The 288,358-nt window shown below is 42.6% G+C and overlaps 9 protein-coding genes across 11 annotated transcripts; 3 read left to right on the top strand and 6 right to left on the bottom strand.

The window, feature by feature from the left end:
* Positions 1-25,148: 25,148 nt before the first annotated feature.
* Positions 25,149-26,256, bottom strand: LOC119661088. The gene is made up of 3 exons (XM_038070280.1): positions 26,056-26,256; positions 25,574-25,974; positions 25,149-25,414 (listed from the first exon to the last, which is right to left on the bottom strand). Exons 1-3 carry the CDS (start codon positions 26,162-26,164, stop codon positions 25,253-25,255), a joined length of 672 nt encoding a protein of 223 aa, XP_037926208.1. The 5' UTR covers positions 26,165-26,256; the 3' UTR covers positions 25,149-25,252.
* Positions 26,257-37,093: 10,837 nt separating this feature from the next.
* LOC119661405 (beta-1,4-glucuronyltransferase 1-like) lies at positions 37,094-48,602 on the top strand. The gene is made up of 5 exons (XM_038070734.1): positions 37,094-37,417; positions 37,516-37,769; positions 47,432-47,857; positions 47,936-48,245; positions 48,313-48,602. Exons 1-5 carry the CDS (start codon positions 37,298-37,300, stop codon positions 48,508-48,510), a joined length of 1,308 nt encoding a protein of 435 aa, XP_037926662.1. The 5' UTR covers positions 37,094-37,297; the 3' UTR covers positions 48,511-48,602.
* An 8,457-nt stretch (positions 48,603-57,059) lies between these two features.
* LOC119656843 (rab3 GTPase-activating protein regulatory subunit) lies at positions 57,060-69,506 on the top strand. 2 transcript variants are annotated; one of them, XM_038063496.1, is made up of 7 exons: positions 57,060-57,258; positions 57,317-59,399; positions 67,218-67,428; positions 67,483-67,607; positions 67,680-68,679; positions 68,753-68,950; positions 69,114-69,506. In XM_038063496.1, the coding sequence occupies exons 1-7, from the start codon at positions 57,183-57,185 to the stop codon at positions 69,291-69,293; spliced, it is 3,873 nt and encodes a 1,290-aa protein (XP_037919424.1). In that variant the 5' UTR covers positions 57,060-57,182; the 3' UTR covers positions 69,294-69,506. The 2 variants fall into 2 exon arrangements, with proteins under 2 accessions (XP_037919424.1, XP_037919431.1); XM_038063503.1 differs by having other exon boundaries at positions 68,753-68,982; positions 69,114-69,252.
* Positions 69,507-76,691: 7,185 nt separating this feature from the next.
* LOC119647108 (WD repeat-containing protein on Y chromosome-like) lies at positions 76,692-98,884 on the bottom strand. Its single transcript, XM_038047886.1, has 10 exons — positions 98,308-98,884; positions 98,078-98,189; positions 95,002-95,333; positions 94,741-94,938; positions 93,948-94,660; positions 87,919-88,156; positions 87,468-87,768; positions 77,986-78,184; positions 77,498-77,698; positions 76,692-77,435 (listed from the first exon to the last, which is right to left on the bottom strand). The coding sequence occupies exons 1-10, from the start codon at positions 98,746-98,748 to the stop codon at positions 76,940-76,942; spliced, it is 3,231 nt and encodes a 1,076-aa protein (XP_037903814.1). The 5' UTR covers positions 98,749-98,884; the 3' UTR covers positions 76,692-76,939.
* Positions 98,885-99,320: 436 nt separating this feature from the next.
* On the bottom strand, positions 99,321-107,288 carry LOC119656199 (60S ribosomal protein L7-2). Its single transcript, XM_038062590.1, has 4 exons — positions 107,136-107,288; positions 106,776-107,060; positions 99,556-99,901; positions 99,321-99,488 (listed from the first exon to the last, which is right to left on the bottom strand). The coding sequence occupies exons 1-4, from the start codon at positions 107,144-107,146 to the stop codon at positions 99,375-99,377; spliced, it is 756 nt and encodes a 251-aa protein (XP_037918518.1). The 5' UTR covers positions 107,147-107,288; the 3' UTR covers positions 99,321-99,374.
* A 95-nt stretch (positions 107,289-107,383) lies between these two features.
* On the top strand, positions 107,384-203,881 carry LOC119656195 (AP2-associated protein kinase 1). Of its 2 annotated transcripts, none has more exons than XM_038062567.1 (8): positions 107,384-108,194; positions 137,908-138,029; positions 143,776-143,909; positions 143,974-144,526; positions 151,462-152,207; positions 152,317-152,672; positions 152,737-152,958; positions 199,758-203,881. In XM_038062567.1, exons 1-8 carry the CDS (start codon positions 108,056-108,058, stop codon positions 201,875-201,877), a joined length of 4,392 nt encoding a protein of 1,463 aa, XP_037918495.1. In that variant the 5' UTR covers positions 107,384-108,055; the 3' UTR covers positions 201,878-203,881. The 2 variants fall into 2 exon arrangements, with proteins under 2 accessions (XP_037918495.1, XP_037918506.1); XM_038062578.1 differs by lacking the exon at positions 199,758-203,881 and adding an exon at positions 174,510-179,731 and having other exon boundaries at positions 108,056-108,194.
* A 33,600-nt stretch (positions 203,882-237,481) lies between these two features.
* On the bottom strand, positions 237,482-246,184 carry LOC119646866 (putative uncharacterized protein DDB_G0291812). The gene is made up of 4 exons (XM_038047495.1): positions 245,649-246,184; positions 245,346-245,543; positions 245,078-245,289; positions 237,482-237,714 (listed from the first exon to the last, which is right to left on the bottom strand). The coding sequence occupies exons 1-4, from the start codon at positions 246,182-246,184 to the stop codon at positions 237,482-237,484; spliced, it is 1,179 nt and encodes a 392-aa protein (XP_037903423.1).
* A 27,115-nt stretch (positions 246,185-273,299) lies between these two features.
* LOC119646443 lies at positions 273,300-276,905 on the bottom strand. Its single transcript, XM_038046894.1, has 2 exons — positions 275,311-276,905; positions 273,300-275,075 (listed from the first exon to the last, which is right to left on the bottom strand). The coding sequence occupies exon 2, from the start codon at positions 275,069-275,071 to the stop codon at positions 274,121-274,123; it is 951 nt and encodes a 316-aa protein (XP_037902822.1). The 5' UTR covers positions 275,072-275,075; positions 275,311-276,905; the 3' UTR covers positions 273,300-274,120.
* Positions 276,906-286,150: 9,245 nt separating this feature from the next.
* Positions 286,151-286,423, bottom strand: LOC119661452 (pharyngeal muscle protein 2-like). The gene has a single exon (XM_038070803.1). The coding sequence runs from the start codon at positions 286,421-286,423 to the stop codon at positions 286,151-286,153; it is 273 nt and encodes a 90-aa protein (XP_037926731.1).
* Positions 286,424-288,358: the final 1,935 nt, after the last annotated feature.

Below are 288,358 nucleotides of genomic sequence, written 5' to 3' on the forward strand. Positions count from 1 at the left end.
CCCTACACGGAAAACAATTTGTTACGAAGCCACAACAGGAGCCTCGGACAGGACGGACTTTAAAATGTCGGACCCGGCAACGACAACGGATCAACGATTTGCGCATTTTGAAGCTGATGAGCAGCTAGCCGATACCCGGCCCCAATATAGGGCTGATATAACAGCGTTACAAGAGATGCGATGGACAGGGACCGGTTCCCTGGTGATGAGCCACTACACCATATATTACAGTGGCCATCCAGTAAACCATGTGCTCGGAGTAGGTTTCTTAGTCAGCCAAAAAATGAAACCTGCTGTTATCGGCTTTGAAAACATAAGCGAACGGCTATGCACTCTGCGCTTGCGAGGCAAGTTTAGAAATATAAGCCTCATAAACGTTCACGCCCCTACAGAAGAGACTGCAGAGTCGGAGAAGGATACCTTCTACGAGGCAGTAGAACGAACCCTCGAGGCCTGTCCCAGATATGATATCAAAATCATACTTGGGAATTTTAACAGCCAAGTAGGGAAGGAGCCCGTATTCAGGCAATACGTTGGCTCCCATAGTTTACACGAAAAAACAAATAATAACGGACTGCGGATTATTCAATTAGCAGGGTCACACGAAATGGTTGTTGGAAGTACCTGGTTTGCGCGGAAAGCGGTCCACAAACATACGTGGGCCTCTCCAGATGGGGCCACTTTCAACCAAATTGACCACGTGTTGATCGAACGCCGCCACCTCTCAGCCTTGATGAATGTCAGAATATATAGGGGGGCCAATATAGACTCGGATCGCTATCTCGTTGGCATGGTGCTCCGAGCTCGAATAACAGTACCACCTAGAATCCCCTCCGATAATCAGGTGAGAGTTAACACTGGAGCCATCCACAACACGACCCTCCGCGACACCTATAAGAGGGAAATGGATGCCGCAATAACCGCAGTCAACAGAGGACCTGGAGATGAAGCATCAACAAATGATCTTTACAATCACCTGAAGAACGTTATCAAAAATACGGCCACAAACATACTTGGCCCTAGCCGCAAAAGGAGTCGGAACGGCTGGCTTGACGATGAATGTAGGCTAGCAACGGAACGAAAGAATGCTGCATACCGAGTAATGTTGCATTCTCAAAGAACGCGGGCACGCGCGGAGACTTAACACGAACTCTGGCGAGCGGACTTCACAGACGAAAAAAGGAAGCCTGGAAGAACCAACAAGTCTGTGAACTAGAAAAGTACAGGGAGCAACCGCACCAGGCGCGCAAGTTTTACCAACAAGTCAGCACGATGGAGCCTTATACACCCCCATGCTCATCCTGCCGAGATAAAGAGGGAAATCTGATTTGCGACAGAATGGGCATATTGGAGCGATGGGGTAAGTACTTTGATGAGCTACTGAACAACCAGAACATCGGCGAGTTGGAGGTCCCTCCAACTGAAGACAACGGACAAATACTGCCACCACCAAGTATTGGAGAAACCGTCCGTGCAATTCATCGGCTAAAAAATCATAAGTCGCTAGGAGCCGATGGAATTACAGCCAAATTGGTTAAATATGGAGTCGACCAATTACACCAAGTGGTTTATCAACTTGTGCTTAATGTATGTGACAGCGAATCAATGCCTGACGATTGGCAACGAGGCATTATCTGTCTCATACATAAAAAGGGAGATATCACACAGTGCAGTAATTATAGAGGTATCATGTTGCTGAGTACCATCTATAAGATATTCTCCACTATCCTGCTAGGCCGGATAGCCCCATACGCCCAGAACATCATTGGCCCATACCAAAGAGGCTTCACTCCAAGCAAATCAGCAACAGATCAGATTTTCTCTCTGCGGCAAGCGATGGAAAAACTGTTGGAATATCGACAACAGTTGCACCATCTGTTCATCGACTTTAAAGCCGCCTATGGTAGCATACTCAGGGTAAAACTGTACACGGCCATGAGAGAATTCGGTATCCCGACGAAATTAATAAGACTGACTAGGCTGACCCTGACCAATGTGTGAGACCAGATAAAAGCAACAGGATCACTCTCAAGACCATTCGACATCAACAACGGTCTACGACAAGGGGATGCGCTATCACGCGTCCTCTTTAACCTGGCGGTTGCGGTGGGCGGGTTACTTAATCCGTATGGATGAGGATGATCTAGCCCGGAAAGTATATAAGGGCAATATCTATAGTAGAAAAAAAGACGACACGAAACGATGGCGTAGGTCAAGACACCAAACAGTTTTTAGGGATATCGAATTGGTGGACCTCGGGGCAAAAGCGGGATGTCTGGAGTTCCTTATTAAGGCAGGCATAGACCGGATACCGGTTGCTGCACCGCTGATGATGATGATATCTGTCTATATGTCCTCCAACTTGTTTCCCTATCTACCTGTATATCCGTCCTCTTCATCAAGCCACCTCCTATCTGATTATCGCATCTAATTCCTAAATGGTTACATTTATTGATATAAAATTCAATGGGGGTATTGTATTTTTCAATTCCGACGGACGCAGTGAAGAACAACATTTCACGATGGAATTAGTAGGGGTTGTAGGGGCTGTACAATTTTTCCTCCAAGTAGAACCATGTATGTAGGGTATCAAACGAAAGGTCTCGATTGGCACTTTACGGAGTTTTGACGTGGGTTGCAAATTAGGATAGTAGAAAAGAGGGTCAAAAAGATGCGTGCATGCATCATGACAGCAGCAAGATATAATATAAGAGTATGACTATTGCACTAAGCTTGCACGCATATTCTTCTTGAAAATAAACGTACTGAACTAGCATTTCATGAACATATGGGAACTGGAAATACCATAGTCTTTCCTGTGATTCCAATAATGGGTTTAAAAGTAATTTGATCTTTAGTTGGTATAGTGTTGGAGATTGTTGAGGGGATAGAGCGTTAACCTCTCTATCTCGTTGCTCCGAGTTCGGATTCAGGTCGTCATGGATGTGTTATGATATGTTCGCCTTTGTGCTTGCCTCCGTTACAGGCTTATCATTTGCACAGTATTAAGTGTAAATACCATGAAACTGAAACATAGCCTCACGAAAATAAAGTGTGAAGAAAAAAATAACAATAACAACGAATAGACTACACTGATGCCCTATACTTCACAAACGAGCTACCAGTAAACAAACTGGAAGTAGAAAGCGCACATCACTTGCTGAATCCATAAGAAATATGTAAATAACAAGTTTAAAGACAATAGTCCCTCTAGGAAAACTTCGTGATCTGAACCACACGAAATGAATAAATAGACTGGTTGCTATCCTCCACCGTTTGAATTCCACAGGACAGTACCCTTTGAAAGAACTTAACTACCCTACCTTCTAACACCAAAGTTAAATCGTGTTGTGAGTTTTACTAAAGCAACCAATTCCTTTCTCAGAGATAGGATCAAAAGTTAGCTTACGTGGATATCGTTATCTATGAAAAACATCTTGCTACAAAAAAGTTGACTGACGGTTTCGTCCAGGGCAAAAGCAACTCATCAAACGCTGCCTCACCTTTGCCCTGGGAGCAGCGAGACCGAAAGTAACGACAGAAAACAACAATATTCCTAAAAACAACAATTTTTTATTTTCTGAAAAAGATGAATATAAACCTATAACTCACTTAGGGACTACCTTAACAGTTAAACTTAGTCTAAGGTATATAATGAAGCCTAACCTAACTTATCACTAAAGAAATATATGTGGAAAAATATTTACAAGCCATTTTGGAGGAAAAGTCGAAAGAAACCTCCACTCATGGAGCATATTCAAAAACAGGGTGGGACGAGGAGGAAAAAAGAAATGGAGTAGGATGAGTGACATGCGGGAGAGAGATGAGAATTAAAAGCTAGGAGGGGCGCTGATGGTGGGTAAGTTTAAAAAATTAGGAGTCGGAGAAATTGCCTGTGTAGAACCTTACCTTACCTTGGGGTTTTGTGATTGGAGGGATAAGAGGATCTAGGGAAACAGATGAGTCCGAAAGTTATCTTCAACGATTTCGATCTGCATGGCTTTGGAGACAAGAGGATTGGGATGGGATTGACACTTGACCGGGAATTGAGGGCATGACGGGCAAGCATCGATACGTGGGGTTTGACAGGACTCGTAGAGGATCAGGTTGGAAATGTACTTGGAGCGGTCTTCGTTTTTAAAAATGTTGGCACAGTTGCAAAAGATCCTGCGCTCTTTAAGGCGGAGTCGTTCTATTTGGGGTGGGGAGCAATCAGAATCAGACTAGAAAATGAAGCCGAAAATGAAGACTGAACGGATAAGCTGCTTATAACAAAACAGCTTAATCCTTTTTAAAGTAGAGATATTGTATTTAAAGATAGGATACAAGGACCTGAAGGCACCTGCTGCACGGCCTGGTGCCTTCTTTATATGAGGGATGTGGGAGAGGCGGGAATTCATTGTCACTCCGCGGTAAGTGACTTCTTTTACAGTAAGGATGGGTTCGTCTTGGATTCTCAGTGACAAAGATTTAATGTTACTCCACATTTTCGGCATCATTCTCATGTTTCCATGGAAGACAATGGTCTCGCATTTGTCGGGATTTAAGGAAAGTTTCCAATGGGTGAAATAATGGTAAACCTCGTCTAAATAAGAAATCAGGCGAGCTCCACCGTGGGAGATGTTTTTGGTGGCAGTAAAAAGGATTAGGTCATCTGCGTATTGAAGGATTCGGATAGGAGACGGGTGAGGTGTAGGTTGGGGGTGAACAGCGGTGAACAGGGAGAAAAGGGTTGCAGAAAGGACTGCAGGAGTCCTTAAATCGAGGAGGCAGGCTATGGTGGGTGCCCGAAAGTAACAACAGGTGGTAATCGCTCCATTTCTGTCGTAAGTTCAGACCTAAACCAGGCAAACGGAATTTTTTTTTGTTGAGGATGCTGGGAGTGCTGAGTCCGCACCCACTTGATGACGAACCGGACCACTTGGGAAACAACTTACTTCCTGTTATATTTTTTTATACTTATATAAATGGAGCGATTACCAGCCTGTCGTTACTTTCGATCACGCTGCTCCCGGGACAGAGGTGAGGCAGCGTCTGATGAATTGCTTCTGCCCTAGACGAAGTTAGTTTAGTTTAGTTTACTGGGGGGAGCCGCAGCTCCGAGCACTCAGGCCATTGTTAGGCCCATTGTACTATCCCCGTTGCCTATTCAATGGCTTCCCGCCTACGGTGTTCGCAGGCTTTAGCGAATCTTAGAACATTCTCCAGACGCAGAGAGTGTGCAGATTCTTCATTGAAGAAAACCTTGCCAAGGTGTCTTCGTCTGAGATCTGAGGATGCCGGGCAGCTGCATAAAAAGTGCAGGGCCGTCTTCTCCTGCGCCTCACATTGGCTGCACACAGCCGAAACTACTACCCCAATCTTTCCCATATGGTAGTTTAAGGAGCAGTGTCCCGTCAAAAGCCCTACAAGGGGTTTTCATGTCCCACATCTTAAGGGACAACAAAAATTCCGCTCTAGTGGCCCTAGGCTCCTTCACAAGGATTTTCGCTTCCCCACTCGGCTGCGTGAATCCTCGCAATTTCACCCTTCAGAGTAGACTTGACAGTAGATGGTCGGATTCCAAGAGCTGGTTCTGGCCCCACCATTGTGGATCCAGACCCTCGTCGAGCCAGTCTGTCAGCCTCTTCATTACCAGCGATGTTATAGTGCCCCGGCACCCACATCAGGAATGTTTCGTTCAGTCGGTCAAGTTTCAGCAGCACCTGATGACAACTCCACACCAACTGGCTTGATATGTTGTTGCCATTTAGTGCTAATAATGCCGCCCGACTGTCGGAACAGGTTCGAATGATGCGACCCCTCCATTTTTGTCGTAGACATTCTTCTGCTGCCAATGAAATGGCATATATATGTCCGGCTGGGATATGGTCGTCATTTTTCCGAGGGGTCAGGCCAGTTCTATAATCGGATTCTCCGAGAACACCCTTCCCCCGATCCATCCTCCATAACTGACCCGTCGGTCAAGATTATTATGTCTGTAATCTGAAAAGACTCATGGCCACTTGTCGACCATTCTTCTCTTTCGGTGATTTCGATTATGTCTTTCCAAAGACCAGAGCAATCTGCAGGATTTCTGATATTGTTTCTGGATATGATGCTTCCACGTTTACTTCGACTCGAAATGTACTCCTAAGTACTTGACTGTTTGTGCCAGCTGGATTTCCGCCCTGCTAAGGTGGATAGCATATAGCTGCCCCACCTGACATTCCTAGTGAACATAACTAGTCCAGTCTTCCTAGCGTTCATCGTGAGTCCATTGCAGAGGCACCACCTGTGGATTACATGCAGAGTTGCATTCAAGCGGTCACATAGTGTCTCCGCAAACTTGCCAGTAATTATTGCGGCTTGGTCGTCCGCAAATGCTTGCGCGAAGACTTTTTTGTCCTCCAGCAGCCATAGCAGGATATCCATTACGAAGAACCATAACAGTGGATAGAGAACCCCTCCCTGTGGGCATTCCCTGAGACATCCCGCTTCAATAGACTTCTGGCCGACCGATATGTGGATTTTTCTCCACTCTAGCATGTGAAGGATCCAACTGATTAGCAGCAGTTCGATTCCATGCTGTCTTGCCGCATCACAAATTGCCGCGAATGAGGCATAATTGAAGGCACCTTCGATGTCCATGAATGCACCTAAGGTGTATTCATTCATGGAGTGATGTCACCGTGTATTTGCCTTTCTGGTAGGCGTGTTGCCTATGTTGAAGTGGCCACTTAGGAATGTGGGTATCCCTTATGAACCAATCTACTAGTCTTTCTAGTCCTTTTAGCAGAAAGGACGTTAGGCTGATCTGTCGAAAGCTTTTTGCGTCTGTGTAGGTGGGTTTTCCTGGTTTGGGAATGAACAACACCTTCACATCCCGCCATTTAATTGGAATATAAGCGTGTGATAGGCATGCACGATATATATTCCAAATGTGTAGACCCTGGGCATCCATTCCTTCTATTACTAGCGCAGGGATGATACCATCCGGACCTGCAGATTTGTATCTATGGAACGAGTTAAATGCCCATTTCACTCGCTCCAGTGATACTACTGCCCTAGACGAAACTGTCAGTCAACTTTTTTGGAAACTTGGGTGTTTAACCCAAAAAAGAGCAGTCCGTGGACCACAAGAAAGGAAGTAAATTGTTTCCCAAGTGGGCAGGTCCGTCATCAAGTGCATGCAGACTCAGGACTCCCTGCATCCTCAACTTTGTATATTCTCCCATTCAGCACCAGCAAGAAGAAGGAGCGCCTACATGCTCTTAAATAGCGTTAAATTAAATCATGAAACACATTTCTCCATTAGCTCAGCAAAAAGTTATTAAAACAAAAACACAATAGCACGTTGCCGACAAATATGAACCAATCAACAACCTAAAGCCATATTTCGGATGTTTCAAAATTTAATCATAATAATATTAAGAAAACTCCAGAAACTGTTTAAGTCAGAAATATATTCACGTCAATATTTTCATAAAATCACATTTGCATTAACTTCCAATGCAAATTTTAGCAAGAACCAAATTTCACCCACAATGAACACACAAATAGACCCCATTTAATAATATTGAGCAAAGTTTGTTTTGGTTAAAAAGAAAAAAGTTAAACGGCCAAGATGAATTGCGCAATCCCAAAAAAAAAAATTTCATCTTGCGATTTACTTGTACATACTCGTAGATACTCGTATCTCTTGCAACATTCTCAAATTTTTCAAAAAAACTGCAATGCATGCAATCGTGTCCCAAATCGCTCTCAAAGAAAAAAAAATTCAAAAATATTGTTCGAAACATTCCAATCGTTACAAGGTCAAATAGCGTAAGTAATAGTACGTACGCAAGTAACAATGCCCCCAGTTACTCGCGCATCTATACAAAATCGTTAAGACTCGCGTGAATTAGTCATTAGTATCTATCTTTAGTTATCCGCCAAGATATGCTGGTATAAGCCGCAGATTGCAGATTTAGGTACTTGAGCGCAAATGCATAGATAGGTAAGGGTACCTTTAGCCAGTTCACCTTCAGGTTGAACTTGTCTTAACTTCTTTTTGAAACCTCACAATCAGATACAAGAGGGGTGCTAGCACTATGCGTTATTTTTACAGTTCAAATCTCACTGACGAGACAAGAAGTGACGGATTAATCGGTCATTTAAGATATAATATATACTTTCGATCCGAAGAAGGTCATTTTGGTAGACGATCGATGACTATATAGTCGGTAGCAAAATATTGTTGTTTTTTGTTCGAAAAAAGTAAAATTTGCATAAAATGGCGAGAAATGTAAACTAATGATTGCGTCTATGATTTTGTGCGTTTCGTATTTTGAATGCTAAACACATTTCAGGAAATCAAGTAACACCGAAATATGTATGTAGTCATCAGCATCTGATGCAAAATTTAGTCCGAATTGCGACATTTCAGGCTTCAACCCAATTTCTTGAAATTTTAACAATTGCTTCCGGCGGGCAACTTGTTTTATGGACTTTTTATAGAAGAATATTCAGGTGTACCATGGTCTTATTCTACGCAGCTCGTAATTTGTAGTGTTCAGAAACTACTGAACTGAAAAATCTGAAAAAAATCCCGAAGCTGTCACTATACAGTGTCTAGACGAAAAAATACCTTCCATATCTGCTCAAATAAAGTTAACAACATGATTTTGTTTTTTAGGAAATAACTACAAACCTCCCTTAAGTTCATCCTAGAATTATAAATATAAAAAATATATAAATATAATATATTTTGCGGAAATATAGGTCGTAGAGAGCATGATACTACTAAGTTTGGTGGAAATCGCACTTTTACCAACAAAGTTATAATAGACTAAAATTGACCGCTTTTTTGCGAATTTACTGAAATCTAGGACTTTGAGTGTCGGTATCAGAAGGCACAAACTGATTTCGCGGGTCAGTGCCCATGCTCACAACCGATACTACTGCGCTATTACTGTCGGCCAGACCAACGAAACGTCCATTTAATCGTCATTACGGCCTACAATACATAAAACATTACAACAACAAAAATAGTAAGCCGTAATTTTTTTTAGAACAACAAATGATTAAAATGAAAGATTGTCTTGAAAGATATTGGCTAAAAGTATCTAATTTAAACAAATACGTATTTCGGGGACCAATTGTCCCCTTCTTTAGCGTTATTATCTCCTGAAAAAAATATCCACCATTGGGGTTTTTTATTGCCGTTCTTGTGATCATAATATCCTGATTAGGCTTCTATTCTTCTCCTAGTACTTCCTAAACGTTCCACCAAGGTGAAAACATTGTTGCCCATGTCTGTGTTTGTGTTTCTCGAGGGGAATTTTCCAGATGTGAAGTCTCTCCTGGGAACCTAATCTCCTAACGTCGATCACCTCTTTCAAGGCATTGTCCAACGACATATGCTCTATTGTATGTCTGGCAACCGCGCACCCTATGTGTATTTTATGGGAATGGGATTGGAAATAACCCACACATAAGGTCCGCGGTGATGACATGTCCCAAAAAGGAAACTCCATTAATCATCATTATCATCATCATAAAGACGAGGCAGATCCTGCCTAAGATGGAGCGATGGCGTGGGCCAGGACGCCAGACGGCTTTTAGGGATATCGAATTGGTGGACCTCGGCGCAAAACCGGGATGTCTGGAGTTCCTTATTAAGGCAGGCCTAGACCGGATGCCGGTTGTTGCGCCGTTGATGATGATGATCATCATCATCAACGACGCAACAACCGGTATTCGGTCTAGGCCTACGTTAGTAAGGAACTCCAGATATCCCAGTTTTGCGCCGAGGTCCACCAATTCGATATCGCTAAAATCTGTCTGGCATCCTGACCTACGCCATCGCTCCATCTCAGGCAGGGTCTGTCTCGTCTTCTTTTTCTACCATAGATATTGCTATTATAGACTTTCCAGGCTGGATCATCCTCATCCATACGGATTAAGTGACCCGCCCACCGTAACCTATTGAGCCGGATTTTATCTACAACCCCACGCTCATGGTATCGCTCATAGATTTCGTCGTTATGTAGACTACGGAATCGTCCATCCTCATGTAGGGGGCCAAAAATTCTTCGGAGAATTCTTCTCTCGAACGCGGCCAAGAGTTCGCAATTTTTCTCGCTTAGAACACAAGTCTGCGAGGAATACATGAGGACTGGCAAGATAATTGTCTTGTACAGTAAGAGCTTTGACTCTATGGTGAGACGTTTCGAGCGGAACAGTTTTTGTAAGCTGAAATAGGCTCTGCTGGTTGCCAACAACCATGCGCAGATTTCATCATCGTAGCTGTTATCGGTTGTGATTCTCGACCTTAGATAGGAGAAATTATCAACGGTTTCAAAATTGTAGTCTTCTTTCTTTATTCTTCCCGTTTGACCAGTGCGGTTTGATGTTGTTGGTTGGTTGATTTTTGGTGCTGGCGTTGCCACCATATACTTGACAATCGCCGCCTGCTCGCTCAAGATGAAGACAGTTTGTACGCCTCGGGTCGTTCTTCCCATGATGTTGATATCGCCAGCATAGTTGGGTGGACTTAAAGACGATCGTACCCCCACATTTATCTCAGCATCACGGATCACTTTCTCAAGGGCCAGGTTAAAGGGGACGCATAGTCGTAGAACGTTGTTGATATCGAAGGGTCTTGAGAGTGATCTTGCCGCTTTTATCTGGCCTCACACATTGGTCAGGGTCAGCCTAGTCAGTCTTATCAATTTCGTCGGGATACCGAATTCTCTCATGGCCGTGTACAGTTTTACCCTGGTTATGCTATCATAGGCGGCTTTAAAGTCGATGAAGAGATGGTGCAACTGATGTCCATATTCCAACTGTTTTTCTATCCCTTGCCGCATCTGTTGCTGATTTGCCTGGAGTGAAGCCTTTTTGGTATGATCCAATAATGTTCTGGGCGTATGGGGCAATCCGGTCTAGTAAGATAGCGGAGAATATCTTATAGATGGTACTCAGCAACGTGATACCTTTATAATTGCTGCACTGTGTGATACCTCCATTTTTATATATGAGACAGATAAAGCCTCTTTGCCAGTCGTCAGGCATTGATTCGCTGTTTCACACCTTGAGCACAACTTGATGAACCACTTGGTGTAATTGGTTGCCTCTATGTTTAACCAATTCAGCTGTAATTCCATCGGTTCCTGGCGACTTATGATTTTTAAGCCGATGAATTGCACGGACTGTTTCTTCTAGACTTGGTGGTGGAAGTATTTGTCCGTTGTCTTCAGTTGGTGGGACCTCCAACTCGCCGATGTTCTGGTTGTTCAGTAGTTCATCAAAAGACTCAACCCATCGCTCCAATATACCCATTCTGTCGAAAGTCAGATTTCCCTCTTTGTCTCGGCAGGATGAACATCGAGACTTCATCCTGCTGACTTGTTGGTAAAACTTCCGCGCCTGGTGCGGTTACTCCTTGTACTTTTAGAGTTCATAGACCTGTTGGTTATCACAGGCTTCGTTTTTCCGTCTGTGAAGTCGCTTCTCGTTCCCGGGAGTTCGTGATAAGTCTCTGCGCGTGCTTGTGTCCTTTGAGAATGCAGCATTACTCGGTATGCAGCATTCATCCGTTCCGTTGCTAGCTTACATTCATCGTCGAACCAGCCGTTCCGACTCTTTTTGCGGCTAGGGCCAAGTATGTTTGTGGCCGTATCAATGATAACCTTCTTCAAGTAGTTGTGAAGATCATTTGTTGATGTTTCATCTCCAGGATCTCTGTTGACTGCGGTTATTGCGGCATCCATTTCCCTCATATTGGTGTCGCGGAGGGTTGTGTTGTGGATGGCTTCAGTGTTAACTCCCATCCCCTCACCCTCCTAGATGTTCTGGCATTCATCAAGACTGAGAGGTGGCGGTGTTCGGTCCATTTGGTTGAGAATGGTCCCGTCTGGAGAGACCCACGTATGTTTGTGGACCGCTTTCCGCACAAACCAGGTACTTCCAACAACCATTTCGTGTGACACTGCTAATTGAATAATCCGCAGTCCGTTATCATTTGTATTTTCGTGTAAGCTAAGGGAGCCAACGTATCGCCTAAATACGGGCTCCTTCCCTACTTGACTGTTAAAATTCCCAAATATGATTTTGATATCATATCTGGGACAGGTTTCGAGGGGTCGTTCTACTGCCTCGTAGAAGGTATTCTTCTCCGACTCTGCAGTCTCCTCTGTAGGGGCGTGAACGTTAGTGGCGCTTATATGTCTAAATTTGCCTCGCAAGTGCAGAGTACATAGCCGTTCGCTTATGTTTTCAAAGCCGATAACAGCAGGTTTCATTTTTTGGCTGACTAAGAAACCTACTCCGTGCACATGGTTTACTGGATGGCCACTATAATATATGGTGCAGCGGCTCTTCTCCAGGAAACCGGTCCCTCTCTAATGCATCTCCTCTAACGCTGTTAATACATCAGCGTTATATTGGGGCCGGGTATCGGCTAGCAGCTCCATCTCTGTACAGGGAGCGCACGTTCCATGAGAAAATGTGCAAATTGTTATTCCGTTGTCGTTGCCGGGTTCGTCGTTGTGTAATCCGTCCAGTCCGAGGCTCCTTCCGTGGCTTCGTAACTTCGGTTTTCCGTGTAGGGTTGTCAGCTCTACCCAACCCCAACTTGGAGGACCAGTTGATACATTTGTCCCATTTTTAGGCGCGGGAGACTCGTCTTCATCCTTCTCCGTCTGCAGCTTTTCGTTAAGAAAGAGCTCCCAGCGATCACCACGTGGAGGTGGAGATAGGGTTTAGTAGTAGAGCTGTTGGTGTTAGTTCAACAGGCATTTCCCAGGTTTTATGCTCTATCGTGGGTACCAATCCACGTTTCGCCCTGGGACCTATACTATCCTTTGACCACCACCACCTTTGACTCTCTGATAATAGCTATTAGTTTCTCAGGAATACCCCTCCTGTGTGTAGCACGCTAGATACACTTCCTGTTCACACTGTCGAAATCTTTTTTGAAATCTACGAAGAGCAGGTGAAGAGAAGGTCTACACCGGCCACTGCTCCAAAATGATCTGTAAGGTGTTGATGAGGTCAATGCAGGAGGATCCGGAGTGGAAACCAACCTGCTCTCTGTCGATTATGCTTTCGAGACATTCTTTAATGTGTTCCAGGATTACTTTATTATTATCTTTGTGAAAGCAGAGTGCACGCAGATACCACTCCAATTGTCACACTCAAAACAGGTGCCCTTCTTTGTAATCTTAATGATTATCACCTTCTTCCACTCTCAGGGAAAGGTCCCAGATTCGAAGGATTTCCTTAATAATGGAAGTAGCAGATCTGCAGTCACTGCATTCGCATGGACGCTGTATGCTTGGAGCGAAAGGAGCGAAAGGGTAGAACATAGAAGTAACAATAGGGTTCTAAGTTCCTTCTAGATTCATTTTCTAAATTAGCTGTTTCAGGAACAGTAAAACTATTATACATATATAAAATTTTATCCACAGTAAACTAAAAGTGCATCAGACAATTATAGCAATGCGCATAAGTAATCATAGCACCTCTTCGCCAATATCTATCTTCCGATAGAAAGAGATGATACATTGAAAGTGAATCAATCAAATTGGCTCCAAGCCGACAGTTTTTATGCTAGAAATGTTTTGATGTCAGCAGCACTCACTTATCTCAGATATGTTTTGATATCAATATCGCTTACTTAAATTATTTTATATTTATTTCTAATTAACACTCCCTTTTTCTAGTAATATGCTAATGACTTCACCCAATAATGTTGGAAAATTTCATATTTCTGAATTTCTGTATAATCCATAATCATTAGGTACGATAGCTCCAATAAGTTCAGCAAACAGAAATATGTATGTAAGACCACTCACTTCGAAAAGTTCGCTATTGGTACTTCTACCTTCACTTACTATTATATATCATACATATAAATACACGCTCCCCGTTTCCGTAAACAAACTATAATGCATGGGACATAATTAATGTATCTGAAACTTGTTAAGCTTTCCAAAGCCGGTTCTCATCTCCGAAACAACATAACTTTTATTTACATAAAAGATGAATAAGTAATGTAAAGGCGACCGTGAAAATATGCGGAAATATTTCAAAATACAATGACCCTTTTGTAAATTATATACAACCATCTCCAAGATTTGCAGATACTCTTAACAGTTCACCAACAATTTAAGATTGGTATTAAAATTAATGCAGCGTATTCTCGATAATTTATGCCAGATGCTTTGGATTGAAACGGGACGTTCTATTGAAGGAAATCGATAAAATTCTGCAGAATCTTATGAAATTCCGTAAGATTCAAATGACTAAATGACGTAACTTGCACGTCTTATTTAAATTTTCTCGCAAACGCAAAATAATTTCTCTGGGTTACAGTTTGAATGTGGAATTTATGACTATGACTTTCACGATCATTCAACTCAGTTGCATTATCAAAATAATCGGAATTATTATTGAAAACTACACAATATCAAACAGTATACCCCATGTGATTCCAACAATGTTCCCAAGATCTTGCTGTCTGATTAGTACGGGAATTATCACTATCACAGATACAGACAAAAGCGAAAGCCTTTAGAAAATATTGACTACACAGTATATTGGATTTCTGCTCCATAACCCCATCTTTCTGCGCTCTAACATTTTCATGTGGAAACTCTTCTAACTTCACTTCACGATGGAAACCTACTTCCTACTGAACCCTTTTAAGAATCCCCATTTTATTAAGAGACCCTTTTTCCTTTAAGAATCAAGTAAATTTCCACACTGGGTCTGCTCGATGGCCTAAACTTTTGTTGGGCAATTCAAATTCAGACACTCCCTTTTTTCTGAAACTATAATTCCTAAAGACGCTATATGATACTTTTCAAAATATGATATCATTTTTACCTCCCCTGATTAGCAAGAATCGACCTCAGCTCCACCAAACTTTCATCTTCATTTCTCATTTCCTTGTGAGCCTTGCATTTGATAAGGATCTATCTACAGACCAGATCCTGTCAATATTACACCAAGCCCAAAGATATTTCGAAGTGGTGTTACCCACTCTTTATAAAAAGAATATTTTCTGAACCATCTTAAGTAGAATATCGAGAATATAGTAATGTGTTAAATTCATATATAGATGCATTTATGTTTGGGGAAAGAAGTGGACGGAGGGAAGAGATGAGCGGAAAATAAGAAAAGGGTAGAGAGATTAAGACGTGGCCATAAACGGCGCACTCTCAGCACCACACATGTTTACTGTCCGTCTGTTTTATCAGAATGTTAGGAATTTAAGAATCAAGGCCTTCAATTTATCCGCTCAAGCTCAGCAACACCATGCCATCCGTATCTCCGAAACCTGGCTGGACGATGCCATATTAAAGTCCGAACTCCAGGAAGGGTACTCCACTTTCCGCTGTGACAGGGACCGGGATGCATCTCATAAGTCTACCGGCGGTGGGGTCCTAATTGCAATAAAAGATACACTTCCCGCCGAATTCGTCTTCCACTCCCATGGTTTTCCTTTTGACTGTGTTGCTTTTCGTGTCTCCCCGCTCAACTTCCTCACGTTCATTGTATCTTGTGTATATTTCCCCTGTGCTTGCCCTTCTCACCTGTATGAAGAATTGTTTGACAGTTTGTCTGAACTCCTTACTGTCAGATTCCCTTCCCTCCTCTTCTTCCTTTGCGGAGATTTTAACCTCCCCATGCTCCACTGGCGTAATCATCCTATCCTTCCAATTCCTTCCAACAACCTCTCCCATTCTTCCTTTCTATTTTCTTCCTTTATGAACACTTGCTCTGCCCTGAATTTCAATACCACTGAAAACTCCTTATGCCTCATTCTCGATCTCTTTCTTTCCAATCTCCCCGAGCGCCACCTCTCTTAATTTCCTTGCGCATCCCCGTATGTCAAAACTGATGCTCACCACCCCGTAGTTGAATTTGAAGCGGAGCTCCCTCGTTCAAATCCCAAAACCAAGCGTAAATCTACTAAGTTCAACTTCCGCAAAGTCAATTTTGACGGCCTGAACTCAGCTTCAGCGTCTTTCAACTGGGTACAAATATTAAGTAACCCATCGTGTGATCAAGTTCTAAACACCTTTTACAATATCCTGTCCGATATCCTCTCCTGTTATGTCCCTTCTTCCCCTGCCTGCCTACGTTCCCAACTTGGTTCACAACATAGATTCTTAATAACATTCGCCTGAAACATGTACTGCGGAAGAAGTTGCGGGCTTCTAAAAATAACGCCGACCTTCCTCACTTTAAGGCTATACGCTCAATGGTTAAAACAGTGTGTAGAAGGTACTTATTGAGCGTCGAAGCCACACTTGCCTGCGGTAACTTAAAACCATTTTGGGTCTCACGCTCGCAAGACAATCCTGCGACCTTCTCTGCACCTATTTCTCTTCAGCGTTTTCTCCCTCGACTCCTCCACCCTCAACACCTGCCCCAACTGCAGACTGCTCCAAATCTCTGGCCATTCCTCCCCTTACGCCTTCCTTGGTTGAGTTCCTGATTGGCAATCTTGACCCCAATGTCGGACCTGCCCCGGTGCGCTTTCTAACCTCTTCCTCCTTAATTGTAGAAAACACATTTCCCTCCCCCTAAGTATTATCTACAACATCTCTGGAAAGAAGCGCTTATCATCCCTATCCTCAAGAGCGGAGACCCTTTTCTTGCTGTGAATTACCGCCCCATTTCTCTTTCCTCCTCTTGCTCCAAAATCCTGGAAAGATAAGTTAACGACTGGTTGACCGCACACTTCGGTCACCTCATTGTCAAAGAGCAGCATGCTTCCGTGAAACATAGATCTACGGCTTCAAACCTTCTGGTCTTTACCAACTTTTTTGCTAAATGCTTTAATTCACGACAGGAGATACATGCTGTTTATACCAATTTCTCCAAAGCCTTTGATACCGTTGACCATAAAATTCTCCTCTCTAAACTCTCATTACTCGACTTCCCTCCCTCAGTGATCTCCTGGCTACCCTCATATCTCTCGTACCGTTCCTGCAAAGTTTCTTTTCATGGTTACTCATCTCGTTCCTTCTCTCCTTCCTATGGTGTTCCCCAAGGCTCCATGTAATCGCCTCCATGCTCACCTGCCCGTATTTGTTTTACGCAGATGACCTTAAATTATTTGCCTCTGTTTCGTCTCTGCTGGACTGTGCTTTCTTACAGTCCAACCTTAATAATTTAGTCCGTTGGTGTTTGGTCAACAAGCTAACACTGAATATCAACAAATGCCACTGGATGTGCTATTCGCTTAAACCCTCCCCCACATCCTTTTCCTATTTTCTCAGCGGACAACCCCTTTCACTAGTGACCTCCTTCAAAGACCTGGGTGTAATAATCGACGACAAACTTCGTTTCAATTCCCACTTCGTTGGCACCATCAATAGAGCTTCCAAAATGTATGGTTTTATCCTACGTTCCTCCTCTGACTTTACCTCAATCCAGCCCTCCTTAACACTCTTCTATTCCCTTGTCAGAAACATCCTTGAATATTGCTCTGTAGTTTGGTCCCCCTTCCGCATTCCTGACTGCCGCGCTCTTGAAGTTATACACCCGGACCCTCTTTTACAAAAAGAACCTTCCACGGGTTGATTATCCGTTACGACTCCGCACCCTCAATCTCCCCTCCCTGCAGCAACACCGTATCTTCCTTGATATGTGTACTCTTTTCAAACTCTACAATTGCCTGATGGACTGCTCCGCCAACTCGGATAATACTTTCCGTGTCGCCTCGTCTCATAACACACGTAGTGCGGGCAGTTTTGATGTACCCTTCGCGGAGCTCGAGATTTATTTCCACTCTCCGATCCCGAGGCTAAGCCGGTCCTACAACGCCCTATAGCTTAGGTCCTTTGACTCTATTTCCTTCTCTAGTTTTAAGAGTAAAATAAGCTATTCACTTGCTCCTCCCTCTGAGGACAATATGTAATAAGGAATTTGTTTTCTGTGCATTGTCCTCATTAAATAAATAAATAGTTGATAGCCTACATTGCTGCTTCGTGGTACTAGGATGAACTTGAGGAAGGTTTTCCAGCCAATTATTAAAAATTATAGTGATATACTATTACTACGTTTAATGGAGCAGACATCGGTATGGAGGGTATTTCGGAGCCTAGCTTCTTGATTTTTTTCTGATTTTTCGGTTGGGTAGTTTCCGAGAATTGGTCCGTTAAAGAAATGATCACTTTCAACCCCCCGCACTTTCCACCTTTCCAACAAATGTCAAAACTAAGAACGGCGTCGTAAAGTAGTTTAGACAAAACCTTAAAAAAGACGCCGCAAGAGACACGCCGTGCTGTTTCCTCCCTTTTTTCTCTCTGCTCTTTTCTGTACTCGGTCCGCTTGTGTGTTATTAATTTTTGTGAATAGAGGAAGGACCTCAGTAACTCCCGTGCCCGTACGGGTGCCGCCGTTTTGACGTATGAGTTCGGCAGCGTGGTTTCTCCAGCTCGAAGCCCGTTTCGCTTTGGCCGGACTCACAATGGACCCCATTCACTTCAAACATGCGCTGGTCGCCCCAAATGAAGAGACAGTTAGGCTTGTCTCCGGCGTTCTTGAAACCGGTTCTTACAAAATACTAAAGGAGCAGCTCATAAAACGCCTGTCAATAAGTGAGACGGCTAAATTTAATCACTTACTAACAGAGTTAGCTCTAGATGGCCGCGCTCCTTCAGCAAGTACCCGGGCATGCTGGCTTCACCGCCAACAGCGGAAAGGCTGCAAAATTTCCCAGCCCCTGCAATTTCTCACCAAAAAAACTAGACTTGGCTACTCCTACCCGAAATGCAGCAGCACGCCGCCTCACAATTTACGATCCTTTGTGCCAGCGCAACTACCTATTCGATAAAAGCGCCGAAGTCTCGGTTCTTCCTATATGCCGGCATATTTAATTTAATGCCGGTACCTTTAAAACTTCCGGCAGCAATTTCTCCGTCAATCCGCACGTATGGCTTTAAGCAGGTAGACTAGAATCTTGTACTTCGACGTGCATTGTCTTGACGTTTCATTATCGCGGACATCAGCATTCTCATCTTAAGCGCGGGAGAGGGACTAAGGGTTTCGTCCAAGGCAGAGGCAACTCGTCAGACGCTGCCTCACCTCTGCCCTGGGAGCAGCGTGACCGAAAGTGGCAACAGGTGGAAAACGCTCCTCTATATAATTGCAAAAACACGACGAGGATGCGAACTATATAGAAGTTTGAACCGCCAATAGTTTGAGCCGAAGCTAGGCTAAAGCTACATTATTGTTTGGAATATGAGGGGTCCTAAGTCCACATTCAATTCATGTTGGACCGGACCAAATGGAGAACAACTTACTCCCATGTTTTTTGATCCACGAACCCCCGTTTCAGGCATACTGAGGGTAGCCACTCAGAGCCCATTAAGCATGATGTTCAGCATCGTATCACTGCTGGCTCCTCGATATTTTCTGAGGTGCGTTCCTTATCACCGCAAAAGCTCGCAATTGCGCAGAAAGAGTTTGAACAGCTACTTAAGCAGAATATGTGCAAACCTTGCAACAGCAGTTGGTAATCTCCACTCCTTTGGTCCCCAAGCCCACTCATCCAAAACTTTGTGCATTATTTGGCAAACCATTGTGTTTTCTTTACCATATATCTCGCCATCCTTGTAGCTCATGAAGATATTCCAAAGACAGCAATTTGCACACCTTTTATAATCTTCAAGTTCATATGTGCATATGTGCCTGTGCAATGCCGCGCAAACCTTTCAGAAATTCATCCAATCCGTACTACGAAACTTGGACTTCTGCTTCGTCTATTTGGATGACGTTCTGATTGCATCTTCCACCGTGTCCGAGCATTTAGCACATCTCGAGTGCATTTTTCAACGCCTCCTTGAAAATGAGCTAATTCTCAATATTGAAAAATGCAAATTTCTCCAGCAACAGGTGAAATTTCTAGGTCATTCCATCACCCCTGATGGCATTCAACCCGACCCATACAAGGTGTAAACGATCGTGAGCTTTCCGCTGCCAAAGACGACCAAATACCTTAGAATATTCTTGTGCATGGTAAACTTCTACCGTAGTTTCCTGCCCAAAGGCGCTCACTACCAGGCCTTACTTAACGCCTTTCTGTCTGGTCCCAAGACCCAAACTCGCGGGAGATTATGTTTAAATCCACCAAGCAACAGCTGGTAGCCGCTACACTTTCTCTAAATGACGCACCTCTAGCCGGGTTCGTCGATGCCTCAGACACCGCAGTAGACGCTGCTCTTCACCAAAAGGTGAATCAACCGTTGAGTTTTTTCTCGAAATAGTTGAATCTCGCTCAAAAGAATTACAGCGTCTATGATCGGCTAGTAAAGCCGCGTATCGCAAGCCATTCACATTGTTCACGGACCATAAGCCTCTGACTTTTGCCCTACAATAGAATCTCGACAAAGAGTCCCCTCGTGAACTTCGGCACTTAGCCTACATCAACCAGTTCACATCCAACATTCAACAGCTGTCTAGAAAAGATAATGTAATTACTGACGCTTTATCACGTGTGCAACATTTAGGGAGTTTCCCATTTTCCGCTCCACATTCAGTATGTGAGACTTCCAACAAGGGAACAAAGCTATATGTTCCAGGCGATTTCCGAAAGGAAGTATTTCACGCCATTCACGATCCAACCCACCCAGGCATTCAGAAAACGAATCAATTAGGCACCGCAAAGTATTTCTGACCGTCCATGAATAAGGACATTAATTCTTGAGCCAGACGGTGCATCGCATGCCAGAAGCGCAAAACTACAAAACATGTGGGGAAAGAGGTAGGCTAGGTGTATTAGGTGGTTCCCTCAATTCACCAGGCGTTTTCATACAATCCATCTCGATAGATACACCCGGTGGCCTCAGGCAATGCCTCTGAAAGACATTACTCCACATTGTTATTTTTTCAGTTGTGTGTGTCATTTTTTCAGCTTATTTTATAATGAAAAAAAAGACAAATTTTATTTTTTAATGCCGAATAGTTAGTTTTTTATTCTTCATATACCGGTATTTCGAGGACCAGTTGTCCTTTTCCTCAGTGAGTTTTTGACAAAAGCTACATCAGGTCGGGACTCAACACTACCGGTTTGTTACGTATGCTCAGGGACGGAATGCCGAAGCTGAAATTGCCACCCCCCGCTAACCCGCGAATCTCGAATCCTGCACGCATGTCCTAATTAGGACGGACGCCTCTCGAAAACTACTGCAGCCACCTTAAGAAGGCTCGTTCAAAATCGTCGAGCCAAGCTCACACCATTTAGCCTCAGCGTCGGGGACACGGTTAAACGAGTCTCCTTGGCTCGGCTGAAGCCCTTCTTCCAGGAAAAAAGCGCAACCAGGAGGATAGACGCGCGACACGTCTATTTTGACTTGCGGCAGCTGAGTTAAGAGTGCTGTACGCCAGGTTACTCACTCAAACCCCCTTCAGTTCCAGCTGGGGGTGGAGTATTGTAGCGGAGCGATCAACTTACGTGTCAAATGCACGGAAATGCGAACCACGGTGCGTAAATTGTTTTTCGATGCCAGTGTGGAAATATAGTCGCAATAGAGTCCCTTCACATTTTCCGGTCAAATCAGCATAAGAAGAGAAATAATATCGGTGACAAGATCCTACCCCGCCAGACTTGGGAAGTCAAATTCGTCTGTTATTTAGCCTTGATGCAGAATGTGACATTTTGCGTCATAATATGCCGCTCCGATAATAGTTATTAATTTCTCCAGAATGCCCTTCTGCATATAGTACGCCAGATAAACGTCTTGTTCGTGCTGTGCCTGAATGAAGAGCTGATGAAGCGAACCACACTGGTCGAATATGATCCACTGGTTTTATATGGTCAATGCGGAAACCAGCCTGCTTTCTATCGATAAAGCTTTCGGAATGTTCCATGATGCGAACGCAGGGAACACCTAGTGCCCTTCTCTGAAATCTGAACAATCATCTCCATTTTCCGCTCTCTAGGAAAGGTCGCGGATTTACAAGGTTTCCGTATATGTGTGGAATTAACAGATCAGCCAAAACTGCAGGTGCAGCAATAAATAGCTCTACGGGGAAACCGTCAAGACCATTGGCTTTACTCCGTTTGAGTACTCTTATGGCCGAGATAATCTGTCTCCGTTTGGTAAAGCAGTCCTTATCTTGTGACCGTCGCGGCCAGTGCGTTCCTCACGCTGTTTTATCGGTAGCTTAATTCGCAGGACGGCAATCAACGCCGATGTTGAGGTGTGGTGGTCTCATAGGGAACGACTTTGCAATCAGTGACGGTGGTAAAATGTCGGCGTCTTATCAAAATATAATCGATTTACGTTTTACTGTTCCCACTATATAATATAGGAAGATGAGACAATCGTTTGATGAACCATGTATTCATAAGTACAAGGTCATGGGTGTCCGCAAAATCGATTAAACGTTCGCCACCCTCATTGCGCCCTCCGAACCCCTTTCCCTCAATAATAATATAATCGTCAGCAGGCACATCACAAGTCTTTTCATCGAGAAGTTGCCAGAAGACATCTTTCTCGTCATCAAGTCGACCTGTCTGTGGTGCGTACGCGGTGAAAAAGTGAATAGTGCGATCAGCTGATACAATGGTGAGCTTCATCAGCCGATCATCAAATCGTTCGACTTCTTTAATGACATCACGGAAACCCTCTGTGATGGCAATGTCAACACCATATTGAGTGTGTGGGTTACCAAAATAGAGAAGTTTATAACCATTTTTACCGAGTTCGCGTTCAATGTCGCAGCTTTTGGCATCAGACCATCGGGTTTCTTGCAGAGCGCAGATATCAATGCGCCTTTTCTGAAGGGCTCTTGGGAATTCCTCGGCCTTTCCAGTTAGGGTACTAACATTTAGCGTGCAGACACGTATTTGTTTTGTTTGTTTTGTTCGGACTAACCTGCTTACGTCCTGACGCCGTCCATACGTCAAGAACGCTTGCCCATTTCTCGACAGGACCGGGGCCCGTCCTGCCGCGTCAACTGAGGTGGACGCCCTAGCATTTCTCCGAGGCTTGTGACTCAATCCGATCATCATGTTTGTAACGACATTGTATGCATTTTCTTGGTCGGCCTATGGCGGGACATATCACCAAGAGAGATCAGGTAGGATTTATCATAGCATAGTGGAATACCTCAAACTATACTCTATTTATCTCTTTCCCTGATTCCAGCATTTTATTTTTATTTTACTGAGGATAGTACAGATTACGTTGCCTCAAACCCTCCTCCTTTCCCTGGGCTTGGGACCAGCATACTATGTTAATAGCATGACGGAATTTATCTATAATACTACTAATACTAAGTCCCAAGCCTACTTAAAAAAAACAGATTGACTTTAAAGAGAATGGTGTACTTCTGCATTTTGAAGATACGTGAGACTCTAATGAATATCACGACAACTGGCGAAGCCGTGGTTGATTCAGTAAAAATACCTGCAGCCGAGAATAACCAATAACCATCCTTTCGAGAAGCCAAATTTCTTTAATTTTAAGGATTATAGGTCAATTTCTTCCTTGCGTATTTCCGTCAACATGACGCGCCCAACTCCGATGTCATGAGAAAGGCTCATTGCTGACATTTGGACCAGTTCCACCTGTCAGCGCAACTGAAGTTGAGGAGGCCCTAAAACGAATGAAATCGGAGATAGCCACATGACCTCACTACATCGCCTCTGAGCTCTGGAAAGCGAAGAGCTGGGACCCAACACTGAGACTCAGTGAATTCTCCAATCGGGTTATTCAGGAAGGAAGAACAGCATCTGACTGACAAGAAAGTACCACTGTTCCAATATGGAAAAAGAAAGGTAGTGCAGCAGAATGTTCAAATTACCGTCCGATCCAGTTACTTTCCCATACCATGAAGATTTTTGAACGCATTCTTGACAACCGTATTCGCCAATTCGTTGAAATAACCGTGAATCAAGCCAAATTTGTCAAAAACTGCGGAACTACTGAGGGAATACACGCTACACGGTTACTCATGGAGAAACACCGTGAGAAGCATCGCCCTCCTTACATTGCATTTCTGGATCTAGAGAAAGTGTTTGACCGTTTGCCACGCTAACTCATCTGGTATGCTTTACGACAACACTTAATACCAGAAGAACTCGTGCGCTGGGTTCAATTGCTCTACCACGATCCGAAAAGTAAAGTTCGAAATATGGCGGGTGTATCAAAACCGCTTCGTGTCTCTGTTGGTGTTCATCAAGGAAGCGCCCTCTCACCACTCCTCTTTGTTCTTGTTATGGACACCGCCACACGGGATATCCAACGTCCAGCGTCCTACACACTGCTTTATGCAGACGATGCTTTCCTAGCATCTGATAGCAAAAATTGTCCAAAAATGGAATGATCGCCTCATGCAACACGGTCTCAGATTGAATCTAAACAAAACTGAATTTTTGATGGCCGATCCCCATGAAACAGGCACAATCACTGTCAGTGATCTGCCCATAACTGAGCGATTTAAATACCTCGGGTCAACGCTATCAGTCAATGGAGAACTGCGTTATGAAATTGCTTCACGCATTAACGCAACCTGGATGAAGTGGCGTTCCACAACTGGTGTTCTTTGTGATCGACGTATCAACGAACGTCTCAAATCGAAAATTTACCGCAATGTTGTCCGTCCTGTCGCTCTCTATGATTCTGAATGTTGGCCAGCTATAAAAGACAATGAACGACGTCTTGCGGTAATGGAGACGAAGATATTACGTTGGACTAGTGGCGTGACACGTTTTGACCACATCCGAAATGAGGATATCCGCGATCGTTATGGGGTTGCACCAATCGTGGAAAAGTTGCGAGAGAGGCGTCTTCGATGGTATCGTCACGCAATTCGTGCTAACGAGAATTCACTTGCCAAGACTGGTCTCAACATCAAAGTCGATGGTAAACGACCAAAAGGCAGGCAGAAACAACGGTGGCTTGATACGCTGAATGGGGATTTAAAAGCCTCGAACTTGCACCCAGATCAGGCATTCGATAGAACCAAATGGCGAAACCGATCACGACGAGCCGACCCCACTTGAGAACGGGATAAAGGCTGAAGAAAAAGAAAATCATTCAAGATTCTGATGAATATGGAATATAAGACTAAATGGCAAGTGAAGTTAAAGGAAAGGGATAAAAGGTTAACCCCTTTCTCGGAAGATCAAAGGAAGCATGCATCATCAAAAAATATTTGATTAAATGTCATATATTAATAAAACTTGTGTTATTTAGTAAAGTTGTGGCAACATTTAAAGCTTAAGGGTATGTTTAGCGCTTTTCAGAGCTCTTTAAATTTACTGATTGATATCAAAATAGCTTAACATAACGTTCAAGTAGACGTTGAAGTAGATCTTATATTCCTCCAAGTCATCAACCACTTCCTTGTATTCTTGTGTTTCCCGAAGTTTGTTCAGCAATTTCTTAAATTCCAGTGAACGTAGGTTCTCGACTTTCTCCTAGGAAAGTAGAAATATTTGTTAGTAGTGGTCTCCTTATAGCAAGCGATGGGATAGTTAAAACCTAAGACATGCATGTCATAGTAATTTTAAATATATATGGAATTAGATTCATTAGAATTAGATTCATTAAGAATTTTTCACCCTTCGGTATCTCACCTTGAATTTCGGATCACAGGCAATCCTTTCGTTGAAGCAAGTACGGATTTCCTTCATTGGTAATCTGCTATCAAATATTCTCATGATGAGGCCATGGATTCCTCCGACTATTTCCTCTGGCTTAACTCCCGGAAACGACTCTCTATCGGATTGCTTCACCAAAGCTGGAAGAACACCTTTGAGGAAGGTGAATGCCTCCGGAATTCTCAGATTATTGTCCTTGCAGAATTTCATGAAAGACTTATACTCCTCCCGGCCCTCCAACCTCTCTGTTAGTGCTTTGAACTGTGGGGAAGCAAGGTGGTTGAAGGCTTCCTTTACTTCGGGGTCGTAATGATTGGCAGCCAGAATATCATTGAGGATATCATTGAGCGGGATCATCTTATCGATATCGTGCAATTCTGCGGTTGGGAATTAAATAAAAATGATTCGAGGCCGGCACTTCAGCACATTACTTACGGGATATAATCTATTAAACTCACCTGCACATTTCTCCGGACTCAAGGTAGTACTTTCAGGAAAAGGATGAACATTATAAATTTGTGTTAGAAATCCAACAATCACCAGCAATAGACCACACTTAGCTGCCATCTTCTGGCTATTGGTTTTCAAAACTGGCTTCAAAGAACTTTCTCCCGGTGCAATCCCTCACAGTCAGTCGGGCTTCACTGAATATATTCCCTTCGGAATCCAGCATTCATATTTATAGCTGTACTTACACAAAAAGGCCAACATCTGGTAATTCAATCTAAAACATAAGCTGGAAATTTATCGCATTTGGATTTTTGCAAGACAATTTCTCCTGTTCCCTCCAGGTGAGTGTGGTGTCGTTTATGCAGCCATATCAGAATTGACCATTTAACACCTGATATTCTCGTTGATATTCAGAACACACCGATAGGAATGATATAATTCAGACCTTGTTTAGGTTATCGATCTTCTGTTTTATTTAAGAAATGTTTTAAAACAAAGCCATGTAAACAGAAAGTCTGCACAAAATACAAACATCGAATGAAAACAGAATCATGTGTGATTCAACAGAATTTGCAACCCGCGAAATATGAGAATATCTGACTGAAACCAATCGTTAAAATGCAAAAGATTAACGAATCGATGTCAATAGGAATTCAGTTTGGAGACTATTTAGTGCATATTTATTTTGAGAGAAATTTCAAGTGAATGAAATGTTGATTTCGTTTTGGAGCCATCTCCTCTTGCATGCGTGACACAATGAATAGGGTTAAAAAATGAACAGGGTTCAACGAACTAACTTTTGGAACCACTTCGATGTTCACGTTCATTTAGAAGCACATAAGCTGAGAGGACTCTTTCGGAAAATCAACCGACTCGATAACAACAACCCCGATCTACTTTCCTTCCTACAAAATCAATTCAGACCCATTAATTTTAATTATGATTCCATAGAAGAACACCGTGATTAAACTCTACTAAGCAACCAAACAATAGTAACCTTGCCGTAGTAGAACAAAGGGTACATCTACAGAGCAGGTGCCGAGATAAAAGCAGACTCACTTTGGGGAAGCTACCAGATCTATAACCGTCTCAAAAACACCCAACATTCAATCGCATCTCTTATTTAATGGCATCCTTCGAATAATCTGGGAAATTGCGCTGCGTCCTAAAAGAACCGTTACGCCCCTTCAATGTTTATCAACATCATCATCACCATCAACGGCGCAACAACCGGAATCCAGTCTAGGCCTGCCTAAATAAGAAATTCCAGACATCCCAGTTTTGTGCCGAGGTCCACCAATTCGATATCCCTAAAAGCTGTCTGTCCTGACCTACGCCATCGCTCCATCTCAGGCAGGGTCTGCCTCATCTTCTTTTTCTACTATAAATATTACCTTCATAGGCTTTGCGGGCTAGTTCGTCCTCATCCATACGGACTAAGTGACCCCACAGATCTCTCGGGAAAACATGGATTTGGTGAAGCCTCCAAAATCCGTACCTCGGCCACGACCTGGTTTCTCAAAGTCGCGGGTGGATTCGAAGTTTGTGACTTCTTACCACTTGGAGAATTAGAATCCTTTGTTTCCTCCTTCATGTGTTTTTAGACACCCTTAGGGGGTTCAACACGGTAAAACGGTTGCCTGGTAGTGGTGGAAACCTCTGACAGGTTAGTAGAAATATATAAAGCGGCATTGATTTGATTGACAATTGATGGCTCAAGTATGGCCTTTCAGTAAATCCAAATAAAACAACAATGGAATTGTTTACAAGAAGAACAAAATTGGAGGCTCTTTGCCTTCCAGGGTTGTGGGGTTCAACCCTTCAGTTCTCCGAAGTAGCAGAATACGGGGGAGGGGGGCTTATTCTAGATAAGAAGCGTTCTTGGAACAAAGAGACAGTTTCACTGTAAGTTAGCCTCGCTGCAAAAAACTATATGCCTGGATATTACCCATGCCAGCTAGGGGCACAATAACGCAGACAGCGCTACATGCATTACTTAATTGCAGCTCTTAGATATATATGTTCAATGCAGATCAATGGGGAAACAACAGATATGAAAGGCACAGACCAGGAATAGGTATTGCGAAAACTGAATTCAGCTTTGTAATGCCTTCTGATTCACTGATCCCCAAACTTTTGCTTGGTAAAAGATGCGAAAATATTTTCAAATGCAGAGAAAACTGGGATAAACCAGAAGAATGCGTGGCGGGCTATACTAAGGTTTTCTACACTGATGGCTCAAAACAGAAGATCCTGGAGCAGGAGTCTGCCGTCGTTCCATCTCAGGCAGGGTCTGCCTCGTCTTCTTTTTCTACCATAGATATTACCTTTATAGACTTCTCGGGCTAGATCGTCCTCATCCATACGGATTAGGTGACCCGCCCACCGTAACCTATTGAACCGAATTTTATCCATAACCTCACGGAAGGATTCTTCTAGGAGGATAGGAGAAATTATCAACGGTCTCAAAGTTGTGGCCTCCTATCTTTATTCTTCCCGTTTGACCAGTGCGATTTGTTGTTGTTGGTTGGTTGGTTTTTAGTGCTGCCATATATTTCGTCTATCCTTCATTGATGAGTAGCCCAACATCCCGCGCCAATCAACGCCTGCTTGATCTGGATGAAGGCAGTTTGTACGTTTCGGGTCGTTCTTCCCATGATGTCGATATCGTCAGCATAGGCCAGTAGTTCGCATCACGGATCACTTTCACCAGGGCTAGGTGAAAGAGGACGCATGATAGGGCATCCCCTTGTCGTAGACCGTCGTTGATGTGGAATGGAGACTGATCCTATCATCCTATCAGTCCTATCTTAGTTTTACTCACTCTTATCTTAGTTTTACCCTGGCTATGCTATCATAATAATAATAATTATCGTTGGCGCAACAATCCATACTGGATCAGAGCCTTGGAGTGAGAGAGCACTTCATTCAAGACCTTAACGGTACACTACAGGATTACAGAACCCTGTAGGAGGCAATGTCGTCAACATTGGGCTCGCCCAAGATTATTACCCTGATTTGACTCAGGTACTCATTCACAGCTAAGTCGACTGGAGTCCGACGTCAATTCATGGTACAAATTCCACTGCCACCAGTGAAATTTGAACCACGACCTTCCGTACGACAGCCTTGTGCTCTAACCACTCAGCTATCCGGACACATATCATAGACGGCCTTAAAGTCGATTAAAAGATGGTGCAACTGATGTCCAACAGTTCCAACAGTTTTTCCATCGCTTGCTGCAGAGAGAAAATCTTATCTGTTGCTAATTTGCCTGGAGTGAAGCGGGGCCGATGATGTTCTGGGCGCATGGGGTTATCCGACCCAGCATGATAGCGGAGAGTTACTTGTAAAGGGTACTCAGCAAAGTGATACCTCTACAATTACTGGACTGCGTGGTATCTTCCTTTTTATGTCTGTAACAGCACTATCCGAGGCTATATTGCCCCCTTATATGTTCTGACATTCATCAAGGTGAGAGATGGCGGGGTTCGATCAACATATGGTCAATTTGGTTGAAAGTGGTCCCATCTGCAGAGGCCCATGTATCTTTGCGGATCGCTTTCCGCACCAACTAGGTACTTCCAACAACCATTTCGTGAAGCACTGCTAATTAAATAATCCGCAATCCATTATCATTAGTATCCTTACGTAAGCTATGGGAGCCAACCTACCTATAGTATGTCGATTACGTATTCTCCCAGATGTCCTGCCCTACTTTGCACAAGTGCTGCACATTATCCCAGAATGTGTATAGAGTTTTCATCCTTCCCCTGGGTCTGAAATGACCAGTGAGTATTTCCACCATGATCGTATGGCCCTTCTTGGTGAGATTTAAACAGCCGCCGAAGGACTGCCAAGACCGGACCCCGCCTAGCCAGTCTGTCAGCCCGCTCAATCCCCTCTAAGTTCCCAGAGAAGGATGACTTTGAGCGTGCCGCCTAAACTGCTCAGCGCGTTTCTGCACTGCCCCACCAGCCTAGAGGATGTCGTACTGAGTAAAAGACCTTAGTGGCCGCTTGACCGTCAGTCAGAATGGCTATGTCACGCACTATGTCACGGGATCTGATCATGCATCAGTCATCGATAGGCTTCCAGTATCGCCAGTACTTCCGCTTGGAATATACTGGCAAAACCTATGTGTATTCGAGAAAATTCCCACACCAACTCTACAGGCCATATTTGATACATCAGTGGAAAATATTGTACCGGTTTTCTACTCTGGACTCGTTGTGAAGTACGGAATAAAGTTTCTCGTTAAGTTCAGCTTGCGTGTGGCGTAGTGGCATGTGGAATACCCGGACTCCCCAAGCATCCGGACTCACATAGTCTGATAGCACTGCACGCTACAACCTATTTAAAGTCTAAGGGGAGGAGATTTAGGAGTACATTGAGAGCATATGCCGGTCAGGACTGCAGAAGTGCCTTATAACCTTCACAATCCTATTAATAGAGCCATATGTTAAGATGGGACGCACCACAGCTGTGTACATCCAAAGAACCATCCTCGGCCGGAGACCCCCCTGGTTCTCTTGCAGACATAGAAGGCTACACAAGCCTTGTTGACAGTTCTACGAGTATGTTCAATTTCCAACTTAGCTTCGGATCCAGAATTGCGCTCAGATACTTTACATTGGCGGAAAGAACCAATCTTCTGTTCATTCTGCGACGGGAGGTTGAATTCAGGGACGCTTGTTGAATGGTGGATAACATCAGTTCTATTTTGGTTGGATTTATGCCGAGTGCAAATCTTTCGGCCCAAAGGCACAGTTTTCCCAACGCTCCTTCCATGATATCACTTATAACGGAGGGAAACATCCCTGACAATAATATCACCAAGTTGTCGGCATAGACCACCACCTTCACCCCGCTCTTCTCCAATATCCGTAAAATTTTGTCCACCACTATTAACTAGAGCAACAGAGAGATGCGTAACCCTGGGACCTGCCTTTGTTCACAACTCTGATCAAGTGGCTACCTCCCAGATCCGACTGGATTATCTTGGTTCTTAACGTAGATATTATGCAATGCGCAAGATACCCCTCCAATCCAATACTAGTCCAGGTTTCCTTGATGCCGTTGGTACTATCGTTTCTGAATACTCCCTCTATAACCAGGCGGACATTTAAAGTTCACTGCTGTTTATAACCTATCTTATCCTCGGTAATTACCGATTTGATAGTCTCGCAAGACTCTGACTCATAGTCCTACTCGCTGGCAGAGAAGTGCGTCTGAACCAACAGCTCCAAGGTTTCACCAGTATATTCCGCCCAAGAGCTTTCTAATTTTTTAAGAAAGAAAGGGCCCCTATGTTCCTGGACAGAATCTCACTGAGTTTCGCAGATTTGCTGGTGTCTTCAACGTTCTAACAATAATCTAATCAGGACAGCCTCTTAGCAGTCTTGATGGCCGACTTGTACTCCTTATATGGCTCTATTTGTGCCTGTACCAGATGTTGAAAATCTCCCTGGTTAGATTCCTGAGGTTGGGACTTGGAACTTCTTCCATTCGATCCCCCTGTTATCTCTGAAAGGTTTGAAGAAAAGAAGAAAAGAAAAGTATCTAACTATAATCTGAGAAAGTTCTCTCGTCAGATACTCTCCAATTCTAGACACTAAGAATCCCATTGTCGGTTAGTATGATGACATCAACTATCCAATTCTCCGAGCTGGGAAAAAGGAAGATTAAAGTACTGCCCCTGTTTTACACCGATGGATTTATATAAATAATAAAATCAAAGAATAACTCACCTCTTTCGTTGATTTCCGAGCTGCCCCAAGTCGTCGCACCCTATGAACAGGTTGGCCTTCTTTGCCGCTATGGTGGTGGTCAAATGTTCTGGTTCTCCTGTCGGGACTGAAACGTCATGAGCGTGTAAGCTGGGGAAATATATACGTTCGCCGACCCTGCATGCTCCAATTTGACCAGGATTTGCTTGCTGGAATTCAGATCCCGATACTACTACTTCTGCCTACTACCCTCTGAGCTGTTCTTCTGGCTCGGTAGCAATGCCAATATCACCTGTGGATATTCTCACATAATTTATGCATATATTACGCGCTACGTACTAATGGAACAAATACGCCCTCAAATGTCTTTATAAAAGAAATACACAAACTTTTGCATATCTGAAGCGCCCAGCTTCCGGTTTCTCGACTTGTTTAGTATCGCTGATTACCTTTGCTGTAAATAACAATTGCCTCTGGACGAATTCACACCTTTGATTTCTTCTTCGCCTTTTTGTGAATGACCTTGGCATATCACCGTTCTTGGTTCCCATAGGTTTCGCTTCGAGCGCGGATGATCTCACTAAGGGCTCAGGTTTGCTCTTCTCCGTACTTTTAGCTTCGTTTTTCGAGACTGCTAATGTGCCTTCCAACCACTAAGGCGCTTGCTGATTCCCTAAACGATCACCATCTTTTTCCGGTACTCTTTTATTTGGACGACAACACTACGGTTAGGTGTCACTTGGGTCGCCTATGACACTGTTTGGACGGCCGGTTTTAACTTTTGCTTGTTTGCTCTTCCCTCCTCTAGCGCAGTTGCATGAAGGGTGATTCCTCCATGTCAGGGCTCTGTTCTCGATGATTGTAAGGACTCCGTCACACTTAGCCCTTAATGTACTTTCCAGACCTTTTGCCTTGCTTGGCATAGGTGGAGATCGGATAATTGAAAAGCTCCTCCTGAATGAAACGATTTCCAATCAGCCCATCATCTTTTGCCTTCGTTATTGGTGTTCGTAGCAAGGTCTTGTTTCGCTTGAAGACTTCTTTTGACAAATCTAAATCACTTGCAGTATTTGATGCAACGGTGACCAAGTTGTGCCCTACCGAGGCACTACGGTCGGGAATATCGATGGTCGGGAGCCCGCTTGCTCCCTCCCAAAAACCATCGGTACTGGGGTTCCGAGCTCCTGCACCGCAACTTTACTCCTTCTCACTTCTTCCATATTGATTTTATTTTCTGGGTATCCCACCGATAGGTATTTTGGTCCCCGCACCAGAGATGAGCAAATACTAGTCCATGCACAGTCAGTAATTAAAAGCACATGAACACATACTTGTACACCGCCTGAAGTTGCGCTTAATGGGATATCTGACAACTCCTCACTGTCTGCCCGTCCGTCTGTCTGTCTACCTATTGATACAAAACTTTGCGGGAAGTTGGGAACTGTGAACGTCCACACATGCAGTGAGTTGCATCGTTCTAAGTGCAATTTAAGGGCGAAGGGGTCTTCATATATTCAAAAGGGAGGTGTTAAATTCTTTTTCACCGAATATCATCAAGTGGGATGTCGGATAAAAGGCTTAGATGAGTACTTTTCAAAACTGTGCTCCATGATGTCGATATCGTCAGCATAGGCCAGTAGTTGGGTGGACTTAAAGAGGATCATACCTCTTGCATTTACCTCAGCATCACAGATCACTTTCTCCAGGGTCAGGTTAAAGAGGACGCATGATAGAGAATCCCCACGTCGTAGACCGTTGTTGATATCGAATGGTCTTGAGAGTGATCCTGGTGCTTTTATCTGGCCTCACACATTGGTCAGGGTCAGCCTAGCCAGTCTTATCAATTTCGTCGGGATACTGAATTCTCTCATGACCGTGTCCAGTTTTACCCTGGCTATGCTATCATAGGCGATAAAGACACGGCGGAACTGATGTCCATATTCCAACAGTTTTTCCATCGCTTGCCGCAGAGGGAAAATCTGGTCTGTTGCTGATTTGCCTGGAGTGAAGCCTCTTTGGTATGGGCCAATGATGTTCTCGGCGTATGGGGCTATTCGCCCTAGCAAGATAGCGGAGAATATCTTATAGATGGTACTCAGCTACGTGATACCTCTACAATTGCTGCACTGTGTAATATCTCCCTTTTTATGTATGAGATAGATAATGCCTTGCTGCCAGTCATCAGGCATTGATTCGCTGTCCCACACCTTGAGCACAAGTTGATGAACGACTTGGTATAATTGGTGGCCTCCATATTTAACCAATTCAGCTGTAATTCCATCGGCTCCTGGCGACTTATGATTTTTCAGCCGATGAATTGCACGCACTGTTTCTCCTAAACTTGGTGCTGGCACTATTTGTCCGTCGTCTTCAGTTGGCGGGACCTCCAACTCGCCGATGTTCTGGTTGTTCAGTAGTTCGTCAAAGTACTCAACCTATCGCTCCAATATGCCCATTTTATCGGAAATCAGATTTCCCTCTTTGTTTCTGCAGGATGAGCGAGGTGTATAAGGCATCATCCTGCTGACTTGTTGGTAAAACTTCCGCGCCTGTTGCGGTTGCTCCTTGTACTTTTAGAGTTCACAGGCCTATTGGTTCTTCCAGGCTTCGTTTTTTCGTCTGTGAAGTCGCTTCTCCGCTCGACGGAGTTCATGATGGAATGCAGCATTACTCGGTATGCAGCATTCTTCCGTTCCGTTGCTAACTTACATTCATCGTCAAACCAGCCGTTGCGACTCTTTTTGGGCTAAGGCTGGGGCCAAGTATGTTTGTGGCCGTATTTATTTATGGATCATTTGTTGATGTTTCCTGTCCAGGATCTCTGCTGACTGCAGTTATTGCGGCATCCATTTCCCTCTTATAGATGTTGCGAAGGGATGTGTTGTAGATGGCTTCGGTGGTAACTCTCAGATTGATTGATTGATTGACCGATTGATTATCAGAGGGGATTTTGGGTGTTGTTGTTATTCGAGCTCGGAGCACCATGCCAACGAGATAGTGATCCGAGACTATATTGGCCCCCCTCTATGTTCTGACATTCATCAAGGCTGAGAGGTGCCGGTGCCGGCAGGATCAACACGTGATCGATTTGGTTGAAAGTGGTCCCGTCTGGAGAGGCCCATGTATGTTTGTGGACCGCTTTCCATGCAAACCAAGTACTTCCAATAACCGTTTCGTGTGACACTGCTAATTGTATGATCCGCAGTCCGTTATCATTTGTATTTTTATGTAAGCTGTGGGAGCCAACGTATCGCCTGAATACGGACTCCGTCCCTACTTGGCTGTTAAAATCCCCAAGTATGATTTTGATATCATATCTGGGACAGGCTTCGAGGGTTCGTTCTACTGCCTCGTGGAAGGTATCCTTCTCCGAATCTGCAGTCTCCTCTGTAGGGGCGTAAACGTTAATGAAGCTTATATTTCTAAATTTGCCTCGCAGCGTGCAAAGCCGTTCGCTTTGTTTTCAAAGCCGATAACAGCAGGTTTCATTTTTTGCCGGACTAAGGAACCTACTCCGAGCACATGGTTTACTGGATGGCCGCTATAATATATGGTGTAGCGACTTTTCTCCAGGAAACCGGTTCCTGTCCAACACATCTCCTATAACGCTGTTAGATCATCTCTATATTGGGACAGAGTATCGGCTAGCTGCTTGGCAGCTTCATCTCTGTACAGGGAGCGCACGTTCCATCAGAAAATCCGCAAATCGTTATTCCTTTGTCGTTGCTGGATTCGTCGTTGTGTAATCCGTCCAGTCCGAGATTCCTGTTGTAGCTTCGTAAATTCGGTTTTCCATGTAGGGTTGTTAGCCCTACCCAACCCCAACCTGGAGGACCAGTTGGTACAATCTGTCCCGATTTTAGGGACGAAAGAGTCGACTTAATCCTTCTCCGTCTGCAGCTTTTCGTTAAGAAAGAGCTCCCAGCGGTAACCACGTGGAGTTGGAGATAGGGTTTGGTAGTAGAGCTGTTGGTGTTGGTTCAGCAGGCATTTCCCAGGTTTTATGCTCCATCGTGGGTAACAATCCACTATTCGCCCTGGAACCTATACTACCCTTTGATCACCCGCAGTCAGTATATGTCTTGGTTCTTAGTGGGTAGCTGAGGAAGGCCGACACTTTTTTTCTGATTTGGGTAGTATTGACAACTATCTAGTCTGAGAGAAGTTAGTTTTCTCTCTAAACTAGCCATCCACATTGTTTTTATGTCCTAGGTGTCCTCCTCGAAGATCTGCTATTTTAGTTTACGCACCAGAGTGGAATCCGCTACCCTAGAAAACCCAACAAATGGGTCAGGCAAGAGTTATATGGCACAGAAAAGTTGATACTCAAAAAGGCCTGTAGAGAGTAAAGAGTTCGCATTTCAAAAGATGTAGGATTTATCGTCAATCGAGAGTACACACCCCTGTTAGGCAAGCTTGAAAACGTAGTTCCAGACACTCAGGCTACAATAAGCGTATTCTACTATAGTCTGGTGCGTCTTTTCGAACCTATTCGAACAGGTATCTACGACCACTAAAATCCCATTCCAGACGTTCCCTAAAAGCAAGAAGATTTTTCCTTGAAAAAGAAGGGTCATCTCATCCTGTTCTTCACATAGCCTACCCACCACCAGGGTTTTCTCCAGTTGACGCCTAAGGAACTTCGTTAAGGTATAGTAGGAAGTGAAAGTAGTAGAAAAACGAAATGATAATTGATTAGTCATACTTCTTGAAGAGCTTTATTATAAAACTAACTTCCCGAGCAAAGCAGATATGACCCTGGCACGGGGCAACCTGAACCCGTCAAATAATGCAACATGTCTGTGGAAGTGCCTACCAGACAAGAGCGGTATGAATTCGTGACTATGTACGTACCTCGCTCTATTTATAATTCAGAAAAAGGCATTCCCGGAGTGTTCCTATTAACTATTGATACTATTACCATTTTATTATGATAGTTTTAAAGTTGGCCAATTTTCAGAAGGTGACTATTACATGACTTGATGTTAGGTCATCGGTTCAAGTTATTGCATAACTTCACTGGTCCACAAACTAAAGTTTTCCTACAATACTTCACAAAACATGTTAGCATTTACTTTGAACCCAAATCAATATGGATGAAAACAAATTAAATGACATAGATAATGTTCGTGTTGAGTAAGCCCAAAGTTTTTAATTGAACAATTTTAATGGTTGTCTGTAATTGTGAATTTTGAATTTGAAAAGGTAAATATGGGTCCATATGTGGGTAAACAGCCTAATATTCTGGCATTTCGATCTGGTAAGCTAATTTGAAACGTGTTCAAAGCTGCTCACTTTTAGTGTGTTAAATGTGGAAAGTCAGATACCTGAGTAAAAGTTCATCTGAATTTCCCGAATCAGTAATAGTTCCACAAAGATAGTGATTAGTGATCTTTTTCCTATAGTTTCCAGAATGGCTTATTCCTAGAAAAAAAAATGTAGATACCGAATTAAAGTTAAATAATTCATTATTCTACCTTCGATTAACATAATCTGAATTTGAACTTTTCGATATCTCAAAATGGTTGTAAAATATTCTTTTATTTTAAAATCAATGATACTAATAGCGAGCCTTCTCACACTACTTCTGTGGTATCGTTTTGTAGTAAGCTACAGTTACTCGGATTTCGCGAACATTTCGGTAAGATACGAATTGCCCAAAAAAAAATTTAAATTACAGATATATCAATCTTACTATCAAATACGTAGTTAATTTTTGCTTGATTGCTCTATTTCAAGGGCCTTCGCAAAAATCGTGCAATTGATGGTCCAATAATAAGCCCAGTCGATCTAAATACGAGTAAAACATTGGAATCCCTTTTGAATTGCAAAAATCGTGACTATTACTCGGAAGTTATACACAGTGAAAAGTTGTGGGTATTGAAAAATTATGTTGAAGCTGAACATGGTGGTATCAAGTGCTTCGAAACAATAACGTATACAACGCATGGTGACTTCACATTTCTGGATAATGTTCCTCAGCTGGTAGAAAGGTATGGATTTTTAGTAATAGATGTTTTACAATTGGAGCACATTTGCTTTAATTTATTTTAATTCTTTAAACTTTACCACTCCTCATATTCGCATAACAAAAAAGCAGCCTCCGTCACTTCCGAAATGTCCTTTCAAAACAATTGGCTTTGTTAATATTTGGTTGCCATTATCCCCTAAATTGGGCATTGTACTCCCACCACACCTACGCTTTATGGCTGTCTTTCGGTGAAACTTCAGTTCCCTCCTCTTATATTCTGCGCCGTTTGTTAAAGGGTGAACTATCCACTGCCACTTCCACATTCTAATCAACTTTCTCCTCAACCCACCCGCCTGCAGTTGGCAATGTTCTGCATTAATTAATGCATATACATAGGAAGAGTGAGATAATCCGTCAGATTGAGAACTTCATTGCCTCCTTGTCCAAATCTAGGTATTTGAAAAACTACACCTCGTCCTCCGGTCCAAGTATCATGAAGGAGGTCACCAATGATGAAAAGGAATAGTGTCGCCGGAAGAATGAAACCACGTCAGACCCAGCTTTGCATTACAAATTCTTCTGAGATTGTCCCTCGATGCCGCTGTTTTTCCGGAGTGCCTGGATATACCAGATACACTCCCTGTTCACGCTGTCGAAAGTTCCGTCGAAATGAATAAAGAGCAAATGAAGCAGATATCTGAACTCCGAGCCCTGCTCCAAAATGTTCCAAAGAATGTTAACAATTTTCCAGCGTTGCAGCCAGTTTCACTACAGCTCCTTTTTAGAGTTTCTCCGAAAGTCGCCAGTCAGCAAACACCCTACCTCACCCAATGCCCATAATAATAATAATGATAATCCTTGAAGTATCGCTTGACATCGATCCTTACCTTAATAGTCGATTGTTTGGCTGTTAATGTTCTTTGGCAGTGCTGCAAATGGCTTCACTGTCCCTGAAGTATGACTCGTTCTTCTTCAGATCTCCTCTGAATTTGCTTCATTATTTCTACTCAAATATCACACGAATTCCTAGGATAAAATTAGACCAAACTATTATATGGTAGGTAGGTATCAGAGGTGGCCCCGAGGAGCCCAATTAGCGCTGTCGTGCGCCGTTTTGATTCCACAAACTCCTAAGACCGTGACTGCTATTATGAGAGCAGGGAGGCACAGCCCAGCCGGCCCGGATCTCCAGAGCCAGCCCGTAGCATTCACGAAGGAAAGCAGCTCTCCTACCTGCAGCTAGATCTCTCTAAGGTCTCTAAAGAATAGTTTACCCAGTGTCCGTAGCCTGACTCTAGCTAGAGCTGGGCAATCACAGAGAAAATGCATGAGGGCTTCCCTTTCTTCTCCGCAGTTTCGGCAATACGAATTATAAGGTATGCCAAGTCTAGCGGCATGGCCCCCATTGGTTCAGTGCCCAGTGCAGACCGCCGGAATCTTAAATGCATTTGCACGCCTCTAATAACTCTCGAGATTGGGCTATATTATAAGCGAGCCAAATCCTCCTTGACTTAGCTAGCTAGTAAGCCTTCGCCATTTAAAACCGGCGGCTGCTAAGTAGTGCAAATAGACTCCGACCTTGACAACTGCCAGCGGGACATCAACTTTACCCGCCGAAGGACTGCCAAGAGCAGAGCCCCGCCTGACCAATCCGCCTCTTATGATCCTATGTCCGGGAACCCATAGGGGCGACTTTGAGTGTGCCATCCATACTGTTCAGCGCGTCTCTGCACTAGCTCACCAGCCTGGAGGATGCCGTCGCTGAGTACAAGACCATGATGGCCGCTTGTTACGATTGGGGCTCGGATCATGCCCCAGCCATCGACAGACTTCCAGTATCGCTAGTGCTTCCGATTAGAATACACTAGCGAAACCTGGAAGATCATGCGACTCAGATACACTGTGTGTGTTCGAGGAAACCCCCGCGCGTACTCCACAGACCATCTTTGACCCATCGGTAAAGAATGCTGTGGCATAACCTTGCAACACGCCGCCGGTCTTCCACTTTGTCCTGGCTGGAAAGTCCACAGTAAAGTTTCTCGTGAAGTTCAGCCTGCATATGGCATAGTCCGTGGAGAATACTAGATTTCCCAAGATATTTTGTCTAGGATGTTGCTGTGGGCGTAGTACTTCTCTGCCCAGCATCAGGACTCACATAGTCTGACGGCACTGCACTCTACAACCTATTTAATGTGGAGGTCTAGGAGGACGATATACAGGAGTACATTGATAGCATCTGGCCGCCAGGACTGCAGAGCTCTAGTAGCACCTGCACACATGGTTCTTTGAATCCTATTAAGCTTCGTGCTATTGTATTGTTTGCTCAAAACCTGCCACCCTACAATAGCGCCGTGCGTTAGGATTGGACGCACCACAGCGATGTGTATCCAGAGAACCATCCTCGGCCGGAGACCCCATTTCTTTGCAAAGGTCCTCTTACAGACATAGAAGGCTATACAGGCCTTTTTATGTGGTAGATATTGAATGTTTGTTGTTAATATTCTAACAACCAAATCCAGGTTTTTCACAGGAGCTACGCATGGATATTCGGGTAGGAATGCAAGCATGATTATAATAAGTGACAAAATGAGGAAGATAAGATGACGATATAGAATATCGACTGCTAGAGATATACCATCAGAACATATCGGAAACTATTCAGCTACTTCAGGTGTACAACTATAAAATGCGGAGTTTTCCCTAAATGAACGTGTTCATTTCGGAAGGATGCTAGAAGAAAGTTTACTCAAAGTATGTTCCATTGTTAGCTACACATTTTCCCTATTTTTTTGGGAAATTGCTGGAAGAATTCTTCACATCTTTTCACGGGCTTTCAGTGCTGTTTAGAGAGCGCGTGACCTATCGATGCAAACCAGTATTAATCGGAAGGAGCTAAATTTGGTTAGTCAGTCACATGGCATAGAGCTTCCCAGCTGAGTGCTTCCCACGCGTCACGTACCGGTTTTGCCATATGTGAGGCAGTATTTTCTTGAAGGAAAATGACCTTGTGTCGCCTGTTTTGGTATTCTGGTCATTTTCCAAGCAACGAACGAAGCAAATAATTCAACTGCTGTTGGTAGTGGCTAACACACAACGTCGCAGGAAAATTTTGAGCGGAAACCAAAATGACAAAAAGACAGACAGTCAGACATTGAATCGATTCTAATAAGGTATTGTTTTTCATATTCTTTGATGCGTTCCAGAATTATTTTAGTTAATACCGCATCTGCTACCACTTGCCGTTTCGGAGTACAAAAGGACATTGCTGTAATAGGGAGAGCAGTACTCTCCAGAGTCCCATCATTCTGCTTCGTGTAAGCGCAGAATGCCGAGTTTATATCGTTAGAATTCTCGCTCGAGAAGGAAAAACCAGCATTCTGGGGACCCTCGCTACCGTTGTCGAGGAGCGACATGTTGTTAGTCCACAAATTTCTACTCTCTTAGTTACCTTTTACTACAAGCAAGGAAGATTTTGAGTATATCCTTAAGCACTCTACCCCCCCCCCCTCCCCCCCTCCGAAGGATTTAACAACAAAAATTATTATTAATCAAAAATCTATAAAAAAAATTCCTATTTCGTGGAAATATGAAACCATAAAAAATTGTGATTCATACTTGCAAGTTACCCATTTTTTAGCCCTGCATTTCCTCGCTTTACAATTTGTGTAAAAACCAAGATTTATCATACTTCGGAAGATAGCTTGTTATATTAAATCAAACAAATTTCACACCTCTCTTTTTCATACATGCGCATCCCCTTACAACCAGTGTAGAACGATATCTCTTCTTTCGTGCGTGGGGGTCATAGTTCCTATTCCACCTAATTTCGCATTAATAGATATATCTGTTTCTGGAAAAAGTGTCTGCAACAGACGGACAGAGTGGCGATTAGGTGGGCAGGCAGATAGACAGTAGTAGTGATTGTTGATTGTTTAATTTTCGCCAAAACTTTAAACAAGTCGGGATACCGGAATCCGGGCGCTTCGGCTATGAAGGTTTTTTGTTCATATGTGAGAAACTCTCTATGCACGATTTTCCATTCGTACATAGCTAAGAATACAAAACATTCCCTCATATTTTGCTAAACTACATCGAGCCCTTTCCTTTGATACCCCACATGGCCACATTCATTCAAAAAATACATCCCTCTTTCGCGCGTATGGGGAGCCGCCCTTCAAACTCAACACAAAAGGGGGTCACCCGCTGTAGGACACACAGACCACATCCTCTCACCAAATTTCGTGACAATCCGCTCAGTCGTTCCCGAGTAAATCGGATGTGACAGACAGACACAAAAGCTTAAAAATTGGATATTGTCGCCATCCCTAAGGTAGATCATTTGAAGGATAAGTTGGAAGGCGGTTCCAAATCGCTGCTGTAAGTGCTGGGCCTACGAACACATAGTAAGAGTTTGAAAAGGACCGGACAGAAGAACTTTGTGTTACAAGTGTGACACAAAAATTATCCACATCCAGCAAGTAAACGTGCATCGGAGTGCGACTGTTCACGACCTGATGAAGCAGATGGTACAAAAAAGAAGAGCTGACACCATCGTGGTATGCCAATATATCTGACACTGCTGTCATATGGGTGCGATGTCCGGTCAACTTGCGAGTGCAAGGCATGGCATTGTGTGGAAATTACTTTTTCAACATTTACCTCACACCGAACGAATCTATGTTGATTCTCACTGCACACTTTTGCTACGGAGTCCTCAGTGCGGTGTAACGATGGAGGGTACTGGAAGACTTTATGGCCAGTAGTCATAGTACGTTTCCTTCGAAGTGTCAAACGGCTCCTTCCATTGTTCAAACGTCCTGCAAATACCTGACGAAGCTTTTCAAGGAATATAAACGAGCCAGAAGACTCAGACGTGAACAGAAAAACGAACTTAACAATAAACCTTATTACCGCAACTTCCGAGCCACATGACCCAGGCACGGAAAGTGAGTTCAACAATAAGCCTTATCAGCTTCCAGGCATCGACCCCAAAAGGAGACTTCGTCACAGTAAACCACACCACAGTGTACTGGTGGACGGTTGAAATTGCAAGTCTACCAAGAAACTGACTCAGACTTTCGCGGAATGCACGCAACGTAAAAGGGGCCAAAAGCAGGTGACCCTTACATCCGAAGAATACAAGAGAACGAAACAAGAACTCCGTCACGAAATCAACAGGTAAAACGCAGCACCAGAGACAGGCTCGCTACTCAGCACATTCAATGCATGTTTGACAGCGGTTATTTTCCCCTCCCGCTGGAAGGATGCGAGGCTCGTTCTAATGAACAAAAGCTGACACAACCCCGGAACGCGACTAGCGTACCGTCCTCTCTTGTGTTGGACACAGCAGGGAAACTATTTGAGAAGCTCATCAGGCAAAGGCTGGCTAACGCAATACATGCAAAGGGAGACTTCTTACTAATACAATATGGTTTTAGAACCAGGCGAACCACAATTGATGTGATTGAGGAAGTAACCGAAACGATGAGACTTGACTTGGAGTGGTGCTCCTTGTCACCCTAAATGTAATAAACCATATTCCAGGCTACCTTTTATTACCCTGATTTGACTCTGGTACTCATTTACAGCTGAGTCGACTGGTATCCGACGTCAAATCACGATACAAATTTCACTGCCGCGTCCTTCCGTACGACAGCCAAAGCCAAATCAGGGTATCGCAATCCTATAGTGTACAGTTACAGTTTTGAATGAAATGCCGTAATACACATCAAGGCGCAGATCCAATTGGATTGTCGTGCCAACGATTATTATTATTTAAAAAAACCGCAGCCCGCTCTACGAGAGCCGGAAAGAGGGCGAAGAATGTGGGTTACATCGTAGGCGACTCAGGTCTCATACGATAGCCTCCTACGACTCGAGTGATGAATCGCATTTGGTCGGATGGTGTTGCAGCGTTGGTCACCGCACGCACAATTGTGAAATATCAGCGCACACTGGGAACTCACCCTTACTCCTTTGGAGAAAACCAAAGTGGACCATAGTCTTTCCTATTCAGATTGACGAAATTATGGTCTTGTCGAAGCCGGCGGTGAAATACTTCGGTATCATGATACACATAAAGATAAGCTTTTTCGAGCGAATTCGCACCACTAAGGTTGCAGCTAGAATATTTGCGATTTACCAGTTGATAGCCAATGTAGGAAGTCACTTATCCAGTAGAAATCGTTTTCTGATGAAGGCGGTTCAGTCCGTCTTTCTTTACGCTTCCCGACTAATGAACTAGCGCTGAGGGGCTTTGCGAATTGCGTCCGCCTATCATTCCGTCTCGGAGCCAGCAATAATGGTTATACCGAAAGTTATTCCAATAGCTCTCTATACTCAAAAAAAGTAATCGAAATAAGAAGGCCATTGCTTGAAAATAGAAAGCCCGCACACTCAGTTTATGGTAACAAGCGTGGGAAAGAGAACCAACAGGTACATAGTTGAAAGCACGGTTAGGTTGACTATTAGCTAACCCAGCTGCTCCGAGGACACAAGCATTTTTAATCTTACCTGCACACAATCGGTCGCCCAACTGCTTTTACTGCAAGGATGCATAATACCTGCCTTGGAAAAGGGCACGGGGCGCCTGTCGATGAAACAATGTCAAGTGGCTCCGAAAACAATTATTGAGACTATGCTACAGAGTAAGGACACATGGAACCGGCACATTACCCTCAAGGCATTCTTAAGGTGAAAAGGAGGATTGATAGGCGAGACGTCAGGCACGAGGTTTCGTTCCTACATTAAATAGGACTGGCCTGAGGTAATGTGTCAAACCGTTTCAAGTTAGCATCCTAGACGCAACAGGAGGTGCTTTAGCCAGTAGTTTGTTTGAAGTAGATGTCTAATACGCGTAAATGCATTTCACCTCCCTTCCAACAAAAATGCAAACTGAAGAAATAGTGTTTATTGTCAAGACTGGCACCCTATTTTGAAATCTCAATGACTATCTCTTTCTTCCACTTACAGGGATAGGTACCAGAGCAATGAAAAATTCTGCGGAAAAGCCGCCAAACCTAGAGAATTTAACCCGCTTGAATGCTTGAATGCAATGACTTCACTTTTATTTGGAGGAGTAGCACGAATCATACGACGACTTGCCATTTCATTCACTTGAAGTTAAAGTGCAGCTTTCACCTCTTGAGATGCTCATCATTGTGTTTCTTCATCGAAAAACTAACCACCATATACAAATTTTTTTGTCATGATTTTGCCTCCCTGACCAGTGAAAAAAAAAATCCTTGTGGTTTGGTTGCGATTTGCGAGAGCTCGAGCGTATCATGTTGTCCTACACTCACAACAGTAATTAGGACCTACAGCTCCTAGGCATGTCGATGACTTCCAAGTTTCCACCACAATCAGTCGATCCGATGACGCCCTATTCGTACGTGGCCAGAGAAAAGAACACTTTTGGGGTATAGAAGACCAGAAAAGTAGAATCTAGCCTGCTCAGATCTTCAGAAGTAGCCCGTTGTGTTTAAGAAGGATAGCGGCTCCTGGACTCTAAAAAAAAGAGATCCCCAAAGAATTGTCTATGTAGTGTTCACAGTCTAGCTCTAGTTAAAGTTGGACTTTCGCAAAGAAGTGCCAGAGATTCTGTCAATCCTTTACGCAACTTCGACAATACGAGTGGTAGGGAATGCCGAGTCTGCCACTACAACCAACCTGTACGTGTTTGCGCGCATCTGGCTCAAAAATGTTCATAATAGGGTTTTGCGGAAGGAAGGTCAGACGTTACTTAACTTATCGCCTTGGTAAACCTCCACTGTACCGAATCAGCAACTGTCAAGCCGTGCGACTAGATTCCACCCTTTGCAGTCTCAGCGCTCATTCCACGCTATGTCCCCATGGCCAGGAACCCACACATAGTACATTGGGATGCTACTATAGTTATAGAGTCTCGCCGCCCAACACCCTGACAGAGGAAGTCCAGCAGCATTGCACGATACAGCGTATTCAATATGAAAGTGTAAGAGGAAGAGGTGTTTAAGTAAATTAGAGACGTTCATCAGCCACAATTGTACCTGCACATGCGGTTATTTTAATATTAATAAGCTTGGTCCCATTTCATTTCCTTTGATCAGCGCTGGTCACCAAATAATAGAAACGCTCTTAACATGGGATGGACCACCATCCAAAGAATCATCGCCGGAAACCCCAAGTCATAACGAAGGAACACTATACACTCCCTCTGAACCTCAGTTCTATGTTTCGTCTCCAAATTCATTTAGAATCCTGGATCATACCCACATACTTTACACTGGAGGAAATCCTTGTCAACTTAGCCGCGTAAAGTGGAATTCCTGGCCATGATCGTAAAGATCCGTAGCACCGTTTTGGTTGGATGCATGCCAGCTCACAAACAAATCTTTTACGACGCAGGCTCCATTATCTCGCTGACAACGAAAGAAAAGATCTCTGGCACCATTATCAGCAAGTTGACGGCATACACCATTGTCCTCAACCCACTCCTGTACAGCATCAGTAGAATTTCATCCATCACTATCCACCAACACACCGAAGGGAAGACGCCATCCCGGGGCATCTCTCTACAGACAGCTCTGTTCAAATGACTCCTACACTACTGCTGATCAGAAGTACGTTGTTGGTTATGGTTGCTGGAACTCAAATCAGATGGGGAGAAAAAGACTCTATGGAATAACCTGAATGCGGTTATTAATCTGAGGAACTTAATTGGAGAAATACTTAAGCGAGAGAGGAAATATACTGATCTAATGACTTAAGGCCAAATCTGCCCACGACGGTGGTCTCGTGAACCAAAGGTAGAAGAGAAGAAAGGGGGGGGGGGGGGGGGGGGTTCTTAGTGAGGAGGGCTCTCATCGCGGCTGCTATTGTTGGCAAAGATATCTTTCTAAGATTTTCTCACTTAAGCGGTGTAAACAAATATTTAAAAGGTATTTCCGGGGTGAAAATTAGGCAAAAAGAACGTGGCTGGGGTGAAAGTTATACGAATTTAAGATGAAAATTATTCTGGCTCCCTATTTTATCTCTCTTTTTTATTGAAATCTCTTTTTCGGTCTCCCGAGAAAGCCCCGGGCCTGGCCTCCACTTCTACCCCACTCTCGACAAGCCTGGTTCCATGTAATGTTAATCTCCTGCATTTTAACCCCATTCGCCTTCTGCTTCGAGATTTTTTCCATTTGACCCACGAACTTGTTCGGGATTATGTCCTTGGACTTCTTAAGCTTTATCATGCGATGTCCGACTCTAAAGCTGAAATTTTCCTCTTAATTGACGAACTATCAGACCATACCTTTCGAAGAATATAGACGTATGTCCTCCTCCCTCTTGTTTGCAAATCATTCTCACAATTCTGCCTAGACATTGACATGATTTTATTTAGCCACCAGAACTGGCTATTATTTATGTACGTATTGAGAACCTAATTGTCGCCCCTCTCCGAAGTAACTTTCCACTTCAGCCAATACGAAGAACTACACTATTCTCGACTTATTCTCGAAACTCTGGAGGGTGATACATATGTCTCTGAAAAGTGAATCCCCACAGTATGATTGGATGAGAAGATCAGTCCAAACAAATCCAGCTCTTTGAGGTCATTAATTCATGCTCTGCTGAGCAACCTCATGACAGTTTAATAGTCAATAACTTTTCTAATTCCGCCGTATTGTAATACTTAACCACATTTCTCTATATTTTTAGATGGCAGGCTCCAATAAGCATTGCAATTTATGCGCCGGGAGATGACTTTGAACACACCATTCAAAGTATTCAATACCTACGACAATGCGTTCCAGAAAGTCATCAAATCAGGACTTTCGTTACATTCCATATATACTTCGATGATGAGCATTCACCAGAAGTCGTGCCTAAATATGATGAAACGTCTGCACTTGCCCCTTTCTTCTGTTTAAGAGAGCCTCCATATAAGACTGTGAAAGGTAGTGAAACTTTTAGGTCCAAAAAAGGACTCCTATACCCTATCAACATAGGACGAAATATTGCCAGGAATTCGGCTCTAACTCACTTTATACTGCCAAGTGATATCGAATTATATCCAAATCCTGGACTGCCCAAGGACTTTCTAATGATGATAGCTAGGAATGGTATTGAAAAAGATAAACCAGGGTAAGTTTACTATAGGATTCAATTCCAACATAAATTTCAAGGGCAGCTTTGGGAACTAAAAAAATCATCCTTTCACAGGGTCTACCCAATTGCTATTTTTGAAGTTAGAAAGGATGTCTCCGTGCCACGTACAAAAAGTGAACTTAAAGAACTCCTGAAAACAGAAAAAGCCTACATTTTTCATAAAAGGATATGTGCCGCCTGTCATACCATCCCCGAATATAATAAATGGCTTGAGCTTGAAGAGACCAAAGAGCTGAATGTATTTCACGTGGGGAAACGTCAAAAGGATCAAAAAATTTGGGAGCCAATTTTTATAGGAACACATGACGACCCTTACTACGAAGAGCGACTTAGCTGGGAAGGGAAACGTGATAAAATGACGCAGGTACATAGTTAATCCACTTTCAGTCCTTTCAGGTGGTCTAAAAACTAAGTAACTTGGTCTACTTCAGGGATATGTGATGTGTGTACTTGGCTATGAATTTCGGATATTGAACAATGCATTTTTGGTTCATAGGCCTGGCATAAAAAAACCTTCAAAAGATAAGAAACGCGTCCTCGAAGCTCTAAAAACGGATCGTCTAATTGCTAATGAAATTTATCCTGAATTGGAAAAACAGTATGGCCACAAAGAGGGATGCAATGTTTAAGGAGACAGTCACTTGAAATTCACACCATATTGAAATTTTAATCGGAATCGACAGGACTTGCTCTTTTTTTGTGGAGTGTGGTGTGAAATAAACTGATTGATCCAATATCCACTTGGAGGTTTTTTTTATTTTTTAATTTCTCAGGGACCATAAAGACCGAGTGACAAAAGGGACGTTATGACATAAGTATCCACCTAAAGTTTAGTAAATCTGTCGAAGGGAGATGAGTACATCTTATACATTATTTTTCACTTCAATAAATATACAGGAAGGTATAATTGAAGCGCCATTAATTTCTACACCTAAGCCTTCTAAAGACGGATGCATGCGGACGATATACCGTGAACCTCCCAGTGAACAGCAGAGGGAAGAACCAAATATCATCATCATCGACGGCGCAACAACCGGTTTCCGATCTAGGAGGAACCCCAGACATCCCGGTTTTGCGCCGAGGTCCACCAATTCGATATCCTTAACAGCTGTCCGGTGTCCTGGCCTACCCCATCGTTCCATCTCAAGCAGGGTCTGCCTCGTCTTCTTTTTCTACCATAGACTTTTCGGGCTGGATCATCCTCATCCATATGGATTAAGTGCCCACCGCCACCCATTGAACCGGATTTCACCCACAACCTGGTGGTCATGGTATCGCTCATAGATTTCGTCGTTATGTAGGCTACGGAATCGTCCATCCTCATGAAGGGGGCCAAAAACTCTTTGGAGGATTCTTCTCTCGAACGCGGCCAAGAGTTTGCAATTTTTCTTGCTAAGAAGCCAAGTCTCCGAGGAATACATGAGGACTGGCAAGATCATTGTCTTGTATTGTAAGAGCTTTGACCCTTTGGTAAGAAGTTTTGCGCGGAAAAGTTTTTGTAAGCTGAAAACGGCTCTGTTGGCTGCCAACAACCACACACGGATTTCATCATCGTAACTGTTATCGGTTATGATTTTTGACCCTAGATAGGAGAAATTATCACCGGTCTCAAAGTTGTAGTCTCCTATCTTTATTCTTCCCATTTGACCAGTGTGGTTTGATGTTGTTGGTTTTTGGTGCTGACATTGCCAAAGTATATGTCTTGCCTTCATTGATGTGCAACCCAAGATCTCGCGTCACCTGCTCGATCTGGATGAAGGCAGTTTGTACGTCTCGGGTCGTTCTTCCCATGACGTCGATATCGTCAGCATAGGCCAGTACTTGGGTGGACTTAAAGAGGATCGTACCTCTCGCATTTACCTCAGCATCATGGATCACTTTCTCAAGGGCCAGGTTAAAGACGACGCATGATAGGGCATCCCCTTGTCGTAGACCGTTGTTGATGTCAAATGGTCTTGAGAGTGATCCTGCTGTTTTTATCCAGCCTCGCACATTGGTCAGGGTCAGCCTAGTCAGTCTTATCAATTTCGTCGGGATACCGAATTCTCTCATGACCGAGAGTTTTACCCTGGCTATGCTATCCAAACCAAATATGGCAATATCTAAAGCAACCGGATGCAAGTAAACAGAAAGTAAAAACATGCAGCACACTGGTCACCCCGGGGGGACTCATACTGATCACAGAAGACTCTTGGGTCAGTGGCTGTATTAATTACATGTAAGATTACGCTTATGTCAAAAGTTGGTCAAATCAATCTGCAGCATGCCAAAGAGAGACTAACAAAGCTGTGGGACTGTCCTTCCTGGGGAAACATAGATTAGTTTCAGTTGCTTTTATGTACTTAACATACGATTCTATGTGTCCTCCGCAGGCGCGGGCACTTAGGCATCTAGTAGCGTATGCAGAATCAAGTGGTCTTGAACTCTTAATAAGTTGTAATGCGAACGCTTAACATATTTGTTGGGGATAGCCAATGCAGCCCTAGAAGAGAGAAGCTGTTTGTTTTGTGCCCTTACGTCCGTGGGGCCTAGAAGAAGTAAAGTAATTGATGTAACAAGCCACATTTCAAAGATATTACAGTAGATTGGAAACTGACGTGTACTGGAAGAAGTTTCACTGTCAGACCACCATTATATAAGGTTAAGTCTGACTACTGCAGGCGAACGGACTGAGAATTGGGCAAAGTTCAATGAAATTGTTCAAAAGAAAGTGAAGCTCCCTAGTCAACTAAGGACTCCACTGGCAAAAGAAGCTCAATTGGAAACACTAAATCGCACACTTTTAGAGTGCTTAAAGCTCCGCAGTATATACTGGATATTTAAACGAAGATGAGAAACTCCCTGAATATGTACTACAATCATGCTCTGAAGAGCTGCGTTGTCCTTCAGCACAGGCGGTTGCCAGAAAATCGACAATGGTGGGGATCTTGACTTCTGCAACATGTGACAAAGTGTCAGCAACGACGTCATCTTTTTCAAACACGTGTTGAATGTCGGAAGTGCCTGATAAAGCTCAAGTGCGGAAGTTGGCAAGGGAACGCTTTGTCGGGCTTTTGTTTCAAAACAAAAGGGAATGGTTTATGCTCCGTGAACAATGGTCTGCCTTCAAAGGAACACCGGATTTTAATTGCGAGGTATGCAGCGAGTAATTCACGATTCATAAGTACTGTAGTTCCGTTGAGCGGGATTGAGCTGCTTGAAGAAGAAGAAGAAGAATTATTAAATTGTTATGCCGGGATATGGGAAGAACCGAGACTTCAGCATAAGTTGCGCCGGCTCAAGGGGTCGTAGATTGTGAGGCTGCGTGGTGCTGCATTTCTGGTAGCGGTCGTCAGAACTCCCGGCAAGTCTGATTTATTTGGTGAAAAATTTCAGGGGCTGATACACTTTGTAGTCTTTTTAGCGAACCTACGACCTACTATCTGATCACCCATTTCGAGAGGCAGATCTAGACCTTGATCTAGTCCTCCTCTTCGAACATAAAGCAGGGATGATCTCTGCCAACTCAGAGACGATGGCTATTAATGCTGCAGCTGCGCGACCTGACCTAAGTTGTCGCGAGGCACCTCATCAAGCATGAGTCGCACGTGGATTTTGCCCGCGATGATGGCTAGCGTATCCTGAGACCCCAAATCCGCACACATCAGGATGGCCTGTGTGCTCTCCAGCCACAAAGTCTATAGCAGCCCGATGCCGACTTTGTCACCACCCAACTGCTTCATCTCACACAGCAGTTGGCTTGGCGCACGGTCAGCCAGCGTTTGCTCTGTCAGTAAACGGTTGAATTTAGCCATCTCACTTACTGACAGGCCTTTTGCGAGCTGCTCTTTCAAGCGCCTATAAGAGCAGTCTTCAAAGACGTTAGAGACAAGCCCAACTGCTTCCTCGTCCAGTTCGACCAACGTCTAATTAAAACGGACGGCATTCGCCGTGACGCCAAAACGGCACTCGTACGACCACGGTTGGTACCGCGGGACTTGCCTCTCTTCCGGAGAACATCGTTTTGCCGAAACGAACAACCCAGAGAAAGAACGTGCAAGTGGAACGAGCGGAGTTTGAGTCAGAAAGAAGCGAAAGAGCGGAGGAGGAGAAAAACGACTCTGCTTCGTCTCTTGAGCCGTTCTTTTTAATATTTATGTTAACAAAAAGAGCCAGTGGCGACTCTTGCGGCATGATGTTATTTTTTTACTACCAAAAAGAATTCACAAAAAAAATTACCCAATCTATTCAATAGTATAATTCTGGGTCGACGGTTTTGACGTTGTTGGTTGCGTTGGGAACCGACTGGCTAGTGAAGGTGTAAATAATATTGTGAATAATGCGATTAGTAAGTTTCAATCCCCTTTCATCCACCTTTTTAGTTTCCTGTTCTGGGTTGGTTGGTAGTGGACAAAGGGTGAAACGTGGACTGGTACCCACGAAAGAGCATAAAACCTCGGAAACGCCTGCTAAACCAACACCAACAGCTCTAGTACCAAACCCTATCTCCACTTCCACGTGGTGACCGCTGGGAGCTTCTTTTTAACGAAAAGCTGCAGACGGAGAAGGATGAAGGGGAGTCTTCCGCTCCTAAAAACGGGACAAATTGTACCAACTGGTCCTCCAGGTTGGGGGTTGGGTAGGGCTGACAACCCTACACGGAAAACAATTTCTTACGAAGGCACAACAGGAGCCTCAGACTGGATGGATTTTACAACGACAAACCCGGCAACGACAAAGGAATAACGATTTGCGCATTTTTTCGTGGAACGTGCGCTCCCTGTACAGAGCTGGATCTGCGAAGCAGCTAGCCGATAGCCCCTCCCAATATAGGGCTGATCTAACAGCATTGCAGGAGATGTGTTGGGGCCGGTTTTCTGGAGGAGAGTCGCTACACCATATATTATAGTGGCCATTCAGTAAACCATGTACTCGGAGTAGGTTAGTCAGGCAAAAAATGCTGCTGTTATCGACTTTGAAAACAAAGCGAATCCTCGAAGCCTGTCCTAGATATGATATCAACATCATACTTGGGGATTTTAACAGTCAAGTAAGGACGGAGCCCATATTCAGGCGATATGTTGGCTCCCATAGCTTACATCGAAATATCATACAAATGATAACGGACTGCGGATTATTCAATTAGCAGTGTCACACGAAATGGTTCTTGGAAGTACCTGGTTTGCGTGGAAAGCGGTCCACAAACAAACGTGGGCCTCTCCAGACGGGATCACTTTCAACCAAATTGACCACGTGCTGATCGAACGCCGCCACCTCCCGGCCTTGATGAATGTCAGAACATCTAGGAGGACCAATATAGACTCGGATCACTGTCTCGTTGGCATGGTGCTCCGAGCTCGAATAACAACACCACCCAGAATCGACTCTGACAATCAGGTGAGAGTTAACACTGAAGCCATCCACAACACAGCCCTCCGCAACACCTATAAGAGCGAAATGGGTGCCGAAATATCCGCAGGCAACAGAGATCCTGAAAATGAAGCATCAACAAATGATCTTCACAATTATCTGACGAACGTTATCATAAATACGGCCACAAACATACTTGGCCCCAGCCGCAAAAGGAGTCGGAACGGCTGGTTTGACGATGAATGTAAGCTAGGAGCGGAGCGGAAAAATGCGCATACCGAGTAATGTTGCATTTTCAAAGGACGCAGGCACGCGCGGAGACTTGTCACGAACTCCGGCAAGCGGAGAAGCTACTTCACAGACGGAAAAAGAAATAATAGGAAACTTGCTTTTTCTTATTCGCTAGTGTTGATATTTTTATTTTTGCAAAAAGCGATATTTCGGGAACCACTTGCTCCCTTCATCAGTGCTAACAAGTCCTGTATTTGCAAAAATAATAGGGTCAAAGCTTTTACTGTACAAGACAATTATCTTGCCAGTCCTCATGTATACCTCGGAGACCTGGGATCTTAGTTAGTTCGAGAGAAGAATCCTCCGAAGAATTTTTGGCCCCTTACGTGAGGATGGACGATTCCGTGGCATACATAATGACGAAATCTATGTGCGATAGCATGACCGTCAAATCCGGATCAATAGCTTATGGTGGGCGGGTCACCTAATCCGTATGAATGAGGATGATCTAGCCCGGAATGTTTATAAGGGCAATATCTATGATAAAAAAGAAGACGAGGGAGACCCTGTCTGAGATGAAACAATAGCGTAGGTCAGGACACCAGAAAGCTTTTAGGGATACCGAATTGGTGGACCTCAGCGCAAAACCGGGGTGTCTGGAGTTCCTTATTAAGGCAGGCCTAGACCAGATACCGGCTGTTGCGCTGTTGATGATGATGATGATTGTCAGAACATCGAAAGCACCAGTGAATCCTCGAGGCTCAGTAAGAATCTGTCCAAGGAGCATAAGAGCCCATCCTTTCTTAAAAAGTCGGAAGGCTCCTGGACGGAATCTTCTAGTGAAACCTTGGAGCTGCTGGTTCAACCGCACTTTCCCGCCAGCGAGGAGGACTATGAGTCAGAACCTTGCTTCGAGGGTTTGCTGCCACCCCAGCTGTGCGAGACCATCAAATCGTTAATTACCGAGGATAAGATCGGCTGGGCTATAAACAGCTTCTCTGCATATAAATCTCCAGGCCCAGATGGCATAATTTCAGCCAAGTTACAGAAGAAACAACTCTTCAAGGCTCTAATCCAATATGGATTGTTGCGCCAACGATTATTATTACAGAAGCAGAAGGGAAGGGTTGTACCGTGATTTGTTGAGATTTACCGGAACTGCATCTCTTTAGGATACGCGAAGGACTTTCGACCAATCAGCCTGACCTCTTTCGTGTTGAAGACCCTAGAACGCGTCCTGGACATCGACTTAAGGACGATTATGGAGAGCACGCCTTTCTCTAAGTCCCTGCATGCCTACCTCAAAGGAAAATCCACATAAACCGCCCTCCACGAGGTAATTGGCACGATTGAACGGTGGCAGCAGTACAAGCAGTATACCCTAGCTGCCTTCTTGAATATAGAGGGAGTTTTCAACAACGTTAGTACCAACGTCATCAAGGAAGTCTTGACCGGTATTGGATTGCAGGGGCACCTTGCGCATTGGATTATATCAATGTTAAGTACCAGGATAATCCAGTCAGAACTGAGAGGCAACCACTTAACCAGAGCTGTAAATACGGCCCAGGATGGCGCCATCTCTCCGATGCTCTAGTTAATAGTAATGGACGAAATTTTACGAACATTGGACAGCAGTGGAGTGAAGGTGGTGGCGTACGCCAACGACTTGGTGATATTAGTGTGAGGGATGTTTCCTCCATTATGAGCGACATCATGGAACGACCGTTGCGAAAGGTTTGCCTATGGGCCGCAAGATGCGAACTCCACACAAACCCAACCAAAACGGAACTCATGCTATTCACCACCAAGACAAGGATATCTGAAATCCACCTACCACGGCTGAATGAACAAAGATTGGTTCTTTCCTCTAATGTAAATTATCTGGGTGTAATCCTGTATCCAAAGCTAAATTGGACATAGAACTGAGGGTTAACAAGGCCTGTATAGAAGGCCGCCGGCCGAGGATGGTTCTCTGGATGTACACCGCTGTAGTGCGTTCGATCCTAACGTACGGCTCTATCGTATGGTGGCAGACTTTGAGCAAAAAATACAATAGGATGAAGCTTAATTGGATTCAAAGAACCGTGTATGCAGTTGCTACTGGGGGTTTGCAGTCCTGCCCGGCAGATGCTCTCAATGTACTCCTGCATCCCCCCCCCCCTAGACCGACACATTAAATACGTTGCAGCGTGAAGTGCCGTCAGACTACGTGAGTCCGGATGCTGGGCAGCGAAGTCCTACGGCCACAGTAACATCCTAGACGAAGTACCTCGTGAAATCTGTTCATTCCCCACGGACTATGTCACACGCAAGGTGAACTTCACGAGAAACTTTGCTGGGGACTTTCTAACCAGGGCAAAGTGAAAGGCCGGCGGCGTGTTACAAAGTTATGACTTAGTATTCTTTACCAATGGATCAAAGATAGCCTGTGGAGTCGGCAAGGGGCTTTTCTCGAATACACAGTGTACCCAAGTCGTTTGGTCCCCTAGCTTTCGCCAGTGCATTCCAAGAGGAAGTACTGACGATATTGGAAGTCTGTCGATGGCTAGAGCGAGATTTGAGCCCCAAGCGCAACATAGCCACTCTGACCGACAGCCAAGCGGCCATCAAGGGCTTGTACTCAGCGACTACATCCAGACTGGTGGGGCAGTGCAGAGACGCGTTGAACGCGTTCGGTGAATACAGTCTGTGTTTCGCTGGCGGCTGTCAGGGGCAAAGTCTACTCGGACTACCTACTAGCCGCGGGCCTTAGATGGTGAAGGGTTACCACCTGGGCCAAGCCAAGGAGAATTTAGCCCACTTATAATATAGCCCGATCACGAGAACTCCTATGCCAGACAGAAATGCATTCAAGATTACGGCGGTCTGTACGGGGTACTGGCCCACAGGAGACCATGAAGCCAGGCTCGGGCTACAATTCGCACTTCCGAAGCTGCGGAGAAGGAAGGGAAATCCCCATGCACTTGCACTTGCCCAGCTCTACCTAGAGTCAGACTACGAACACTGAGTAAACCATTCTTTGGGGACCTCAGGGAGATTTCTAGCTGCGGGGTGGGAGAGCTGATTTCCTTCGTAAATGCTACGGGCTGGCTCTGACGAACCGAGCTTGCTGGAATCTGCCTCCCTGCTCTCATAACAGCAGTCACTGTCTTAGAAGTTTGTAGTATTAAAACGGTGCACCACAGCGCTAATTGGGCTCCTCGGAACGGCCACCTAACTAGCTACCTAGTCTTATTTTGGGCCATTGTACCAGAATCCATCATGGAATCGCGGGGCCACAGAAACCGTAATCATGTCCGTAATCGTGCCCCTTATTATCCTTTTCCTCCCGCGAATATCCTGATTCTGCTCTTCATATTGAATTCCTAATAATCCACACTTATGTTAATAGTTAAACGCCAAACAAAATAACCAAAAACTGGGAATATTGAGTAATTTCAGTCAAAATTAGCCGATAATGAAAGCAAGCATTTCTCAGGTATTAAATTGTATTATTTCCTACTTTTCTCTCAGCACAAAATCCACAACCTATGGCACCACGATCCACATTTCCCCTCCTTCCAACTGTCACGAAAAGTCTCTCCATGACTTTGACATTACCACAGCTGACAGCGCGACTTAGCTTTGTGTGGATTTTCGTTTACAAATTCTCGTCTACTCGGCAATTTTAATGGTTTCAGAGGTACCTAAAAATCTGCACGAAAAGCCTTAACTGCTCGTCATGTCATGTGAAGTCAAATTACTGGGCCACATCCCGGATTTAAAGAAAGTTCAATCCCTGCTCGGATTTTCGCAAGGTAAGAAACTACGAAAATAGAAAAACGCCAGAGCCTTATCGTGTTCATTGTTTTGCAGATGAAAATTGGCTAAATGCGATCTACTACTCCCTGTCCCCGACCGGCGAAACCATCGCATTTGGACATGGAGCAAAGCTGGTGATAATGAGCTCGCACTGGTCCAATCGGAACAGCCAGTCGACGTATTCGATTTCTTGGCATGGCGAACTGGAGAATCCCAACGATATCATAACCGCCTTAACATGTCTACCGATATACGGTGCTAACGTGAGTACGGGCGCGGAGTGGACCTGCCTAGCCGTGGGACTAGCGTCGGGGATGGTCATGTTCTACGCAGACTCTGGGGTGCAGTTGTTCTCGCAGATTTTCCATAACGAACCCGTTCAGACGATCAAAGCCCAGTCCGAGAAGAAGTTCGCAGAAGAACTACATGTTGGCTACCTATCCTGCCTGTGTATCCTGCAAGGAACGCATATTTTTCACATCCTCAAAGGACTGAAGCACAGCATGAGCAAAACGGTCACGTCCATTTCCAGCAAGACGAACATTTCACATTTTCCAGACCGGATGCAGTGTCGAAAGTGGGAATATCGCGGCAAGAACATCACCATAAACGACTCGGCCGTAGTAGGGGGTCAACGGGTGGGCACCTTCGATTTTTTGCTCCAGCAGAGCTTGGAGGGGGGATTCTATACAAAATGCCGGAGTTCTCCCCCTGAAAGTTCTTTAATCCTTGGCGTGGGCGCGAAACCGTACATAGGATTCTATTACGCCAAAGAAGGCTTCGTCCAGGCGGGTCTCGGTGAAATGGCAAAGGCAGTTGCGAGTAACGTTATGTCGTCAGTCTCGGGTTGGCTTTTCAAGTCACAAACACAACCTGCACAGGAGCAAACTCAAACCATTACTCCGGGCGAGCCGATGCACTGCCGTTTCGGACTTTGTGATATACAACGCCAAGGACTCAACGTATGGTTGGCGCCTGGTCATGATCTCGCCGTTGTCTGCGATAATCTGAGCCGAGTTATCCTAGTCGACTGCAATCGGGGTATCGCCCTGCGCACTTGGAAGGGCTACCGCGAGCCCCAATGCGGATTCATCAAAGTCACCGAGAAGAAACCGAGACAAGACCGCAGCGAGCGCCGAAAAGTATTATTCTTGGTGATCTTCGCACCCCGACGATCTTGCCTGGAAATTTGGCCTCTCCAGCGTGGCCCGAAAATAGCCGCGTTCAATGTGAACAAAAACGGCCAATTGATCTACAACTCGTACGGCTTAATGGGTGTGATTCCGGGAGCGAAAACAGCAACAAACATACATCCCTGCATGTTCTTCGATCCTTCCGACGACTCCCTGAAGGAAATCATCGTTCCCTTCCACTGCGCACTGAGCGACGGCAACTCGAAAACTGCCAAGGACCTTCACCTTCTGCGCCGTATCAAAATGTGCTTACGCAGCTGCGAAGTAAGTCTCGACGGCATCATTGCAGAAGTCGACTCCTCGTGCTCCAGTTTCCAGACCGATGAGATCCGGCTGCAGTGCCTGGAAATGCTTGCCTCAAACAAACGTATCAAACCGCTCATATTCAAAAAAGCAATCGACGTGTTCCTCTCGCAACAGCAGTCGGAAGGCCACGCGAAACTGCGCCGGCAAAGCAGCGAGTCGGAGATGTCCAGCAAATCGCTGCCTGTTCTTCTAGAAAATTATCGAAAATTAGTTGACTTTTACATCGTAATAACAGACGAGACAAAACCACGGGACCTGAATACTTCAGCTTCTAGTGATGACAGCCTCTCTTTGATCCTGACTGAGTTGGAGACTATCCAGAAACTGCTAGACCTCAAGCAGGACCAGGCGACCGCACCAACAAACAATCGAGTCACATTCGAGCAACAGGTCCACGAGGAGGATTTCGTCACGTTTCTGGCTTTGTTCAACGTAGAAACATATGAGATTCGCTTGAAGACTGAACAAACGATTCACTACGGAGGAGTTGGGTATAGATTGTTTGGAAAGTTTCTGGAGAAGGGACACTGTGTGCATGGATTTGTAGAATGTGCCAGCGATAGTACAATTCGAAGTGAGGATTTCTTCAAGTTGGTGTTGCACTATTGGTTAGAGCGGCCGTTTTCGTATAGTAAAATGTGAGTATGGTTGAAAAGAAGAACTGGGCTGGTGTTGCCGTGGCAACGGAATGGGATTTCACTTCTTTTGTAAATAGTACATAATATTGAAAATCGGGCGCTTGTCTGTTGCACTTCAAGAAGATAGTTTGTCGTTTCTTCATTGCTCTGGGGGTAGGATCTGCTTCAACTTCGATCACACACCTAAAAGCATAATCGACCTTATCTTCTTTCTCAGAACTCTTTGAGCCTCTGCATCGATTCCATCCAACAGCTGAATCTTTTGCCGAATTCGAATTCCATGTTGTACGTAGTCTCATTTATCCTACGCGTATTAGGCAATGGAGCAGTTAGAGATGGATCCATGCCCATTGCGAAATCAATGCACCAGGTACCTTACAAGGTAATATCGTTAATCTCCGACAAGGGCCGCCATGACCGGGGATGCCACCGTGATGTCGATGTTTCGCCTGATCGTTACGAGTTCATTACTGAAGTTGAGAATCTGCATGCAAATCCCTACCAGGTATTCTAATAGTCTCGACTGATTAGTGCAGTAGCCACTTGATAATGCTGCAAGTTCATTTAGGAAATATCGCGCCTCATCTACGCGCTGGATGCAGATGCCCCGTAGACTGCAAGACCTCTTCATCGGCCTTAGAAACCAACGGAACGATTCCAAGCTATTGGTTTCTTTTTGAGCCTTCTTAACATCCGATTCAGGAAAACTGATAGTAAAGGAAGTTCTGGCCTATCGGCTCTCCCTCCTACTCTCTGTCTAGCCGTATCCAGGTGGAGGTATCGAGGCTATAGAGGACACCAAGTTATTTCGGAGTCTCAGCACCATTAGCTCCTCATCTGAAAACCAGAGAAAGCATTTGTTGAAAGATAGCAACTCAAAGCTTCCTTCACCCACTTCACATCGCTCAGAAAGATTCAAGAGCACTGTCTGACGGCGGTGCTTGATGCCTTGCAATGATGCAGTCCTTTCAGCTAGCTAGCCTAATCTGTTCGCATTGCTCATCGTAACCGGATGGGTTGGTGCTTTGACTACAAATGAAGACTTTATCTTTGCTGGCCGTCTGCTGCCCTTTGGGTTGATGAGTTTGGAATTGTCGGTCCCTTAGCCGCGGATGCCCCGGACGATCCTTTCCCTTCAACCCTGACGCAATCTGGAAGTTTGTTTTGCTCACCCGTGGAAAAACATTACGCTCAGCAGGTAGAGTCAACTGGAGCCCGGGGCCAGGAGTACTGATAGAAAGGGTCTGCTTCGGTTCGTCCGGTAAGGACTGAGTCCCAGTTGAATTTTCTCCAATTGAATAAGTAGTGACTCTGAGTCTAGACTCAGGTTCTATATCGAACTCAAGCTCGGTCCTCAATTAGAACTGGACCGTGACAATTTAATTTTTGTTTTTTGGTTTAATGTTTTCTCCTGACTGTTTGCCATAGCCTCTGTTTTTTTGGAACAGTTAAGCCGATCACGCCAGAGCCCCGTTTTGCCTAGACTGGGCACGGTAATCCCACATAATTTTCATTATCGCTTAGAGTCAGTTTCGTAATTTTCATAGGTTATTCAGGAGTTTCTCTTCATTACTTCAATTTTGGTTATTCAACTTGGAAGCTCGTGTTTCCGACAAACACAATCAAGCATGATATATGCTTGAGTCTGTTCGATCTTCTGAAATATTTTATCATTGTAGGCGGCCATAGCTAAGCAGTGACCCATTTTCGTGAGTTTCGAAAGTGAGTCACTGTTCGTAACGCATCTAGAATCCCACGATATGAAATCATGGAGAGACCCCGTTTACTCGTATTGACAGTCGGTCCCAAAAGTTCACTGTCGTGGTGACCTCGCGGGAAGATGCAAATATTTCCTATAAACACCATGTTCAGTAAGGAACTATGCCACCAATCTCTCCATAACGGGATCAGCAGATCCTTCCTGGTGACTTTTCGGAAGTCCCCACTCACTTCAGACGGACTCGCCCTTTTTCTCTAACAGAGGCAGTGCGTCTCATTCACTAGGTGATCCAAGCGGAACATTCCCCCAATAATGCACACTGCTTCTGCCTGATTCTCTCCTATGTGCTCGCAGCACGGTTGTTACATATGCACCGCATATGGATTCACATTTTCTGATTCACAATGTTTTCCGCATAGACATGAACCGCATATAATGAAATGGATTTCATCACTCCTGCGAATATACACAGTCTGTCTCAAGGTAAACAGGACTTTTTCAAAATAAGAACAACAAATGGTTTTTTTTCGGCAAAATTGTTCTATTTTATTTAAATTAAGCTCCTTCCGCTTCGATACTCTGATTTGCGCGACTTAACAACTTTTTGAATGACGATTTTAGGTCGTTGACCTGCATTGTTCGGAGGATGTCGGTATACGCTTTTCGAATGGCCGGAATGTCGGCATAGCGCATGCCTTTCTTCGGCAAATGAAGTTTTTCGAATAGATAAAAGTCAAAGGGTGCCAGATCAGGCGAATACGGGGAATGATTCAACGATAAAATGCGATTTTTTCTCAACAAATCGGTGATGAGCTTCGATTCGATTAAAAGGCGCATTATCGAGCAACAAACGCCAACTGCCTTCCTCAGAATATTCTGGCCGAATGTGACGAATACCATGCAACAACCGCCTCAAGACGCCAAGATAATATGGCTCAGTAATCGTTTGTCCCGGTGGAACGAACACATAATGAACAATACCCTTTGAATCGTAAAAACCAATGAGCCTTGTTTTCACTTTTGACTTCTGAAAACGAGATTTTTTAGTTGCTGGCTCGTTTTGTGGCCTCCATTCAGTACTTTGACGCTTCGACGTTCGACACCAGTATCAGTATTGTAAAGGAAGTTTTTGTCCTTTTTCAACTCTTTAACGATATCCTTACAATGTTAGATTCTGAGCAATTTTTGATTGTCAGTGAGTTTGTGCGGCACAAAGTGAGAACAAACCTTCCGATAGCCCAATTTTCCGGTCACAATGCAATGAATCGAATCTTTGGACATTCCCAATTCCATTTCCATAAAACGCAACGAAAATTTAGGCTGAATTTTGAGAAAATCTCGCTGTACCTTCGAGCGCCTATAGCCACATCAAGACGGCGCCACCATAAATATGCATATTGAAAAATTCCGCTTTACTTTGAGACAGACTGTGTTTTGCCCTCACATTAAAAATCATCTGCTAGAGATAAACTAGCTCTAGTTGTAGCATCGATTATCACATCGAGGTATCTATTGATGGATTTTGAAATGGTCTAATGATTACCAATCTGGATGTTCTTGTCTTTTCATCCACCAGATTCGGTTAAACAATTCGTAACCACTTTTGACAGGCTTAAAGTCCTGAGGATACTTCGTAATTGCAACCACCGCCAGATCTCCTACACAGCCAATCAGCATTGCCTTCTCTGGAGAAGACTAAGGATGCCATCATACATGATGTACCACAGCAGGATCCACCCACACTATTGATGTAACTCTTCGCCTCAGTTGGAATAATGGGTGAAATCGTCTTCGTCGGAACTTTGTTGTAAACATGTGTTCTTTTTTCCCATCTTCCGTCCCGTATCAAAGAAGTCTCCCCAAGTGGTAACACTCGGTTAATCGAGCTAAGTAACCAGAAACACTCAGTTTAGCGAAGACACCCTTAATCCAATCCTAGTTAGCCGAAGTAAAAGCATTTCTGACAACTAGTGCCGTCACCATGCATCAATAGTCAACACCTCACGAGCGGAACGCACGGCTCTTGTTATCGCGCCAATCGTACAACTGCACATTCCAATGGCTCCACGAGTGGAATCACCTTTTTGAATATAACCCTCACCAATATCTTCTCCATAGTATCTAAAAGACGGATAGGGTGATATGAAGAAAATGCGCCAAGTGGTTTTGGGGCTTCGGTAACCTCTACCTCTTCCACTGACCATTATTCACGATTCATATAGCTTTTAGCAGCCGACTTGAGCGCCTTGTTTGTAATTCTGTTCAATCCCGTAGCCTTATTATCCCCAATTCAGCACAAATTTCTTGTAGTTCTTCCGCGGTTACCCCAGGAATCGATAGGAAATCCTGTTGAACGGTTGGCTGGAGTCCCCCTTTCTTCATGTTGTGGAAAAGAAATGCAACTGCTTTGAACAAGAGTTACGGCTACATTACTTGTTTATTGCAATCTTGTAGGCGACGCCACATGGGTTCGTATTTGCCCCAGTTATCTGGTAACATCGCTGACTCACTTTTTCCAGTGCCCTTTGGATTATGACCTTCGTCTAGAGCCGTCAGAAATGACTCCTTCGATAAAGTCCCAATGGACTAACAAACTATCCCCCTTTTCCCACTCCCATTTCCGCTTCCTCCGTTCCCAAAGCCGGGAAAGATGGCCTGGTGGACAATATGGGGAAGTTCATTCGTACGGTAGACTACCTCTCTTGGCAACGAGGTACTGTCATGTCAGGTCGACGATGGAACACAATCTTCTACACTGGAAAGTGAACATGCATCGAACGTTTGCCACTACAATAGGCCGATCTACAAAACTTTCGATGAGGATTTGGCCTCTGATGTTCGTTACTCGGTTTCCCCACATCACTTCTTACAATTTGTTCGGAGTTGTTTTCTCTAACGTCCAACATCAGACTGTCTAAGATCTCCTCACATGTTGTTCTGTTGTTGCACTAGATGGGGACGTAAGATTTGTAGATTTAGATACCGGTGATTTTGGCCCTTACAATGCCTGCTCCCGGTAATGCCACGGTTTCCATATCGCGAAATTAGCGGACATATAGTTTACCAAAGTACTGTTTTCGTAATTTCGGTATGGTTTACATATTACCGCCACGTCCACCTTCGACTGTTAAAAGTTTTGTGAGAGCAGTCTCTCAGTGGATGGCGTCAATTTGTGATAACCTTATTTGGCCATGTAATCCAGCTCCCTCCTATATGCCGCATACCTGTCACCAGCTGTAACGTGCTGGTCGTTCGCTCCCTTGCGCGACATGCATCATGGATCTCCAGAACATTCTTTAATGATATGATCCTCTTCTCTACGCTTCTTGCACCTTTTTGATCTGTCGTACTGATTGGTGCATGTTGCTGCAAGACAGCCAAAATCGAGGCATCTGAAGCCTCTCCTTAGACTCAGTGCTCACGGCCCAACCTATTCCTATCTTCTCCGCGGTAATTAACTTAACCATTGATATTCCCACATGCCTTCATCCTCTTTATTATACTCTGTTCTATATGGGTAAGAATAAATTGTTCATTTAACGCAGCATTTTCCCGTGGGAGTTTTAATTTCCACTTCTTATCTACTGACTTCTCGCTAAATTTATTTAACTCCAACATCAGATTGCCTTTTCGCACTCGCCTGATATGGCTCACATTACCGCCCAAATTTGTCAATTTCAGATCCGCATTCATTTTCCGAAGGAACAACGCTGACGACAACTTCTCAAACTTCGAGCTCTTACAAGTCTAATGTAAATCTTATTTCTCCTCCATATTTGATTTATTTTCTTGGTATCCTTCCCATAGCCATCCACGTGGAGATCACTCTCCTCTTCTGCGCGAGGCCGTGAATTTCCTTGCAAAATCATCCATGGAGATTAGCTTAAAGACTCTCACTGGTGGCGTCCCCTGAAAGTGGAGTAGTGTCTGTACGTTGATCTTCCTGATACTTTCTGAAGAAGTCTAGGTTGTTACTGTTGTTACATTCGCTGCATTGGAAAGTTTCTTGTCAGGATTGGAAGGTGTGGCCAGATTTCTGTTGTTTTAGAACGGCTGCTCGACTTGCAATTTTCAAAAGTCCGGTATCCTTTGCAGCTCTCCGGGAATTTAGCTGATCGCCTGGAATATTGACAAGAACATCATATGTTAAACCTGGCCTTCTCTCCTGCTCTAAGAGTTATTGCCTTTTTCTCTTGGTTGCGACTTGGTTCACTGTTGTCGCCAGTCAATGCAGGTTACGTTATCGGCCCAATTATAAAATCGCCTCTAATACAGAACGGGACACTGCTGCGACTTCAGATTTTTTTCTTAGTTAACCATGGGATGTGCAGAAGAACGTCTAATGAGCTTGTGCCATCGTTTACGGAAAGATGTCTTAAAGCTCACTCTCCTCCCTTCCCAAGGCTTTACCACTTTCGCTATTTCAGTCCGTCTCTACATCTACACAACCGGATGGTCATGGTATCGCTCATAGATTTCGTCGTTATGTAGGCTACGGAATCGTCCATCCTCGTGTAGGGGGCCAAGAATTCTTCGGAAGATTCTTCTCTCGAACGCGGTGAAGAGTTCGCAATTCTTCTTGCTAAGAACCCAAGTTTCCGAGGAATATATGAGGACTGGCAAGATCATTTTCTTATACAGTAAGAGGTTTGACCCTATGGTGAGACGTTTCGAGCGAAACAGTTTTTGTAAGTTGGCAACAACCGTGCGCGGAATTCATCGCCGTAGCTATTATCGGTTGTGATTTTCGACCCTAGATAGGAGAAATTATCAACGGTCACAAAGTTGTAGTCTCGCGCCGCCTGCTCGATCTGGATGAAGACAGTTTGTACGTCTCGGGTCCTTCTTCCCATGCTGTCGATATCGGCAACATAGGCCAGTAGTTGGGTGGACTTGAAGAGGATCGTACCTCTCGCATTTACCTCAACATCACCGGTCACTTTTTACAGGACCAGGTTGAAGAGGACACATGATAGGGCATCCTCTTTTCTTAGACCGTTGTTGATGTCGAATCGTCTTGAGAGTGATTTTGCTGCTTTTATCTGGCCTCGCACATTGGTCAGGGTCAGCCTAGTCAATCTTATTAATTTCGCCGGGAAACCGAATTCTCTCATGGTCGTGTACAGTTTTACCCTGGCTATGCTATCATAGGCGGCCTTAAAGCCGATTAAAAGATGGTGCAACTGATGTCCATATTCCAACAGTGTTCCCATCGCTTGCCGCAGAGAGAAAACTGATCTGTTTCTGATTTGCCTGAGGTGAAACCTCTTTGATATGGGCCGATGATGTTCTGAGCGTATAGGGCTATCCGACTTAGCAAAATAGCGCTTGGTGTAATTAGTCGCCTCCATATTTAACCAATTCGGATGTAATTCCTTCGGCTCCTGGCAACTTATGCCAAGTATGTTTGTGGCCGTATTTATGATAACATTCTTCAGGTGATTGTGAAGATCATTTATTGATGCTTCGTCTGCAGGATCTCTGCGATTATTGCGGCATCCATTTCCCTTTTATAGGTGTTGCGGAGGGCTGTGTTGTGTATGGCTTCAGTGTTAACTCTCACCTGATTGTCAGAAGGGATTCTGGCTGGTGTTGTTATTCGAACTCGGAGCCCCCCTGTATGTTTTCTGACTTTCATCAAGGCTGAGAGGTGGCAGAGTTCGATCAACACGTGCTCAATTTGGTTGAAAATGATCTCGTCTGGAGAGGCCTACGTTTGTTTGTGGACCGCTTTCCGCGCAAACCAGGTACTTCCAAGAACCATTTCATGTGACACTGCTAATTGAATAATCCGCAGTCCGATATCATTTGTACTTTGATGCAAGCCATGGGAGCCAACGTATCGCCTGAGTACGGGCTCCGTTCTCACTTAGTTGTTAAAAAACCCAAGTATGATTTTGATATCATACCTGGGATAGGCTTCGAGGGTTCGTTCTATTGCCTTGTAGAAAGTATTCTTCTCCGACTTTGCAGTCTCCTCTGTAGGGGCGTGAACGTTAATTGGGCTTATATTTCTGAATTCGCCTCGGAAGCGCAAATACATAGCCTTTCGCTTATGCTTTGCTCATCTAAATTATTGTTCTTTTTTCATTTTATAGTGAAGACGTAATCGAAGATATGACACGATTAGCTTCGATCATAAGACAAATCTGTGATTTAGCCGGCGATGCAATTGTCTATGAATACAATGAAGTCTGCATGTGGTGGCAAATTATGCGAGAGATTATGTTGGAAAGCAAATCGGCAGCACAGAGTCTGTTGGCTGCGATTGTTTGTAGACATGTTTCAAATAGGATAAGCAAACGGGAGGTAAAATGATGATATTTCCCTTTTATTCTTTGTAAATATAATTTAATTCAATAGAGTTCCCAGGAAGATAATATAACCGACGAAACTGAAACTTGGGAACAAGTTACGCATGAAGCCGCTCAATGGTCCTTACTTATAGGAAAATTAGATGACATATCGATACTTGGTGCTGTACTGAGGTAAGTTTATTGGAAACTCTTCATAGCAGTCGCCTGGATGGCAAGTTTCTGATTGTTATAATTATTTCCAAGCTCCCCTCAAACAAGTTGTGATCCAGAAATGCCAAAACTACCATACGATCGCCCCGATTGCAGTCTCTACGCTATATTCACGGGCGGCAAAGGAATTGTAGCGGAACTAGTCGCAAAATGGCTCACTCACTCTGAATTGCATCCAAAAAAAATCCTAGAAAACTATGAAAATACAAATAACGACATTGTGGTGAAAAATCTACATCTCCTGCGAGAACATTTCCCGTTTAGCTTGCAGTCGGGGGTGTTGCTATGCCACATGACGTGGGACTACTTCTGCCACTGGAGTAATAACCTACCAAGTTTGGAATACCTAAGGGCTGGAATCAAATGCTTGGAACAATTTCAAATCGATGACTTAGCATTGAAACATGGCCTATGTTGCATGATCTGGAATGCTCACTTGAAAATACCTTTGGAGGCAACCAAAAAGTTAATTCACAAAGCAGGACGTTTGCCTAAAGAGCGACTATGCCAGCAAGACATTGGGGTTTCAGACGCTCTCATACCAGAACTTTTGGAGGAGACACTCCGGTTTTTCGAACATTTTCTGTCGAGTTTAGAACATAAATCACGTGAACTGGTTTTTGAGGAGTTGCTAATAGACGGACAGATTCCATTGCCTCATCTATCACTGCAGCAAAATCATGGCATAAAGATGATATTACAATTACATATCGAGCTCTGCAAGGTGCTACATTTAATCGCTTTGTTTTCGCTTAAAATTCCCAAGCCAATGCAACTACTGTTCGACGCGATGTCAAATCAAACCTTTTTCGTCGAGATCAATAGAGAGTTGAATTACACACTGCCTCCGCCTGATATGATTTTGCAGAAGCATCGCTTGGAGTTCTTATGCAAGGCTGTGACTGGATCGATGGATTTCATTCGGGAAGACTTACAAACTCTCTACGTTCAGGAGCATGTGTCACATATGCAGTTGATCGAAGAGTTAGCGGATCTGTGGCAATTGGATAAAACGGAGATTAAAAAACATGAGGTGTGTTCTTCACCCCTGGATGGTATTTAGGCCAGATTTCCTTTCAACCTGAAATGTTTGTTTTTTTTTGCAGATCGTTGAATTATACGCACACGGTTGGGATAGCTACGCGGAAGAATTGCTCGAGAATGTGGCCTGCAGCTACGAGATGGGCCCGCTGCTTCTAGAAATTGCCGGGCGCCGACTTAACTTGCATATCGGCAATTCAGGGACACGTTGGTCAGTCATTGCGTCGGCTGGCGGGTTAGTGACTGAATATCTCGACACTCTAGTAAGTGTAGGAAGAGTTTACTATAAACAATAGTACGTTTTTATGGCACTCCTATTGTCTAGTCCAAAAAAAATGTTCATGGCCATTGCAGTCAAGACTCATTGCACATTGAACGCTTTCTAAATACCCAAAACAAAATCATCTTTTCTCTTCCGCCATGTAGAAAACAAAGACGACTGGCATTCAAATCACCGAAGATTCGGATCGTATCGATTTGGAACGTATTATAAGTTTAGCGGGTAAAGCATTCCAGTGTCTTGCTATGAAGGATTCTAAGAAATTACGTATTGCCGGTCAAATGTTCGATGGTCTGCAAATATTGAAGGAGTTCGAAGGTCGCTAGACGAAGTAAAAGTTAAATTCACAACAACTGCACAACATCCATCGTTGTCTGTTTACCTGTTATTTACGATTAATATTTAGGATTTTATATTTTATTATTTATAATTCTTAGGATGAAATGTTACAAAGCTTTGTCGCACGTACACACTCCCACGTATACTAATTTGTTATGTATTAAAAAATAAATAAGGATTGAAATATGGTTTTAACGTAATTTATGTTTTTTTTTAATGAGTGGAGGTGGAAACCTTAAAAAGGCGTTTCTACGCTAAAACCACCCCCACTTTCCCGTCCATATCCCCGCGGGACTACCGTGAAGTATTACCTCGCAAGGAGGGCTCTCCGGACTCGATCCAGTTCCCGCAGCTTTTCCTGTATCGCAGTTCGTTTAACCTCCCTCTTTCGATCGCGAATAACGGACAATGGAACAACATGCGGGGTCCGGGTCTTCGGGTGCATTCGGGATAGTCCGGGAACTCATCCAATTCGAAGCGATGCAAGTACTTCCTGTATCCACCATATCCCATATGGAGCTGTGTTAAATGGAAGCCCGCATTCGTCCTCCTCCGGTACAAACAATGTGCCTCATTCACTAGAAGATCCAAAGGAATCATCGCCGCGATGACAAACTCTACCTCACTGGATACTGTCCTATATGAACTGCACACCCTCAGCGCAATTGATCGGTATGCCGAACTTACCCTTACCCACCGTGTTGTTCAGTGCTTTCGCTCAACCAGGAGCCGCATATAACAGGATGGACTTCACCATGCGATAAGCAGTCGACGACTAAATTTTGGCCCTCCAACATTAGATAGCTAGCCCTTGCTGCTTTGAGGCTCAACTTGGCATCGATCATTACCCTTAGGTATCTAATAATCGATTTTGAATAGATTATCAACCCGGACTTTGTCAGTATTATGTTTCGTGCGATTGGTAATAAAGATCGCCTCCATCCTATCGTCCGCCAGATCCAGTTTCACCATTTGGAGCCATGCTTTGATGGCATGAGTTGTTTCACTTACATACACTTCGACGTCCTGGGGGTGTTTCGCAACTACTATCACCGCCTATCGTCTTCAAAACCAATCAACCAATTGCCTCCTTTGTCACCCCGTCATACATTATGCTCCACAGCACACCCCAATACGGAGCCTTTGGGAATTCCTGCTATCACAACATCCTTCAAAAAAGTCTCTCCGAGAGGTAATCTCGATTATCCGCACACAATTTAGCCAGGGTGCCCTTAATCTAACCCCAGTTGGCCGAATTAAAAGCATTCCTGGCATCCAGCGTCAGCACCGCGCAGTACTTTCCAGCGGCCGATGCCTCCCGAGCCAGGTCCACGAACGTTGCTATTGCATCGACTGCGGACCGCGCTCTGCGAAACCCATACCGCCGCTTCGATAGATAACCTGCTAGCTCGACGAACGGAACGCCTTTCGTATATACCATAACCCTCAGCAACATCTTTTCCATAATGTCTTAAAACAGATAGAACGATATGAGGAGGGTGTCCCAAGTGGTTTTTGTCGCTTCGATAGCAGAACCAACCTCTGCCTATTCCACTGGGCGAGAGATACTTCTGTGTGGAGACGTTCAGGTGCTTGGAGGGTTATCTTCCGTCGAAGAATGACGGGATGTCGGGGGTGATTTTAACTTGGTCACGGCGTCCTGGGACAAGCCCAAAAGTCCCTAGAACCCTAGAAGTTTGCCTAACTCCGAGAACAGGGTTAAGTCGAACTGCATTCCCTGGCCTGTAATCACTTCGGCTGGAATTCCAAAGGGGGGGGGGGGATTCCCCCAATCAAGGACCTCAGCGCACAATTGGTGTCGGCCAAAGGTATTGCCTCAGGCCACCACGAAAAGGGGAAGCTCCCGAAATTTGTATTGGAGATTGTCCCTGAGACTCTGAAGCAGTGCGTTATTCTTATGTGCCTTGACGATTGCCGAAAAATCGACCGTGGCAGAAATTTTCACTTCTGAAATGCGTGACAAGCGTCTGGAACCACATTGTCCTTGCCGGCCACGTGCGACATTCAGTCTGGAGTAAACTGGCTATGAAGCTCAGATGCCGAAGTTGACGAGGGGACGCTTTATCGGTCTTCTGCTTAAAAGCGAAAGTAAAAGGCTTGTGGTCCGTAGACACTGGGAACCGTCTGCCTTTTTGGGGATATCAGAAGTATTTGATTGCCATGTACGCGGCTAATAGCTCTCGATCGTAGGTGCTGTAACTCCGTTAAGCTGTATTCAATTGCTTGGAAAAGAAACCCAACGGCTGCCAAATTTGATTCACCTTTTGGTGAAGGACAGCACTTACTGCGATGTCTAAAATATCGACGAATACGGGTAGCGATGCATCTGGTTGAGGAAATGCCAATAGTGTAGGGTCCGAGAGCTATCGTTTGGCTAACTCAAATGTGTGGACGGCCTCTGTAATCCATACAATCTCGCGCGAGCCTTTGGCCTTGGGTCCAGACAAGTAAGCGTTGAGGGTCGCTTGATGTACGGCTTTGGGCGGTAGAAGTTTAACATGCCCAAAACCCTTTGCAGATCCTTGACTGTTTTTGGTTGCGAAAAGTCTATGATGGCCTGAACCTTGCCTGGATCTAGGTGGATTCCCTCAGTGAAAATCGTGTGACCTAACAACTTTACATGTTGTTGAAGGAATTTGCATTTTTCAATGTTAACTATAAGATCGGCCTCAGGGAGACGCTGAAAAATGCACTCAAGATGTTCCAAATACTCAGATTCAGAGGAAGAAGCGACCAAAACATCATCCAAGTACATGAAAGAAAAGTTAAGGTTTCGCAGGACATAGTCGAAGAACCTCTGAAAAGTCATCCACATTTCTTCAAAAATAATAGAAAGACTTACGGTTGAGCAGGTGGTAAGTTTTCCCGAAGACCTGAACGAAGTTGTAGGGTCTACAAAAGACCTGTTTTGCAAATCTATCAGCAATCCATAGTGGCTCAAGGGGTCTGCGCCTAACATGGGACTGCTGATGTCTATTATAACAAAACGCCATGAAAACGTTCGTTGAATTCCACTTACCTAAGGGCGTGAGTGTGCATGGTTGAGGAGTTTGTCGCCACTAATTTGGTTTGTTGCGAAATCAACTTGTGATTCCGCGATACCGGGAGGACGAAAGAGTATGCGCCTGTGTCGTCTTGGTAATAACGCTTGCTCAAAGGATCATATATTGTTAGGCGATGTATAGCTGCGTTCTAGGTGGTCGCCGCCGGACCTTCCACTGAGTTTAGTTTCTTTGGCTGTGAACGTGCACGAGCTGATACACTTCTTTGCCTTGTCGGCAAAGATGCGATGGTACCAGCAAATTCCAGGGGTCCCCGACGCAAGACTACTCGATCGCCCATTTCGGTTGACGGACAGCGCAACATTGTTGCCTTTGTATGACATTGGGTAAATTTAACTTGAATTTTCGAGAATATAGTACCCTTTGAACCGTGTACGAGGAGCCTAGCGAAGAATCCTCCTAGATACACACCGGAGCGGAAAATCCAACAGCACCACGACCGAAGCGGAACTCTTGCGGCCTTATGTGTGTTACTATGATTGAAAAGGCAGACGATAACAGGTACCATGGGGGAGAGGGGTTTGAAGCACACAATGAGGGTGGCGAGCATCGTTTTTTCTGACACCCATGAATTTGCACTTACATACATGGTTCATCAAACGATTGTTTCATCTTCCCACATTTAATAGTGGGAATAGTAAAACGTAAATCGACTATATTCCCATAAAACGTCGATATTTTACCACCGTCACTGATTGCAAAGCCGTTCCCTATGAGACTATCGCATCTCACCATCGACCGTTGATTGCCGTCCTGCGAATCAAGCCACCGATAGAACAGCGTGAGGAACGAATTCGCCCGCCCCGCATTAAATGGAGGCCATTTCGCGAGAAGAAATCGCGATTACCAACCATTACGAATCGTGGAACCAAATTAAAGACACGATCACAAAGCCGCCTCTGCAATACTCAGGGTCACCAAGCCAGGTAAGCGGTACATCAACCGAAATACTTGGCTTTGGAATGATGATATTGAAATGAAGTTCTGTGAAAAGAAACGCCTCTATCACAAGTTTCTCGACGATAAAATGTTCGTTAGTTGCCATATTTATAAGAATGCTAATCGGGAAGCAAAGAAAGCGCTGTCACCCGTGCGGCCCATTACAAAAATCTTTACGATAAACTGAATACTTGGGATGGCGAGAGATACCTGTATCGACTGGTCTGAAGCCGACGTGAACACACACAGGATATCGAACACTTCTGTTGCGTTAATGACAAGAGCGGTACTTTCCTTATCGACCATCGAGCCGCGACGGATAGCTGGCGAGAATATTTCTAACAGATTTCAACTGAAGAACTTGTTCATCCTCCAATTCCCCAATCATTGCCGACATTTGGACCACCTGTCAGCGCAACTAAAGTCGAGTAAACACCTGGCGACATCGCATCTGAGCTCTTGATAGCGAAAAACTGTGACCCAATACTGTAGCTCAGAGAATTATTTAATGGAGTTACTCAGGAAGGTAGAACACCATCTGTCTGGTAAGAAAGTACGACAGTTTCAATGTGAAAAAAGAATGATAATCGTTAAAATAACCGTGAATCAAGCCGGATTTGTCAAGAACCGCAGAACTACTGACGCAATATGCGCTGCGCGGTTACTCATAGAGAAACACCGGAGGAAGCATCGCCCTCTTTATTTGCATTTCTGAATGTGGAGAAAGCGTTTGACCGTGTGCCACACGAACTCAATAACAAGACAACACTTAGTATCGGAAGAACTCGTGCACTGGGTCCAACTGCTCTACCAGGATCCGAAAAGTAAGTTCGAAGTGTGGCGGGTGTATCAAAACCACTTCATATCTATGCTGGTGTTCATCAAGGAAGCCTCCTCTCTCCACTCCTCTTAGTTCTTGTTAGGGACACTGTCACACTGGATATCCAACGTCCAAAGCCCTATACCCTGCTTTATTCAAATGATGTTTTCCTAGCGTCTAATAGCAAAAAAGATCCTGAGCAACTTGTCCAAAAATAGAATGATCGTCTCGTGTAACACGGTCTCAGATTGAATCTGAATAAAACTGAGTTTTTGACGAGCGATCCTCATGAAACATACACAATCACTGTCAGCGGCAGTGATCTGCCAGGACTCGGGTCAATGCTATCAACCAGTGGAGAACTGCGTTATAAAATTGCTTCACACATTAACGCAACCTAGATGAAGTGGCGTTTCACAACTGATGATTCCTCCATTATGACCGACGTATCAACGAACGTCTCAAATTTACCGCCATGTCGTCCGTCCTGTCACTTTCTATGGTTCTAAGTGTTGGTCGACTATAAAAAACTCTGAAGGCGTCTTGCGGTAATGAAGATGAAGATGTTGCGTTGGACTAGTGGCGGCGACACGTTTTGATTACATCCGAAATGAAGATATCCACGATCAATATGAGGTTGCACCGATCATGGAAAAAGTGTGAGAGAAGCGTCATCGATGGTATGTTCTTGTAATTCGCACTAAAGAGAATGCACTTGCCAAGATTGGCTTGAACAACGAAGTCGATGGTGAACGACTAAAAGGTCGGCCGAAACAACGGTGGCTTGATGCGGTGGATGGGGATTTAAGTCTTGCGATTGCTTTCAGATCAGGCATTTGATAGAACCAAATGGCGAAACCGATCACGACGAGCCGACCCCGCTTGTGAACGGAACAAAGGCTAAAGAAAAAGATGTTTGTTTTTAAATACGGCAACATCAATCTAAAATAATTCGAAATTTAATTTAATTTAACCAGAAATTCTTTATCCATTAGTAAGTGGATCGTCACCATGGTTGGGGGAATAACGTTTTAGCGACCTTCGCTTCTTCATTTACGATAGAGTGACGTCAACGACGAATTGCATCTCCAGCCCCTTCGAAATATTTCCAGGCTTAGCAGGGTTGGCGTAAAAAGTCCTTCAGTTATTTTGGATGTGACTACGTGAAAAACATTTTGAGAGCGAAGAAAAATGATGGTCTTCGACTCACACAACAGAGAGCAAATTGCAGCATCTTCAGTGCGCTCTCCCACAATAGAGCTGCGCACGGAGGATAGTGCATACAGGGGCGGAACCCCCGTATCCCCATACGGGGGTGAAGGGACTCGCACTGGTGAAGGGACTTCAGAGTGAATCCTACCTGCTAGTAACTTCTCCTACACCTTCCAAGGAACAGGCCAGGTCAGAGACGTGAACGGAACTGACTTGATGCTAGTTCGAGAGATCGAATCTATGCAACCTGGACACGGCAAACCAATTAAGGTGCTAAGTGGAAAACAGACGAATGCTCTGCCGCATGAGATGAGATGTTTCATGGATGAGAACATGGGAACTGCGGTACTTCCAAGTACGGCTTTTCTCAGAAAAATCAATCACGAGGGGATCGAGTCTCTGGCGGTACTGTGTGGGGGGGACACCCCGTCACACGCGGACTGCCGCATACGCTTCTATCATAACTGTTTTCCATAACACAATAGACTAAGTTTATGTCGAAAAACATAAAGATTGGTGAAATCAACCTGCAGCATGCCAAAGCTTCCTCCTACCTGTTGGCAGCGAGAATGACAAAGCTACAGGATTTCCCCTACACTTTTCTGGTGCAAGAACCGTGGGTTCTATTTAACAGAATCTGTTGCATTGGATCAGTAAAGGGGGCTAGGATCTTCTACGACGAAAGATCCATAAGACCGAAAGCTTGCGTCCTGATATTAAGACGATTCGAGGCAACTATGTTGAGACAGTATTGTTCCCAGGACTTAGCTACGGTCATTATACAATACCAGATAAACGGTGAGAGGAAAAACATCATAGTTGCTTCAGCTTATTTACTCTATGATTCTTTGTATCCTCCACCGCGAGGAGGGCTCTCCGGACTCGACCAAGTTCCAGCTTTTCCTATATCGTAGTTCGCTTAACCTCCCTCTTTCGATCGCGAATAACGGACAATGGAACAACATGCTCCGGGTCCTCGGGTATAGCGGCGCATTCGGGACAGTCCGGGGACTCATCCAATTGGAAGCGATGCAAGACTTCCTGTATCCACCGTATCCCATAAGGAACTGTGTTAGATGGGAACTCCCAGTCACTTCCGCCGAATTTGTCCTCCCCTCCGGTAGAGATAGTGTGCCTCATTCGCTAGAAGATCCAAAGGAATCATAGCCGCGATGACAAACACTGCCTCGCTGGATACTGTGCTATATGCACTGCACACCCTCGGCGCGTTTGGCCGGTATGCCGAACTTACCTTTATCTTAGCATGATTGTCGCACGTCACTCCCACTTATACTAATTTGTTATGTTTTTAAAAAAAATAAGGATTGAAATATGGTTTTAACGTAATGTATGTTTACTTCACCACTACATGCTTACAAAATACATTTCTAAAAAGTAATAAATACTGTTCACTGCCGGGAATTTTAGTTTTTTAGAAAAGTCTCGGTCCAACTTTAGATTTTCGTTTTCAATAAAATTTTCTTGGAGTCCATGTTCTTCCAGCATTAACAAGACAAAACTGAGAAAAAAAACAAAAACAGTTTTACTCTCCTAGAACACTCTGATACCAATGCCCAAATTATTTAGGGTTCTCATAAAAATCCAATTCCCTCGTTCTTTTTAGAGCCTCCGGTGTAGGCGGTCGCTCGATTGGTTTCGCCTTGTGTATGTCCAAATGTGCATAAACTGGGATGTAGGGCAGAGTTTTGTCCAATGTCGGCTTCAAATGTGGTCGGCCGCGAACAGGCAACTTGAAGTGTTTTCCCAAGATGGGTTCAGCCAGAGGTTTTCCGTAGACCACTTTGGCTTCAGGTTCAGTTGCCATATTTGTCGCCTCTTCTGTGTCCTTAATTGGGGTAGTCTTAATTCGAAGGAAACGTTCCGGTTTGGCGCCAGTGAGAACTTTTAGGGTTGTTGAGCTCGCCACTTTAGCAATATCCGGTGGCATGCGGTAGTTATCTGTCTCAAGTACCGGTTCTGAAGGCGATAGCTTCAGCCACGTTAGAGGTGTCCCGAGTGTGCCTAAATAACGTCCTCCCAGTGACCAAAGTCGTGTTGTGTTATCACTGCTTCCACTAGAAATAGGAATAACTGGCTTATAATATACAATTGTTACTTGGCACCACTTCTAGCTTACCTTATGAGGATATGTGACCGATCAATGTATTGTAACGAAGATATTGGACGCAGATGTGCCTTGTAACTGTTCAGAAGCATCGGGAATATTTGACCCCTAGCTGAACGCTTAGCCCGACCATCAAACCGGTCTCGCAGCAAGAATGGAAATCGAAGTCTTAGCTTGGGCATACAAATTCGCACTTGTTCCGATTCAGGAACGCTAGGAAAGCAGAAACAGATTATCATTCAACTTTATCGACCCAAACCTGTTGTTTAGAAGGACAAGGACATTCTCTAACTCGTAAATTCCCATACAACATTAACCCCTTATAGGAACTGTATTCACGATACTGAGTAAATAAAACCTTGAAGCTCCGTCTATATTAGATCCCCCCTTGCTCCAAAGCATTGCGATTAGCTTGTTCTAATGTAACTGAATGTGTAATCCCAGATATCAGTGTCATGGACAATCGACCAAACAACCCTTCTAAGTTAGCAAATTCTTACCAGAAATTTGTCATCAACCACGTTTTAATATATCCAAATGCGGTCGCAGTGAACAGGTATCTATTCTTTTCATCAGTTTCCATCGCTACGATACAATCGCCTGGCATGTGAATGGCACTAAACTGCTCCATGAAACCACCCAAATTATGGTGCGAATATACTTGTATTATGCCATCTTCAAGGGCTACTAAGAGAGTACCTGCAAAATGAAATGAATGTGAATCAATTGTTTATTACTCAATAATTAAGTAAACAAACTACAGAGAAATGGTATAGATTTCGTTATTTACATTGTACAATACTAAATAGCAGTTTTCATGCAGGTGAAATCAGTAAGTAGGCGGCCTGGTCTAATTATGCATAATTCGACAAATCCTCACACGACCTCCTCGCGGTGGCAGCTGGAAACCGTCCTCGGACGGGCCAAGATTGTGTAAGGCCGGGCGGGGAGTAGGCTCATCCAACTTACGAGGATCTGCTTGTCTGCTGGTCATGTGTTAGGGGCAAGTAGGTCTGACCGGGGATCGTCCTCCCTGCACTCGAGAAGGTGCTAATAGGACCCCAAGCCAAGGTGGAACAGCATACAGCGAGGGCTGCGTGGCCAATGGGGAGCTTGGTTTTTAGTATGCGAACTCTGAATACTTTGGTTATCTTGAGGTTCAAATAAGACCTTTACCCTGCTGGCCGGGCTAGCCGGGGTGGACATTCTCCCAGACTATTCGTGGGACCAAGACATCGACTCAATTTAAAAAATAAATAAACCGATGATAGAAGAGAGGATGATGCCAGGCGCATCATCGGAGGACGAGCTGGTGGCATCCAGCCAGCAGACAGTAGTCATCGAGGGCAGCACACTCGGTGCCAGCCGTAGCACCTTCGGGCTGAAAACAATCGCAGGGACCTCCCGGAGCAAGGCGGCAGATGGACTAGTGGTTTCCAGCCAGGAATCCACTGCCGTCAAGCTGGGTGTAGCGAGTATCAGACATAGTACTCCTAACCCGAAACTCTCGGCGTCGGGGGATCCCTCAAAAGTGAAGACCGACAAGAACGTCAGTCACCGGAAACAGACTAAGAACCAAAGGTCCATTGGTGGCCTGCCAGTACCAGAAGGCCATGCATATTCTCAGCAAGATTGCTAAGAATAAAGAGGCCGGTACTGTCAACGAGCGGGATAAAAAAGACCTCGCTAAATACCAGGCAATTGTGGAGGAATATAACAGCAAACGCCTGACAGACGAGCAGAAGACGAAGCAATCGATCTCAAAACTAGATCAAGCAAGATCACAAGCGGGGCAGAGTGGGCAAGAGTTCGAATATCTGAAGAAAGGTACGCAGTAACAGCCAGCCGACGAGCCATGAACTGCGAAACCCTTCAGCGACGTGGCCACAAGCCACTTACGTATGGCGTTCGCAGATGGTGGAGAAAGTTTAGTCAAGTAATTAAGAACAAACTCTCCGGTGCGAAAATTGACAAGATTGGCATGACAGACGAACAGGAGTCAAAGGTCGAGACTCTGGAAAAGGCATTCGATACCGCCTTTAAAGTCTCGTCGCCTACTAAGTACAGCAAGAAGACACTGCCGCCGTCAGGAAGCTAACCAGACAAATCTTTAACATCTACTACAAGCATAAATATTGACAACCATACAAAGACTGCTTGAAGAAGTACATGTTTGCCATCAAGACTGCCAAGAGGCGGTCTTGGTTGATCTGCTGTCAGAACATCGAAAGCACCAGCGAATCCTCGAGGCTCAGCCAGATTCTGTCCAAAGAACATAAGCCATCCTTTCTTAAAAAGTCGAAAGGCTCTTGGACGGAATCTTCTGGTGAAACCTTGGAGCTGCTGGCTGAAACGCACTTTTCCGCCAGCGAGAAGGACTGTGAGTCAGAACCTTGTTTGGAGGGTCTGCGGCCACCCCGAGACTAACAAATCGGTAGTTACCGAGAATAAGATCGGCTGAACTGTAAACAGCTTCTCCGTCAGTCATGCTACAAAAGCAGCAGAAAAGGGTTGTGACATGGCTTGTTGAGATTTACCGGAGCTGTATCTCTTTAGGATACGTATCAGAATCCTGGAGACGTTCACAAGTGGCTTTCATACCGAAAGCGGGCACGCGCGGCTATGAATTCGCGAAGGTCTTTCGACCAATTAGTCTGACCTCTTTAGTGCTGAAAACCCTAGAGCGCGTCCTGGACATCCACTTGAAGACGATTATGGAGAGAACGCCTTTCTCCAAGTCCCAGCATGCTTACCTCAAAATCCATATAAACCGCTCTCCACTTGGTAATTGGCACGGTTGAGCGGTCCCTGCAGTACAAGCAATATATCCTAGCTGCCTTCTTGGATATAGAGGGACCTTTCTACAATGTTAGTACCAACGCCATCAAGGAAGCCTTGATCAGTATTGGATTGGAGGGATATCTTACGCATTGGATTATATCTATGCTAAGTACCAGGATCATCCAGTCGGATCTGGGAAGCAATCACTTGACCAGAACTATAAACAGAGGCACGCCCCAGGGTGGCGCCATCTCGCTGGTGCTCTCGCTAGTAGTGATGGACGAAATTTACTGGACAGCAGCGGGGTGAAGGTGGTGGCTTATGCCGAGGACTTGGTGATATTAGGGTCAGGGATGTTTCCGTCAATTATGAGAGACATTATGGAAGGAGCGTTGCGAAGGGTGTGCCTGTGGGCCTCGGAATAAATCCAACCAAAACGGAACTGATGTTATTCACCACCAAGACAAGGATACCTAAATTCCACCTACCACGGCTGAATGAACAAAGATTGGTTCTTTCTTCTAATGTAAAGCATCTGGGTGTAATCCTGGATCCTAAGCTAAATTGGAGATTGAACATAGAACTGCGGCTTAAGAAGGCCTGTATAGCCTTCTATGCCTGTAAGAGAATGTTTGCAAAGAATGGGGCCGAGGATGGTTCTCAGGATGTACACCGCTGTAGTGCGTCCGATCCTAATGTACAGCTCTATTGGTGGCAGGCTTTGAGAAAAAAGTACAATAGAATGAAGCTGAATAGGATTCAAAGAACCACGTGTCCAGGTGCTACTGGGGCTCTGCAGTCCTGCCCGGTAGATGCGCTCAATGTAGTCCTGCATCTCCTCCCCCTAGCGCTCCACATTAAATCGTTGTAGCATGCGGTACCGTCAGACTATGTGAGTCCGGATACTGGGGAGCAAAGTCCTACAGCCAGTTATATCCTAGACAAAGTACCTCGTGAAATCTGGGCATTCCCCACGGACTATGCCACACGCCAGCTGAACTTCACGAGAAACCTTGCTGTGGAATTTCCAACCAGGGCAAAGTGGAAGACCGGCGGTGTGTTGCGAGGTTATGACACAGTATTCTTTACCGATCGATCAAAGATGGTTTGCGAAGTCGACGCGACGGTTTTCTCGAATACACACAGTGTATCTGAGTCGTATGGTCTGGTTTCGATAGTGTATTCCTAGCGGAAGTACTGACGAATCTGGAAATCTGTCCATGGCGTGGAGCGTGATCCGAGCCCCAAGCGGAACATAGCCATTCTGGCCGGCAGCAAAGCGGCCATCAAGGTCTTGTACTCAGCGACGACATCTTCCAGGCTGGTAGAGCAGTGCAGAGTCGCGTTCAACCGGCTGGGCGGCATGGTCAAGATCACCCTTCTCTGGGTTCCCGGGCATAGGAACATAGAGGGGAATAAGCGTGCTGACGAACTGGCCAGGCGGGGCTCTGTTCTTGACAGCCCTTCGGCGGGTACAGTCGATATCTCGCTGACGGCTGTCAAGGGTGCAGTCTACTTGCACTACCTAGCAGCCGCTGGCCTCAAATGGCGAAGGCTTACCAGCTGTACCAATTCAAGAAGGATTTGGGGGTCACGAGAGCTCCTGTGTCAGACGCGGGCAAATGCATTCAAGATTACGGCGGTCTGTACGGGACACTAGCGCATAGAAGATCATGCCGCCAGGCTCGGCATACCCTACAATTCACATTGTCAAAGCTGCGGAGAAGGGGGCGGGGACCCTCACAAACTTTCTCTGCCATTGCTTAGCTTTAGGATACTGGGTAAACCATTCATTGGGGGCCTCAGAGAGACTTCTAGCTGCAGGGTAGGAGAGCTGCTTTCTTTTGTGAATGCTCTGAAGATCCGAGCCGGCTGGACTCTGCCTCCCTGCTCTCATAACAGCAGTCACGGTCTTAGGAGTTTGTGGCATCAAATCGGTGCCCCACAGCGCTAATTGGGCACCTCGGAGCGGCCACTCATAACTACCTACCTAGCCTTCCGCGGGAAAAATAAATTCAAAAAGAATGCACGTAAATGTGCCCGTATACATATTTGGTATAAAGTACATTCAGGACTCACTGAGGCATCAAGTTGTGGCTTTCTGTAGATGTGTTACAATTTGAGTTCAGGTTGTTCCAATCTGCTGCTCTGTGTTGGCCCTTATTGCCACACTTTCTCACGTATTAATATCCGATAGCCATATCCATCGACCATCAAGACACAGAGTATAAAGCTAGAGAAATGATCTATATCGATTAGTTTTCTTCCTTGAATCATTCAGGAAGGTGGTCTGACTAATAGGATTTCGATGTAGATAAAGTCGCAATAGAATACACCTAGTATTCCTATTTTTTTAATTTTCAACACTTGGCTTTACGTAAGAGGTTGGCTTCTGTTGTGACGAGACTGATTTAAGAGAAACAACTCAAATTATTTGCAACCAGGTGGGTATAGCCTGAGTCCCCCTCTATCCAGTTCACGGAACGTCGGTTTAAGCATTTGGATGTATATAAGTCTCAATTAAGGCTGTATATAAGCCTCAATTAAGGCTGCAAGCCCTGTTACCCTCGATTCCACCATCCCCAACGGCGCAACAACCGGTATCCGGTTTAGGCCTGCCTTAATAAAACTGTAGACATCCCGGTTTTGCGCCGAGGTTCACGAATTAGATATCTTTAAAAGCTGTCTAGCGTCCTGACCCACGCCATCGCTCCATCTTAGGCAGGGTCTGCCTCGTCTTCTTTTTCTATTTTTCTACCATAGATATTGCCCTTATAGACTTTTCGGGCTGGATCATCCTCATCCATACGGATTAAGTGACCGTAACAACTTAACGGTGATGGTATCGCTCATAGGCTACGGAATTGTCCATCCTCATGTAGGGGGCCAAAAATTCTTCGGAGGATTCTTCTCTCAAACACGGCCAAGAGTTCACAATTCTTCTTGCTAAGAACCCAAGTCTCCGAGGAATACATGAGGGCTGACAAGATCATTGTCTTGTACAGTAAGAGCTTTGACCCTATGGTGAGACGTTTCGAGCGGAATAGTTTTGTAAGCTGAAATAGGCTTTGTTGGCTGACAACAACCGAGTGCGGATTTCATCATCGCAGCTGTTATCGGTTGTGATTTTCGACCCTAGATAAGAGAAATTATCAACGGTCTCAAAGTTGTATTCTGCTATCTTTATTCTTCCCGTTTGACCAGTGCGGTTTGATGTTGTTGGTTGGTTTTCGGTGTTGACGTTGCCACCATATACTTTGTCTTGCCTTCATCAATGATGTTCTGCGCGTATGGGGCTATCCGCCCTAGCAAGATAGCGGAGAATATCTTATATATGGTACTCAGCAACGTGTTGCCTCTATAATTGCTACACTGTGTAACATCTCCCTTTTTATGTATGAGACGGATAATGCCTCGTTGCCAATCGTTAGGCATTGATTCGCTGTCCCATACCTTGAGCACAAGTTGATGAACCACTTGGTGTAACTGGTCGCCCCCATATTTAACCAATTCGGCTGTAATTTCATCGGCTCATGGCGATTTATGATTTTTAAGCCGATGAATTGCACGGACTGTTTCTTCTATACTTTGTGGTGGCAGTATTTGTCCGTCGTCTTTCCCTCTTTGTCTCGGCAAGATGAGCATCGAGATGTATAAGGCTTCATCCTGTTAATTTGTTGGTAAAACTTCCGCGCCTGGTGCGGTTGCTTCCTGTACTTTTCTAGTTCACAGACTTGTTGGTTCCCCCAGGCTTCCTTTTTCCGTGTGTGGAGTCGCTTCTCCGCTCGACGGAGCCCGTGAAAAGTCTCTGCGCGTGCCCGCGTTCTTTGAAAATGCAACATTACTCAGTATGCGGCATTCTTCCGTTCCGTTGCTAGCTTACATTCATCGCCAAACCAGCCGCTCCGACTCCTTTTGCGGTTGAGGCGAAGTATGTTTGTGGTCGTATCAATGATAACGTTCTTCAGGTCGTTGTGATGTTGTTGATGCTTCATCTCCAGGATCTCTGCTGACTGCGGTTATTGCGGCATCTATTTCCCACTTATAGGTGTCGCGGAGGGCTGTGTTGTGGATGGCTTCAGTGTTAACTTTCACCTGATTGTCAGAGGGGATTCTGAGTGGTGTTGTTATTCAGCTCGGAGCACAATGCCAACGAGATAGTGATCCGAGTCTATATTGGCCCCCCCTTATATGTTCTGACATTCATCAAGGCTGAGAGGTGGCGGCGTTCGATCAACATGTAGTCAATTTAGTTGAAAGTCGTTTCGTGTGACGCTGCTAATTGAATAATCCGCAGTCCGTTATCATTTGTATTTTGGTGTAAGCTATGGGAGCCAACGTATCGCGTGAATACGGGCTCCTTCCCTACTTGGTTACTAAAATCCCCATTTTAATATCGTATCTGGGACAGGCTTCGAGGGTTCGTTCTACTGCCTCGTAGAAGGTATCCTTCTCCGACTCTGCAGTCTCCTCTGTAGGGGCATGAACGTTGATGAGACTTATATATCTAAATTTGCCTCGCAAGCGCAGAGTGCATAGCCGTTGGCTTATGTTTTCAAAGCCGGTAACAGCAGGTTTCATTTTTTGGCTGACTAAGAAACCTACTCCGAGCACATGGTTTACTGGATGGCCACTATAATATGTCCAACGCATCTCCTGTAACGCTGTTACATTAGCCCTATATTGGGACAGGGTATCATCTCTGTACAGGGAGCGCACGTTCCATGAGAAAATGCGCAAATCGTTCTTCCTTTGTCGCTGTCGGGTTCTTCGTTGTGTAATACATCCAGTCCGAGCCTCCTGTTGTGGCTTCGTAACAAGTTGTTTTCCATGTAGGGTTGTCAGCCCTACCCAACCCCCAACCTGGAGGACCAGTTAATACAATTTGTCCCGTTTTTAGGCGCGGGAGACTCGTCTTCATCCTTCTCCGTCTGCAGCTTTTCGTTAAGAAAGAGTTCCCAGCGGTCACCACGTGGAGGTGGGGATAGGGTTTGGTAGTAGAGCTGTTGGTGTTGGCTCAGCAGGCATTTCCCGGGTTTTATGCTCCATCGTGGGTACCAATCCATGTTTCGCCCTGGGATCTATACTAGCCTTTGTCCAAGCCTCCAGAAAATTGTCTTCACGTTCCTAATCTTCAGTCTTCTGATTAATTTCGAGTTTCCCAATTACAATGCTCTTCCATTAGAACAAGGCCAAAGAGTTGAAATTTTGAAATTCCTATTATTTTGCTTTTTCGCTGCTCGACCAGCGTTTTCTCTCTCATTCCATTTGTCCCTTCCTAGTTGAAGAGCTTAAAGATGTAGTTTGGTGTTTCAGGCTATAGTTTGTATTGTTGTTGTCGCGGCGATGATTGCTTTGATCCTTTTTGCCTATCAGTGTTCAACAGAGTTTTCTGATAGATCATTTGAGAGTGACTGGCCAATTCGTAAACTTCTTCATTTGTCGACAATATCTAGATTATTTTCAAATCGCAAGAATTTTAATGCCTTTGCTGAAATCCTTGGACAACTTCTGGAAAAAGTCCTTGATGTACTAGCTGTCCTTCAATGGCTAAAGTCGTACTTAAGTAAAAAGGTGCACAGCAGGGACTTTTCTTAAATTAATTCTTCGCAGTGTTTAGACTTCAACTTGCTGGTAATATAACTTTGACAGACGAACTCGTCGTCCCGTAATGGAAAGACAAAGACGTCTTTAGTGCCCTTCTTAGTTGATACAGATTTCGATGGACTAATCCCAGGAACGACATGATTAGTGTGTTCGCTTGACAATGGTTTATGACTAGACGGACTCTGAATTGCATCTGATAAAATTTTGATTATGAAAACTTCCTTCCCTTCTGTTAACACGCACATCTGACTATGAGGTCTCTGTAAAGGGCAACGTCTTCTGATGAAAGGTGTACCTAAAGTCCACGAAGGACGCTGCCGCAATGGAACCAAATACCATTAGGTCACTGAATTGGGTGTTTTCAAAGATGCGTTAATAATTAGCCTGAAACAGAATGGATTCTGACTTTTACATTTTTTTTGGCGTTAGCTCTATAAAATAGTTAAAGGTGAAATTTTTTCGAGATAAGACCGTCTGACTTTGCCGAGTAAGCTTGACATCATATCGGATTTTCTTCTTTGTCCTTGTGTCCAGATAGCTGAGTGGTTAGAGCACAAGGCTGTCGTACGGAAGTCGCGGTTCAAATCTCGCTGGCGGCAGTGGGATTTGTATCGTGATTTGACGTCGGATACCAGTCGACTCAGCTGTGAATGAGTATCTGAGTCAAATCAGGGTAATAATCTCGGGCGAGCGTAATGCTGACCACATTGCCTCCTACAGTGTACTGTAGTGTACCGTCACGGTCTTGAATGAAGTGCTCTAACACACTTCAAGGCCCTGATCCAATATGGATTGTTGTGCCAACGATTATTATTATTATTATTCCTTGTCAGTCCCCATGACTGTCTAGATCAACCGAAGATCGTGCTTCAACTACTGATCCTTTCACTTTCCGACAGCAGAAACTCATACGGTCCACTCGAGAAGAGCGAATACCCGGAATGTATGGTATAGCTCAAAGTTCAGTATACCCAAGCTTGGATAATAGTGTTGACTAGACTTGACCGGGTATTGGCAGTGAAACATGGACGGGACACCGTAAATAACATCCCTAAAGAGTCATAGAAAAGATCCGAAATGATAAACACCTTTCATTGCAAAAAATTCCCTTTCAAAAGATGTCCAGAAGACTTTACATTAGATTGAGGATTATAAAGGTATATAAAGGGATTATCATTCCAGGAACCAATGGCCGACAATTGCAACCAAAAGAGAGCGGTGTTTCGTAAAAGGCGTCACATCACTAGAACATTCATTGTAGCCTTTGACGATCAACTGTAAAATATTCATATAGCTTTGTAAATCAGATTTGAAAATGTCGCACACTAAATTGACGCTTGAGTTTCTCCTGGTTTAACTTACTATTTCTAATTATCACAGTCTAAGTCAATGCGGTTTACCCCAGACAAGATAGTTTTGATAGTTAGCCGAGCTTATATTACTAACGTATCCTTATTCTATAATACAACCGACCTACTTTAGATCACCCCAGAGTTAAAACAGGTTCACTTAGAATATCAGGATTCACTGAAACTTCTCAAAATTAGGACCTCGAGACAAAAACGAAAGCAAGGAGATACTAAACTCTACTTACCGTGCTCCTTTGAAGCTGGTCTTGTTTTAAGAAATATCATCGATTGGATGGATAACGGTCGCATTATAGCAGAACGAATAGGCATTTGTATTACAGATAATCGACGATACCTAGGAGCACCAACATATGATGAAAATTGACCCACTGCACGGGACTTTGGTAAGCCAGCACTGCTACCAGTATACGGGCGGGTATCCTCAATCGATTCTCGACGTTTTTCAAATTTAGGATAGCGTGACTTTTCTGCTTCTTTTTTAGCATCTATTTTCGGAAGAGGTTTTGTTTGTTTGCCAAAAACAATCTAGAATATGGAAAGTAGATATTAGTACAGGCATGCAGTGATTTCAAATAATGATACCCCAATTCGGCTACATTAGGAAAATAAAATGTTTACACCCCTATTGGTGTATATCCTTCCCTTTAAACTGACCATTCAACACATCACATTTACCTTAATAAATTGTGTTGGATGGGCGACATTATATTGTCGATACGGCTGACCTGTTTCCAGTTTCCAAAGTATTACTGAACCGGAATAGCTTCCAGTGGCTAAGACCTCTGGTTCCCTGATTGCAGCACATAAAACATCTTCATCATGTAAAGTTTCCCAATTTTTTCCGTCACTATATTCTTGTCCTTCAATATCGGCAAATTCGGTTACATGTCGGTTCCAACCAATTGCCAGTATTCTGCAGAAATTGTAAAAAGAAATGAGAAGACGAACTGGATAGTCAAATAGAAATTATCGAATTTTTACAGCCCTATGCCATCCTTCGTATCTTGGACGATGAACGTCTTGGACGCCCGAGAGGCTATTTGCTGGGTTAAAGAACCGTAGTTATATGACCGAACCGCGGATGCCATGCAAAGACAAGCTTCTGGGCTAACATTTTGACCTTTACCGGTAACCCTCAATTTTGACAATTGCTCAGCTAATCGCCGCAAATCAAACTTGTCTACACTTCCGAAAAAAAGGCTTCTAAGCACCAATATAGTCGTTACACGTTACGTTGATTAGAGTAAAATGTGTTATACAATGAAGCAGACCCATCGATAGACGGGAGAGGGAGAATCTCCCTCCTACATGAAGTTATCCCAGAGGCTAACGACTGTGGGATGCACACTACTCCTGCATCTTATGATCTTAAACCCCTCCTTAATCCCACTTATTAGGGAATTTATTCCGCGTCAATTTCCAATTTTTCCAATTTTCTGTGTGGTTTACTAGACTTGACTGGAAAATGTCCAAACTCCTCCTCCCTAAGCAGAGAGTAGATCATGATATGTTTTGGGCCTTTAGATGAGTTAACCTATTGGGGGCAAAAAGGAAGACGATTCAACCTGAGTTGTTTGCGTTAAATCTTCAGTTCAAATGGGTTAGTAACCTGCAAATTTTGAAACTTTATTGCTACCGAGATATCAACAACGCCTCAGATAGGATCTCACGGCAACGACCTCCTTTGGCTATCGAAAACGGACAATGATTGGTTTCTGGGATGTGTGCACGCTCAGTAGCGAGCTTTCTCTGAATGCTTGCTTTTTCCAACTTAAGCTGAAATTCCAGCGGTGTAAGCTGGACATTCTAGGCCTAAGCGAAGTGAGATGGTGGAAATCTGGAAAGTTATTGGTGGGACATTGTTCGAGTACAGAGCTTGCCATAAAATCAGTTGGGCCTCAACTGACCGACGTCGTACGAGCAATCAGGTCGATCATTTCGCGATCAGCAGTTGTCTTCTGGATGTGCGTATCAGGAGGATGATGCCGCAGATCGCGATGATTTCAGAACTGTATATGGCAACAAGAAAGAGCTTCCACAACCCACAAAATCGACGGTGGCTAAGCATATGGTGGAATGCGGCCATAAAATAAGCACCGATAATCTGAAAGTACGAAAACAGGTAAGAACGTCTACGAAAGCTTAATGAAACGCATTTAAGATCAGACTTGTTAGTACTGATGGAGAGAACAAGTAGTTCCCGAAATATCGGTTTTTGCAAGCATAATAAATATCAAAATCAAGTCTGAATTATTTCAAAAAATCTATGTTGGCAGTTTGACGGGCCACCGCACTCCCCCTATCTGCATTATTGGGGAGAGCATCGAAGACATCGACCAATTTGTACATATATCTAGGAAGCGTGGTTTCTTCTCTCGGTGGCACCGAACTGGATGTCGGCCAACGCATTAACAGCGCTGCGCTGTCTAAAATGTGGAAATACAGTTATCTCAACACTAAGATTAAGTGCTAGTGTTCTCTCTGTGTTGCTATATGGAAGTAGCGCATGGAAAGTGAACTCCACTGTTACTCAAAAGCTCCAATCTTTCGACAATACTTGTCTGGGTCGTATCATCCGAGTGGGCTAGCCTGACACTATCTCTAACGAAGAACTTAGTCGGCGCATAGTCTTGGCACTAGTATGCGATGTGTTAGAAAGACGGAAGTGACAGCAGATAAGTCACACATTAAGGAGGGGCGAAAATTACATTGGGAGCTATGCCATGTAGTGGAATCCACTTTCCCAAGATGGCCGACGAGTGGAAGTCGTGGGCGAGCTGAAGCGCATTTCAGGTAACCGCGAGCGATGATGTGTAAGTGCGCTATACCCCAGTAAGGGTTGAAGGGCAACCATACATATGTGGCGGCACATCGGAACGCCGTTGTGAATTTGCCTCTGTTGCTGCATTCAGTGGCCATGGAAACAGTTGGCGGCCTGACATGTTGTCAATCCGATAATTCTGTTTGCGACATTTACTCGTATTGCGACCCACAAATTTTAACTGATCGCCATATTCTCTACAATAAGCCTGAAGCGTTGTAAGTTGACAAGACGAGTCGCTTCGCGTATATTAACGATGTTACTATAATAGGAACGTTGGATGGAAATACGTGAAGAAAAAGGTAAACTATAAGTCACTGGCTCGGGAAATTGAAGAAATTTGACATTTCCCGAGGATGGTCCTAGCGTATAGTGGAGGATTAGACGAAATCCAGCATCTGTTGGGATTGTGACAAGGTAGCAAGCAGGTGACATCATATATACTGAAGATATTCAATGCTGCTTTATGTGTTATTGTGGACGACTTTCTACGGGGGACGAACACCGCCACTAGAAGAAAATACAAGCAGGTCAGTTGTGCTTTTCAGCTTCTTTGCAAGGTACATACTTTCTTGTAGTCCAACTGCTCATAGCTTAAAAATTAAAATTGGTGGTTACAATTTTGAGTTTTCAGCTTCTTGCAGTTGGAGCCGGGGCACCATTCTCCGTATTGTGCTCTAAAAGGAGCATACAGGCTAAAGATGTAAATGCCAAGTACTTTCGTCTATAGCCTCATTGATTTGTATAAACTTCATTTCTTCGTTACGTTGAAGGCTCTCCTAAATGCTGACCTTCTCCTATTGTCTGCACCATACCGATGGTCGACGCCCTCATTCGCATTGCAAAGTATATATTCAATCGCAATCAGTAGTACAATTCCAGATATATGAATACCGCTCGAAGGGCATCTGCTTTTTGAGTCAGTTTTTGCACTTACAAGCATTGGTAGGATATCCGACATTTGCAATAGTTTTAATGACGGTTAGGGTTGCGAGTTTTTGTCACGTCGATGATACTAATTCAAGTTATTATTATATTATCGGAGTAAGGGTCAAGCGCTGCACTGCAGGATAGACTGACGCGGAATATAGCTCCCTGAGGCCAACCTATCTCTCTCTGATGGTGAGCTGTCCCTCCTCTAGGGCGATGCCTGGCTTTTCAGGGGTCAAGTCTCTCGTCTGCCAAGAGCATTAGTGAGTGGTAATAGACACACCCTGTACGAGGTGACCCTACTATTAACAAAACGCTACGGATATAGACTGGGGAGCCGAAAACACCTCCCCAATCCAGGATGTCATGCAAACCGTGCCCATTGGATAGTTTACCGTGTGAGGGGGGGGGGCTATGGCACGGCGGACCTCGTAACTCTCATACTCTCGGGAATCAAATGAGTACCAGTAATAAAAATAGAAAAACTACAACCAATAAAGCGGGAACCCGTACCGCATACAAACTAGTTAATCCAGCGGAGGCACATCTCCGAAATACTGAGAGTCAGGTGATTACACCCAAGAAGGGAGAAGTTGGGACGTGAAGCAGTAGATCCAAGGTCAACATTGGTATACTGCGTGGACAACAACTAACAAACGCCACTGCTCAAAAAGCAGGGATTAGCAAAAGCGCATCTGAGATAAATATATCAGGCGTCAGGAAGGAGACAGGTCTCAGTGGCACAGGAGCTAAATGGTATCCGCTCTACCTGAAGGAAGGCCCTAAGCCGCAAGGGAGTGGGAAATACCGTGGCTTCCTGGATGGACAGAGAGAGATGCTAGGGAGTACGGAAATAGAAGTACCGACAGGTGCAAATTCTATTGTCATGAATACTACTCAAGGTTGTCCTCAGGGCGGGGTACTATCGCCGCTTATGTGGAGTATGGTAGTGGACGAACTCCTGGACATGCTAACAAACACTGGAATACAGATCCAGGGTTACGTGAACGACATTGTTTTATTCTGTTGGGGCAAATATGACGGCACCCTATGTGATAGAATCCAAACTGGACCAAGGGTTACTAGCACTTGGTGGAGGAAGATGGGACCGTGGACCAATCCAGCCAAAATCATCATAGTACCATTCACTAGGAGACGTAAACTTGATCACCTGAGAGGAATTGGGAATTACGCTAGATCAAAAATTACACTGGAAGACACATGTCGGAAACATTTGTCGGAAAGCCACTTGTAGGTCCATAGCAGGAAAAAAATGAAGTTGCATCCCGAAGATGCGACTTTTGATATATACTGTAATAGTAAGACCAATGATTACCTATGGAGAGGTAATCCGGTCAGAAAGAACCAAACTCCGTATACAATCCAGGGAATTACACAAACTCCAAAGACGTGTGTATCAGTCGAGCAATGAGGACATGCCCAACGGCATCCCTGGAGATCCTTCTGATATTAACCCCTCTCCATACAGAAGCAGACAAGGAGGGCAATATTCAGGATGGCCGGGAGTATCAGTGAGGTGGGGGGGCTGCCTAAACCGAAGGAAGATTGATATTCTTTCTAGGCGGTATCCCGAATTTCTGATACCAAGGGATAACATGACAACGAGGTTTCACTTTGATAAGAAGTTTGAAACACGTTGGAGTAACAAGGCAAACTGGAAGCGCGTAGCTGGGACATACGGCTTAAACCTGACTGACTGCCCTCACAGCTGAGGGAGCGGGTGCCGGTGTCACTGGTCCAAGGAAAATGTAACTGGAGCCAATGGGTAGGTACACTAGCATATTCCAGGCGGAAATATACGACATAGACATAGTAACCTCCAAAGGAACTACAGGGGACAGAACATTGCTATTCTCACCGAGCCAAGCAGCGATTTAAGCGCTTAGGTCCAACCAGGTGAACTCTAAACTGGTATGGGAATGCGTTGAGAGACTGAATATGCTTGGCTCTTCCAACTAGGTTTGGATACTTTGGGTTCCAGGCCATGTTGGGTTGGAAGGTAATGAGGCAGCAGACGAACTAGCCAAGAAAGGAGCAGGGGGCGCCTTTACACGGGCCAGCCTTCTGTGGAATCGGAAACGGTTTCATGGCTATGACATTAAGTAATGAAGAGGAACGGTTGTGGGAACTATACTGGGCAGGCTTACCAATGAAACAGTCCAGGGTGCTTATTGGGGAACCCATGTGCACAGAGGATTGCTTAAACCTCACCAAAAAGAACCTCCGAATCATATTGGCAATTCTCACTGGTCATTGTCAGTTAAACTATCACCTAGGGAAGCTAGGGATATCTACGGACACTGCCTGCAGGTTTTGTGAGGAGGAGGACGAAACCTCTATACACGTCCTAGGACAGTGCCCGGCACTTGCGTAAAGTAAGTCGAGGCATCTGGGAGAACACTTAATGCCAGATACAAAGTGAAAAGATCTGGAAAAAGGGAATCGACTATATCTCTCAATAAGTAGCTAAGAATTGTAAAGCGGCCATTGTTATTCCCAGAAGCAGCAGCGATCGACTCCTATAAAGTTCTGTGTAGTTAAAAAGCATTTGAAACAGACCAAAACGTGTAAACACACAGAATAGGGCCGAAACGTTTAGCTCAGTTTGTTTTGGCACGATCATGAAATTATTTCAACTAATTACTAGAGAAAATTTGTGTCACTTATTTTAGAAGTTCCTCCTTATTCCTTCTTCCCTATCTCCCATCATCCCATTCACACCCAGTTCCCACCTTCAATATACATAGTTTGTATAGAAGGTTGCAAAATAAGGTTAAAAATTAACACAGTTCACCAGGTAAATCAGTGCAGTCCGTCAACTCTTATTAATGTGACAATACAAAGGTTTAATGGAAGCGGGATTTGAATATTTAGAGTTAATTTTATCCCTTCAAATGTTTCGCTAGAAAATTATCTCAGGGAGTAGCCTTACCGGTTTCTTATCCAAAATACGGTTGTCACCTCACACATGGCCTCTATGGATAAATTTCTCATGCAAATCCCACTATTGAAGTTCCAAACTTTTAGACTCCCATCCCTTGCTCCAGTCAGCAGAAGCTGTTGCATTGGGTCAAAACACGCCGAAGTAATTTCTACACGTAGACTCTTCCCATGCAAAACCCGCACGTGAGCATTTTTAATTAAGGTCAACCGTTTTCCAGTCCAGGGATCCCATATTATGACAAAACTATCCAGTCCGCACGTTACGACACTTTTAAACAAAGTATTGTAAAGAACAACTGAAACAGGCCCAGCATGCGTTTCGCCATCGGTTGAATCCATCCTCAGCAAAGGGCAACATTTTATGGAGATAAGTTTTCGTGTTCCTATCAAAAGCTCGTGATTTTCCGTGTTGTAATAGCACACAAAGGGTACTCGACGTGGTATTAGCTGTTGCAATCCAATGAAGGTTTGAAGGAGAGACTGCTCGTTCACATCCCATACTTTTATGACCTTGTGATGATCAATGCTATAAACTTTCCGTTCGTCGCTTTGCAGGAAGACAAATACTATGCCTGCATGATGGCCAGAAAGGATACCAATAGGCTTTTGTGGAACCAATGGATTCCAAAGGCGAACCAAGCATTCAGGACCGCCAGTTGCTACAATCAAATTGTCGTCATCCAAGGAGAATGTTGTTATACCCTGTAAATGGAAATAGACCGATTTTACCCATTGGAATTAAAAAGCTGGAACCTAAATCCTTTGGGCTTTCAAAAACTTACCTTTGCTGTGTAAAACTTGTAAATAGATTTCTTTGCACCCAAATCAATAGAAGCCATTGCTGGGCACAAGGATATTGCACTCGACCGACCTTCGGCCACTGAAAAGATACTATTCAGGTATTCTGAATATCTCACTTCACGCACAACGTCGATATGAATATTCAGATATTCCCGGACTCTCATTTGTGGAAGACGCCCCTGAAGAAGCAGTAAGACATCATACATTATATATTGCGTTCTGTCTCCAAAATTTTAATTTACCCTCAACAAGTCTGCCCACGACATTTCAATCAACGCCGTTCCCGGTTTATTTTGGAAGGGTCCTCTCAACTCCGGATAGAACTCTATCAAGCGAACGTTTCCTCCAAAATCGCCCAGGACAAGTTTGCATGTTTGTTGGATTGATTTTTGGAAGTGGTAATGCGTGCAATTAACTGCCCATGGGAGACTGTTAATGATAATTCGAAGGTGGAAATTGATAGCGGTTGTGTCGTAGAAACGAAGATCACGCTCAGATGATGCTGTGCAAACAATTCGTACGTCGGGCAAAGATGAAACCGCCAAAATACAAGTTTGTGCCACCTTGAAATATGCTGAAATTATAGAAGGGTTTATTGGATTTAACCGAAAAATGCTTCAATAAATTGAATTAGGTAAAAATATTGGGTTAGCGAAAGCGCTAAGCTATTTGCGACCTAACTTACGCATGCTCGTGCAGCAGACTACCCCAGAGACAAACTGTTCTGAAATAGTTATTTTCCCGCACTTGACTATTAAGCTGTGGAGCAAGAAGGATTTCAAAACCAAGTAAATCACTGCAAGAACTATGGATCAGCATCAACGGAAGATAGAAGCATATATGTCTAGCAATGAATCGAACTCTGGCTCCCCGGGAAGTAACACTGAAATCGCCTGGTAACAACAGAGAGAAGTTATATAAATGTTCCCAGTGAAAATACATATCCTAGTAAAGATACGATAATAAAGGACGCGGAGAACCGTGCCCATGGCACCGTGCCTAATAATAGGAATTTATGAGTAGCGAAGCCGTCATTGACGGTCCCTAGCCCGTTCGGGAGAGAGGAGGAAAGAGTCGCTACAGTCTGATTAGCTTTGTACCACCTTTACGTGTAAGGGAATAGGTTGGGCAACTCCATCTCGACTAATTGTATTTGCTACTAACCCGGGAAGCTTAGTTGAGACGCTTGTTGTAAAAGGCCACTAAAAAAGACAGCGGTTTATGGACTAATTATATGCAATTCTCAAAATTCCTTATGTCTCCAAAACGACTATGGTAAATCCTTTTGCTTTCGTCAACTTGCTCCTAAGATTCAACGGTAGGAATCTTTCCTTTTTGCATGCTATATTTTTGTAAGCTGGCAAGCCTGCGTGAATTAAGGCTGAATCCAATGTTGAATTATTGCTTATCGCATCCGCTATGCACCGAGAACCGATGTCAGATAAAATGTTAACCACAAGTTTCCAATTCAGGGTGATCAACATCTCAATAGTACAGTGTTGGGTGATATTAACCCCAAGGAAGGGACTGATAACATCTTGCTTGAATATGTGTTGAGGAAACACGGTTGTGAAAACCGGCAATGGTAGTGGTGAGGGGGTTGAAGCTTTCTACTGCCTTGTTATTGGTGGCACATTTTTCAAGCACGTAGCCTCCTCTAAGAGCAGTTGGGCCCCAACTGATCGACAACGTATATCAATATATCCCGCTTTCGGGACCCTCTTTCATTTGGCTGTAGAAAAATGATCTTCCTGACTGAGCGACATTTTGAACACTGAATACTGATGAGCGTTGGGTCTCCAAAAGAGCTTTTCTCTCCGGTACAAATGAGATCGTTGGCCACTTCCGGAAGGAGCTGATTTCCGCAACTTAGAAGCGAATTAACGAGAATAGAAAATTAATGCCTTTCATGCTTTGTGAATTGGGGCTTAGGAATACACTCAGTCTTCCCTGCTTGTCGCAACCTGCAAATTTTGAAACTTTATTGTTATCGAAACATCAACAATGCTTCGGATAGGGACTGACCGCACGCACACGACTTTTGGCTATCGAAAATGGACTATGATTGGTTTCTGGAATATGGGCACCTTCTTTGACAACTGTAGCGAGGCTCTTTAGAATGCTCGCTTTTTTCAATTTGACAAGGCATTCCAGCGATTTAAACTGGACATTCTGGGTCTAAGCGAAGCGAGATGGGGGAACTCTGACGGGCTACTAATTGCAAGATTTAGGTCCAAATCAAGGAGCATGACAATTTTACAATGCTGCGCATCAACGGAGACCTCCAATATAGTGCAGATTGATACTTTCTACGAACAATTAAACGCGGTCCAGGGAAAGCTTCCTGAAGGTGACATTGTGATCTGAATCTCAAGGTGAAATCTGGCAACACCTTGCTCGGGTATGTGATGGGTGCAACTGCAACTTCGGCCGCCGCGTTATTGGTGGCGCAAGGCCTGTCATAAGGTCAGTTAAGTTTCAACTGGCCGACGCCGTACGAACAATCAGAACGAACATTTTGCGATCAGATTTAGGAGTTGTCTTCCGGATTTGCGTGACACTTACGTGTTGCGTCCGCCACTTCCCCAACAGGGTTGGTAAGCTGCGGCTCTCTAAGTTCAGCATCGACTTCCAATCAGTTGTTGCTTGGCAGTGGGAGAGCTATCTTGCTGATCTAACGGCAGAATATCGACGAGCGTTGAGCTGCCATCAAAAATGTTCCTTTCTCGGATGCTATACAGGCCGCCTGCCATATCCCGGAAAGGCGTCATAAGGCTCTGGAAAGCGAGGCAAGTAGAATTGGACTGAAGATAAACACCAACAAAACCAAGGATCTCACTCTGACGAGTCATCGCACCCTCCCGATTTGAATTAATGCATCGAAGGCATCGATCAATTTGTATATCTAGAAAGCGCGGTTTCTACCGACGGTGGCACCGAACTGGATGTGGCTCGGCGCATTAATTGTGCCATCACCGATGGCGCCTAGTTCAGTTATCTGTTTAAATTTAATACATCAACCTGGTCGCAACCTGACAAATTACTTTTATAGGCACTCTCAATTTGCATACGGATCGTTTCGGGTTAATTAAATATGTATGCGTGTCAGACAAACAAAACACTCTGGATAAGAATATAGTAGGTTGCAGGTGCCAATCAGTACCTTATTGATTTGCATGCTATAACCGTCCCTTGCTGTGCGATTGTGATATGGAAGTTGAAGAAATTCTGCTCGATGTAACAAATGTGTTGAGATACTAATTTCTTCGCGTACAAAATCTATACCAAAGCTATCAATGATTTGATGATTTTACTTACGGTTTTTAGAGACTCCGCTTCTTTGGATTTCCAAGTCTCCTGACCAGAAATTAACGGTTCCCTCCTTGCTGACTGTGATATAACCGCCAGTACCTTTCTTTACAGTTCGATCCTAGAAAAAATATGGGGATCTAGGCATATATCTTATAAACAATAGTTGAGTCCAGCATTATCATGATGATCGAATTGCACAATTTAGAAATGATATGACTTGGAAATTCAAAGCTCACCGGCAACATGGTTGACACACGTTTAATATTTACAATCGGATGGCGATGTCCCGACTTCTTGATTTCCGGTGTAAGTGAAATTGGATTGATCAGAGCCTCCTTCTGGTTGTATGGATCATCCTCACGAAAACCAAGAATCAAATGTGATATGAATTCATCCCAATCAATATGCGAATCACGGTTCGTGTTGATTTTTGCAAACAACGTATCATAGTCATCATTGCTCAAATAGATATTAAACTTCAAGAGTAGCTGACGGAATTCGTTGTAGTCGAATTTCTGTTCGGGCGCATTCTTGAAGATAAGTCGAAGCTCTTCGATTTCATCGTACGTGAGCCATTCGTGGAGTCTTGTCTGGGACTCCGACAGGATTGGCGCAAGCGATACTTGGGATCGGTACGCATTGAGAGCCTGTAGGCCATTCTCCGGCAGCGGGTTCATTTTGAGAATGTGAACTGCGAAACAACTTTGCTAAATACGTATATATTTGGAAATTTTAAGTATTTGTGATTCGATATTGGGTGTCGATATGATCAATAAAAAATCTCGAAAATATATGCCATGGAAATGCAAAAATTAAAAACTGATGTGTTGTTTTTTTTGGAGGTTTGCTTGGATCATTTTATATTTTATCATCTTTTGAAAGGGCTTGATTCTCAGTTATTGAAAATTGTTCAAGTGTTTGCTTTTATTTTGGGATAGAAGGGTAAATAAAGCACTTTTACAGCTTGAAAACCTAAGTCTCCGCGACGAAGTATAGCTTATGGACTGATGAAAAATGGATCAACATTTGGAGAAATTTTCATAAATATGTTCCGCCTTCATTTCGCTTATTTCTACTTTCAAGTTTCTGTAATCAGAAGCTTTCCAGTATTGAAAATGAAATCTTTATTCAAAACCCAACGTGAAAAAGATAATTGTGCCAAAATCTGCTCCTGATATTTTTTTGGGAGAAATGGGGGAAAGAGGATTCGTCATGACACTGATAGCAAAATAGAAGCGAAACTACACAATTTATTCCGATAAACTTTCCTTTATTACAAACAAAAATAAAATCCATTACATATCTAAATGCACCTAGCAATTAATGCATTAATGGCATGCTTCCGATTACCGTACTCTCCTCCTCTTGAGTAGGGAACGCTAACTTTTCGCCGCCATCCATTTGAAGGTACTTTGAGCTGTAGATAAAAAAGAAACCCAATAAAAATTGGTACCAAACAAAAGTTCAAAACCTTTTTAACTTACCGTGAACGAACAGAAAAATTTAACGACTAAATCGAACTTTGGTCCAACCGTTACAATTTCGTGTATGACGTCTTCTAAGCAAATGATACCATGTTCCCCTAAGTGTTCTTCGATCACTGTATTTGAAGAAAGCAGCGTTTTCTTTCCGTTTATCATAGCAAATCCATGTTTGAAGATTATGTCGCGGACTGTGGTATTTGATGGGTATCCATATGCAATGTATGGTTCGACCAGCTTCAGGAGTGCTCGATTTTCAGGGGTATTTTTTAGAAAAACTGTTTTGTAGATATATGAAAGACGAAGCGAGCGTAAAATTTCATTTGTTGTCTTATCGGCAATACGACGGCTGCAAAAATTATAAAATGTTAGTTTGTAAGAAAGGCTAATTGGTTTAAAAAAAATATATAGCTTATGCAGGATGTTATACGTTGGCAGATTCCTATAGTTTGTTTGTGAACGGAGAAGTACTACAGGAGCACGTGAATTTCGAGGTGCGCAGCTAAAGCGAACGTGACGTCGCCTGCAAATTCTTCGAAATCAAGGAGAGGGTTTATCGCACGTCTGGAGAGAGGAAACATCAGCAGGACTTGGATCCGATAGCGAAATACCCGAACTAAGAAAATCAGACGACCAGCAGTTCAAGTTTCCATACAACTTATGGATTCAGCTCAATATTTTGCTCCAGAAAGTTCTTTTATTGGTGTCGCGCAAGCACCACCGATTGTTCCACAACTAATCAACTGTCACTGTCATCCTGGCCTCAACCAAACCTTAGTGCGTCGAGTACCTCTAGGAGTTCCCCCCATTGGGTCATTTCGCTATTTGTGATGAGCGACAGAGCTGTCGACATAAACAAGGCTGCAAATTCCAAGGACGCCAGCAGTGGCAAGGTGACCAAGGCTACCGACAATTCTGGAGCAGCCGACAACTCCACAATTCAATATCACATCACACATCGGTTGAGGTTTCATCGTTTTGGCGGCGAAACTAGGAGGTGTGGTTTCTTCAATTGGAGGCGTGGTTTCTTCAATTGGAGGCGTGGTTTCTCCAATTGGATGCACAATTCGCACTGGCGGGCGTAACGATGGACGCCACTAAATTCAACCACTCGTTAAGGCCTAAACACAATTCCGTTGCGTCCGGAACGCGGGGGAGAGAAGCTGCAGCCGGCACGCACCTTCAATGTACAATGAAGATTTAAGGTCGGCAAAGATCGCTCCACGTCGGCAAGGCTCGGTCTGATGACAGATTACAGCCGTTTAGAGTATGGCGGCGCTTATCGTTTTCGGCTGTTATATTTAAAGTCGCCTATGATAGCATAGCCAGGGTAAAACTGCACACGGCCATGAGAAAATTCGGTATCCCGACGAAATTAATAAGACTGACTAGGCTGACCCTGACCAATGTGCGAGGCCAGATAAAAGCAGTAGCAGCACTCTCAAGACCATTTGACATTAACAACGGACTAGGACAAGGGGATCCCCTATCATGCGTCCTCTTTAACCTGGCCCTGGAGAAAGTGATCCGTGATGCGAAGGTAAATGCAAGAGGTACGATCCTCTTTAAGTCCACCCAACTACTGGCCTATGCTGACGATATCGACATCATGGGAAGAACCACACGAGACGTACAAACTGCCTTCATCCAGATCGAGCAGGCGGCAAACGAGGGGAGATCTTGGGCTGCACATCAATGAACGCAAGAGAAAATATATGGTGGCAACGTCAGCACCGAAAACCAACCAACCAACAACATCAAAGCGCACTGGTCAAACGGGAAGAGTAAAGATAGGAGACTACAATTTCGAGACCGTTGATAATTTCTCCTATCTACGGTCGAAAATCACAACCGATAACAGCTATGATGATGAAATCCGCGCACGGTTGTTGTCAGCCAACAAAGCCTATTTCAGCTTACAAAAACTGTTCCGTTCGAAACGTCTCACCATAGGGTCAAAGCTCTTACTGTACAAGACAATGATCTTGCCAGTCCTCATGTATTCCTCGGAAACTTGGGTTCTTAGCAAGAAAAACTGCGAATTCTTGGCCGCGCTCGAGAGAAGAATCCTCCGAATCCCCCTCTTTTGGACCAGAGTGTTCCGATGGTACGAAGGAGACAAGTGTTTATATGTATTTTACAGTACACTGTAGGAAGCAATGTGGTCAGCATTGCGCTCGCCCGAGATTATTACCTTGCTTTTACTCAGGTACTCATTCACAGTTGAGTCGACTGGTATCCGACACCCAGTCAAATCTCTCTGCCACCAGTGAGATTTTAACCGCGACCTTCCGCTACGACAACCCAGCGCTCTAACCACTTGAGTCATTCGGACCCGGGATTTAAGCTTTCGTATAATTGTAGAATGGCAGTTACTTTTCACGCGTTCTTTCCAGAGAAAATATTGGCGTGAATAACTTCAACGTGATATCGATAGAGTAGCATTTTCAGATTTTCGACCTCTACGAATTGATTGACGCCTTCAGAGTTCTACCGAACTGAGATAGGAAGAATATGACGACCTGTTACACCTTAATTTTATTTATCTTCATTTCAACTTTGCTTAGCTCTTTGTCTAAATCCGAATCCATTGGCTAGGCTAGCCAACATGTTTGGTAATAATGGCGCTATGTCAGCGCGGTTTGACCAACGTACTATTACTGAATTTTCAATTGCTGAAAAATAAATCCTCCTGAGGTTCAATGTTGTTTAAAAGCTATTCTGGGTGACGTTTCTGTAAATCAATTGATAATAAAATTCTGTGGTTTTAAGCCGGCAAAGCCTTGATTGTTGATGAGTAAAGCAGGGTGTGTCCGATTCCAGTCACAGAAGGTAATCACCGCAAACTTTTCGCCGATTTATTCGAATGAATTTATACTGTGCGTCTTCAAGCAAAGATTCAATTCGATGGTGAATTTGGTCAAGAACTACCGCTTGCGCCTGAAGTTTGTTTGCTTTGGCTATAGAGATTGAGAGAAGGATGTCATTTAGACATGTCACAGTGGATAATCCGCTCTGATAGGCATGGCTGTTGGAAGGGAGAATTTTGTGCTCTTGAATGAAATGGTTAGTCTATTTTTGATAAGTGTGTTGAGAATTTTGGCGAAAACATTAATCAGGTATATGGGTCTGAAGTTTTTAAAGTCTGACAGGTCTTTGTTTATTTTGGGTATGGGCACTATCTTAATAACAGACCACTCCTATGGAGGGTTGAAATTTAGCCAAGTTTCATTGATGAAGGTTAACAGAGGAGATTTGACAGACGGGTTTAGTCACTGGACGTATGTATACATTTGGCCATTACCCGGTGCGGAGTTATTTTTCCGTTTGTTAAGGACCAGAGCGAATTCCTCAGGAGTAAATTTTTGTTGATGTGATGGTGAAAGTCAGTGGGATGTAAAATTGTTTGGAGTTGGGTTGTTCTAGCTTGAGCTTAGAAAGTCTAGGTATTTCTGATCATTTTCAGAGTCCCAATTTCGGTTGTTGGTTTCTTCCTCTTGAAAACTTTTAAAATTTTTTATGCTTTTCCAGAATACCTTAGTGTCTTTTTTAACACTGAGTTCTTCCCAAATTTCGTCCCAGGCTTTTTTCTTAGCGGCCTTTACCGCTTGTAACCATTTCTTGTTTGCAACAGAGAAGGACATGAAGCTGTTATGATTGGTATTACTGTGATAGGCTCTCAGAGTTTGTCTTTTTTCTACAAAGAATGTTTGCAGATCGCTGTTCCACCATGGATTGTGGGTGGAGCCCTTCCGGATTTTGATTTCCGATGCCAAACCGTTGAAATTCTCCCTGGGAGGGATGGACTGCAAGGCAGTTTTTAGGTGCAATAGGCCTATTTTGTATTTGTATTGAATTACAATGGTATTACTGTGAATGGCTATTGGTTTAAGCATGCTCTTAGAAATTGCTTGTGCCAGTGCGGTCCAGGACCAGGATATAGTATTGGAATTAGTGAGGGTGACATCTGGGGTGGAAGCTCTTGTTTTGCCATTTGTTAAGTGGTCCACAAAGGTTAGTGAACCATTGTTGAGTGGTCTAAAGTCTGATCTGCATATTGTGTTTGAGAGAAGCCTCCCTTTACTATTCTCTATGGAATCCCCGAGTATAAATGACCTGGCATTTAGGTTGCCCATTATTATTGTGTCTGAAGTATTGCTAAGAAATTGAAATAGTTTGTCCAGTTCTACTTTGAAAGTAATCGTGGGTGTATGTGGGGGCATGTATATGGAGGCAATGGTGATGTTTGGAATAAGTTTCAGCGTCTTAGCGATAATGATGTCAATCTCGGTATCATAGGTTATTGGCCATGCATTTATGCCTTTGCGAAACGCAAGGGCAACTCGACCATAGCCATCCTCTCTGAATCTGTACATAAGGTTGAAACCTTTTTGGGTAACGAGAATGAGATGAAAATTTCCTGTAGGGATAGTATGTAATAGCTGTGAGTGTTAGCAAAGTATTCTATTTCAGAGTTATTGTTAGCTAGACTTTGAATATTATATTGTAGGATGTTGACCATTTCCAATTTCTACGAATGTTAAGTCGCTCGTGATGTTGAGTTTGTCAGTCTGTTTTGTGATTGTGACGGATCTTGCATCTTTGAGATGCTTTTCGTGAGTTTGAGCATTTGCGACAATACTTTTTGATACTCGGATACAACAGTGTAAGTTGGGTGTTCGAAAACAGAATGGTTTGGCATAGGTAGTTCTTGATGGCCAGCTTTTGGGAAAGGGTGTTCTGATGTTCGGATGTGGATATGATTTGACTGCAGAACTGATTTTTTTACTCCCTCTAATGGTTCTGTTGAACTCATCTTGAGGATTCCTCGTCCACTTGATCGGACTTGCTCTTTTCTCCAGCGGAAGGAAAGCAACGTCAAAGTCAACATCGCAATCCAATGAATCATAATATTTTTTACTTCTTTGGTAGCTTCCTTCATGGGAGATATTTTTTATTGCTGCCGTCTTGATGATCTTCAAATGTTCAACCCAGATGGTGCAATTTCTGTCCTTGGCATCATGATCTGTCTTGCCGCATAGAGCACTTTTTTTTGCCAGAGTTGCCATCACACTGATCTTTAGGTCCACTGCATTTTAAGCATCTCCTCGATTTCGTTTTACAGTTCATGGCAATGTGGCCCAATTTACCACAAGCGAAACATTGTCTTGGTCTTTTCAAGTAATGGTCAACCTACTCTCACGATACCAATTGAGATATGTTTGGGGAATCTCAGATCCTTCGAAAGCTATTTTGACTGTTCGAGATGGAAGGAAGACATCTTTGTTTTCCTTAGATCTGAACTTCAGTCTTTGTACTTTCGTCACTTTTGTCGGAGAGTTGATAGTATTTCATCTTCTAAGAAATCTAATAATCCCAAATCTGCGAGTATCTCTCAAGGAAATGTATGCTTTTAGTCCTAATGTTCTCAAGCGATTGTCGGATGCCAGATTGTTCGCCTATCTTCCTACACCAGAATTACCTGGTCATTGAGATTACGACGCCTCGTAAGCTTATGGAAATTGAGGTGTTTGAAAGCCTCAATTCTTTCTTGACCATTAATTTTGTCTATGTATGTCGTGGAGTTGCTTCTCTCCACACATACTGTGTACACTTTACATTGGTGTTCTCGTTGTATTTGTACACTGAAGTAGTTTGCTCCATAAGAACTATGTTTTGCTTCTCCATTGGAGAAAAGGTTTTACTTAGGTCCTGAGACTGGGCAACCTCAGCGAAATATTAATCGTGGGAGATTGAATTGGGGATCTTGATAGGCTCCTCGAAGCTCTTCTCGCTTTCCTGGTTAGGACATAACCACCGATTTCTGTTGGGCTGTGAACTGTGGCCCTACAGGGGCCTGAGCAGATGTTGAAATTTGGGAGACGGAGTGGTCTAAATTTATTTTCCCCATGTCCGGGGCTTCACATTCCCTAGCCTTCATGGCATATCTTAACTAAGCCAAAAATGCCTGTTAACAGGGGAAAACACACACCAAAAAATACAGAAACAGATTTCTACTTCGAGGTTTGATGGGATGTAAGAGCAGAAACACTCACCTTCTGTTAGCAGGAACAGATTCACAGCCAAAAGAACAAAAAAAGAAACACGCGGATAGGCAAAAAGAGATTTAACTGCAAACTAAACAGCACTGTCGATATATGAAAGTCCTGGGGTTTAACGTGAGTACCTGCCGTGTAGACATAATCCCACGGTCCTCTTCGGACAATGGTTTATACTGAGTGCAGGCTCAGCATTCATACCAGTGGATGCGAGGCCTATCTAACATCTCTGCCGCAACTAAAGGGTAGAGCATCCGATTTGTATACCACAACTCCACGCTTGAGCTCCGAAGAGCTCTGCCCGCGATGTAGGCGTAACCACAACCATCATGAAACTCCCACTAAGGGGCCAACCGCAAATAACCGGGCCGAGAACAAATCCTCCAGGAATCCTCCTGGAGCAGATGCTCTCAGAGGGCCATCCCGGTTCCCATGGTACCAGATAAGCTCCGGTGCTTCGTGGCAGAACCACTTCAGATGGGCAGCTTTTCAGTTGTCTGTGAGTCTCCTCTGGATCGTCATACTACCAACAGAAGCTCCGAGAGGCCTGGTTACTATGCGGCGCGATGTTTTTGTGACAAGATCCTTAAGAACGTGACTTTTCTGGAAAGGGTAAAGATAACAGAATGTAGCTGGCGCAGATCTGCATTGACTCCCATACTTTACAACCATCTATCTTTTATGTATCAAGCGAATTATTTACCTAGTTTCCACAACTTAGCTCTAGCTGGATCAGGAAAATCGAAAAGAAGTGTCTGAGGTTCTCTCCCTCCTCTTTACTATGTCGAGATTGGGACTGGTAAGGTATGTGGAGTCGGTATGGTCTCCTATGGGCCAGTGACCCTTGCAAACCGCAGTAAACCTGGGTTAAACGCAAAATATTCCCCGACTTAGCATAGGTGGTGGGCCTTCGCCATCTGTATTCAGTGGTTATATAACAATAATCATTGACAGTCCGTAATGGATCAAGGCCTTGAAGCTTGTAAGAGCTCTTCATTCAAGACCGTAACGCATTCCAGTCCATAAGCCCTTACATCCACCTCTACGTTCTTAGACCGGAAACCTAGAGAAGAGGTAGCTTTGAGCGTGCCACCAGATCATCCATAGCATTCCTGTACTGCCTTATCTATATTTTTAAATTAAATAAAATGAAAGTCTATTCACCCGCAGTGCCTCATAACCAGCAGAAGCTTCTCATTTCCTTGTTCTTCATTTTTCAGGAAATCGTCCTTCAGGATTGTTCGTCGCATTCGGTTCTGTGTCTTTTCCTTCTTGATATAGTCCATGATGAATGCTTCGGCCCTCTTGAAGTTTCTTCTGCTCTTCTTGAAGGTCTTCTGTCTTTGGATCTTCTTTTGAATCGCTTTACTTTTATCAGCCAAAATCCGTCGGCGACGGTGGGCCAATATCGCGACTTGTTTGGCTGGCAATTTATTCGGAACAGCATATCTGAAAATTAAGATGAAATAAGGGTATTGGTTCTTTGCTTGCTGGTTTCATCGATTAAGAATTGCAGCTACTTACTTGTCTGACATTTTGAGTCTTTTACAATGGGAATTAGTGTATTAAACAGGAAAGTTTCACACGATGTTCCACAACCGCGGTGTAAACACGTGAAAGTGTTTTGACAGAAAGGCCGTCATCTGTTCACTCCAAAGTGTGGTTGGTTGCAGTTGGAAAGCAACAGAAATGTCCAACCCTATCCAAAGCTCGGTGGCTTGTTAAACGCTCAAGCAGCAAATCTGCTGTCAAAAAAGTCCGCCCCAAATGACGTTTCGCTGTGAAAAGACTACATCCCGTCGGTTGATAGCTCGCGTTCTCCATTGAATTTTCCAATTAATTTCCACACCTCCTACCCGTAAAACATCATCAATCCACCCGTAGACATGTGATTTATATTATCTACGTGGAGAATTGACAAACCTGAGACGTTCAATACGTGAAAAGTCGCCGTGAAAAACTGCAGGCCAATTGTCGACTGTGCGACCAGAAAATTGTGCATTTGCGAATGAGTGAGTGTGAGAGTGTTCAGGGGGCTAATCATCTGTCACTGCAGTCGCCCGTTGCAAGTCGAGGAAGTGAAATTTTGATGTGCAAAAAATACGTGTGTCCTGCGGAATTGAAAGCGAATCGATAGCGCGACCAAGAATCCAGTGCACTCGCAAGTGGTTTTGGGGCACCGAGTTGGCCGTCCGCGACGTCTTGCAGTCGATATCGATTCAATATTCAGTCAACGTGTCGACGTAGCTCACGTCGCCGCCGGAAAGATTTCACCGTGTGTGCCCATTCGCGCAGTTGTTGGAATTGTTTCCATTTCTGTTTCAATTAAAGTACAGTGAACACGCAAAGTGACCGAGTACGCGGCAACACGACCGGGACCGCCGCAACGACAACCATCATCTCGTCACCGGAGTCGCAACCGTCGACATCGTGTCATCGCCGCCATGAAGAAGATTTTCTCGAAGTTCGAGAAAAATGAGAAACTGGAAGGCGCGAGCGTGACAAAAGAATCCAGCAATTATGTGGGAAAATCATTTACCGTTGGCCGGGTCACGGTCACGGTGGAGGATGTCTTGGCCGAAGGTAAGTGTCCCCAAACGGGCAGATTTCGCAGCTTGGCCAGTTTGGCCCCAGGAAATACGCCATGTCGCGGTTATCTTAATTGGATTTGTTCGAAGCCTCTTATCTTTTGAAATCCGCGAACGTGAACGTGTGTTATCAAAACGCTGGCTTCTCGCAGCCCCGCCATGGGCGCCTCCACCGGCTGGCTGAAGTTGCAGCCAACGAGGCATTCGCTCGTTCAGTCCACAACAAACATTTCCATTTTCGGTTTTGATTAGATAATTTCCGGGGCTGAACGTATCAACGTTTCTATTGTTCGCCAATCTACTGCTTCTGAGGTTTGCGGTGGCCCCAAGCCCGGCAGTTGGATAATTCCCATCGCCACTGCTTTTTCAATGAAAGGCACTTTGCAGTGGTCGAGCCGTTTGTTGGCGAGAGCCTCCTTTTATCGCTCCGATTTCCTGCATTTTCCTCATTTCGCATTCACTGCAAAACGCATGGGGGACGTAAATTCGTTTACTCTGTTGCGTTCCATTGTTTTCATGCCCAGGCCGGTGCTTGTTGGTGTGATTTCTTTTTTTTCTAATTTCCTGTGCATCGGAATAAAACGGCGTAGCCCACTCAAAACACCCGCGACTCGCCCTACTTTCCTACCATCGACGGCTGATGTTTTGAGGGCCACAACCATCACTCACCGTCCGGCCAGCAATCGAACAGCGGCAAAGACGTACTTTCTTCCTCTGAACTCAGGCAGGCGGACTCCGGGCCTGCAAGCCATCACGGCTGTGTCGCAAACCGCAATCAGCAGCAACTCGTCACATTGCAGAATGCACTCAATAAACGGCTGCAGCTGACCGGTGCCATTCACAATTTCAAGTTGCGCTATTTGAACGGTGACCCCGCATCAGAAGACGAATGCATGCCCACACGACGGGAAAAGACAAGGCCAAGTTAAGTGATTTCGTTCGCCGGCTTGTAAGCGGAGCCACCACCTTCTTGGAGTGTTCGACTGACTTCTTAACAAAATCGATAGTTGCCATTCGTGGGTCGGCTACTTGCCCGTAATTCGCCTAATGCACAACGGGGACTTACACGACAATTTGACTCCGGAACATCTCTGCAACGCGCTGGATGATATGAGTCATGACAATTTGCTGTTGTGACAACAGAAACCTCAGACTCTATCTGAAGACGAGCAGAAAGATTCGCGCGAACGCGATAAGATCTATTCGGAGGTTTTTGCTTCTGCTAGGAATGAGGGGGAGTCTGGCTTTGTCTGGAACGGGTTCAATTTGCGCGACTTGTAGTTATTGGATTCTGCAGTGAGAGGCAAACGAGCGATTGAAATTACTGGAGCCACAACTTTTTTTTATCTACATCATGAAACTTACGTGTTTAGTATGTACTACGCCAAATATCGAAAAATAAGCTGAATTTACTTTTTTACTTAGATTTTTTCGCGAAAATTTTACAAGCGTCGTTTTTCTCGTTCATTAAGCCTTGAAACGCTATTGCCGTCGTAATAGTTCATGAAGTCTTGTGAACTTTCTCTTGATCTATTACTTAACAGACCTTTCCGATTGTTTCTGACATATTGATATCATTGAGGTGGCTGAGATTACTCCCGGAATTGGTTAGTAGTTAGTCATCCCACTTAGGTTCATTGCCTTGAACTGTTAACACGAACGCGGCGCTCTCACTTCCTTCCTGTGCTGTCTGCTTCCTGGAAGCAAGGCTTTAGTCTGTCCAAGGAGATCCTCTTGGACTTGCCACCGACGTCCAGACTAAATGCGTACTCCCCACGATCGAGAACCTTAACGGGACCCTCGTATGGTGACTGCAGAGGCTTTGAGAGGATATCAACCCTTACCAGAACGCGAATACAAACTTCAAATTCCCTAAGGGTGTGATCACCGACTGCGTTTGACGATAGCGGAGGTGGCTTTAATCTGGCAACGGCCTTTCGTAGTAGGGGCAACAATCCGGTCTCTCCAAAGCCGTCTCTCTTGTCGAGGACCAGGTCACCGGGGGTCGAAAGTTCTCCCCGTACACCAGTTCAGCAGCGCTGCCAGCAAACTCCTCGCGGACGGCTGTATGAAGGCGAAACAGAACGAAAGGCAAGACCTGCGCCCAGGACGACTCGTCGTGTGGCTACCTTCAACGTCCAATGACAACCTTCTAGCATTCAATCTCAGCTCCGAGAGGAGAGTAGATTCAAATTGCATTCCCTGATCTGTGATGATAACGGCAAGAACGCCAAAGCGCGGAATCCACTCTCGACAGAGGGTCTCAGGTGTTGTCATGCCCTTCATAGGTATAGTCTCAGGAATCCGCGTAAATCGATCAATGATCGTGAGGGAATTCTTGAAGCCGTGCGAGTCTCGCAAAGGACCTATAATGGCGGGGTGTATAGTGAGGAAGCGCCTTGCACCAAGGATATACACCTTCCTTCCTAGCATGTCTAGTAACTTTATACTTTTGGCATGCGATGCACCCTTTAGCCCAGTAATTCACGTCCTTGTCCGTGTTCTGGACGGCCAGTAATATTTGCTGGAGACCGGCTGGTTCGTTGTCCGAAAGCCAGAGCACGCAGGACCGTGAACCGAGCAACAACACTTTTTTACGAAAAGAGGCCGGAATATATGGTCTAGCTCCCTTTTCAGAGATCTCGCAACCCCAAAAGTGTAGCATCAACCAGTTTTTCCCTGGTGATTTCAAACGCTTAGACGAGTTTCGGTCTTAGGACCAGACAGGAAGTGGTTAATTAATGCCTCGTAGGAAAGTTTACTACGCCCAAGAACCTTCTAAGGTCTTTGTCCGACTTTGGCAGCGGAATGCTCGCGATTGCTTGCAATTTGTGTGGGCAGGGTTGAATGCCGTCACGGGTGATGGAAATTGCACTTGCTGTTGATGAAATTTTCCGGCTTTTTTGGCGTTGAAAAGTACACTCGAGATGTGCCAAATGCTCAGACTCGGTGGACAAAGCGACTGGAACTTTATCCAAGTAGATGAAACAGAAATGTAAGTTTTGTAGTAGAGAGTGGATGAATCTCTGGAAGGTTTGCGCCGCATTTTACAGGCCAAAAGTCATCCGTATGAAGTCGGAGGGTCCAAAAGGTGTTCAAATTACTGTCTTTGGTATATCTTCGAGAGCTACAGTGATTTGACGGTAGGCACTGGCGAGATCCCAGGTCGAGTAAACACGACAGTTTGCCAAATAATGGACAGTCTTGGTGGAGTGAATGGAGTACCGATTAGGAATTAGGCGCATTCAGGCGTTTATAACCTCCATAAGGTCGCCATTGAGCTTGGGGACCAAATGGAGACGAGATGACCAACTGTTCTTGGGAGATCTGCATATACCTTGCTTAAGTAGTTGTTTAAACTCTTTCCCCGCAATTGCGAGCTCAGTAGTAATGTTGCGATGCAATATCCTCAAAAATAATAGAAAGAGTGTTTTTGTACAAACAGGTGTTCCGTTCCTACGTACTCGAGGAGGGTGATCAGACCCGAGTCTGCAAGGGACTCATCTGAAGTGGCTCTGCCATGAAGCCTCACCGGAGGTTGTCTGGTACCATGGGAACCGGGATGGCCCTCTGAGAGCATATGCTCCAGGAGAATTCCTGGAGGTTGTGAGATCTATCAGGGATCTATGTTGTATATCTACCAGCAGCTCATAGTGATGCAGGAAGTCTACGCCTTATATGCGGATACTGATATCAAAATAAAGCGAGGTCCCACGCAAGTCAAGACTCACGCCATCATCATCAAAGACGCAACAACTCCTTTCTGGTCTAGGCCTAGCTTAATAAGGAACTCCAGCCATCCCGGTTTTGCGCCGAGGTCCACCAATTCGATATCCATGAAAGCTGTCTGGTCTTGGCCTACGCCATCGCTACATTCCAGGCAGGGTCTGCCTTGACTTCTTTTTCTACCATAGATATTGCCTTTATACATTTTTCGGGTCGGATCATCCTCATCCATACGGGTTAATTGATTGAGCCGAATTTTATCCACAACCTAACGGTCATGCCATCGCTCATAGATTTCGTCGTTCTGTGGGTTACCGAATCGTCCATTCTCATGTAAGGGGCCTAAATGCTTCCAAGTTATCGATTGTGATTTTATTTGTATTTTCCTATCTTTATTCTTCCCGTTTGAACAGTGCGGTTTGATGTTGTTGGTTGGTTGGTTTTCGGTGCTGACGTTGCCACCATATACTGTGTCTTGCCTTCATTGATGTGCAGCGCAAGATCTCGCGCCGCCTGGTCTTTGCATGATGTCGATGTCGTCAGCATAGGCCAGTAGTTAGGTGGACTTAATGAGGATCGTACCTCTTGAATTTACCCCAGCATCACGGATCACTTTCTCGAGGGCCAGGTTAAAGAGAAGGCATGATAGAGCATCCCCTTGTCGTAGATCGTTGTTGATGTCGAATGGTCTCGAGAGTGATCTTGCTGCTTTTATCTGGCCTCGCACATTGGTCAGGGTCAACCTAGTCAGTCTTATCAATTTCGTCGGGATACCGAATTTTTTCATGGCCGTGTACAGTTTTACCCTGGCTATGCTATCATAGGCGGCTTTAAAGTCGATGATGGTGAAACTGTTGTCCATATTCCAACAGTTTTTCCATCGCCTGCCGCAGAGAGAAAGTCTAATCTGTTGCTGATTTGCTGGAGTGAATGTTCTGGGCGTATGGGGCTATCCGGTCTAGCAAGATAGAGGAGAATATCTTATAGATTACTTCTATAATTGCTGCACTGTGTGATATCTCCTTTTTAAGGTTTTGTTTGCAAAATAAAACCTTATTAAAATCGGTTTACTGTCTGTCTGTCCGTCTGTATGTCTGTCTGTCCGTCACACGCATTTTTCTCGGAGACGGTTGCAGCGATTGGCAGAAAATTTGGTAGAAAGGTGGAAACTGTGAACGCTCACGCATATAGTGAGTTACATCCTTTTACGACGAATTTAAGGGGGGGTTCCCATACATGCAAAGGGAGGGTGTACATTTTTTTTTCATCCAATATAGTCATGTGGAGTATCAAATTAAAGGTCTCGATTAGTACTTTTCGAAGCCAGTCTTAGTTTTGACATTTGTTGAAAAGGTGGGGGGTGCAGGGGGTTGAAAGTGGTCATTTTTTTAACGAACCCATTCTCAGAAACTACCCAACCGAAAAATCTGAAAAAAATCAGGGGGCTGTCACTATATGGTGCCTAGGCTCCGAAATACCCTCCATACCGATACCTGTTCAAATAAAGTTAATAATAGTACATTATTATAATTTTTAGTAATTGACCGGAAAACCCCCCTTATGTTCACCCTAGAATCACAAAATCAATGTCAATATCACTTGAAAGGGGCTATTTTCACATAATATATGCATATTTTACGTGCTACATGCTAATAAGACAAATGCACACCCAAATCTCTTTGTAAAATAAATACACAAAACCTTTCATACCTGAAGCGTCTAGCTTCCGGTTTCCCGACTTGTTTATGTATGAGACAGATAATTTCGATAATCTCAGGCATTGATACGCTGTCCCATACATTGAGCACAAGTTGATGAACCACATGGTGTAACTGGTCGCCTGCATATTTAACAAATTTGGCTGTAATTCCATCGGCTTCTGGCCACTCATGATTTTTAAGCCGATGAATTGCACGGACTGTTTCTCCTATACTTGGTGCTGGCAGTATTTGTCCATTCAGTTGCTCATCAAAGTACTCAACCCATCGCTCCAATATGCCCATTCTGTCGGAAATCAGATTTCCCTCCCTTCTCTCGGCAGGATAAGCATCGTGGTGTATAAGGCTTCATTCTGCTGACTTGTTAGTAAAACTTCCGCGCCTGGTGCGGTTGCTTGTTGTACTTTTATAGTCCACAGACTTGTTGGTTCTTCCAGGCTTCCTTTTTACGTCTGTGAAGTCGCTTCCCCGCTCGACGGAGTTCGTGATAAGTTTCTGCGCGTGCCCGCGTTTTTTGAGAATGCAACTTTACTCGGTATGCAGCATTCTTCCGTTCCGTTGCTAGCTTACATCCATCGTCAAACCAGCCGTTCCGACTTTTTTTGCGACTGGGGCCAAGTATCTTTGTGGCCGTATCAATGATAACGTTCTTCAGGTGATTGTGAAGATCATTTGTTGATGCTTCATCTCCAGGATCTCTGTTGACTGCGGTTATTGCGGCATCCATTTCCCTCTTATAGGTGTCGCGGAGGGCTGTGTTGTGGATGGCTCCAGTATTCACTCTCACCTGATTGTCAGAGGGGATTGCAGGTGGTGTCATAATTCGAGCTCGGAGCACTATACCAACGAGATAGTGATCCGAGTCTATATTGGCCCCCCAATGGTGGCATCGTTCAACCTGCACGTGGTCAATTTGGTGCCAAAGTGGTCCCACCTGGAGAGGCCCATGTATGTTTGTGGACCGCTTTCCGCGCAAACCAGGTACTTCTAACAAGGCTTGTATAAGGTGCCTTATTTCGAAATACCTGAGTTGCTGTACCGCTCGATTCTACCTAAGTCTTTACTCCATGAGAAAGTGGTTCCATTTATATTTTCAAATTAAGGTCAACTTTTTGCTTGCATTAAGGTTTTCCTTCTTTTTTCTCCATTTTTTTTTAAACAAGTCTGAACTATATGATTGGGATATTCTAGTTGCCTTCATTCATTTGTGGTGCCCATAGAGTCAAGTTGAATTCACTTCACTTGGTGATTAACAGTCTGCAGCACTCGAAATGATAATCAATAGCTAATTAGTACCACTACCTCCGTTTTTTCGCAGTAAACAGATATACATGCTACATGTCCATAGGAATCGTAATATGGGAAACATTGCGGAATCGCAATAACGTTCACAGATTCCGCAACTAATTATCTCCGAGTCACATACGAACTAACTTTTTCGTTCTCCTGCAATCCTGTATTGTCTTTACACTAATTTTCACTTAGTCCCTCTTTTGAATTATGTTAACAAAACACACAAACAATACATTTTCATTAACTTTGGGGCCATATCCACAAGCCACGAATGAAGATTAGTCTTCAGCATTATTTGGCATTATTATTTGTTACCACGTCGTGTTACCGATATGTATAGACCAGCGCAAAACATGCATATCCACATATCAGTACTTTTTCGTATCAACTCAAAAAACAATATTTTCATTTCCGTAATCACATTACAGAATTTAGGTCGTATTCAAGGGGGGCGAAATCCATAAGATACTGAGCTGGTGACATTCGGATATTTTGTGTAGGATATCCGCCCACCTGTGGGAAATTAACACGTAGATTTGTAGATTTATAACGGATTTATAAGGCTCAAAGATTTATATCTACTTTTTTTTGAGGTGGAATTCCTTTTTGTGTTGTGTAGCAATGATTGAATCGTAAATTATTTATATTCTTTCGATTACGTTCTTGATCGATTATGTGATAATGTGTCATATTTGCCTTACAATGATTATTCTTTTCTGACATATCTTCCTGACAATTACGCTGATTTTCAATTAGAAGTGGATGAATGCATTAACGAGCTCGCGAGAAAATAGCTTTTTATTGTACAGCTCGTTGTCAATTTTGAGGAAACTGGCTGCCTGGGAAATGCATAGTTCTCTACTGCTCTGGATCATAAGGCTTCGCGATAACGGATTTGTTGATCTTCCTGTAAAATGGCTTCATTGTATAAATAGTTAGAACGTATGCTGTAAAAACTATTCCTCAGTTTCCTTGGTCATATCAAAAATGTTCCCTTAACGAATCTGCCGACCTGAGAACGTCAGTACCAAGAATCTGATGTCTCGCTCGGCGTCAATAAACATGTGGTATTTAGACTCTACCATTTGCCTTTATGTGATGCCTATTTTCCTCCCTGTTCCGGTTTCGGCATGTAAGAAATTGAACCTTCTTTTGTTAACGTTGTTCCGGTTTCGGCATGAAAGAAATTGAACCTTCTTTTGCTAAGCTTTATGTCATAGTGACAAGCAATCTACAGTAGTTGAATTGTATCGAATCTGAAGATGCATTCCTAAACAACTTTTGGAGTGATTAAGGGCCTGCCTTACGCTTTTAAAGGAGATCGGCTATCGCTGCAGATTGGGATGTGGCGGTTTTTCAATCATCCGACAATTTTTCAGACAGTCGCTATAAGAACGCACATACGTCTTCTGAAAGACTGTTACATGTTGTCCTAAAGAAAAAGTTCCATTTTTATCTGTAAGCTTCTCCAGGTTATTATTCTGTCTTTGAGCCGTTCAGTATATTCTGCCATGTATTCTACTGGTTTCTTCCAGTTTACTCATATCCAAAGGATACAAATTGTGTGCATTTAGGGCCGCCTAGATATTTCGTTTATGGCGCCGGTAATACCTCTGCAATGAAAATTGCGCCTTTGGTGAAGTAGGACCCGTGGCCCAGGACATCATTTGGGTTTTTTTGCTAAAGTATTTTTGAGTTTTTTCCTAAGCGTATTCTCCGGCTTATGGTGCCTGCTCGGCACAGATGTGATCCTATAAAACTGGCATCAAGTTAGGTTCATTTCCGCCTGGAACTCTCCTTTTTCTATTGAATGTTTTATAAACGTTTCGCTAACAGGTGGATCAGATGCCTGCAGTTTCTCTTTCAATACGAGCTCCCAAATAAGGGTTTTTTTCATATATGCTATAGCCCCAGCGTGTCGATCGCTCATGGAGAAGTCTACTGCATTGATATTGCAATTTGTTTTATTTTTTTTTCGGGTCAAAATCCATTACCGGTCTTCATTCAAAACAGACGTATAAAAACTATCTGATGGGCTTGAATTTCAATGTTTCAAATAAAAAGTGGAGCTCTTTTGGTCCAGTTCAAATACCAAGCTTAAACTCACACATCTGTGGTTTTCGCACGCTAGGCGCTCATGAACTTTACTCTCCAGCGTCCTAGACCTATGAAGATGTTTCTTGCTTTGTATCTTTGCTTGCATTCCTCCCCCACTGTTCGAGACCATGTTGCTCTAGTATGACCCACTTGTCGATCATTCTAGGATAGTCCGCTCCACTGCATGGTGCAACCCACAATTTATTTGTTTTTCTTTCTCAATGTGCCATTTCCGCGTTTTCATCAATACGTTTACGGGTATCTGGCCTATACACCGACGACGTTATTCTTTTGTTATTGTCTCAGACCATATACCCCGATGAATTGATTTAAGTTCGGAGCGGCTGACTAACAGTGGCGGTAATTTTCCATATCCACAGTGAAAATATTGGCGCGGCACAGCCTCAACATGGTGTTTCTGCTGAGATAGTTGGATTTCCAGTTTTTAGAGAAAACTGCAAAAGTTGAGAGCCCTTTGTTACTAACCATATCATTGCTGAGAGATGGAAATCACATGATTTTATACGATTGAGGTTCGTGGTGATGTTCTTCCTCCACCTGTTGAGCTGACCCTCGGAAGATTTTCGACTAAATGCAAGTTTTTTTGCGATACCGTTCAGTGTTCTGAAATCATTATTTGCGCCAGCTTCTGCATCCCTTTTGTGATGGCACATTTTACACTGCTCTCCGGGAGATTTTTCTCAAGTGGGGGCTCGTTTTCGTCACGCTCTCCACCTCTCGCATCGTTCAACAGTCAACGAGTCTTCAATTCGTTTTCACTGTTCTGCAGACGGTTAGGTTTTCAGACACTGTCAAGACGTGATCGTTCACCTAAGTGGCGCCCAAGAAAAGAGTATTTTTGATTGTATCCCCGGCACATCAATATTCTGAGGTGAATTTTCAGGACTTTTTTCGTCCGACCAGCAAGTTTTTTCACTTTCGAATGACTGACGGCTGGATCATGTAAGCAGTCGGTGTTGATCCTTGGTGGTGAAAGTTCTCCAAATCTGGGGGAAGCAGCGGGCGTAACTCCTAAGTGAAAGCACGTTAAGTGATGATTCTTTTCGGGGCCGGTGTCCGCTTCCTCTTGCTACATCTGGAAAACGGCTTCTAATTCTACTACCGTTCGCCATGTGGTCGATCTGATCGGCTGTGTCTGAGCCAGTTTAGTTGAAATTCAATTGACCTTGAGGCAGGTGTGAGTTTAAACAACACCATCCCAATGGTACCTTTAGGAATCCTGTCATGAACTGCGTTAAGTTGGTCATGGAAATGTTCCTCTACATTGGAAATCTCCGTTGATGATACTGATACGAGGTCATATTGATCCCATTACGCAAGCATACTTCTGAAATTCACCAACAAGAGTACATAGATATATTTTAGAGGTCATTGGAAAATACAATATTTACATAATAAACCAGGAGTGGAGGAAGGGAGTTGTTGGTTAAAGGAATCTCTTGTCATCTGGTCCCTCCGTCGGTCGAGCTCAATCTTCTTCAAAACAAGAAGAACCCATCTGCCGGCGCTCCTCAATATCTCTCTGTCAACATTGTGTGGAAAGAGCTCTCTTGTGTCTACATGAAGTTATTGATGAAACTTATTCCACCTTTCACAAGAGAAAATGGTGTGTTCGGCGTCATCCGTCACACAGTTGCAGAATACACAATGAGGAGGTCGTGCCTTCCCAATTTTGTGCAGGTAACACAATTGCAGAACACACAATTAGGAGGTCATGCCTTCCCAATTTTGTACGAGTAAAAGTGAAAACCTCGATGCCCACTTAGAAGTTGGGTAAGGAAATAGTCAATCTAACCACACTTTCAGTTCAGCCATGGATCTAAATTGCCGGTGAGCCGCGCAGTTCATCTGCCTTCATTTTGCTAAGAGAGTTGCCACTTGGTAGATGTGCCTGGACGTTCTTCATACCTCTATTAAATATTCGTCCTTGTGGCTGTAGATGGTTTTATCTTCCTAACCAATTAGGACAACGGGGGTAACTCCCGCGATCATCATCAGGATCGATTCTGAGACAGTGCAGACGCAATTTGTAAGGTGCTTACGATACCGCTCCTTGTCAAGGGCATCAGCCTACACCTCCGCGCTATAGAGCAGAGCGGAATGAGTTTTATAATATCCTTAGCATATTTGCCCGTTTTTCGAAATTGAAGGCATTTCTAACATCACGCGTTATGAGGAGAACTATCCATCGAGATCGGTGGGTGTGTATCTCGGCTCGATGAATCGCTTTGACCCTATGGTGAGCCGTTTCGAGCGGAACCGTTTCTGTAAGCTGAAATAGGCTGCCAACAACCGTGCGCGGATTTCGTCATCGTAACTGTTATCGGGTGTGGTTTTCGACCTTAATTATCAAAAATTATCAACGGTCTCAAAGTTGTAGTCTCTTATCTTTATTCTTCCCGTTTGACCAGTGCGGTATGATGTTGTTGGTTGGTCGGTTTTCCGTGCTGATGTTACCACCATATATTTTGTCTTGCTTTCATTGATGTACAGCCCAAATCTCGCACCGCCTGCTCAATCTGGCTGAAGGCAGTTTGTACGCCTCGGGTTGTTCTTCCCATGATGTCGATATCGTCAACATAGACCAGTAGTTGGGTGGATTTAAAGAGGATCGTACCCCTCGCATTTACCTCAGCATCACGGATCATTATCTCCAGCCAGCCTAGTCAGTCTTATCAATTTCGTCGGGATACCGAATTCTCTCATGGCCGTGTACGGTTTTACCCTGGCTATGCTGTCATAGGCGGCTTTAAAGTCAATGAGAAGATGGCGCAACTGATGTCCATATTCCAATAGTTTTTCCATCGCTTGCCGCAGAGAGAAAATCTGATCTGTTGCTGATTTGCCTGAGCGAAGCCTCTTTGGTATAGACAAGTGATGTTGAGAGTGTATTGGGCTATCCGGCCTAGCAAGATAGCGGAGAATATCTTATAGATGGTACTCAGTAACGTGATATCTCTATAATTACTGCACTGTATGATATCTCCCTTTTTATGTCTGAGATAGATAATGTTTCTTTGCTAGTCGTCAGGCATTGATTCGCTGTCCCACACCTTGAGCACAAATTGATGAACCACGGGATGTAATTGTTCGCCTCCATATTTAACCAATTCGCTTGTAATTCCATTGGCTCCTGGCGACTTATGATTTTCAAGCCGATGAATTGCAGGGACTGCTTCTTCTATACTAAGTGGTGACAGTCTTTGTCCGTCGTCTTTAGTTGGTGGGACCACCAAGTCGCCGATGTTCTGGTTGTTCAGTAGTACTCAACCCATCGCTTCAATATACCCATTCTGTCGGAAATCAGATTTCCCTCTTTGTCTCGGCAGGATGAACATCGAGGTGTATAAGGCTTCATCCTGTCGACTTGTTGCTAAAACTTCCGCGCCTGGTGTAGTGGCTCCCTGTACTTTTCGAGTTCACAGAACTGTTGGTTCTACCAGGCTTTCTTTTTCTATCTGTGAAGTCGCTTCTCCACTCTACGTGTTTATGTTTTCAAAGCCGATAATAGCAAGTTTCATTATTTGGCTCACTAAGAAACCGACTCCGAGCACATGGTTTACTGGATGGCCACTATAATATATGGTGTAGCGCCTCTTCTCCAGGAAACCGGTCCCTGTCCATATTGGATGTGTCTTGGATGTTTGGTACAACGCATCTCCTGCAACGCTGTTACATCACCCCTATAGTGGGACAGGGTATCGGCTAGCTGCTTGGTAGTTCCATCTCTGTACAGACAGCGGACATTGCATGAGAAAATGCGCAAATCGTTATTCCGGTGTCGTTGCCGGGTTCGTCGTTGTGACATCCATCTATTCCGAGGCTCCTGTTGTGGCTTCGTAAGAAGTCGTTTTCCATTTAGGGTTGTCAGCCCTACCCAACCCCCAACCTTGAGGACCAGTTGGTACAATTTGTCCTGTTTTTAGGTGCAGAAGACTCGCCTTCATCCTTCTCCGTCTGCAGCTTTTCGTTAAGAAAGAGTTCCCAGCGGTCACTACGTGGAAGTGGCGATAGGGTTTGGTAGTAGCGCTGTTGGTTCAGCAAGCGTTTTAGGTTTTATGCTTCATCGTGGGTACCAATCGACATTTCGCTCTGGAACCTATACTATCCACGGATAGTAGCGATTTTAATTTCGACTTTCTATGCAGCTTCGTTGTCCTAATGAAAAAACTAGTCCAGTTCGCAATTTGCCTCGCCTTTTATCTTGGATAGTTCCTGGCATTCTCTTTATTTGGTCTGCATAATAGGAACTGGTGTTAGTGGTCTCATTTGTCAGGCAACGAATGTCATAACTTTTCTCGTGGGGCTTGGAACTTGATTTTTTTTTTTGTGTCGGTGATCGTTTCCAAACTATCGTCTAGTCGTTGGTTTTTGGATCAAAGTGAGGAGCCATAGTCTTATCTCTGGTCACTGACCGAGACAAGCACCGATTCAGGTCATTCTTTGGTCATCTAGGACTAGGTCTTCGATATTTTTTGTTCTCTGTGTAGAATGGGGGTGAGTGGCATTCATATCTTGTTCATGTTCTGTAGAACAACGCCCTCGGAGGTTTCTAACAAGTCAACGGAATTTATATTTGGATTTTAGATGATCCCTCGTACATATTTGAATAACGAACGCCACAATGCGGGACATCCAAAGCTAATTGGCGAAAATACGCAAGACCTTGGCACCCATCTAATAAAGAAAAGAATATTGAAGGAAGGGAGGGTGGAAGTCTATGTCGGTTGCAGAAATTTTCGGTCTTCCACGTTATTGGTTATGTTTCTGGGAAATTTCCGACCCTCTTATCCAATATTTTCTATAGAAGCATTTTAATATGTTTGGATAATTATGTATCTCCGAACTCCACCCTTAATTCTAAAAGTTCATTACCAATGATGATTGAATTAAATCATGAGTCACTTCATTGGCTTTGCTGGGCTAAAATGTTTCACCAAAGTAATTGGATTTGATCAGATTTTTACTATAATCTCCTTCGCGCTCAATGTTTGTATCAAATTAATTTTCATCGAGTTGTCGTAGAGCTTTCAGTATTGATGTATTCATATATTGACCTTGTCAGCAGTCGAGGTAACCTCCTCAGTAAGAGGGAAACTGAAAAAACTTTCCAAGTGGAATTAAATATTAAATTGTAGAGAACTTTGTCAATGCTAACTGCCATGAAATGGCCCTTTTCCGTAGCTTCCGTATGCGGTAGTTTAAATATGACAGGGCTCCTCTACGCCATGTTAATAATTGTTAGCCATTTGTATGTATGTCTGGTTGTTCGCATTTTTCGCAATTTGCTTGTATGTAATAAAGAGCCATACTAACGAGAACATACACCTGACTAAGGTACTCGCATTTGAAGTTAGCTAGATAAAAAAACTGAATAATCTGTGTTGCGAAATTACCTTCACTTCCATCGTTTTGTGTGTATTTAAAAATGTGTTCTTGAGTATGTGCTAAAAAAAAAACAGTCTCTCTTTGGCTTTTGCTTTAGTGGGGTCTAGACAACAATTACTTTATTGTTTAATTGAGGGTTTGCGAAGAAGTCTGTGCTTGTTTATTCGAATGCTTTTCAGTCGACATTCGTCCAATGTTTAATTGATATCGTATGGTCAATGCACTGTTCCTAATTACTTAGTCTACGTATACAAGACATGCTTGATTGGAGGCTAGAATCCTAAAAAGTATTGTAGCAGCGTAAACATTGCAAAATCAAAAAGAAAACGGAGAGAATTTCTGTTTGAGCTGGTTTTCCTGTTTGTACTCCCATTCTCATCCCATATCCTTCACCCTCTTCATCCGAACATAATTTTCGTGTAAGCTGTAAGTACTCCATGATATGATTATGATAAAAACAACAAAACCGAGCAGATATCATTCTCACAGTGTCAACTGTGCTGTTTGCATTCAACATTCAACGCGAGCTAGAATGTCTCAGAATCTTGAAAAGACAAACAAAGCAAAATGGAATGTAATAAGAAAAGATAAACTGGAACGAGCTTTTGAATAACCATTTTATCACCTCACTCCCTGTTACCTGTCGTTATATGTGTTAAGTTCTCGCACGTAATGTAAATATGAATTAATCATTCTACGTTCTAAGAACGCTTTTTATTGAAATTGGTACAGTAATTGCGACATAAATTAAGTTTGCGCACACTCAATCATTCTTAGATGTATTGTTCGAAATATTTGGTTCTGTGGTGAATTATTTGATGAACCTCACAATTTGCTTTGGAATGAGGTATTCTTTCCAGATGTGCAATTCTCTTCATATATCAACCGGTCACGGGGACGGCGCGTCAACCTTTCGGTCCATGCTCCTCAGATTTAAATACTAGATGCGTCATGGATGTTTGGGTTCATTTTAGTGCTTGTTCTACTACTACAGGTTTATCACTTGCATAGCATTAAGTGTGATAATGAAACTGAAGTTCAGTAACATTGAAAAAAAGGGAAATAAAAAAAAATAAGAAAGTTTCATTGCGTAATATGGTTGTCAATACTGTACAAGCATTATCTTTTCCTATGATCTATGGACTGTCACGCTCAATAAAACCGGCATCGGAAAGTACTAATCAAGATTTTTCATTTCATACCCAACAACCCAACCCTCTTTTGCATGTATGAGGACCCCCCTCCCTTAATCTCAACGTAAAAAGATGTCACTCACTACATATCTGGGCTTTCACAGTTTCCGTCTTCTCACCAAATTTCGTGTCAATCGGTATAGCCGTTTCTGAGAAAAGTGTGTGTGACTGACAGATGGACGACAGACATTTTAATAAGGTTTTGTTTTGCAAACAAAACCTTAAAAGACTGTGTAAACACAAAACCTTATTAAAATCGGTTTACTGTCTGTCTGTCTGTCTTTTTTTTAAGGAGGTGGAAATCTTCGAAAGACCTGGGCATGCCAGAGTGTGGGATTTTTACCCACTAAAACCAGTGCTATATCATCGGCGTAACCTCCTCCGGAACCGGAAGGTTGAGTACTTTATTATACTTGATTTTCCACAGTAGTGGGCCCAGTACAGAGCCCTGTGGGACCCCGCGGAGACAACGTACTCTTTAGTTCCATCATCGGTATTATACCAGGGTGCCCGCTCTTTCAAGTAGTTATCGATAATAGCGGCGAGGTAGGTGGGAACACCAATCGTCGCCAGAGACTTTCGTATAAGGTTCCAATTGGCCGAGTTAAATGCATTCCTCACATCCAGGGTAACCACCACGCAATATTTGTTAGTACAGCCCCTTCTGTGAATTGCATTTTCGGTCAAGCCAGTAACCATTTTGATGGCATCAATGGTTAATCTGACTTTACGGAACCCATGCTGCCTATCTGAAAGGCCCCCTTGGCTCTCGACGACTGGAAGTAATCTATTATAAATGACCCGCTCCAACATTTTGCTCATAGTGTCTAGAAAACATATGGGTCTATAGGAGGACGGTTCCCTTGGAGGTTCGCCAGCCTTAGGCAACAGCACCAGCTTCTGCCACTTCCATGGTACAGGAAAGATACCCTCCGATATGCACGTTTCGAACAGCTCCGCAAACATATCGGGTCTACATTTAACTATCTGTCCGCCTTTCTGTCTGTCTGTCTCTCCGTCACAAGAATTTTTCTCGGAGACGGTTGTAGCGATTGGCACCAAATTTGGTAGAAAGGTGGGAACTGTGAACGCTCACGCATATAGTGAGTTACATCCTTTTACGTCGAATTTAAGGGGGGGGGGTCCTCATACATGCAAAAGAAGAGTGAAAATTTTTTTTCATAAAATGTAGTCATGTGGGGTATCAAATTAAAGGTATCGGTTAGTCTCTTAGTTTAGTTTTGACATTTGTTGAAAAGGTGGGGAGTGCGGGAGATTGAAAGTGATCATTTTTTTAACGAACCCATTCTCAGAAACTACTCAACCGAGAAATCTGCCACTATATGGTGCCTAGGCTCCGAAATACCCTCCATACCGATACCTGTTCAAACAAAGTTAATAATAGTACATTATTATAATTTTTAGTAATTGACAGGAAAACCCCCCTTTAAGTTCACCATAGAATCACAAAATTTTGCAGCAATGTAGGCTACAGCATAGAGCATGACCCTACCAAATTTGGGGAAAATCGCACTATTACTAACAAAGTTATACTAGGTCAAATCTGTCGCTCCTCTGCAAATTGAAGACTGAACGTCAACATCACTTGAAAGTGGGTATTTTCACATAATATATGCATATTTTACGTGCTACATGCTAATGGGACAAATGCACACTCAAATCTCTTTTTAAAAGAAATACACAAAACCTTTCATACCTGAAGCGTCTAGCTTCCGGTTTCCTGACTTGTTTAAATAGAACATGCACTTTTCCCACGCCGCTAAGGGCTAATTATGTACTAGCATTACAAAGCTATCATATTGCTTCTTCCTCTTTCTGGGAGGGAGGGTGTCCGGCTTACACAATTTCCTTTATGTCAGGAGCAGATAAGGAGATGCAGCCAAGGTCAATCTTTGGGAATCTAGAAGGAAGCAATATGAAACCTTCTTACTGCTCCAACACAATGAAATGCAATGTTAAAGTGCTATGCGGTGTCATTGCAAAGAGAATGCATCCGCACCTTTCGAGGCAGCAGTCAATTATTCATTTTTGATGCATTCGGGTCCTACCGTTAAAATTTACGCTACCACAACGTGCGAGATGAGCTACAACTCGCTTGCAGCTGCAATATACAATGAACATTCCTCGGTGAAATTCGTGCCAAGTGGGCAAGGTTCGTTCACAAAGTTCATTTAATATCGCTCCTTCATCTCGCACACACACGCACGCCCTTTAATTTGTTTTGATAGCATCAAAATATCCCTCATCCAAATGAACACTCTACGCTACCTGAAGAACATAACTAATTTGCAGACAGGGAGCTAAAGTATGAGAGCGACAAAGGCATAAATTACTATCGTGTCTCAGCTGGATTCCCGCAGCGGTCGATACTGGGTCCACTCTTGTGGAATATCATATATGAGAGAGTCTTCCGCCTTTAATTACTAGAAGGGGTAAAAGTAGCAGGTTTTGCAGACGATGTTGCTGTGGTTGCAGTTGCAAAGCACATCCACGAGATTGAGGCAACAACCAATGAAGCAATCTGGAAGATCAGGAGTTGGCGGAAACTGCGACACTAGAGCTCACAGATCACAAAACAGAAGCCGTTTTGATAACAAGCCAGAACACTCTGGAATACTTCAAAATCCGGGTTGGAAACTAGACTAACAAGTAAGGAAGTGGTTCAACACTTAAGTTTGAAGATCGACAATAAACTCAAATCTCAAAGTGCATGTAGAGTACGTCAAAAAAAAAGGCAGCAGTGTTGCAGGTAGCACTCTCGCGAATGCTACCAAATATTCATCATCATCATCAACGGCGCAACAACCGGTATCCGGCCCAAGCCTTCCTTAATAAAGAATTCTAGGCATCCCGGTTTTGCGCGAAGGTCCACCAATTCAACATCCCTAAAAGCTATCTGGCGTCCTGACCTACGCCCTCGCTCCATCTCAGGCAGGGTCTGCCTCGTCTTCTTTTTCTACCATAGATATTGCCCTTATAGACTTTCCGGGCTGGATCATCCACATCCATACGGATTAAGTGATCCGCCCACCGTAACCTATTGAGCCGGATTTTATCCACAACCTGACGGTCATGGATTCGCTCATAGATTTCGTCGTTATGTAGGCTACGGAATCGTCCATCCTCATGTAGGGGGCCATAAATTCTTCGGGGGATTCTTCTCTCGAACGCGGCTAAGAACCCAAGTCTCCGAGGAATACATGAGGTCTGGCAAGATCATTGTCTTGTACAGTAAGAGCTTTGACCCTATGGTGAGACGTTTTGAGCGAAACAGTTTTTGTAAACTGAAATAGACTCTGTTGGCTGACAACAACCGTGCGCGGATTTCATCGTCGAAGTTGTCATCGGTTGTGATTTTCGACCCTAGATGGAGAAATTTTCAACAATGTTGTTGATCGGTTCGTCTTCGCTGCTGACATTGCCACCATATATTTTGCCTTGCCTTCATTGATGTGCAGCCCAAGATCTCGCCCCGATTGCCGCCTGCTCGATCTGAATGAAGCCAGTTTGTATGTCTCGGGTGGTTCTTCCTATGATGTCGATATGGTCACCATAGGCCAGTAGTTGGGTGAACTTGAAAAGGATGGTGCCTCTCGCATTTACATCGGCAATGCGAATCACTTTCTCCAGGGCCATGTTGAAGAGGTCACATGATAGGGCATCCCTTGTCTTAGACTGTTGTTGATGTTGAATGGACTCGAGAATGAGCTTTTATCTGGCTTCGCACATTGGCCAACGTCAGCCTAGTCAGGCTTATCAATTTCATCGGGATACCGAATTCGCTCATGGCCGTGTACAGTTTTACCTTGACTGTGCTATTATAGACGGCTTTAAATTCGATGAAAAGCTGGTGCAACTGATGTCCATATTCCAACAGTTTTTCCATCGGTTGCCACACAGAGAAAATCTGATCTGTTGCTGATTTGCCTGGAGTGCATCCTCTTTGATATGGGCCAATGCTGTTCTGGACGTATGGGGCTATCCGGCCTAGCAAGATAGCGTAGAATATCTTGTAGATAGTATTCAGCAACGTGATACCTCTATAATTGCTGCACTGCGTGATATCTCCCTTATTATGTATGAGAGAGATAATGCCTCCTTGCCAGTCGTCAAACATTGATTCGCTGTCCCATACTTTGAGCATCAGTTGATCAACTTCTTAGTGTAATTGGTCGCCTCCATATTGAACCAATTCGGTTGTAATTCCATCGGCTCCTGGCGACTTATGTTTTTAAGCCGATGAATTGCACGGACTATTTCTTGTATACTTGGTGGTGGCAGTATTTGTCCGTCGTCTTCAGTTGGCGGGACCTCCAACTCGTCGATTTTCTGATTGTTCAGTAGTTCATCAAAGTACTCATCCCATCTCTCCAATATGTCCATTCTGTCGGAAATCAGATTTCCCTCTTTGTCTCGGCAGGATGAACATCGAGGTGTGTAAGGCTTCATCCTGCTAACTTGTTGGTAGAACTTGCGCGCCTGGTGCAATTGCTCCCTGTACTTTTCGAGTTCACAGATCTGTTGGTTTTCTTAGGCTTCCTTTTTCCGTCTGTGAAGTCGCTTCTCCGCTCGCCAGAGTTTGTGATAAGTCGCGCGTGCCCGCGTCTTTTGAGAATCCAACATTACTCGGTATGCGGCATTCTTCCGTTCCGTTGCTAGCTTATATTTATCGCCAAACCAGCCGTGCCGATCTTTTTTGTGGCTGGGGCCAAGTATCTTTGTGGTTTTCTCAATGATAACGTTTTTCAGGTGGTTGCGAAGATCATTTGTTAATGCGTCATCTCCAGGATCTCTGTTGACTGCGGTTATTGCGGCATCCATTTCGCCCTTATAGATGTTGCGGAGAGCTGTGTTGTGGATGGCTTCAGTGTTAACTCTCACCTGATTGTCAGAGTGGATTCTGGGTGGTGTTGTTATTCGAGCTTGGAGCACCATTCTGAATATATACTGAACGAAAAACCAACCAACCATAGACTAGAGATGCCCCTTAAATATTGGACCATTTAGTGATGCGCATATTACTTTATATGTGTCGAAATATAAAAAGCTTGTCGAGCTGACAATCATATTGTGCTAGCCACGAAATTGACCAACCGTTGGCCGTTGCCGCTGTTAGGCTGTGCCTTTTGTAGCTCCTCTCTAGTACCTAGACAATAGATAGTTCAGCCTGTCTTACCGATATCATAAAAACTGGAATAGCCTTTTGACAGCTTATGCCTAAGAGGCATTTTATTAATCTGTTGCCTCCTTGCTGGGGCTTTCATGATGATGATGGCTATGCTCATACCACTGGCAGAAATCCCGGTGGGTTGTCCTTTTCACCTCATTACGGCAGGGGTGCCAGATAGATTTCGCAAGTGTGGTGCCTTTGGTATGGACTCACACCGCTTTGATTTTAACGACAGGGATTTGATTGTGGTAACAAACTCACTCCGTGTTAGGGTTCATCGGTTTTTGCTCACACGACACGTAAAGTCCTATGGGCCCTCATGTCCCTTTTTAGCTTGACATATGTTTTTTTTCCCTAACATGGAAACTTCCCTATCCGAAAGACACGTCTCCGCTGGTTGGCTCCGGTGGCGGATTTTTCATTATGTTTTGGAGTTTTGCCGACAGCGAAGTGTGCACTTCTGCAATTTCACTTGATTCCCGGACGTCAAGTACTCTACGAACTCAAATTTCATTTCTCATGATTGGTAGAGAATGAATCCAGCAATTCGAGTCCTAGTCTTAACCAAAACAATTGGATGGATTTCCTGCAACACCCTGGTTACACGTTGGGCACTACATCCTACACTGCAAACATTTTTGCATCTCTAGATTTGTATAGAGTAACACTTTGTTTAATGTGATGCTATTCATAGCCCACAATTCCAGCGTTGCTTGGAGTAATGGCGGATAGTTATGAAAACCAAATTATAAATGCAAATTGAAAATTATTTGTTATTGTGGAGGGCTTCTATAAGTTCTCCATCTGAGCAGGGCTCCATACTTTATAGTTGCAGTCAACAATGTATACTTTCACATTATGAGAAATATTTTTGTAAATTCTTGCACAATAGCGCTTGCAATTCCTCACATCCAATTCCAGAGGCAAAGTACGTGGGTTTTATACTTTGTAAAGAATCCCGTTTAACGAAACGTTAACCGCCGAGCATTGCATTAATTCTTTCTGTGGGATTACGCACAGGTTGCTGAGAAAACTTTCATATGGGAGGATATTTTTGATCAAAGAAGTATCATCTGCACAATGGAAATAAGTTTCTCTCATATTTAACCACTTGGGTGACATTCTCAATTTGTGGGTTTTGCTTTTATTTCGGCAAAAGAAAATATTTAAAAATGCATTCGTTCATGATTCATTGCCTACTTTTAAAACTCAATCCAATGCATGCTTGCTTTAGAGAACAAGCCACTATCCGCCAACTTACATATTCACTAACGCAGACTAAAAAACCAGTTAAAATGCCGTTGCATGCACGTATCTTTTGAATTGCTCATTTACAATCGGGCGCCGTTTTCATTTCTGCTGTGAATATCTTAATAAGATATTTCGATAGATATTTTATCGACTTAGCAAGATACTACTCTGCATTTGCACTACAGTAGCCTAGTTTTTCTATATTGTTTGTTTTTCTCCTTTACCTCCACCTTTCGAAAATTGCAAACGAACGGAACGAGCCCCAACTTGATCTACTGCTGCGGACTTGTATTGACCCAGAGAATTTATTAAATTGAAAATAAAAATAGCACACTTGGAAAGCTTTCCCTCGTATAATCAATTATCTATCAAGTTGGCAGATACATTGGCATCACAATGCTAAACAATTGTTCTATTTTAGGAACAATTAATAAATTGTCTGCACTAATTGATTTTCATTAAAGTGCAAAATTCTTGCAATCAATCAGCATCAGAACTTAGGGCATCCACTCCTTTCCTCGGGCGCACTTCTCAAGTTTGAAGTGAATTTGGTGCAACCATTGCTAGAGGCTCTATGTTACCACTTGTCTTATTGCATTGCGACTTTTGCTTCTTACCACTTTCGATGTAAATTTGATGGCATTCATATATGGTTCCCTTAAAGTGAGGTGGAGTGCTCCAAAAATCATTTGATATTGGATCGATAAATTACGGGTGGAGAAAAGAGTCTTTGTAACACATACCTTCTAGTTGACAACAAAAGGAAATGAAAACCGCACCATTGTGTGCTTAGGAAATGGTGTAGCGTCTTTCATACAATGAAAATGTAGAGATGTTTTCATGAAGGTTATAAAATACTCATGCTTAGCATGTTATGCAAGCTGAAGAAGCAAGCACCCAGATTTTCAGTTTGAAAAATTGAATATGACATCAGGTATAAGTGGCTTTTCCTGGAAAAAGTCTACTTTTAGTACAATTACTTTCTATGCACCACTGCTAACCCTCCTGGTGGCACTGATTTTGACAAATTAATTCGTAGTCAGCCATATTCCCAGAATTCTCTTTGTTATGCCAATGAAGTTCCTTCGGGATACCGGTGGCGCAGACGATTCGTTTTTCCTTTTGGCCCCGCACGGAATGTGAAACTTCCCAATCAGGGCATGTAAACAAGGATGTTTCTGAATTCTCTATAGATTTTTTCAAAGACATCTGCAAGCAAATCAATCATTCTCGACATCTGTAAGAGAAACTTATCTGGTTAAGGCTATTTCTTCTTCTTTTGGATACATATCCTGTGTACGGCAGATACATTAACAAAAGTCAAAAGAGTTAAATGAGTTAAAGAGTTAAATGGCCCAAAATAGTTGGGGAATGTGCAACTTCATCTTGGAATTTTGACAGAAATCAATAGTGATGATGTGTAGATGTTGTCACAAAAGGGTCCATTGGTATCACAAAAATTACTCATTCTACATGTATAGCATCAAACGATATTTAAAATTGTATATTACTTCTAGTCTACTAATGACAAATTTTTACAAATTTAGCTGCCATCAGACATTCTGTCTTGTTATCCTTCCTCAGGAACAGAAGGCCCAAATCAGAACCCTGAGGCTCCACCGCGGAGGCCACGAACTCCCTGGTTCCCTCGTTCGCGTCATACCAAAACCTATTTCGTATTAGACAGCTGTCAGTAATATTCTTGCCATGCACAACTTTTGAGTCTCGCTTCTTCTGCACAGAGTTGTCTAAAAATATTCCTCTTGATTTGTTATATATCTTCCTTGAAGTTCTAACCAATTATTTGTAGATACACTTGTTCACCTCCTTGTCAGTTCTACCTACTACTCTCTGAATCGTTCGTTTAGCGTCACCACGACCAAACGATTGACTATTTCATCAGCAGTTGCGCCTGTTGATTACTGCAAGTTCATTCGGTGAAACACCAAATGGGTTTTATTCTTGATTGGAGGAATCACCATCGCTCTAAGTCTCCAGCAGCTTCAATGAAGAAGAAATAAACTGCTTGTTTTCTTCGAGTTGTAAAAATACACTCGAACTAGATAATTGCTTACGTACTAAAATTATATATGCGCATGCGCATGCAGCAGGATCACTACCGAGACCATTGAACATCAACAACGGTCTACGACAAGGGGATGCCCTATCATGCGTCCTCTTCAACCTGGCCCTGGAGAAAGTGATTCGCGATGCTGATGTAAATGCAAGAGGCACCATCCTCTTCAAATCCACCCAGCAAGGGGATGCCCTATCATGCGTCCTCTTCAATCTGGCCCTGGAAGTGATTCGCGATGCCGATGTAAATGCGAGAAGCACCATCCTCTTCAAGTCCATTCAACTAACGGCCTACGCTGACGATATCGACATCATGGGAAAAACGACCCGAGATGTACAGTCTACCTTCATCCAGATCAAGCAGACGGCGCGAGATCTTGGGCTGCACAATAATGAAGGCAAGACGAAGTATATCCACGATGAAATCCGTGCACGGTTGTTGGCAGCCAACAGAGCCTATTTCAGTTTACAAAAACTGTTTCGCTCGAAACGTCTCACCATAGGGTCAAAGCTCTTACTGTACAAGACTATGATCTTGCCAGTCCTTATGTATTCCTCGGAGACTTGGGTTCTTAGCAAAAAAAAACTGCGAACTCTTGGCCACGTTCAAGAGAATTCTCCGAAGAATCTTTGGCCCCCTACATGAGGATGGACGATTGTGGATAAAATCCGGCTCAACAGGTTACGGTGGACGGCCACTTAATCCGTATGGATGAGGATGACCCAGCCCGGGAAGTCAATATCTATGGTAGAAAAAGAAGACGAGGCAGACCCTGCCTGAGATGGAGCGAGGGCGTAGGTCAGAACGCCAGACAGCTTTTGGTGGACCTCGGCGCAAAACCGGGATGTCTGAAGTTATTAGCCTTATTAAGGCAGATCTAGACCGGATACCGGTTGTTGCGCCGTTGATGATGAAGATGCATGCGGAATATGTGGCATAGCTTTAAAGGCCTTCGTCTATAGTGGTAATGCTTATAGCAAAAGGGATGTACTCACTCGCGTTAGCAATAATTTCTTGGCTACCACTTTCCTCGCTTTCTCACGTGTCCAATGTACCGTTCGAAACATCAAATCTTCAGCCTTAATCTTGTGTTGTGCCAACTACATCCTTTATGATATTAACCATACCTTGATCAACCTGCCACCATCATCTACCTTTTCCATTAGCTGAGTAAAATATCTTCTTCCAAGCAAATGTTAGCTACCGTAGCTATTCCGTCCTGCCCGGGGGGTCTAGGCAATTGTAAGCTCACCTCACAGTCCAAGCAAGCTTTATATGTCTCCTTTTACTTTGTAGTATTCTGCCGTATTATTTACGCGTTGGTAATTTATTCTCGCTTACATTTACTTGATTTTCTGAATCCATCAAGGATGTCGGTGTGGGTGTTATTTGTACGTCCCGTCGGACAAGACTTCATTTCTCTCAGATACACCATTCTTCCACTGATCAGAACACTAAAGAGTATCATCTAATGATTATTATCTCTGTATTGTCCACTAATTCGCCAAGTCACTCTTCTTGTCAGCACACTGTTTACGAATCCTCCTCCTCCTATTTTACAGAAGACTTATCCGATGCTCCCAACAACTTCTTTGACCATTCAATCGGCAAACTGAAGAATACCGTTTCTGCCCGCGGTGTATTTTTCACAAATTCTTCATTCTTCTTGTGGGTACATTTTCTGATCTTTGCCTAATGATCTACTTATCAGCTGCTGATAGCTACGCGTCCTTTCTTCTGCCTCTTCCAGAATTCGAATTAAAATTCTCCCTGCTACGTTCTTTTGAATCTCGGCAACAATTTCAACTAGGTTTCTAGTTCGTCCTTCATCCATATTTTTGGCTGGATATTTGTCACGAGTTCAGGCATAGGCTTACGTTCACCTCAGCTTCTCGACTCCGACTATCCTTAGGCTTCATAGGAAGCCCTATCCCCGCAGATTTTGAACTGCCGATTTACCAAACAGTAAAGCTGTACTAACTCATGTGTTTCATCGATGTTGCCATTAGGCCGTCGTTCACATGTCTCATGATTATAAAAAAGTGGCGTGCTGGATTCTAAGACCCGTAGGAAAAGTTTATTTTAACCGACATAAGAAAGCTCAGTACGGGATGCCGTACGAAACATTTGATGGAGACAGAAGGAGATATTGTTGTCCTACTGACGTGCGAATTAGAAATCTGCTTGCAAGACGATACAGAATGGTATCAGCCCTCGTCAGCAGCTGATATTGTGTATACCTAATTTCCCCGTGTATATTGTCAGATTTCTTTGCCGCGTGAACCATAAAACTATTTTGGCAAATTCTGTTGGTCTGAGCTGTTTTTAAAATGAATATAACTTCGCAAGTGACTCTACGTTTTCCTCCTTCAAAATATAAAGATGGATTTCCGCGACGGTTGTGTTTGTTAAGCTCCAACGTCCAGATCTCGTTGTTCCGGATTCGAATCCTGGTTGCTATGGATGCTCGTTGTTCCGGATTCGAATCCTGGTTGCTATGGATGCTGCGCTCGGCTTTGTGCTTGTCTCGCTACTGTAGGCGCAACGTTAAATATGATGATAATGAAACTAAAGCACAGTTCAAAAATGTTTACTGACAATTTTGTCTGCTGGGTGCAGACAAACTCATTAGACACTACCTCACCTCTACCTTGTGGAGCAGAGAGCGGCTGTGTGTACTATTAGCTCCAAATATATGGGTATGGATTATAACGACTGAAAGCCGTCGATTTGAAGCCTTGTCTGGCTGCTTCACGATTTTTGTTTAAGGATTGAGTGGTCCTGAGTCCGCCATCTACTTGACGACCGCACTAATTATGATTCACTGTCCCACATCTTGAGCATCAATTGATGAACCATTTGGTATAGTAGGTCGCCTGTAATTCCATGGGCTCCTGGCAACTTATAATTTTTAAGCCGATGAATTGCACGGTTTGTTTCTTCTATACTTAGTGGTGGCAGTATTTGTTCCTCGCCTTCAGTTGGGGGGACCATTCTGTCGGGAATCAGATTTCCCTCTTTGTCTCGGCGGGATTAGGATCGATGTGTGCAAGGCTTCATCCTGCTGACTCGTTGATAAAATTTCCGCGCCTGGTGCGGTGCTTCCCTGTACTTTTCGAGCTCACAAATCTGTTGGTTCTCCCAGGCTTCCATTTTCCGTTTGTAAAGTCGCTTCTCCGCTCGACGGAGTTCGTGATAAGTCTCCATACATGTCCGCGTTTTTTGATAATGCAACATTACTCGATATGCGGCATTCTTTCATTCGGTTGCTAGCTTACATTCATCGTCGAACCAGCCGTTCCGACTTTTTTTGCGACTGGGGCCAAGTATGTTTGTGGCCAATATCGATGATAACGTTCTTCAGGTGATTGTGAAGATCATTTGTTGATGCTTCATCTCCAGGATCTCTGTTGACTGCGGTTATTGCGACATCCATTTCCCCCTTATAGGCTTCAGTGTTAACTCTCACCTGATTGTCAGAGGGGATTCGGGCAGTGATGTTATTCAAGCTGGGAGCACCGGGCAGTGATGTTATTCAAGCTGGGAGCACCATACCAACGAGATAGTGATCCGAGTCTATATTGGCCACCCTATATGTTTTGACATTCATAAAGAAGGTGGCGGTGTTCTCTCAGGACGTGGCCAATTTGGTTGAAAGTGATTCCGTCTGGAGAGGCCCATGTTTGTTTGTGGACCGCTTTCCGCAAACCAGCCACTTCCGGCAACCATTTCGTGTGAGACTGCTAATTGAATAATCCCCAGTCCGTTATCGTTTCTATTTTTATGTAAGCTATGGGAGCCAACGTATCGCCTGAATACGGGCTCCATCCCTACTTGGCTGTTAACATCTCCAGGTTTGATTTTAATATCCTACCTGGAACAGGCTTCGAGGGTTCGTTTTATTGCCTTGTAGAAGGTATCCTTCACCGACTCTGCAGTCTCTTCTGCAGAGGCGTGAATGTTATTGAGGCTTATATTTTTAAATTTATCTCGCAAGCGCAGAGTGCATAGTCGTTCGCTTATGTTTCAAAGTTTCATTTTTTGGCTGACTAGGAAATCTACTCGGAGCACAGGATTGTAGTCGCTCTTCTCCAGGAAACCGGTCCCTGCCCAACGCATTTCCTGCAACGCTGTTACATCAGCTCATGTTTGGGGCAGGGTATCGGCTAGCTGCTTGGCAGCTCCTTCTCTGTACAGGGAGCGCACATTCCATGAGAAAATGCGTCGGAGAGTTTTCGATAAAGTAAATTCAACGATCTGCGCTTTACAAGTGGTTCCACCGTGGTGGGTTGTCATTTTGAAATTTTGCACCCTCTTTTGGAAGGAATGTAAATAAAGTTGCTTCAAATGCATTCATGCTTGATTCTGTACGTTATAGAGGGTGTCGTTGTTTGCAAAGATAGTTCAACTTCCGTGTTTAGTAGTAATGCTCCATCTCCTGCTCAAACATTGGATAATATTGAGGTTTCTTACTGGAAAAGTTCTTTACTGTTTTCATATTCTACTGGTAATTGTGCTAGATTATGAATCGCTCTCTGCAGGACTTTAGAAAATGTTTTGACTTTGTCGGCCCCAAACCACCTCGATATTTTATTCCCTTTATTACTTGCTCCCTTCCGCCCATTTTCCACTGTATTGTCTTCCTTAATAGCCACCAACATTCCAGGTTTTATGTTGTCGCAACTCTGTCTCCACATTCGCGTTACCATCTTTGCTAAAATTTATCCTTTTTTTCGTTCATTTCCTTAAAATTTTAAGGTAAATTAGTCTTTACTCTTTGGGCTAGACATCCGTTGAGTTTGTTAGTAGTTCCGCGATTAGGAAATGTCCTGAAGTCAAAGTCGTAGAAGTGTCAGTGGTCTTGAATTCAAAATAGCCTTGATTTCGACTATTGAATTTGCGATTTTCTCATATGTGAATTATGCTGATTCAGGGGGTCATCCCACGTGAAGGCCGTTTTTTTGGCTTTTTTGAAATTTTTTTGTGAAGAACTGGATAAAGATACGAGTACGAATTTTTCACCATAGGTTTATGAATATCTTGAGCGTTCATAATAATTTTTCCAGTCCGATCGCATAGTTGATTATTGAACTGCAGAGCAATTTATACACCCCACTCCAAAAAAGGTGTTTTTCTGCTGCCACGCTAGAGGGCGCTCTCCTATAAGATTTCCGTATTGAGTATTGGGGTCGTCAGTGATATAATTTGTGTTGCCTCCTTCTTGATGTTTCCATCAACTCTTCAAGTTCGTAAAGACGGCAAATCAAATTAACAAATTGAAGCTCCTGTCTTCCATTAAAGCAGTTTGTCAATCAATTTAATTTTACAAACTGCCTATTAAAGGCTTAATTCCCCATGTCAATAGATAATAGCAAATCAAAATACGAAAATTCAAGATGTATATTCAAAGCCAAGTAAAATATCTAACTCCATAATTGCAGCCAATTACAATTTATTGATGGTGCCAATATAGGAATTAAACTCGAGACATTTCATACAGCCAAATTGGCTTCTTGATTTAACAAAAAAGTATATAGAAAAATTCAATTTATTCAATTTTCAGTTGTGATCTTTGTGTGACATTATTGGACACGAATAAAAATGCATTTAAATCATTCATTTGAGATTTAAATATTTGGAATGTTTTATTGGAAACTGAACTTTATACTCTAGTGATGTGACGGGCTTTCTGATATGATTGTTTTGGGTTTACCTATAAATTTGATAACGTTTCTTTTTCTTTATAATTGCAGGAGGCTTTGCCATGGTTTTTCTAACTAAAGCGAATTCTGGGAATGCACGATATGCTTTGAAGAGGATGTATGTGAATAATGAACACGATCTCAATGTGGCCAAACGTGAAATTCAAATAGCTGTAAGTTGATTCTAGATTCTAATTCTACTTCCCTTTGAATTTACATCAGTAAATATATTATGATCTATTAATCAAAGCACACGCCATTTCTGAAGCATTACAAGAAATATTTGTGTATTCTGAATTTCGGACCATTTAATTCCTTTAACAGTTTGTAAGACATGATTAAGAATGATAAAAACTTTTTGGATTGCTGGGCGAATATATGGAGTCATACAAAGTTTCCGCGGATTTTTGGATAAATCTTAGAAAAAGAGTGTCCTTTATTAATTTTAATCGAGATATATGACAATGACCATTATTATCTATGAACTGTTGTCATTTTTCGGGTAGCTTGATAATTCCATCGGTGTAGAACATTGGCATTGACATGATGGAAGATAACTCATTTTGTGTTGTCCGATTCTGGTTGCTTTTTCTTGATTGGTTCGTTTAAGCGGTTGAGTTGTGTGTGCGCAGTCGAGGACTGAAGTGATCGTTTCGCCACGTTGTAGCAATTCATAATGGACAATTCTCTTCCATTCTCACCAAACACTTAACATAATCCTGTTTGCCGTCAATCCTAGCTTTGTAGGCGCTTGTAGAGGGTTGTCAGTCTTTTAACATCATCGCTTGCTTCCTTCATTATTCTCGCATTTAATCCTTTTATCATCGCCCATAATGACTCGCTTTAAAAATGGTCCCATTTCGTTGCGTTTCAGAAGCATTTCACTGTCAATCGAATTTCTTTTCGTTAATACATGCGACATCCAAACATCAACCTTCTTTGAGTAGCCTGATTTTTTAGATAATTCCAAACTGTCATGTGGTTAATGTTTAGTACCTCCGCTATCTCTTGACATCTTGCATGTCTGTTCTGCTCAATCATTTGCGTTATTTCATCAACTTTTCCAATGACTAGACAACCAGAGCGTGGTACATTTTTGACATTCAAATTTTGGGAAATTGTGTTATCGAGAGCTCCTTCGATCTCCAAAACGCACAGTACTATTTCCTTCGTTTCTATGGCATCCCGTAATATATCCGTCAGCTGGTATAGTTTAGGTTGACCGATTTGCTCGAAAGCGTGTTTACCATTCTTTGGAGAGATCCTAAGATGATGTTAAGGCCTCTCTAGAGTAGCGCTGGGAAAATGCTGTCTACTCCGGATGATTTCAGTAGCATACCTTTTTCCTTAGTTTCCAGTTCTCTTTGTTTCTCCTTTTGCTCGTTGTTCGGTAGTCAGGCAGAATGTTATCGCCTTTCACCGTGAGGTAGTACTCCGGCAGATAAGTTCTGAGAAGCAGATATACCCTTTCCTCTTCTTTCTCGATAAATGTCCTATCTTTCTTTTTCAGACAGACGGAAGGTTAAAGTTTTATGTATATAGCCGAGATGCTTCTCTGTTTTTTCTATCCATTCACATAATTTCCTGAAGCTGTTCGTTTTGCTTCCTTGATCGCGTTGCTATACGCCTTCAGTTGTCTTTTACACCTCTGCCAGTCGTTGCTGACTGCCTTAGTCGGACAGCTGGCCTCATATGCGTCAATAGACTCAGTTGACGCCTTCCAACACTGTTTCTAGCTCTATTTCGCTCCTGATGTCACCGTTCATCTGTAGATAAACCATGTTGTCCCTTACGTATCTTATGTAGGAATCCCAGTCTATTCTCCTGAGATTCCTTACTATTCTATCAACTTCCGAGTTTTCCTCAATGAAGAGTGTATCCGACACCCTCCAAATCTTGACCAATCCGCTTATCAGAGTTTTCCCTAGAATTATATCTAGTACCTCTAGCCTGGTGCTGGTTATAAATGTTGGAGTGTTCCCTAAGTTATGTATTATATTTCTAACTTATTCTGAAGACGAATTCCAGAAAGTACTCACTTCTTCGATTTATGTCACTGCTTCCCCAGACCTCATAGTTGGCGTTGGCATCGCAACGGGGAAGAAGTGGTACCGCCTTCCTCTCGCAGAACTTCGTGAGTCTAATGACCAATTCCGGCGAAATCCGGGTGTCGTTTACTGAAAAGTATTCTGATGCCACGACGGCCTCTGGAGTTGTTTCCTCGCCTTCCAGTGAGACTTGGACAGCCACAAGGTTTCCAGCTCTGAAAAACATATGTATCTTAAGGGGGTCATCCTGTGTGTCGGATCCGAGGAATTGAATTTGTTTTGGGCATCAATTGTATCTAGATATAGTATAGAATATATGGGCAAAGTGATTTTTTCATATTCGGAGTCGTTCGGAAATAATAGTGCTAAATACGTAATAAGTCACATGCCAGATTTATGTCGATCGCCGTAATAAAGCGCGTATTTATCAGTCCGAATGACGTTCGAAAGATTTTCCTAAAAGGACAAGAATTCAAGTCAAGGCTGTACATGTATTTCTTGCCAAAACCTAAGGTTTATGGACTAGGTATAGCAGATTAGTGGTCAGTTAAGATTTTATGGCTAAAAACCACATCCTACTTTTTAAATGCGTTTTTCTCGAAACCGCATATTGAAAGTCTGCTGCTACCATAGCTCAAAATCTATCCAACGAGACTCTTTGAAATTTTCACGACTTATTCACAACATATTTCTACGGTCCGCAAACTAGGATAATTGCGATTCATTCAGTAATTTTTTTTCATTAAAGAAGCCTCGAAAGAACACCAAAATTCACAAAAAAAAAGTTTAACACCGCACCAAAAATTTAGCTTTTAATATTTTTCAATAATCCTAGTTTGCGGACTGTAGTTAAGTCTGCACGTTAAAATGTTGTTTACTTTTTTTCTTTAAGATGATCGCAGCGCCCTCTAGCGTGGCAGCAGAAAACCACCTTTTTTGGAGATGGGTGTATAGATTGCTCTATATTTCAATAATGAACTATGCTATCGGGCTGGTGAAAAATTCGTATTTGTATCTTCATCCAGTTCTTCACAAAAAAATTCTAAAAAAGCGGAAAAAAACGGCCTTCACACGGAATGACCCCCTTAAGTTTCTTTTCAGAATGATGGTTTGGTTTTTCATAAGAGCAATCCCAAATTACAGGCATACTTCCTCCTTGCAGACCGCGAATCTGGCCTGGTACACTAAGGGTTCTTGAGCGACCATTGTTATAATATTATCCTTGGAAATTGCCTTACTGCAAATGCAGCTTTTGCTTGGTGGAGGTTTACCTGGGTTGTATTAGTGCTGCTCATCGACTTCGTTAGTGCTTGGAGCTCTTCTCCAATGTCAGAGTATTATCCTCTTCTTCCGACAAGGCACTTCTTTGTGTTTCGCCATCCAACTTGGGCCCTAGAAAGTCTAGGTCACGGTCGTTCAGCTTCTCCTCTTCTGTAGGCAGCGGGACCTCTTCGCTATTCGGTCCTGTCCTTTCAGTCTCTATGTCCTCCGCAATTCCTTCGGAGACATTGGTAGGATTTCCACCCGATGTGTCCTCCGAAATATCCTTCCTTTGTTTCTCCCTGTGCACCCGCACAGGTATGCTACCAAATCCGTAATTGATGAGGCAGTTACGAGCTGCCGTCTACCCCTACTGTGAGGAGTTTGCCTTTGCCCTCCTCCTTGCGTCTAAAAACTTTTCATATCCGTGTATGGAGATCCATGATTGGAGTAATGAGGAGGCGTAGGAGCTTTTCCGTCTCAATCGGCTTTGGTAAGATAAATCGTCATCATGTGTGCCCCTGGTGTATCATTCCCAGCACCTATCGAGAGTTGCATTCCCTTCCATTCTATCAGTTTAGGGACTGCAGTCGAAAGCCAGTCCGCCATGTCCTCCGTCGTGCAATCTACTAGTATAAAACCTGATCGAAAGCGAATGACGGTAAATACGAGCCTCTTATTTCATCTCTCACACATTTCCATCACATTTCCTGCCCTTCACGAATAAATATTTGCTCTGGAAATAATTTCAGCTGTATGATGAGTCGAATGTTGCATTCCTGGTTGTCATAAGATGTCCTCTTTCTTGGACTCGGGTTTGTGGGCTGATTTCTGCTGCACCCCGCTTTTTTGGCTCTGATGCTGAAGTCTTAGGTCTGTCCTGAGCATCCTCTGGTGTTAGGCCTTCTTTCAGATAGCGCAGATATTATTTAACATATGTCTGATATTTTGAACTCAGATGTACCCTTGCTTGTCCCTGCCTTTTGAGCGAGAACCTTTGATGATTCCGGTCTTCCCAGTACGCCAATGGTGACCTTGACTCCACTGTTTGATCTCCCTACTTTTCCCTTCTTGGGTGTAGTCACCAGGTTCTCAATGTTGCGGAGATTTACCTCCGCTTTTTTGTGCGGTACGGGGTCACGTTTGTTTATTGTATGTCTTTTTTTGTGTTTTTATTTTTTGTACTTATTTGAAACCCAAGAGTATGCTGGTTAGAAGGTCTACCGTGCCACAGCCCCCCGTAGCACGGTAAGGACAGACTTACTCACTGAGGTGACCAAGTGTCAGTGAGGCCCCGTTCGAATACAGTCAGTTACCCCCGAATACAAACTATCCAAAGCTGTATTCCGCATTAGTCTATTCTTCAATCCATTGCTTGACCTTAAAATATATCTAATTTTTCATAGGTTCGTATGGAGGTTCCGCAAATCTGTAGATGTAAATATTCCCCATTCGCTTTCTATTTACTATAGATCTTTCTTATAACCTGTCATTTGATGACCAGAAAAATATGACCTGGAAAAATATCTAGAATTCCTAATACAGATCTAATTATCATTGTAGAAAGAAGAAATTTCGCCTTCGTTTATATGTTTTGACCTACTGAGTTCAAGATCTGCTTTCCTGTACGATTCCATGTTCGTGATATCTCTACCAAGTAATCTCGTTTCTTAGATTACTGCGAAAGTCAGCATGTTGATTGCACGATGACGAATTTAAATATCTTCGAATAAGTTTCATATCAGTGAATATCAGTGACTTGTGAATTTCGCTTATCAAGGAATCATATTATATGAAAAATCATCTTGCAGATGTATTACAAATGCTTCCTTTAAGCAACTGTTTCTATATATTTGAAGTGCATGTTTTGAGAAACAAAAGAGAGAAAAGGAAGTCATCGGATGAAAATTCGAATTGCCTAAATTCAATCGTATTTAAATGTTCTTGGGGAGGGGTGGGGAAACTCTGAAATTAATGCATTGTACCGGGTCAAACATTTACCTTTTAAGCCGGTCGACTCCATTGAGATTAGGCCTATGATCGAGAAAAAAGGCGCTATAGATCCAGTTGAACTGACCTGCCTACTGAATGGGACAAAGACTAAAGAACAAGAAGAAAATTATGAATTTAACGATCAGTATTCAAAGTTGGCTATTAGATATGTGTCTTTGTCTTTCTGGCATGGCATTCACTATTCCAGTACGAATTTTCAGAACAGCTTATCAGATAGTGGAGGCAAATCTTGAAAAGCGCAGAACATCCCGAATAAATTGATTCTACCAGGACTTTTCTGTTGTATTTTGGAATGCGCAGTATTTGTTTATACCTAGAGCGTACCTACATCGGCACAATAAATTTAAGTTATCTATCTGGTTCCTTTCTTCTCCCTTCTGCCCAAAAGACTTCTGCTTTGGATTTGTATTATATTTTTAGGTTTTATTCTATGCTATTGCGAATTGGTGGACTTCGGCGCAAAACCGGGATGTCTGGAGTTCCTTATTAAGGCAGGCCTAGGCCGGATACCGGTTGTTGCGCCGTTGATGATGATGATGATTCTATGCTAATATGAATTCATGTTTTGTTTCTTATTATCTCATTTATTTCTTTGCAGAGTAATTTGAGTGGACATAAAAACATTATTGGTTACATTGACTCTAGTATTACCCCGACTGGCAACGGAGTTTATGAGATCCTGTTGCTTATGCCCTACTGTAAGAATCATGTATTGGCCATGATGAATGCAAGGTGAGTACATTTGGTCTTCATGAAGTTGGTCTCATTCTAATCCGACAATCATTTCCATTTTCAGACTGTCTGTTGGTTTTACGGAACAAGAAGTTCTAATGATATTCTGTGATATAGCTGAAGCTGTTTCCCGATTGCACTATTGTCAAACGCCTATTATTCATCGTGATCTGAAAGTTGAAAACATTCTACAAAACGATGCTGGAAACTTTGTACTCTGTGATTTTGGTTCGGCCACCGCAAAAGTTTATAATCCTACTGTGCATGGTGTGAATGTAGTTGAGGAGGAGATAAAACGTTATACAACGTTATCATATCGAGCTCCAGAAATGGTTGATTTGTATTGCGGTAAAAGTATCACTACAAAGGCCGATATTTGGGCGTTAGGCTGTTTATTGTATAAGTTATGCTTCTTTACTTTACCATTTGGAGAGAGTACATTGGCTATACAGAGCGGTAACTTTTCCATTCCTGATAATTCAAAGTATTCAAAAGGCATGCATCAATTGATAAAATTCATGTTGGAACCGGATTTGGAGAAGAGGCCTAATATCTATCAAGTTTGTTCGATAGCTTTTAAATTGACTGGGAGGGATAATCCAGTGCAGAATTTACATGTAAGTATTCAATTTGTTTGCTTCTAGGTTTAATCGGTAAGACCAATGTAAACCACTATTGAGATAAAGTCGTAACACTATATTATGTTACTGCTAATAAGGACTTTCAAGACACACATCTCTCTCCCTGCTTGTCAGGATATAGTGGAGCAAGTCGTAATTCAATATCTATCCCAAATCAGACGTCTTCGCAATTTTCTTTGATCTGAGGGTTGAAGTGTACAAGCGGTTGAATTAAATTCAGATAGGTGGCAACGAATGAAAAAACTTTTTTTGTGGAAAATCAAAAGGGGCATTCTTATGAATGTCTTTTAATTATACACAACACTAGTTACGTCGAGACAAAAATTCCCTGTAATAAAGTAAAGGCGGGAAATCCTCACAGTAGACACGATTATTCCACCCACAACCGCAGCAAGCAGGTCAAATTTGGAGCAGAGCCAAATATTTCCTGATTATTTTCTTCGATTGTGAAATTGATCAAGTAAATATGGTATGCTTCAAGGAGTTATAAAGCCAATAAGGGAGCTAGTCTTGAAGTTCTAGACGGCTACGAGATGTAGAAACCATAATCCATTTGTTGATTGAGCATACCACACTACCACTTTTGATGACTTTTAAGGCAGCTGCTCCCTTGCGTATTGATAGAGAATTGTGATAAATGCTAGATATATTTTCGTTTATTTTTTCGGTTCTTATCGTCTGATTTATAGTTGAATCTGCGGGGTCTAACGTCCTGTACTAATTTATGAATCAATCTTCCAGTCAGTCCTCCTTGTAAACGTCTGTATTGTAGTTAGAAAAAAATTGTTACGGCGCCGCAATGCATGGTTCTCGAGAGGTCTCGATGTCATACGTAGGATGCATGCCTGACGATCCACGTGAAATCTACTACTCCTGCTCCTCCTTCGCTTCCTGCTCCCAATTCAATGTTTTCAATAACTGGTCTTAGCATCCTAACTCTCCGGTAAGATCTTCTATGCAATATTACATGATATTCTCCTGATTTTTAAGGTTTTGTTTGTAAAACAAAACCTTATTAAAATCAGTTTACTGTCTGTCTGTCCGTCTGTCCGTCTGTCTGTCTGTCCGTCACACGCATTTTTCTCGGAGACGGTTGTAGCGATTGGCACTAAATTTGGTAGAAAGATGGGAACTGTGAACGCTCACGCATATAATGAGTTACATCCTTTTACGACGAATTTAAGGGGGGATCCCCATACATGGAAAGGGAGGGTGTAAATTTTTTGTTCATCAAATATAGTCTGTGGGGTATCAAATTAGGTCTCGATTAATACTTTTCGAAGCCAGTCTTAGTTTTGACATTTGTTGAAAAGGTGGGGGGTGCGGGGGGTTGAGACGAACCCATTCTCAGAAACTACCGAACCGAAAAATCTGAAAAAAATCAGGGGGCTGTCACTATATGGTGCCTAGGCTCCGAAATACCCTCCATACCGATATCTGTTCAAATAAAGTTAATAATAGTACATTACCATAATTTTTAGTAATTGACAGGAAAACCCCCCTTAAGTTCACCCTAGAATCACAAAATTTTGCAACAATATAGGCTACAGCATAGAGCATGATCCTGCCAAATTTGGTGAAAATCGCACCATTACTAACAAAGTAATACTTGGTCAAAGCTGTCGCTTCTCTGCAAATTCGAGACTATGAATGTCAATATCACTTGAAAGTGGCTATTTTCACATAATATATGCATATTTTACGTGCTACATGCTAATGGGACAAATGCACACCCAAATCTCTTTATAAAAGAAATACACAAAACCTTTCATACCTGAAGCGTTTAGCTTCCGGTTTCCCGACTTGTTATATTATTATATATAAATAAATTTATGTTGCTAAGGCCGAAACTATCATTGAATGGCGGGTAAAGCGATGAGCAAAGGGTCGTAAAAAAAACAAGGGACAATATTTGGCACCGCGCATAATGGAGTATCCCACATGTCGTCCTTTGTTTGTTTTCGACGCTTTGTTCGTCATTTCATAGCATTATTCCTTCCGGATATGTGTGTGTTTTATGTGGGGAGAGCCAAGCCGTGATCCATGGTACTCGACCCCTCCGCCCAACGGAATATCGCGTGAATATGATGCTACCATAGGCGGGGCACTCACTTAGAAAGTATTCCGTGGGTCGCGCTTCCTTATTACAGGATGGACACGTATCATCTTGAAGAATTTCTATTCTGAACATATGCGCAGCTAGTGAATTATGGCCTGTCAGAGTGCCCACAATACTTCTGCAGGTCCTCCCGTTTTTCGATATGATAAACTCACCCGTATGTTTGTTTGGTTTTAACAGGAAAAGTTTGGTGTGTTTAAGAGCATTAAGGTTACCTGTTATTATGGGAAGCTTGTTCCCAGTTTTTAATAGAAGCATTAGCCAATACTGCTGACTCTCCAAACTGCTGGTTCCGGTTCGGGTAGGGTAGAAAAGCATCCGAGATTTCATTCCCCTCTATATTACAACGACCGAGTGCCCACAATAGTTCTACCATATTGAATCTAGAAACAGAGTTCAATCGATTTCTACATTTCTGAACGATTTTTGAAGTGATCAAAGGGGCTGCTCAATGTCCTCAATGCAGCTTGACTAGCGCTACAGATTACAATGCGCTTTCCCTTCAATCGTTCGTCAATCATCCAGGTTGCCGCCCTTGGGATTTCATACACTTTTCTGCTCTGTTTTTGAGCCATTGGTGTAGAAGATGTCAGTATATCCTGATACGCATTCTTCTGAGTCGTCAGAGCTGCGCCCGATGTCGTGCTCATGGCGCCGGTAATACCCAGATACACAGTTCTTCGCAGTGTGGCTAGTTTACAGCGAAAACTCTTTTGTGTCACTTTAACCCACCACGGAACATTTATCTACATTACTACCTGAGGCCTAAGTCTCCATGTCGAGGCAAAGGTCCGCCTACCCAACCCATAAGCTATGAGAGGTCGTTTCATCTTTACCTCTACATGTTTGTTCCAAAGAAGTTTCTTGTCTAGAATAACTCCCAGATATTTCACTTCTTCGGAGAGCTGAAGGATTGTACCCCTCATCTTTCAAGAGCAAAGGTCATTCAGTTTCCCCTTTTTTGTAAATTATATCATTATGGTTTTATTTGGATTCACTGAAAGTCTGTGCCTGATGCACTATCAATCACATCAACGGCGCGTTGTGTATTTATCGTGATCTCGACCAACAACTAGAAGAACCGCATCATCTGCATAATCTTGATTTTGCAGTCGCATAGTAGTAAGTCAATCAGCATACTCCACAGTGGCGATAGCACACCACCTTAAGGGTAGCCTTTCGTAGCTTCCGTAGCGATCAACACCTACTTCAGCGCACAGCAATTTTTGCTAGCGTAGCATAGATCCATTTGATTCAAGTTTCATCAACACCATGCTCTCAGGCGACATCACAGAGCTTTTCGAAGGTCGCCCAGAAACGCTCCATCAATGTCCACGAATACCCTTATTGCGAATTCGTCTTTCAGAGTTGTGTATCTTTGGAACCAAAGAGTGAAGAGCAGACCCACAGGGCTTTCCACTTTGGTAAGCACGTTGATTTTAATTTAGTGAGTACAATTTTAGCGCCTTCCCGCGAATGTGACGCTCAACCAGTTTCTCCAGACATTTTAGCGAAAATGATGTTAATCTGATTTATCTGAAGTTCTTTGGATTTAAATAGTCATCTGTCCCAGGCTTAGGTAAGAAGAATATCTTAACTTTATGCGAAGAGCAGAGCAAGACATCTTCGAAAAAAATATCTTAGAAGCTGCTCTAAGTGCTCTATACGCCCCTTTAGCATAGATGCCATCCATGTGCTTTGAAGTGTCCAAAGGGTAGTACAGCAGCTATCGCCTTTTCATTGGTAACAACTGCTCTCACTGTGTTCCAATTCCCCTTACAATCACTTCGTGTTGAAAGGTTTACAATTACACTTCTGAAACCTGTTCTCCCGAATGGTGTACTTCCAAGAGAGTCTGAATTGATTCAACCTTGGAGTTCGAAAAAGTACCATCCGGTTTTCTAAGAGAGTCCAACTTGGCCAACTGATCCTAATTAAGGATTCTGTACAGCCTGGAAGTCTTCTTTTCACCTTCCAGTTCCTCACAGTATGCTCAAAGGAATTCCATTTCGAACATTTAACGGGCCCCTTATATTCACGCTGTGAGTTCCGGAAGTTTGCTTTTACAAGCATGATTTAGAACTCGTCTGGTTGATTTCCTGAGTCTTTGCAGTTCTAGGTCCCATCATGGAATCGTTTTGACGCGTTAGCCTCGGGAAATAGGATAAGCCTCTTCAAACTACTCTAAAAGTGTTCGATTCAGAGTTTCCAATCGATCCTCTATCGCCAAAGTAGTCCTCAGTCGCATAAGGAGTTCCACTTTGTCGTCAACAAGTTGATTGAACTTTCATCAATCAATTTTCCAGGATTCCATCTTTGTATTACAGGCTGTTTGCCTGCAATAGTCAGACTAAATTCTAAGTAACGGTGATCTGAGAGTGAAACTTTATTTGGCACTCGCCAGTCGCTAATCAACTCTAACAACTTTGAAGTGCAGATTTTAAGATCAAGTAATTCACTTCTTATTGGCCCCACGGACGTAGGGGGCACCCTATGACAACTATGACTCTTTCCTCTAACCATTAATCTGGTGTTGTAAGTTGACCACGACTAGGTCCTGGTAAGAGAATTGTCTTAACATGGTTGTTTCTAACAATTTTGATATCAGGACGCAGACCCCCGATCTTTAGGATCTCTCATCGAAGAAGTTCCTAGTCCCCTTTACTGATACAATACCGCAGATTTTGTTAAAACGAACCCATGAGTTTTGGACCAGAAATATAAAAAGGCAGTCCTGCAACTTTGCTAGCCTTGCTGCTAGTAGATAGAAAGAGGCTCTGGTATGCTGCAGGTTAATTTAACTAACTTTTATGTTTGTAGAGATAAGTTCCGCTTTCTTGCGTTCGATTTCTCTGTAGCAACAACCATATCCTCATTTTCAAGAAACTTCATATTCTTTCGTAGTCCCTTCCGTTGTTGTCGGCTGGGAGTCCTCCCAGGTTCACGGTGTCCAGGCTGCATGTATCTATTTCCACATAACGGAATTAAACCAGTTGCGTGCACATCACCAGCTTGTCTTTCTTCCACTTTTCGTGGTAGAGTCGGGGGAAATGTCCTAACAGGCAAGCCTGTAGTTCCATTTCCTGTTCGATTGAAGTTTCCATCTGCCTAGCGTTCCTTCCCCGATTTCGGACCGATTTCCACTTCCCCTCATTAAGGGAGTTGCTGTATATCCTTTCTGGCTGACCGCGCCGTAAACACCGGGTGTAGGTTTTCCACTGAAGTGGAGAGCCTTTCTACCACAGCTTTCTACGTGGGTAACATGGATCTCCAAAATCCGTGCTTCGGCTGGGTTTCTTAAAGTTGTTGGTGGATTTGAAGTCTGTGACTGCTTGGAGAGTTACAATCCTTTGCTGCTATCTTCATGTGTTTTTGGACACCTTTAGTGTAGTAGTAAACTATCTTAAGCTCCCCCAGCACGACAAGGTGGTATAAGAGGGGCAGGGGCATTTGTTCATTTCATATCAAAGGTTTGAAACTAACGCAAAAAAAGTAAGCCGGAGAAAATGGCTGTAGTTATAGCCAGCAGGCTTTAGTATGGGACAATATAATCCAACCCTTCACATCTGTTCCTATCCGTTCATCATATCCCACCCTTTTGTAATCAAAGAATTTCTTCTCCATGAATGCTTTGTAATTTGATATATATCGGTAAATAATAGCGAAACCATACATTTGTGAGTCGAAATAAGATAAGCAATTTTCGAGCTGCAATGGGCAATTATTGGCAATCCATTCGACCCTCCTATCGTCACCGATTAGCACGACCAGTTGCCGATGAACATGCCGATTATTCTTAACTAGGCCTTAGCCCGTCCATCACGTCCAAAGGGCATCGTTACCATTCTGCAGTTCTCTCTAGCTCTTCTAGGTCTTCCTGAAAATAACATTCAAAGCTCATCGTTATCGTTCTCTCTAGCTTTTCCAGGTCTTCCTGAAAAGCCTCCCTTATTGATCTGTATTTTTAAGGGGGTGACTGATTTGAGATAGTAGATTCCATTGCATGGCATAGTACTTGTCTACTGCTAATTTTGTCGTTTAATTTATAAATCTACCAATACTAAAATATTGTGTCGGGCCAGAATACCCCGATGCTGCAGTGAACGCAGACGTTAACGGTTGTTTGGAGCTTTGGAGAGGCAATGGCGGTCACTTTACATGTGGTGCTCTCTTATAACAACACAGAGGGAACACTACGGCCGCACAACCGCAATTTAATGTTGTTTATTGAGGGATTTGCCATCAGCGTAATCGAGGTGTTTGAGGAAAGATGTCATCGTCCATTGAGCTCCCCCCACGTCCTCCGGACAGAGCCGCATGAAGAGTATCAACACTAACAGAAGGAATATTAATAGCAGCAGAATGTAATTTTGTCGCACTCCTGTTTGAACTTCAAATTGCTTAGAAATTTTGCCTCAATGTGCCACATGATATGTATTTCTGGAATGTCCATCTTGCGTAACGCATTTCAGATACACTATTTGTTGACGCTGTCCAAAGCCTTTTTGAAATCGATGAAAAGCAAGTTAAGCGAAGATTTGAACTCCGCACACTGCTCCAAAGGGGCTAATGCGGTCAATACGGGAGAATCTAGAAAGGAAATTAATCTACTGCCTGTCGGTCAAACTTTTGAGATTTTCTTTGAGGTGCTCTAGTCTTCTAAAACTTCCCTTTGTCGGTCCCTTTTTTAATCAATCGCCATTGATTATTTTTATTATAAATCACTTGGCTAAAATCACTATCGAATATTAATATGAACATACTAAACTTCTGTTCTCTACTCATTTTTCAGAAATCACCCTTACCCTTGTTGGATCAATTACTTGTACCACCATTTGAATCCGAAATAAAACGAGCTTTAAGTGCAGCCAAGAACGCCGAAAAGATCAAAACTCAAAACACTCCCCTAGTCGAATCCGGCACGAGTGTAGCACCACGCCAAAGACCGAAAGGTAGTTCAGCACATGCACAAAAAACAACGTTACCAATTGGCTTACCGCCAAGCCCATCACCGCGTAACACAATATCATCTCCTCAGCCGGTTGCCGAATCGTTTCAAGCAAATTTCCCTGCTTTACCGCAACAACCGCAGCCGCAACCGCCATGTCAAGCGCAACCACCTGCACAAGTTGCACAACAGCAAACAGCACCCACAATTCCAACTCCTGTTAATAACATCGTACCGAGTTCGCATCAACAAGGTCAACAAATTCAACAACCGCAGCAGCCACAACCACATCCACAACAACAGCATGTAGTCGGTTCAGCAAATGCGGGAAATTTGGCGAATTCAAATCTGTCACAAGCAAATTTGGATAGTTTATTCGAATCGAATTTCCCAGATCCGTTCAGGGAATCGTCGAGTGGTAGTTCACCAAATCCGAGCGTATCATCGCAAGGGGCGGGCGATGGCCAATCTGTTCCACAGGACGTCGTGATGCCATTATCATCAGGCATGATTGTTGGCACACCGACGAAATTAGCTGCTCCGAAAGTAGGACATAGGAGAAATGTTAGTGATACGTCAGCATTTAATAAGTAAGCTAAATTTTAAATCTGTTTTAATAATTTGTATTCGACTGTAGTGAAGTCCTAATCTTTATTACGAAATCAACCAATTTCCCTTCAATTTTTCAAATATTTTCAGATCATTTGCAAATGAGACGTCACAATTTCTCGCTCCTTATGATCAATCTGTGAACAAAACAAATATCGGGGCAGAGTCACCTAACAGCCTAACACAAAATCAGTATACCAGTGGTTCCGGTCTATTTCCAATCGAACAGAATGCGCAAAATGCTCGCCTTAACGTACAATCAATGTCAGCTTCAGTATCAAATAGTGAATTGTCTAGTAATACAGCAACGGCCTCTGGTTCACTCGAGGGACGCATCGACATGGCCTCCTGGAATCCATTCGAAGAACAACCATTTAGTCAAATGTCTGAGGATCATATTTTCGATGCAGAATTCGATAAGATCCGACAGAGAGGAAGTCAAGGAAGTATGTTAACCCCATTTACACACCACTCATGAGCATGTTGCACTAACTCATCTTCATTTCAAAGGTATTACCGCAAAATCAACCTCTACCACTTCAACTATCACGCCTACTGACACTACTAGCCAACTGTCTACTACCACTTCCACTCCACAACAATCGCAATCACAGTCGCAGCAATCACAACAACAATTTCATCCCCAAATTCCTGAAGATCCCTTTGGTTCAGCGCCATTCAGTTTGCCACCTGGATTGCGTGAGAAAGCAGCTGCATTGAAAAAAACTGGAGGTAAAGCATAGACATCTTTTATTTATGTATGTAGTTTTTCTTTTCCTTGAAAAATGAAATAGCTAAGAGCAAGTATATCTCATTTCGTTGACATGGATAATGAAGATAGAGATTTGAGGTAGAGGTTTAGAGACAGTGTGAAAAGTGGGAAATTGAGTTAGGATTAGGAATTGATAAATAAATATTCATATCTTTGCATAATTTGCTTGCAACACAGTTTGCTGTTGAAATATTCTAGGTAAGAATTATTAGATAGATCTAATTTCGCTACAGTAAGGTCAAAGGCGGTGTAAAATATTCAGTCCTATTGAATCGCGCTTTCCAAAGTGCTTAAACGTGTTCTATACAACCACTCATTTTTTAAGCTTATGGTTTCTATGCATTCACTTTTTGTACATAAACGTTGTTACATATTTCCTATTTCAAAGTTTCTAATCGGTGTTTAGATGAGTTTGTTGTATGTAAACTATCCGCCCTTGTCCTGGTTTTTTCCTCGACAGTATGGAATGATGAAGAAGTTCCTTTGGAATTACTTGAATTTAAATTTGGCTGCAAACTTTCATTTTACCTAAGACTGAACTGGGGTGGGGAAATATGCGTTTGTAGTCTACATATAAGACATTCTGTTAAAATCAAAAAAGGTGAATGTGGTTTTTGAAATTATTACTCGTATACCCTTCTCTGTGAATTTTATCGAGCCTCCCTGTGTTTACAATAAACAAGAATAAACTATTCCAATAATTTGTTTTTGTTGCGGACGTGAATTTTGGGTTTAGGGTTGTGAAATTTGCATCTCCGAGTTTATTTTTAAACCCCAAGTTGTTAATTTTTTCTGTAGTGGTTACCATGTTTTTAACAAATAGAGAATGTTGGAATCTTTGATTTATTTTGATGTAGTTTTTAGTTCGTTTTCGGTAAATCGTCTTTAGTGATCAAATTTCCATCTAGGCCTCGTCTATGAGGAATTTATCAATTTTCTGGTGATTGATATATAAAAAGGCTCAATTATTTTGCTCAGTGACATTTTTGATCACTGCATTTAGTTACCTTCCGTCCATATATTAAATAAGATATCAAGTGCTCAACGTTTAACTAAGAAGGAACAATATAGTGAAGTTATTTAGTCGCTATTCTAGTGTGACTTCTTTATTCAATCTGTGTCATTGCATTTTGCTTCTTAACCTTTATTTTAACGAAAACCTATCAGAATTGCAATATTGTTGGTTTGGTGGTCCCAATCACAAGCGAAGTCAAATTATTTGGAAGTTACGTCCAAGTATCACAACACAGAAATGAACTACAGTGGATAGTGTTCGCGGTAACAATTGTTTTAAAAAAGTTCAACTCATTTTTGATGGCGATGAAGGGAAATATGTTGCCTACGTTTCTCAATAAACGACTTACAGAACTCGTTTTGTTTCATCTGTTTTTTATAGATTTGATGAAAGCTATTGCAAATATTCACGAAATTGACAAATCAATTGAGAAGCATCTGTAACCGGATTTTGTATCTATTTCCAAATACCTGTATGAATAGCACACACTATTGCCGTGGATTCGTATCACTAGATTGCATGACGAACTAACAAAAACCAATTTTATAACTTTTATACATGGGTGTATTCAAAATTAATTATATTTAACTAACTGAACCCGGAAGACCTTGTCCTGCCTGTGTATATTTGCAAAAAACTCTGGATTTTCTTCAGGTACTAGAAGAAGTGAACCAATCTGATGATATACTTTTCACTTTGAATGTGGGTGTGAAATTACCATATTTTACAATATTCGTCGCTTCAAACGATGCCATTTGAAAGCATGCATTTTATTTCCGAATATGCTGTAAAAAGTGTTTGGATTCTATGAATAGCTCCAGCAATATGAGCTAGAAGTGGCTCTGGTCATTCACACAGTGGTCCAAATCGACTTCACATTTTTTAAACAAACTCCAAACTCCAAAGCGCGACGATGTAAGAAGAATATAGTCATTAGATCAGTCTAATTTGTAATAGTAGCCTTCATTGTAATTTAATGTTGCCTTATGGGGATCGATTTTAAATATTGATCGAACTTCTCGTTGTGTCTCTTACCCTTCGGGAATTGCAGTGGCTCTGTGATTTGTCGCTTTTTGTCGTACACCATGTTGTTGAGATCTTTCGAAGTGGAGCAGGTAAGGAGAGAAAGAATAAAAAAGTCCCTTCTTCCTACCACCCCCCAGGCGTATTGCAAACAGAGCTGCCACTTGCAGCGGGGCAAACCCCCTCTATAACCTTTGCACATCGGGACGATAATTGCTCTACCAATAAACTCATAAATGTCACAAATAACTCATTTCCGAAACGCCATAACCTTTCAATGGTTGATGACCGCCATAATTCTTCGACGATGTTGGAAAGGGAGATCTTTTTTTGCTTCTGTTTATCCTGTCTATCCCCAGACTCGTGGTGGCGCTAACAAATCAAATTTTTCTATGATGATGTCAGAATATCCCACATTGATATTTCATTTTAAGGAGAGGTGGCCGCTGCAATTTTTCAACAGGCTTTGGAAGAAAAGGGCTTTCGTTTCCCCAAAGTTAAACCTTACCGTTTTGACATGAAAATAGCGCCAAATTGGGGTGCCATAACTTTTTAAGCGAGGATCGTCGTCGCAATTTTTTAAGCGGATTAAAGAGGGGACCTTCCTTTTCCCCTTGCATAAATCCTGCGTCCTTTGGTTAAACATTAAAGCATTACCATGACGACATAAGAAGAACTCACTTTGAGGGCATGCCTTTTTAGAGGAGATAATCGCCACGTGCTTTCGTCAGGATTAAAAGGAGGATCAACTCCCCTGCCTAAACTCCTCACCCTTCGCAAGGATGATTTTGAAAATTCAACCTTCACTCCAATTTTCATGGTGATCTGATGCATGACGTAGAAATTGGTGGTCTCCGTATTATAACAAGAGGAATGATTAAAGTAATCTCAACATTTATTAATTCACATGAAAGATTCACAAAAACAATGCGTATCTCTCAAAGGCGAGATGATTAAATAGTGTCCCACTATTACCCTCAAGAGGGGCTTTAATATCGTCACAGCTTACGAAAACGTGTACAAGTTTTTTAAGATTAATACTTTTGATTTCACATGATGACCAATGGAGTAGCACGAAGACCACGGGCGAAGTCAAGATGTTGTTCTAAGAAAACTTGAGGGTCTGCTTGCATTTTCTCAAAATTGAAAAACTCCCATGGTATCCGTAGGTTGGTTCCATATCAAAACTCAGCTGGAGATGCTTGGAGATCTTCTTTTTAATTGGTTCTTAAGTCGAACATGACCGTGGATAAAATCTCGATCCAAGGCTTCGGTGAGGACATTAAGGCTGCCTTGAGTGTGTGATGGAAACGAGTCAATTTGATTGAGGATGGTAGGTTGCGGTTGTGATTCGTTTAGCACCAATGAAGTTAGTGAAAGCTTAGAAAAGTTGGCTATCATTGAGTTCCTTAATCAGTCACGATCTGAAGCGGAGTACTGTAGTGACTGATCCAGTTGTCAAAACGAGCTTTGATTATTTTTTCTGCTGTCATGTCTTTTAGCGGCACGGCGACCCGCCATCTCGAGAATCGGTCGATGATCGTCAAGCAATACTGGTACTCATTAATCTTAGGCAAAATGATTATGTCTTGATAAATGTGATTAAATCTAGAGTCAAGAGTAACTCTAACACGGAATGCACTGTCGCACCCAGGTGATAGCATCTTTTTTTTATCCTTGGCCATATAAATTATTCTTTGAGTTTCAACGAGGTGCTTTTTTGACTAGGATGCGAGAGGTTATGGACCAGATCGAAGGCAGTTCTGCGTAGCGAGTGCGGCAGGTATGATATTGCAGAAAAGTTTAACATGTCGAGTCACTTCTAGTTCTTGAAGTCTTAAGTTGGAGTTGCTTTATAGAAGTTCTTGTAACTCACGATAATTTTGTTGAGCTTGTAGAATAGTGGAAGGATCGAGTGTTGTAGGTACAGAACAGCATTGATGCGTGAAAGAGCGACAGCGACTGTGTTTTCATCACCCTTCACATGGACTATGTGAACTGGGAGAATTATTCGAGTTGTCGGAATTGTCACTCGGAGGCGTTGGTAAACTTCAGGGTGAAAGCATGGATTAACGGTTTGTGGTCTACTTCAATAGGCTTCCTGATGATGCCGAAAATATTTAATGGCAGAGTAAATTGCCAGCACCTCACGATCGTATATGTTGTAACGCTTCTCTGTGTCGGTCAGTTTTCTGGAGAAGATCCCAATTGGTCTGATGGAATAATTTTTAAATGGAAATGGCGTCTGTAGTAAAGCTGAGTTGATTAACAGGTTGAAGTGTTTGACGAAATCAGCTCCTACGATGAGGAAGTTTGGAAGTATGGAATACCATGCATCCAGCGTATTTGACTTCGATTCGGTTAGCATCCCCAACTCCGACGTGACTGACGTTTTAAAACAGTCCAGAGGTGTTCGGTGTGGTTAGGTCTAGAAATGAAGAAGCCAGTCTAATGCTTTTGTTCCACATTCCTGGAGCCATTTGATCTCCTGTTGAAAGACAATGTCCGAAGCATTGACCCATAATTGGTTCACCATCTTCCATGGTGCCTTCCAAATGTAGAGCCCTAATATATGTAAGAGACGGCTGCCATCTTTTCTGATGTCGCAGCTTCTTTTCTTGTCATATAGTCACATGTCATAAATTAGACTCATGCAAACTTCAGTGTACTATCCGTGATATGGTTGTATTTTCCCTCCACAATTCTTCTATACACATTCGCGGCCGTCCGTTCCAAAACCCTTTATTTTTGTCCTATCTAAACATAGTTTTCGCTCACTCATTTTTGCCTAGTTTTGATATCTTTCTATGAGCGCTACTCGCAATTTTTGGTGTCTCTCTGTTAGCAAGGACTTCTTAACTTTTACGCATTTTCTAGGACCAGCATTTCGCAGTGTTTGTCAAATAGTTTCAGAGAATATTGCATATCGGTATTCATTGCTTCTTACACCCCTTGCCCCAAAAAGCGAACACAACTTTACTCTAAGCAAGAAAGTTATAAAATTGATCGCCCCATCATTTGTCACACAATCCAAAATTAATATACGTTTAGTTTTGGCTTAACTCAGGAATATGTTGATAATGGAAGTTCAAACCTATTTGGAAATTTGTATATATTGAAGCTGCAACATTATGTTAGATAAAAATTATAACCAATTCGAGCGTAATCAATTGTGTGAGTCAACATATCAATTTTCAAGGTGATCGAGTAAATGATATAGAAGTTGATATTTTGTAGCGCCATTTAGTCGCTCAAAAACGGATATATATACCATCCGCTTCCATTTTTATATAATAGATTAAAAATTAACTCTGACCTTTAATTATAGCCTCATGTGTATTGCTTTGTTGTTAAAAACTAAACTGACTTTAAAGGGCCGCCCCAAGTTCTTTTATATCTCGCTAAATGCTCTAGAAAGATGAGGGAATATTTTGCTGGAATCACTTTGATGCCGGATTACGACTATTTGAGACATCTTTAATCAGCTATCCTAATTAAACATTCGTCCTTCTCTTATGAAATTGTCTTGCGATCGTTATCGCTCACCCAAACTTGTTCGTATCGAACGACAAGTAATATGTATTAAACAGCATATTAAACTTCCCATTTTGGCACGTTTCGATTTTATTTCTACTTTAGTTCGGGGACGTTTACTTGCCAGTTCGTTACCATTACTTCCGGAATGTAAGGTAAATTATCCTTCCAAGTAACCATTTCCTTCTTTTCTGTTAAATACTGATTGATTACTTCAAAAGTCGAAAGTAACAAACACTAACCCATATGCTTTTACGTAGCTAAGATTCAAACTACTCGCCCAGTGGCTTCACATGAAGTGTCAGGCAATTATCACACTTTCCTCCCCGCCGAATTAGTTTTTATTCAAAGAATATGTTAATTGGGCAGATGAAATTATAATTTTTAACGCGGAAAGTCCATTACACCATTTTTTTTTAGCCGAATTTGGTTTCCTCGAAGAGACTACCTTGATTTGATTTTGATGACCTCCTTGTAGGAGTTTCTGGAAATAATTTTCATTCAACTCTTCCCATTCGCTTTATAATAATATCCAAAGCTATCCTGCACTAGATAGAGTTCGGATCAGTTCACCCCAAACAAGCTGATTAGGAAAAAGGTCTGGTGATTGTGGTAATCATTTCATGATTTGTATTATGTTGTCTTTTTCTGTTCGATTGGGGAGCGCCTGCCACAGTTTAGAGGAGTATTTCGGATCATTATCCTGTTGAAAAAAAGTTTTTCCAATGATGTTGAATGTACTTACAAAATTTTCAAATACTCTGCCTTTTTCAGTGTTTCTTCGATTCAGGCTAAATCGGAAGCTCTTGCGCTATCAAAGCATCGCCAAACCATGACACTTCTTCCTCCGTGTTTTACAATCCACACAGTACAAATATCTAACGTCCTTTCTTCTTCTGAACGACGCACAAACCCTCGCTTATTGGAATCGAATATTTGGAACTTCGATTCATATGTCCGAAGTACTTTTTCACAAGGCTCGGTCGTCCAATTATTGTGTACTTTGGCCCACTCTAGTCGCAGTTGTTTATGTTTGGTCATTAATTTCGGTTTTTTAACGACTACGCAACGTCTTAAACCATTGGATAGTAAACGACTTTTAACCGTAGTTGTAGAAACCAGCTTTCCACGCGCTTAATTCAATGCTGCAGTGATTTTAAGAACAGCTAAACGTCGGTTACGTTTGCACATAACTCTAATAAATACGTTTTCTTTTGTTGTAGCTTTGGGTCGGCCAGATCTTTTCCTGTCGATATTAGTCCTTGTTCCTAGTTTTCTTGAAAGGGTATAATGTGTACCCTTACACCACACTCCGAGTCTTTCTGCAATTTCAAGCGTCGTATAGCCTTCTTCGCGTAAAACACAAATAGTACTACGTTCCTCAATACTTAGTCGCTTTCTTTTAGGCATTATACTAGGCAAATGTGAGATTTTCTACTGAAAAAATGTTCAAGCTCATTTATTATATTTTTTTCATTTAACCCGTGGAAATGTGGTAGCTTCCAGGCTTTTGGGCGGTAGTGTATTCTTAACTACATGTTTTTTCAATGATACCAAAAATTGAAGCAATTTACATCCTCCACTTGTCCTCCTTTTTCATACACCATGATTTCAAAAGAGTATCACTATTTGGGCTCGGTGTTTGGGATAAATTTTTCCTCTAATTGTTCATTCACCATTCCCATTGTTGTGTTTGAGGGCCCAGCCTACAGCTGGTTCCTGCTCTGGATCCTTATCTACTAATCACATAAACACCCTGCGTATATTTTCGAAGAGGATGTGGGGTTTAAATTCCTACTTCATCGATTTCGCGGGAGCTTTTGACAGCGTGAACAGAGAGTATGTTGGCAGGCTCAGGAGGGACATTCCAGAGAAAATTATGACTATTATTAGAGCGACATATGACGGCACAAAATGTCATGTGTTGCATTGAGATTAAATTTCGGGGGAATCAGAACTCGAAAGCGGAGGTTTGCATCTTGTCGCCGGTATTGTAGAAAGTTCTACATTCACACTAATTTCTTTATTTCAATTTTATATTTCTAGTTTTTAAATGATTTATTCTAGTTCTAAGATAACAAAGTACCGAAACCGATAAAGAAATCACACCAACTACTTACGTTTGTAGGTCTTTTTACTCTGCGGGATCCTGCTCGACTGGGCCAAGTCTCGTTTTCCAATCGGCTCCGTGGCCGCCTGCGCTCTTTCCAGTTGTTGGCGCGTCTGATGGGTACACCGCACATTTGCTTATTTGCTAGCGCGTCCGGCGGGTGCTCGTATCGCTCATTTCAGGGCTACTAGGCGGATGTTTAGTATAGTCCGCTACAGCACCCCGCTCCCATCTGAAACCGATAGGTTTCGGCGAGAAAACTTGTGGCGGGATTACTCGGCCGCGGTCAACTGGCGGACGTCAAAACTTACGCAGCGCTCACGCTTCCTTCCATTGTCGTTTGCCTTCTTGAAGGGTTCAGTCTGTCCAAAAAGATCGTCTTCTAGGCTGAACGCATGCTCCCCACGCTCGAGAACCTGAAAGGGCCTTCGTATGGTGGCTGCAGCTGCTTCTCGCGTTAGTCCTCACTAGATTTAAAACTCTCTAGGGGTGTGGACACCCGCTTACGTTTGCGGCGGGGGCTTCAATTTCGTTATCGTTGACGTTCCCCATCCGCCTTGTCCTGAAGGTTTCAGTGGACCGTAATTATACTGATGACATCTGCTTGCCCTCTCACCATGGACCTTGCCGAAATGGCTGTGGATTTGGAGAAGAAACCAAATTAAGTGGGCTCAAGATAACCACTTACCATTTGCATTATTTGCTTTAATAGGCATAACATCGAAGGCGGCGTCGAACAATTTATATATCTGGATAGCGTTGTTTCTGCTGACTACGGCAATAAGAGTTAATTAAGAAATTTTCAAGTGGAATATCACTTTTACTTCCATCAATCGAATGTTCCAGTCGACACTTGTTGCGCATAGATAGCGGTTTCACTTTAATTATGTCATCTTGTTCGTACATTGTATGTTTTCCTTATAAATAAATATTATTACGTTTTCCCATTTTAGATTTGCCTGTTGCTGCCTTAACATCTTTTGCATAAACTCCTTTTTCGTCCCGAATATTGATTTCAGGAGGTTTTGTACTGTCCTAAATTGGTACTCTTATGACATTTTAAGATGTGCTTCAATTTTTCAGCATCACGGAACCTCATGCTGCTTTGGAAACTCTAGTATGTTCTTCTCATGCAGCATTTCCATTTTCTGTCTGCCTGTTTCTTGGTGCTTTACATTTTCTCCAAGATTCTATGAACGCTGCCCTGAGAGCAGTGTGACTGAAGTGGTTCACAGATGTAGTTCGCTCCCTTGTATTCGTTAGTTTGTAAATAGTCATGGGTATGAATTTTAACTATGTGAAAAATCGCGTAGTACTTTTGACCAAAAGTCGACCGAAGCTGAAATATTTCTTGTTTGGAATGGAGGGAGCCCTAAACCGGACAAACTGAAGAGAAACTGTTTAACTAGCTTCGATATCGTATTTAAAATCCGACATCTATTTCTCTGTTACTAAAATTGGATTGGTTGATTCGGAGGGCTCTCAAGCTTTTTTATACTTCGTCGAATGTATCAGAATGATACCCGGTTACTTTAACTCGTGGAGTGTAGAATAAGAACAGATTAGAAATTAATGTTTGAAAATGTTTGTTAGAACTTGCGAAGGGAACTTTTCGTCAGCAGCAACTATCCAACGCAAACATTTTTTCTTTGCCTCCGAGCAGCTTCTCACAGATAATTAAACGTCGTTCGATGCCATCTCTTGAGTTTAACTCATATGGGATCCACCTCTTTTGTATCATTCCAATGGCTTTATGTCTTTATTCTTCATTTTCGAAGTTTTTCAAAAGTTCTTATAAGCCAAAGTTCCCATTTTTAAACCACTTTTTGCTCATTTGTTAATTTAGAGCATATTCTCAATAAATATCTACTAAAATACCATGAATTTGCGCGGCACTTCCCTTCATGTGGAAGTGATGAAGTAATCGATGTGTGTTCACGGTGTTTCTAGCGAAAAGGTTTAAATGAATTAAAACGTAACACCGTCTTCCTCGCTAGTAGTGATTATTTTATTCAGCATATACCGATATTTCAGGAACAACTTGTTCCCTTTTTTAGTGCGAGAGTGTTTACTGTGTGATGAAGTAATACTCTCCGCAAAAACAAAAACAATAACACAGTGTTTAATGACGCACAACAAAGTGCTATGAGCGTAATAACGGAATGTCAATAGTGGAAAAGATGCGCCATGTTGGACAGGGACACTTCTTCCGCCTCACATTGACTGCACATAGCCGAGCCCACCACTCAAATTTTTTCCATGAGAAGCAATATCAGGTTCCATTACAAATATTTTCGTTTGCCGGCAGATGTTCGAATTTCTTCATTCAGCTGTGTGAATCCTTGCAATTTAACCCTTCAGAGATTTTATATGTGAGAGTGGACGGCCTAATGCCAAAAGCTGCCAGTCAACTTCCTCAATACCAGCGATATTCGAGTGCACTGGCACCTACATCAGCCAAATTTCAACAGCACCTGGCTATATCTCCACACTAACTGGCTTGATATGGCTTTGTTGTTTAGTGCTGATAATGCTGGCTGACTGTCGGAACAGATTCGAATGGTACGATCCCGCCATTTTTGTCGCAAACATTTTTCAGCTGCCAATAAAATACCATGTATTTCCGCGTGGAATATGCTGGTCATCAGAGCCATCTGAAGTTTGCTGAGGAGTTTCTAGATGGACGAATGATCGTATAATTGGCCGCCTGTGCATGCGCCAATGGTATCAAGCCTATATTCGTCGTTAGTTGCTTTCCGTTTCACTTCCAAATAATTGGGAGGTAGATTTAGGATAGCTTCGAGTGCCGCGGTCGGTGTAGTACTCGATGCCCCAGTAATACTTAGCCAACCGAGCGTCTGAATCTGTCGCAGCTGTTATTAGCAAAGTTCAGTCATACGAGGTGTGCTCAACAAGTTAGGTGAATTTTTATTTTTATAAAAAAATATTTATTTATTCATCAATATTTATATTGTCCTCTTCAAAGTAATCCCCCCCTCATTTGTGCAAGCGTTTTTCCAGTCCTTGAAGCATTCCTGATAAACACTTTTTAATATAGCCTTGAGCGTTGCAAATCTCCATCCTTTCATAGGTTTCTTCAGTTTTGGAAACAGGAAAAAGTCGCAGAATGCCAAATCCGGTGAATATGATGCCTGAGACATGATTGTCGTGTTGTTTTTGGCAAAAAAATCTCTTACAAGCAACAATGAATGAGCAGGTGCATTATCGTGATGCAAAAGCCATGAATTGGTTTCCCACAATTCCGGACTTTTTTTCGTATTGCTGCTAACGAACAGACTGATATACCAACATCCTCAGCAACTTCTCTTATGTTAATTCGACGATTTTCCAAAACAATTTTCTTCACAGTTTCGACGTTATCATCTGCTGTTGATGCGCTGAGTCGTCCAGAGCGAGGTTCGTCATTGACATCTTCTCGGCCATCTTGGAAGAGCTTGTACCATTTGTAAACATTTTTTATACTTGGAGCAGAGTCACCGTATGCTACTGTCAACATCTTAAGGGTTTGAGAGCACTTTATTCCATTTTCTACACAAAATTTGATGCAAATTCTTTCTTCTTATTTTTGTAATTATGGCAAATCGCCGAGCACATTAAAACACGTCTAACTTTTCTATCTGCTAAACCAAACTAAGTATGCTATATACTTGCTCCTGGATTTAGTGCTTTCACTTTAGCTTGGAGTCGAAATGTACTCCTAAATAGTTGACTGCTTGTACCAGCTGGGTGGTGATTGGTAATCAAGTGGGTAGCGTGCAGTTGCCCTACCTGACGTTCCTAGTGAACATCACTAGTCCATTCTTCTTAGCGTTCACCGTGGGTCAATTACGCAGGCACCAACTGTGGATTACATGCAGAGTTGCTGCGGCTAAATCGTCCGCAAATGCTTGTACGAAGACCTCTGTGTCTTCCAGGAGGCATTGCAAGATATCCCTTACCACGGGTGATAACAGAGGAGAAAGAATTCGTCCCTGTGGGCACCTCCACAAAAATTTGATATACTCTCAGATGGAGCATAAAATGTAGATAAAATAAACGACTCGCACAGCACAAGAACAGAAAAACTGTCTAACCCGAACGTCATGATCAATGGAGGAAATATCCATAATGGATAATAACCTCGTTTGATATCTTTCTCTAAGGTACTATAACTGAAGCACATCCTTTGAGGAGTTTCCGTAGTACCACGGCATCTCATGGCCGACTAAATTTGAGATGTCTCTGTATGAGTTCTTATAGATTTAAGATGGTGGAAGTTTCTACAGATGGTAATCGCTCCTTTATGAATAATTGCAAACACGACATGAGTGCGAGTTATATCCAAGTGAAATCTGTTTTATGTATTCAGACCCAAACTAGGTCGAAGGGAAATAAGTTCTGTTTAAGGATTGAGAGAGTCCTAAGTCTGCATCCAGTTGATGTCGGACCGGACCAATTGGACGAAACCCCTGGTAGCAGAGGGCAGAGGTAAGGCAGCGTCAGCTGAGATGCCTCTGCCCTTGAAGCACTTGCAAATGACTTTTTTTGAATTTTTGGGTGTTTAGCATCAAATGTGGAAGAAAGTTTCTTCCCAATTTGTCCGGTCCGACGTCAACTGGATACGGACTCCTTCAATCCTCAAACAGAAATAACTTTGTTAAATTCATATTATATTTATAATTTTGAATTTAAGAATTTATGTATAAAAGAATTTGGTTAGTAGATTACGGCCATACACGTTAGCGGTTCAGTTCACGGGGAGGAAAGACGAAGAAATGAAATATCAATTAAACATGAATTTGAATGCATTTATTAAAGTGAAATACTGTGCAATACTTGCGATAAATTGAGCGGTATCATTTGCCATGTGTTCTTCCCCTACCTTTATTCACTTCTTGCAATGCTTCCACTGATCTTTTCATACTATATATTTACACTTAAAATTCGATCACTAACACACCGACCCAGGTTCGGTGATTCGCATTGGGCGTTTGTCTGCCTTACAAAATTTGATCGAAAGGGGGCAGAATCTAGATTTTTTTGTCTATTTGTTGCATCGAAGTAAAATTTCTGAGGAATTTAAAGTCCAAAATGGAGTTTGCAAGGGTTACATAGCGGCGATAATATTTCTTCTTGTTATCGGTGACGTTCACCATTCTGCCTTGTCTGGAGGATGTGGAGCGTTTCAATGAACTATGGCATCCTTCCTTAAACAGCTCGACTACCCTGATGACATTTGCTTGCTCACTCACCGAGTTATGGACCTTGCCCAACTGGCCCTAGACATGGGGAAGGAGTCGACTAGAGACGGGCTGAAGATAAATCCTAACAAAACCAAGGTTTTCATTCTGACTGCTCATCGAACTTTTCCAACTTTAATTTTGGTGTACTCCAAGTTGATGTACTCCGGCAGTTGTGTCCTGTCAAAAATGAGTTTAACATTATTAGAGGGGATAGCTTTATTTGTTTTTATCTGCATCTTTTTTTCTAAATTTTATGCCCACTATTTTTATTGGTGAATGTGATTGCTTTTGGACTTAAGCTTCCGAAAAGGATAGGAGTTTCTTTTTGATGATCAAAACGGTTTACAAAGTTTTGGAGGATGGGTGATTTTAAAAAAATTGATTTGATGTCAGCACACATGGTAAAGCAGTTGACGCCAATGGCTGCATCACAATAAAATTTCATTTTGAACAATGCTAACGTTCTTGATATCTAAAATGTTGGTTACTTTGGAACCTTTGATTGTCTCAAAAAGCTTTGATTCATTCAGGCTTCTATTATTTTCATCAAGAACCACCTGTGCTACATACGGTCTATCCAAACATTATTTGGATAGGATTTATTCCCACATTTCCGCTGCAGGAAGCATTTAGGTATTGTTTCACATCTTCCACGTATTTGTGCCATATCGTTGGATTATCGATAATTAACTATGTTAAAACTGGTATGATGTTCTCGTTTATACGTTCAATTTGTCCATTTTTGTGGGCAGATACGGTATACTTTCTTGATTAAACGGCTGCTCGAATGCCTTGAATGTAAATGCTAGAGGCACAATTTTGCTAAAATTATTCGCGGCGGATTCGAGTTTCTCTGAAGACTGATTATAACTTTTTCAACTGCAGAGGACATCCTTAGGTGCAGCCAGAAGAATTTAGCAAAGGCATTGTGAATAGCAAACACGTGATTTTAGGAATTGTTTCTTCAGAATCTTCCTCGATATGTGTACTCTCTTTAAACTTTCTACTAGCTTGATGGACTGCTTCGCTACAAGTCGTTATCACCAACTATTTCATTGGGGTCGGTCGCCACTGTTTTATTTAGATTCAGTCGGAGACTTATAACACAAAATACTCGGTCCAAAATGGCATCGTTCCAGATAATGTCTTATTATATCATGCTGCATCGGTGTCCGTACGATACACAGCGATTTTCTATAAATATAAAATTTTACTTTTCAAAATACTATTATTGTTATTGATGCCACCAAATATTTTCAGCAGCTTCTTGGTTCCCTTTTAATTTGTTCAATGGAAAAACCTATCTCCTTGAAGGGTCGATATGTATATTTCAAAGATGATCCCAGGGTGCTTGAAGAAATTAAATTTGGTCATTGGATGTCGGGCTGTATATTTTACACTCATTTTCTCCACCGGAACATGAAAGAACGCATTTTTCAAGTCGAGTGTTGTGAAAATTGTTGAGTTTTATAAACGGCCAAGCTATTCTTCCATTAGAGGGAAAAATTGTAGTCGATGCATGGTCCATGATCCATGTTCTAGTCTTTTTTTTGTACTATCGACTTCTGTCTCCAGTAGATTGTACCTGATGCTCAGTGCTATCTTCAACTAGTTGGAACGCTCGATTTTGTTACTTATTGCATAACTTCAAATATTCGTCTCCCTTTTCGCGTCAGATTGTCCGGTTTCTTCATTTTGTTGTGGGAATGGTTAGTCGCGTCGATCAATGTTTCTCGAATTATTTAGGATTTCATGGATGGATTTCATTGATTTTTGAAATGTCCAGTTACACTTCTTAAAAGTTACTTCTACCCATTCTGACGGTTCATCGTCGATTAATGCGTGTAGCGAGGCGCATCGTTGTATATAACATGCATTACGAGCCTCAATTCAATATGGCCCAGTTTCCCGTTTACCAGAATATCCCGGGTTCGTTTATGTATCGCAGGATTTCTGTTAGTGAATGTGATGTCATCCGCTGCAGCTGGGGGCGCCTCCAACTCAGCATCGAAAATCTAATGTTTGATGGCTTCTTAAGCGGGGCATTCACATAGAAAATGTTTCGTGGATGCCCCTTCCTTGAACAATCTAAAAAGCTAGTGAATTAAGACTAGTGAGATGTCCTGGGAGTCTTCTTGATTTTCGGTAGGATAAACTTCGTAGTATGTTTCTGTTTCTGTTCTGAGAGGAAAAGTTTGGTGGGTTTAGCAGAGTTAAGGCTCTTCCACCTACCATTATGCGAAGCTTGTTCCCAGTTTTTGATAGCAGCATGCAATGCTACTCACGCTCCTATTGCTGGTTCCGGTCCAGACATGGGGGAGAGTGAACCCTCTTTTGCTATAGCATCCGAGAAGTTACTTTCCTATATATTACAATGACCGGGTACCCAGATTTAGTTCTGCCGTATTAAATCTAGAAACGAAGTTCAATCGATTTCTACTTTTCTGAACGATTTTTAAAGTCATCAAAGGACTGTTCAACACCCTCAATGCAGCTTGACTATCGCTGCAGTTTGCGATGCGTCTGCTCTTAAACCGCTTGTCAATCATCCAGGTTGCCGCCCTTAGGATCGCATGTATTTCAGCCTGAAAGACCGTTGTATATTGTCCTCAGGGGAATGCCTACTTTTCATTTTTATTCGAGAGATAGACTCCTGCTCCAGAACCCTGTTTTGCTTTTGAGCTATCGGTGTAGAAGACGTCAGTATATCCTGACACGTATTCTTGTGGTTCGTCCCAGTTTTCTCTTTGTTTCAAAATAACTTCATATCTTCTACCAAACAGATGCATGGGAATCCACGAAGCAGAAGGCATTGTAAAAACTGGATTCAGAACGCATTGGATTTACTGAAAATCCATGCCTGATGCATATTGTCCATTACAGTATTGGCTGCACAATATTCGAGGGTGCTCTGGCTTTTAGGACCAATACCACCAATTTCATCATTTTGTTGTCAAGTTTTTCGTAGACACTGAGTGTTATAGAGTGATTTAGATCTTCTTTTGTTAAACTCAAATGAACATTTTATCACGATTGCAAATCTACCAATCTATGGCATTTAATTTTTGAAATTTATTTAAATATTGCCCGCGACTACGTTTTCAATGGTCCATTCTGATGTTTGAGCATAGCACTTGGTATCTTACATGTTGACTTCCAAAGTGTAGATTCAGATAGGGCCATCCTGTTAACATCAAAACTTATTAAGATCACGGGCTTCAATTTCAGATAACAAATATTCCGTTATCATGGTTCGATAGCAGTCCTTATTAGCAGTTACGTTATGTCTGGCTTGATTTTTGAAGGAGTATGGACCGATACTTCCACCGGCCCATACACCATACCAACATCGTTGTTTGTGTGGTTATAGTGGTAGCAATTAAAACTCTTCCTGGTGTACATTAGCCCCAATCCAAATTTTGTTTACTAAAGTGGATACACTTAGTCAGAAATGCGCCGATTATATGCACCAAAAATACCTATAAGTCGACGAAAGACTTTTAACTGAACGTTGATTTTCATAGTATAACTGAACAATTTGAGACTATGTTGCGACGTGATGATGATTTGCCAAAGAATACTGAATACAAGTGGCATGACAGTTTGATACCAGCCACACGTGATCTGTTAAACAAAATTCTATAAAAAAGGTGAATCATCCTTTATTTAATGTAGGTTAGTATCAGAATCGGTTATAACGTCTGTCAAATAGCTGTACCAATCTGGAGGTTTTCATGTCCACCAATTTCATAGTATCGCACTTTATTTTTGGAATTTTCGAAGGTGAAGTCGAATACGTATTTGCGATTTGACCGAATTTACCAAACAAAAACAATTTTGTGTTTTATCGGGGCACCTACGAAGTATTTCCGTTTGGCGCCAAGGTATTGATATGAACATTTCTATCAATCGAAAGATTTGTTATACTTGATTTCCGGAGTGACCTTGAGCGCCTTCTTCGATACATGATTTTTTTCGGCCTCGGCCTTCTTTTAGCACGATATTTACTTGATTGATTGTTTGTATGGGTATACCCATTTCTGTAATAATGCATTTGATGATATTCAAATAGTCAGAAATCAAATTTTTAACACGACGCTCTTTTCCAAACAAAAGGAATTATTTTGACAGCAAACATGACCCAGCTCATCTGCGACCCAAAGTCTTTTAAAATCGATTGAATATCCCCAAATGAAATATTGGTGATATCTATAAGACTTTCAATATTAAATTAACTATCAAATCGAAGGACATCTAAAGTGCTTCTCGCCATCAACGCGTTTGCTTCATTCTTGAAACAATTTATACCAATCAGAAATACTCGCACTCCAATATTTCGAAAGCTCATACACCATTTTTAAAACGAAATTTTATGTAACTTCTTTTTTGATGATTTTTTAAGTCAAACGTCAGCAAAGTTATCTCATTAACAACTAACGCTGTTACAAAATTTGAGACAGATGTAAGATAGCTTATCAAGTTTGTCCCTTAACAAAGGACTCCATATTTGAGACTATATTCAAGAGATTAGATTTTCGTCTGCTATTTGTAGTTTAGCCTAAAATTGATAGACAAAGGGTAGCTTCCTTCAAACTACAATTTTTGGTTTTAAATCTAAATATATATTTCGGGAGCGACTTATCCCCTTCATCAGAGCATTGTAGTAGCAATAATAATAATAATAATCGTTGGGGCAACAATTCAATTGGATTAGGGCCTTGAAGTGTGTTAGAGCACTTCATTCAAGACCGTAACAGTGCACTCAGCTATCCGGGCATCCATTGCAGTAGCAATGGAAGGGCTTTAATTCTCTATTCTCGTTAATCCGCTTCTAAGTTGCGGAAATCAGCTCCTTCCAGACGTGGCAAACGATCTCATTTGTACCGGAGAAAAGCTCTTTTGGCGGCCCAATACTCATCAATTTTCAATGTTCAAAATGTCGTTCAGTCAGTAATATCATTTTCTCACAGCCAAATGACAGCGAGTCCCGAAAGCGGAACATGTTGAGCATCGGGGGTCGAAGCTCCCAAGTCTGCGAGAAGATTCGGACGCAATGCTCAAGCGCAGGCAAGTTACCTACGCGAATTCCTAAATATACTGCTGATGTAATCGCGATGTAATTGTTCTGATATACGTTGTCGATCATTTGGGACCCAATTGGTCTTATAGGAGGCAACGTGCTTGAAAATATGCCACCAATAACAAGGCAGCAGAAAGTCCCAACCCCCTCACCAATCCTATTGCCGGTCTTCAAAACCGTGTTTGCCCATCACATATTCAACCAAGATGTTATCAGACCCCGCCTTGAGGTTAATATCACCCAACACTGTAACAACACTGAAGTTGATCACCCTGGATTAGAAACTTGCGGTTAATATTTTATCTGAAATCGGTTCTCGGGACATAGGTGCGTGCATAGCGGATGCCATAAGCAATAATCCCACATTGGATTCAGCCTTATTTTCCGTAGGCTTGCCAGCGCACAAAAATAAAGCGTGCATGAGAGAGTCCAGAGTCCTACTGCCTAATCCCAGGAGCAAGTTGACGAAAGCAAAAGGATTTACCATAGTCGTTTTGGAGACAAGGAATTTTGAGAATTGCATATGATTAGCGCGTAAATCTCTAATCCTTTTAGTGGCCAAAGGGGAATCAGCTTCCCGTGTTAATAGCAACTACAATTAGTCCAGATAGAGTTGCCCCACCTTTTCGCTGAGACGCAAAAGTGGTACACAGCTAATCAGCGTAGCGATTCATGGGCATGGGACCGTCAATCACGGTTTTGCTACTCATAAATTCCTATTACAAGGTACGGTGCCATGACCACGGTTTTCTTCGTCCTTTGTTATCGAATCTTCACAAGGATATGTACTTTTACTGGGAAGATGTATATCACTTCTTTCTGTTGTTACCTGGTGATTTCAGTGTCAATTCCCGGGGACACGCATTCGACTCATTGCTGGGCATATATGCTTCTGTCCTCCGTTGACACTGGTCCATGGTTCTTGCAATTTTAGAGTAAATACTCTTTTCTGGGCAAATTCTCTACCTTTGCTATAGGCCGATAACGGCATAAATAAGTAAATTGGGGCTTTGAGTTCCACAAAGTTTCCCTGGATCGGTACAATATTTATGGGTCACCGATTCTTATTTTTCTTTGCATGGAAACAAAATGTTTGAAATTCCTTTAAAAATTAAGAAACGCCGAATTTATTATGCTCAGAATTGCTTGAAGGTTTTCCTTTTTAAAAGCTGGTTCCAGTGGGCTTTTCAGTGTGCACTTTCTTTTTATATTTTTATTTGTAAAGATAACAAAAATTATCAAGAGGAGCAAAGGACAGTTTGTTTATTATTACTTAAAATATTTTTCAACATCCAAAAAGTAAAACAATTGAAAATTCTTGATTCATAAAGCAGAGGCGACTCATTCGCAAATTCACTTCATATAAACTTTACTACGCGAGAGTGCGTGTGATCAGGCCGGCAGTTGGAGCAGAAGAGAGGTGCGGCCTCTCTGTCTCGAAACAATGAGATTCCCTCACCGCTGGCTCTCCACTCTCGTGGCGAGTACTAGAAAAGCCGCGGAGAGCGGCGGCGGCATCATCCATCCGCTCGCCGCTGCGCCACACAATGGTTTACTTAGTTGCGAGATACTTCACGCCCCACAGCTTAACAATCAGACGCGACAAAACTTTGAGATCGTTGATAATTTCTACGACGATGAAATCCGCGCGCGGTTGTTGTCAGCCAACAGAGCCTATTTCAGCTTACAAAAACTGTTCCACTCGAAACGTCTCACCATAGGGTCAAAGCTCTTACTGTACAAGACAATGATCTTGCCAGTCCTCATGTATTCCTCGGTTGCAAATTAGAGATTTTAAAATTTATTCCTCTCAGGTTATTTGAAATTTGCTCAGAAAATGTACTGAACGTGGTGAAATTTAAACTTCTTCCTTTGGTTATTTGCGAAGAAACTACAAAACTGAATTTTACTTTTTTCAAGTTCTTTTCTTTAAATATAATTTTGGTTTTTGTGAACTGGAATGTTTTTTAGTTTTCAATATGACTATGGCTATGACTTCCTAGAAACTCTTGTTCACCGTGGTTGTTTTTCAGTAGTGCGCACACGTTTAAATGGATCGTTAATTGATAAATTGTTCATACGTATGTTGATGCAAAACAATTAGTTTGTAACAATACTTCACAAAAACCTCTTATGTATGGAACATATTCTTGGAAAGAATTTTTCTAAATAATTTTTCATAAATCTGCTGCGTATCATAACTATAGGACCACCTTTGACTTGGTTGACTTAATCGTTCTTTGTATTGTAAGCTAAATGAAATTCTGAGTGTAATTATGCGGTGTTTCCAACGATTAATTATTTGAAATAATAAAGAACTTTTTTTCTTTTTTTCGTTGGTGTTGATATTTAGTCTTGCAAATACCGATATTTCGAAAACCACTTGTTCCCTTCATCAGTGCTAACAAGTCTTGTTGTTGGTGTAGATATTTCTTCTTGCAAATACCGATATTTCGGGAACCACTTGTTCCCTTCATTAGTGCTAGCAAGACTGTTGTTACCGATATTTCGGGAACCACCATGAAGGGAATATCATCAGTGCTAACCAGTCTTTCGGGAACCACTTGTTCCCTTCATCAGTGCTAACAAATCAAGTGGTTCCCGAAATATCGGTATTTGCAAGAATAAACGAAATGAAATTGTTCCTTCCTGAAGAACGACTTTCTAATATCCTTGTCAATACGTTTGTTTATAATTTTATCGATAAAACAACGGGAAAGTGCTAAACACGATCATTGTCCAAGGGTTCTCCGTTAGTTGTATGTCTGATGAATAAGCGGGACAAGTCAACAAATTGATTTGTTGAGTAAGGCAGTGGCTAATTCGACAACTTGTATGAATTCGAGCATTAGTTTTTTTAAATATAGAGTAAATTCGAAGTAAATAACGAGTGTAAGGCAAAAATTGTATATAAAAGTGTTGACAAGGGTTTTGAAAGTCCTTTCTTCAAAAACAAATAATTTCATTTAGCTTAAATTACAGTGAAACGTTAACCAGTCAAATCAAAGGGAGTCCTGTAGTTACCTTAGTAGGTCAAGATTCCTCGAACAAGAATAATCTATTGTATATTTTTTTATATCATTCTTCGGGAAGATAATATATGAAAAGTTCTAATACTTTGAGTTCAGTGAAGGCACAAATAACAAAACGCTTTAGACATCATAAAATTCCCGGATTGATATATTTTATACTGCTTTTGACCATTTTCGCTCAACAATGGCCTACCAAGTTAAAGTTCAAATCATTGAAACTCAGCAAATCCTAACTCAATAATATAAAAAAAAAACTATACATGCATAATGTGTATCAAATAATTGTGATGATTACTAGTAAATTGCTCCATTTCTCTTATTAGTATTATTTCTATTTCTTTTTATTTATGTTAGTATTCGTTTTAGTTCTAGTTGTTGTGTACTTAACCCAATTCGTTTTATTTCATTATTTTTTCTCTCTTTACTTTTCTTTTTCATATATGTGTATACACTGTTATTCTGATGATGAATTAGTTTATTTGGGCCGACGATATAACTGAATTCAAAGTGTTCCTTACCAAAACTACATACGTAGGAGAAACTAGTTGTGAACACACACGTAGAAAACCTAATGAAAAAACCAGACAAATTTAATTAAAATGATCAAAACTTTCTGCAATTGGGAAGAAAAAATTGAAAGAAAACAACAGAGAAAGATCATTGTTTAATTTTCTTCCACTTTTTTGATTATTTTTTGGCTTTAGATATACATATTTTTCCATCGTTATGTATTTTTTCGTTTTTATGTTTTAAATATTAATACCTAATGAAAATTCTAATCTATTTTTTAAATATGTCTAGTCATGCTAATTTTACTTTTTTTGAAAAAAAGTATTCAAACCTAAAGCTGTTGAAAAATGCTGATATCGATGTGAAAGTTTCTTTCCTGCAATATGTTGAACATAACCACTTTTGTCTGTGTAAATACTTCAAAGAAGATATGTATAAAGTAGATAAATATTAAAAAAAAAAGAAACTTAAACTGACATTAGATTTCACTTTGTTCCTTTTTTTAACCAGGAAGATATATTTGTTCGATTAATATTTAACGTAACGTTCAAAAACGGGCTCATGTGGTGTTGACTATGTAATCTACGCCTTCACGCCATTGATGCTAACAACGAAACATTACAAAAATATAGATTATGTAACATTTTCCTAACAAATTCCAAAATTACCATAATTTAGTATTAAAATTAAAGACATTTAGCTTATTTTCTATAGTTTTATGTCATTTTACAATATACATCACATGCCTTACTAAATATTGGTTCGAATTTTATGAACTCAAATGGGTAATTCATAGCATAATATAAAAACCTCTTACCTATCCGTTACTAAAAAAATATGGCCAAAATAATACATGCAACATTTTCAATAATAAATGAAAATTCATATCACATATTTACATCTATAATAGCCACACAATTGCTTTACTTACATTTTTTTATTCACAACGGCAAATGGAAAAGTATTTAAATTGAATAAAATCTGTCTGGTTTTCAGCAATCGTGTAAAATGCTTACAGGACATCCAATTTATATAATAATATGTTTCGAGCGGTAAAATCATTACTCAGTAGTTAGGAAACTTCAACAAATCGAGTTTAAAATTTGCCTGGGCAAAAGAGGCTTGCAGTACAGGAACTGATTTTAAACCTACCCTCTGTCGTTGTGTTGTTTCCAGGCTTTCCTAGACGCTGAAAAGAGTTGCGCGAAAAATCACCTTAGTTGGTGATGTGATATCATCATCAAACATCACCTTTCATTACCCTAACCGTATGAACCTTTCATGCAAGAGAAGGAAAAAGCAAGAGATTCTCATAAACTAAAGTAAAATTTCTTCATAGGCAAAGAACAGGGGATCATGATCAAAGCAAAGAATTTATATGATTAAAAGTTATTACACACAAAAAAGCCAAACTATTTTTCCAGGCCAATGCCATCCAAGACAGCAGGTGACCACAACACTAACAGCTGCATTGACACTCGGCAGCTGCCACCGCCACTTGTACTAGAAAGAACGATATGATGTATCAATAGATACACCACAGTATCGTTTGGTGATGCTTAGTGATATCTTGTGATGTGATATCACAGCGGCATCAACATTATAAAATATTACTTATCACAAAAGTAATATCATTATTATTCGTCCGCTAGTGGTGATTCGAGATGTCGTAATGTGATGATGTTTGGATTGCGCTCGGCAATGGTAAAGTGATATTACACTCTGAAATAATATCACTTTTTTGATATTTCATACATCACCTGCCCATTTCTAATGCCAAAGCGATAACTCATCTTTATAATGGTTTCTTCGATGGATTAAATTTAAGATACAAATTCATAGTATTGTTCCAAATAAATTACATATGAATCGTTAAATTGCTCTGTCCAATCTGTACTACGCCACTTCATACTTCACTTTGGCTATATACATAGTTGATGTTCGCATCGAATCGTACCTCCCACATTTTTTCTCGTTGAGTTGATTATGCGCATGCTCATCGTGTCATTGAGTTTGTGTTCTGTGATATAGTGTACTGAGATTTGTCGCGTTTGAAACGGTTCGAATTTGTCGCCTCTTTTGCGGCGGTTCGCCTGCTTTGTGATAAGTCGCATCACTCACTTGAACGAAACAGCGTCTGAAATATCATAAATTGGGGAAATTCACGGAAACTTAGAAATATAATCATAAGGTAAAATTGCAAAATAAAAAAAAATAGCGAAAAATAGCAAAATAAAAAAAATACCCCGGAAGCTGCGGGTGGGAACATCCACGATGGATTACATCTTCATCCGATCCTTTTGCTTTTAGGCAATGCTAGATGCTTTTTGCGATTGAAGTCTCGGGATCCGCTTAGTTGTGACAAATTCCGGTCCATGACACTTTTTAATGGACTTTTAGTATACCTGGCTTATTTTCACTTACACTTGCCTTATCTGCACTTCACTTTCTTTTGTGGGCCTAAAGATGGTCCAAGAAACGACAAAGAACCTCCAGAGGTGAGGTATTTTCCTTCTCCTTTCTTGTCAAGGGTAACGGGGCAACCTTACGATTCACTATTACTGGAGTGATTCAACCATTATCAAATCCGCGTCTTCACCAAGACGCTCGATTGAGAGTTCATATATATCTAAATATTGTTCCACTGACGTTGATAAGCTCGCTGAGCTATTTGGGTTTATCCTCGTCCTTCTTTCTGTGGAATGTCGAATCCGAATCTAGCTCCACGTTCCGATCATTTCTCAGGCATCTCTGAAAATTTTAATTTGAGCTTGAAATATATAAATTTGTGCAATCATTAATTCGAACGAATCCACGGAGTGTTTTTAATTGTTGGGTTTTTTTAATCCAAAGGGTGATTTTTCGTATTGCATTTTTTCACCTTTAAAAAGTTCTATCAAAGTGCACGAATTCATTTGAACACTTTTTCCACTGTTTTCTTTAATTCTCAGTCAGGCAGTTGATGGTACTTTTCCTTTCTACATTGATGGACAGACTATTGAAGGCGTTGATCAATTCAAATTTAGGTAGCATTGTTTTTGCCGATGGTCGCACACAACTCGATGTAATTCGATACATGCGCTTTCACTCTTATGTCCAATGTCTGAAAATGTAAGCATCCCAACACCAATATCAAGTCGAGGCTGTTCCACACCAATCTTCTCTCTGTGCTGCTAGATGGGTATATGAGAGTAGTATAAGGAAGTCGAATGCCAGTTTGGGGAAAAAAATTTCCCCGATAATTTAAAAGAAACTTTTTTACTTCTTGACATATTCTCTATTTACAAAACGTTAGCACTACTTATCACCGATTTATTATTTCAGAAATCAAAGAAAATTAATTGTATAAATCAACTTTTGAAAAGAAATTTTATTTTTCTTTCCGACTGTGGGTGGTCAATGGACATTTGCCACCCCAGTCCCATGTCAGGCCATCAGCTATTTCTACGACCATTGAATGCAGCAGTAGAGGCGAATTCACAATGGCACTCAATGGCACTAATTTGTTAAGCCTTCGCCGCCTTTATTAATGCTCTACAGCCTTTTCCAAATCTTGATTTCCAGGATGCTATGACTCCAAAATCTCCATCGTTACCACTCTGTTGTTTAATTCCTGAATTGTCTAGTGTGTCTAGTTTTCCCTCGATTATTTTTTTGGGTGCACCTTAGAATTCATGACTACTCGCCATCGACCTTCATTGCACTTCGTAATGATTCTTCTAAGAACCTTCCTCCCACTATCCCTCAACCCTTTCTTGAATGTGACTAAAATATACTAAACTAGATTTCTACGATGAAACGTTTATGTAATCGATGTCAGGAATGTTTGCTCTCTTAGTTTAATGTTTAGCTGTTTTTTGTTGTATCCGGCGGTCTAAGAGTCCAGGCTATCAGCTCTCAGCCATAATTTTAAAATCCCCCTGGATTCATCCGTTTCTTCATAGAGTATGCGATGGTCGACCTCATGGAGCTCATCAACTTGTGCGCAGGTGCGGACGAGTGTCGGGTGGAAGGTTTTGATGAGTCGGAGATTGTCCCTCAGCAGACGCACCAACCCCGACTCTGCGAGACCCGATCTCTTATCGAAGACTGGATCACTTGTGAGTCTTGAGTTCTCCCCGTATACCAGCTCCGCGGGGCTGGCAGCCAATTCCTCTCGGCGGGTTGTACGTAGGCCGAGTAGGACGAGAGGTAAAACTTAAGTCCAGGACGGATCGTCGTGTGCCATAATGGCGGCTTTCAGCGTCCGGTGCCATACCTTTGTTTAAATTCATTTGACTGGAGAAAGAGTATAATTTGAATAATTGCGTGTTCAGATCACGTTGGGGTCACCAATGAACTGCTACGTATAATCCAATATCTGGGGCGATGTTCTCAAGGCATAGCACACACCATATGAAATTTAGTGTACTAAATGAAATGAAATGCAAAATCATCCGAGTTTTCCAAATACTAATTTAAATGAAATATTTTATTGAAATATTGAAATATAATACAATATTTTAGAGAAAAGTAAATCACTACTAATTGTTTTAATTCACTGTTATCAATGCACGCGCCTGTCCGCAGTCAAGGCTGGAGGCAGAAGAGACCGATTATTCTCCATGCGGTCCCTCTGCCTCCAACCAACCGCACTTTTTCACCGCTGGCTCTCCACTCCTGTGGCGAGTTCTAAAACGCGTTGAGAGCGCCGTTTCGAATGCTGCCAATTCTGCTGCGCCACAAACTCTGCCTCTGCCTTGCTATGCTCTCCGAAAATCGGAAAGGGAGAAAACAATACATAACACAGTTGACGCGCTACCTTATCCACTAAGAAGACAATCCTTCTGTTTTGATTTTCTAATCTTTTCTCATTCCCTTAAAATTTACTAAATGAAATTCATCATTTAAATCTTTGCTATGAAAAATAGTGAATTAACAAGGTTTTCATTGCAAAGAACGTGGTTTTCCATTTGGCCAGATGTTGTAAAAGAGACCTGTCTCATCAGTGAGCTTGAAAACTTTTATCAACTGTGGAAATGAACTTTTGATCTATTCATGTCCTGAAATTTCATCAACTAAGGGTTTCTTCAATATATTTTTTTGAAGGAAGGAATTTTTGCGTTTTGTGTAAACACAAAACCTTATTAAAATCGGTTTACTGTCTTTCTGCCCGTCCGTCTGTCTGTCTGTCTGTCCGTCACACGCATTTTCCTCGGAAAGGGTTATAGCGATTGACACCAAATTTGGGAGGAATGTGGAAACTGTGAACGCTCACGCATACAGTGAATTACATCCTTTTATGTCGAATTTAAGGGGGGGCCCCCATACATGCAAAAGGGGAGTGTACATTTTTTTTCATCAAATATAGTCATGTGGGGTATCAAATTAAAGGTCTCGATTAGTACTTTTCAAAGCCGATCTTAGTTTTGACATTCGCTCGAAGGGTGGGGAGCGCGGGGTCTGAGTCGGCTGAGTCGTTCTCTCACTAAACAATATCATTCCTGCTCTAAGCGGTTCTGCTTGTAATGAAAGCAGTAGCGAATCTAGGACCTTCATAGGAAAAACCACTTGTCTCGGGATCCAATATACTGCTTTTCGCGGCTCTCTTTTCTCGCTGCAAATTGCTTTGAATATATGATATTATTCCTTTTATTATTGCCGTATTTTTTTATTCCGCTTTCTCTTCGAATTTGTTACCTTTTTTGATTGTGGTATCCTGGAAGGTGGAAGCAACACGCAACTGACTTCTGCCCTCAGAGCAGCGTGGTCGTAAGATGTAACCAAATGTTGGTTCCCTCCTACTTACTAATTTAAAAAGACATCGTGGCCGCGAATTATATTGAAAAAACTACTTGTTTAGAAATGCTGAGAACTGAGAACTGAATTTGGAAGAAGCAGATCTTAAGGCTTGTCTTGTCGCACTAGTTTTTATTCGGAAAACCTCTTCGCTGCTCGAGTGCCAAATACAATTTCACTTGATGTGAAGATAGAAAAAACACGAAGATGTTGCTTTCGAGGTTTATTTGAAAAGACTGGCAAATGCGTATGTTCAACAATTACATAATCTGAATTACAGAATTAATGCTTATTCAAGAAAAGAGTTTCTATGATAAAATTATGTTCCCATGCGCCTGGCTACGTGACTACGCAAGGTCTGAAGAAGTCACCTTGCGTAGTCACGTAGCCAGGCGACGTCCTATGTGACAACTGCCTAGTTAAGAAGAATGCAAAGCAGTAAGAAGAAAGTTTGTCAGATTTTGGTTAACTCTATCGTAAGTGAAGTGCTGAAATCGCTCGAATACTTGCGCAATGTCTAATAAGCATCGTAGTTATTACACTTCTTAGTGAGGTGCTTTACGTTGTAGTTCGAAATAGTCAGTACTTCTAAAAGCGGTATTACGGTTGCTTGCGTAATATTGGCCAGAATGATGGGAAGTACTTCAACAGCATTGCTCGTTGGTTCGCTTGAGACGGTGGTTTTGTCAGAAACGTGGGGCTTTTTCCTTGTCTCATCGTCGATGTTAATTTTGATTTCCATGGCCACGAAACGAGTTCCATTTAAATTAGATAAATTTGAATTTCCATTCATTTGAAGAAGTTTAAAACGCTCCCTGAGGAGGAGATTTTCACCGCTTTTTTTTATTACTTATCACTTGGCTTGAACACTAGTAACCAAAAGATCACTTCATACTATGGCACAGACTAAAACACGGCTGGTAACTTTGGTACCTGAGAAACATTTCTGTTTTTAAACTTTATTGGAATCAGTCAAGTACCATTCTGTCTGTCCGTCTCTTTTTTTCCGGAGGTGGAAATCTTTAAAAGACACTGGTACATTAAATCCGGCGGGTGGGATTTTTACCGACTGACCGGTTTTTTTGGTTTAATACAGCTGTTTGTGACCAAGCATCGTCATGGAACAAAATCGTACTTCAAATAGGAACGCCTCTCTATGCTTTGCTCAAAAAACGTGTGCACCTCTTGCTCAAACATGATACTATTAGCCACAAATCTAGTCTAGCGAGCCGAACTAATTTACTGTCCTCCACTTTACATCCCCATCCAACATATATCAAGACGTCACATTACTCACTTCACGTACAGGGTGCGTACGGTATTTGAGGACAACTTGACAGTGAAACTAAGCTTTTAGTTTGAACACGAATGAATGAATCTTGACGAATTTTTTACACAACATTTACTTATTATATATCGATAAACTGATTCAATAAAATTTTCATTAGCCAAATGGCGAAACCGATCCCGACGAGCCGACCCCGCTTGTGAACGGGACAAAAGCTGAAGAAAAAGAAGAAGATTAGTTGCAATAACCTCCTCGATCCGGGTCCGGAAACGATTGCATGCTCGAATCAAATTCTGCTCCTGACCATAACGGTATTAATTGCAGCCTTCAGAGAAGAAATAGTGTTATGAGGATGATTGTTGGTACGCAATAATCTAGAGGATTAAGGTCTGGGGAGCTAGGCGGCCATAAGTTCGGTGTTATGTGGTCATGGAAATTTTCAGCCATCCAATCTTGTGTTGCCATCCCTTTGTGTGAAGAAGCAGAGTCTTGTTGAAAAATGTATGGGCTCACCGCGAACACTATCAATGCAGGGTTTCATTACTGTCTCTACAACCTCGATGTATGCAGCAGAATTCACTGGAAGTTCTTGAGTGAAAAAGTGAGGTGGCATGACATGTCCTTTATTGCTCACAACACCCAAAACCATAACAGTAGCTGGAAACTGCGTGTGCATGACAACAGGAACCTCTGTACGTAACAGAGCCATCTGTCATTTCTGCCGTTGGCCTTTTGGTCTTGGTCAAAATTTTTTTTATCAGAAAAAAACCATAACATCTCAGACGCTTCAGGGTGTTTAATTTTGTTTAGAAGCCGTTTTGATGGGGTAACTCGCTGTTCCCGTGTTTGCTTCGACATAAACTGTTGTCTGCGCAAAACGTAGAATTTATACCGGAGATCTTTTGGGACAAGTCCACGGATAAGACGATCAGAAACATTAAGCTCCCTCGCAAGGGCCCTTATTGATTTTGAAGGGTCCTCGTCAATGATCATTTGCATTTTTTGAATAAATTCTGCAGATTGGACAGTGTCAGTACGCTGCATGTGCATTTTGCGTTTTGCAACAGATTCTGTATCGCGTCTGATGCTTCCAATTCACGGCGAACCTTATGAATGAATGAACGGGCGCACTTAAGAAATTGGAGATTTCTAAATCGGTGTGATTTGCACATATAGCGACGGTAAGCGCATGTTTCTTCATTTCTTGAGTTAAATTGTAGTCCTCCGTGTCTTATCTGAAAAAGAGCAAAAAGAAAAATAATGGTTTCAGGAAATTATAGCGACAAATATGCTTGACTTCAAATACGGTACGCACTCTGTATTAGCCGCAAATTTAGTCTAGTGAGCCGAACTAATTTACTGTCCTCCACTTTACATTCCCATCCAACATATATCAAGACGTCACATTACACACTCCACTTAGAAAACATTAAAAAAGTGATTCGCCCTCGTACTTTGAACAAAAACGGGCTTAATTGAAATTTGGGAAGGAACGTCAAAATAACATCTTCAGATCAATTTCCAAATATCATCAATTTATTAACTTGTCCCGAAAAGATTTTGTCTACATTTCTATTTTATCTAGAGGTTCTGCTTTCATTTTATTAGGTTGTTGCAAATGAAATGGCCGTTTTGGTACTAAAATTTGAAACGACTGTAACGCTTACAAACATTTATTTATTTAATCAAAATAGGTGCCAGTCGATTCAAAATACTTCTTCCAACGAGATTCAAGAGAATGTATGCCAATTTCGTAGAAGTCCAACGGTCGGGTATTGATAAATTCGTCGAAGGCAATTTTGACAGCCTCTTCGTTCCTAAATTGTTTTTCCGCCAAAAAACGATCCAAATGCTGCAATTCATTCAACTTTTGAACCGTTGTTCTGGATTCATGAGTTCGTGAATTGCCGTGAAGGAGTATCACACCATCACCGTTGACCAATCTCGGCCGTTGAATACTCAATTTTTGGTGCATTTCCTTAAGTTAGGCACAGTATTTCTGTGCATTTATCGTTTCTCCAGGTGTCAAAAAAAATAGTGGATAATTCCATCTGTAGACCACCAAACAGTTACCATTACCTTCTCCGGATGGAGGCTCGGTTTCGGCATATGCTTCGGTGGCTCATCAGCATCTAACCATTGCGCTGATCGACGACGATTGTCGTATAATATCCCCTTTTCATCACATGTCACTATTCTGTGCAAAAAGGGATTGCTTCTGTTGCGGGAGAGTAAAGAACTGCAAATGCCCATTCCAAGCGCCATGTTTTACTCCGTAAGGGCTTGCAGTACCCATTTGTCGAGCTCTTTCACCTTTCTAAGTTGTTGCAAGTGCCGGGAAACTGTCAATAGTGTACGCCCAGTTTCTCTGCAATGTCTCTCACAGACTGACGTGTGTCGGATTCGCCTAGCACACGCAGCTCGTCATTATCAATCGATGGTCCTGGATGTCTCCGCTCACTTTGAAGGTTTATGTCGTCTGGCCCGAATTTTTCAAACCACCGCCGTATGGTTCGTTTGCTTACCGTATTAGCTCCAAATGCGCTGTTAATGTTCCTGGTCGCCTCCGCTGCTTTATGACCGAGTTTGAACTCATACAGAAAAAGTATACGTTTTTGGCTCTTTTCCATCCTTTTTTCCTTTTCATTCACTGTTATCACAACGATGGTTAAAAATGAAATGACTACTTGATTAAATGTAGAAATATTTATACTTCATTATCCGACACCAACACCGCCAACTGGTGGTGGTTTGATACAGCAAAATCGCAACTAACTTCACTTGATTTCATTAGGAAATTTGAAAACTTTGCGAGAAACTGAAATGCTCGTGTACTAGGGAAAATATGATCTTGACATTTTGATTTTTCGTTAATAAAATAAAATTATACTTGAACAGTTCGAAAAACAACTTCTTCACTTTCACTGCTTATAGTCTTAAATATTTTAAAGTATCAACCTATCTTCAGTGGCATCGTGGAGTCAGTTCATCTACTGCACTTAATGTACATATTATTACCTTCTTAAAAACTGGATGTCCTGTAGGCCTTTAACTACTTTGCTGTGATGGCGCTAGCAACTTCTTTGCACACAATTGAGTTCATATCAGTTATCAAAAACATTACAAAGTACAATTGAAATTATATATCACCACAGAGTACACATTCGCATAAAATTTCACAAAAACGATCTTTTTTAAATTTATCTTTTCATTTGTATAACTTTTCTCAATTTTTCGTTTTTTATTAGTTTAATTTTGGCCAATATGCAAAATACCAAAGTTTGTAATATTTTTTCCTAAGAAAAAACACGAAAAAGATATATTTTAAACAAGAAATTCATTCAACGGAGCACAATCTTATCTGTTAATTTAGAAATTTTATTCAGTGCAAATAGACATAAATTTTCAATAAAATATTGTAATTTGCAAGTGATCTGTTGATGCTTTATATGTATTCGAAAATTTTGTAGAATTTTTCAACAATTTCTTTGTGTTCTTTTCGGTTACTGTTTCCTATATTTCTCCTTCACAAAACCAGAATTTCATGCTGTATACAAAGTAACACTTCATTAATTTTTCCTACAATTTATAAATATTGAAGTTGATATTTATATGTCCATACATTTTAAGTGTTGTTATATACTGAAAAGAAATGATCAAAATGTATAAATTCTATTAAACAAAAATAACAATCACATTGACGAAATGGGGAGTATTGAAATACTCATTAGCTGGAAATAATCGATTTTATCATAATGGAAGAGAATAATAAATCATAGACATATTAATGCTATATATAGTTAAAAAAAAGATATAGAGAAAAGTACTATCAAATTTAAATCATTTAATGAACAAATGAATAAATGTATATCACAATGAAAGGAAAAAATATTTAGAGTATTGGAAATATAAGCAAAGAAGGAGAATCAATAATGATAATATGAAATTTAAGTAAAAATACTTCAACTGAAGATGATGAATATAAATATATATTTTGAATTGCGAAAAACGGGAATAGAGTTATGAATTTAAATGTGTGTGCGCACTAACCCAATCCTCTTCTGTCGCTGTTTGTGGTGATACTATGTTACATAGCATTTCTCAATCACTACATTTCATTTTGATTGATTTAAGTTCTATCTAATCAATGCTAATTTAATTCCACCAAATTGCTTCTTTGATTTTGCTTAAAGCAAATCTATTGAGAGAAAGTAAACATCTTAGTAGATTGCTTTACATATTGATTTGCGAAATAAACATTCAAATATGATGAGAACTGCTATGTATATAAGTGTATGGGATTTACTGAACTCAAGAAAGACATTTATCCTTTGAAGTTGTATAAATCTTGCACTGATATCTTTAATTTTCTTGAGTTCAGTCATGGATAGATCTATTCGATGCTTAGGTACTAATTTACTTTGGCAAAATTAATTCATTCTGCTGTAAATGTGTGGTAGTTTTGTGGTTGTCCTTAGAATTGGTTTTTGTCTTGAATTTTATTCTTGACTCCGGCTGGATGAAGTTTAGTAGATATGATTAATGGTACATAAAATACGCATTTCAATGGGGTGCAATTGTGGAAGAGATAAGGTAGGGAAGGAAACGCGAGCATCGAAGCATGCAAATATTTATATTTGAATATTACGGAATTCGGAAGCATGGCACTTCAAGGTGGTTTTGTTTTAAAGCTTTTGTGAGACATAAAATTCAATGTCTGTCTTTTTTTCGACTGGGGGAAATCCATCATGGATACGCATCTGGAATCTAGGACACGCATGCCGAACTCTTACCAACTAAAACCTCCCATATTGGTATTGCTTCGCGGGCTCTAAATGAGCTGTTACCGCTTTGCATAGCGTTCATTGCGGTAGCTCCCCTTCTGTGCTTCTTCTAGCTGCTGGTGGATCCGTTTCACCATTGCAACTACTGCGTCCTACGCTGTATTTGAATGCACCATGTACCTTACCAGATTTTCCACCGTTAAACGAGTGTTTACCTCTTTTTCAAACTTTTTTCTTGAGGTTTTAAATCTTGGGCAGGTAAAGAAAACGTGTTCTGCATCTTCGACTGCACCTTCACAGGTAAGACAATCGGGCGATTCATCGAGACCGAGCCTATAAAAGTACTTCATGTACGCATCGTGTCCGGTTAACAACTGAGTCAGATCGTAGCTCGTCTCATCGTGGTTCCGCATTGTCCACATACTTATGGCTGTGTGTTCATCGGCCATTCTCCACCTGGTCCCATGTTGTTTGCCATGCAGCCAATGTCGTCATACGCTCATCATCATCAACGGTGCAACAAACGGTATCCGGTCTAGGCTTGCCTTAATAAGGAATTCCAGGCATCCCAGTTTTGCGCCGAGGTCCACCAATTCGATATCCCTAAAAGCTGTCTGGCGTCCTGACCTACGCCATCGCTCCATCTCAGGCAGGGTCTGCCTCGTCTTGTTTTTCTACCATAGATATTGCCCTTATAGACTTTCCGGGCTGGATCATCCTCATCCATACTGATTAAGTGACTCGCCCACCGTAACTTATTGAGCTGGATTTTATCCACAACTTGACGGTCATGGTATTTCGTCGAATTCGTCGTTATGTAGGCTACGGAATCGTCCATCCTCATGTAGGGGGCCAAAAATTCTTCAGAGAATTCCTCTCTCGAACGCAGCCAAGAGTTCGCAATTTTTCTTGCTAAGAACCCAAGTCTCCGAGGAATACATTAGGACTGGCAAGATCATTATCTTGTACAGCAAGAGCTTTGACCCTATGGTGAGACGTTTCGAGCGGAACAGTTTTTGTAAGCTGAAATAGGCTTTGTTGGCAGCCAACAACCGTGCGGGGATTTCATCATCGTAGTTGTTATTGGTTGTGATTTTCGACCCTAAATAGGAAAAATTATCAACGGTCTCAAGGTTGCAGTTTCCTATCTTTACTCTTCCCGTTTGATGTTGTTGGTTGGTTGGTTTTCGATGCTGACGTTGCCACCATATACTTTGACTTGCCTTCATTGATGTGCAGCCAAAGATCTCGCGCCGCCTGCTCGGTCTGGATGAAGGCAGTTTCTACGTGTCGGGTCGTTTTTCTCATGATGTCGTTGGAAGGACTTAAAGAGGATCGTACCTCTTGTATTTACCTCAGCATCACGGATCACTTTCTCGAGGACCAGGTTAAAGAGGACGCATGATAGGGCATCCCCTTGTCATAGACCGTTGTTGATGTCGAATGGTCTTGAGAGTGATCCTGCTGCTTTTATCTGGCCTCACCAATTGGTCAGGATCAACCTAGTCAGTCTTATCAATTTATTTGGGATACCGAATTCTCTCATGGCCGTGTACAGTTTTACCCTGGTTATGCTATCATAGACGGCTTTAAAGTCGATGAAGAGATGGTGCAAGCAGAAATTCGGCTGTAATTCCATCGGCTCCTGGCGACTTATGATTTTTAGCCGATGAATTGCGCGGACTGGTTCTCCTATACTTGGTGGTGGCAGTATTTGTCCGTCGTCTTCAGTTGGCGGGACCTCCAACTCGCCGATGTTGTGGCTGTTCAGTAGTTCATTAAAGTACTCAACCTATCGCTTCAATATGCCCATTCTGTCGGAAATCAGATTCTCCTCTTTGTCTCGGCAGGATGAGCATCGAGGTGTATAAGGCTTCATCCTGCTGACTTGTTGGTAAAACTTCCGCGCCTGGTGCGGTTGCTGCCTATACGTTCGAGTTCGTAACTGTTGGCTTTCCCAGGCTTCCTTTTTTCGTCTGTGAAGGCGCTTCTCCGCTCGACGAAGTTCGTGATAAATCTCTGCGCATTCTTTGAGAATGCAACATTACTCGATATGCGGCATTCTTCCATTCCTTTGCTAGCTTACATTCATGGTCAAACCAGCCGTTCCGACTCCTTTTGCGACACGCGATAACATTCTTCAGGTGGTTGTGAAGATCATTTGTTGATGCTTCATCTATAGCTCCTCTGTTGACTGCGGTTATTCCGGCATCCATTTCCCTCTTATAGGTGTCGCGGAGGGCTGTATTGTGGATGGCTTCATTGTTAACTCTCACCTGATTGTAAGAGGGGATTCTGGGTGGTATTGTTATTCAAGCTCGGAGCACCATGCCAACGAGATAGTGATCCGAGTCTATATTGACCCCCCTATATGTTCTGACATTCATCAAGGCTGAGAGGTGGCGGCGTTCAATCAGCACGTGGTCAATTTGGCTGAAAGTGGTCTCGTCTGGGGAGGCCCATGTATGTTTGTGGACCGCTTTCCACGCAAACCAGGTACTTCCAACAACCATCTCCTGTGACACTACTTATTGGATAATCCGCAGTCCGTTATCTTTTGTATTTTGGTGTAAATTATGGGAGCCGCCTGTTAACATCCCCAAGTATAATTTTGATATCATGCTTGGGACAGGCTTCGAGGGTTCGTTCTACTACTGTAGTAGGTATCCTTCTCCGACTCTGCAGTCTCCTCTATAGCAGCGTGAACGTTATTGAGGTTTATATTTCTAAACTTGCCTCGCAAGCGCAGAGTGCATAGCTGTTCGCTTATGTTTTCAAAGCCGATAACAGCAGGTTTCATTTTTTGGCTGACTAAGAAACCTACTCCGAGCCCATGGTTTACTGGATGGCCACTATAATATATGGTGTAGCGGCTCTTCTCCAGGAAACCGGTCCCTGTCTAAAGCATCGCCTGTAACGCTGTTAATGCATCAGCCCTATATTGGGACAGGGTATCGGCTAGCTGCTCAGCAGCTTCATCTCTGTACAGGGAGCGCACGTTCCATGATGAAATGCGCAAATCCTTATTCCTTTGTCATTGCCGGGTTCGTCGTTGTGTAATCCGTCCAGTCCGAGGCTCCTGTTGTGGCTTCGTAACAAGTTGTTTCTCGTGTAGGGTTGTCAGCCCTACCCAACCCCCAACCTGGAGGACCAGTTGGAACAATTTGTCCCGTTTTCAGGCGCGGAAGACTCGCCTTCATCTTTCTCCGTCTGCAGCTTTTCGTTAAGAAAGAGCTCCCAGCGGTCACCACGTGGAGGTTGAGATAGGGTTTTGAAGTAGAACTGTTGGTGTTGGTTCAGTAGGCGTTTTCCAGATTTTATGCTCCATCGTGGGTACCAATCCACGTTTCGCCCCCGTTACCCTTTGATCACCTACCAACCAACTGGCAATTATCTTGCCACTAAGAAATCGAATGACTCATTTCTAGATACATTAGATCTGCGCTTGTCCAATCTCAGGTAAAAAAAATGTAAAAGCGAATCCATGTGGGGAAGGATGCATGCATTAACATCAGGAGTAAGCATATTTTATTGGTTGGTCCAGTGTTGGAGTTCTGGGAGCAAAAAATCTGTTTATATTCTCAAAAATTAATAGTTTTTATGCTGTTTTAATTACTCTCTAATACTTGGGAGAGCTTGCTATATTCTTCATAAGTACATAAATTTGAAAAATGAGCCAGACACCACAAGGCTATTGGTGAAACATATTCGATATCTTTAACAACCTCATCCTACATTATAATTTGACGGTTTAGTGAAACAGATTACGCCTGCATGGAGGTGCATACAAATGTGATCACCCTCAATCTACCAACATGAAGTATTTGGCTTTTATAAGACTCGTCACTGTTTTTGTTAGCGTAGTATAATAGCTGCTATGCAAACTTATGCTTATCAAACAATTTTAATTGTAAAAAAATACCCAATCACAGTACGCGGTCAAAAAAATGTTTAAAAGGTGAAGACAACATATCACAAATTTTACTTCATTTCGACTTTTAAGCTAAAAGAAGGCATGAACATTTTTATCGGTATTTTTTGGTCACTGAACATTGTCGTCATTGTCACCACGGTACCAGTCTCTGTTGAGCTAAACCTAAGCATCCATGCCAGTAGATGCCAAGTCTATCTATCACATCTGTCGAAGTTCATGGGCGTGGTTCCAGTGTTGGAATAATAATAATCCTTGGCGCTACAATCCATATTGGATCCGGACCTTGAAGTGTGTTAGAGCACTTCATTCACGACCAGTGTTTTAATGCTTATGCATTATAGTATTCAAAGAGATCTGTCCTCAATATGGGTGAATTATACCTACCATAAAAAACCATGATAAGAAAGCCAATGAAACATAATCAGGCTGTGAGCATATCCTGCAAATATTCCTCTTTAACTAGACTCGCGATGAGACTTCAAATTTGGTTTTGGGTGCTTTCCTCGAGTACGTAGGAAGAGCACTCCACAGCAGCTTAACTAGAATCAACCTAGTGCCAGCAGCATTTCCACCAGTAATACAGCGCTTTGTGTATAATACAACATCTAGGACATTGCTGGGGAACAAAAATATAGAAACTGGTAGATGTTTATCTCGTTGAATTTAGCTTTCTGCTGAGAAATCGTCGTCCATTTGTCCAAATCGCGAATATCAGAGTATGCTAGACAAACACATACGAAAACTTAGCCGCCTTTTGAATCTCGGGCTGAAAGTCTTAAGCGCCCCAAGAAAGGAATTTGTTCAGGTTATAATGTCTGGTCAGAAGGAAGCCTATCCCCCAATCTATAGTTCAAAATAGAGCTTCCCCTGTCAAAAGGGCGTTTGATGTAGTTAATCTACTATTATAAGTTACATTGGTTATCTTTTGATCGCAAGCGGTCCTAAACTATAAATTTGGAAATTAGAAACAGCATCGTTTTGTGGTAATAGTGTCACACTAGGAAACCTGTAGTTCAAAAAGTTCCATTTAAGGAAACATCCTTGCATTCTCAAAACCTTGCGAGTAAAGTGTCTTCTGAATGAATATACCAGAAGACAGCACAATAGGCCTACTTTCAGTGCTGAGAACTACGGTTTTTCACATGTTTCTAATCTGGCTCTACCAGATGGCTATGTATAATTTCTAGGTGATCAAATAAGCCATAAAATCTGCAACGCTTCTAAGGACATTTTCGTGGAGACAACGGACGTTAGAGTTCTTGCCATTCATCAAAGCGTCTTTGGTTGACTGGTGGACTTGTTAGTCCGAACATATGCTCCCCGCTCCGACATCAGATGAAATATTTTCATCCCCAAAAGCTGGATCATGAGATATTGCGCCGCACAACAATTATTCTCTAAAAATCTATGCTTCATAGCATACCAAGATCAACTTTGAAAATGATGCCACTCATTGTATGATTTAACCACTACTACTTTTTGATGGTCTCGATTTCAAATTATATTACCCCACAAAACTGGCAAGAAAGTACTACAGTTACAATATGGAAAAAGAAAGGTAGTCCAGCAGAATGTTCAAATTACCGTCCGATCCGGTTACTTTCCCATACCAAGAGGATTTTTTAACGCATTCTTGACAATTGTATTCGCGAAATCGTTGAAATAGCCGTCAATCAAGCCGGATTTGTCACGGTCTCAGATTGAATCGGAATAAAACTGATTTTTTGACCGTGTGAAACAGGCGTACTCACTGTCAGCGGCAGTAACCTGCTGAGAACTGAGGAATTTAAATACCTCGGGTATTGGCTATCAGCCAATGGAAAACTGCGCTATGAAATTCCTTCACGCATTAACGCAGCCTGGATGAAGTGGCGTTCCAAAACTGTCATCCGTCCTGTCGCTCTCTATGGTTCTGAGTGTTGGCCGACTATAAAAGACAATGAACGGCGTCTTGCGGTAATGGAGAAGATGTTGCGTTGGACTAGTGGCGTGACACGTTTTGACCACATCCGAAATGAGAATATCCGCGATCGTTATGGGGTTACACCGATCGTGAAAAAATTGCAAGAGAGGCGTTTTTGATGGTATGGTCACGCAATTTGCGCTAACGAGAATTCACTTGCCAACATTGGTCTGAACATCGAAGTCAAAGGTAAATGACCAAACGGTATGCCGAAACAACAGTGGCTTGATACGCTGGATGGGGATTCAAAAGCCTCGAAATTGCATTCAGATCAGGTATTTGATAGAGCCAAATGGCGAAACCGATCACGCCGAGTCGACCCGATTTGTGAACGGGTCAAAGGCTGGAAAAAAAAGAAAAACTAACGTACCTTACAGTCTACATCCTTTAGTTCCTCCGGAAATCTTTTTCAAACGTTGTCTTTTGACTTTGTCAGCCGGCTGCTCGAACAATCTGTGAACACCCTTTAAGGCCTTTTTAAAGCCGAGCAAAATCAGTAAGGAACGAAAATCAATGCACCCGTCGTACAGTGAGCGGTAAGCTTTAATCTGGCACTAGAATAGAAATTAAGGGACTTTTAAGTTGTTTTTTTCTAACGCTGGAGTATGTAATATTTTAAGTATTTGCCACAGCGCTTGTTCCGTTTGTCAGTTTTCCGAATTATGCTGCAGCTCTCTACAAAACATCCCTAGCCTCCTCTCCGGGACGTGTGTTGGTGACAGATAGGTTGGATAATGAATTTAACTGTATGGCGTGACCAGCAATGGAGGTTTCACCGTTTCTTAAAATTCGACCTATCCACTGCTACTTCCACCTTCTAATTACCCATCTGTGAATATTTGGCCTATATGCCAGAAGAAGCTTTCTCGTAAGAATAGTGGTCAACTTTCATGTGCTACTCCCACAACACACAGAAGTCATTTTCGTGAAATAACCTCGATTTTATGTTGATGTTCAGGTTTTTGTTTTTAAAGATTCTGAACAAAAGGAAGGTGAATTTCGGGGGAGTGCAAAGCCCGTGAGATCAAGAACCTTGAGTTTGTTGGTATTTATCTTCAATTCGAATTTCTTTGTTTCCTACTCTAAAGTCAGAGCCAATTGTTCAAGGTCCATGACTCATTGCAAACATATCTGAAGAGTGTAACTGAAGTCTGGTAATGTTCTCCTTGGACTTCAAACTTCTCGTTTCACCTTGATGTAACACAGAACACCATTATGTGCCATTCTGAACATAGTAATTAGCTTCTCTGGAGTGTCCCTCCTGAATAGAATACTCCAAATATGCTTCCTGTTGACTCCATCGAAAGACTCTTCAAAATCGATGAAAGGCAAGGGAAACGCGAATCAATGATCCCCAGGATGTCAATGATGTCGATACAGATTCAGGGTGCTGCATGTCGAGATGTTTTTGGTGCAGTCCAAAGGTATTTTAGTTGTTTTTACGACAGTACGCTGGGTGCAAATACGAATTTAATTATCACCCTCAAGGTGGCTATCCTTCTTCGGGATCTTAGTGAACGTCTCCCCTCTTCCACTCCCTCTCGAGATTCCCGAATAAGCAGTAGTAGTAGCTTTTCAGAAACTGCAGGGACTGCAAGGAATAGTTCCACGGATAGGCTTTACTCCGATTTAACAGAAATTATTTCGCTTTAGTTTGTATCCGTAGGTTACGACGATTTGCTATTTTGTCGAAATATCACCGTCATCGTGAGGAGGTACTTTGCTTCACCAGACCAACGATCGTGATGCGATATATAGTCCAATACGCCGAAGAAATTCCAAATCAATGTAGAAATGAAAGACTTTTGACATGGCCTACTGCCCTAAACTTATCGGGGTTGTAGGCTGGACTGAAGCTTTGTACTGAGAAGATATTCCAATCATACAACTTGTGCATGTTAGTATATTTGTCGGAAACAATGGCATCATTGAGGCGACGGTTGTCCTTGCAGTGGTGGCAGATCCCGGCTTTCTTTACCACTAAGCACAAAGAGTCGGTTTGCTGACTTAAAAACAGAGCGACATTCTGATTTTTTTGGCTTCTGCCATTGCTTCTCTGGGGTAAGTGTGTGTTTTTTGCACCATCATATCCAAACTTTGCTGAAGATATGATGTAGAGCTCTTTTATCTTCGATCTTGTTCGTATTGCATGGAATGATTACCTGTGTTTTTAAGCAAATTGCGGAAGGCTACTCTTTGTTAATCCGGCTTTCTGATAACCTCAGGAGATATTCTTTTTCTATCACTTTGGAGCGCTTTCGCTCGAACTAATGAAGTCAATTTACCTGAGCTCTTTCGCGAATCACTTGCACAAGAGATTGCATTTGAAGACTTCTTCTCAATGATAATAACAGAAGACTCCATCCTTCTGAAAACCTATTGATTTGGGGTAGATTTCGCATTGACAATTCGAGCTGGTTGATTATCTGCAAATGCTTGTTTATGTGCGGTGCCAGACGTAATGGCTCGTTTTAGTGCTGCAATGCTTTGCGGTTGCTGGATCTGGGGAATTTGATTCGCGGCAGTTGCCCAATCCTCAAATTAACCATAATACATCGAGCGCTGTCCGATAGTTGTTCTGCAAACATATTAAAACTCATTGTGCTGGCGCTAGTATCCGCGCCAATTGCGTTCTGCCCTGTGTGCTCTATTTCTGGAGATGGCGGACCGTCGGAATCTTAGAAGGAGCTCTTTCGCAGCGGAGTTAACTAATGGTAAATGCCTCCTCCGCAATTGTTGTACTTAAACTTGTGTGCTTCCATTAATTTTACATGCTGTTTTAACTTACGAGAATTGGGAAGTCCGGTTATCCTCAAAGAACTGCAAGGATTTGGTACTACAAGCGACTGCAATTTACGAACCATTCATTGTCTTGATTCGATGAGGTCAGAAGCTCTAGGTTTAACTGTGGTTGCGATTTGCTCCTAGAAGAGTTGGAGTTCGACTTCTCGCGATTTAATCTTTTGTTGAAATTCTACCATAGTTTTTTTTTCGTCAGCTGGATTACAAAGAATCGAGGTCGCTTTTTTTCTAATGCATTAAGTATAGCGTATCCCACATTCACCACCAATTCTGAGGAGGGTCACAACGCTCTGGGAATGCAGATACCCAGTAAATGGACTTACAGAAAGTCAATTTGATTTGAAACTTTCCAGTTTATTATTCAAATCTTGTTCTTCAGTTTTTGTCCGGTTCAGAAGTAGGGTCGGTTCGCCGATCACGGCCGCAGTTTGCTCGGTCATAGGCTTGATTTGTACTGTGTCGAGATGTTCCCAAATCTCTAGCGTATCAAGCCAATGCTGTTTTGGTCGGCCTTTAGGTCGATGTTCAGACCAATCTTGGCAAGTGAGTTCACGCCAATGCGAATCACGTGTCCATACCATCGAAGACACCTCCCTCGCAATTTTTCCACGATTAGTGCAATTCCTTATCGTTCGCGGATGCCTTCATTTCAGATGGGATTATGGGGTGTTACGCCAACACAACATCTTTGTCTCCAGTTGTGAATTACCACTTCATCTAAATTGCGCTGATACGTGGCTGGAAGCATTGATCCGAGATATTTAAATCGCACAGTTCTGGGTAAGTCCCCCCTAGGAAAATATCATCTGCATAGAAGAGTGTATAGGGCGCTGGATGCTGGATACCTCGTTTGACTATGTCCATGACTAGAACAAAGAGTGGTGGTTAGATCTCGCTACCGGATTGAACATCGACAGAGACACGAACGGGTATACTTGCCACGCTTCGAATTTTACTCTTCGTATCGCGGTGAAGCAATTGAATCTAGCGCACGACTTCCACTGATACTAGGTGTTGTTGCAGATCATAACACATGAGTTTCTGTAGCACGCAGTAAAACGTCTTCCATATATCCAGAAATGCAATGTAGAGAGGGCGATGCTTCTTAAGGTGGCTTCCAAGAGTAATTGCACAGTGTGTATTGCGCCAGTAGTTTTTAATAAACCCGGTCTGGATAACGGTTGTCAAGAACGTGTTCAAAATTCTTCATGGTATGGGACAATAACCGCATCGATAATTTTTTACCCTCATCAATTACCTGATTAAAGAACTCAATGACCCACAGATTGGGCCCCAGCTTTTCGTTTTCTAGAGCTTAGGTGCGATATCGTCAGGTCTTTTTTTTCCCCCCGATTTCATTCACTTCCCAAGTTTGGTGGCCTCGAGGGTTGCATCGCGCAAAATCATCACCATTTAATTCGGGACGGGCCAGTACGTTCCTAAAGTTGTTTTTATCGGTGGCTTGTTTCGCAGGACAGTGATCAACCACTGATATTGAGGTGCGATGGTCTCATAGGAAGCATCTGCTGACGATGATGGCATTTTATGAGGTTATAATCGATTCTGCAAACGTGACATAAGGACGTTCCCCCAAATATCCCCAGACTGCAGAATTGAAAACCCGCAGTTCTAGGGTTACCCACTCGCCGGCCATCCCGGGATAATGGGTTCCATTGCGTGGTATGACCTGCAATGGATTTGTTTTCCACACTTTTAATATTGAAAACGTTGTTTTACTTGCAGTTTTCGAACTTGAGTTCGTTCCTTTTAATTTTTCTGTGCCATTTTTTTGATAGTTATCATACTTTCACAAGCGTTTTATATATATACATAGTATGGCCATAAGTTCTGTCAGTCGATGCGTATAGTGAGAAATGTTAGGCCACCGAAACCGGTAACACTGGGCATGCAGAGCACCTACTGATACCCCACTTCCGTTAGACTTTCAGGTTCCGAAGGTCAGCAGCGCGTGAACAACAACACGATGAACTTCGGTAACTACGAAAAAAGAATCGCGATTATTGCGTTGCACCAATGTGGGAATACGCCGAAAAGATTCATAGTTTGTTAAAAAAGCTGCCGGTCAACGAACGATTCCTTTTTAAGACATTTGCTTGATACCGCGAAACAGTTAATGTGATTGACAGGCCACGGGAGAGACGCCCGCGCTCCGTAAATCGCCCAAATGTCGTGCATGCTGTGTGTGAGCGTGTTCGTCGCAATCCTGCTTGCGGAGAAGCAGAAACCAATATCGGCGGAAATGGACGTTTCAACTCGGAGTATGAGTCGTATTTTACGAGAAGATCTCGGTCGCCGTGTATACCGGCGGTGCGTTAGCATATGTTAATGCCAAAACTGTGTGCTGTGTGTGCTGCTCTTCTGCAACGATTTCCTGGTAAAAAATATCGCAAAATTCTATTTTCTGATGAAAAAAAATTTACCATTGAGGAAAAATTCAGCCGGCAAAATGGTCGAGTATATGCGCTCACAATTGTTATGAAACCAAAGAAAATGATCCGCGAGTCCAACGTCATCAGCATTCGACTTCTGTCATGGTATGGTGGGGTGTCTCATATCACGGAGTAACTGATATTCATTTCTGCGAGGCCAACGTTAAAACCAATACGAGCGTGTACGAAAAGGTGTTAGAGGATGTAGTCGAGCCGTTGAGTCAATCTCTATTCGCTGAAAAGCCTTGGTACTTCCTGCAGGACTCGGCCTTCGCTCATAAAGCCAAGAAAATTCAGCAATGGTTAGCGGCGCATGTTCCTGACTTCATAACCGCGGATGAATGGGCCTCAGGCAGCCCAGATTTGAATCCTCTTGACTATAGTTTGGGCTAAGTTAGAGGAGACTACCTGTGATGGAATTTACACCGATTTGGAGAGTTTGAAGGCCGCTTCATATCGTGCGTGAAGCGATCGATGCATGGCCTCACAGACTTCGGGCCTGTATAGCTGCTAGCGGCGGCCATTTTGAATATTGTTTTTTGTTTGAAAGCTCTGTTTCGCTTTTCTAATGGTGTACTTTTCAATTGATTTGGTTTATTAATTCGTGAGAAATAAAGATTTGTTTGACTGACAGGACTTATGGTTATACTATGTATATATATATCTGGTTGCAATCTATGTTCTTAAAAGATGCTTTTTAAGGTTTTGTGTAAAACAAAACCTTATTAAAATCGATTCACTGTCTATCTGTCTGTCACACGCACTTTTCTCCAAAACAGCTGAACCGATCAGAACGAAATTTGGTGAACAGATGGGAACTATGAAATCCCACGCATACAGCGAGTGGCATAAATTTAGGTGAAGTTTAAAGGGGGCTCTCCAGACATGCAAAGGGGGATTGAGACAATTTTTTCACCGGATATAATCATATAGGTTATCAAATGAAAGGTCTCGATTAGTACTTTCCGCAACTGGTATTAGTTTAGTCGTGAATTGCAAAGTGCGCGAGTGAGGAGTCAAAATCTACGCATTTAAAGTGAGACAAGATTCATTTTCGGAAATCACCAGATTTTCTGGTGTAGCACCTCTCCTTGAGTTTCCTCTAGATTCCTCCTTTCTTCCACAAATCTCAGACAGTGGAAGAATACATGCTCTGGGTCCTCTGGGACTCCATCGCAATTTCGACAGTTGGGTGAGGTCTCCAATTTAATCCTGTACAGGTATTGGCGATATCCTCCATGCCCCGTGAGAAACTGGGTGAGATTATAATTAATCTCATAGTGTCGTCTCTCCAACCACTCCTTGATGGCAGGAATGAGCCAGCATTGACCCGAGATATTCAAATCGCTCAGTTCTGGGCAGGTTACTGCCATTGACAGAACTGATCGATTTAAATATCTTGAGTCACATAGGGAAACACAAAACTTTCTATACCTGAAGCGTCAAAGTTCCGGTTTCCCGGCTTGTTAATCTAATTGGGAAAGACGAAAGACTTCCACATCGTCTCCAATAGAACCGCTTAGAAACTTTTCTACAGAGACATGATGTACAAAAAATCATATGCAAATATATTGTGGCTTCATTGTCACGTGAAAGCACAAAATTCAGTTCATCTCTGATGGCAAAATTCTTTTCGTCCCACAGTCAAATTTTATCTCTCTTGTAGTTTGTTGAAATCGCTATCGGCTATTATTTTCTCGCGCAGTGTGAAGATAAACCAGTTTCATGTTGCAATGCATATTATTAAAAGGCTGCATGCAGGGCTCACTATACATGGTGCGGTAAACTGAAGAAATATGCGTATGTAAGCAAACCGATGCATAGGTGTCACCTATTTTATGTGTAAAATTGCAGGCGGTGAAAAATAAAAAAAAAACCTTTCTTTTTGGTTCACCTATCTAAGATAGCGATTACAATATAGCTTTCTAAAATGTTGTACATAGGATGTGTGGCTGACCTAAGCAACATCGGTATCTCCTCTTGAGGTCACAACATTTGGTATCCAGATTTGAGTTGATTCAGCAATCCTATTGCTGTTTGTGGTGAGTTCTGATGAAGTTTAGTTTGAGCCGGGTTGTGGTCGTGCAGTTTCTCTAGTTAGAATGTACTCAGGGAAAATGTTTTCGTAACAAAAATTTCGGAAGATTGAGTTAGTTCCTCATGAAGATTTTCATTTATGTGTTCTAATGAATTCAAGTTGTTGTTCATTTCAGCGTATCGATTCTCGACTGCATCCAAGAGCGGCGTAATTGGAACTTCAAATTCACCAGGTAGCACATCAATCCATGCAGCATCGTCCTCATCTCATAAATGGCATCTAACGCCTACTTTAGAATTGATTTCAAGTGATAGTACTGAGGATAAGAAATCGCTAATAGTGAACGAAGTGGGAGCCTCACAAAATAATGACGAAGGAAATGGCAATAACGATATCATCAGCAGTGGAGCTGGGAGCGGTGTTGGAGCAGCATTTGGACGAATACCAATTGACGAACGCAACAAATATGAAAAACTACGAAGCAACGATAATCCAACTTCTGACGATTCCGATTCCGAATTCTTCAACGAGGAGGATTTCGTGAGTAGTAAAAAAGCCATTTTCAAACATATTGTTACAAATAATATACCCGATAAGATACATAAGATACAATCAGTCTATCATAAAGTTGATAAAGCACAGATCAAAGGTCCGATCGTTCGAAAATTACGATCGGTAAGAAAGGAACTGAAAGGAGTTGCATCCGCCTCTGCTGAGGCAAACAACATTCCATCCACTAGCGAAAAAGCGACTAATAAGCAAAGGAATAAATCTGATAATGCATCTGAGAAGAGTCAAAACCAGGCTGGAAAAGCTGATCGTGATGATGATGCTGACTCTATTGGCTCGGCTAGTGATCTTCGAGCCGCTGAGGATGACTTTTTCGATGAGAATAACATGAGTTCGATTGTCACAGTGTCTTCAAAACCTGTAGATGATGGTATCAGCGAAAGTGTGAAGACCTGTGGATCATCAGCTTATCATGCCGAATGTGAAAGCGTAACAACTCACGAGGACGATGTGAGTAGAGTAGTCGTGAAGGTTCGAATGAAGAAACGCGACCGTATGACTGATAGTTCGACTACTATATGCGATGGAAATCAATTAAGTCCTTCGTCAAACGATTTCCTTCATAAATTTGGAGATAAACCGCTTTTGCTCGATGACGAGCTTAACTATAATGATTCCAGCGATAGCTCCTCTTGTAGTAGTAAAGATAAATCTGGTGAGTCAGATGAAAGTAGCCAAGAGGAAGAAGACGCCGTCGAACTAGATGTTTTTGCAATGGCGCCATTCAAGGTGCCCGTTGGAAAGCCGAAACGTAAGAAAACTCCTCCAGTCACGCCCGTTATTGATTCGCAAGATGTGGACGCAGATCCAATATGGACGTCGACGCCTAGAAAACAATCCGAAGATAATGTATTCAGTACGTATTTAACACAAAAATCTTCATCAACCGGGGCTGGGAACACTCCTGAGCTGGATGAATTTAATGAGCCTGTTTTCAATCCTTTTTCGCCTCAAAAATTAACTAATGCAGCTCAAAAAATCCAAAGCACATCTGACTATGGGATAGTAACAGTGATCAGTTCTTGCCCGGAGCCATTACCTCCGCCTAAGGAAATAGATTTATTTGGTTCCGAGCCATTCCCTCAAGTTTTGCCCGAACGAATTCATACAACTCCAGATGGCAGTAGTGAAATAAAAGTTATAAAACAAGAATTGCCATCTGAGCCGGTGCAACTTGTTACCGTGAATCATTCAATAATTATTAATAAAGACACCGAACCAGCATCAAGCCGCTACATAAATTTTTCGAATATACCTAAAATGGCACAGCACGACTTACTTCCCATTGCTGATAATGAATACGTTCAAATATCCACTGATAAACATTCCGATTTCACCCCAGACGATGAAGAGGAACCTGTTGTTATAGGCGCTTCGGGTAAAACGAAAAAAGAGAAAAGTTCAAGCTCGGGAGTTCGAGCACTTCCCGCGAAATTAACGCAAAAAGTCAAATCAAATGTAACGTATAAGAAAGTAGCGTCTGGGAAAACGAAAAATAAAATGTCCGAATCAGTTGATGAAAATTCAGAATATTTCCACTCGAATACAATACAAAATTCCAAATCAGGTTTCAGTAATATGAGTTTTGAAGACTTTCCATCGGATCAGGAAATTGACCGATTATCAAAAACACTCCCCTTTGAAGTGGTTCGCAATGAAAAGATGCTCATGGAAGCTGAGAAGAAGTTTGGGTCGCTGAAACGACGCAGCAATTTGTTTTCGTAAAGTATTGCATGGTGGAGATCTTGGGCCCATACATTATAAACTGCGACAGAGATCAAAGAACTAAAAGAACTTAAGCCCAAAAGGTCCTATGTCCCAAAATGAGATAAAGATGAATTGTCATTGGAGTCAGCAGGAGTTTTCTGTAAAATAAAGTTGGAAGTAGAGTCAATGCATGAAGCCTGACTGCAGCTAATTTTAGAATATTGTAAAATATGTGGATGAAAAAAGAAAATAGTCAATTATACAACAAGAAAAGAATCAAACTCAAGAGCATTTTGCAGATTTTCTTTGCTTTTCTACTGATTTCTACGAGAGAGTTTAAAACGAAATAGAAACTGAAGCCTTTGAAATGGATGTGCAAAAAAGACGAACCTTTATGAAAATAGGCGCTAGATGCGCTCATATTAGGTGAAATTTAAAGAGCAAGTAGACGTAGTTTTAGTTTGATACATTTGAAACGAACATGAAAGAATATCGAAGTAGAAATAATTCACACAAGATACAAATAAGTACAAGAATTTACTTTCTATATTATTATATTATTATCATATTACCAGTTTTGCACTGTATTTATTGTTGTTATTAGTTTTCAAGGTGCTAGGTTACGAATTTTTCGCTCAATTTAATTCTCTTAAAACTTCATTTTATGATTATAAACATTATTTTCTTATTATTGCATTTGAAATTATACTAAATGAATCTTAATATATTGAAGTTTATTCCATAAAAAATTAGCACTAATATATTGAGTTAAATTAGATAATACAAAGCATCATTTCAAAATTGGTCTATCCCTCAACTGTAGGGGATCGATGCAAACTAAAAAGTCACATAAAGAAAATTGTGATATTGCACATTATATGATATAATCATTCTGATTTACTATTGTTTAAGACTTTGTTGATATACATATAATCGATAAAAACACGCCAATGATGATGATAAAAACATCAACAATATTTTTGGTAGAATTTGTTAAGATGTAAGTTTTTGGATAAAGATCTAAATAATTGGTAAAAATAAGTATTTTGATGAAGTTTGGAAACTTATTAGATCACAGTGTTTTTGTCTGTCGGAAAATGTTAAGGTTTAGTGTGAATCTTTCTGAGAATATGGTTTTATGTCAGTATCCTTTCCGTTTTTCACCCGGTGATATTTGCTGTATTCACTATATGTTGCGCCAAAATTAAACAGAGGATTCCTTTTGTGATGACAATTTCCAAGATAGGATAAATTATTCCCATCGACATTCTTACTCCTTTCTTTTATCATTTTTGAAGATTTCCAAAGAAACGGATCTCAAGTTTTAATTTTTTTTGTTTGATTTTGTGCGACTTTTGCATTATGGGCGTGAGCGTTAAAAAGTAATTGGTTTATGTTAATACAATCATATGGATTAGCACCGTAGTCCCCCGACATTCGTGGGGGTTACGTTCGTTAAAAACCTCGCAAATATCGAATTCGCGAATGTTGAGTCTATCTTTCTTTGTAAAAGAAGGTTACATTCCATGATAGACAAGGTACAAGTAAAGAAGTTTTACTAACACTGGTCAACAAAAAAAAGGGAAAAAAATGGATAGACACTCTGATGAATGGGGGTAGGATTACTAACTTTGGGTCGCTGAATTAGGATATGACCTTCGTTTTTTCCCATCACCCTCCATTTTTCTGTCACACACCTATTTTGGCCGAAATTGAGGTGAAATCGGTAAATTTCGTCTAATCTGCTCATTTCAAAGCGAAGAATGCCAACTTATAACCTATAATTATAGCAAAATAAGACTATCTGAATGTAATTATACGGTGTTTCTAGCGATTAATTATTTTACATAAAAAAACTTGTTTTTTTCTTATTCACTATTGTTGATATTTTTATTTTTGCAAATACCGATATTTCGGGAACCACTTGTTCTTTTCATTAGTGCTAAAAAGTTCCCGGATCCCGAATTATCGGCATTTGCAAAAATAAAAATATCAACATCTTTGGAAGTCCGAAGGGGTGAAAAAAGAGAGGTCAGAGAGTATTTTTATCAAAAATTCACAAAAAAATCATCATTATGATAAGAAGAGGTGGTGGGGGAGGATTATTGAAATGAATCATAAACCTAACTAATCAAAAAGTATGAAAAATACATACATGCATCTACTTTGAAGTTTTTCTCCTCTTGTAAGCGTCGTCCGGTGTTTCTCGAATTTAATTCCAACAGTAGTCCGCCAACATACGAGGGTTCCATTTTCCCGCGTATCTGTTCTCTATTTAGGCAATCTGTTGATGAAATCTTTCATCATGTTCGCGCGTAGTGTAGTGACCGCGGCTTCACAACGGGAGCGGAATCTCATTCGTCTCTTTCTGAATTAATTTGCTCAAGTAATGTATTTCATAATGTGCAATCAACCTAATGTTCGCCGCAGATTTTTTTTTGGGTAGGGCAGGTGAATGCATTTACGCACACAGTGTTGGACTCCCGATTCGGTACGTCGTCGGACTACCAACTAAACACCTCCCCATCGTCAGAGAGCTAGCCTGGAACCGTTTGTCACATTTTTTCGGGCTAGTCCCCGAACTCTCCCGCTTTGCGGAACCTTCAAATCAGGGAATTTCTTTCATCAACAGGAGGGGAGAGGAGGAAGGGAACTGTCAGTTCAAGGAACCCCCTGCCATCCGGCTCCTCCACCGGTCACCCGAACATAATGGGCAATACGGTTCCACCTGTCAACAGTCCTCAGCATCTCTTCGACAATGTTGTCTGGAGAGAGATCTCCTGTGTTTAAATAGAGCTGCTGACGAACCCCATCCCACCTTCCACAAGAAAAAAAAGTATGGTGGGCGTCGTCCACAACTCCATTGCAAAACACACAATCCGGAGAACGCGCCTTTCCAATCTTGTGCAGGTAAGACTGAAAACTTCCATGCCCACTTAAAAATTGGACAAGGAAATAGTCAGTCTCATCATGCTTCCGATTCAGCCACGCACCTAAGTTGCCGATGAGCCGCGCATTCCATCTGCCTCTAGTTTCATTTTGCCACGAGAGCTGCCACTCGTCCAGAGTGTGTTACCGTTCTTCGCGAGCAACCACCTCCCTTGGCTCATCTTCCTTGCACTTGTATATGGCCTGACGCTCCCTAGCAAGAAGGGCAACGGGGATCACTCCCGCGATCACTATCACGGCCGGTTCAAAGACAGCGCGTTACGCAGACGCCACCCGTAAAGCTCCCCGTCTCTGTACTTGCGCGAGGCGTTCACGATATACCTCCTTGTTAAGAGCGCCGGCCCATACCTCTGCGCCGTAGAGCAGGACAGACTGGTTGAACTCGTCAGGAGACGTCGCCTACTTGACGTAGGACCCCCAATGTTTGCCATTAGCCTACTTAACGCCGAAACTCCAGCCGCAGTCTTGTTCGCTGCTGCTTTGATTTGCTCTGAAAAGCTCATTTTTGAGTCAAGAGTCAACCTGAGGTTCTTTACCGCTGATTTTGATTCGATTATCGACTCGCCGAACGATATGGGACGCAGGGTCGGAATTCTCTTTTTAGTCAGGATGACTACTTCGGTTTTTCCAGTGCAAGATTGAAACCATGAGGAGTCATCCATCCGCTTACCCGTCGCATCAATATGCCGAGTCTGCTTTGCGCCTGTTCAACAGTGCGTCCAGCAACAGCGCTGCGACATCATCTGCATAGCCGACCAGGCGCGACTCTTCTGGCATATCGAGTTTAAGCAGACTGTCATAGGTAGCGTTCCAGAAGCCCGGCCCTAGGATGGATCCCTGTGCTACCCTCGACGTGACCTCCATCCACCTTTGACCCTCTAGTGTTTCATAGAGCAGGGAGCGGTTCCTCAGATAGTCCCTCAAAATCCGTAAGAAATAGTTCGGCACGTTGGAAGTATTGTCTAGTGTGCCTAGAATGTCTTTCCATCTTACGGAATTAAAAGCATTTCTGACGTCAAGTGTTACGAGGAGCACCACCCGAATTCGGCGGCTATGTGCTTCTGCTCGTCGAACGGCATCTACGACTTGCATGACAGCATCAATTGTCGATCTCCCTGCTCTAAAACCAAACTGCCGGGGAGATAAATCTCCAGCAGCGCGTATCGCTTCAGCGAGTCTACTTCTGATGAGCTTTTCGAGTACTTTCCCAGCTGTGTCAAGCATACATAGTGGGCGGTATGAAGACGGCAATTCGAGGTCGCCTTTCCCTTTATGAATCAGCGCAAGTCTCGCAACTTTCCAACGAGCAGACAAAATGCCCTCTTTCAAGCAAGCGTTGAATGCGCCGAACAGTAGATCTGGCCGGTGTTGGAATACCAGTTTGTATACCTCTGCTGGAATACCATCGGGTCCTGGCGCCTTCTTGTTCTTCATAGAGATGACTGCCTGTTCCAACTCAACGCCCGTAGTGTAGTGACGGCGGCGTCACGACGGGAGCGGAATTTCATTCGTTTCTTTCTGAATTAATTTGCTCAAATAATGTATTTCATAATGTGCAATTACCCTAATATTCACCGCAGATTGAATGCATTCGGGCGAATTAATCTTGACTGAGGGGAATGATTTGCCGCATCCATAGGCACACGTGCATGTTGCTGCAACATGAACTCAAGAGAGTTCAAGGTGAAAGTTGCGGCATGCAGAGCGGTTCTCGGGAAGAACCGCTGGACGGTGGCAAGAAAAGAACGGCTGGACTGGTGAGTCGAGAGAAGAGTGTCTTTTAGAACGATGGATAAAGTAAGGAGGATCGGGTGGATGATTGCCCGTTGGTAGAAGGGATATTGTAGTTAGAAAGCCACGATTCGAATTCAATTTAATGCACGACACGTCGTTCATCTCATCAAAAGTTACTTCGGTTGAGACTTGTTGTCTTGACGCGTGCATTTGGTGGATAGTTGGAGACAAGTTGGGAACGAGAAGGCATTGTTTGTGCGGCAGCGAACGACGTAAATTCGCAAAGATATAGTTCCATTCCTTTTCGCAGCAAAATACGAAAAGTCTTTGAAAAGCTAAAAAGTCGGCGCGAGGAGAAGAACAGTGGGATTGGCGACCATTAAAGATCTCTATATAATACGTCAGCTTTATGAGATAGTTTCAGGTGATTATTTAAAAGTTGCTAATTTGAAACGGTCAATTTGGAAATCTGTACTGACGAAATTGAACGTCTCGAGCAAAGTTTTAATGCTTCGCTATGCGTTTATAAAAAATACGAAGAAAGCGGAGTTGGAGAAGGAAACAAAGACGGGAGCAGCGCGCAGTGCGAATTAGTGCGATTTTTCGAGTACTCGTGAAATATTTCCAACAACTGTGAAGAAATTCGCGGTAAATATTGATTCAACTGTAGTTACTTGTCGCCAAATCCGCCAGTGCTACTTTCCTGCAGTGCCTAACTTTCTAAGAATTAGCGCGAACCCGTCGCATTAACGAATCAACTGTATCTTGAAGTTGATAGCGCGCGCTCTTGTGGCCAGTTAATAGGTACCGTCGGCGGTTACCATCATTCCAGATATAAATATTCCGGGCACAGCCACCTTCAAAAAACACCAATTACCCGTGGTTCAGAACGTATGTTGATCGACTTACGGTTGTTGCGGTTTTTCTTGAATTCTACGAAGGCGGACGCGGTTTTCAGAGGTGATAAAAATGGAAGTTGCTCAGCGACATAACATCTCCTGAATATCATTGTTTCCTGGATGCTTTCCGAGAAACAAAGTAGGCGATTCGATCAAAAAGTGATTGCTAGAGCTTGCGATTGTGGCGTTTTTTTAGGCTGTCCCAGAAGTCGGTGTTCATTGAAACCCCAAACCGTCGATTGGTTGAGCAGTTGGTGCTAATTCTGATTTTCGGGCAATAAACACAAAGTTAATGAAAGTCGTTCGTTATTGTTTTTAATGGATTTATTCATAAAAATAAAACTAGGTAGCTTTCTCCTACTACAATATATTTCAAATACGTATTTCGAGAGCTACTTACTCTCTTCCTCAGTACTTAAGCTCAATAGCTCTCGAAATACGTATTTGAAATATATTGTAGTAGGAGAAAGCTACCTAGTTTTATTTTTATTTAGAAGAACTACAAGCATCGGAACGATAACTATTTTTAGGATTTATTCATATTGTATGCCTTCGGAGCTACTCATAGTTTTGACTTCTGCCATTGTGGACAATTGTTCAAAGACTTCAAAGAATTAGTATATACTATTATTTTTCAATTTTATTTTTCTTTTATTTTTTTTATATTTGGGGTCTGTTTTGCATGAATAATATACAATGAGTTATTTTAACTAATTTTTGATTGATTTGAGGGCTTCCTCCCTCTCTCTTCCTCCTTGATCCCGCAAAACCTTTAGAAGAGACATCCTCTAAAAAAATGGCCTGAGCATGTCAAGGAAGGGTGGGAACCTCAGGGGCCGCGTCTCAACACGATCTGAGGCAAAAGAAGCGAAGATCTGATGATGTCTTTTTTTAAATCCGGTGCGGACCCACGCATCAGAAAAGACACGTTAATTTTGTCAATATGTTCATTGGGTGAAACACCGAATCAATTTTAGTCCAGTCGAGTATATTTCCAAATCTTCGAAGTCTCCAGCAGCCTTACTGGAGAAGAATAAAAAGGCTTAGTTCTTCGGGGCTTGAAAATACACTGAATTCTTTATTCATTGATTTTGCTTAAATAGTAACAAAATTGCTTACATGCTAATATCAAAAAGTATACAAAATGCTTATTTGCTATGTAGAAAAAGTACAAATTGCTTACATGCTAAATATGCGTGCATGCGGAGAATATTTACCTTTAATATGCAAACATTCGTCGCATGCACCGGATGCGCGTGCAATTTGGTTTTTATGACTGCTGTCTGAACATCCTCCCCTCCGTTGAGCGCTAGGTTAATCGTTATTCTGGATCGATCGCAATCGTGAAGGCCGGTATTGAAAGATTCCTAGGTAGAGGTATCGGTTTCGTAGTAGAGCTCCTACATCTGTGTTTCCGATAAAGGTAAATTACTACTGTCAGAATACCACCGAGGCAAATGTAGGCGACAGTGATATGGTGCACGTCCTTTGGTAGTATGGTAGTCTCTAGATGCTCTCGTTTGTTCAAGTTGTATAGGTCCATCTTCAGTTCTGTTAAATTTTTTAGAAGGGATTCTCCTATGCCTTCGTCGTTACTTAATTCGCTGCTATGTGGTGGTAAAACGAATTCGGTAAGATTCTGAATTGGTGTAAATGGAATGTTAATAGTGCTTGGAAATAGTTGATGTGCTTGGATAGTTAGTGATTCTTCGCTTATGGCGCAACCATCCCGTAGTTCAATGATACCGCTTCCTGATAGAGTCATCTGAGTAACTGTTGTGCCGCAATCTATGTTTATCTCCTTGTCTTCGAAGAAATAGATAGATTGGTGTTTGGCAACTGGATCCATCGTGGTGGGTTGTCTAATTTGGACATTTTGCATCATTCTTTAGAAGGAATGTGACTGATGAAGCTCATTTCACATGCATTCACTCTTGATCCTATCCGATATAGGGGATATCGTTGTCTGCAGACGTAGGTCACCTTCTGAGCCCCATGGCAGTTCTCCACCCCCTGATCAGGCATCGGATAGTACTGGTCGCGATCTCAATTAACGATTAGATAACGTAACGTTGTTGTGATAGTAGTGACGATTCCATGAGCAGAGATGGGCACAGGAACAATATAGAATAGCTCGAAATTTTCGACCGATATTAATGGTAGTTTTAATCGGAAGATAATATGCTCTGCCATTATGCGTCCTTCAATAGTCATGATATTATAGAGCTCTAGTAGATCGTTCGATTTAGTTGTCACTCGTAAATGTGGGGGTAAATCCTCCTTGATGTTGGATAGCTCCTGTTGTAGTTGGTGTGGTGCCAACAATTGCGGCTTAGAGTTTGCATCTTTTTGTGGGTTGATTTTTTCAAGTTCATCATTACATTGATCGTGGAGTCAACGATGGACGTCTGGTTTTTCATTAATTGCAGGAGATGTTTGTCGTTCCCCTTTAAGTTCTTTATAGTTTCTGCCACCTTTGTAGCATAGTCAGAATCGAGTACTCCGAAGAGTGAGTTGGCAAGGTTACCAACGATATTTAGAGCTCTGCATTGATGAAGGCTTCTGTCGTTAGATTCGTCACTAGTTCCAGATGCATCACAAACAGCAAGGTACGCCTTTTGCGGACGGTTGCCTCTCCCCTTAAAGTGGATCCATAGAGGGCCGGCGAAGTCGATACTAGTATTCGTGAATGGTCTGGCTGGTTGTACTCGATGGGCGGGCAGGTTTCCCATGAGCTGCGTCATGAGTTTTGGTTTCGCCCTTGGGCATCTCATACAGCTCTGCTCTCTCTCTCTCTCTCCCGTTGTCTCACTATTGCCAATAACGCTTGTTGTCCGGCGTGACGATGATTATGGTGCAGATCATTTAAAATCAATCGAGTTACGTAATGGCCGTAAGGAAGGATGATCGGGTGTTTGGTATCATAAGATAAATTTGAAGCTTCAAGCCGACCGCCGACTCTCAAAAGTCCGAATTCGTCTAAATATATATTTTTGCCGCCATCAATATTCAGACTTTGGCGGAGATGTTGATGTTGATTATCTGTTTATTGTCATCTGTTTTCTCTCTTTTTACGGAATTTACGTTATGCATTGTTTGTTTTGTTTCGCACATGGTAGACTTGCTTGGTGTTTCACTTACACTTCCATCAGTGTGAAACGTAAAGTCCCCGCAGAGCCCACAACCTATTGTCTGTGTTGCGCCTAAGGCATCTGTTGCGACTCCTTTGTCGCAATTTTCTTCCAAAATTTTGTTTGGTGAAACGCCAACCAACCGATGTAGTTACTGGGATTGTCGTTTGGTGAAACACCAACCGATCAATTAATAACTGTTGACCCTTTGGCGAAACACCAATGGGGGAAGGGTTCTTGATTTGGTGATACACCAACTCAGGTACCAAGCTCGATCGTCTTTAGCAGCCTCACTAGAGAAGAAGAAAAAAGTGGCTTATTTACGATCAAACAGAACTGTTTATTTTCCTCCATCAGTTTAAACACAAATTTTGTGCATACGTAAGACATATGCGAAAATAATGAAAAAATTTTGATTATCACAAAGTGCGTACAATGCACCTTGCTACCTTGAGGGAAAAAGTGTTTGAACATTGATCTGCTTAGTTTGCAATTTACATGCACGTGGAATAATGTTTGCAGATTTCAATGCCGTCATTAATTTACACACGTATATCTTACGTTTACATTACAATATATTATACAGTATAAAAAATATGCAAAGTATAAATGAATTAGAAGCATCGAACTCAACAGCATCTTTTGTCGCTTATATGATTCCATTTGGCTCAGTTTGTTTTCAGTCGGAACCTAAAACAAACCGAACTGAATGAAATCCTTTCACACATCCCCGGGTTCATTCGATAAACTACTCATTTCGCTCAAATAAAATCTGATAACTTTTAACAACTCATCATTAAAATCCACTCACTGTGAGGTCAAAACTTAAACTGAACCGTGCGTGTGTCCTTGCCTTGATTGCTTTTTGTTCCCTGGACACCAATTCGAACCTAAAAGAACCTATTCGTGTCGTAGGAGCATTCGGTTCTATGCGGTTTCAATTAAGTGCCGAATAGACGTCGAATTGAAACCTAAACACCGTTTCACACTTTTTGGCAGCCACCTAAAGCTCTTCATCGTTTTATGCACGACTGTGGGATCACCTTGACACCAATACGACCACTAAGGGTGTCAACCAAATAAACTCCCCTGACTGGTTTTTGCTAGTCGTCAAGACCGACTACGTGAGATTATATTTTGAATCGGATGGCACGCACTGGAGCTAACCCGAATGCTAGCAGTGCCAGTCAGTGACCAAACTGAGCACAAAATTACAGTTTGTTTCGATGGTACTTACTGATTCATTCTACTTATGGGTATTGCACCTATATGTGGAGCTGGCTCTACTTGAATCCGCGCTCTACTAGTTTTTGGGGCATACACTTCCAAGGGCCGTTGGTTTTGTCGCTCGTCCGAAGGAGAGGCTTGAGATCGAAAATTTGGCGAATCCGATTGAAAATGCAGAGATGTATCTCCTGACACTGCAGTGTTCATCAAAACATCCGCGGTAATGTTAAGTCGTTCTTCGTCTAATTTCGTCTATTTTTCATTTTATACGTTGCAGTTGAAACGCTAAAAAGCTTATTGTGTTGACACGGCTGCTTACAATCCTGTACATGGATATTTACTGGCGCTATGTCTGGTTGTATTCCAACTTCAAGTTGTATTTTATTTGTACCCATTCTTCTGATTGTGTGTTAACTATAACGTCCTTTCCTACTTTAACAATCTCCTCGAAGTAAATAGAACATACAGCTACTTTCTTAATGTCAGCATCCCGTATCGTCCTCAGGAAGTATTGAACATTATTAACAAACGCATTTGTAGAGACTTCTCCTCTTCTGGAGAAAGTGCGCATGATTAGAACTTTTGACCGTTTTCTGGTTGTTTTCCTTAAAAGAATTTTGATTTGATAGTTGTGTTGATAGTGTCGCCACCTGGACGATTTGGCTGTTTCTCGCTGCCAATCGTCGTTGTATGGCGGATATGCGATACTTGACGCCCGCTTCACAGCGCTAGTAGGAAGATACCGGGCTAATGTTTGTCGAGGTCATCCTACTATAAGTAAATGTTGAATCGGACCACTATAACTCTCAGCTGGGAGTATCACCATCGGGGCGAGTACCGCTTTTTCATTAGTCAGGAGTCGTAGTCAGGGCTATGAAGCTGGTGTCAAGTATCGCTCCACTGCAGTTGCAATGTGCAATTGCTCCATATTTTCATTAAATATGTTCCCTCTTTTATATTATCTAATACTATTCATAAATTCTTATTCAGTTTTTTTCTTCTTTTAATCACTGTTCACCTTCTTACGTTTCGACTCCACACTTCCACAAAATGTTATTTAGAAGACAAGATTTTTGTTGGTCTTACCAAATTTTTAAACACATTTATTGGCCTCGGCACGGAGCGAACGACCGGAGTGGACAGAAAAGAGAAAAAAAGTGTTGTGCCCCCGCCGAAACAATGAAATCACCCCAGCAAGACGGAAAACAACCTGAGCGGAGACATTATGCCGACTCTTACAGCGGGTGTGCACTTTTAATGAGGGTCACTGACTCCAGATCAGAAGGTTGCGTGTTCAGATCACGTCGGGGTCACCAATTTGGGTGTTTTCGGAACACTGTTCAATCAACTCTTATCAAACAACAGCACTTAATAATGTAAAGAAATGTAATGAAAAAATATTTAAAATGTAACCAACAATACTACACAGTCTGCCTCAAAGTAAACAGGACTTCTTCAAAATAAGAACAACAAATGTTTTTTTCGGCAAAATTGTTTTATTTTATTCAAAATAATCTCCTTCCACTTCGATACACTAACTTGCGCGCCTTAACAACTTTTCGAATGACGATTTTAGATCGTTGACATGCATGACTCGAAAAATGTCGGTACACGAAATTGCCGGAATGTCAGCATAGTGCATGCCTTTCATCGGCAAATGAGGTTTTCCGAATAGATGAAAGTCGCAGGGTGCCAGATCAGGTGAATACGGGGAATGATTGCATGATAAAATGCATTTTTATTGAAATAATAAAAACTTGTTGTTTCTTTTTCGTTGGTGTGGGTATTTATTCTTGCAAATACCGATATTTCGGGAACCACTTGTTCCCTTCATCAGTGCAAACAAGTTAATAAAAAAACTATTGTGAGAACAACCCTTCCGATAACCCAATGATGAATCGAATCTTTGGACATTCCCAATTCCATTTCCATAAAATGTAACAACGATTTAGGCTGAATTTTGAGAAAATCACGCACTTTTTCAATGCTCTCTGGCGTAATCATGAATTTCGCCTGACCAACATGATGGTTGTCATTGATGTCTTCACGAGCGTTTTTAAAACGCGTATACCACTCATGAAGTCTTCCACGGGATAGACAATCATCAACATAAACTTGTTGCATCAATTGAAACGTTTCGGTAAACAAAACTTAAAACTGGCTCTTTGTTCAATGCTCATTTTTGTACCGACAAGGTAAACATACTGTCACTTTAGGCGCGATAACTTTGCTTCCAGTGAACTGTCATGAAATGTTAGTAGTAAGTGGGATACTCTCGCAATAGGTTCGGAGTGTTAGAGTGAGATAGCACGATAGAGCTTTTAAGTTTTCATGCTATCTCGCTCGCTCCGTCTCTTTCGTACTGCGAGCTTTCGGGTGCGTGGCTTGGGTAATGGAGTGTGTGCCTTGGGTGAGGGGCGTGTGCTTGGTGGTCGTTTGCGACTTGGGTACGGGATGCCGCTTTGTGTGAGGGGTCTGTGCTTTTGCCGGGGGTCGTGTCTTGGAGCCGACGGTTTGTGTCTTGGAGCTGACGGTTTGTGTCTTGGGGACATTAAGCTCCATCGGTGTTTTTCTAGGATAAGTTCTTTTGGTGTGTGTGTTGGATGATACCGAGTTATGTTTTAGTGTGTTTCTGGGATATGAAGCTTCGGTGGGCGTCTTGGTAGATGTCAAGCTATTTTTGCTGTGTTTCTGAGACAGCGATCTTCTCCGAGTGTTTTTGAGGAGTGTCAAATTTTATTTGGTGCCTTTATGGGGTATCGGTCTTTTTGGCGTGCTTTTTGGGGGTTATTAAGCTGGTTTCGTGTGTATATGAGATAGCGATGTTTTTCGAGTGCTTTTTGGGGATTGTCAAGTTGTTGAGGTGTCTTTATAGGGGGTATCGATCTTTTTGGGGTTTATTAAGCTGTTTTGATGTATTTGCTGGGTATCGGTCTTTGTGGTGAGTGGCTTGGTTGAAGTTAGGTTTGCGGGGATCACGGCGGGCGGCTATGATGCGGGCTTCAGGTGGTAGGCATCGCCGCGAGCTTGAGGCGGTTGGCTTGACCAATGCAGATTTTGCTGTTATCATTGCTGACTTAGGTAATGGGATTAAGTTTAAATGAAATAGTTCGTTGATAAAGTTCAAATATTTATTTTATTATATTTATTTACACATATTCTTTAGAATTAACAATGTGTTTACACTTATTTATATATCTTTCTCGATATCAAACAATGACTCTAGAAATTTATTTCACAGTATAACTTAAAAATTTCATATACAAATTATGAAATTCATTACAAATCGGGTGGTGATGTTATTTAAAATTCTTATAAAACTATTTCACAATATTATGCAACATTTTGAATATTATTTTAAATTACAGTGCATAAGTTGAACAATTGTTATTTTGAAATAATTGTGTTTCTGCACATCCACTCCTTCGAAAACGAAATAGCGTTCCTGTATGGCGTTCAGCTCATCGATCTGCTTCTGGTTACGAATCTTTTCGGAGAAGCGAGGGGGTAAGAAAACAAAATTGTTATTACTAAAATGAACTGTCAAACGCTGTCCAAATTTAGTTTTAACAAGCTTGAATTCGGTGATAAGATATTTTTTACCCACCTCTAAACTGGATATTGACACATAGGTCTGGGATAATGTTTCGCTGACATTGTTCAGGATTTCGATGGTATTCTAAGGAAACAAATAATAAACTATTGTAAAATATTTTCTTAAGTAAATTAAGAAAATTGTACTAGCGACCCAAACTTGAAGTTGGCGTTCGGTTCTCTTGCGTTAAGAGCGCATCGAATTTTATTTTAAAACTAATTTACAATTAAAATGGAAGAAATATTAGCGACCCAAACATAAAGTTGGCGCTCAGCTTTCTTGCGCTAAAAGCGAATTGAATCAATGTTAAAAAATTAAAGCGATATTAAATAAACTTACCATGTTGGTATAATGCAGCATTGGAAATGATAATTATCTCCAGAAGAAGTTCTTTTTATACATGTATTCGCAACATGAGAACATAACATCGTGTGGTCCCAATAAATGTCAATTCAAAACGAATGTGATCATCGACAGTTCACTGGGGTTGCACCGCGAACATTGACTAAGAAAAAAATTGACTGACGGTTTCGTCCAGGGCAGAGGGAATTCATCAGAGATGAGGCAACATAGCAGCAGCCTGACGTGCGTTATAAACTTGGGTGTTTAACCCGAAAACCAGAAGTCCGTGGACCACAAGAGAGGAAATAAGTTGTTTCCCAAGTGGTCCGGTCCGTAATCAAGTGGATGCGGACTCAGAACTCCCAGTATCCTCAACAAAAAAATTGACTAAGAGTAAACGCAAATATAAATACTCGTCTTGGCTGGGATGAACTGACTAAAAACGTATTAATGTATCGATGGGAAATCTTAGTAGGAAAAGCTGCGACAATGGAAGCAATACAGCTTACGTTGGGTAATTACTACCGTTTAGTGAGACAAGATGTGGAATGCGAGAATGGCTTTGATCGATTGAGAAGTAAACTGGTCTCGGCGCCCATCTTGGCGTACCCTCAATTTGATAAGGAGTTTGCTTTGGTGACAGATACTACTGGTGAGGCTCTGGGTGCGGTATTGGAGCCAAAACGACGGCCAGTGGGATACGTGAGCCGAATGCTAAACCGGGCGGAAAAGAATTACTCAAACTCAGAACGGGAACTTTTGGTGCTGACGTTGATAACCAGAAATTACAGAAATTAACTTCTAGGGAGGCCATTTCAGATTGTTACGGATCACAAGTCGTTGAAGGGAATGAATGAGATGCTCCTCTTATCAGAAAAATTTCCGAATATGACTATGAGCTATTATATAAGCCTGGCCGTACGATAGGGAATGCGGATGCCTTGAGTAAAGCGATTCAGCAAAAGGAGTCAATTTCGTATGTGGGATTTAACTATGTGGCTCATGTTTTCCATCAATATCGTTGTTTTAATTTTAACAACGTTTTGCGAATCCCTAGATGTCCTTCGATGGGTGAGTTATGATACTCTTTTATTAGTTTTAACTGTTCATTTTTATTAATTATTCATGTGGGTGGCTTATATATCATTATTTTTAATTTTGGACGCGTACTATTTTTTTGTTGTTTAAATATTTTTTTTGTCTATAGACTTAAATATGACATCTTTATTAGATAATGAGAGTTCAGATATGTTATTGTGTTTCGTGAATTTAAATAGTTTCTCCATAATCCAAACGTGGATTACCACTATTCTTCTCATTGTTTTTCCCAAATTTGGTATTTTCCACTGTTCGCTTATCGTTGATTGTCCCAGCTATCCAAGAAAAAGTAAATCAATTAAATACAATTATTACAATGGGTAGAAAACCGTATATTCATCAGGCATTTATAAAGTAAAAATTTGGGTTACAACGACAGATTTTTTACTTACAAGTCAAATGACCCTAACATTGCCGAGTATGGCTGACCTACTTTGCAATGCTAAATATGATCTACTTTCTTAACCTATTGAATTGGTTAAAAATAAAATAGGTAAGTCGAACAATGAAGTTAAGAAAGTCCACATTCTCCCGAAGGGAAAAAACGCAACACTTATGAATGTTATTAATCCCTTAACACACAATATTGGCAACGTGCCAAATTCGCTCTTTAAACCAAAGTGTTGGGGCAGACTCACCACTAACCTTAGCTCCGCTCGAAAAGTCTTGTGAGGCTTTGGTATTAAGAAAGAGACTTTATTCTTCCGAAAAACAACAATTTTTTATTTACAAAAAGAATCAACATTAACTTATAACTAACTTAGGGACTACCTTAACAGTTAAACTTAATCTAAGGTATAACATAAAGCTTAATCTAACTTATTACTAAAAAAGTTATGTGTATAAATATTTACATATTATTTTGGAGGAAAGGAGGTTGATATTGGGATTATAGGTGGTTAGGAAATGTTGGAGGGTTTCCCCGTTCTTGTTCGACCGTACATCGAACCATGACGGGTGCCTGGCGTTGAGGTCACCCCCTATAATTATGAACCAGAACTTGTTTGCTCTCGGTTACGCGGCACAGTAGGATAGGATAAAACGGAGGTCATGGTTATCAAAGGATTGATCGGAACAATATACATCAGCTACGAAGACCAAGGAAGATTGGGTTTCAAAGGAAATAAGGGAAACTTCAATAGATTTGAAGCTATTGGGCGAAGGGAATAGTTGTTTGGCAAGGAATTTGTCGGAAATAAGGATGGCCGTTCCACCACAGGTGTCTCGGCCTAGGGGATTGGACTGAGAACGGTCGGTTCCGAAAAGGTTGAAATTTGGGAAAATGGGCTTATGCTTATAGTGCAGCCTGGTTTCACACAGGAGCACTATGTGGGGCTTATGCTCGCTAAGAAATAGCTCGAGTTCGTGCCTGCGGGCACGGCCGATAATCGAGTTGATGTTTAACTCGATGATCTTAACACCCATTATTGGATGTCAAAATACCGACCATCGCGTTGAACATCTGCAGGAATTCCTGCGATTTCTTGTCAAACTCGAGGAAATCGGGGTTGGAGATGTTCGGAGGGTTTAGGCGTTGGGGTGCTGGTGCCGACGGGTTTCTGTTCCGCACGGTATCCGCGAAGGACCCAGATGACCGTGTGAAAGCGGGGTTTACAATTGTTCCGGGAGAGGAGATGGGACGGGAGGGTGGTGCTCGTTTCTGGGTATTTCTCCTCGCCACAATTCGAACGAACATTGGGCAGTTGCGGTAGTTTGCGGGGTGGTCGTTGCCCCGGCAGTTCACGCACTTCGCCGCCTGCTCGGGTGTTTTTGAGCATTCGCCCGGACCATGAATCAGGTCACACTTCACGCAGCGGTACGCGAGATGGCAGTTTGTTGCTGCGTGACCCACTCGTTGACAGTTTTTGCATTGCAAGGCCTGCTTATTTTTTATCTGCTCGAAGCGCACCAGGGTATGTTGGATCGCCCTGATGCTCGAGATCTGTTGCTCCGAGAATGAGGAGTCGAAGGTGACTAGCCACAGATCTAGCTGGACGTTCATGGTCTTCGTCCAAGTTGTGACGAAGGGCTTGACGCTCATCAGGCTGGAGGCTCCTTGCGCCTTCAGTTCTTCCATAATCTCAACTAGTGAGAAGGAAGCGTCGAGGCCTCTGTGGATGAGGCTTGTGGTTTTTTCTGTGGGAAGGGTGTAGGTGAAGAACTTGTTCTTGTTCTCCACCAGGATTTTCTTTGCTGTAGAGTAGTCCTCAGGCGCTTTTGTGAGGATTTGGTGTGTATTACCCGATTTTCTAATCAGGTAATTGTTGGTTAGGGCACGTGAAATGGAATCTTTGATAGTCTTAAAAGCATTTAGTGGCTCAACAACCACGAGTGGAGGAATTTTCCGACTTACCTCCTTGTTATTGGTGTTGGTGTTGATGGATGGGGAATGGGTGGCTCTATTGCTTCTTGGTGAATGTACCCTTGAAGTGGATGGAACAGGAGCTGGTTTGTTGATGGCGGCTGGCTTTGGAGTTTGTAGAGGTTTGTTGGTAGCAGCCGAGACGTCTGCCATTTCAGTTTCCTCGGTTGGAACGGACGATGGGGAGGCAGTTTGCCCAAAGGTGCTCTTGATGGTTGCCTCCAGCGAGGCAATGGTGGCCTGAAGTCCCAGAATTAGCTTCTCCTGGGACTCGTTCTTGTTCAAGGTCTCCGATAGCTTCTTCAGGAGGCGTTTGTTCTGTTTCCTTAGGTAGACATTATCCCGGATCTCTTCGGCGGAGATCGGGGTATCCTTCATAGTGTCAGTAGAGTCCTGCGAGGAATCAGACTCGCAGTCCGAGGACGCAACAGACTCCGACGTCGCTGTGTCCTCCCGCTCGGAGGGGGCATCGGTTCCTCCGCTTGTTCCCCTTGACAAGCATGAATTCGCCCTCGGTCGGGAGTGGCATAACGGTTTTACACTTTTTCCTTCTGTATGCACTTTTCGCGCACTTTTTTCGGGACGCGTTTGGTTTTCTGATTTTATTAGTCAAATTCATTAACCTCGGCTTAATTTTGCCGGGCGTTCACACTGATTCTCGTACGAAAGCAGAATCCCTCGGAGTGGAATTCTGGTATTTGACAGTTCGGGCGCACAAAGCGTTTCTAAATTTTCACTAACACAATGGTCCACTTGGTTGTTATTACACATTTTCCGCTTCTGTTCTTGTACATACGATGGTTCGTCCACACACGACGGCACCGCAACTAAGACTAAAAGAGACTTTATTTCGCAAAACAACAATTTTTATTTACCCTATAAAATTACAATACTAAATTAACCTAACTTATGTACTACCTTAACAGCTACGCTTAATCTAAGGTATAAACTATGGCTTAAACTAACTTATCGCTAAAGAATAAGTGAAAAAATATATGAAAAGTTATCTGGAGGAAAAGTCGAAAAAAACCTCCATTAGTTGACTTTTTTATAAAAACGGGCGGGCGGGGAAGGAATTAGGATGTGGGTTGGGATGGGGGGCATGCGGGAGGGGTTTGGGAAAGGAAGCTAGGAGTGGCGCTAAGGATGGGTAGGTTTAGTAAACTGGGATGAGGAGTAGCTACCGTTGTAGAAGATTACTCTACCGCCGGGGTCAAAAAGAAGGTTACGGGCTTGGAGAGATATGAGGATTTGTGGGAACAGATGAGTTCGTAGAAGATTCTCTTCGACGATCTCGATCTGCATGGCCTGGGAGATGAGTGGATTTGGGTGGGATCTGGATTTTTCCAGGAATTTGAGGGCATGACGGGCTAGGACTGCGTCGATGCGGGGCGTTTGAGAGGAGTCGTAGAGGATCTGGTTGGAGATGTATTTGGAGCGGTCTTCGTTTTTGTAGATGTTGGTACAATGGCGGAGGATTCTGCGCTCTTTGAGGCGGATTCGTTCCATTTGGTGAGGGGAAGTGTCGGACCAGAAGATGAAGCCGAAAACGAGGAGGGGACGGATAAGCTGTTTATAGCAAAACAGCTTGACTTTCTGGGGCGTTGGACTGGTGTATTTTAGGATTGGGTAGAGGGATTTGAAGGCACCTGTTGCACGGTTCAGTGCCTTCGTGATATGTGGGATGTGGGATAGGCGGGAGTTAATTGTCACCCCAAGGTAGGTGACTTCCTTGACGGTTGGGATGGTGTCGTTGTGGATTTTCAGGGATAGGGTTGAAATGTCGTTCCTCATTTTCGGCGTCATCTTAGCGGTACCATGGAATACGATGGTTTCGCATTTTTGTGGGTTCAGGGACAGTTTCCAGCGGGTGAAGTACCGGTAGAGCTCGTCCAAACAGGAATTCAGGCGGGCTTCACCGGCAGGGATGTTTCTGGTGGAGGTGTAGAGGATGAAATCATCCGCGTATTGAAGGATTCGGATTGGATTTGGGTGTGGAGTTGGTTTGGGAAGGTCTGCGGTAAACAGGGAAAAGAGGGTAGCGGAGAGGACTGACCCCTGAGGGATGCCAGCCGGGCTAGAATATGGGGAGGAGAGGTGTTCACGGAGTTGGACTTGGGATTTCCGCCCATCAAGAAAGCTAAGAATTAGCTTACAGAGGTGCGGATGGAACTGGAGGACTTCAGAAAGCTTGTATGCGAGACCGTATTGCCATACGGAGTCGAAAGCTTTCTTTATGTCGAGGAGACAGGCTATGGTCGGAGCGTTCCCGTTGAGACCGAGGAGGACGTCCGATTTGAGTACGAGCAGCGCATGCTCGACTGAATGTTTGGGACGGTTAGCGAATTGGAATTGTGGGATGGAATGATTGGAGTCACAGTGCTCGTCGATAGAGACTTTGATGATCCGCTCGAATATCTTGGCGGAGGAAGAGAGGATTGAGATAGGCCTGTAGCTATCGGGATTTAGTGGATTTTGGTTTTTCTTGGGGATAGGAACAATTCGAGCACTCTTCCAATCTGTTGGGAAGTGGCCGTTGATAAGGCAGTGGTTGATGATGGAGGACATAATGGGGGCGATGCTTGGGGCGCATTTCTTAAGGACGATGGAGGGGATTTTGTCAAGCCCGACTGATTTCTTGTTTTTGGAGGCGGCGATGGCCGCCTTGACCGAGTCTGGACTGACAAAGTGGATAGGGAGGATATTCTCTCGCTGACTTGGGTCGGCGAGAGCATGGTCGAAGGGGTTTTGTGTGGGTTGGGGAATGAGGTAGGAAGGGTTGGTTAGGAGCTGTGAGATCTTTCCGTTTACCTCGTTATCAAAACTTGGTTCACGGAAGTGGAGGGTGCAGCGGTGGGCTTCCAGGAAGTGGTCAGCGAGGACTTTCACTTTTTCTGTGGGTGGGATGTTTTGGGGAAGGATCGCGTTTTGTTGGACTGATTTGCCCAAACGCGGGCAGGTTTTTCTGAGTTCCCTGTATGTGCCAGGGTTTAGCTCAGTGTTGGAGAGGCGGTTGTGGAGATATTGGGTGTATAGGGTGAGGATTCGTTCGCGAATGGACTTGTCCAATTCGCGGATTTCGGTGAGGAGGTGAGAGGATTGCGGAGAGTATCTATTCCTAAATAATCTCCGCCTGAGGGTCTTTTTGTATCGGATGTCGGATAAGATATCGTCGGGAAGGGTGATTAGGTTGCGGTAATTTAAGGGACGGGAAGGGATCAATTCGTCGCATACTTGCCGAACTGCTTCGGTGTATTGACGAACTGTCAGGTCGATGGATTCGTTGGGAACTGTACAGTTGGATGGGAGTAGGAGAGGTTGAAGTTTGGTTTTGAGGGCAAGGTTGATGTGTTTCCAGTTCGCACGCTGGAAGTCAGGAACTGAGGATGGGGTGGACCGAACGACTCTGTCCGGGAGTCTTATTTTTAGGATTACGGCATCGTGATCGCTGATGCCGGGGACCGTTTCGAGGAAGGGGAAGGTGTTCGGGTTGGGAATGACCGTCAGATTACTGCTGATCAGGAAGTGGTCTAGGTAGGAATGGTAATGTGATTTGTTGAAGGTCGGGAGTGCCGGACTGAAATGGGCTAGGTTGATATTTGGATTTGAGGTTGTGAGAAACAGGTGGAGCTGATCCCCGTTGTGGTTCGACCGTGCATCGAACCAGGACGGGTGTCTAGCGTTGAGGTCTCCACCAATGATAAGGGAAAATTGTTTACCGGGAGAGCGGTGTAGGGACGCGCAGAAGGATTTGATGCGGAGAAAGTCTTGGGTGTCGAGGGATTGGTTGGGGCAGTATACTGAGGCAACGAAGACCGAGGTTGATTGGGATTCGAAGGAGACCAGTGAGATTTCCATGGATCTGAAGGTGTTGGGAGGTGGGTGGATTTGGGTGACAAGGAATTTGTCGGAAATGAGGACGCCCGTTCCGCCGCAGGTGTCCCGGCCTTGAGGATTGGACTGAGGTCGGTCAGTCCGGAAGAGGTTGAAGTTGGGAAAGGAAGGATTGTATCTATAGTTCAACCTAGTTTCACATAGGAGAAGTATATCGGGTTTGTGCTCGCCAAGGAACAGCTCGAACTCATGTCTGCGGGCACGGCCGATGACTGAGTTGATGTTCAACTCAATTATCTTAACGTCCATTAATGGATGTCAAGATACCGACCATTGAGTTGAACATTTGCAGGAATTCTTGCGATTTCCTGGCGAACTCGAGGAAGTCTGGGTTGGAGATGGTGGTAGGTTGGACTACGTGGTTGGGAGTCCGGGGAGAGGTTCCGCTTCGTGCGGCGTCGGCGAAGGACACGGACGGACGGGTGAAGGCAGGGTTCGTGATAGGACGACCAGCGGGGCGGGAGGTAGTTGAGGGGAGAGGGCGGGAGGGAGGGATGAACCGTGGGCACTTGCGGTAGTTGGCGGGGTGGTCGTTGCCCCCGCAGTTGACACACTTCGGTGCCTGCTCCACTGTTTTGGCGCATTCGCCAGAGCCGTGTAGTTGGTCACACTTGACACACCTGTAGGTGAGGTGGCAGTTGGTTGCCGCGTGCCCGATACGCTGGCAGTTCTTGCACTGCAGCACTTGTTTATTTTGGATTTGTTCGAAACGAACAACCATGTGCTGTACGGCTTTCACCTCGCGCAGCTGCTTCTCGTTGAAGGTTGCGTCAAATGTGACCAACCACAAGTCGAGGGTTTCGCGTTCAGGGTGCTTGAGACTCCCTGAGCTTTTAATTCATCGACGATCTCCTGAGGGGAGAACGTCGAATCGAGGCCTCGTAGGATGAGGCTGGTCGTCTTATCCGATGGGAGGGTGTATGTGAAGAACTTATTGTTGTTCTCCACGAGCACCCTCTTGGCGGTAGCGTAATCCTCAGGTGTTTTGGTGAGGATCTGGTGTGAACCACCGGAAGTCCCGAAGGTCCGGGTGATTGTGGCCTCCAGCGACTCGATGACGGTCGCCAGATGCCGGTTCTCAGCGCGGGCCTCCTTAAGCTGCTTCAGTAGCAGCTTGTTCTGCTTGCGCAGAGTGACCGACTCGCGGATCTCGGTGACGGATACGGCACTTCGGACCGTCCCGTCTGAGCTAGTCTGCGAGTCGGACTCGCAGTCGCTCGAGAGCGTAATTTCCGACGCAGTCTCCGTTCCGTCGCCGGAGTTTAGCGGCTGGTTCTCGCTAGTCGGGCTGTCCGTAGCCTTCCTACGCTTCTTCCGGGTCACCTTTGTGAACCCGGTCGCGTCCGTCTCACTCATTCGTGTCCTATCACTTGTTATCACCACTAGAATTGTCTGTTAAAGATTTACACACTTCGACTGTTTTCAACAATTACAGAATTGACCGAGTCGCGCACGCGTGTCGCGGGTTTAGGTTCACTGACAAATTTCCACTACTGATTATACGACCGTCTTGGTCGAGCGCTGGAAGTGAACTGTCTTGATCTTGAAAGAGACTTTATTCTTTGCTACACGTACTTTTATACAAATTATTTGCTTACGCATAAATTATATCACTATGGTATTAATTTACAATGAGAACTTATCTACAGACCGGAAAAATTTGCTGACTTGTGGTTGCATTTGAAATTCGCTTGCACGCTAGAATTGGATGTCAATATACGGATGAATTTACAAACAAAGTATGAAAGGTTCAGATTTCATTGACAAAGCGTAGTAGCTACGAAGTTCAAACGCAAACCATATGTGTGTTGTTATGTTTACGTGTACAGATACAAAAAACGTTTACATTTTCGGATTGCTATTTTGCTTTCATCAACCGTGAACGTTTCGCCCAAAAATAAAAAACGCGCAAATTGGTTTACAATTTCTTTTATTTGTCCTTTTATCCTCTATGACATGAACCGATACATGAACCAAGTACCCCAGTGCAGTCTCACACTGGGCAATCAGAGTAAGGAGACTTGTTCCGTACTTGTCGCGCGAAAATAAACTAGCTCTTCCTAATTCCTATTTCTGTCAGCCTATTTCTGAACAACTTATCAGGGTGAACACCAATCTTCGGAATCGGCCATAACTTGATTATTTATCGCATTTACTATTTTAAGTTCTTTTCTTGAATTTATTAATGTGATTACAACTGCAATAATTAATATAACTAGAATGATTACAAATAATTATATTGGTGAAATATTCTCATTTATGAAGGCCATGGCGGTATTTTCGTATTTTAATTTGTTCATTTTGTACTAACTGAAGTTTTATTGGCACAAAAGTTGAATTCTCCCTTAATATGATATATATTTTGCTGGGAAATTTGTAATTAAAATGTTGGTTTTTTACTGTACAATTTTTATCTAAAATTAACATTCCAATATTATTGTACACAACACAATAACACTTGTTTATTAATTTGTATTTTGTTGTTTGTGGCAAATCGACCCCTGCTGTTGTGTTGCGAAGTAATGACACGGAAGAGAGTCATGTCGAGGCCAAATACACCATTTGGCAAGTAACATGCTGATGCAACGACGGAAAAGAATCTCGCTATGTCCAAACAGGCCATTTGCATAGCATGTGATGTAACGACGGAAGAGGTTAAATGCGCAAGCAGACTTGTTTTCATTGGGCTGGCCCCAAAGATGTGGCTGCTGGAGAAAACTTGGCCAAATCGCTTAAACATCCTCCCGCGCAAAAAAAGTCCAATTGTCTTTGACCTGGACTGTTATCTATTTTCTAATGGCAAGCGGTCCCAAGTGTCTGGATATGAAAACCCTTGTATTGGTGTCACTCGCTGCCAGCTCGCATTTCAAGGGTGTAAGGCCATCCTTCTGCCTCTAATGATCGAAATGACGGCGCCCAAATCGAAAATCCCTAAGTGGTGCGTAGCGCCTTATTAACCCCTTCCATCAATAGTCTCCCCTGATAGATCTCCGATCGACGCAGAATTGTCTTCCGGGTATTGATCTGTTTTTTTTTTCGTTTCGATGAAATTGAAAGTCGATAGCCTTGTTAGTACATATCAAAACTTATACCTAACTTTCTTTTTGCGGAAGGGTCCACAATTTTTTTTTTTCAGTATAGAACGTATTACATTTATTACATATTATATTTCGTTTTTTTTTAATACAATTACATATTTCTGTTTGATATTAAGCATGCCTTTTTTTGCGCATTGTGCACTTAAGCGTGCTACCTATTAGTAGTAATTAAATTACTCGAAAGCGATTCAATGCCTAGGGAATACTTCATCAGCTCAATTTCACAATGACGTACCACGGAAAAGAAATGTGAACCATCAGGCATTGACTTTGCATGTTTAAAAACAGAGCGCCGGCTGCCCCAGACATTGAATTACTTTTGCACGCGTCTGCATTCATATTAGCTTCTTTCCGGCTAACCATACTCAGATTCCTACGATAACGGCCCCTACTAATAACCTTGCCAAAGTACAACCGTGGGGAATGTATTGTTTGAACCTTGTCCAGTTTTAATGCATTATCATCTGTCTTTTGCGCTTGAGAGGGCTCAGTTTCCTCTTCTGGAAGAAGGGGAACGAGCTGATGCACGGCCCGATGTACATTGTCCCTACTAGCAGTTTTTAGTTTTACTTGACGGATGGTGCCCAGTAGGTCTGGAAAAACTTCCAACACTCGCCGTTGATACCTGACGACTGCCCACTCCGCTTGCTTCAACTCCTGAGCTGAGAACGTACCGGAAGTTCCCGATCTCCATCGACGCCATCTCGCGATTGTGTTTATTAATCGAGGTAAACTTGAGAATCGCTGAATGAAATCTGGTTCAGGCGCAGGCTCGGAACCAACTTCTGCTAGATGAGTCACTGTTTCAGCGCCAGAACTGACGACCTCCGTGTGAGGGAGTTCCCCCTGCAAGAATTGCGGTCCATGGAACCACAACTTGTGAGCTACAAATTTCCGGGGACACATGCCCCTGGATGTACAATCTGCAGGGTTATGGCTTGACCTAACGTGGTGGATATCTGTGGGTGACAAATACTTATGGATCGCGGTTACTCGTCGCTGAACCAATTTGTTTTCGATATCCTTCCGACTCCGAATCCAGCAGAGAGCCACGTCGGAATCGGTGTACGCCGGGAACTTTACTGGGCTAGTCCCTAGGCTTTTACGGACGTCGTTGAACAATTCCGTTAAAAGTACTACACTTTCCAACTCGAGTTTGGGGATCGTGCATGCTGTGGATCTTATACTCGATCGTGTCTTTAAAGGCGTGACGCGCCCTCGGGCTGCGATCAACCGCACGATGTAACCCGTCTCAATTTTGCGTCGGCTATAGATTACCGCGGCGTAACCACCACCGGATGCATCGCTGAAGCCTACTAGCTGCATCTCTTCATCCTTGGAGGTGTGTCCACTCCAACATGGAACCCGGATTTCATTCACGCATTCTAGGGACGAGAACACATTTTCTAGTGGCCTTCGGGACGGTTCCTCAATAATGTCATCCCAGTCGTAACCTTCCTGCCATAGACGTTGAATTTCTATTCTCAGCTTCATTACAACTAGAAGTCCCGCCCCGTACAACAGATCATCCATATAGAACGCGTTCTTGATGATCCAGTTGACCTCCTCATCAGGAGCATTGTCGTCTGTCACCTCGTGAAGCGTTCGAATTGCTTGCCAGGGTGTACAGTCTAACCCGTAGGTCACCGTTTTCACGTAAAACTCTCTTATCGGTTCTTCAGGCTTTGCCCGCCAGAGAATCCTAAGCCTGATCTGATCCTCCGGTCTCAAAAGTATCTGCCGATACATCTTAGTAATATCACTAGAGTATACATACGCAAACCTGCGTATTCTAGTGAGAATGTCGAAAATATGGTTTTGCAATTTTGGACCGGGATGGATCATCTCGTTAAGGCTCACACCATTTGATGTTGGACTGGAAGCATTGAAGACATTCCGCAATTTCGTCGAAGTGGCCTCTCTGGTCGAACCACGCTTAAATACAGGATATAATATACCTCGCCGCTAGTGCCAGACTGATGACCCTTTGGAACTTCAGCCATGTGGCCCAAATTAAAATATTCTCTCATAAACTCATCCGATTTGAGCTTGTGGTCTTTGTTTTTCAACCACCTTTTCTCCTGACCGAGATAGTGCTGCACAGCCTTGTGGTAGGAGTTTCCTAGCTTAATATTATCTTGTCGCCATGGGGTCGGTACCACGTACCGGCCATCATTCTTTCGGTAATGACCCTTGACGAAATTTGTGAGGACCTATTCGTATTCTATGCGACTAGATTCATCTCTACTTAGGGGCTGTTTCGGCGATGTTCTAGACGGCCTCTTCCAATGGGCTACCCTGCTTGGGCGTTGGCCAAGCTCGCGCACTAGCTCCTGGATTTTTAATTAGAGGACCGTGGTTGCTCTCGTTCCGGGCTGCCGAATCTTAACTTCGGAACGATGGGGTGATCAAAAACTACTGGAACAGAAAAGGCTAAAAGGTTAGGAATTATACTTACGTAGATTGACTTGGATTTAGTTAAAAAAAAACACTCGCGTTTCCACTTCTACAAACCTTTTATTACTACAACACAATATTCGACTTTTTTTTCTTTTTTACAATTTCACTAATTAATTCTATAAGTGAGTTAAAGATATTATCGCGCGAAATAAAGTGTTCCCGGTTAGAACACTTTAGCTCTGTTCAGAGGCTTTTTGACTACTACAAATTAAAAGTAATGCTATTCTTTAAGTCACCTATGTTTGACCCTTCCGTGTTTACACATTGGTTTGAAAGTGTTCTTGTACACAACGCAATAACACTTGTTTATTATTATAAATTTTCTTGCTGGCGGCAAATCGACACCTGCTGTTGCGCTGCGAATTGATGACACGGAAGAAAGTCATGTCGAGGCCAAATATACCATTTGGTAAGTAACATGCTGATGCAATGGCGGAAAAGAATCTCGCTATGTCCAAACAGGCCATTTGCATAGCATGTGATGTAACGACGGAAGAGGTTAAATGCGCAAGCAGACTGGGTTTCATGGGGCTAGCTCCAAAGAAGCGGCTGCTGGAGAAAATCCGGCGAAATCGCCTAAATAGGGGCATATCCCAAAAAGCCCTAAGTCCTGTTCCCATTCCTTAATAGTGACATGTGTTGAGGTGAATTTCGATACCGAAGATTCCGCCGGGCCAGACACAATCCATCCCAATTTCGTGTTCTGGAGCAAGAAACTATCTACGGTTTCTACTCCATTCACGAAAAGTTGTGGAAGGATACTAGACCCCAATAAAACTGGAACATGAGATGCATGTTCCGTTACGGGGTCCGCCAACTTCTTCCCTTGAAACAACGCCTTTACTTGCTGCGGTACCTGTGGAGGGAACCTTTAGTTACCCGTCTGACTACCAGCGCTTTAGTGCTGACCTCGGAACCATCGTCCAATTTAAGGGTGAGACACACAATCGCTGATACTTTCCCTGCTGACACACCACCTACCCCTGAAATTTCGATGTTGGCCTTTTTCTTTTTTAACCGATGTTTCTATACTAGATCTTCGGTTATATAGCTGCTTTGACTGCCTTGATCGATCAAACACCGAACTGGAACGGCATGTCCTTTTCTTGCCTCTAGCTTAACGACAGCTGTTGGAAGAACGGTTCCGGACCATGACAATGCTGTCGAATTTTCGGCATGATGAACAGCAGAAGACGGATTATCCCCTTTGCACGGATGCATGGCAGTAAGATGTTGCTCTTTGCATATTTCGCATTGGAGATTCTTGCGTTTTTTCAGAACCATCGTATACAGAGTTAAAGAGGCTTTTGAATGGTTCGTATTGACTGATATCCCCACTGAATATTTGAATATCTGGAATTGGTGGGGCGGGTCTAAAACGATATCCTGAGTTCCAGGGGGAAAAATGGTTTGGCCGGGTCTGGCTGGGATTCAAGAAGGATTCTGAGCGGTTTGGCCCAGGAGTCCGCAAATATTCTGGGCGGGGCTGACTAAGGTCTAATAAATAGTCCGGTCGTATTTGGGTGGGGGAGGGCCCAAGATTAGATATACGCGGTTCATCTCTCCACGTTGGATAATTTCGTCTATCTGTATCACAGGCCCCCCATGCCCCTCCGAACGCAACTTCACACCTGCTTGAACTCCTGGGCAGCTCCCTAGCTGCCGCTTCACCTTGGAGTCTGTCGTTGACGTCTAGGCCCAAGTCTCGTTCTAATAACTCTGTTTCAACGTGTCTTGGGATGGCCTCCCTATTCGAACTTCCCTCACCGGGATTTATATAATTTTGAGTCACTTGCGGGAGTTTAGGGACTTGTTCCCTAAAAGGCCCCAAAGGTAACGGGTCGACCTCTGTATGTCTCTCCTCAGGAGTAAGAGAGGGATGAACTTTCTCAACGAACTCCATTGCTTTCAAATAAACTGATTGCATGAGTCCCAGCTTATTCTCTCGGAAATATATTAAATCTGTCGATGGATTCAATAATAGAAGCCGTTTATGTTCTGCAATGAACTTTGAATAGATCTGTCGGACCTCACTCCATGCGGTTTCAAAGCGTTCCTTAGTTCGTGTCTCCTGCCTCAGTTTGCACAGCGTCTCCCGAACCTCTTCAATTTTCAAAACCAGCTTTTGCTGAGCCTCAATGATATCCTGGAACTCCATTTTTTTTTTATTCTAATTCAACTGGTAATCAATTAATTGATTTAAATATTTCCGTTTGGCACGGACAGTTTGTGTGAACGACACACAGAAAACGTGGGAGACGCAACACTATAAGGACCTTTCCTCTGGTCTGAACGCGCCCCCGTAACAACAACAATAATTTTTAAAATTTCCGTTTCAAACGGACAATATATTATGAATGACACACAGAATACGTGGGAGGCGCAACACTATAAGGACCTTTCCTTTGGTCTGAACGCGCCCACGTATCAACAACACCACAGAAATTCACACCAATGATATTAGACGATTTTTATACGTGCCGTTCAAGTACCGTTTAATATTGTGTAGGCGAAACACAATCACTATATGCTCCCGCACTTTATATTTCTTTTACACAAGAGAAATTATTTTTATAATATTAATTTGTGTAAAAACTTACTAGGGATCGTAAAATCCGGCTCGACGGACCAGTTGTTTCGGCGATATCCTAGACGGCCTCATCCATGGGCTATTCTGCTTTGGCGTTGGCCAAGCTCGCGCACTAGTTCCTGGATTTTAAATTTGATGACCGTGGTTGCTCTCGTTCCGGATTGCCGAAACTTAACTGCGGAACGATGGGGTATTCAAAGCTTCTGAAACAGAAAAAGCTAAAGAGTTAAAAACTATACTTACGTTGATGCTCACTTGGATTTATTAAGAACACTCGCGTTTCCACTTCTAAAAACTTTTATTTCCAAAAAACAACAATATTATACTTTTTGACAATTTTCTAATTAATTCTAATAAGCGAATTAAAGAGTGACCGCGCGTAATAAAGTGTTCTCGATTAGAACACTTTAGCTCTTTCCAGAGACTTCTTGGATACTAAAAATTAAAAGTAATGTCATTCTTTAATTCACCTATCTTTGACCCTTCCGTGTTTACACATTGGTTCGAAAGTATTCTTGTACACAACACAATAACACTTGTTTATTATTATGTATTTTGTTGTTTGTGGCAAATCGACACCTGCTGTTGTGTTGCGAAGTGATGACACGGAAGAAAGTCATGTCGAGGCGTAATACACCAGTTGGCAAGTAACATGCTGATGCAATGACGGAAAAGAATCTCGCTATGTCCAAACAGGCCATTTGCATAGCATGTGATGTAACGACGGAAGAGGTTAAATGCGCAGGCAGACTGGGTTTCATGGGGCTAGCTCCAAAGATGCGGCTGCTGGAGAAAATCCGGTGAAATCGCTTGAACAAGTATGATGTCAACTAGAGGGTCAAAATTACTTACTCGGGCCATTCGTGGATGCCACTACCGTATTGTAAACAACCCGTAAAGGATCGTTGACGACCCTAGAACATTAACCCTATATTCTTAGCACCTTCCCGTTTCAGCTACACTGGGAATCTCTGAACAGCCATTACCTCTGCACGTTGAAATTCCTCGGCCAGCGATAGTTTTTTAGAAAGATTCGAACCTTTTTTGAGACTTGTTAGCACTGATGAAGGGATCAAGTGGTTCCCGAAATATCGGTATTTTCAAAAGCACTGATGAAGGGAACAAGTGGTTCCCGAAATATCGGTATTTTCAAAAGCACTGATGAAGAGAACAAGTGGTTCCCGAAATATCGGTATTTTCAAAACCAATAAATTACAGTAGCGAATAGAAAAAGCAAGTTTTTATTATTTCAAATACTTTTTTCGATTATTTATAATAGCACTATGAAAATATCACTCTATATTTCTGGCAGCAGAGTTTACCACCTCTTTTGTAAATAGGTTAGAGGACACTTTCAAAGTGTTTAAAGTGTTTAAAACCATTTTGAGTGCATCCTTGATTTCCTCGAGTGTAGGTGATGTTCCTGTTCTACTCTACGGTCTCTACTCCTTTGATGTACGGAATTTTTAATTTGGCTTTGACTAGTTCCTCAAAATGCTAATGACAGATGGAATGTTAAAATGGGATCTAAACCGGAGTTCCAATATCTGCGAATATATAGTTTTCCGCGAATTTTTTGATATACCAAGTATTTGCTTACATTTTTTCTAGCTGCAGAGCGGCATGTCTTGGGTACGCTTGTGGGGAGTTTTTCATCGAACTTGATAGCTGGGGTAAGCCTGGTATTCCCATTGTGGGAAAAACAAGCTAAACCACGTTAATAATTGTTATTTCCAAGCCGTGCTAAACAATTAGAAGGCAAGGAGTCATAGCCAATCGACCCCTTGTTCTTGTTACGTTTCAAAATATATATATATTATAGATTTCAAAATTCTCAGTGTCTGAACTTCCGAAAAAAATATTTCGAATAACCCGTCAGTGCGATGGGCACTGCACCGCTAGTAAAAGTGCCCTTTTTTTCGGGGGCGGGTTAAGTTGTCGGCCATCACCTATGTCTGACTACGGATACGTGCAGGCGGAACAATGAAGATAAAGAGCTGAGTGCCTTCTCCTTTACATTAAGCAATTTGGAATTTATCGTAATTCACTAGCTTCAGTGACGGTACTGAATTCTAATTTACGAAAGAAAATTTCCGACTTTCTTGGGTCAGGATACAGTTAAAGGATTCTGGGGAGAGATTGCCGGTAAGCCTCATCAATTATGAAAGCTTCGACCTATGTACAAACGAGAACACAGAGCATGTGCGTAAGCTCAATAAGGAAGCTTCTGGATAAAATCTTAGACGTTTACCTATGAATTCAGGATGGAATGGTAAGCATCGAATCTAAAATTCCACTTACATATCGGACAAAATCTAAACGTGTTGCAGTCATCACAACTCCTGACCGGGATAAAAAGACTTAGGATCTTGGGAGACCAGTTCCCATCCGAATATTATTCGTGGATCTTGAAGGAGAAAAATTCTTCTTGGAAGAGGAAAGAGTGGAAATCATATCTCAAATCTATGAGCCAAGGGTTATGCGTACCGGATGATGCCCGGAAACCAAAAGCTGTAAGATTGGTTGTTGAGGATGCTGGGAGTCCTGAATCCACATCGACTTGGTGAAAGACCGGAAGATTGGTATTCCCGAAAGGGAGTTCTAGTTTTGACTTAACCTTTAATAAGTCCTTTGTTGGACACATATTGTGATTAATTTGATATTATTTTTCTTGGTCTCTGCTTCTATGAGAGGATTTGCTGGTGTTACTTCCCGTTTCGTCTTCTGTGCCTCTTGCCATGATATATCCTTGTGTCGCCTATAATACTTCTGATTTATTGGGATTTTTTTAATTGTGAGGTTATACAAACTGCTTATTACCGCCTGGTACACATTATGTCTGCCACTGGTGAATTGATTGTTACTGGATCTGCCCTTTACTTCTGGTTCCTGATGAAATCCTTTCCGTTCTTCTATACATGGGAGAGTTATCTGAAAGTTCCTTATAATGTATTGTGGTTCTTGGGAGACCGGAGAATGGTTGAGCTTTCCAAGAGAACTTGTAGCATTAGATGTAATAGCTAGCAGATAACACACCAAAAATAATGCAATGAGGCTTGTGCGTTGCTGTGATGGTTCCAGTGCGCCTATTATAATTATGGTATATCGACCAGCAATATAACCAACACAAAATTTTGGATATTATAGTTCTTCCTGGTTCGAATGAAACATTCTTGGAAGTTCCTTTGTTTACATGTTCGCATGATCATTCTGGACTCCTTCATCCTTGGTCCTCTCAACAGTTCCTCTTCCTTCCTGAGTGTCATGAGCGTGATTCCAGAGAAGAGTGCAAGTCCATTGAGATTTGATTTTTGACAATCGTTTCTGCGTCAATTTGTATAATTTCAGTATTTTAATTTTTTTCTAGTTTCCAATTTTGTCGAAATATGCAATGTTTGGTTATAGTCAATTCATTTAGGGTTTTTAATGGTTTATATAAATATGTCACTTGTTTAAATTGAGTACAATATCTTTGGTAACATCGATTTCTTTTTGGTTTTTATTTTAAATAGGCAAAGTCATATTGAGCTGTATTTTATGAAATTCCTTTGGAACTTTCATGTCAAACATTAATAAATTTCCGTTAGCAGTTGCTAACCCTAATTTGATAATATGCATTTTCTGTAGATCGATGTCATACTTTTGAATTTCTTCGTCAGAAAGAAGAGTCAGATGCAAAATTCCATCCTTTACTGAGACTATATTGTCCTGAATTGTATCGATTTTATTTTTTAAGATTTGAATTTTAAAAAGTTGGTCATAGAACAAATTATTACTCGAAATAGAATTTAGTCTGTTTTGAATAATTTTCCTGCCGTTTTCTATAATCTTTTTTAGTTGTTTAATAGTTGTGTTAAAATTTGTATTAATAATAACTTGCTGATTGAAATTTTTAATAGCATTATGGTTATTTTCCTCTATGATTTTCAAATGGTTATCAATATTCTGTCTATGATTGTCGTCCATAGTACCAAACATCCATTTCTGTGTCGTTTCTGTCGGTTTGTAGGAGGAAATTGTCTAGGCATTATTGTCTTAACTTTGTATGTCAGATGTTTAAGTTCAACAGTAAGTTTTTATAGGGGTAATTTAAAGAATCTATGTTGGTTGAGAACTGATTAATAACGTTCAGGATGTCTTGAGTGTAAGTTATATGTACTATTATGTCTGTTTTGGTAACTACGTATGCGTGAGCCAACTTGATTTCAACATAGCCGGCTTGTTCGTTGATGTCGTGTAAGGTTAGGTACCCTATAGTTCGTCTGTCGTCTATCGTCTGTCGTTTGTCGTCTCTCGTCTGTAGTCTCTCGCCTGTCGTCTGCCGTCTGTCGGCTGTCATCTGTCGTCCGCCGTCTGTCATCTGTCGTCTGCCGTCGGTCGGCTGTCATCTGTCGTCTGTCGCCTGTCGTCTGTCATCTATCGTCTGCCGTCTGTCATCTGTTGGCTGTCATCTGCCGTCTGTCGTCTCTCGTCTGTCGTCTCTCGTCTGTCGTCTATCGTCTGTCGTCTGCCGTCGGTCGGCTGTCATCTGTCGTCTATCGTCTGTCGCCTGTCGTCTGTCATCTATCGTCTGCCGTCTGTCATCTGTTGGCTGTCATCTGCCGTCTGTCGTCTCTCGTCTGTCGTCTCTCGTCTCTCGTCTCTCGTCTGTCGTCTATCGTCTGTCGTCTGCCGTCGGTCGGCTGTCATCTGTCGTCTATCGTCTGTCGCCTGTCGTCTGTCATCTATCGTCTGCCGTCTGTCATCTGTCGGCTGTCATCTGCCGTCTGTCGTCTCTCGTTTGTCGTCTATCGTCTGTCGTCTCTCGCCTGTCGTCTGCCGTCTGTCGGCTGTCATCTATCGTCTGTCATCTGTCGTCTGCCGTCGGTCGGCTGTCATCTATCGTCTGTCGTCTGTCATCTATCGTCTGCCGTCTGTCATCTGTCGGCTGTCATCTGCCGTCTGTCGTCTGTCGTCTGCCGTCTGTTGGCTGTCATCTGTCGTCCGCCGTCTGTCATCTGTCGTCTGCCGTCGGTCGGCTGTCATCTGTCGTCTGTCGCCTGTCGTCTGTCATCTATCGTCTGCCGTCTGTCGTCTATCGTCTATCGTCTGTCGTCTCTCGTCTCTCGTCTCTCGTCTCTCGTCTCTCGTCTCTCGTCTCTCGTCTCTCGTCTCTCGTCTCTCGTCTCTCGTCTCTCGTCTCTCGTCTCTCGTCTCTCGTCTCTCGTCTCTCGTCTCTCGTCTCTCGTCTCTCGTCTCTCGTCTCTCGTCTCTCGTCTCTCGTCTCTCGTCTCTCGTCTCTCGTCTCTCGTCTCTCGTCTCTCGTCTCTCGTCTCTCGTCTCTCGTCTCTCGTCTCTCGTCTCTCGTCTCTCGTCTCTCGTCTCTCGTCTCTCGTCTCTCGTCTCTCGTCTCTCGTCTCTCGTCTCTCGTCTGTCGTCTGTCATCTGTCGTCTGTCGTCTGTCGTCTGTCGTCTGTCGTCTGTCGTCTGTCGTCTGTCGTCTGTCGTCTATCGTCTGTCGTCTGTCGTCTGTCGTCTGTCGTCTGTCATCTGTCATCTGTCATCTGTCGCCTGGCGTTGCCAGTAGAAGTATGAAGTCACTAACATCAGAAAATTATAAAAATAGTTTTGCTTGAATAATTTCTAAAATCATTTGTTGCCGAAAACGTTACATATCTTCCTGAGAAAACGTTATTTCACGATTACTACTGATATACTTTGCAAACATACAACTAAACACCCCACAATCACTTCGGTTCATTTGTTGGGGAATATTCACAACATTTTCCCTCGTGAATATCTCTGGGTTTAGTGGTTCCTTTTTCTAATGATTCATTCCGTAAATAAGCTTCAAGTACTTCTAACAAATGAGAATTTGGCTGGCCCATGGAATCAAAATATCTGATTTTTTTCTGTTTTAGGTCAATTATGGCTATACACCAGTGGACCTGGTTAACATGGACTGGAACCAAAATGATATCATATGAAAATATATCTGCGTTCCTGGTCCATCTGCGAACCGCACTGTAACCTGAATGCAGAAGTCGCGGAAGAAAGAAAGTATTCATTGCGTAAACTTTGTGCATCCCTACCAAATTATTTCGGCCACTGTGTTCCATTAAAAGACTCATATAAAAGTTGATGATGTTATCATTTAACCATTCCTTGCCTTCTGTAGGGAATTTTTCATTTTCGTCATGAGAATCTGCAAACTTGGGTTTCTTTCTTATATTTGTTGGGTCAACGTTATTTAATTTGGCCTTTCTATATCTTGGGAGATGTTTGTGTCGAACTGCCTAGTAGTTCTTGATAAACCGTTTCTACATAGCTTTCGCGGTTTTCGTTGACCTTTTTCAAGTACTTTCCTTTTGTTTCCTTCAAGTTTTTCCTTATTTTATCGAAATCTACTTTATGATGTACTTCCAATAGGGTACACTTGATAGTCGAATGGAATCTTTTATTGTAATTATTCATAGCTTTTTGCAACATTTGTTTTACTGAAATTTTTGTTTTGTTAAAAATTAATGTCCTAAACTTGTCCACTATTGTTTTGTGGAGGCTTTCTACGTCTGCGATGCCTGTATGGCCTCTGTTAAATGTAAAGCAACGTCCTCTGAGCGATGCCGGATTCCATCAAATTCATTTCCACCGACTAATTTTCACGGTTTTCCAATTTTTGCAAAGTGTTCCTCTAGACATTCTATTATAGTTATATGATTTTTATCGGGCAAATAATAGGCACGTCCAAATTTAGAGAATTTGTCTATAATAGTCAAAAAATTGTATTTCATTATTGTGTATATATCGGCATAAATTATATCTCATTTTTCCGAATATATTTTATTTGTTGGCAAACATCACATTGGCTAATAACAATTTGTATTAGTTCCAGCAGTTTTGGGAAATAGATTTTATATCGAATGGCATTGAATGTCTCTTGTATGCCTGAGTACATACTTTCTCTGACATGATACAAGGATACCTGCTTTACTGCCTCAACTTCCGTTTCAATGTCAAGTGCTCTGAACGAACATCTAAAAAATTCAATTCGTTTGTCATTGGAATACATTTCCCTTATTTTTTTTGGAAGTATCTTGTAATTCGTATCTGGCAGTTCAGAAAAGATACCAGTTCTACCTTTCTCTATATATTTTCTAAGGATCTCGCCCAAATTGTTTAGATCGTACTCCGCTATGTATATAATACGTTTTTTATGTATTATGTCTAATTCTTTTGTTTTATTATTGGTGAGGATCAACTGCGTTTTGTATTTATTTACTATCTCCTGTTTGGGAGTCCTATAATAGGGCGCAGGTCGCTCCAAGTCCAGCCCAGTATTAAACTCGGCTCACTTACTTCTTGGAAGCGACGGTCTCCTGGCCCTTTATCCCTCGTTGTCGAGTAAAGCTGTGGAAAGGCTAAAAGTGACGAAGTTAAGGTCTTATCAATTGATTGGAAGTTCCGCAGATGCAATAAAGGAACAAACACTCTTCTTCTCTTTAACTAACACTTTATTAATTTGGTAATACTACACTATTTTTCCTTATATTACAACAATTTATTAACTCTCCTAGATACTCGACCGCGCGGGATTACTTCTTACTAGACACGATCGCTACTCCTTACTAGACACGACCGCTACTCCATTTTCGAATATTCCATTACTCCGCTCCATTTCCGCCTCGCTGCAGCTTAAATACCCTCGGTCGCCAAGTCCATTCGCAACAACCCGGAATTTACATTATTGCTCAGGTCAAGAAGTTTTGTTTGTAAGTTCAATCAAACTAAAACAGTAAACACAACAGTCAGCCGATAGGCAATGTCGTCAGAATATACTCATGTGCTATGGTGCCGGTGACGACATAGCTCAGTAGCAGGCCGGAACACGGAATCGCTTGCAAGTTGCACATTAGCACATGGACAAGGTTGTTAATGTTTGTTGTGAAATTTGAACATTCTGCGACGTACGCTGACCTTTCAGCAATCACTGCTGATGATTGCTGACGATGTTGATGCGGACTTAGGCGGTCGATGGCTTGTGGGAAATCGCCCAAACACCTCTTTTATGGGAATGTGGTCGAGGAGTTTCTCCTCGGCCATCGTTACGTCGTCGCCCTCTTCGTTTTCAAGTACTCTTAAGTCAGAGAAGGAGTTAACTCTATCCTCAACTCTTCGTTTACAAGTACTCTTAAGTCAGAGAAGGAGTTAGTTCTATCCTCAATTTCTTCGAAACATTCTTTGTGTTCCTCATCGGATTTTATCCTGCTCAAATAATCAGCTACTTTGTTATAACGTCCTTTTAGATATTCAATTTCGAAGTCATATTCGCCTAATTTTAACAACCACCTCTGATGTCTCGATGACAAATCTCTACCTCGGTATTTAGCCTGAAGGTATTTAATTGGCTGATGGTCAGTCAGGACCTTAAACTTGTTATCATACAAATACGGTCTCAGATAATTGATAGACCATACGATGGCTAAAAACTCCTTGTCGGTAGCTGAATAGTTACGTTCGTGGGAGTTTAAAGTCCGAGATATAAAGCAAATAGGGTATCCATTTTGTGACAAAACGGAACCTATTGGATAGTTTGAAGCATCTGTAGTCAACTGAAATTCCTTGTTAAAATTCGGGAATCTCAGGATTGGTGGCCACGTTATAAGACTTAAGTTTTTCCACAGCATCGATATAATTTGGATCATTATAGTTGACTTTTGTGTTTTTCCGAAGATATTTCGTCATTGGTTGGGCGACTTTAGCATAGTCCTTGATGAATTTTCGGTAAAAACCGGTTAATCCCAGGAAACTTTTTATTTCTTTTTCTGTTTTCGGAGGTTTTATTTTTTTCGATTATTTTAATTTTGTCCGGATTTGGTTTTAAACCATCTGCTGTAATTATGTGACCTAAAAAAGGGGTTTCTTTTTCCATAAACCTGCACTTGTCTATTTGGATTTTTAGACCATTTTTCTCTATAACTTTAAATATATCCGAAATAGCCTTGATATGCTCTTTAAGAGAAGTGCTAAATATTAGTACATCATCAAGGCAAACCACTCAAGATCTATTGATGAAATCTCTAAGAATATCACTCATGAGCCTCTGAAACGTGACAAATGCTGTTTTTTTCTGTCCTCTTTTATCAGGATTTGGTGGTACCCTTTCGCCAAATCAATTGTCGAAAAATATTGGGCACGACCAAGTTTATCGAGTATGGATCGGATCGGGTCGATATTCGGTAAAGGAAATTTGTCATCAATTGTCACTTCGTTTAATTTGCGGTGTAATGTTTTTGTTTGATTAGTCTATAATTTTTTATGTAGACTGGGTTGTTGTCTATAGTCCTTAGTCTTTGTTTATAAAAATTATTTGTGGAAAGTTTCGCTCCTTCCAAGTGGAATACATCTTGATATTCTCTAATTATCCCTAGCAAGCTAATCATTGCGGGTTGATCTAAACTGTCTTTACTTATTAGTTCCAAAATTTTTTTGTATCTAGTTTCATTGTATGTTTGCTTCTCTCCTCTGAAGATGTTATAGTTTTCTAATGGTTCGGTTTTAACATTAAAGTGTTTGATAACAATATCTTCGTCAGTGGTGTTGAGAAATTTTATGTGTTGGACACCTTTTACAGGTATGATTGTATTTGCAATAAAAACACCTTTTTGTATTTCTGTGTTCAACACTATACTGTCTTCATCCACATTTATATTGATTGGAACTATCATTTCAACATATCATATCCTCCTGACGCCACGGGGTTGGTACAACATACCGACCGTCTTCAGTTCGATAGTGCTGTGATTGGAATAGATGTTTACATCGCTCTTCATCCAATTCAACCCTCTCATTTTTGTCAATGGGCATGTCCCAAAAAGGCCTTACGTTTTGCTCAAGTTCCTCCAAGGAAACATATGAGGCCGTAACTTTAGAAGCAGGCAATGCTGCAACCAGATACTACCAGATACTACCCATCCAAATCGAGTATTTTGCGCTAAAAATCCTTCCACAACTTCCACTCCTTCCAAAAATAATTAAGGAAGGGCATTGGAACCTACAAGAACCGGAACATGCGAAGCGTGATCTGTAACCGGATCTGCCAGCCTCTTGCCTGTGAACAATGAATTTATTCCCCTAGGTGGACGAGGAAGACCCCCTTTGGTAACTCGCTTGACTACCAGCGCCTTCGTTTCCACGTTTGAACCATCCTCTAAACTAAGAGTCAACCCGACAATTGAAGACACTCTTCCTGCGGATACTCCTCCCACTCCGGATACTTCCACATTGGTTCTCTTCTTAATTAGTCGCAGCCTTTGAACTAACTCCTCAGTGATATAACTGCTCTGGCTACCCTGGTCGGCCAAGCACCGAACTGAAATTACACTTCCATCCTTTGCCTTTATCTTTATTACAGCTGTGGGCAATATAGTTTCGGAATGGGCAAGTTTTGTAGAGTTTTCTGCGTGATGAGAAATACTCCCTTGCATGTATGACCCGCTCGATCGATCTTTGCCGGGATGCAATACTGGTGCATGCTGCCCATGACAAAGCTCGCATTTCAAAAACTTACGCCTTTGACATTCCGTACCTTTTTTGTACTTATGGGAGGCACAGAAGACACATATACCATAATGCCGGAGCAGATCCCCTTTGTCCTTGCTGTTTATTAACCGTAGACATTTTAATACCAGATGATCTTCCATACAAATGTAGTATGGAAAACGCTTTATTTTTCCCCCTTGTGCTTTTGCGGCAAGGGAAATTTCCCTATGTGGTTTTTTTCGACCACCTAGGGTCTCTGCCTTCTTAGCAACGGAATGTTCTTCTGCTTGAACCTTCGCGAGTCCGCCCAACCCCTCCCAATTAGGAGACATAACTATGTATCTATTTTCCAGGAATAGATCAATATCATCAATTGTTACGGGAAGTTTTGGCTGCTTAAGCAATGAGTCAAATTCCCGTCGGGTGGAGACATCCATTTTACGGGTAAGGATAAAAGGTATGAAAGGTACACTTTGATCACAATTGAACCCAGCTTTCCTCAGGTTTTGAACCACTGAGCGCATTGTATCAAGTGCCCTTCCAATGGTACTGGGGTCTTGTAATACTATCTGGGGAAGATCTATGAGGGCCTGGATCTCATTTTTCAACCAGCGCCCGAGGATTACTGTAGCGTCGTTCCAGAAGTTCCCAGGCCTTATCGTAGTTTTCCCCATGCACTCCTAAGTGTTCTACGACTCTCCTCGCATCAACTTTTGATTTGCTCTGCAGCATCATTAGCCTTTCAGGTCGCCCAATATCAGATCCTTCATAGACTGATTGAAAAATACTACGGAAAGACTCAAAGTGACGAAGGTCCCCATCAAACGAAGGAATATCAGGGACTGGTGGACAAGGACGAGGTCTATGGCCGCGATTCCAATAAGGAATGCCTTCGGTCTCGGAGCTTCTTAGCCCGAAGCCTCTTGACGGCAACGGTATGTCACCAAAAGGTATGTTCAAGTCATCGCGAACCCTGGGAAACCATTCTCTAGAGAACAAGTTTTCCGGCTGTTTTGTCGCGTCCTCCGACTCCCCTTGAGCTTCATTAAGCTCGACTGAAGGTCCGGGGCGCGGACTTGATGTTACCCTTCCACCTGTGATTTCTACATCGACGGGAGAGCTTTCGGGAATGAGATCGCGATGAACACGCCCAATCAGCTCCTTAGTCGCATTGTAAATACCGATCATAACGGATAGTTTATTTTCTCGGAAATAAACAATGTCCTTAGAATCGTTTTGGCGAAGAAGTTGGCTGTGGCCAGCGAGGAAATCCCAATAAAGCTGTTGCACTTCTTCCCATGCCGCAGCAAAACGCTCTCGTGTCCTTTTTTCTTGCCGGAGTTTGACTAGGGACTCCCGCACACTTTCAAGTTTTGCGACCCTTTCCTGCTGGGCATCAATAATTGCCTAAATCTCCATTCTGGCTAAATTTGAAGATCGCGATAATACCGAGCTCCGCGGCGATAGTATAACTTTGCGTCTTTAATTTGGGCGCCGCAACGACAATAATTTTGCGCTCTTGATTTGAGCGCCGTTACAACAATAATTTTGCGCCCTAAATTTGAGCGCCTCAACGATAATAATTTTGCGCCCTAAGTTTGAGCGCTTCAACAATAAAAATTTTGCGCCCTTAATTTAGGCGCCGCAACAACAATAACTTTGCGCCCTTAATTTAGGCGCCGCAACAACAATAATTTTGCGCTCTTAATTTGAGCGCCGCAACAACAATAATTCTGCGCCCTAAATTTGAGCGCCGCAACAACAATAATTTTGCGCCCTTAATTTAGGCACCGCAACAACAATAATTTTGCGCCCTAAATTTGAGCGCGGCAACAACAATAATTTTGCGCCCTTAATTTAGGCACCGCAACAACAATAATTTTGCGCCCTAAATTTGAGCGCCGCAACAACAATAATTTTGCGCCCTAAATTTGAGCGCCGCAACAACAATAATTTTGCGCCCTAAATTTGAGCGCCGCAACAACAATAATTTTGCGCGCTAAATTTGAGCGCCGCAACAACAATAACTTTGCGCCCTTAATTTAGGCGCCGTAACAACAATAATTTTGCGCCCTTAATATAGGCGCCGCAACAACAATAATTAGTGATTTCCACTCCGCAATGGCAATACTCTGAACAGGGCACTGAATACGTGGGAAGCGCAACACTGTAAGGATCTATCCTTTGGTCTGAACGCGCCCACGTAACAACAAAATGGTGCACTGAAAACGTAGGAGACGCAACACTACAAGGACCTTTCCTTTGGTCTGAACGTTCCTATGTTGTTCCAGCACAAACAAAGCACCGATAACTTTACCGATGTACTATATGAACCGTTCAGTATTGTCGCGGCGGAACACTAACACGTTTGTAAACTACGCACTCATTAACAACAATTTGCACAAAAATTTTTATTAAAATTCACTATTTTATAAATTTTAATTTATAGATACTTACTTGAAGGATCCTAATTTGGTATCCAATCCGGCTCGACGGACCAGTTGTTTGGAAAGTCTCCTAATAGAGCGCAGATCGCACCCAAGTCCAGCCAAGTATTTAACTTGTCGCGCTTATCCCTTGGGGGCGATGGAGTCCTGGCCCTTTATCCCTCGCTGTCAAGTAAAGCTGTGGAAAGGACAAAGTTAGGGTCTTACCAATTGTTTTGGAAGTTCCACCAGTTCCAATAAAGGCACAAACACTCTTCTCTGGTTTAACTAATACTTTATTGAACTTTTAATAATATACTAATTTTGCTTATCTACCACTAACTTTCTAACTCTCCTAGCTACTCGACCGCTCGTTTACTCTCGATTACTCCAAACTTAATATCCAAAAAGAACTCCGTACCCGATAAAAAAGACTCCGAACACGACTCCAAAAGAACTCCGAACACGACTCCAAAAGAATTCCAACACAACTCCACTCCAGTCCGTTTCCGCCTTGCTGCAGTTTAAATACGTAAAGTCCATTAGCAGCAAGCCGGAACTTAAGTTTGTTTGAAAGGTCCAATCAAAACAAAAACTGTATACACAACAGTCAACCGTTGGGCGATGTCGTCAGAATATTCCCATATGCTATGGTGCTGGTGACGACATCGCTCAGTAGCAAGCCGGAACACGGAATCGCTTGCATTTTGCACATTAGCACATGTGCATGTTGTGCATTAGCACATGGGCAAGGTTGCTGTTGTTTATTGTGATACTTGATAAGTCAGCAACGTACGCTGACCTTGCAGCAATCACTGCCGATGATTGCTGACGCTGTTGATGCGGACTTACGCGATCGATTGCTTGTGGGAATTCGCTTAAACAGGGAAGTTACTGTCCACGATGTGGAATGATTCCCTGATTCGTTGATTCCCAATTAATAGATCTAAACAAGAAGTTCCTAACGATGTAGTGACTTCTTGTGTTATACCAGTGAGTTTAATTCTATTCTCACTATCTTCTAAGTTCCTACTAACATTATTTTTACAGATAGACACGTCTGCACCTGTGTCTATTAAGAACGATAGATGCCTCTTTGCATCGTAACTGTATATTTTAATGAAATTAGAACAGTTACCACTAATATTGAAAATTTTATTTACATATTTATTTCCGGGAGGTTCTGTGTATCCTCTCCGGAACCTATTACTTTTCCCTGATTCGTGGTAATGTGTACGTTTCGTCTATCATTATAGTTGTTTCTGTTCCTATGGCTTCTATTATTGTTACTGTTTCTATGGTTATTATTCCCATTATTATTATTATTGCGGTTATTGTTATTGTAGCTGTAGTTATTGTTGCTTCGGTTATTTTGTTGTTTATTATTTTTATTATAACCATTTTTATAATTATCGTTTGTTTTTTGATTTTTTCTTTTACCTCTCCAGTTGCCTTAAATGTGCAACATGTTGGATGTGGCCTGTAGCTCTATATTCTCCAATTCTTGCGGTAAAGATACAGCATCAGAAGAGGTTGTGGGTCTTGCTGAAAATATAGTGTTTTTGAGCTGGTCATTTAATCCCTTTTTAAAGATAGTTAACGCGTATGTCTCGTTCATGCGCGTGATGACCTTTTTTTCGCTCAAAGTTGCTTCGTTACCCAATTCTTGAATCTGAAGTTGATTCAACTCATCAACTAGAGACAAAATTTTGTCTTTGTATACCGTGACACCTGATTTATTTTGGTAAGTGCTGTTTAGTACTGAATGTATTTGCGGGATTGTTCGGTTATTTTTATATTTCCCTAACAATTCGGACTTTAAAGAGTTGAAATCAGTTATGGAGGCGTTACATAACGATAATCTAACAGTGGTACTGAGTTTCACATCAGTGACGAAGTTTATCAGTGTAGTTGTCCCTGTTGTTGCTAGTGTCATATATAGTAGTTCGACAATTGTAAGGAATGGTTCTAGTTCCTTATTGTAGGTAAGAGCAGTCGACATCGTGAATTTATAATTAGTGAAATAAGAAGAGCTACATAAGTTACTTTAGAAATATAACTTTTATTAAAGATTAAAACCTTCTTTTTGGATTCCTAACTCCGCAACAATCTGCGGAAGCTACAATCAGCAGCAGTCTGCCGTTGGTCTAAATGCCACAGGAATTGCTCAGGAAAGATATCGCTGTATAGCAATTATCTATCCTTATGGAAAGCAAATAACCAAGTGTGTCGAGTCTTGGGGCTCTAGTTCTTTTATACGATTCTTACTTACATTCTAACATATGTTAATTCCTTATTTTCTATGCACTAACCAATCAAATTCCTTTAATTACTTACTTGCAATTTTCTTGACCAATTGGGTCTGTACATAACAATATATGATTGTGACGTCATAACTTTCTCTTTCTTTCAATTTACCAATCTATAAACATACGGGTCGTGCTGGTCATATGACTGTATGTATTTCTTATGCATAGTCATGTAGCTATGTATATGGGTGATGTATGCATAGCATGTTGTGACTCAAGTGGGTCTTATTTCATGTATGCATGGTATGTTGTGACTCAAGTGGATCTTATTTCATGGCGGTGGATACAAAGTGAACTCTTATGAGGAAATATGGGTCGGTTAATGACTGATTGTTATTGTTTACATATTTTTAATTGGAAATTTGTGTGAGGTCGGGTAAGTTGTCTATCGTTTCGTATTACTAATGAATTAAATTTATCGTTTGGAATGATATCACTACATTATACTTTCCATCAAAGATTGGAATTATCTTTATTGCTGTTTCTAAATTGAAATCAGCCATGATGAAATTTTCTTGTAATTTTGGCAAACTGGTTTCTAACTCTTCGGTTATACCGTCTTGTTGGATATCTTCCACTGAATATCCTTGTTTACCTAGCTGTAGCCAAATGTGTCCTTCGAGAATTGCAGTTTCATCTTTAAATTTGAGTTTTAAGTCTAGTAACTTCGAATCCTCTACAGTTATACCTTTCAAAATTCGGTTGAATTTTTGTTTTCTTAATTTCAGTTCATTCAATTTAGTGAGCAATGTCTCAAAAGTATAGAGCTCTTGAACTTTTTTTTAAATTACTTAGGACTTTGCTATTTTCACTTACTAATTCCTCCAAAAGATCCATACAGTGAAAGTGTTAATCTTATAACCCTTTTTGACGAGAAGATGGGAAAATAAGTGGAACCAAAAGATTTGAATGCTAAAGTAGAATTAGATTTGAATAGACCTGTTTAATTTCTTTACTACATAATGCTTATTGTACTTATTATACATATACAAAGTTATGATTATTACTAAAAATATAGCTGTTGTAGTTATTGTCTACTTATACTCTTGCAGAATTGTTTGCTCTTGAATTGAGCACTGGTTTCCCATTTTACCGAAGTTCGTGCAATTTCTGCTTCAGCAGTTTTTTTGTTCATCGACTGAGATTCACAGTAGTCGATGAAGTTCTACTCGTTCTCTTTTGAGACGAGTCTTTCTACCGCCTCTGGGTTTTCTCTTCTTCGTTATGGAAGTATTGACTGCCAATACGTCTTCCTTTGTTTGGTTGTACTTGGCTATAGATTTTCCAATATCCCTTGGCTTTGGTCCTCTAGGGTCGTGAGTGCCAATTTTCGTGGGTATGTACACTGGTGGTTTTTCCGCGGTTGCTGCCTGGAATATGCATTCCTCGAGCCTATGGAACAGTTCATCGATCCTTGCGATGTCCTCTGGGCTAAAAATCCTCAGTTCGTCCGTTTTGGTGTCGGTTGGGGTGAGTTCCGGATCGCAGTTCACCGTTGCAGGAACATGAGTCGAAGGACCGATAGTTGAAAGAACGCAGTTCCAAGGTTCGACAGTTGTAGGATCGTCATGTAATATTAAAGGTTGGATGGCAGGGTCGCCATGTAATATTAAAGCTGGCAGGGTATTAATGGAGCCGTCTGAGTTATCCTTAGATGATGGCAAGGAGCTAGCGAAGCGGTGGGACCGCAGATAAGATGGCAATATGTTCATCCCTGAACACTTGCCGTGGTTGCTACTTTTGGAACTTATGATCTTTTACTTATGCCGCGAGGATACGGCATGCAGATATAAACCGCATAAAGTCAGAATCAATAAGAACATTTATTTCTTCTTTTCATTTTCTTTTATACAATTTCTTAAACCTAAAATAACTCTAAATCTACCAACAACAATATTTGACCTAATTGGTTCGAAAGTAATTCAACACCAAATTACTTCGAACACTGCACTTACCATTAATTCTCATGAGGCGCGTGCTCTCAAATCTCACATTTCATTCCGTGTGCATATGCATTACTCATATCCATATGCACACATTTTGTTCGAGCTAGAAATGCATGCAAGAAATGCACTGCATGTGATTTATTCACACTGGCGTTTTTTAGAATATTTATTTCTAGGTCGTATTGAGTTCAAGTACCTTGGAATGATATCTTGTAAAGTTTTGTTTACTCGATTACATAATTTATTGTTTTGATGATGACGCGGGTTGGAATGAATGTTTATGATTTGATAACTTACAGTGCACGGTAATATTATTGCGATAGCTTGTAGTACAGCACACTACAGTAGTATATGAGTACTTTATTAGAACTGAACTTCTTAATTCTAATTAACTTCTACACAAAGTAATGGTCACAATATACTGCAGGGTCGAGTTACTTCTCTTTTTAAATGCTTATTACGCTGATTCAGCGTCTACACTTGATACCTGATCAAGGTAAGAAGTCACGTTGCTGATAATTTGTTCTAATTTATGTGACGATGGATACATAACTCGCGTGACGTGTCGCAGTCCTTACCTATCGTAATCAATTCTTTGATTCTTTAGCTATCCGGTGGTATAATTGAATTTTGGATGGGGATGATAGATATATAGCTTCAACACGAAACTGTATCGCCCGATTTCTTTTTTGGATTGTGTCCCTATGGAAGTAATTTTAAAGACGTTATTCACGTTAAAAAATGCTATCAATTGTTTTCAAATCTATGATTTTGTCAAGTAACATACAATGGGTCATTTCTTTGACTTGATTTACTAACACAGATTCGAAATATTTTAGATTTATATAATGCTCCTCTCCATGATACGCGATTAATTCTCACTTTGCTCCTTAATTCTGACAATTACGTCAATTAATCCAATTACAGAATTAATTCGTACATTTACGAGTTGAGTGAAGATATCAATGCTCTCGATCGCTGATTTGAACCTTAGTTTTAATTTTACCTTCTTCTCCTTTTTCTTAGATATTCTGTATCGCCTGCTTCGCCACTCCTTGTATTTTTTCAAAATAAACGAATCGTAATGCCGCCGCTTTGTGGGTTACATAATCGCCGATTCCACTGATGTAATGTTCCGTGTTTGCGATAAATTCGTTAATGGTAATTACTCCTTGCCCCGTGAAACTTGTCATATACTTTAATTCTTTCAACACTTGTTCCATCCGCGCCTGAATTGCTCTCGCTATTTGCTCCATTTGCTTCTCCCGTTCCTGTGATGCAGCTATTTGCTCCTGTTGGGTACTTGTAGTATATAGCAAAAATCCTTAAGATAATTGCTGAGGCGCTTAAGCTGATAATACGCTTGCCGATCCTTGAGATATATGAGGCCGTAACTTTAGAAGCAGGCAATGCTGCAGAACCAGATACTACCCATCCAAATCGAGTATTTTGCGCTAAAAATCCTTCCACAACTTCCACTCCTTCCAAAAATAATTGAGGAAGGACATTGGAACCTAGAAGAACCGGAACATGCGAAGCGTGATCTGTAACCGGATCTGCCAGCCTCTTGCCTGTGAACAATGAATTTATTCCCCTAGGTGGACGAGGAAGACCCCCTTTGGTAACTCGCTTGACTACCAGCGCCTTTGACATTCCGTACCTTTTTTGTACTTATGGGAGGCACAGAAGACACATATACCATAATGCCGGAGCAGATCCCCTTTGTCCTTGCTGTTTATTAACCGTAGACATTTTAATACCAGATGATCTTCCATACAAATGTAGTATGGAAAACGCTTTATTTTTCCCCCTTGTGCTTTTGCGGCAAGGGAAATTTCCCTATGCGGTTTTTTTCGACCACCTAGGGTCTCTGCCTTCTTAGCAACGGAATGTTCTTCTGCTTGAACCTTCGCGAGTCCGCCCAACCCCTCCCAATTAGGAGACATAACTATGTATCTATTTTCCAGGAATAGATCAATATCATCAATTGTTACGGGAAGTTTTGGCTGCTTAAGCAATGAGTCAAATTCCCGTCGGGTGGAGACATCCATTTTACGGGTAAGGATAAAAGGTATGAAAGGTACACCTTGATCACAATTGAACCCAGCTTTCCTCAGGTTTTGAACCACTGAGCGCATTGTATCAAGTGCCCTTCCAATGGTACTGCGGTCTTGTAATACTATCTGGGGAAGAACTATGAGGGCCTGGATCTCCTTTTCAACCAGCGCCCAAGGATTACTGTAGCGTCGTTCCAGAAGTTCCCAGGCCTTATCGTAGTTTTCCCCATGCACTCCTAAGTGCTCTACGACTCTCCTCGCATCACCTTTTAATTTGCTCTGCAGCATCATTAGCCTTTCAGCTCGCCCAATATCAGATCCTTCATAAACTGATTGAAAAATACTACGGAAAGACTCAAAGTGACGAAGGTCCCCATCAAACGAAGGAATATCAGGGACTGGTGGACAAGGACGAGGTCTATGGCCGCGATTCCAATAAGGAATGCCTTCGGTCTCGGAGCTTCTTAGCCCGAAGCCTCTTGACGGCAACGGTATGTCACCAAAAGGTATGTTCAAGTCATCGCGAACCCTGGGAAACCATTCTCTAGAGAACAAGTTTTCCGGCTGTTTTGTCGCGTCCTCCGACTCCCCTTGAGCTTCATTAAGCTCGACTGAAGGTCCGGGGCGCGGACTTGATGTTACCCTTCCGCCCGTGATTTCTACATCGACGGGAGAGCTTTCGGGAATGAGATCGCGATGAACACGCCCAATCAGCTCCTTAGTAGCATTGTAAATACCGATCATAACGGATAGTTTATTTTCTCGGAAATAAACAATGTCCTTAGAATCGTTTTGGCGAAGAAGTTGGCTGTGGCCAGCGAGGAAATCCCAATAAAGCTGTTGCACTTTTTCCCATGCCGCAGCAAAACGCTCTCGCGTCCTTTTTTCTTGCCGGAGTTTGACTAGGGACTCCCGCACACTTTCAAGTTTTGCGACCCTTTCCTGCTGGGCATCAATAATTGCCTGAATCTCCATTCTGGCTAAATTTGAAGATCGCGATAATACCGAGCTCCGCGGCGATAGTATAACTTTGCGCCTTTAATTTGGGCGCCGCAACGACAATAATTTTGCGCTCTTGATTTGAGCGCCGTTACAACAATAATTTTGCGCCCTAAATTTGAGCGCCTCAACGATAATAATTTTGCACCCTAAGTTTGAGCGCTTCAACAATAAAAATTTTGCGCCCTTAATTTAGGCGCCGCAACAACAATAACTTTGCGCCCTTAATTTAGGCGCCGCAACAACAATAATTTTGCGCTCTTAATTTGAGCGCCGCAACAACAATAATTCTGCGCCCTAAATTTGAGCGCCGCAACAACAATAATTTTGCGCCCTAAATTTGAGCGCCGCAACAACAATAATTCTGCGCCCTAAATTTGAGCGCCGCAACAACAATAATTTTGCGCCCTTAATTTAGGCACCGCAACAACAATAATTTTGCGCCCTAAATTTGAGCGCCGCAACAACAATAATTTTGCGCCCTAAATTTGAGCGCCGCAACAACAACAATTTTGCGCCCTAAATTTGAGCGCCGCAACAACAATAATTCTGCGCCCTAAATTTGAGCGCCGCAACAACAATAATTTTGCGCCCTTAATTTAGGCACCGCAACAACAATAATTCTGCGCCCTAAATTTGAGCGCCACAACAACAATAATTTTGCGCCCTAAATTTGAGCGCCGCAATATCAATAATTTTGCGCTTCTAATTTGAGCGCCGCAACAACAATAATTAGTGATTTCCACTCCGCAATGGCAATACTCTGAACGGGGCACTGAATACGTGGGAAGCGCAACACTGTAAGGATCTATCCTTTGGTCTGAACGCGCCCACGTAACAACAAAATGGTGCACTGAAAACGTAGGAGACGCAACACTACAAGGACCTTTCCTTTGGTCTGAACGTTCCTATGTTGTTCCAGCACAAACAAAGCACCGATAACTTTACCGATGTACTATATGAACCGTTCAGTATTGTCGCGGCGGCACACTAACACGTTTGTAAACTACGCACTCATTAACAACAATTTGCACAAACAAATTTTATTACAATTGACTATTTTATAAATTTTAATTTATAGATACTTACTTGAAGGATCCTAATTTGGTATCCTATCCGGCTTGACGGACCAATTGTTTGGGAAGTATCCTAATAGAGCGCAGTTCGCACCCAAGTCCAGCCAAGTATCTAGCTTTGCGCGCTTATCCCTTGGGAGCGATGGAGTCCTGATTCTTTTATCCCTCGCTGTCAAGTAAGGCTGTGGAAAGGACAAAGTTAGGGTCTTACCAATTGTTTCTGAAGTTCCAGCGGCTCCAATAAAGACACAAACACTCTTTTCGGGTTTCTCTAATACTTTATTTAATTTTTGCTTATCTACCACTAACTTTCTACCTATCCTAGCTGCTCGATTGCTCCAAACTTAATATCCAAAAAAAATCTCCGTATCCGATGAAAAAGACTCCGAACACGATTCCAAAAGAACTCCAACACGAATCCAACAGAACTCCGGAATCGCTTGCATATTGCACATTAGCACATGTGCATGTTGTGCATTAGCACATGGGCAAGGTTGCTGTTGTTTATTGTGATACTTGATCAGTCAGCAACGTACGCTGACCTTGCAGCAATCACTGCCGATGATTGCTGACGCTGTTGATGCGGACTTACGCGATCGATTGCTTGTGGGAAATCGCTTAAACAAAGTCCTTTGTCCTAATCGTTGGTATTTACAAAAATGATGCTAATATTGTCTTTTGGTGGAGCTGCTATCGGATCAGAGAGAATCCATTCGATCTTCCTTTTTTTGTGCTGCTGGGGTTCCGTGAATGATTTCGTCCAACAGAATATTCCCGTATATATCTGCTCCAAGGAGAGCATCGATTCTGCTCTTAGTTCTGTAATCTGGATCAGCTAGGTCTGCAAGAGTCAGCCCAATGTCACAATCATTGCGTATCGTCACAGAAGGAAGAGGCTTTATCATTGTATCAATGATTAATGCGATGGTACTTATTTCATCATTTGACCATTTTTCCTTCATGGTTATTAGTACTTGTCCTCTACATTTCCTGGTTGCACTTCCAATTCCGGGTATGATCACTGAAACACGCTCTCGTTTCAACCCCAATAAATTTGCAGTGTATTCCGAAATGAAGGAATTCTGGGAGCCTTGGTCTATTAGTGCACATATTTTCCCGATTCACGACGTTGCTCTTGGATTGTTTAGAATGGTTCGGGTTTGACTTTTTCGGAGCTTCAGACTTCTCCGTAGTCGTAGGATGCAGCATAGAATGGTGTTTCTTTCCGGAAAATTTACCCGCTGCCTTCGATGTGCATTCGTAGACTCGATGCGCATGCATGCAGTTGAAGCACAAGTTGCTTGCTTTAACCACTTCGCTCCGCTTGTCTATGGTGTAGCCTTGGAACGTCGGGCACTTGTATAAACTGTGGCCTGATTTACACAGTGTGAACTTTTCGTATTCTTATGGATAATAGTATGGATCCCCATTTTGCTGGACTTCTTAAAGGATGAGCACTTGTTCACTTCTTGAATGATGTGGTACTGGGTTTCCATGAATTCTAGGAACGCCTCTAACTTAGGTACGTCCGTCGTGGCGCCAATTTTGCGTTGCCATTCTGCTCTCGACTCTAGATCAAGCTTGCTCTGCAAAATGAACATCATCACTGCGTCGAATGAGTCAACCTTCAAGTCTTGGAAATTCGTGATCAGCTCGTTGGTCTTATCAATCATTCTTTTGATGCCTTCGACGTTTACCACAGTTTGCATGTTCCAAAACTGGGCCAAAAATGATTGGGCAATAATGCGCTTGTTGTCGTATCTCTTCGTCAAGAGATCCCAAGTTGCGAAATAGTTGGCATCCGACATATTAAGATGCCTAATTTGCTGATACGCACCCCGGACAGTCTCCCCCCCCCCCCCCCCCCCCATGTTATTTTAATTGGGCCACCTGGTTCTCAAACCTTTTCGTTGGTCACCCAATGAACTTTTTATGAACCTGTGGAGTTTCGCTTGTTCGCGCTTCAGCCCAGTCTTTTTACCTCCCCTTGGTCGGTTATGGGGGTAGCTGATATTGTGGCCTCTTTACTTCGCTGTCCGCTTCTTGTATTCTTCAATGGTAATTTGCTTCGGTCCCCTAACGTCTGGTGCCGTTAATTTTCCCATGTAATAAGTTCTGTTTCTGGTTGCTAAGAATGGAATAATGATAAGTATCAATCTAGGTATCTCTAAGATGCACAGAATACCTATCTAACAAAGCGGCTGGGACGCAGATAGGATGGCACCATCCTTGCTGTCAAAGACAATTTCGATTTGCCGTTATTTCTACAGTGGACCTTATGCGAATATTGCTTCGCAACCAGTGCTTGTTCTTGATTAGCTTGCCCGCAAGGAGAATCTGGCTAAGGACACAAAAATCGAGCTTGCGCTGCGAAGATACAGGGATCTAAACCAAACAGTTGTTTGTGAGATAATAATCATTTATTCAAAATTGCATTTCTCTTGTATATATTTGACTTCTTCTTTTTCTTCAGCCTTTGTCCCGTTCACAAGCGGGGTCGGCTCGTCGTGATCGGCTTCGCCATTTGGCTCTATCGAATGCCTGATCTGGGTGCAATCTCGAGGCTTTCAGATCCCCATCCAGCGTATCAAGCCACCGTTGCTTAGGTCTGCCTTTTGGTCGTTTACCATCGACTTCGATGTTCAGACCAATCTTTGCAAGTGAATTCTCGTTTGCACGAATTGCGTGACCATACCATCGAAGACGCCTCTCTCGCAACTTTTCCACGATCGGTGCAACTCCATAACGATCGCGGATATCCTCATTTCGGATGTGATCTAAACGTGTGACGCCACTAGTCCAACGTAGCATCTTCATCTCCATTACCGCGAGACGCCGTTCATTGTCTTTTATGGTCGGCCAACACTCAGAACCATAGAGAGCGACTGGACGGACGACATTGCGGTAAATTTTAGATTTGAGACGTTCGTTGATACGTCGATCACAAAGGACACCAGTTGTGGAACGCCACTTCATCCAGGTTGCGTTAATGCGTGAAGCAATTTCATAACGCAGTTCTCCATTGGCTGATAGCGTTGACCCGAGGTATTTAAATCGCTCAGATCTGGGCAGATCACTGCCGCTGACAGTGATTGTGCCTGTTTCATGGGGATCGGTCGTCAAAAATTCAGTTTTGTTTAAATTCAATCTGAGACCGTGTTGCATGAGGCGATCATTCCATTTTTGAACAAGTTGCTCGAGATCATTTTTGCTATCAGACGCTAGGAAAACATCATCTGCATAAAGCAGTGTGTAGGGCGCTGGACGTTGGATATCCCGTGTGACGGTGTCCATAACAAGGACAAAGAGGAGTGGTGAGAGGGCACTTCCTTGATGAACTCCAACAGAGACACGAAGCGGTTTTGATACACCCGCCATACTTCGAACTTTACTTTTCGGATCGTGGTAGAGCAATTGAACCCAGCGCACGAGTTCTTCTGGCACGAAGTGTTGTCGTAAAGCGTACCAGATGAGTTCGTGTGGTACACGGTCAAACGCTTTCTCTAGATCCAGAAAGGCAATGTAAAGAGGGCGATGCTTCTCACGGTGTTTCTCCATGAGTAACCGCGCAGCGTGTATTGCGTCAGTAGTTCCGCAGTTCTTGACAAATCCGGCTTGATTCACGGTTATTTCAACGATTTCGCGAATACGGTTGTCAAGAATGCGTTCAAAAATCTTCATGGTATGGGAAAGTAACCGGATCGGACGGTAATTTGAACATTCTGCTGGGCTACCTTTCTTTTTCCATATTGGAACAGTGGTACTTTCTTGCCAGTCAGATGGTGTTCTTCCTTCCTGAATAACCCGGTTAAAGAATTCACTCAGCCACGGTGTTGGGTCCCAGCTCTTCGCTTTCCAGAGCTCAGATGCGATGTCGTCAGGTCCTGTTGCTTTCCCCGATTTCATTTGTTTTATTGCCTCCTCGACTTCAGTTGCGCTGACTGGTGGAACTGCTCCAAATGTCGGCAATGATTGTGGAAGTGGAGGATGAGCAAATTCTTCAGTTGAAATCTGCTCGAAGTATTCTCGCCATCTATCCGTGGCGGCTCGGCGATCAGTAAGCAAAGTACCGTTCTTGTCATTAACACAACAGAAGTGTTCGATATCCTGTGTGCGTTCATCACGGCTTTTAGCAAGTCGGTACAGATCTCTCTCGCCATCCCGAGTGTCCAGTTTATCGTAAAGATTTTTGAAATGGTTCGCTCGGGTGACAGCGACCGCTTTCTTTGCTTCCCGGTTGGCATTCTTATAAATTTGCCAATTAGCAGGCGTTTTATCGTCGAGAAATTTGTGGTAGAGGCGTTTCTTTTCACGGACCTTCATTTCAACATCATCATTCCAAAGCCAAGTATCTCGGTTGATGTACCGCTTACTCGGCTTGGTGACCCCGAGGGTTGCAGAGGCCGCTTTGTGGATCGTGTCTTTCATTTGGTTCCATGATTCTTCCACATTCGTAATGGTTGGCAATCGTATGAGTGAGACCGTTTCTTCGTTCTTCTCACCAAATCGCCACCATTTAATGCGCGGCGGGCCAGTGCGTTCCTCACGCCGTTTTATCGGTGGCTTAATTCGCAGGACAGCAATCAACGGCCGATGTTGAGGTGCGATGGTCTCATAGGGAACGACTTTGCAATCAATGACAGTGGTAAAATGTTGACGTCTTATGAGAATATAGTCGATTTGCGTTTTATTGTTCCCACTATAAAATGTGGGAAGATGAGACAATCGTTTGATGAACCATGTATTCATAAGTACAAGGTCATGGGTGTCCGCAAAATCGATTATACGCTCGCCACCTTCATTGCGCGCTCCGAACCCCTTTCCTCCATGGCACCTGTTACCGTCTGCCTTTTCACCCACATGACCATTAAGGTCGCCGGCAATGATTATGTAATCGTCAGCAGGCACGTGACAAGTCTTTTCATTGAGAAGTTGCCAAAAGGCATCTTTCTCGGCATCAGGTCGGCCTGTCTGTGGTGCATACGCGGTGAAGAAGTGAATAGTGCGATCAGCTGATATAATGGTGAGCTTCATCAGCCGATCATCAAATCGTTCGACTTCTTTAATGGCATCACGGAAATCCTCTGAGATGGCAATTCCAACACCATATTGAGTGTGTGGGTTACCAAAGTAGAGAAGTTTGTAGCCATTTTTACCGCGTTCGCGTTCAATGTCGCAGCTTTTGGAACCAGACCATCGGGTTTCTTGCAGAGCGCAGATGTCAATGCATCTTTTCCGAAGGGCTCTTGCGAGTTCCTCGGTCTTTCCAGTTAGGGTACCAACATTTAGCGTGCAGACACGTATTTGTTTTGTTCGTTGTGTGCGGACTAACTTGCTTACGTCCTGACGCCGTCCATGCGTCAAGAACCCTTGCCCATTTCTCGACAGGACCGGGGCCCGTCCTGCCGCGTCGACTGAGGTGGACGCCCTAGCATTTCTCCGAGGCCTGTGACTTAATCCGATCATCATGTTTGTAACGACATTCTATGCATTTTCTTGGTCGACCTGTCGCGGGGCCTGTCACCAAGAGAGATCAGGTAGGATTTAGCATAGTAGAATAACTCCAACTATACTCTATTTATCTCTTTCCCTGATCTCAGCATTTTATTTTTGTTTTACTGAGGATAGTACAGAGTACGTTGCATGGTCATCAATAACTTACCCCACTATATTGCATATCCATCGATGGGTCGCGGGTAACCCGATTCTTGAACTCACTCGACCACCCAGATAATTGGGTCAATGAATCTGAATAAGTGCATGGGTTCAATATGTAAATTAAATTCTTATGTTTTGTTTAAACGAAAAAAAAGATTTTTATTTAACGACGTTTGGTTTAAGACTGATTACAATTTCGTTCTTAAGTCTAATTGTCACCTTGGTGCTGACGCTGCAATTGCATTTCACTGGGAAAATAATTTAACGTTTTCGTAGAAGAGAATTCCAATGGATCATGTTTCGATAGACACATGGATGAATTTGATGACACAGGTGTCTACGGTGGGTACGTTGCTAATGGGGTTGAGTGACCGGTGTTACAGGTCATTGGGGACATTTGAATTAAGAATGTTGGTGCAAGTGTCCTTGACTCTTCCCCTCTTAGTTCGTATGTCCTCATACGATATTAATACAATGGCGTCCGATACAGGCTTCGATGTTCTTGTCGTAATCCTGGATCGGCACAATTTTTTGCATCCATCTCGCTCAGCTGCATGCTCACCGCTGGAACATTGACGGACGGCTTCGATGGTAAGTTCATCATTAGGTTCGGTAACGAAATTGACGAAGGATTTGACGGCGTATTTTGCGGTAAGTTTGTAGGTTTAAGTTGAGATTTTGAGGATGGTTCAATAACTACTCTTGTTTTTGTGGATCCTTTGAAAATGCTGAATAATTTTGCTACTACCAGAAATATGAAGATAATCGAAAGGGAGCTATACGTTATCCACCTGTCGGTTTCCTTTTTTGCTTCAAGTAACTTTATTTGTCTAGTATTATTGATATGCATTTCCTTGATCAATTCCATAGAGAGAATTTCGACTAATTCATCCTTTTCTACCCCAACATGTAACAGGGGTGGCAGGAGTTGTATGTTGGTAGTTTCCAATGATCTATAGCTTTGGTTGTTTACCGTTATCGTAATGTTCTTGAATTTTATTAAGTATGTACCGCAAAGATCCTGCTCGGTATCATTTATATCAACCTTTCCTTTAAAATCGTTAAATAGCAAAGTATCTGCTGCGATTTCCTCTACGAGTGGAACATGATGGCCATTGGTCTTGTTGCATCTTGCTTCGCTGATTTTGAATAACCGTGGGATACACGTTGTGTGACTAATATTTCTAACATTATTATCCTTACATATTGACAAGCTATTAAAATTTTTGCATTTTTCTACAATACCAAAATAGTCTACTCCATTTTTCAAAATGTATTCATATTCGATTCTATTTATGACATTATTTCTTTTTACTGGTTTAATTAGGAATTCTTCATAATTTACATTGTGCGTTTTGGGAACATTGATAATATAAAAATAGTGCGTACTATTATGGAAGACGGTAACATCTGCAAATTCTAGAATATCTTCTACATTTCGGTAAGGCTTTCTATGATTGTTTCTACTTCTTCTCTCGAAAGGATATTGGAATTTACTACATTTGATTTTGCTAGTCTGATTGATTCTACTACATTTAAAAGTTCTTCCTTTACAATTCTAATTTAATATTCTGTGCTTAAGGCCAAAGTGTTCTCAAATATTTTATCTTTTTTTAGCATATTCAAAATTTTGTCTGTAACATTGATGATTTTATTAATCCTTTCGTTATATTCCCTATTTATTACTACCTGTTTGTTACTGTTCTCCAAGAGATCATTTAACTTTCCTTTCAATAAAACAAAATCATCGTGGTGGGGGTTACCTGCGATAAATTTCCAAGCAGATCCAATGAAATTTAAGGATCGTTTCGCTTTCTTCTGCTTTACCTCCATGTTTTCGATTAGACTCTTAATTTGCGAAAGTTCGTGAGATAACAACGGATGGTAGGGATTTGTTTTTGGAATGTGTTCTGTTAGTAAAGATGAGACATTATTGAAGAAGTTCGTGTATTGGTCCAGTCGGAAAAAGTGTATGAGCTTTAAATTGCCATTTTGGATTCTTGCTGTTCCCGTTTTTAAAATTGCCAGTTCGGAATTCGTGTAATCTATTATTTGTATTTCAGCACCTATGGTCGTAAGGAGAAGCCTAAAAGAGAAGATTAATTACGTATATCGCTTTTGTGAATTGCTCTGCCTCTTCTTGTTAACACAGTAGTTGGTCTATTTTCTTCTACTATTTCCTTTCTATATTTAGCTGTCAATTTAGAGCCTAAACGTTTATTGATTTTCACGAAAATTTCCTGTCCTACCTCATAGTCCTTAAGAGCTTGCCTAGATTTGTTGTGGTATGCTAGATCTTTTTCCTGTTTCTTTTTGAGAATTTCTACATTATCCCTACGAGATTTCTCTAGTTGTTCGGGGCTGGTTGACACTATCCGACCATAAAAAAGCTCAAGAGGTTTCTTTCTCGTGACGGAATGGATAATTGAGTTATATTCATACACTGATCGTTCTAGCAACTCATCGAATGTCCTTTGGACATTGTCCGCTTTGAGGCATCTCATTATCTCTGAGAGAGTCGAATGGAAACTCTCGACTTGTCCATTCACCTCACTCTTGTAAGCAGGGGTTCGGTACACCTCGATCCCCAGCTGGTCTCTCATCATGAAAAGGATAGATGCAGAGTTCAAAGATTTTTCCCCGTTTATTACGACTTGTTTAGGTACCCCGTAAAATAGTAATAATTCCCTCAATGGCTTCCGTACGTCCTCAATGGCCCTGGACTTGATGGATCTGGCTTGCGCGAGTTTACTAAATTTGTCAAGGGTTGTTAGTATCGAATGGCGTTCTGCTAGATAGATGTCAATGTGCACGGTGTGGCCTGGAAATTCGGGAATGGGTGTAGGTTTCAGGACTGGTTTGTTGGGATGTCTGTCGTACTTGTTAGCTTTGCAGGTGATACACTGCTTAACTATTCTTTTTACTTTCGCGCTCATTTTTGGGAAATAATATTTGTCGATAATTTGCAACAAGTTCTCTTTAGAATTTCGGTGCGCCCTAGTGTGATACTTGATAATAATCTCATCCTGAGCCGACTCCTCTTGGACATTCTGAACCTCTTTTTGCGTATACCTGATTTTGTAGCTACTGAAGTATAGCGGGTACTGTACAAGCCCCATTACTTCCTCACTTGTCCTCAATCCGTTGATGACATTAGGATTGAGATATCGCTTAAAGATACCTATAATGTTTTCACTAGTATACTGCGGCTCGAAGAATACATGTTTCCAATAATTAGGGAAGGGTTTTTCCAATCGGTATGCCGTTTGTTCCCCAATATTAAGAACGATCTGAGTTTTGAATACGTTTAAGGGCGTTTCGACTGTTGGTATAAGATTATGAGAAGAGCTCTCGTCACTGTGAACGCTAGCGGACATAGTGTTAACCTTGGATTCTATCGGTGGTCGTGATAGGGCGTCTGCAACTACATTCACTTTTCCAGGCTTGTAATATAATTCGTAATCATACTCCTCCAGGAGGGACTTCCATCTTTTCATTTTCATATTGAAGTTCTTATTACTTAGGGCGTACGTTAAGGGCTGGTGGTCGGTATAAATTCTTACTTTTTTCGACCCGTAAAGGAAGTTTCGTAAAGATTTCAGACTCCATATTATAGCCAGCATTTCCTTTTCGTTGGTTGCATAGTTTTCCTCTGTTTTGTCCAGAGTGCGAGAAAGGAAGGTGATCGGCCTGCCGTGTTGTGAAAGAACGCCGCCAATAGCGTATTGGGAAGCATCAGTCGTTAGCTCAAATGGTTCCTCAAAATTAGGATAGCATAGAATCACGTTCTGTGACATGAGAGAATTTTTAATTTTGTTAAAAGCTTTTAGCGCTTCATCGTTTAGGTGAACCTGTATTTTACTGGAAATATTCTTGGATATTCGCCCTTCTTCCCCTCTTAAGAGCTTTGTAAGGGGATTGGCTAATTTAGCATAATTGATGATGAACCGTCGGTAATATCCCGCCATGCCTAGAAACGACCGTAGTTCTTTTAAGGTCCTCGGCGGAGGAAATCTCGCGATCGCTTCAACCTTCTGAGGATTGGTTTTGATACCCTCAGCGGAGACAACGAATCCAAGGAATTCCACGGAGTCCCTCAGGAACTCGCACTTGTCTAGCTGGACCTTTAGATTCGCTTCCTCCAAGGTTTTAAATATTGTTTCCATATTTCGAAGATGAGGATGAATCATCTTCCCCGAAGATGATAATATCATCCATGTATATGAGACATATAACACCGATGTGCTTACGCAAGATATCATCAAGGGCTCTCTGGAAGATAGCGGGAGTGTTTTTCAGCCCAAACGGTAGTCTAAGAAACTCATACTTTCCGCTGTTCACGGAAAACGCCGTTTTCTCAGTATCCGATGATCTGAGTCGTATTTGATGGAAACCACTTCGAAGGTCAATTACTGTAAAAACCTTTTTGTTTCTAAGGTTGGCCAAGATGTCATTTATCTCAGGTATGGGATGGGGATCTGAAATAGTGTTTTCGTTTAGCTTACGGAAGTCTGTAACGAGACGGTACTTTTTCTCACCTGATGCATCTGCTTTCTTAGGGACTACCCATATAGGAGAATTATATGGAGATTTGGATGGTTTTATAATTCCGTCCCGTAAAAGTTTCTCGATCTCTTTATCCACTATTGGCTTAAGCGCCATAGGATAGGAATACGACCTGGTGTAAATGGGACTGTCGTCCTTCGTTCGTATTTCGCCCTCTACGGTGGTGGTATATGTGAGGCTTTCATCAGGTTCACTGAAAAGGGTAGGAAATTTCCTAATGACATTGATAAGTTTTCGTTTCTGACTGTTACTTAGATGTCCCATTCTGATGTTGATGTTATTCACAGATTGAGATTCCTGTTGTTTGATGGGAATTCGGAGACTTCTTTTAATTATCATGTAGTTTTTCGCAGTGTGTATAATGGCGTCCAGCTCTTTCAAGCTGTCATTACCGATTATTCCGTGGAATGATTTTAGATACGGAAGTATAAAGAATTGTAAGGCAGGAGTATGGGGACCAAAGAGGTTTATCATGGCATGGTGGGTAATTTCGATATTACCACCTACTGAATTGGCAAAGAAAGGTCTTTCGTTAGGTGTTTGAGTTTTTACGCACTCGGGTCGGATATAGTTCCTGTTAGACCCGGTGTCGATCAAAAATCTTAGGATATTATCGCTCTTCGCCCTATATTCGATGTAAGGTAGCGAAGAGCTTGTCATTCTAAAAAATGTATATCTTGAAAATCGTTATTAACCTCCACATTTTCGGTTGTATAAATGTCCGGTTCTTGGGAAGTATCCTGTACCAGAGTTCCACTTTCTTCCGTTGCAATATAATCCGTCAGGGTTTCCTCATGTCCCTCGTCACAGTTGCGTAAAGCGTCCTCATACTGGGCTTGAGAGGTTTCAGTAAGATCCATTGTGTGGAACATGCGTTGTTGCTTATTAGGATATTGCAAGGGGGGATGCGTAGGTCTTTTGGGTAGAAGTTGAGCTGGTCTGTTGTGGGGTCTATTTTGGTAATCAACCATACGAGAGCGAAGAGACCTATCTACTTCCATTGGTTCAGGTCTCTGTGGTGGTTTTGGGAATAATCTTGGTGGAGATTGCCTGTATTGAGCAGGTGCTTGGTACTGTTGACGATAAGGATAATTTTGATTCGGTTGTTGGTAAGGGAAACTTTGTCGTGAATAGTAAGCATTTTGTTGAACTGGAGGGTGGTCTGCTTGCGTTGGCTGTTGATTAAATAATTCAGTATAAAAGGTATGCCGAGGCGCGGGAATCGGTTTTTGCCTCGGTGGAATGGGAGGTGGCGGATTGCCATTCATACGTCTCATAAAGTTACTAGTATTATTAGCGTGCTGGGTGCGGTAATTTACGTTATCCAACTTATGGCAAAGGTGCAGAGCTTGTGGAAGATCGGTTGGTTCCCTCACACTGAGAAGCTTAGGTAAGTCTCCTCTAAGACCACGAACGAACGTGTCGAGGGCCTTATCGCGATATGAGCTGACCAGTATATTCCTAGCTTCTACGCCCATTTCCATGCTGGAAATTTTATTTAGGATGAGGAAGAGATGATGATAAACCGCCTGGTAAAATTGCGGAATAGTATCGTTGCCCTGTATAAGACGGGTCATCTGATACTCGAGCGTCTGTAAATCCCGCTTGTCCGCGTAATGCAGGGTGAGGCAACGTGAGATCCGTTCCCAATTCAATGGAGTGTTATAGGACTCCAGAACGGCGTCTGCCTGACCGACGATTTTATTGCGGATGACACTTAGAATTCCAAAGTATTTGGGTGAACCTCTCTCGGCTGCGTAGATCTGTAACACCCTTTCGACGCTCTTCCTCCAAGAGCTATATTCTGCTGCTTGTCCGGAGAATTCGCGTAAGCTCTTCACGATATCAGGGACTTTATCCAAAGAAGACAAGTTGCCTAACTGATCTTCATTTATACCTTGGTCCATATCAAGATTTGGGTCAGGGCTAGGATGTAAAACCCTCTGCACTAACCGGGGTACTTCCCTAGTTAGAAGTTCTGTCACTAGTGCTTCAATTTCGCGGAGTTGAATATTTGGGGGAGGAACTGGAGGCTGTTCATCGCTATTCAACCTAGGTGGTTGAATCAGGTTTGCCCGACGGGCCATAATTATTTTAAAAAAAAAAAAAAAAATTTATAACACTTGGAGAACTGTACTTACAGATTTTTGGCTTGTAATACTCCTTTCTTAATTTTCTCGTTAAATTCTTATTTGGAATACTACCTCTCTTTTCTTGATTAACTACCTACTGAAATTCCTTAATTAACAAATTTGTTTTTTTTTTTTTCTTTTTTTTTAATTTACTTTCCCTCTAATCATCAATCTAATTGAATCACTTTTCTCACCGATAACTTCCTTAATTTCTAGACTTTTTTTCTTCTCAATTTTTAACTTTCTATCACTTAAATTTCTTCAATTTTTTATACCTTTTTTCTTTCTCAATTTTTAACTTTTATCCTTTTACAACTTAAACTTCTTTTCAATTTCTCAGATTTTAACTTTCTTTCCTTGATCAGCTATCTAATGAAATTCCTTAACTTCTTTACATAAACACTAGAATTTCCATCGCGGGCGGCTGTCGGTACTTGCCGACTCCTTTTCGTCTACAAAATCAAAAAATTTTTTTTGGTAGTTACTGGGGGGCCCCTTTTCCACGCCGATGGTTTTCGAACCTTTCCGGTTTCCCGTATTCGGACGATTATTATTTTTTTGTACCCGAACCGCGCGGAATTGCTACTCGTTCCGTATATTTTGTACTTTCGTTTCGCACGTTTTAATATCTTGGCGTCGAACCTTTCGGGTTTCCTCCTTAATCGGACGATCGCGAATTATTTTGAACGATACGATACTATTCGGCGACAAAAGAACCGTACTTTTGCTTTTTTTTTATCCGCACGATCCGGGTCCCTGCTCGGGCGCCAATTAAATTCTTATGTTTTGTTTAAATGAAAAAAATGATTTTTATTTAACGACGTTTGGTTTAAGATTGATTACAATTTCGTTCTTAAGTCTAATTGTCACCTTGGTGCTGACGCTGCAATTGCATTTCACTGGGAAAATAATTTAACGTTTTCGTAGAAGAGAATTCCAATGGATCATGTTTCGATAGACACATGGATGAATTTGATGACACAGGTGTCTACGGTGGGTACGTTGCTAATGGGGTTGAGTGACCGGTGTTACAGGTCATTGGGGACATTTGAATTAAGAATGTTGGTGCAAGTGTCCTTAACTTGTATGTGTGTGGGAAAATGCATACTTATTCCCAGCAACACGAATTAACTAATTGAAAGATAATTATTCTTTCTTAACTTGCTTTATTGGTATCTAATATTTGACTAAAGTAACACATAATTAACAATTGTCTTTTATACTATGATCAAACCAAAATTATTATCTGAAGTTTAATGTTTTGGGAGATATATTGTTTTGGCTGGAGTTTAATGTTGAGAGATGATCCAAGTGCTGTTTTGATGATGCAGAATTTGATAACATATCTATGTGGAGATACTGTGGGAACATGATGATGATGTTATGGGATGATACGAGTGTTGTTTTGATGATGCAGAATTCAGTATCTATGCGCAAATACTGTGGGAACACTATGTTGATATTATAGTTATGTTCTGAGAATCTATGAACATTATATTGATGTTGTGTTCTGAGAACCTGTTGGTTGGTCCTGTGACGTAACTCAAGCGACAAATGTGTCACGGAGAAGGGTACATCATTATGTTTCAAGGAGTAGTCTGCTCCGCCTCCGCTCCAGAATTCCTACTTGCTTCCTAGCGGGCTCGCCTTATATTCAGAAGTCGTTCGGTTGAGGCGGACAGCTCTCTAAGTTCTGCAGCCTGGTGTTCCCTTGTGTCCTGTAAAATGAAAAATCTTTAACCCTATCGCTAACCTGCACTTCCTCGGCTCCTCAATTCCAAATCACTTCCCACTTCTCACGTCCGAAGAAAGAAAACACTTAAACTTCTTCTTTTCCACTTTATTTAAAATCTTATTTCCTATTACACTATTTACGTTAAATGCTTCGCCTGCCTTAGATCTAGGTGAAGACTTGTGTCTGCGCGCCCGGCCGTTCAAAAAAACACTACCTTCAATTGATCAAATTAACGCATCACCTCACCTATTCCGCCAGGAACTTTGCGTCCAGAAGCCAATGCAAGTAATTACATAACAAAAACTTGCACTGACCTTCCGTAAACAACAACAGAAGCAGCTAGTGACGATGGTCGGCCTGAACATCATGATCAGAACGATCAACCTAAGTAGCCGACAACGACCTAGAGGGCAGAGCTATTCCAGAAACCTAAAAAGTTGGCGAAATTGACCGTTAAGGTCGGCCCGAAAAGATTGAAGCTCCATCAAAGTGCTCGGTCGACACGTTCTTGCACGCCTCTGTGCTAACCAGGCTCGGGAATGTGGGGGGGGGGGGGGGGGTCCTTTGAGCTCTTTGATCCCTCACATGCCATTATTACAAAATCAACGTGTCAATTCAAAAGTATACCGATGCGTCGGTTCGCATCGGATTTCAAAATAAAGAATGCAAAGGAATTCGCGACGGCTTAACGGATAATGACCAGAACGTGAGCTAAAATTGGAAAAATAAAAATAAACGGCTCGACCGCGCGCGTGGAGCCGTAAGTCTCCGGCCCCGAGTGTCGCGATCAAAAGAGGGAAGGATCCACGATGGATCACAGTCCCGATTATTGCCTCTTCTACCTCAGCTCTTGAATGAGGCGCGGCCCCTGAGGTTCCCACCCTTCCTTGACATCCTCAGGGCATTCCGTATTTTTCAGGATGTCCCTTGTAGGTTTTACGGGAGGGAGGAAGTCCTCAAATCATTCAAAAATTATTCCCTACTCATAATGTATTCTTGTTCACAAAAAAAACAAATTTATAAAAATAATAATAAAAAAAATTAAACTAAACTAAAGGAAGAAACAAACTAAAAAAAAAAAATTAACTTCAAACCAAAAAAAAAGAAATTTGAAAAACTTACACTTTAATATTTGATATTAATCACTCCGAGCTCGGCGTGGTGGATGATTCTGTGATGAAGAGAAAATATTCATAACATTATAAGGAAAATTCTCAAAATGAAATTTTACATTCTAGTTTCCTATGCATATTATTTGTAATGACATCAATTGCGTCAAATATATCTTATCAAATTTTTGTAACATATAAGCTGTCGTTCACTCTCCAATAGATTCTAATTGTTTGTTTGTAGCCGCACTCATCAAAATTGTTCTCGTTTTCAACTCCTTTTTCTTCCATTCGTTTTGCTCATCAGACCTGATCTCTACAGTTCTTATATTCTAGTAAAACCATTCATTTTACTTTGCAGTTTGTGTAACTTGCACTATCGAATATCGATATTGTAACGCCTGCAATTGCCTGTCCCGCCATTCATATATTCATTCCAATTTATTTCAAGAATTTGTAAATTTTAAAACTTTTTCCTAACTCGGTACCAATTTATTAATAGCCAACAACATAAAACATTAATTATTTGGCCCACGTTTAATCTCCAAATTTACAACGTTCTCTATATATACATGCACTTGTTTCGTCTGGACATTTTAGTCCTTTTGCATCACTCTATTTTCACTTTTAATTCGGGACAGTTTTTGCTTGACCCAATTTCTGATACTTTTATTCACATTTTCCGATTCATATTTTTCTGAGTTTTTCCTTTCTTTACTTACTTTTTCTCTACGTGACAGTATCCCGCTCCGCCCAAAAAAAAAAAACACCTCCAAAACATCAAACAAAAAAGACCTCCGACCTCTTGCCTTTTTCCTTCCGCTCAGAACCGCTTTCCTTCCCGCTACCTGGCCTCCAACTCTGTTCCGTTAATGTTGCAGCAACATGCGCATGCGCCTCAGATGCGGCAAATCCTTCGGCCATGTCAAAATTAATTCGCCAAAATGCATTCAATAATGTGCAATCTGCGGCGAACATTAGGGTAATTGCACATTATGAATGCATTATTTAAGCAAATTAATTAAGAAAGCCGATTGGGATTCCGCTCCCGTCGCGAAGCCGCGGCCACTACAATTGTTTAGTTTGGTTTGTTTCACTTTCGGTTGCATACACGATTACATAACAAAAGTGCATACAAACCGCGTGCTATACGCATTTTACCCGACCATGGCCTACATTAATATTATTTAATTTTAACTTGCAGGCACGATTAAATTACAAAAGTGTCTGCTTGCTGAAAATGACTTAACAGATATTACCAATCTATTTTTATTAAGATGATGATCGAGATTCTTTAACCCTGCTCCGCTATTCGCATCATGATTTCACCTTCATGAAACTTCAAAGGAGTTGGAGGGAGTGCAAGAGCCAGACTTCGTTGGCCATTAGTCCATTCTGGTAAACAATTAAGAACATAAATAGTAATCCTTTGGAGAGAGAAAAGAGGCACTTATTCGTAACCAGGGTCGTGGTACTGGTTAATGTCAGAATATGTGTCGACCTTAGTTTCACTTAATGAAAAATAGCGGGTTTCCGGGTAGCCAAGTGCACATATACCGAGAAAAAATCTCCGTTATCCCGCGAATGTTACACCTACAAAGTAACCGCTAGCGACGATCGCATCAAAATCAACAGCCTGCTGTGCTGGCATTGAATTGATAAACCGCTATCTTATGCTTCAACATGGGTTCGGAATGGAAGATCTGGAGGAGTAATTTGTGAGGAGATGGTTTCTCGGACCAGGTTATTATCGTGATTCAGGGATTGGCAAAGGAACTTTATGAGGGATTTGGTGAGGAAAACGTCTAAACGGGTCGTGTTGACTTGATTGTAGACGGCTTGGTTGGAACGGGGATGGGATGAGCCTAGGGATATTCGGCAGAATTTCCTGTCGTTAGCTCGTAAGCGCCCCATTTGGTGGGAAGTTAGGTCGCACCAGGCTACAAAGCCGTACCACATTAATGGGCGTATTAGAAGTTTGTTGCAATAGAGCTTAACGTCAGGACGGATAGAGGAGCTGGATTTAAGGATGGGCCATAGGGATCTGAGATCACTTGATGTATTGGCAAGGATGGTATTAACGTGTGGAATAGGAGAGAGGTGGGAGTTTAGAGTGATCATCATCATCACAACCGGTATCCGGTCTAGACCTGCCTTAATAAGGAACTCCAGACATCCCGGTTTTGCGCCGAGGTCCACCAATTCGATATCCCTAAAAGCTAACCTACGTCATCGCTCCATCTTAGGCAGGGTCTGCCTCGTCTTCTTTTTTTTAGATGGATGCCGAGGTATTTTGTGGAGGTGACGGTAAGGATTGGATCTTGGCCAATTTTAGTGAGGAGGTTGGAAATATCGCGGCGCATCTTGAAAGTGATTTTTGCCCTGCCTCGAAAGACGATGGCTTGGCATTTCGATGGGTTCAGGAGGTGAGGTAGGAGTTGAGGGATTGGATGGAGAGGTTTAACTGGGATGGGCGGCATGGATATTTCTGGATGGGGTGTAGAGTATTAGGTCATCGGCATACTGGAGAGTTTTGACTGAGTAGGGAGTTGATGTGAAATGGTGTAGAGGGATGTTGTGTTATTTGCACTAGACTTCTTAAATTTCCGAGTGTAATTGATTCTTTACACCCTTGAGACCAAACTCAGTAATTTCATATTTTTGTATATATTTAACAACTTGAAAATCACTTTTAGAACGTCAGAGTTTAACTTAATTACGAATGAAAAATCCACTAATTGGAACGAAAGAGTTTAAATTCAAAGGCTGCACCAAAAGACAACCGACTATCCAGCAATTAGAGACAGAAGGGAACGATCCGTCTCCATGTGGTTCTCATGGCACACTTTCCTCGCTAGTCCTCCACTCCCGTGGCGAGCCCTACAAAGTTAAAAGTTCCGCGCCATCTATTTGTTCGCATTCGCAACATTCGAAATAAATTTCGAATGCTGCGAATCCTGCCGCGCCAGAATGTCAGCAGTCTAGAGTGAAAACAGGGTTGCCGAGAGGACCGAACCTTGCGGGAGGTACTGTAGGGATCAGATAAGGAGTCAAGGACTCTAACTTAGGATTGGCGGTTGGAAAGGAAGCTGAGGATAAGACGGCAGAGAAGAGGGTGAAATTTGAAGGAGTATGAGAGTTTGAAGATAAGGCCTTCGTGCCATACGGCTCCGAAGGCCTTCTGAATGTCTAGGAGGCAGGCAGTGGTGGGGATATCATTGTTAAGATTTCTGTAGAGGTCGGATTTCAGGATGAGGAGGGCATGTGATGTGCTATGAACTTTTTTGTTAGCGAATTGGAAATTAGGGATGGTATTGTGGTCGGAGATGTGGGAGAGTAAAAGGTCATGGATGGCGACTTCAAAAACTTTGGAAAGGGAGTTAAGTAGGGAAATTGGACGATAGCTGTTAGGATTAGATGCGGGTTCTTGTTTCTTGCGAATGGGGACGATGTGTGCTTGTTTCCAGGGAGTGGGGAAGTGGGCTATGATGAGGCAACGATTGAACAATTGTGAAATGAGAGGACTTAGGGTTTTAGCACACTTCTTGAGGATTATGGTAGGGATTTTATTAGGACCAGTGAATTTTTTGTTTTTGCGGGAAAGGCTGATGGAATCTTGAGAAAAGGATGGGATTGGGGCCCAAAAGTGAGGAGCGGGACCTGGAGGTGGAATTGGTAAGCTGGTGTAAACCGGGAAGTTGGTTGTAAGGTCGGCAAGGTGTTGGGATACCGAAGATTCGGTAGAAGGGTCTGAAAGGTGGAGGGTGGTGCGATGAGGTGCGGAGAAGGGTTTCGTCAATTGGTCGGCATGATCTTTAGGTGAAGTGTTGTGGGGAAGGGTGGTAGGAGTTTTGGATTTGGCGAAGTGGGGAACTCTACTTGTTCACGCTAACTTATTCTATTTATATTGTGATAGTGTTCAGGTCAACTTATTATAGCGTCACGTGCCCCATGTGGTGTACAAGTGTATGATGGTCACGGTGTACCCAATCCCTAGCGGCGGAAGGGCTTGAATACCTAGGTGAAGCTCTAAGGAAGATTTCGCAAAAGTAGTATAGACCGATTAACTCCTGACTCAAACCCAAGGGAGCAGCAATTGTTTAATTTCACTGGAAAGAAAGTTAGGAGGAGATTTGGTCGGAGTAACGAAAAAGGCTTAACTCCAGATGCCAACCAAAGGGAGCAGCAATCACTTAACTCCACTAATGAAAGACCTGTGGGGAGCTCTAGTTCAGAACTGTTTATTAGCAAATTACTTAGGTTAATTTATACTAAAAAATTGCTTACTAATCATTTGGCATTAAATCTAATTTTCTACTACTATCCGCAATTCCTTCATTAATTCGTTTCCAGGGGGTATGCAGATCAAGTTTCGTCTGTGCATACTTCGAATGGTTAATGCATTTGCACATGATAAGCGAGGGTCGCCGATAATGTTGCTCACTAATGTTTGTATGTAAATTCTATTCATACCAGGTGTCATCCATATCATATTTCTTTTGAATGAGCCATGGATGGCCGGGTGATATCTTCGACACCATCTTAAACTAACGAATGTAATTTTGTGTAGTTTTCAGGACTCTTACTCGTTAGCATCAGGCTCTAGGAGCCTGTCAACAACCCTTACGTTTGTCGGTAGTAGCTCAAAAAAATTGTGATAAACTCGTGAGACTAAAAGTTAAAGTTCCAACGGATAGAATAAATAAAAAAAAACTAAAATATAAATTTTAAGTTCTTTATTTAAAGTGTCTAAGAAAACCACTCGACGTGTAACGCGATTGAATTTTTGATCAAACTGAACGGGCTTGCGAAAACGAATCTAATTTTTATTGCATATTAGTGCTTACAGATGCAATAATCACTTTCAGGTCGTTGGGTCATTGCACCTGTAGAATTAGGCCGTTCACCGGCTGGCACTTGTGATCACATTAGTAGTATAGCTATGCGGGTTCTGCGCCAAAATCCTATGTATTTTTAAAGAGGGTTCCGATTTTACATTTTCCACCATCTTGGATTTTTCGGGTGACGTCATAAGCTTTCTCCTAACGAATTGCATAATATGCGGAGTTATTAATAATTAAATTAAAAAGCTCATTACATAATATTGCATTATATTGTGAAATAGCTTTGCTCGCTGTGAATATTGGCAGTGATATTTCATCTCAATAGATGGCGCTGTGTCAGTTAATGATGTGTAAAAGCTTAATGTAGAGGGATTGAGTTCGAATTGGTTCGGTGCTAAAATATTGATATTTAAATTTCTATTATTGCCCCACTTAAGTTAGATTAATAAGTACTACAATATACGCCAGCCAGTTCAGTCAGTTTTCAAATACACACGTATGCGGTAAATGCCTAATTCAATGCCTTCTCTTTGATGATCACTTACTTATCTGGTCAATGTGCCTCGGTGCTATATCCAATTGACAATTTGAGAAAGGAAAAATTGATATTTATCCAATATCGGTTGAAAGAAGTGAAGGGTAAATGAAGCTTCAAAGCAAGAAAACCAATATGGTAAAATAAGGAATTTATTTATTGAATTAATTAAGTATATTAGAATAGTGGATATAATTCATATTTTAAATTTAAAGGACATTCTAATACATAGTATAGTTTATTTGCTACGTTATCACTTATATCTACATCCATAATACATAATATTTTTTATTATGTACCTCTTATCATCATTAGCGTTCAGGGCAATTTTGAGTTGTCTTACTGAACTCACCTTATGTTTCTGAGATTGTATGAGATTTTGCTTTACTTCTTTTCGGGTGTTGTTTTTTAAACAGTCTACAAAATCATCGAATGATAATCTATTTTTTACAATTTGACTTTTAATTCCTTTAGATTTTTTCATTTTATCTTCACCCGCCACGCGAATTGCATACATTTTTGAGCGTAAACCAACGAATTCGGTCATAATTTTCCCATTATTCTCACCTTTCATAAGGCCTAATACTTTCTTGTTTACGGGGGGTATTCCAAAAATGTTATTAGAAGGATAATCACTAGTATCAAAGCGATCGCGACAATCACGTTTAATTACTTCGTGGAAATCGTGACATTCTATTTCATATATAAGGGAATCTGTATCCGTATAACACAATGTAGAGTTGAAACCAAATTCAGGAATCATATAATTATAGTGGAAATCATATATAGTGGTTTTTTGCCAAATCCAAAATACGCATGCCTACATATATCGACTTATTGAAGTAAATTTCAGATTTATTCAGTTCAATGGCTACAAAGTTCTCATTAAAAACAGTTGACGCTTTAAATTCAGGCTTTGCAATTAGCGATTCAGCTCCATACCGACCTGACCATTGTGTTACTATAATAGTTTCACAATGCCCAAGGAGACTGCCTAAAACTGAGAACTCTGTGAATTTTAGTAAGGTGTAGACCATGCTCCATTGCTTGCTTCAAGTTTCGGTAATGGATGATATATTTAACTTTATCTTTTAAAGTAGCCAACAATTTTTCTTCTTTTGATCCAGGCGGTACACTGCGTTCTGGACAGAAGGAGAGTTGATTGTGTAGATTATGTAATTCTTTCGGATATTCCAAATCTACTTCAAGGATATAGCCAATAGGTGAATCATCAGACACATCTTCTACTTTAAAATCTGCTGGATTTTCCAGCCACTCAAAACTATTTTGTGGTAGAAATTGGCACATTGCCCACTCATATTGATTATTAATATCATTATAAATCAAGAATTTAGACGGCTTAGTTGAATCGTAATCGCATATATATTTATTGTTTGCCTTCGAATAACGTTTTGAACATTGACTAAGTCCTCCTCTAATACCGCGTTCAAAAAACATTAACATATCTACATCAGTCAATAATTCTAAAGTAACATTAGTGCATTTGAGCATTGCATCCCAGGTATAACCAGGAAGTGTGAAGTAGAAAGCTGGATCAAGACCGTATGTATTATGAAAATTTGAACGAATTTCTTCAAAAACATCCGCCAGAAGAAGAACATCAATTTTTAGATACAAATCAGAGTATTCGCCCAGATTTTTTATTGAAAATTCCTCCCAAATTCTAAAGGTGAGCACATAATCTTTGTGACTTACACTTTCGTCATTTAATTTGTTATAAAACTGGGGAAAATCAGAGATCGCTGTTTCTGTGGATTTATCGAAAGAGTTAAAATAGTCATATCGATACAAAAGTTTGCGAGTTATGAGATTAAATTTATCTTCTGTAAGATCTGTGAATTGAGACTTTAAAATAGGAAACACGGTCAGGTACGATGATAATGTATCCAGACTATTTGCCATGAATCTGAAAGAATCAATAAAACGGAACTTAATTAAGTATCCTTCCAAATGTTTCGTGAATGAAATATATCGCTCTTTATTTATAGGCAGTAGATTAATGCGACCTCTTAACCCAGAAGCTAAATTCTCAATAATGAAATGGGAATCGTAGCCGCTAAGATTGTGAAAAATAACTGGAATTGTATGTGAATCTTTAAAATTAATGTTGCATGCATTATGGGCTACACCTCGGTATTTACCTGTAAGATGACAGTGATCTTGCACTTTAATATCGTTTATGGAAAACAATTTTTCGCATATGTGACATTTGCAAGCATTTTTAAAATTACTGGTTTCTTTTATAGTTAACTCAGTCAATGGAACAGGGGAAAGGAAAATCGACTGTAGATATTCAGCAATTTGTTTTCATTAATAAACCACTTTATGCAATCCTTCCCACGATAACTCTTGTAGAAAGATAAATTTTGATCATACGAACACTTAACATAATAACCTACATTACTGGGAATATGGTCTTGATACTTGTTTTTATCATTAATTGCTATCAGTAGACACTCTAAATCTGCATAAATTACAAAAGGAATTTCTAACTAAAATTCTTAAATTTCAGAAACATTGAATCTTGGGATGGTAACCGAATTTTACAATTGTTAAGTTTATTACAATCCTGAATATGCTTTTCTAAACGTGCTCGACTATAAAAATAATGAAGACATTGCTCACAAAATAAAATTTTGTTTTTATGTTGAGATACTTGTGAAGATAAAAGATAGATTGGCATATTCCTTGTGTATACACTTGAACTCATAATGTTCATCTTCGCCTTTAACAATTTTAAATTCACGACACAATTCTGCGTTGACTTTTAACGCTATTTCACTTTTAAGGATTCTTGTTATACGACGACGAAATAAACTTGACAAGCATGTAAAAAGTTAGCTTTGTTTTAGCTTGTTTTCAAGATTAGTGAGCACTCCAGTCCGTATTCGACTTTTAACAGCTGACTGCACGTCTTCCCATTTTACTGTATGCCTAACTGGACATAGATTCGAAGAAGAATGGTCAAAGCACACAGGTCGACGTAGTTTCACTTGTGTTCGCAAACCACTTAAAACACATATTGTATTGGCGATTTTTTTTCTAGCGCCAGTCGTTTTCGCATTCATTAGAGCAGAGTTAAGTTTTCTTAAATTTTTGCTGCATTCCTTAATGGTACCTTCTAGTAATTCCACATTCTTCTTAGTTAAATTTACTGCATTTTTTCGTTTGGAGTAATTTTAGAAAAAACAATATTTATGATTTATTTTTACGGATTTTATATCTGACAATAAACAAGCAACTAATTAATGCACATTACACGAACATTTAATTTCGTTTGTAATTGTCTTTATTTCACAACTTGAATATTGACACAATACACTTTAAAATTTGTTGCAATGCAACCTGTCTGCAACAGCTTTTCTACTTGAAAGATAAAGAGCGAATAACATGCATGTCGAAATTGCATCTCATATATAGATTTCAATTGCACCGCAGAACCCAATAATTAAAGCTCAGTAATTCAGAAACACATTATCTACAATAACAACAAATTATAAAGCACGTGTATTTAAACTACAGGTTAATTACAATGAAATGATAATATTAATTGAAAACTTTACCTAATAATTACCACAATTGATAGCTTATCCTGGAGTTTCACGAAACTTAGAAAACTTAAAGAATGTACATTCTTTATAATGATATTGATTATTATTGATTGATTGATTGATTGACTATCAGTATAATATTAATATTGTTATATGCGTTCTGGGTTCGTTTTGATTAAAAACACTATTTTCCGTTTTATTTACACACACACTTTATTTTACTAATTCAATTTAATCGCGGTTATACTAATTTCGCACTCTCGGCAACACCTTTCGCACATACCATACTCTCGCCCACGATTTCGCTTTTTATTTTATTTTTTTTGTAGCAGGCTCGCGTTCAGCTTGTTATACTTCGCCGAATTTGTGCGAGACTGTCCTCCGCTTTGCGAGAGCACTTACATCACCGTGTATATCTGGTCTCGAATATTCGCCGGATTTTCTCGCAGTCGGTGGAACCTGTTAGTATGGAACTTGCCAAACTTGTCAGTGTCCATTCGATTTGTCAGTTTAGCGTGTTTACGACACTACCCTCCCTTTAGTCCTTTCGCCCCGAAAGGGTGCCGCTTCTAATGTGTTGGGTCGTTAGCCGTATATGGTGCCAGACGGTCGATATGTACCACTTTCATCTTCGCTCTCGGTTTTCCGTGCCGTTGAATACGATAAACGACGTCATTGATGCGGGTAATCACCAGGTACGGCCCTTCCCAGTCCGCTTGTAGTTTCGGTGATAAACCTTTTTGTCGTTTCGGGTTGTAGAGCCACACCAGATCGTCAGCCTGGAAACCTGCGGTATTAGCCCGCCTGTCGTATCGTGTCTTCATGGTAAGCCATCAAGAATATGGGAATATGGCGGTCCCAATCGCGTCGATTCTCGCTAACGACCTTGGCAAGATGGTCCTTGAGGGTCTTGTTGAATCTTTCGACCATGCCGTCCGATTGAGGGTGTAACGGTGTCGTGCGAGTTTTTCGGATTCCCAACAAGTTGCACATTTCGCTGAATATCTGCGACTCGAAATTCCTTCCTTGGTCCGAATGGATTTCGTTCGGGACCCCGTAACGGCTTATCCAATTGAACACCAGCTGTTCGGCAATCGTGGTTGCTTCTTGGTTCGGGATTGCGTATACTTCAGGCCACTTGCTGAAATAGTCCGAGATCACTAAAGTGTAACGGTTACCATCATTTGTTTCCGGGAATGGTCCTGCGACATCGATGGCGATACGCTCGAAGGGTACCCCCACATTGTAGAGCTGCATTTTTCCACGAGGTTTGTGTTTTGGGCCTTTGACAGACGCGCATGCATGGCATTTACGGCACCAGTCTTCAACGTCTTCTCGCGCGTGCATCCAGTAGAAGCGCTCACGGACCTTCGCCAAAGTTTTGTTGACACCTAAATGTCCTCCGGTTGCGCCTTCGTGCAGTTCTGCCAGTACTTCTTTTACCCTGGAACGTGGAAGTAGTAGCTGCATCCGATGTTGCTGACCGTCCGGTGATTCCCATTTCCATTTCAGGACACCATTTTCAATATGCAGGGAGTCCCATTGTGCCCAGTAGCTCTTCAACGTGGCGCTTTTGTCCGATATATCCGCCCAGGCAGGACGCTGACTCTTTTCCTTCGCTGTAATGATTAAACCGATGTCCTCGTCGTCCAATTGAGCCTTGCGTATTTCTTCCGCAGACCATCCAATTTCTGGTTCCACCGCTAACGCGTTGACTTCGATTTCGGTCGCCTTGTGTTCCATCTTCCAACAATGTTTGCAATCCTGTGGGCAAGGCCGTCGAGATAATGCGTCAGCATTGCTGTGGGTGCGACCTTTCCGATGTACGATTTCAAAGTCATAGGCTTGCAATCGTTCGATCCATCGGGCAATTTGTCCTTCCGGATTTTTAAAATTTAACAGCCATCGTAGTGCCCCATGGTCGGTCCGGACTATGAACTTCTGGCCATACAGGTATTTGTGGTAATGTTTGGTCGCCTCTACAACCGCCAATAATTCCCTGCGGGTGACGCAATAATTCCTTTCACTCTTTGACAGTACTCGGCTGTAAAATGAAATTGGTCTCTCCTCGCAGTCCACTTCCTGCGACAGTACTGCGCCTATCCCGATATTGCTGGCATCGGTGTCGATGGTGAAGGTTACTCCCGGTCGTGGATATTCCAGCATGGGTGCTTCGATTAGTTTAGCTTTGAGTGTATCGAACGCATTCTGGCATTGCTCGTCCCATTTGTATGGCCGGTGCTTCTCCGTCAGTTGATGTAAACATTTGGCGATTTGCGCGAAGTCCTTCACGAATCGTCGGTAATATGTGGCTAGCCCCAGGAAACTGCGTAGCTGACGTTTGTCTTTCGGTGTTGGCCAATCCTTTATTGACTTGATTTTATCCGGATCGGTTTTAATTCCATCGGCAGAAACTGTATGGCCCAGATATTTTACTTCCTTAGCAAACAAGGTGCACTTCTTCGGGCTAAGTTTTAGGTTTGCAGATCGTAGCCTTAGGAATACTTCTCGAAGATTTTTCAGATGTTCCTCGAAACTCCGACCGATCACGATTATGTCGTCGAGATACACTAGACAAACTTGCCAGCTGAGTCCTCGAAGTACGCATTCCATCAGCCTTTCGAACGTTGCTGGAGCATTGCATAGACCGAATGGCATCACCACAAACTGCCATAGCCCCGATCCAACAGAAAAGGCAGTCTTTTCTCGATCGCTTTCCTCGATTTCCACTTGCCAGTATCCACTTATTAGGTCCAGAGTCGAAAACCATACTGATCCTACAAGTGTATCCATAATGTCATCGATGCGCGGCAGCGGGTAGTTATCCTTCTTAGTGACATCATTTAGTTGCCGATAGTCTACACAGAATCGAGTGCTTCCGTCCTTCTTTTTGACCAAGACCACCGGTGACCTCCATGGACTATTTGATGGCTCAATGATTCCCTGTTTTTCCATGTCGGCCATCATTTTATCGACTTCAGGTTGCTTAGCGAGTGGTAGTCGACGAGGTGCCTGCCGGATAGGCTTTGGATCTCCAGTGTTGATTCGATGAGTTACCAGCTTCGTCCTTCCGCGATCATCGCTGCTTTCGGCAAAGACGAAGAGATTAACTTTATCACAATACTTTGATCACTTTCTGAATTAGGGCAATCCAACTGGGATCTTTGTGTTTCGTGTGTTCGCCGCCGCGGTTGGGAACAGAAGAGACCGGCTTATTTCCATGCGGTCCTTACTGTCCCAACCAACGGCAATTTTCCACCGCTAATTCTCCACTCCCCGGGTGCGTTCCGAAAATGAGCGAGTGGAGAGTTTCGCGTCATCTACCCGTCCGCATCCGCAACATTCGAAATAAATTTCGAATGCTGCAGATCCTGCCGCGCCACATCACTCCGCCCCCAGACGAAACCTAGGGGGTTTCGGCGACGGATCCCCGAACTTCGTTCGCCGTTAATCCACAAAGCGGACACGACGCTGCTTCGGGCGCACACGGGTTTCAGCCTGGACAAAGAGACCGCCTTTTTGTGACCACCGATCTCGAGCTGGAAGAAATGCTCTCCCCTCTCGAGAACGCGGTACGGGCCCTCATATGGAGGCTGCAGCGGCTTCCGGACGGCATCCGTCCTGATCAGCACGTGCGTGCATGTGTCCAGTTCCTTGGGCGAACAAGCAGGTATGGACGAGTGTCGAGTGGGTGGTGGCGCTTTGATGCGTCGGAGATTGTCCCTCAGCAGACGCACCAACGTCCGTGAGACTCGATCTCTTGTCGAAGACCGGATCGCTTGGGAGTCTTGGGTTCTCCCCGTATACCAGCTCCGCGGGGCTGGCAGCAAATTCCTCTCGGCGGGTTGTACGAAGGCCGAGAAGGACGAGAGGCAAGACTTGAGTCCAGGACGGGTCGTCGCGTGCCATAATGGCGGCTTTCAGCGTCCGGTGCCAACGTTCTAGCATCCCATTGGATTGCGGGTGGTATGCAGTAGTCCGCTGGCGTTTAAAACCCAGGAGTTTGCCTAACTCGGAGAAAAGGGTGGACTCAAATTGCATTCCCTGATCAGTGATGACCACTGCAGGGACGCCAAAGCGAGGTATCCACTCTCGGCAGAGGGCTTCGGCACAAGATTGCGCCGTAATGTCTTTCAGAGGTATTGCTTCAGGCCAACGCGTGAACCTGTCGATGATTGTGAAGCAATACTTGTAACCGTGCGAGTCTCGCAAAGGCCCTATTATGTCGAGGTGTATCGTGTGGAAACGCTTGATAGTGCGGGGGAATGAGCCCACTTCTTTCCTTATATGCCTGGAGACTTTACACTTTTGGCATGCGATGCACTCTCTGGCCCAAGAATTGATATCCTTGTTCATGGAGGGCCAGAAGTATTTTCCGGTGACTAACCGGTTTGTTGTCCTGATGCCAGGATGCGCCAAGTCGTGAACTGCGTGGAACACTTCCTTGCGAAATGTGGCCGGAATGTATGGCCGAGGTCCCTTTTCCGAGTCTTCGCAGCAGAGCGAGAGGTTTGAGCCGAAGATGGGCAACTCCCGAAATTTGTATTTGGGGTTGGATTTGAGGCTCTGAAGTGCTGCGTCATCCTCCTGCGCCTTGGCAATAGCCGAGAAATCGAGTGCGGCGGGGATGTTAACCTCGGAGACACGAGACAAAGCGTCAGCAACTATGTTGTCCTTGCCGGACACGTGCTGGATGTCTGACGTAAACTGGCTTATGAAGCTCAGGTGTCGAAGCTGACGAGGGGACGCTTTGTCGGGCTTTTGTTTGAAAGCAAAAGTGAGAGGCTTATGGTCCGTGAACACTGTGAACGGCCTGCCTTCTAGGGAGAAACGGAAGTATTTGATGGACAAGTACGCGGCGAGCAGTTCGCGATCGTAGGTGCTGTAGTTCCGTTGAGCGGGATTCAACTGCTTCGAGAAGAAGCTCAACGGCTGCCAAATTTGATCCACCTTTTGGTGAAGGGCAGCACCTACTGCGATGTCAGAGGCATCAACAAAAACGGCTAGGGGTGCATCTTGCCTAGGAAATGCCAAAAGTGTAGCATCAGCCAGTTGCTGTCGGGATTGATTGAACGCGCGGACAGCCTCTTCAGACCACACAATCTCTCGTGTGTCTTTTATTTTGGGGCCAGACAAGTACGCGTTCAAAACGGACTGGTGATGGGCGGCCTTGGGCAGGAAACGACGGTAAAAGTTTAGCATGCCCAAGAACCTCCTCAACTCCCTCACTGTTTTTGGACGCGGGAAGCTTGTGATTGCTTGCACCTTGTCTGGGTCGGGCTGTATTCCTTCAGAGGAAATGGAGTGGCCGAGGAATCTCACCTGTTGTTGAAGGAATTTGCATTTCTCAACGTTTAGGACTAAACCGGCCTCAAGGAGACGTTGAAAAATGCACTCGAGATGGGCTAAGTGCTCAGACTCAGTGGAAGAAGCGACCAAAACATCATCCAAATAGACGAAACAGAAATCGAGGTTTCGCAGGACTGAGTGGATGAACCTTTGAAAGGTTTGCGCCGCATTGCACAATCCGAAAGTCATTCGGGTGAACTCGAAGAGTCCAAAGGGTGTGCATATTGCCGTCTTTGGAATGTCTTCAGGAGCTACTGGGATTTGGTGGTATGCCTTGGATAAGTCCAAGGTCGAAAAGATGCGGCAATTCGCGAGGTGATGCGCAAAGTCGTGGATGAGTGGAATCGGATATCGGTCAGGAACAGTCTGTGCGTTTAGCCTTCTGTAATCCCCACAGGGACGCCATTCGCCATTTGGCTTAGGGACCATATGTAAAGGGGAAGACTAACAGCTGTTTGAGGGCCTGCAGATACCCTGCTGAACAAGTTGTTCAAATTCTTTCCGCGCGATAGCCAGTTTCTGGGGTGGTAGAGGACGCACCTTCGAGAAAATCGGGGAACCAGTAGTATTTATGTGGTGCTGCACATTGTGCTTCACTGATTTCGAGAGACTACACTCGGTAGTAATCTGGCTGAACTTTTGGAGGAGTGTCCGAACACGAGAGTCGGTGATGTCTTCCAAAAGAACGGAAAGGTTATTGTCAGCGTGAGATACCATTTGGCCCGTCGAATTTAGGTTGGTTGTGGGGTCTATAAGGGACTTATTTTGCAAGTCCACCAGCAACCCATAGTGACACAAGAAGTCTGCGCCTAATATGGGGAAGCTGACATCCGCCAGGATGAAACGCCACGGAAACGTCCTACGCAAGCCAAGACTCACGTCCACTTGCCTGTACCCGTAAGTATTGATGCGGGAGGAATTTGCTGCCGCCAGTTTGAGGGGTTGTGGATATAGTCGATGATGCCGGGGTACGGGAAGAACCGAAACCTCCGCACCCGTGTCGACGAGGTAGTTGCGCCTGCTGAGGGGGTCGAAAATAGTTAGGCGACGTGGCGCTGCGTTCTGGGTGGCCGTCGCCAAGACCCCCCGCGGACCTAGTTTTTTGCGGTAGGCGCGAATTTGCAAGGTAGCGTACATCTTGTCGCTTTATCTCCGAAGTTACGATGGTACCAGCAAATACCTGTGTCCGTAGGCTGTCTTGACGACCTGCTACCCGAACGCCCTTTTCGTGTGGCAGATCGTGAGCGAGCTCGCGACCTGGCACTCGAACGCTGAGCGTCCAACGTCGCCCGCATCTCGGCCACGCTGGCCGTTAAAGCCGCTATCTCGCGCCGTAGGTAGCTCACCTCATCCGACTGGACTGTGGTTGAACGGCCGCTATGGTTGGGCGAACGTACACCTCCTGTACCTGGTCGGCCGTCGCTGCTAGTTCCTCCAAGGAACCGGAGACGCAGGCTAGGATCGCCTGGGTGCCCTCCGGGAGCCGACGCAGCCAGAGCGACTTGATCAGATCGTCGCCGATCTTGCTCCCACCCAATTGCCTCATTTCACGAAGCAATTGGCTGGGAGTTCGATCACCCAACGTTAAACCCGCCAGCAAGTGGTCTAATTTTGCCGAATCGCTTGCCGACAGGCGCCTGATCAACTCGCTCTTGAGCTGCGAGTACGATGCCGACTTCACTACGTCGGACACCAGAAGTATGGACTCCCCGTCCAGGCCGACCACTGCGTAGTTGAAGCGGGTCGCGTCCGATGTGATGCCGGACATTTGGAACTGCGCTTCCAAATGCACGAACCACAGCTCGGGGTTCCGCCGCCAAAACGGAGGAACGCGTACGGCTAGGGCGGTCATTTGCGGGTCCTGTATCGGGGTCACCAATTTAGCAATAAATTAAATTAGTTTATTTAAAACACAAAAAGATTAACTTTATCACAATACTTTGATCACTTTCTGAATTAGGGCAATCCAACTGGGATCTTTGTGTTTCGTGTGTTCGCCGCCGCGGTTGGGAACAGAAGAGACCGGCTTATTTCCATGCGGTCCTTATTGTCCCAACCAACGGCAATTTTCCACCGCTAATTCTCCACTCCCCGGGTGCGTTCCGAAAATGAGCGAGTGGAGAGTTTCGCGCCATCTACCCGTCCGCATCCGCAACATTCGAAATAAATTTCGAATGCTGCAGATCCTGCCGCGCCACAGATACTTGTCGCAATGGCACCTCAGCTTTCATTTCACTCGATTCCAGCCTCGTTATCGTTGCCACTGGTTCGCAGAGACCGATTACGTCACCCTGTTTTATGGCTACTGGCCTTTCCGATGTGTTTAGGACTCTTATCGGTATTACATTGTCGTCGCGTGGTTTGATCAGTATTCTTGCCAGCATTAGATTTTTGACGGCTGGCGTTTTCGTTGGCTCCACGAGATAGAACCTGTGGCCTTGCGGATAGCCGTCTATTTTTGCAGATATTAAATTTTCCGATAACGGTGAAATGGTCGTATTGCTGTCTATGATCACTCGCAGCCTTTAAGCTTCCATATGTGTGATTTCTATCGGAACTTCGACTTTGAAGTCGAGTGAGAAGCCGTGCGCTTTGAGGAAATCCATTCCGATGATGCATTCGTCAGTAATATTCACCACTAGGAAATCGTGCCTGAATTCCAGGTCGCCAAGCTGAACCTTTCGGTTGACCTATCCTATTACTGGTACTGCTTCCCCTGTCGCTGTTCTAAGCACGTAGTTACTGGATCCAAATAACCTCACATTCGCTATGTCTGGCCTCAGAATCGACTTCATTGCGCCAGTGTCGATAGTTATAACTCGCCATTCGCCGTTGATCCGTCCGCTTAAGCTCAAGTCATGATCGTTTTTGTGAAGACGGGCGATTATGATGGTGTTGTCGTCGGGGCCACAGATTCTATTAGCCAACTTCTGCCCCACGAAATTGGCTTTTACTCGTTTCCCGCTTCCTCGACGGGAGAGGCGGGAGAGGCAGAATTGCGCGCCGTTCGTCTGCGCATAGCTGCACAATGTTGGCAGAAGTATGCCCGTTGTGGCTTTTTACAGTCACGTTTTAGGTGACCCTTTTCTCCACAATTCCAGCATCTTGGTGCTCCTGCTGCCGATGACTCCTTTAAAATTTCGGCTCGTCGACACTCGCAGTCGTGAACCCGTTCTTCAGCTACCTCTCGAACTTTTGCAGCGGTTTTGCACTCCTCTCTGCTGGCTAGGTAGCGTAGGCTGTACGAGAGCGCCTGTTGGACAGAATTTCTCTGTTCGGCCATCGTCACGGCATGTTTCAGCTCGGGGTCTCGTAAAGCATTGATGAAAGCGTCGACTCCTTGCACGGTGCGGCTTTCCGGACTCTCTGGGTAGCCAAGAAGTGCCAGCCTCTCGATATCCTGGGCAAGTTCCTGAAGTGTTTCACCAGGCTTCTGCACTCGTCCTCGTAGCTGAGATCGATAGACGGAGATTAGGTTGCTGTCACCGTATCGAGTCTCCAAGGCTGTGATAAGAGCACCATAATGCTTCTGTTTCTCTGCAGGAAGTGTTTGGAGGATAGCGGCAGCTGGTCCTTTTAATGCCAATACCAACGCGGTCGCCCGCTCCTCATCGGTCCAGCGGTTATGAATGGCGGCTGCTTCGAATTGCGTTTTGTATACGCCCCATGGAATTTGTTCGTCGAATATTGGGGCTTTCAGGCTCTTTACCGCTGCTCATTCAATTGTCACGCTACCATTCTGCTGTATTCCCTCGAGCCGCTGGGTTAGTTCCTTGATTCTGTCATCAACTTCCTCCTTGAGCTGCAACGTTCGTTTGTCGACTTTCTCGATTTTGTCATTTAGGCCTTCTTCCGTTTTCCGGATTTCCTCGCGGACTTCGCAGAACCTCGAATCGATTTTCGTCAGTTGATCGGTAATAACCGTCGTCTTTGTTGCCTGCTCCTCGAATCGTTGATTCATCGACACAGTTTGTTCTTCGAGGCGTTGATTTATCGATGCTGTTATTGATGTTGATTGCTCCTCGAATCGTTGATTCATCGCTGATGTTATTGAATTTATCGATACAGTTTGTTGCTCGAGTCATTGATTCATCGTCGATGTCATAGCTGACAGCATTTCCATTATTTTGTCGGTTTTGGTTGGCGCCTGCTCGGGGGATTGTTCAGTTTCCGAGTCATCCGATAATTCTTTCGCTTCCGGGAATTCGTAGGTATCCGGGTCGAATCCTTCGTTCGTGAGGGCTTCTATTAATTCCGCTAAAAGGCTGGCTTTATTACCTCGCGTCGGCAATCCTCGTTTCGCGAGCTCAGCCTTTAGCTCACTCACCTTAAGCGAATAAATATCTCGCGGCATTTCCGACTATTTTACACTGCTCTGTTTTTTTTTTTTCACACAGTTCAGAGTCACTCACAGTCACTTTTTTTGTTTTTAATCCCACTTCTGACACCAATATTATATGCGTTCTGGGTTCGTTTTGATTAAAAACACTATTTTCCGTTTTATTTACACACACACTTTATTTTACTAATTCAATTTAATCGCGGTTATACTAATTTCGCACTCTCGGCAACACCTTTCGCACATACGATACTCTCGCCCACGATTTCGCTTTTTATTTTATTTTTGTAGCAGGCTCGCGTTCGGCTTGTTATACTTCGCCGAATGTGTGCGAGACTGTCCTCCGCTTTGCGAGAGCACTTACATCACCGTGTATATCTGGTCTCGAATATTCGCCGGATTTTCTCGCGGTCGGTGGAACCTGTTAGTGTGGAACTTGTCAAACTTGTCAGAGTCCATTCTTTTTGTCAGTTTAGCGTGTTTACGACAATATTAATTAATTAAATTAATTATTACAATATATTACAATATTAATTACAATATAATACAATGCAATATTAATATTAATAATTAATATTAATATGTGAAATGCAATGTAATATTAAAATTCGAATGGATTGCTCCCAATGTATAGTGGCTTGCATCGGTGGTAAGGGTAAAGGTTTTGTTAAAATCAGGATAGGCTAAAATTGGGTCTCATTAGTAAGTAATATTTTCAACATCGTAAAGCTGAATTTTGTTTTGGGATGAGCTTGTCCTTAGCCCACCATCTACTTGATGGCGGGCTGCACATATTTGAGAAGCAACTTACTTCTTCTATTCAGTGCGCGGACTACTCTTTCGTGGGCGAGCGCCCAGTACTTTCAAAATTTTTTAAATATTTGTTATACGGTTTCGATCGCGGGGCAGAGGCGATCTCATCAGACGCTGCCTCAGCGCCTCTACCCTGCGGAGCAGCGTGACCGAAAGCGGCAACAGGTGGCAATTGGCTCGTTTATATGCAATTCAAAACCCGCCAAGGGTATGAATTACAACGACCGAAATCGCATTTGTTTGAACCTACAACTGGTTAGAGCTAATAAAAATGAATTTTGTTTTGGGATGAGCTTGTCCTTAGCCCTTAGGATTTCGTCAATGTTTGGGATCGGATATTTGTCATCTACTCTTACTTTATTAAGTTTCCGGTAGTCAATGACTATCCGCCATTTGGGTTTTCCACTGGAATCTAACTTCTTTGGTACGATCCAGATCGGAGCTGAATTAGGGGAATTACTAGGCCGAATTATTTTGTTTTTTAGCATCTCCTTTATCTGCCTTTCCACTTCGTCCTTATGTACGTAAGGGTATCGGTATGATTTGACATAAATGGGTACATCGTTAGTGGTTCTAATTTTATGTTTAATTGCATTTGCGAAGGTAAGATCTGAGTTTTCCTTGTAAAATACACTTGGGAATTTCTTTATTACTACTCAACGACGAAACCGGCAACGACAACGGATTAACGACTTGCGCATTTTATCATGGAATGTGCGCTCCCTGTACAGAGATAAAGCTGATGAGCAGCTAGCCGATACCCTGTCCCAAAATACGGCTGATATAACAGCGTTACAAGAGATGCGATGGACAGGGACCGGTTTCCTGGAGAAGAGCCGCTACACCATATATTATAGTGGCCATCCAGTAAACCATGTGCTCGGAGTAGGTTTCTTAGTCAGCCAAAACCACTTTTGCTGCTCAAGGTATCCTAATCCATCCTTAAGTTGACATGTTATTTTCATCATGCATTGATAGGGAGGTTCGAATAGAAGAGGTATGGTCTTTCCGTTTATCATTAATTGACTATTTTTATGGTCAATTACGATATCAAATCGCTTAAGAATATCCTTGCCAATAAGACCGTCAAAATGTTCATGAAACTTGCACACCAAAAATTCTATCATTTCACTTGGG

Source organism: Hermetia illucens, chromosome 1 (assembly GCF_905115235.1).
Source record: "Hermetia illucens chromosome 1, iHerIll2.2.curated.20191125, whole genome shotgun sequence".
NCBI lineage: Eukaryota > Metazoa > Arthropoda > Insecta > Diptera > Stratiomyidae > Hermetia > Hermetia illucens.

Coding starts and splice junctions, on each gene's coding strand:
- LOC119661088 (XM_038070280.1), bottom strand. CDS start 26,164: ATGGCAGCTAAGTGTGGTCTATTGCTGGTGATTGTTGGATTTCTAACA. Junction 25,975..26,055: donor GAGTCCGGAGAAATGTGCAG/GTGAGTTTAATA, acceptor TCCCAACCGCAG/AATTGCACGATATCGATAAG. Junction 25,415..25,573: donor CCTGTGATCCGAAATTCAAG/GTGAGATACCGA, acceptor CTACTTTCCTAG/GAGAAAGTCGAGAACCTACG.
- LOC119661405 (XM_038070734.1), top strand. CDS start 37,298: ATGGTTGTAAAATATTCTTTTATTTTAAAATCAATGATACTAATAGCG. Junction 37,770..47,431: donor GTTCCTCAGCTGGTAGAAAG/GTATGGATTTTT, acceptor CTATATTTTTAG/ATGGCAGGCTCCAATAAGCA. Junction 48,246..48,312: donor AACGTGATAAAATGACGCAG/GTACATAGTTAA, acceptor GGTCTACTTCAG/GGATATGTGATGTGTGTACT.
- LOC119656843 (XM_038063496.1), top strand. CDS start 57,183: ATGTCATGTGAAGTCAAATTACTGGGCCACATCCCGGATTTAAAGAAA. Junction 59,400..67,217: donor CCGTTTTCGTATAGTAAAAT/GTGAGTATGGTT, acceptor TTCATTTTATAG/TGAAGACGTAATCGAAGATA. Junction 68,951..69,113: donor CTGAATATCTCGACACTCTA/GTAAGTGTAGGA, acceptor TCCGCCATGTAG/AAAACAAAGACGACTGGCAT.
- LOC119647108 (XM_038047886.1), bottom strand. CDS start 98,748: ATGAACCCGCTGCCGGAGAATGGCCTACAGGCTCTCAATGCGTACCGA. Junction 78,185..87,467: donor ACCAGCTTCAAAGGAGCACG/GTAAGTAGAGTT, acceptor TTCATTTTGCAG/GTACTCTCTTAGTAGCCCTT. Junction 77,436..77,497: donor CGGTCACATATCCTCATAAG/GTAAGCTAGAAG, acceptor TCCTATTTCTAG/TGGAAGCAGTGATAACACAA.
- LOC119656199 (XM_038062590.1), bottom strand. Junction 99,902..106,775: donor CTGGTTATGAGGCACTGCGG/GTGAATAGACTT, acceptor TAATTTTTGCAG/CCGTCGTATTGCCGATAAGA. Junction 99,489..99,555: donor AATTTTTCTGTTCGTTCACG/GTAAGTTAAAAA, acceptor TTTTATCTACAG/CTCAAAGTACCTTCAAATGG.
- LOC119656195 (XM_038062567.1), top strand. CDS start 108,056: ATGAAGAAGATTTTCTCGAAGTTCGAGAAAAATGAGAAACTGGAAGGC. Junction 108,195..137,907: donor GGAGGATGTCTTGGCCGAAG/GTAAGTGTCCCC, acceptor TTATAATTGCAG/GAGGCTTTGCCATGGTTTTT. Junction 138,030..143,775: donor AACGTGAAATTCAAATAGCT/GTAAGTTGATTC, acceptor ATTTCTTTGCAG/AGTAATTTGAGTGGACATAA.
- LOC119646866 (XM_038047495.1), bottom strand. CDS start 246,184: ATGTCGACTGCTCTTACCTACAATAAGGAACTAGAACCATTCCTTACA. Junction 245,544..245,648: donor CTACAGGCCACATCCAACAT/GTTGCACATTTA, acceptor AAATAACCGAAG/CAACAATAACTACAGCTACA. Junction 245,290..245,345: donor AACCTCCCGGAAATAAATAT/GTAAATAAAATT, acceptor TAAAATATACAG/TTACGATGCAAAGAGGCATC.
- LOC119646443 (XM_038046894.1), bottom strand. CDS start 275,071: ATGGCAAATAGTCTGGATACATTATCATCGTACCTGACCGTGTTTCCT.
- LOC119661452 (XM_038070803.1), bottom strand. CDS start 286,423: ATGCCGCGAGATATTTATTCGCTTAAGGTGAGTGAGCTAAAGGCTGAG.